Here is a 256,849-nt window from a genome sequence, read left to right as displayed (position 1 = left end):
TGATCCTGTCTATTGTAATGATTTTAAACTTTTTACTCCTTTTTTACTCTAACTGATATAACTGCTCATTGGTTACTCGATGACGGCACTTAGATCGTTTTAGCTATTCACTGGATTTTAGCCAATAGCAAGGCTTTTATTACCTATTGTAACTGTGCATTGTCTGTTTGCACACAGCACTTTGAATATTTGATCTTTTAATCGAAGTTTGCCACTTGCAATGGTTTTAAGTAACTAAACAATACATTTTTTGAACTGAACTGACTCCATCTCCATTGCAGGCATCCTGCCATGTGGTCGGAAAAGCGCTGCTCACAGAAACCACCTTGCTTTGATCCAAAGGTCCAGGTTGTCCACCATTCTCCAGCTAACCCAGTTACCTGCTCCCACATCTGGGAGCAGTAAATCCCTAGTGTCACCCGTAACACTATTGGCACACCTTGTACCCTTGTAGTGATCACTCACAGAGATCATGCAATCCACTCTGGCATATACATGATGATACTGAAGCCTCGTTATAGTAAAATGAATGATCCTGTGATCTGTAGGTAGGAAGAAGTCCACACTCACGTATGTAGGTATGAGAGATGAGTTTATTTCCTGGCTACAGACCCACGATGACGAGCTCCTGTTCAGTCCGCATCGGCAGTCAACTGACTGACCGAGAACACTTGAACTGAACAGAGACCCTCAGTCATGGAATCAAACAACATAGAACCCAAGGTTGTGGTTCAAAACAAAACTTAGCACAAGGTAAAAACGCACAAGCAAAGATGTATTACACAATAAGTTAAGCATACTTCATCACCACCCCCCTTTACCAAAAGAAACCTAGGAAAGAGCATAATCATGTAATCTTTGAGGCAACTTAATGGTGCGCTGACAGCGAGAGGACAAACCCTCTTTGCTGAACTCATTTCTCATAACAGGTGCATCACTACACTCGTTCAACTCTTGAGGAGCAACCACTTGACCCCCAACACTGCAGGAGTTCCATGGAATGGTCCCCCGCTCAGACACAGGTTCAAGATCATAGCCCAAAGAAGAGTCCACTACATTATTCCTTTTTGCATAAACACGCCTGAAAATATCAACCTGCTGTTTAGTTAGACAAATGACGTTATCCTTCTCCAACCATCCTCTCCCATCTAGTAGAATGGAAGGTTTGCTGACCCTTATGACCCGCACAGTAATTGAAAACTTGGACTCCCCTTTGCATGCTTTGTACGGTTTTCTAATGAGTATCCACTCATTGATGGCAAAATGAGTGTGTTTGACTTTGTGCTTACTAGTGTGCAACAACTTTTGTGCCAACTGTTTGGAAGCCACTCTGTTTCTCACCATTTGATCACTGCCTTCCACATTTCTGCTCTCAGCTAACCACTGAGCTGCTTAAGGAACCAATCAGGAACGAGCCTAGAATTGTCTTCCCTTCCCCTGAGAGCCCTGAAAGACATGACACCAGTGGTGGAGTGAGGGGAAGTAATGTAAGCCCAAACTTTCTCTTGCAGGAAATCTGTCACACAAATGTTGGCAGCTAGAGCAGTTTGGATGCCTTCTTTGAGAAATCGATTAGCTCTCCCAACAAGTCCATTGGAGATTGGACTATAGAGAGCAACTTGAAAATTTTGAGACAAAATGCAAGCCATTGTCTGTGACTATGGCACCCGGGGGACCCTCCACCTTAAAAATGCTTTCAAGAAAATCAAGCACAGAAGAAGAGTTTGCCACTTCAACAAAAGAGTAGTAAATCCACTTTGAGAAGTAGTCAATGGCCACCATCAAGTATCAGTTTAAACAAAAAGAGGAGTACCACCAAAAGAAAAACAGAAGGTTTCCTAGTGGGGTGTTTTGACTGACAAAAGGAAAGGATTCATCCTTTTGTAAAAAAACCCTCACTCACCAGCCTAGTGGTGACATGCTTCATCATCGAGGCCCACCCCAGTGGCATAGCGTCACCAAGGTGTGCTACAACACCTGAAGTACAGTGGAGCAGGTTGTGAATTTAAGTGCAAAAAAGGTGTTAAAAATTGTCCTGGTTTAACTTACAGAAAATATTAATTTTATTTTGAAGCAACTGGACAATGTTAAAAAAGGTGGTGAGATACTGTGAGGGTAGTTACAGCCAAAGTATCTCTATATGTGTATTGGTCTACATGTTTCTACCTTACGTGGGAAGTGCCCGGTATTCATCAGGACCATGAACAAGGAAGTGGACGGTATGTACCCCCTAAAAGGCACACCCAATCCTAGTTCCTCGTGTACCTATTAGCAAAAATCGCTAAAGGTGGGATGCTCAGTCAAAAGTGGTTGAGCATGTGTAGTAAAAAGCAAAAGACTCTTATTATAATGTCAAATGCTTCGGCGGGCAGGGGGTAGTCTCGTCACCCAGTGAAACATATTAGTTCTGTCGTGACGGACGAGGCCTTATACCTACATCTACCTTCCGCTGCTCTGCTGCCAGTGCCGGTCATTACTGTGCATAATGTTTAGAAGTACTGCCTCTAATTGTCATGCATATATTGATACTAAGCTGATAGATGATTGCTTGTATGCCGATGTTTGTTAATAAAAAGATTTATAAAAAGAAAAAAAGAATCCCCCTAGGATAAAGCCAACCCCATTACCTGATGTAAGAGAACGAAGGTCCCCATCTTGGCCTCGAGATGGACACCCCGCGAGGGATGTCAGACCACTGTGCGCTGGAGTGTCTGCGTGCAGGAACCTCAGCATCTCATGTCAGCCTGCCAGCATGGAAATCTTTCTCCTCTGTCTGGCCCGGGAAAGGCATAGCACTTATATACCCAATAGGTACACTCAGGGGTTCTATCTTGCTGTGCCTGCTTTCAAAATGGTGTTGATGTGCACGTGCACCTTGAAGCTGGGGAACTGGGGAACCGGGTCTCGACAACGAAGCTCAACATCCTGTGATTCTGGGCAAATCACTTACTCTCTCAGTGCCTAAAAAAAATTAATGCATCCATCTGTAATGAAACTGGTGCTCATGTAAAGCTCTTTGATACCCGATGTCTTGGGTCTAGTTCGTGCTATATAAAACTCTAAGACAAAAAAACTAGTCAGGACGTGGCAAAAGATCGAAAGACAAACCCCATCGCAGTTCTAAAACATGGGCCAGCTGTGATTGGGCTGTTGAATCGTGACAATCAAACGCATGAACAGATCCCCAATCTGGCAGAGAATCAAATCGATACAGGAGACTTTACAAGCACCATGAAGGTCGCAAACATAATTAACCACTTGAAAACTGATGGTGCCCCAGGACTGAATGGCTTACCAGCGAGCATATTCAAATGTGCCCATACCAGCTGGGCCACGCTGTTGACCCCAATTTTCAAATTTGCCTTTCAAACTGCTTCTATACCCGATGCCTGGAGAGGGTCCACCCTATGTCTGATATTTAAAAAGGTAAATTGGATTCTAATCTCAAATTATTGTTTGATAGCACTATTGGACATAGAAGCAAAAGTCCATGCTCGAGTCCTGTTGGGGCAGTTATAGGCATGGATAACATATGAGAATATCCTGCTGTTCTTTCAGTCAGTCTTCCGGGCTGAGGCCTCAACTGTAGATAACATTCTAGCATTATCTTTCCACAGACATCTAGCCCCTCCCAAGAATGGGTTACCTCGCTTCTGCTGCTTCATAGATCACAGTGCATTTGACATGGTGGACTGAGCAACTCTTTGGAGAAAGCTAGATATCCGGCGGCCCACCCCCAAAGCTCCTAAAAGCAATAATCTTCTTATGTATGGAGACATGGGTTCGGGTGAAAACCGTCCCCAACACGGTTACATGCAAAATTGACACCAATTGTGGACTAAAGCAGGGCTGTTTTTTGGCCCTTTGCTGTTCGGCCTCTACATGGACGATTTAAAGAAATCACTGCATTCCAGTTGCATGGTCCTTCCCAAGTTAGGAAACATACAATTGCAAATAATACAGTATGCAGATGATATTGTGGTCATGGACCACACAAAATCTGGAATATAACGGGCATTGGACACCCTGAACAGATTTGATGAGGCCAATCATCTACAAGTTACCCAGGACAAAACAAAAGTCCTGATCTCTGGAAAATACTGGAGCAAGAAGATGGCAACATTGCACTTGGCCAGCAAGATAATTAGTTACTCGAGGAACTACCATTGCCTGGGTGTGTGGTTTAGCGGAAATGGGGCAGCAACGACACAAGAGAACTCAAAAAGAAAGCTGTTGTCATTATATATGGTGTTGGCCAATTAAAACGATTACTAAGCAGGGCTTCAGTGGCCCCTATTTTAAGAGTATGGAAGGCAACTCTACTGTCAGCATTACAGTATGGTCATCACACATACCCAGGAGCACTGGAATTAACCTTGGAGCAAATTCACTGTAGAGCATACCAAAAAAGTTTCAACAACCAAGATATGCATGTAGCTCAAGACTAAGGCTAGAATTGGGAGCTAGTAAATCAATCACTAGATTGTAAAGATTCCTTGTTGAAATTTTACATTAGGACCAGGATGGCCCTATTGAATTATTTAAAAATAATCGCCGGTCCAACCAACTAAGAGCTGTGATCTTGACCCTATGGACTGAAGAAGCGGCCCTTCATTTTGGAGTCAGTTCATATCCATTTTGGAATATGGCAATCAATAAGATATTGAAAATGATCTCCTGGGAACAACAGGTAACAACAGCAGATAATTTGGTGTTGTTTCAGCCTCTGAATGACACTTATCTCATTGGAAAACCACAACATTATTTTACGTAAGCTATAAACGCAGAACCACAAAGACAGATCCTTTATACGCGACTACTAGTGCTCTCAATAAAATAAATTCATCCTGCCTGAGCAGGACAAAGGGTTAATAGAGATTGCAGGCTATGCAATTATAAACATGAATCATGGTTACACTTGTTATGCACTTGTCCTGCCCTAGACTATGAAAGGAGACTCCTGCGTAAACTGGTCTATCTGGCCACTGGGGTGCGTACATGTCAGGATGCATCTTCTATCTGCTTCAAGACCATGGCTCCCTTGGTGTTGGTAAGATGCGCCAAATTTGTCAAAACACTCGGACATCATCTTTCCTAATCAGTGGCAGCAGCACTCAGTTGCAATCAAGGCCAGAACCAAATAACAAAATATTCCATCCAAGCGTGGATGGCCACGAAGTAGCCAGTGTCTTCGTTGGGGGCAACCAATAAATGTAAAGTACTGCCATACAACCCGGTGATTGCTATGCCAAGTTGAGCCTAGCAGAGCAAAAACAGCCATCGTATTTGCACTCTGGTCACTTGTAAAGCACCTCAGTACGAATGGGAGATTGCCACGCCAAGCTTAGCTTAGATCTGTAATGACTGCCTCTACAATAGCATTGTGAGCAAATTAGTTGTTTTATTTATCTGAGCCTGTCTATTGTAATGGTTTTAAACTTTTTACACCTTTTTTACTCTAACTGATATAACTGCTCATTGGTTACTCGATGACGGCACTTAGATCATTTTAGCTATTCACTGGATTTTAGCCAATAGCAAGGCTTTTATTACCTATTGTAACTGTGCATTGTCTGTTTGCACACAGCACTTTGAATATTTGATCTTTTAATCGAAGTTTGCCACTTGCAATGGTTTTAAGTAACTAAACAATACATTTTTTGAACTGAACTGACTCCATCTCCATTGCAGGCATCCTGCCATGTGGTCGGAAAAGCGCTGCTCACAGAAACCACCTTGCTTTGATCCAAAGGTCCAGGTTGTCCACCATTCTTCAGGTAACCCAGTTACCTGCTCCCACATCTGGGAGCAGTAAATCCCTAGTGTCACCCGTAACACTATTGGCACACCTTGTACCCTTGTTGTGATCACTCACAGAGATCATGCAATCCACTCTGGCATATACATGATGATACTGAAGCCTCGTTATAGTAAAATGAATGATCCTGTGATCTGTAGGTAGGAAGAAGTCCACACTCACGTATGTAGGTATGAGAGATGAGTTTATTTCCTGGCTACAGACCCACGACGACGAGCTCCTGTTCAGTCCGCATCGGCAGTCAACTGACTGACCGAGAACACTTGAACTGAACAGAGACCCTCAGTCATGGAATCAAACAACATAGAACCCAAGGTTGTGGTTCAAAACAAAACTTAGCACAAGGTAAAAACGCACGAGCAAAGATGTATTACACAATAAGTTAAGCATACTTCATCACCACCCCCCTTTACCAAAAGAAACCTAGGAAAGAGCATAATCATGTAATCTTTGAGGCAACTTAATGGTGCGCTGACAGCGAGAGGACAAACCCTCTTTGCTGAACTCATTTCTCATAACAGGTGCATCACTACACTCGTTCAACTCTTGAGGAGCAACCACTTGACCCCCAACACTGCAGGAGTTCCATGGAATGGTCCCCCGCTCAGACACAGGTTCAAGATCATAGCCCAAAGAAGAGTCCACTACATTATTCCTTTTTGCATAAACACGCCTAAAAATATCAACCTGCTGTTTAGTTAGACAAATGACGTTATCCTTCTCCAACCATCCTCTCCCATCTAGTAGAACGGAAGGTTTGCTGACCCTTATGACCCGCACAGTAATTGAAAACTTGGACTCCCCTTTGCATGCTTTGTACGGTTTTCTAATGAGTATCCACTCATTGATGGCAAAATGAGTGTGTTTGACTTTGTGCTTACTAGTGTGCAACAACTTTTGTGCCAACTGTTTGGAAGCCACTCTGTTTCTCACCATTTGATCACTGCCTTCCACATTTCTGCTCTCAGCTAACCACTGAGCTGCTTAAGGAACCAATCAGGAACGAGCCTAGAATTGTCTTCCCTTCCCCTGAGAGCCCTGAAAGACATGACACCAGTGGTGGAGTGAGGGGAAGTAATGTAAGCCCAAACTTTCTCTTGCAGGAAATCTGTCACACAAATGTTGGCAGCTAGAGCAGTTTGGATGCCTTCTTTGAGAAATCGATTAGCTCTCCCAACAAGTCCATTGGAGATTGGACTATAGAGAGCAACTTGAAAATTTTGAGACAAAATGCAAGCCATTGTCTGTGACTATGGCACCCGGGGGACCCTCCACCTTAAAAATGCTTTCAAGAAAATCAAGCACAGAAGAAGAGTTTGCCACTTCAACAAAAGAGTAGTAAATCCACTTTGAGAAGTAGTCAATGGCCACCATCAAGTATCAGTTTAAACAAAAAGAGGAGTACCACCAAAAGAAAAACAGAAGGTTTCCTAGTGGGGTGTTTTGACTTACAAAAGGAAAGGATTCATCCTTTTGTAAAAAAACCCTCACTCACCAGCCTAGTGGTGACATGCTTCATCATCGAGGCCCACCCCGGTGGCATAGCGTCACCAAGGTGTGCTACAACACCTGAAGTACAGTGGAGCAGGTTGTGAATTTAAGTGCAAAAAAGGTGTTAAAAATTGTCCTGGTTTAACTTACAGAAAATATTAATTTTATTTTGAAGCAACTGGACAATGTTAAAAAAGGTGGTGAGATACTGTGAGGGTAGTTACAGCCAAAGTATCTCTATATGTGTATTGGTCTACATGTTTCTACCTTACGTGGGAAGTGCCAGGTATTCATCAGGACCATGAACAAGGAAGTGGACGGTATGTACCCCCTAAAAGGCACACCCAATCCTAGTTCCTCGTGTACCTATTAGCAAAAATCGCTAATGGTGGGATGCTCGGTCAAAAGTGGTTGAGCATGTGTAGTAAAAAGCAAAAGACTCTTATTATAATGTCAAATGCTTCGGCGGGCAGGGGGTAGTCTCGTCACCCAGTGAAACATATTAGTTCTGTCGTGACGGACGAGGCCTTATACCTACATCTACCTTCCGCTGCTCTGCTGCCAGTGCCGGTCATTACTGTGCATAATGTTTAGAAGTACTGCCTCTAATTGTCATGCATATATTGATACTAAGCTGATAGATGATTGCTTGTATGCCGATGTTTGTTAATAAAAAGATTTATAAAAAGAAAAAAAGAATCCCCCTAGGATAAAGCCAACCCCATTACCTGATGTAAGAGAACGAAGGTCCCCATCTTGGCCTCGAGATGGACACCCCGCGAGGGATGTCAGACCACTGTGCGCTGGAGTGTCTGCGTGCAGGAACCTCAGCATCTCATGTCAGCCTGCCAGCATGGAAATCTTTCTCCTCTGTCTGGCCCGGGAAAGGCATAGCACTTATATACCCAATAGGTACACTCAGGGGTTCTATCTTGCTGTGCCTGCTTTCAAAATGGTGTTGATGTGCACGTGCACCTTGAAGCTGGGGAACTGGGGAACCGGGTCTCGACAACGAAGCTCAACATCCTGTGATTCTGGGCAAATCACTTACTCTCTCAGTGCCTAAAAAAAATTAATGCATCCATCTGTAATGAAACTGGTGCTCATGTAAAGCTCTTTGATACCCGATGTCTTGGGTCTAGTTCGTGCTATATAAAACTCTAAGACAAAAAAACTAGTCAGGACGTGGCAAAAGATCGAAAGACAAACCCCATCGCAGTTCTAAAACATGGGCCAGCTGTGATTGGGCTGTTGAATCGTGACAATCAAACGCATGAACAGATCCCCAATCTGGCAGAGAATCAAATCGATACAGGAGACTTTACAAGCACCATGAAGGTCGCAAACATAATTAACCACTTGAAAACTGATGGTGCCCCAGGACTGAATGGCTTACCAGCGAGCATATTCAAATGTGCCCATACCAGCTGGGCCACGCTGTTGACCCCAATTTTCAAATTTGCCTTTCAAACTGCTTCTATACCCGATGCCTGGAGAGGGTCCACCCTATGTCTGATATTTAAAAAGGTAAATTGGATTCTAATCTCAAATTATTGTCTGATAGCACTATTGGACATAGAAGCAAAAGTCCATGCTCGAGTCCTGTTGGGGCAGTTATAGGCATGGATAACATATGAGAATATCCTGCTGTTCTTTCAGTCAGTCTTCCGGGCTGAGGCCTCAACTGTAGATAACATTCTAGCATTATCTTTCCACAGACATCTAGCCCCTCCCAAGAATGGGTTACCTCGCTTCTGCTGCTTCATAGATCACAGTGCATTTGACATGGTGGACTGAGCAACTCTTTGGAGAAAGCTAGATATCCGGCGGCCTACCCCCAAAGCTCCTAAAAGCAATAATCTTCTTATGTATGGAGACATGGGTTCGGGTGAAAACCGTCCCCAACACGGTTACATGCAAAATTGACACCAATTGTGGACTAAAGCAGGGCTGTTTTTTGGCCCTTTGCTGTTCGGCCTCTACATGGACGATTTAAAGAAATCACTGCATTCCAGTTGCATGGTCCTTCCCAAGTTAGGAAACATACAATTGCAAATAATACAGTATGCAGATGATATTGTGGTCATGGACCACACAAAATCTGGAATATAACGGGCATTGGACACCCTGAACAGATTTGATGAGGCCAATCATCTACAAGTTACCCAGGACAAAACAAAAGTCCTGATCTCTGGAAAATACTGGAGCAAGAAGATGGCAACATTGCACTTGGCCAGCAAGATAATTAGTTACTCGAGGAACTACCATTGCCTGGGTGTGTGGTTTAGCGGAAATGGGGCAGCAACGACACAAGAGAACTCAAAAAGAAAGCTGTTGCCATTATATATGGTGTTGGCCAATTAAAACGATTACTAAGCAGGGCTTCAGTGGCCCCTATTTTAAGAGTATGGAAGGCAACTCTACTGTCAGCATTACAGTATGGTCATCACACATACCCAGGAGCACTGGAATTAACCTTGGAGCAAATTCACTGTAGAGCATACCAAAAAAGTTTCAACAACCAAGATATGCATGTAGCTCAAGACTAAGGCTAGAATTGGGAGCTAGTAAATCAATCACTAGATTGTAAAGATTCCTTGTTGAAATTTTACATTAGGACCAGGATGGCCCTATTGAATTATTTAAAAATAATCGCCGGTCCAACCAACTAAGAGCTGTGATCTTGACCCTATGGACTGAAGAAGCGGCCCTTCATTTTGGAGTCAGTTCATATCCATTTTGGAATATGGCAATCAATAAGCAATTGAAAATGATCTCCTGGGAACAACAGGTAACAACAGCAGATAATTTGGTGTTGTTTCAACCTCTGAATGACACTTATCTCATTGGAAAACCACAACATTATTTTACGTAAGCTATAAACGCAGAACCACAAAGACAGATCCTTTATACGCGACTACTAGTGCTCTCAATAAAATAAATTCATCCTGCCTGAGCAGGACAAAGGGTTAATAGAGATTGCAGGCTATGCAATTATAAACATGAATCATGGTTACACTTGTTATGCACTTGTCCTGCCCTAGACTATGAAAGGAGACTCCTGCGTAAACTGGTCTATCTGGCCACTGGGGTGCGTACATGTCAGGATGCATCTTCTATCTGCTTCAAGACCATGGCTCCCTTGGTGTTGGTAAGATGCGCCAAATTTGTCAAAACACTCGGACATCATCTTTCCTAATCAGTGGCAGCAGCACTCAGTTGCAATCAAGGCCAGAACCAAATAACAAAATATTCCATCCAAGCGTGGATGGCCACGAGGTAGCCAGTGTCTTCGTTGGGGGCAACCAATAAATGTAAAGTACTGCCATACAACCCGGTGATTGCTATGCCAAGTTGAGCCTAGCAGAGCAAAAACAGCCATCGTATTTGCACTCTGGTCACTTGTAAAGCACCTCAGTACGAATGGGAGATTGACACGCCAAGCTTAGCTTAGATCTGTAATGACTGCCTCTACAATAGCATTGTGAGCAAATTAGTTGTTTTATTTATCTGATCCTGTCTATTGTAATGATTTTAAACTTTTTACTCCTTTTTTACTCTAACTGATATAACTGCTCATTGGTTACTCGATGACGGCACTTAGATCGTTTTAGCTATTCACTGGATTTTAGCCAATAGCAAGGCTTTTATTACCTATTGTAAATGTGCATTGTCTGTTTGCACACAGCACTTTGAATATTTGATCTTTTAATCGAAGTTTGCCACTTGCAATGGTTTTAAGTAACTAAACAATACATTTTTTGAACTGAACTGACTCCATCTCCATTGCAGGCATCCTGCCATGTGGTCGGAAAAGCGCTGCTCACAGAAACCACCTTGCTTTGATCCAAAGGTCCAGGTTGTCCACCATTCTCCAGCTAACCCAGTTACCTGCTCCCACATCTGGGAGCAGTAAATCCCTAGTGTCACCCGTAACACTATTGGCACACCTTGTACCCTTGTAGTGATCACTCACAGAGATCATGCAATCCACTCTGGCATATACATGATGATACTGAAGCCTCGTTATAGTAAAATGAATGATCCTGTGATCTGTAGGTAGGAAGAAGTCCACACTCACGTATGTAGGTATGAGAGATGAGTTTATTTCCTGGCTACAGACCCACGACGACGAGCTCCTGTTCAGTCCGCATCGGCAGTCAACTGACTGACCGAGAACACTTGAACTGAACAGAGACCCTCAGTCATGGAATCAAACAACATAGAACCCAAGGTTGTGGTTCAAAACAAAACTTAGCACAAGGTAAAAACGCACAAGCAAAGATGTATTACACAATAAGTTAAGCATACTTCATCACCACCCCCCTTTACCAAAAGAAACCTAGGAAAGAGCATAATCATGTAATCTTTGAGGCAACTTAATGGTGCGCTGACAGCGAGAGGACAAACCCTCTTTGCTGAACTCATTTCTCATAACAGGTGCATCACTACACTCGTTCAACTCTTGAGGAGCAACCACTTGACCCCCAACACTGCAGGAGTTCCATGGAATGGTCCCCCGCTCAGACACAGGTTCAAGATCATAGCCCAAAGAAGAGTCCACTACATTATTCCTTTTTGCATAAACACGCCTGAAAATATCAACCTGCTGTTTAGTTAGACAAATGACGTTATCCTTCTCCAACCATCCTCTCCCATCTAGTAGAATGGAAGGTTTGCTGACCCTTATGACCCGCACAGTAATTGAAAACTTGGACTCCCCTTTGCATGCTTTGTACGGTTTTCTAATGAGTATCCACTCATTGATGGCAAAATGAGTGTGTTTGACTTTGTGCTTACTAGTGTGCAACAACTTTTGTGCCAACTGTTTGGAAGCCACTCTGTTTCTCACCATTTGATCACTGCCTTCCACATTTCTGCTCTCAGCTAACCACTGAGCTGCTTAAGGAACCAATCAGGAACGAGCCTAGAATTGTCTTCCCTTCCCCTGAGAGCCCTGAAAGACATGACACCAGTGGTGGAGTGAGGGGAAGTAATGTAAGCCCAAACTTTCTCTTGCAGGAAATCTGTCACACAAATGTTGGCAGCTAGAGCAGTTTGGATGCCTTCTTTGAGAAATCGATTAGCTCTCCCAACAAGTCCATTGGAGATTGGACTATAGAGAGCAACTTGAAAATTTTGAGACAAAATGCAAGCCATTGTCTGTGACTATGGCACCCGGGGGACCCTCCACCTTAAAAATGCTTTCAAGAAAATCAAGCACAGAAGAAGAGTTTGCCACTTCAACAAAAGAGTAGTAAATCCACTTTGAGAAGTAGTCAATGGCCACCATCAAGTATCAGTTTAAACAAAAAGAGGAGTACCACCAAAAGAAAAACAGAAGGTTTCCTAGTGGGGTGTTTTGACTTACAAAAGGAAAGGATTCATCCTTTTGTAAAAAAACCCTCACTCACCAGCCTAGTGGTGACATGCTTCATCATCGAGGCCCACCCCGGTGGCATAGCGTCACCAAGGTGTGCTACAACACCTGAAGTACAGTGGAGCAGGTTGTGAATTTAAGTGCAAAAAAGGTGTTAAAAATTGTCCTGGTTTAACTTACAGAAAATATTAATTTTATTTTGAAGCAACTGGACAATGTTAAAAAAGGTGGTGAGATACTGTGAGGGTAGTTACAGCCAAAGTATCTCTATATGTGTATTGGTCTACATGTTTCTACCTTACGTGGGAAGTGCCAGGTATTCATCAGGACCATGAACAAGGAAGTGGACGGTATGTACCCCCTAAAAGGCACACCCAATCCTAGTTCCTCGTGTACCTATTAGCAAAAATCGCTAATGGTGGGATGCTCGGTCAAAAGTGGTTGAGCATGTGTAGTAAAAAGCAAAAGACTCTTATTATAATGTCAAATGCTTCGGCGGGCAGGGGGTAGTCTCGTCACCCAGTGAAACATATTAGTTCTGTCGTGACGGACGAGGCCTTATACCTACATCTACCTTCCGCTGCTCTGCTGCCAGTGCCGGTCATTACTGTGCATAATGTTTAGAAGTACTGCCTCTAATTGTCATGCATATATTGATACTAAGCTGATAGATGATTGCTTGTATGCCGATGTTTGTTAATAAAAAGATTTATAAAAAGAAAAAAAGAATCCCCCTAGGATAAAGCCAACCCCATTACCTGATGTAAGAGAACGAAGGTCCCCATCTTGGCCTCGAGATGGACACCCCGCGAGGGATGTCAGACCACTGTGCGCTGGAGTGTCTGCGTGCAGGAACCTCAGCATCTCATGTCAGCCTGCCAGCATGGAAATCTTTCTCCTCTGTCTGGCCCGGGAAAGGCATAGCACTTATATACCCAATAGGTACACTCAGGGGTTCTATCTTGCTGTGCCTGCTTTCAAAATGGTGTTGATGTGCACGTGCACCTTGAAGCTGGGGAACTGGGGAACCGGGTCTCGACAACGAAGATCAACATCCTGTGATTCTGGGCAAATCACTTACTCTCTCAGTGCCTAAAAAAAATTAATGCATCCATCTGTAATGAAACTGGTGCTCATGTAAAGCTCTTTGATACCCGATGTCTTGGGTCTAGTTCGTGCTATATAAAACTCTAAGACAAAAAAACTAGTCAGGACGTGGCAAAAGATCGAAAGACAAACCCCATCGCAGTTCTAAAACATGGGCCAGCTGTGATTGGGCTGTTGAATCGTGACAATCAAACGCATGAACAGATCCCCAATCTGGCAGAGAATCAAATCGATACAGGAGACTTTACAAGCACCATGAAGGTCGCAAACATAATTAACCACTTGAAAACTGATGGTGCCCCAGGACTGAATGGCTTACCAGCGAGCATATTCAAATGTGCCCATACCAGCTGGGCCACGCTGTTGACCCCAATTTTCAAATTTGCCTTTCAAACTGCTTCTATACCCGATGCCTGGAGAGGGTCCACCCTATGTCTGATATTTAAAAAGGTAAATTGGATTCTAATCTCAAATTATTGTCTGATAGCACTATTGGACATAGAAGCAAAAGTCCATGCTCGAGTCCTGTTGGGGCAGTTATAGGCATGGATAACATATGAGAATATCCTGCTGTTCTTTCAGTCAGTCTTCCGGGCTGAGGCCTCAACTGTAGATAACATTCTAGCATTATCTTTCCACAGACATCTAGCCCCTCCCAAGAATGGGTTACCTCGCTTCTGCTGCTTCATAGATCACAGTGCATTTGACATGGTGGACTGAGCAACTCTTTGGAGAAAGCTAGATATCCGGCGGCCTACCCCCAAAGCTCCTAAAAGCAATAATCTTCTTATGTATGGAGACATGGGTTCGGGTGAAAACCGTCCCCAACACGGTTACATGCAAAATTGACACCAATTGTGGACTAAAGCAGGGCTGTTTTTTGGCCCTTTGCTGTTCGGCCTCTACATGGACGATTTAAAGAAATCACTGCATTCCAGTTGCATGGTCCTTCCCAAGTTAGGAAACATACAATTGCAAATAATACAGTATGCAGATGATATTGTGGTCATGGACCACACAAAATCTGGAATATAACGGGCATTGGACACCCTGAACAGATTTGATGAGGCCAATCATCTACAAGTTACCCAGGACAAAACAAAAGTCCTGATCTCTGGAAAATACTGGAGCAAGAAGATGGCAACATTGCACTTGGCCAGCAAGATAATTAGTTACTCGAGGAACTACCATTGCCTGGGTGTGTGGTTTAGCGGAAATGGGGCAGCAACGACACAAGAGAACTCAAAAAGAAAGCTGTTGTCATTATATATGGTGTTGGCCAATTAAAACGATTACTAAGCAGGGCTTCAGTGGCCCCTATTTTAAGAGTATGGAAGGCAACTCTACTGTCAGCATTACAGTATGGTCATCACACATACCCAGGAGCACTGGAATTAACCTTGGAGCAAATTCACTGTAGAGCATACCAAAAAAGTTTCAACAACCAAGATATGCATGTAGCTCAAGACTAAGGCTAGAATTGGGAGCTAGTAAATCAATCACTAGATTGTAAAGATTCCTTGTTGAAATTTTACATTAGGACCAGGATGGCCCTATTGAATTATTTAAAAATAATCGCCGGTCCAACCAACTAAGAGCTGTGATCTTGACCCTATGGACTGAAGAAGCGGCCCTTCATTTTGGAGTCAGTTCATATCCATTTTGGAATATGGCAATCAATAAGCAATTGAAAATGATCTCCTGGGAACAACAGGTAACAACAGCAGATAATTTGGTGTTGTTTCAGCCTCTGAATGACACTTATCTCATTGGAAAACCACAACATTATTTTACGTAAGCTATAAACGCAGAACCACAAAGACAGATCCTTTATACGCGACTACTAGTGCTCTCAATAAAATAAATTCATCCTGCCTGAGCAGGACAAAGGGTTAATAGAGATTGCAGGCTATGCAATTATAAACATGAATCATGGTTACACTTGTTATGCACTTGTCCTGCCCTAGACTATGAAAGGAGACTCCTGCGTAAACTGGTCTATCTGGCCACTGGGGTGCGTACATGTCAGGATGCATCTTCTATCTGCTTCAAGACCATGGCTCCCTTGGTGTTGGTAAGATGCGCCAAATTTGTCAAAACACTCGGACATCATCTTTCCTAATCAGTGGCAGCAGCACTCAGTTGCAATCAAGGCCAGAACCAAATAACAAAATATTCCATCCAAGCGTGGATGGCCACGAAGTAGCCAGTGTCTTCGTTGGGGGCAACCAATAAATGTAAAGTACTGCCATACAACCCGGTGATTGCTATGCCAAGTTGAGCCTAGCAGAGCAAAAACAGCCATCGTATTTGCACTCTGGTCACTTGTAAAGCACCTCAGTACGAATGGGAGATTGCCACGCCAAGCTTAGCTTAGATCTGTAATGACTGCCTCTACAATAGCATTGTGAGCAAATTAGTTGTTTTATTTATCTGAGCCTGTCTATTGTAATGGTTTTAAACTTTTTACACCTTTTTTACTCTAACTGATATAACTGCTCATTGGTTACTCGATGACGGCACTTAGATCATTTTAGCTATTCACTGGATTTTAGCCAATAGCAAGGCTTTTATTACCTATTGTAACTGTGCATTGTCTGTTTGCACACAGCACTTTGAATATTTGATCTTTTAATCGAAGTTTGCCACTTGCAATGGTTTTAAGTAACTAAACAATACATTTTTTGAACTGAACTGACTCCATCTCCATTGCAGGCATCCTGCCATGTGGTCGGAAAAGCGCTGCTCACAGAAACCACCTTGCTTTGATCCAAAGGTCCAGGTTGTCCACCATTCTTCAGGTAACCCAGTTACCTGCTCCCACATCTGGGAGCAGTAAATCCCTAGTGTCACCCGTAACACTATTGGCACACCTTGTACCCTTGTTGTGATCACTCACAGAGATCATGCAATCCACTCTGGCATATACATGATGATACTGAAGCCTCGTTATAGTAAAATGAATGATCCTGTGATCTGTAGGTAGGAAGAAGTCCACAATCACGTATGTAGGTATGAGAGATGAGTTTATTTCCTGGCTACAGACCCACGACGACAAGCTCCTGTTCAGTCCGCATCGGCAGTCAACTGACTGACCGAGAACACTTGAACTGAACAGAGACCCTCAGTCATGGAATCAAACAACATAGAACCCAAGGTTGTGGTTCAAAACAAAACTTAGCACAAGGTAAAAACGCACGAGCAAAGATGTATTACACAATAAGTTAAGCATACTTCATCACCACCCCCCTTTACCAAAAGAAACCTAGGAAAGAGCATAATCATGTAATCTTTGAGGCAACTTAATGGTGCGCTGACAGCGAGAGGACAAACCCTCTTTGCTGAACTCATTTCTCATAACAGGTGCATCACTACACTCGTTCAACTCTTGAGGAGCAACCACTTGACCCCCAACACTGCAGGAGTTCCATGGAATGGTCCCCCGCTCAGACACAGGTTCAAGATCATAGCCCAAAGAAGAGTCCACTACATTATTCCTTTTTGCATAAACACACCTGAAAATATCAACCTGCTGTTTAGTTAGACAAATGACGTTATCCTTGTCCAACCATCCTCTCCCATCTAGTAGAACGGAAGGTTTGCTGACCCTTATGACCCGCACAGTAATTGAAAACTTGGACTCCCCTTTGCATGCTTTGTACGGTTTTCGAATGAGTATCCACTCATTGATGGCAAAATGAGTGTGTTTGACTTTGTGCTTACTAGTGTGCAACAACTTTTGTGCCAACTGTTTGGAAGCCACTCTGTTTCTCACCATTTGATCACTGCCTTCCGCATTTCTGCTCTCAGCTAACCACTGAGCTGCTTAAGGAACCAATCAGGAACGAGCCTAGAATTGTCTTCCCTTCCCCTGAGAGCCCTGAAAGACATGACACCAGTGGTGGAGTGAGGGGAAGTAATGTAAGCCCAAACTTTCTCTTGCAGGAAATCTGTCACACAAATGTTGGCAGCTAGAGCAGTTTGGATGCCTTCTTTGAGAAATCGATTAGCTCTCCCAACAAGTCCATTGGAGATTGGACTATAGAGAGCAACTTGAAAATTTTGAGACAAAATGCAAGCCATTGTCTGTGACTATGGCACCCGGGGGACCCTCCACCTTAAAAATGCTTTCAAGAAAATCAAGCACAGAAGAAGAGTTTGCCACTTCAACAAAAAAGTAGTAAATCCACTTTGAGAAGTAGTCAATGGCCACCATCAAGTATCAGTTTAAACAAAAAGAGGAGTACCACCAAAAGAAAAACAGAAGGTTTCCTAGTGGGGTGTTTTGACTGACAAAAGGAAAGGATTCATCCTTTTGTAAAAAACCCTCACTCACCAGCCTAGTGGTGACATGCTTCATCATCGAGGCCCACCCCGGTGGCATAGCGTCACCAAGGTGTGCTACAACACCTGAAGTACAGTGGAGCAGGTTGTGAATTTAAGTGCAAAAAAGGTGTTAAAAATTGTCCTGGTTTAACTTACAGAAAATATTAATTTTATTTTGAAGCAACTGGACAATGTTAAAAAAGGTGGTGAGATACTGTGAGGGTAGTTACAGCCAAAGTATCTCTATATGTGTATTGGTCTACATGTTTCTACCTTACGTGGGAAGTGCCAGGTATTCATCAGGACCATGAACAAGGAAGTGGACGGTATGTACCCCCTAAAAGGCACACCCAATCCTAGTTCCTCGTGTACCTATTAGCAAAAATCGCTAATGGTGGGATGCTCAGTCAAAAGTGGTTGAGCATGTGTAGTAAAAAGCAAAAGACTCCTATTATAATGTCAAATGCTTCGGCGGGCAGGGGGTAGTCTCGTCACCCAGTGAAACATATTAGTTCTGTCGTGACGGACGAGGCCTTATACCTACATCTACCTTCCGCTGCTCTGCTGCCAGTGCCGGTAAGCCTGGGATGATTAAAGTAAGGCTGCCGGCTTCCGGGTAGGGCGCGGTTGGTGTCACGTGGGGCTGTTGTCCTGGAAACCTGAATGCTATCGAGGGCCCCCAGCTTTCGATAGCATTCAGGTTTCCAGGACAACGGCCCCACGTGACACCAACCGCGCCCTACCCGGAAGCCGGCAGCCTTACTTCAATCATCCCAGGCTTACCGGCACTGGCAGCAGAGCAGCGGAAGGTAGATGTAGGTATAAGGCCTCGTCCGTCACGACAGAACTAATACGTTTCACTGGGTGATGAGACTACCCCCTGCCCATCGAAGCATTTGACATTATAATAAGAGTCTTTTGCTTTTTACTACACATGCTCAACCACTTTTGACTGAGCATCCCACCATTAGCAATTTTTGCTAATAGGTACACGAGGAACTAGGATTGGGTGTGCCTTTTAGGGTGTACATACCGTCCACTTCCTTGTTCATGGTCCTGATGAATACCTGGCACTTCCCACGTAAGGTAGAAACATGTAGACCAATACACATATAGAGATACTTTGGCCGTAACTACCCTCACAGTATCTCACCACCTTTTTTAACATTGTCCAGTTGCTTCAAAATAAAATTCATATTTTCTGTAAGTTAAACCAGGACAATTTTTAACACCTTTTGTGCACTTACATTCACAACCTGCTCCACTGTACTTCAGGTGTTGTAGCACACCCTGGTGACGCTAGGCCACCGGGGTGGGCCCCGATGATGAAGCATGTCACCACTAGGCTGGTGAGTGAGGGTTTTTTTACAAAAGGATGAATCCTTTCCTTTTGTCAGTCAAAACACCCCACTAGGAAACCTTCTGTTTTTCTTTTGGTGGTACTCCTCTTTTTGTTTAAACTAGTCCTTGATCAGGGGAACAGATGTACTCTCTGTTCACCTGGAGTGAACATGATCCCTTGCTCTCCCGTTTGTTTTTCCATACACCATCAAGTATCTTCTGTCTGCAGGCAATAAGGAAAAGGGCCCTGAAAAATCGAACGTGATTTTCTCCCAAGGTCTATCGGGAAAATTAACAGGATGCAATGGGTTTTTACACATCCTCCAATGCTTATCAGAGACCACACATTGAGGACAAGACTCAACCACATTGGCAACTTGTCCATCCATACCCGGCCACCAGTAAACTTGTCTCAATTTCTTGGTGGTGGAGGAAATCCCCAAATGTCCCTTGTGAGCTATATTGATGATCTTGGGTGTAAGTTTAGTGGGACGGACAAAAAGACCCTTCCTAGTACTGATCCTTTGCTCAAAAGAGAGTTCTTCAGAAACTTGAATGAAACATCTGAACTCTGTGGAAAGAGTTTTTTCAGAATGCCACTTGTTATTGGAATAGCTCTCAACTTTCTTCAAGTCCATGTCACCCCTCATGGCTTTATCCCACTCCTTTTGAGAGATGGAACCACAGCAAGCAAACACGGCATCAGCGAGGCCCACCACACACTCTTTGTCAGAACTGTCAATAGAATCAGTAATGGAAGCCAGCGGAAGGCGGAACACTCAGTCCACCTGAACATTTTTACCCCCTTGGACATATTTAAAAATCAAATCATACTCTTGAAGTTTGGACAACAAGCTGACCCAACGTGCAGATGCCATTCCCAAACCATTTACTGCCAAGAGGAATACCAAAGGTTTATGGTCGGTAAAGATTTCACATGAAATCCCCCAAATGTGGGTCTTGAACTTTTTCACTGCCCACACTATTGCTAATGCCTCTCTCTCTATGGTGCTGTAATTTGTCTCTGCATTGGACAATGCCCTAGAGGCAAAAGCAATAGTGTTTTCAGTTCCATCCACCCATTGACCCAAAACAGCTCCTAGTCCTTGAGACTAGTATCAACAGTGATGAAGGACTTTGCTGAAGAAACAAAAGGATGTAAAGCAAGAACATTACCCACCAGCAGCTTGAGTTCCTTGAAGACAGCATTGACAGACTCTGTCCACAAAAATGTTGCCCCTTTTTAGATAGGGACCTCAATGGCTGAACAGTGAGAGCATACCCAGGCTAAACCTAGCGTAATATTTGCAAAGTCTTAAAAAAACTGCAACTCATCCTTATCAGCAGGGGCTGGTGCTTTCTGAATGGGCTTGATGCTCCAAAATGTAGGCTTAATACCTTTGTTTGTCAGAAATGAGGTGTCCTAAGTACTCAACTTCTTGTACGAAGACTTTGCACCTACTGGGCTTGACAGTCATCCCTCTATCTTGAAGAATGCCCAACACCTTGTGCAAAGTTAAAAACATGCTCTTCCTCTGTGTCAGTGTAGATGAGGATATCATCTTGGAATGCTTGCACATTCGGCACATCACCAAATAAACCATCCATTAACTTCTGAAATATGATTTCCGCCAATGCAAGCCCGAATGGTAACCTCAGAAATTTGAATGCACCAAACGGTGTCACAAAGACGGTGAGACTCTGAGATTCCTCAATGAGTTGTATTTGGTGATATGCTGAATGCAAGTCAATGATGGGAATGAACTTAGATTAGCCAATATTAGCTAACATTTCCTGGATGTGTGGTAAGGGATGACAATCAACTACTATATGCTGGTCCAAGGACCTCTAGTCCTCACTTAGCCTGAGATCCCATGTCCTTTTCTTTGTCAAAACAATGGGAGAAACCCATTCAGAGGCATTTATAGGTGCAATGATTCTCTCCTGTCTGAGTTTGGCCAACATTTTTTTAGATCGTCCCTTATGCTCAATGGCATAGGACTGACCATGTGAATTACAGATAGGGCACCCTCCTTAAGCTTAATGCTGTGCTCCAACCCTGAGACAGTACCCACAACATCCTTGAACACTTTGGGATAAGCTTCAAACATTTTAGCTGCAAAAATCGAGTTGACACCCATGCATAATAAGTCTAGAGGTGGTTCCCCCAAAACAATGGGAGGGTCCTGATCAGGACGTAAGTTTGGCAAGATCCATCCAATCTACAATATCTCTACCCTTTACTGCCATGTAAACCTTTGTGGTGATGGATATACCCAGACAAACTACAGGGTGCCAAAGAAAACCCAAAAGATCAATATCCTGCTCTCCAAAAGCTTTGGGGTTCATGTAAGGGGAAGCAACGCTGTTTCATGGGGCCACAATTCAAAGAAAGTATGATCAGCCAGAATAGTAACTGGCGCACCCGAATCAGCCATCACATGCACCTGCTTGCTATCAATGAATGCATCCACAGTGGGTCCTTTGATAACCCTTCCAGGGTCAACAGATGCAATGTTGCCCTCGTCAGCAATAGACTGGACTACGGCAACGCACTCTACTCAGGAGCCCCGGCCAAACTCCTGAAACGGCTCCAATGCATCTAGAACACCTTCGCACGCCTGATCCTCGACATCCCTCACCGCAGCCACATCACACCCCACCTGAGAGACCTGCACTGGCTCCCCATCAACAAGAGGATAACCTTCAAGCTCCTCACCTACGTACACAAGGCACTCCACGACACCGGACCAGCGTACCTCAAAAGCTGACTCAGCTTCTACACCCCCACCCACCAGCTCCACTCCGCCGACCACACCCTCGCCACCGTCCCCCGCAGCCATAGAGAGACCGCCGGCGGCAGATCATTCTTCAACCTCGCCACCAAGACACAGAACACCCTCCCCATCCACCTGCGGCAGACCGAAGGCCTCCTAACCGTCAGGAAACGCCTCAAGACCTGGCTCCTCGAACAGTAGCAGCGCCCCCCACCCCAGCGCCTAGAGACCCTCACGGGTATGTAGTGCACTCTATAAATACAATGACTGATTGATTGATTGATTGAATGCTGGGCAAATCCACCGCCAATTGAACATTAGAGAACATGGCTGAAAATCCAACAAGACTCACACTGTTTACCTTAACTCTATTGTTGAAATTACCCCCAACCACAGTTCCTCTACAAACCCCTTGAAAATGACCCATTTTCCTGCACTTGGTACACCTCTTGCCAATGGCATGACAGGATGGATGGTTACCAATGTGGTTACTGGAACTACATCTATAACACATTTTCTGCCCATGAATTGCCTGACTTCTTTGAAGCCTCTTGTCAGCAGCAGTTCTATCCGCAACAGCACACACAATTTCCTCACTCACAACTGAACTAACAGATGGTTGCGATGGAACAGCATGGTTAGACAGTACTTTTGAAGTCACTATAGACCTCTCAATTCCCTTGGCCACATCCAATGTCTCTGCCAAGTTGGGATTTCGACAGTTGAGTAAACACTCTTGGATTTTCTCGGAGAAACAATAGAACACAAACTGGTCCCGTATGTGAGTATCGACGTTGGGTCCAAACTCACACTTTGCTGCAAGAACCCTGAGAGTGATGACATACTCCTCAACAGTCTCTTCACTTGCCTGCTTGCACATGGCAAAGTTAAACCTTTCAATTTAAACACTCGACTCCTCAGAAACTGCTTCCTCATCCTCTCTTTGCCTTGAAGATAAGGGTTCCAGGGAACACCCTCAGCACCAGGTGCAGGTGGAAGGTTATCAAAGACCCTCTGTGCAGCTAATCCTAGGTGATTAATCAACAGAGCCATTTTCCTAGGAGGGGCATACTTATCGGCCTCTATGGCGGTCATGCAATTCTCAAAATTCCTGACACATTCCTCCCATTTGATATCTGGCTTGCCAGCTTTAGAAAGTAAAGGTGGAGGCTGAATAACTCCCTGTGCAGAAGCCAAAGTCAGAGAGATAACTAACGAGCTACCTAAGAGATGAAAACAAAGTGCCCCTAAATACAGGAGAAGTTCAAGTCAAAGTAAATTTCCCCAATCAGAACAGCAGCAGCCGGTAAGTTTCACGTATGCATAAACAAATGAAGAAAATAAATGAAAACTTGCCGCAATAGTAGTAGCCGAGATGCTAGGGAGAACCAAAGGACCTCCTGAGTGTGAGCAAAATCCGGTACCTTTTTGTTTTTAAACGAGATTCCCAGCTTGAAATGGACAGTGCGGGTGAAATCCTTTGGAGGACCACAACAAAGATGGCCGCATGCCGACATGACGCGATGATGTCAGATCATGTCAGCATTTCGAAGCAAGAGTTAAGATCCAAGGGCCCACGTCACAGGACGACGTACCACCGTGTTGCTGAAACAAGGCAAGCGGTGGCTGCGCTGCGAGGATATGAAGTCTTCGCGCGTCACGGTGAGGGCTCTCGAGGGAGAGGCCCCCGAAAGGCTCCCAGTGAAATGAAGGAACTCACCCCAAAATCCTGCAAGTGGCAAGCTGCAAATGAAGACCAACGGCTCGGTGGAAAGCGGATGCAGCCTACCCAGCATTCTCCAGTGGATAGAAACACCCAGAAAGGGTGGGAGTCGTGCGACAGTCGGTGGGTCTGCAAATTTTCTTTTTTTCACCCCACTCCTGGTACCAAAATGTGATATGGCGGTAGGAAGTAGTCCAGGATCATGTATGTAGGTTTGAGAGAAGAGTTTATTTCCTGGCTACAGACCCACAATGGTGAGCTCCTGTTCAATCCGCATTGGCAGTCAACTGACTGACTGAGAAAACTCGAACTGAACAGAGACCCACAGTCATGGAAACAAACAACTTAGAACCCAAGGTTGTGGTTCAAAACAAAACTTAGCACAAGATAAAAACGCATGAGCAAAGATGCATTACACAATAAGTTAAGAATACTACAGCTCCCTTATTTAAAAGGACCCGCAACCGCATTAACCACCAATCAGACCAAGAACAGCAGGCAACTGACCAAAAGTCTCATGTTCTAGTACCAATCCAGCACTTGATGCCATTATAGTTCCACAGAGGAATGCACATGACATAGCATGACAATGTAGTTAACAATAAATAACAAAGAACAATGAAGGTGAATAATACATAATAAATGCTACACACTACATCCCTTTTGTCTGCTCCGGGTCCAAGAACTGCAAAGTAAAGGCCTGGGCATCCTGTCTGTTCAACCTAATGCCTGCTGCACCCCACATTCAAAAACCACATGCTCCCCCAATCCTCAGTGGTGCGCTTTGTCTTCAAGACCAATAGCACCCCCTAGTTGACAGCAATTCGAGAAGGCAGTGGAGCACTTGCTCAGAACTCAACACCTCCTTTTTCACCCGCCCCTTCTGGCAATCCTATGCCAGCTTCCAACTCTGCACATGCCAACCAGCAACCCTTAGCATCGTCCTCTTAACCCAATGAACAATTCCTCAAAATTCACCCCTGTGCCATGCCTGTCTTACCCATTTTGGCCCCTCACTCCAACGCAACAGCCATTGAAATGATCTCTTTGCTTGTCAAATCACCTCAATCTATTCTACACCTACTCCCTATCAGGCATAGGAGTTACAAATCAGTCATATCTCTCCTACTACCTTAAACCAAGCAAGCCAGGAAAAGGCAGCACATGTGCCAAACCGGCAATCCTTCCCTCCAGCCCACCAGCCACATGTCCCCTACACACCAGGCTTACAGCTCCACACACACATTCAAACGGATCACTGACATAATATCGTCGAGCACAATATCGAGTTGCAAAAATATCGGCGACATAATATCGACTACCATTATATCGACATCCAATACTTATTTAAGAACCTACAAAAATATCGACTACTAATTATCGAATATAATAATTATCGACATCACTAATATCAAAAGACAAAATATAGAATAAACAAATATCGTGTATTAAAAAATTAAACAGTACACAACAAAAATATCGAAACAAAATATATAGATGACACTAATATCGGAAATAGTGGAATATCGACTCAATAAAAAATACCTAAAACGTTTTAAATACAATACAACTATATATTTTAAATATATAATACACTCCACAATAGATATAATACAAAGAATAAAAAAATTTTAAAACACATACAATAAAATAAAACTTTTTAACATATATCATCCAAACATTGCAGTGAATGTATAAATAAATAGGATACTTTTAACATATATGTGCAAAATATTATTACATACATTTTAAATAGAAGAAAAACAAACCTGGTTTACTGCAAAAGTATTAATTAAATAGCATTTCCACAACACCAAACATAGCAATTAAATTTAAAAAAATTCAAACCAACCAATGAAAAGCTCCCATTCTTAAATCATCCAATCAAATGAAGTAACTAATCAAATACACACTATAAAAGGATTATTTTGCTACTGCTATTTCCTGCTTCTAACTCTAAAGAAAGAAGAAGGTGACACTCTGACCAACTGTTTCCTGAGAAAACTACTTTTCCAGACAAGACTCCTACAGAAATAATTAAAGTAAGTTAAACTAATTTTTAAATAAAACAAAAGTAGTAGGCTAAAAGTGTAAATATTTCTCTAAACAGTTTAAATAACATTTATTTTTTACCTTTTACATTTCTTCTACAGACATCTCCAAAACACAGCAATAAAAGTTGAACTGATTATTTACTACAAAATCCTTATTGTAAGTATTTTAAAATGTTCTCTAACACACCAACTGCATTTATTGATCCCAAATTTCTAATACACATTTTATCTTTATTCTACCTTCTCAACAGAAATGTTGAAGACATCCAAAAAATTACTCCATTAAAGCTAAAGACTACACAAATTAAAAATGTAAGTATATTTGGTGAATTATTTAAAAACCCTAAAATGCAAACTACAAGACAGCTTCCCCCTAGAAACCGCTCAAAATGTAATGAAAGAATAGATTATCAAATTATTTTCATTTTCTACCAACAGAAATATAACAAGGAAATACAAGAAAAAGCTTGAAAACACCTTCTCAACATTTCGAATTACAACAAAGAACAAATGTAAGTATAATCATAGAAATATGAATGCATTAAAAACATGTATAGCAGTATTTAAACTTAAAATGTATTTCCTTCTAACCTTTCCTAGCACTACAAATAGAAACATGACTGAAGGTGCAGAGTTTGTTATGTCGCAGAAAAACAAGCTTTTACTATGTTATATGGGGTATGTTTATACCCAAGAAAAACATTCAGGACGCAAAGTATTTTGGAAATGTAGTAAATACTACTCTAATAAATGTTATGGTAGGGCTACAACAGAAGAAGCTAATGTACTATCTACCAAGGAACACAATCACCCCCTAATATAACTGATATTGAGGTCAGGGATGCACTTGAAAGCATAAAAGAAGCAAGTACAGGGACTGACAAACCAACTACCCAAATATTAAAAGAGGAACTCTTAAAAGTTCCTCAACATGCTTCTGGCCAACTCCCCTCAATTGACTCCCTAAAACGCACAATTGCAAGACAAAAAAGAGTCACAACAACTACTCAACCTAACCCTAAAAATTTAGAAGAAGTTGTTATTCCCCCTGAACTGAGTATAACACATTGGGGTGGATTCCGATTCGGGAAAAATCGCTACGAATAGCGGTTCGGAGCGTTTTTCCCCGTACGAGTCATACCCGTAGGCGTCCCCATACGAATCAGCAAGTACGATCACAATCTAAAGCGTCACTCCGTACGGCTCGTAAAAAACGCCGTACGAATCGAAAGTCCATACGAATTGCAGTCGGATGACGCTTGACGCAACGTCCGACCGTAAAAAGAGCGCGTCTACCGAACCAGGAAGTACGATCCGTGTAGAACACACTCCGTACGGCTCTTTGTCTACGAGAGCTCTAAACTACCGTAAAACCACACTCCGGCACGAACCGCACCCCGGTACGCGACAAACAGGACATGAACGCCATCGTCCGTCTCATCCCTATCATGTACGGCCACCACCTCGTACTTAGAAACCGACGACGGCGCAGAAGGTGAGTACAACGAAATCCAACATACCTGTACGTGTTGCCACACGCGCACATCTCCATTGCACGACTGTCATCTCTGGGTACGTTGGTCCACACACTCCCGCACTTCACCAGTGTAATACGTGCTGCATGTACGCCATCCAGCTGGGGTACGGTACGTCAACGACCTCGGGGTACGGTACGTCACCTCACAACACCAGTGCAATACGGAGGCGTGCCGCACCTACGTCATCGAAGTACGTCACCGCACTTCACCAGTGTAATACGTGCAGCATGTATGCCATCCAGCTGGGGCACGGTACGTCAACGACCTCGGGGTACGGTACGTCACCGCACAACACCAGTGCAATACGGAGGCGTGCCGCACCTACGTCATCGAAGTACGTCACCGCACTTCACCAGTGTAATACGTGCAGCATGTACGCCATCCAGCTGGGGTACGGTACGTCAACGACCTCGGGGTACGGTACGTCACCGCACAACACCAGTGCAATACGGAGGCGTGCCGCACCTACGTCATCGAAGTACGTCACCGCACTTCACCAGTGTAATACGTGCAGCATGTACGCCATCCAGCTGGGGTACGGTACGTCAACGACCTCGGGGTACGGTACGGCACCGCACAACACCAGTGCAATACGGAGGTGTGCCGCACCTACACCATCGAAGTACGTCACTGCACTTCACCAGTGTAATACGTGCAGCATGTACGCCATCCAGCTGGGGTACGGTACGTCAACGACCTCGGGGTACGGTACGTCACCGCACAACACCAGTGCAATACGGAGGCGTGCCGCACCTACGTCATCGAAGTACGTCACCGCACTTCACCAGTGTAATACGTACAGCATGTACGCCATCCAGCTGGGGTACGGTACGTCAACGACCTCGGGGTACGGTACGGCACCGCACAACACCAGTGCCCAGCATCAGAGTGTGTGTGTGGCTAAGACCCCCACCAGTGCCCACCAGTGCCCAGCATCAGAGTGTGTGTGTGGCTAAGACCCCCACCAGTGCCCAGCATCAGAGTGTGTGTGTGGCTGAGACCCCCACCAGTGCCCACCAGTGCCCAGCATCAGAGTGTGTGTGTGGCTAAGACTCCCACCAGTGCCCAGCATCAGAGTGTGTGTGTGGCTGAGACCCCCACAGATGCCCACCAGTGCCCAGCATCAGAGTGTGTGTGTGGCTGAGACCCCCACCAGTGCCCAGCATCAGAGTGTGTGTGTGGCTGAGACCCCCACCAGTGCCCAGCATCAGAGTGTGTGTGTGGCTAAGACTCCCACCAGTGCCCACCAGTGCCCCGCATCAGAGTGTGTGTGTGGCTAAGACCCCCACCAGTGCCCAGCATCAGAGTGTGTGTGTGGCTAAGACCCCCACCAGTGCCCACCAGTGCCCAGCATCAGAGTGTGTGTGTGGCTAAGACCCCCACCAGTGCCCACCAGTGCCCAGCATCAGAGTGTGTGTGTGGCTGAGACCCCCACCAGTGCCCACCAGTGCCCAGCATCAGAGTGTGTGTGTGGCTGAGACCCCCACCAGTGCCCAGCATCAGAGTGTGTGTGTGGCTGAGACCCCCACCAGTGCCCAGCATCAGAGTGTGTGTGTGGCTAAGACACCAGCCCACCAGTGCCCAGCATCAGAGTGTGTGTGTGGTTAAGACCCCCACCAGTGCCCAGCATCAGAGTGTGTGTGTGGCTAAGACCCCCACCAGTGCTCACCAGTGCCCAGCATCAGAGTGTGTGTGTGGCGAAGACCCCCCACCAGTGCCCACCAGTGCCCAGCATCAGAGTGTGTGTGTGGCTGAGACCCCCACCAGTGCCCACCAGTGCCCAGCATCAGAGTGTGTGTGTGGCTAAGACCCCCACCAGTGCCCACCAGTGCCCAGCATCAGAGTGTGTGTGTGGCTGAGACCCCCACCAGTGCCCACCAGTGCCCAGCATCAGAGTGTGTGTGTGGCTGAGACCCCCACCAGTGCCCAGCATCAGAGTGTGTGTGTGGCTGAGACCCCCACCAGTGCCCAGCATCAGAGTGTGTGTGTGGCTAAGACACCCACCAGTGCCCACCAGTGCCCAGCATCAGAGTGTGTGTGTGGCTAAGACCCCCGCCAGTGCCCAGCATCAGAGTGTGTGTGTGGCTAAGACCCCCACCAGTGCCCACCAGTGCCCAGCATCAGAGTGTGTGTGTGGCTAAGACCCCCACCAGTGCCCACCAGTGCCCAGCATCAGAGTGTGTGTGTGGCTAAGACCCCCACCAGTGCACACCAGTGCCCAGCATCAGTGTGTGTGTGTGGCTGAGACCCCCACCAGTGCCCACCAGTGCCCAGCATCAGTGTGTGTGTGTGGCTAAGACCCCCACCAGTGCCCACCAGTGCCCACCAGTGCCCAGCATCAGAGTGTGTATGTGGCTGAGACCCCCACCAGTGCCCACCAGTGCCCAGCATCAGAGTGTGTGTGTGGCTAAGACCCCCACCAGTGCCCAGCATCAGAGTGTGTGTGTGGCTAAGACCCCCACCAGTGCCCACCAGTGCCCAGCATCAGAGTGTGTGTGTGGCTAAGACCCCCACCAGTGCCCAGCATCAGAGTGTGTGTGTGGCTAAGACCCCCACCAGTGCCCACCAGTGCCCAGCATCAGAGTGTGTGTGTGGCTAAGACCCCCACCAGTGCCCACCAGTGCCCAGCATCAGAGTGTGTGTGTGGCTAAGACCCCCACCAGTGCCCACCAGTGGCCAGCATCAGAGTGTGTGTGTGGCTAAGACGCCCACCACTGCCCACCAGTGCCCACCAGTGCCCAGCATCAGAGTGTGTGTGTATAACACCCCCCCCCCCACTGCCCAACAGTGGCCAGCCATTACAACAAAAACCTACCATTCTTAACCACATTACCACCAGGAGATTGACACATGTCAACATACCTATATTTTAACATCACACCACCTTCCAGGCACACAGCAGTCACAGACATTTTCACACAAACTAAAGTTCAGAAAAGGAAAATAATAGCTTTATTCAGCTGGTTCCAAATATAAAAGCAAATAAGAGTCCTCGCTCATTAAAGGCCAATGGCCAGTCCAAAGATGTCTCTGCAACAGTCTGTGCCTCCATGGGTGTGCACACACCCAAACTTGCCTGCACATGGCGTTTAATCCGCTGTGGGAACTATGGGGGCACCATCTGTGGAGTCCTCCGGCACCGCATGGACAGGAGAGGGAAGGACAGGTGGAGTGGGTGCAGATGTAGTGGATTCATCCACACTGGTTGGGGCATCGCCAAAAGTAGATTAAAAAACCTGGCTGCACACCGCAGCCAGTGCAGAAAAACTACCACCTGAACCCGGGGACACATTGGGGGTGGAGGTACAGGGCTGTGAGTCAGTTCTACTGGGTGTGTGGATGCGTGTGTGAGGTGTCTCCCCTCTCCCTGGGTGTGTGCCTACTTCCCCTTGAGAATGGGTGCGTGGAGCTTTGAGCTTTTTATGCTGTGTGTGTGAGCTGGGTGTGTCTGACCTGTGGCGTGTGCGAGTATGCTGTGTAGGTATGTGAGAGGCAGAGGTGGATGGGTCTGAAGGATGGGGGGGGGGGCAGATGCTGCTGGGTGTACAGAGCTGCCGTCAGTGTTGACTCCATGGCAGCCACACTCCGATGTAGATCAAACATGGTCGATGACATGCCCTCCATGAACGACACCACCTGTGTAAGCAGTTGTGTATGTCCATGGAGGACAGTCAGCATGGATGTCTGACCTACTGCAATCTGCCGGAGTAGGGCCACAGTCTCAGCACTGAGGGCAGCAGGGGACACAGGGGCAGGGGCTGCAGTGCCGGGAACAAAGGAGACACAAGGTCTAGCACGGACCCTAGGGACACTAACGACTGGGAGGGTGGAGATGGTACTGGAGGAGGGGAGGGCAGCCAAAGAAGAAGATGTGACCATTGCTGCATATTCCCCCTCCTCCTGAGAGTCTGACTCGGAGTTGTCGGCATGGTAAGATGTGTCAGTCACATGTCGTCCGGCCTGCAGACTCTCCTCACCCTCCGGGTTCAATCTCTGTTCGCCTAGCCTTGCCTTGCTTGAGCCACGCCACGCCACGCCCACGCCAGACTGAGCGCGAAGTTCGAGAAGAGCAATTAGGAAGCAGCAGCCGTGCCGAGCTGTGCTGAGCTGCGGAGCGGAGAGCCACGGAGAGAGGGCCGCGGCAAAGACATAAACCAGGGCAGGATAATCGCCGGAGGACTGGAGGACTGCGGTACCTATCTGCGGTAAGCGGTAACGGGAAACAAGGAAAGGCAAAGAAGCGGACTGCCGACTGCGGACTGCCGCAAACCCCGTCGCCCACCCCCCCCCCCCCCGCCCCCCCGCCCCCCCGCCCCGCCCGGGATTACAGCGGGGCCCGCAGGGGAGGAGGAGGCACAGCCGGAGAGCCGCCAAGAGTCACGAAAGGCTCACATGAAAGGGGCACCTGAGTAAAAGCGGCAGCGGAGGTCAACGGCCGCGAGCCCCACCCCTTCTGCAAACATTCGAACATTCGAACATTCGAAGTCCCAATTAACCCCAAGACAGACTTGGTCATATAGTCGGAATAGTGACCAGCAGAGTCTGCAGGGGAAATAGGGAAATAGTTGCCCCCATTTGGTATGAGAGGCACTTAAAGGCGCCAAGGAAGGGCTTAGTAAAATAAAACACAACCCCAAAGGAGGCTAGGATTTACGGGGATCTACTGTGAATCTACTGTGAAGCAGGCGACCCACCTAAAACACGGTCGAAAGGGCAATTGTGGCATTTAAAACGGAAGGAAAGCAGGCGGAAGGCATTAAGGCTTCAAGGCAGAACAGAGGTAAGTGCTTATATGTAATTGTAATTGTATTAAGTAAAACATTGCTGTTACACCTATATTAGGACAACAGCGCTTGCACCCTGAAATGGCTCCCAAGAAAGGGACAAATCTACATACAGGGGACGTTCAAGGGAGGAGTAAATTAATGGAGGGCTCAAAATCGCCGGAAGAGAGCCAAGAAAGTCATGTGTCATCCTTGGATAATAGTAAGAGTAAAAGAAAGAAAAGGAAAGTTAAAAAAGCAGCGAAGAATGTACAGAAGGCAAAAAGAGGGGGCAATCAAACGACTAGTAAACAGAAAGAGAACATGGGAGCTATAAAGTCCATAAAGGAGTTTGTGGGCAAACACTATAAATCATTGAATCCAGCGATAACATCGGAAATAGATGAAGAAATAGTGGAAATCGGCGAAGAAATGGATGAAAACCCAGAAAAGGCGGACAAAAGTCTGAGTCGGTTAGAAAAGGGAGGAATCCATGAAGAAGTCAGCCCGGGCAGCAAAGAGGAGGGAGAGAACCGTAATACGATAAATCTGACTCTCCAAAGCCAAAACCACCAAATCTCGGCGCCTAGATTATCATCATCTCCCAAACTGTTCTCACAGCTGTCCCCTGGAAACGATGATCAAAGGGGAAATGAAGATCGGAACCAAAGCGTTATCTGGGGAGGAGCACCAGATCAATTCCAGCAGCTTTATCAATTGCAAAAAATACCAATGCATCAAGAGAGCATAAGGTCTAGCAACCCAGTAAATCCGGTCAGAAATACAATTCAGGATTCGGTGATCTCGGAAACGCCAACATCATCGCTAATAGAGATAATCATGTTACTCCAGAAGGCTCTACAAGGGATCCTGGAAGTGAGCCTCTCAAATAATGGGTTGATGAAAGCTCAGAAACAACATCTAAAGAGAATAGAAGAAGAACTAGGAGAAATAAAGAGCAAAATGCCAAACAAGGCAACGACAATAGTCCCAACCCCGTCAAAGGAGAAAAGTGACATGGTAACACTAGAAGAAGAAAGTAGTGTATCTTTGGAAAGTGAACACGAACCAGTAAAACAATCAGCAAAGAAGGCAGAAGAGCCTGCAGACAATGTCTATATATCAAGAAGACCAATGCTGATAAAGAGGCGCGGGGGGTATGTCACACGAGGAGCCACGTCCAGGATTGGAAAAAACATGCATCCAAAACAAGAAGTGAAGAGTAAAGGGAAGGAAACAGAGACGGGAGTGATACAGTCAATCTTGAACGCATCAGCTGCGACCTTCAAAACAAGTAGACCCGTGTATGTAGAGGTAAAAGACCAAAAGACCCGAAGGACCCCGACAGTATTAAGAAAAAAGCAGAGAGGCAAGGAGGTAATCGAGAACCCACCTCCAATTAGTAGGACCAAACAGAAAGTAGGGCAAAAGGACGATCGAGGTACGGAACAAAGGACTGCAATATCCCAGATTTATGAAGACCCCAATATGAGAAAGAACGGGCGGCAAACAGTGAGAGCAATCACTTACCACCAGGCGTTGCTAACAAACATGAACCCGTCTGAGAGAGACAAGAACAGTTGGTTATTTCTAGATCTAGTACCAGCCGGGAGGAAAGTGAAGCCGACAGGAAATCCAAGACCCCTCAATAGGGCACTGATTCTAAACGCGTTTGAAAAATGCGGCAGCCTGATAGGGATTGGTACTAAAGACCTACAGCAAGTTGGATTTGTAGAAAATAGGTATGGAAAGGAGGTAACAAAAGTTACCCTTCACTCAGATCTGGTGAAAAGGGCAATCCTGAAAGCATCAACTGAGATAACTAAACAGGGAATAAGGATTGTCCCAGAGAGTGAAATAAAATCATTCACGGATAAGAAGTTTCTAAATCACCATGCCGGCCTTCAGAAGAGACAAGTGATACTCTGTAGAGAAACGGAAAAGGATTTAAGCCACCTGAACATCATAATAGACAACACAAGGAATGATTCCTCATGGGGTAACTGGTCGTTACATAATAATACAGTGGGAGAAGATATCTTAAGTAACTCATTGGAGATGGAGGAAGTAGGGGGTCTGAGTGACGTTGAATAGGGTGGAGGGGGGTCGCAAGACATAGGTCTCTTAACTTGGAATATTAACGGATTAGGCAATGGGCAAAAATGTGAGTATATAAAAGAAACTATAAATAAAGTGGACATTGCCTGCCTGCAAGAGACCTGGTCATGCGACAACACCCCTACATTTGATGGATACGCTCAGATACAGCAGCCAGCCATAAAGGAAAAGTATGGACGGCCCTCGGGGGGGCTACTGACTCTGATATCAACAAAAGTCATGAGAGATCTTGAAAGGTTGAATACAAAATGCAAATGGGTACAAGCATGTAGAATTGATTTCACGAAGGTGGAACAGAAACATAAAACGTTGATTTTAATGAATGTATATATGCAGTGGGATAATAGGGAGGAGTATGAAAGGGAAATGAAGTATTTTAAGGAGGATGTAGATAGTATTCTAGAAAAATTCCCCCTAGAGACAATATTAATAATGGGTGATTTTAACCACAAATTGAACCCAAAGAAAGTTGACTTATGGAACAGGGAACAGTTAGAGGTGTATGGGATAAATCCGGCCAAGTTCCCAAGTGGGGAAACCTCGAAACAAGATCTTGGCTTAGCACATACCTTAGGAGGTAGGGGTTTTCACTGCGTAAATGGGAGAGTAGAGACAGACTGCCCAGCAGGAAAGACATTTATTCAAGGGCAACAGAATTGTCCAATCGATTATATATTCCTGCAGGCTTGGAGCTTCGGTCTGATCAGGGACTTTAAGTTGGTTCAAAAAGAAGTGAGTGATCACAAACTCCTGTATATAACTATAGTAGGGGGAAAAGATCAACTGAGAGAAAGGGTGATCACACAGGAGGTCGAGTATCCCAAACGGGTGACGACACGCCTCACCGAGGAATACATGGAAAAATTGAAGTCTATGCAATTAAAAATAGCACCGGAAAACTGTGAGAATAAAAAATTGGAATGGTTTATAGGGAAATTAGAAGAGGTGGTTCAATGTTTAAAGATAAAATTAAAAGGGAATCATCCTACAATGGCTAAACCTACAATTAGATGTAAAGGGTTCTCTGTGGTGTGCCAAAATAAGAAAAAGGAGATACGTGCAATACAAAGGAAACAAAAAAAGAATTTTATTTTAGAGAGACAGGACATGTTAGTCAAGCTGAACAAAGAATTTAAGAAAATGGTAACCAATGCAAAAAGGGAATATAAAGAAAAATGTTGGTCAGAATTATTAGAGGCCATAGAGAATAAAAACCTAAGGCAATTCTGGAGACTAGTAAAGTCTGTAGCAGGTGCGTCAGATGGAGATATGAACTGTGTGGTGAGCGAGGCTGCATGGGAAGGGTATATAAGGGAGTTATACGGGGTAAGAACCCCTAGAAAGGAAGTGGAGCCTAATCTATGGCAAGAAATCTCGGATGTCCTACTTCACCAATTCAAGGAGGATAATGTTGAGCTCACAATAAGAGAACTCAACCTAACTCGGGCAGCAGGGCCAGATAATCTCCCTGCGATAATATTGAAATCTGATGTTAAATGGTGGGCAAGATTTCTAGCCAAGATGTTCCAGATAGTCCTAAAAGAAGGGGTAATGCCACCAACTTGGAAGGGGGCCGTAATTAGACCAATACACAAGAAAGGGAGCAAAGAGGAGCCACAAAATTATCGGCTAATCAACTTACTAGATATAGGCGAGAAGGTGTTCTCTAAAATAGTGCTGAAACAGCTGAATGCATGGGTAGACGAGTTTCAAATAATTCCCACAGAACAGGGTGGTTTTAGAGCAGGCCACTCTACAATAGACCACGGATTTGCTCTATGGGCGATGGCGATGAAGTCGACGGAACAGAACGGCAAGTTATGCTGCTGCTTCGTCGACTTCAGAGCAGCCTTTGATTCGGTGGATAGGGCATGTTTATGGGAAATACTAGAGAGACTGAAGATCCCTAAGGATCTACTCACTATAATAAAAGAACTCCACAGGGAAAATTGGGGCCAAGTAATCAAGGATAAGGTGGGTTCTCTAACTTTAAAAATACCCATAGCAAATGGTCTAAGACAAGGCTGCGTGCTGGCCCCACAACTCTTTTCGATCTTCCTGTCTGACCTTCCGGCACAGCTTGAGGTGGAGGGCAGTGCCAGTCCTAAAATGGATGGCAATAAAATACCCTGCCTGTTGTACGCAGACGACCTGGTGATAATAGACCAGACTGAGAGGGGCCTACAAAGGAAGCTTAACGCTTTCCATACATATTGTACCAGTAAATTATTAACAATTAATTTAGATAAAACCAAAACCCTATGCTTCGGGAAAAAGATAAGCAAATTTACATGGTATATAGGTGATCTCAAACTGGAAAATGTAAATGAATATCGATATCTGGGGTTGTGGTTCGATAGAGTTTTAAATTGGAATTCCCACCTGGATACCCAAAAAGCTAAGGCACTCTCTTCCATATGTGGCTTAAAAAGATTTAATGGGGTATATGGAGAGATGTCACACCGACCTATGCTGAGAGCTTTTGAAGCAATGATACCTTCGCAAATGTTATACGGTGCTGAGATCCTTTATTTGAGCGGTAAGGGATCCTGGGACGTGTTAGAGGGGAACTGCTTAAAAAGACTCTTATCCCTTCCTAAATCCTCAATGTTACAAGCCATCAGGTTAGAAATAGCAACAAAATCCTGGAAAATTCAAACCCAGATGGCTGTGATTAGATTTTGGAAGAGACTGGAAGACCCTGAAAACCAAAAAGTAGCATGTTGGTGTCGCAATGAAATATTGAGAAGCGAGCTAAAATGGGCAAAAGGTTGTAGGGACAAACTGAAAGGAATTTGCAAAGCTTCGGAGATCGATTGGGACCAAGAATCGCTTCGGATCCTTGGTACCAAAGGGGAGCTGAAGCAAAGGGGGAAGGAAGTCTCTAAAGCAACTGATATAGGCTATTTAACTAATAAAAAATCAGTGACGCACATGTTGAAAGCCTGGACCAATGAAAACTGGTTCCCCTATCTTGATAGACTCCCTAACCGAGGGTTCAGGCAAGAGATCCTGAGGTGTCGAACTGGGATTAACCCGTGGATATTAAATAAAGCACTTAAAGCCAAAATGCTAGATCATGAAGGCTCCTGTAAGTGTATGTTGAGAACCAAGGTAGATTGGCCGCATATTCTATTGGACTGCCAGTTCCTCTTGGAGCAGAGGAGACTATGGCTGCGCCCGGTCTTCTTAAAATATGAAATAAAAACGAGGAGGCAGGCAGCCATCCTCCTAACAGAAATACCCTTCATTGATATTGTGATTGCCCTAGGGAAATTCTTAAAGGTAGCCCAGAGTGCATGGTGGCCCAAGGAAACATGTAGTACTGTATGAATTTCTTCTTTTTTCTTTTTTGTATTTTATTTAAAACTTGCACAACGTTATGAACTTGAATAGGTTTTAAACTTTTTATAACATGTTTTTAGGTATTGAACCTTTTAACCGGCGCTTAGTGTTTTATAAGTGGAATTGGACTTGAAAATGAATTATAGAACTGTTTTTTAGAGAATAATATTTTAAAAATAAGTATAGGTATTTATTGTATACACCCCTTATTGCGTAATGTTCACTGCTTTGTTTAAAGACTACGGTCATAATAGACATACATTTTGACTTGACTTGACTTGACAGGGCTGTGAGTCAGTTCTACTGGGTGTGTGGATGCGTGTGTGAGGTGTCTCCCCTCTCCCTGGGTGTGTGCCTACTTCCCCTTGAGAATGGGTGCGTGGAGCTTTGAGCTTTTTATGCTGTGTGTGTGAGCTGGGTGTGTCTGACCTGTGGCGTGTGCGAGTATGCTGTGTAGGTATGTGAGAGGCAGAGGTGGATGGGTCTGAAGGATGGGGGGGGGGGGCAGATGCTGCTGGGTGTACAGAGCTGCCGTCAGTGTTGACTCCATGGCAGCCACACTCCGATGTAGATCAAACATGGTCGATGACATGCCCTCCATGAACGACACCACCTGTGTAAGCAGTTGTGTATGTCCATGGAGGACAGTCAGCATGGATGTCTGACCTACTGCAATCTGCCGGAGTAGGGCCACAGTCTCAGCACTGAGGGCAGCAGGGGACACAGGGGCAGGGGCTGCAGTGCCGGGAACAAAGGAGACACAAGGTCTAGCACGGACCCTAGGGACACTAACGACTGGGAGGGTGGAGATGGTACTGGAGGAGGGGAGGGCAGCCAAAGAAGAAGATGTGACCATTGCTGCATATTCCCCCTCCTCCTGAGAGTCTGACTCGGAGTTGTCGGCATGGTAAGATGTGTCAGTCACATGTCGTCCGGCCTGCAGACTCTCCTCACCCTCCGTGCCACTGCCTCCCTCTGACTCCTCATAGCATGTGGCACTGTCGCTGGGTCCCTCTGCCTGGTCCGCGCCTGTGTCTCCTTCAGATTCAGATGCTGCTGCTGTGGGCAAGGAGAACAACAAAAACATATCAGTCCCCTGTACACATCAGACATATAAGCTACAATACATTTTGCCTCATTTCTAAACATGGCATGCATTATGAGTCACATGACACAGAACTCTGCACAATGCAAAGTCTAGTTGTGGCCAATTGTGAGAGACACAATGCTCAATGTATAGTAGGATAAAAGCAACAGGCAAGGAAAACACTAGTATGAGAGACACAATGATGATCCACTGCCTGACAACAGGATAGCTGATTATGCATCCCAGCTCATTTTCCCACCCTGCCACCCAAACCCAGACCTGGACATGTTTGAATTGCTTACACCTTGTGCCACATGGGAAAAGTCCTGCCTGAACTGAAATCTGATGCCATCCTGGGACATGAATCAAGTGTAACATCACCTCACACTGGCATCACAGCTGTTGACACCCAAAGCCACATTGTGTGGCTGACCATCATTATTAGTTAGAAACAACAATCTAAGTATTTGGCGAATATGCACACACGCACTGCCCAGTGTGACTATGCATGAGCCCAAAATATTGCACATGTACATTGTGCACCTGTATCCAACACATGACAAATCGAAAGAGTACCATGGACAAAGGCCACTGAGGCTGACTCGTGCAGAAAACACATGTTGACACTCAGGATCCGTGCCAAAGTATTAAGAATGGCAGACACAGTGCACATGTGGTGCTACATGTAATGTACCAACAGGTGTCACAGACCCACCTCCAACATGATGATGTGCAAAGGAAGATGCATACTGAGACATTGCACCATAGGAGTACATGTGAAAAACAAACCTCAGCCAAAGTGCAGGGCAAATGTGGAGTACGGCTAAAAGTTTAAATAAGCAGCTGCAGAAACTGGGACATTCTAATGCCAATGCATGGAGTGCCTGTCTGACCACACCACTCAAACTATGGGAGTGTTACCATGCCTTGGAGCACTGCAGGGAGCATGTGACACACATGACAACAAACAGACATGTACCTATGCCCTACTTGCTGCTGTCCCTCCTGCAACTGCCTATGGAGGTCTGGGAACACCACTTCCAGGACCCGGAGCATGTGGGGGGTGAGGTGGCGGGTGCCGCCATGCCGGCGTGGAGCTTCCAGATGCAGCTGGACTCTGGCGATGCGGCGGGTCCAGCACCGGATGTCCTGCCACCTCTTCTTGATGTTTCTGAGCCTCCTGCGAGGCCCCCCCCTCACTCCTGACAGCCCTGGCGATGTCCAGCCAGATTTCACCCTTCTCATAGGCAGATACCTGTCACAAATGTAAAGTAAAAGAGCATCAGTACACCTGGTCCATGTCCAAAAGACACACATATGTGCACAAAATACTTGATGACAACAGGGCATCGTAGCCTCCACACATTTGCATCATTGTCCAGGAGTATGTGGCCTGTGAGCAAACACTGCTGCAGTACATGCCATTGAAAGGCTACAGATGATATGACGTGGGCTAAACACTCTTAGAGCATGGCACTCACAGAGCAATGTATGCTACATCTGGATGCACTGCAGCCCGTGACACGCTGTCACACACCCCACTACAAGAAATAACCATCTTGACACAACACTGTACACCCTGGCATTCACTCCCAACAACATTGCATCTAAACACCATACATACACAGTGGCCATTATGTCACACACACAACAGGTGCACACTCCAAGGTATTGCACACATCACTTACCTGATCCCCTGGTCTCCCATACAGCTTGCTGTAGTTTGGCAGGGGGGCATCCAGCAGGGCCTTGTTCTCAGCATCAGTGAATTTAAGTGCCCTCTCCATGCTCAGCAAATCAGGGTCCAGAGGATTCAGAGACAGCAGCTGTGGTTACCACACCAATGTTGTGCAGGCAAGTGCCCTCCCACAGCCACATGCTGCCTTATACAGACCCCCCAGGATATAGCGGCATGGATTGGCAAATTTAGCGGCACAAAAATGAAAATTTAGCGGCACAAAAATGGAAATTTAGCGGCATTTTATTTTGGGGTTTTTGCAACACCAAACACAGATATCTTACTGTTTGACCTTGCCCACGTAACGCTTGTTCCTGTGCCTGAGTGTCTAGCACTTATTGCAGTACTATACCTCAAATTATACTCTGTTTTCTCTTATAACTGCACACTTGTCACTTTCATCTCCTCTTGTGCACTTTTGACTACCTCATGCATTTTTGGTTGCTCACAATTTTTACTCAAGTATTTTGTTTGCTCACGATTGTCACTATTACCTTTACTACCTCATGTATTTTTGGTTGCTCACAATTTTTACTCAAGTATTTTGTTTGCTCACAATTGTCACTATTACCTTTACTACCTCATGTATTTTTGGTTGCTCACAATTTTTACTCAAGTATTTTGTTTGCTCACGATTGTCACTATTACCTTTACTACCTCATGTATTTTTGGTTGCTCACAGTGTTTACTACCTCATGTATTTTGTTTGCTCACAAATGTCACTAGTACCTTATGTAAGTAACGTATGTTTTTGCAATCTGTTCTTTTGTAATGTTTCTCATTATGTTTCATCTCTGTTCCTAATGTGAAGCGCTCTGACGCCTTCAGGTAAAGTCCGCGCTATATAAAAATGCATAAATAAATAAATAATAAAAACTTTACCCAAGGCCGGGCGAGGCCTGCAATAAAAGCTTTTCCCTCTCTCCTCTTCCACATCTCCACTGCCCCCCTCCCACCCGGGCAGCGCTTCTTAACGAAGCTGGTTTTAAACTTGCCTACCTAGCCTCGCTATGTCTGCGGCGGGCCCCCACCAGCGTGAAGGACGGACGGTACCTGTCAGTGTTCTGTTCGCCGCCGGCCGGCTTTCCTCCTGCTCCGAGTCTCAGAGGAAGAGTCTTCGTTTGTGTCGCTGCCGCTTCGTGCTCTCTCCCCCTCTTGCTGGTGTGGTGCTGGTCTTCTCCCTCTCTCGGCCGCCGTGGTCTTCTCCCTCTCTCGGCCGCCGTGGTCTTCTCCCTCGCGCGTCCTCGACCCCCTGGCTCTTTCTCTTCTCGCCGCAAGCCGCAAATCAAAAGGAAAATGGGTGCGGAAACGGGAAACGGCAAATTTCGCGGGCTTTATGCCAAATATCGCGGCATTTGCAGAGATCGCGCGATTTCGCGATTTTTTTGCAAATCGCGAAATCGCGATAAGCTGGAGGGTCTGCTTATATCTGTGCTGCAGAGGGTCTGTGAGTCCAAGGAGTAGTGTGTGATAGGCCACCATAGTTAGCAGCCTATGTTCCATCCAATCACATCACACATAAGGCCATGACACACATATGCATGGTTTGAAAACTGAGCCTGAGCTGAACAACAACATTTGCAACATTGTATACTTTTACCCAACTGAATTTCCTACAACACCTGTAGGAGGCTCAAAAAACTCTGTATCCATGACAACCTGTTTGCATTTTGATCAGTACACTGTTCCCCTAGATGTTGGCTATGTATTTATTCAAATTCCCACACAAGTACGGTGACATTGCCGTTGCGTATGCAACCCATCCAATGGTGTTACGAGGCGTACACACGCACCTACCATTGGGGTACGCTTGGCTCGCGTATGGCTGAAATGCAATAGGGTAACGAGGCGTACACACGCACGTACCATTGGGGTACGCTTGGCTCGCGTATGGCTGAAATGCAATAGGGAAACGAGGCGTACACACGCACGTACCATTGGGGTACGCTTGGCTCGCGTATGGCTGAAATGCAATAGGGTAACGAGGCGTACACACGCACGTACCATTGGGGTACGCTTGGCTCGCGTATGGCTGAAATGCAATAGGGAAACGAGGCGTGCACACGCACGTACCATTGGGGTACGCTTGGCTCGCGTATGGCTAAAATGCAGTAGGGTAACGAGGCCTACACACGCACGTACCATTGGGGTACGCTTGGCTCGCGTATGGCTGAAATGCAATAGGGAAACGAGGCGTACACACGCACGTACCATTGGGGTACGCTTGGCTCGCGTATGGCTGAAATGCAATAGGGAAACGAGGCGTACACACGCACGTACCATTGGGGTACGCTTGGCTCGCGTATGGCTGAAATGCAATAGGGTAACGAGGCGTACACACGCACCATTGGGGTACACTTGGCTCGCGTATGGCTGAAATGCAATAGGGAAATGAGGCGTACACACGCACGTACCATTGGGGTACGCTTGGCTCGCGTATGGCTGAAATGCAATAGGGAAACGAGACGTACACACGCACGTACCATTGGGGTACGCTTGGCTCGCGTATGGCTGAAATGCAATAGGGAAACGAGGCGTACACACGCACGTACCATTGGGGTACGCTTGGCGCGCGTATGGCGGAAATGCAGTAGGGTAACGAGGCCTACATACGCACGTACCATTGGGATACAGTGCGTCAGACATGCTCAAGTGTACGATTGTGTAGGCTGCGTCCCTGTCCTACCCCATGTCACCATTGGGAGAGTGAGTCCAGGAAATCACATAGCAGGGATGTAGTCTACACTCATGTCTAGGATGTGGATACATACATCAGCATGGCATCCATACATCAGCATGCCCAAGGTATGGCAGACATAGAAGAAGCACAGGGACTGTGACTTTGTGACTCAGTTGATGTGTGAAGAGCTGGCGAGACATGTCATCAACCATAATTCACATGTGCATCACATGCATTCAACACTTCACACCGGAGTAAAGTCTGCAACATATTGTGATGCACATCAACACTGGAATGCCACACCATTCAGTACATGGAACTGGCACAGATGACAGCAACATGCCCACTGTCACAGAGGTCTAATAGCCGCTCAGCATGACCCTGTGTGACCATGTCATGTGTGTGCCATGTGCGACATTGTGCATGATGTTAGCATATGACATTTACTGGTCAGTATGATATTACTCACCTTTGAATATCCCCAAGAGTCATCCTGGATATGGCAATTACCGCTCAGCACTACACTTGTGTGTCGGTAGGCATGGCCTGCGGCTCAGCATGTGTTGTTGGCGTTGTGTGTGCCATGATGACGTTGTCTGAGTACTCAGACGTCACCTCTGCGTGCACACGTCAGGAACTTTATTTCACAACACAAGCGCTGGTCCTGCATGAGTGTAAGCTTAGTCATTTCTCAAGCAAAATCATAGTACGTTCACTTCAGACCATTTCACTTGGATTGTCTGACTCAGGACGGTGCCAGTATGGATGTCCGTTTCTAAGCCTGTTAGGAATGCCAACGACTCAAGTTGGTGACTGACCCTCACCGCTGGTGTCTCCACTGTTTTCACGTCAAGCACAACAACAAGAGCTGCTCCAACTGCTGGGAACACACCTATGAATCCAGGTGTGATTGGACCCACAAGCCGCTCAGACTCCAGCAGTTGGCCCTGCACCACTATAGCTCATGGTCTGGACGTAGGACGAGTGCCTGGGCGTGGGTGTTGAGACATCAGAGCCCCTGAATTACACATCAGTCCTCCAGGGCTGAGTCGTCACGTATCCCAAATGAGTCAAAGATATGTCATCGCACTTCCAAATCCCCACAATGCACGTGCAATGCTGCATGTGATCCGGGTGACACCGGCCATGCGGCTATGTCAGATTAGCTGCCGTCGTAGCCTGCACCACGACCTCCGGGCCCTGCCCTGCATGTGAAGCAGGAGGAGTCAGTGCACTTCCTCATGTCCATGATGTCCCTCAACCCAACAACGGCCTCCGCGTCGGCTCCTGGCCCAGCGGACCCATCTGGGGGCACGAGCGCGTCTGGTGAATTGCCCCTGACGCCATCACTCGCTTTGTCCCTGACGCAGGCGGCGCATACGTCCCGGAACCGCTGGGACAGACAGGATGTGAATGGTCACCCTGGTCCTCGCTGGTTCACCTCACAACCTCACTGGCAACAGTCCCTCAGGTGTCAGCCTTGGTGCCGTTCTTGGGTGGTGCTGTCCCCAATACCACACACTGTACGGCTCCAGCGTGGAGACTGTGCGGCTGAACACCGCTATTAATGCTGCATGGGGAGTAAAACTTCAATGAGCCTGCCACAGCTCATTACAATGGGTGTTAATGGGTATTTGTAGGGTCATGAAGACCCAGTGGCACGTGAGTGTCAGTCCCAAGACGACAGGACAGGTGGACTGTGGGATGCGAGTGGTCTGGACACCTAGCCTGACACTGGTGATGTCTCTACTCCAAACGTGTTTCTGGATGAGCGGGCAACGTACAGTGTAGTGTTTACGTGGGTGGCCGGAGCCTTGCCCCTTCATCTCCCCGTTGCCGCCGTGAGGACCAACCTCCTCACTTAGGTCCTTCAACTCCACTCACGCTCCGCTGTGCCTCTGCAGGCCTATCTTCAGGAATGTACTGTATCTATATTGGCCAGCATGTACAGGCACGCTGCATGTTTGGCTGTAGATAGGCATGTTGTCAGACGCCCACTCCCCTCACCGGACTGACCATGTTCCCTGTCCTCCCACCCCACCCCAGAGAGCATGGGCATGGGCATCCAGGCCCCCAAATCACAGACCACATTCCCGTTAGCTCCGCTGTAGAGGGCATCCAAGAGGTATGAGCACTACGGAAACATGTCTTCATCCTCCCTGAGTCTGGGAGTGGGCTCTTCCTACATCACATGCCTCTTTGTCTGGTACCCACACACTCTGTGGGACATGGTTGTGTAACTGCTGGCAGAGTGTGCGTTGTAGGTACGGGCAATACTTGGCCACGCCCTTGTAGGATGCCAATCAGGATTACGGCTGGACGCTGTTTTGGTCTCATTAAATCACTGAAAAAATTCTTTGATTTCCTCCCCATTGCAGCTAGAAAATCAGTCGCGGTAGCCTTAATACTCTCCCGACTTGATTACTGCAATGGATTAATGGCTGGTGTGAAAAAGTCCACCCTTAAGAAGCTGCAGAGTATACAACATGCAGCGGCGAGACTGGTCCTACAACTTCCCAGAAGGTCATCAGCTTCAGCAGCATTAAGAGCTCTGCATTGGCTCCCATTGCACAAAAGAATTCTTTTTAAATTGCTTCTTACCGTTTTTAAATCTATGCAAAACACAGGTCCCCGCTACTTTACACATCGTTTTGTGCGTTATAATCCTCCGCGATGTCTGAGATCATCTGGGACAAACCTCATCCTGATTCCCAGATTTAAATATCAAACCAAGGGTGGGAAAACTTTCACTGTCTTGGCAGCCAAGGCATGGAATAACCTACCAGTTAGCCTCAGACTGACTGAAAAGGAGGGTCTTTTCAGAAAACTCCTCAAGACATGGGTGTACAAACAATCAGATACCTCCGTACTGGCAGCCATTTAGTCTCATCCTTTCACCTGCTTCATTTTTCATCAACCTACTGTTCGCAAGCTTAGCGCCAAGATGCTCCCCTGGGAGCGAATGTTCGCGCTTTATAAAAACACATAAATATCAAAATATCAAATATCAAATCACCCACACTGTTTTTTTTCCGATGTGGCCTGGATAGCTCCGACTCACTGGGCAGATTGATGGCATCCAGGGAGGCATATTTGTCAAAAGCTTGTCATGTATTCAAAGTCGGGATTATGCGAATAACTACTGTTCCTTACTGATATCTTGTTACAAAACGTAAGTAACTCGTCCATACAGTTCAGTACATGTGCTGTAGGAGCATCTATGTTGTGTCCTTGGCGTGATGTACACACACCATGCCCCGTGTGTTAATTACCCACTCATATGTGTGATGGCAGCACATACCATTTGTCACAAATCTAAGATTTATGATATATGATGATGGTCATGTAATAGTTAGGTAATGTAAACACCGCAACATTACGAAGTCAGAACTGTGCAAATGATGGCACATGTGGTGTGTGTGTATTGCTGTCAGCTGTCTGGATGTGCAGACAAGCTGCTACTCACATTCACTGACATGATACATTGTCATGCCCACTAAGACCTTTCCATCAGATCATTTGTATGCATGTCATGTCCATTCCACACACCACAGGTCTTTTACTTTTCACGGAGGAGTGGCTGGGAGCTGGCACATGTTACATTAGTGTGTATCCCACGCCACACTCCAAATTGTCTAGATGATTTGAAGCAGTGTTGCTCGTGCCATGTACATTGTTATTGTCTTAGTCAGACCGTTGAAGACATTTTCTATAAATTGTGTATTGCAGGGCACCCCCTCTGGAAAGGTCGTTGCCTGACTTGGAAGCCATGAGGAAGCGCAATTGCATCCGTCGTTATCGATTCAACCGACAGATGATCAAGGACCTGACGGACAGGCTGGAGGCTCACCTACAACCACGCCACAGGTATCCAACTGCGCTGACACCCAAGGTAAAGGTGATGGCAGCCCTCCATTTCTTTGCCACAGGTACGTTCCAATTCACCATAGCTGATGTGGGAGGGATGTCTCAGACTATGTTTAGCCGGGTATTGGGTGATGTATTGGCAGCTATGTTGCTGCACCTTGATGAATTCATTACATTCCCTACTCCAGAAGAGTTGACAGATGTCAAGGGGGAATTCTATGCCCTGGGCCGCATGCCACATGTAATTGGTGCAATTGATGGTACACATGTTACTCTAGTGCCACCACAGGCTCAGGAGCAAGCGTATCGCAACAGGAAACACTACCACTCGATAAATGCCCTGGTGGGGTGTCTTGCCAACATGATTATCTCACATGTTTGTGCACGTTTTCCAGGATCGTGCCACGATGCTTTCATCATGAGGCGTAGCAGGGTACCACAGATGATGCTGCAGCTGCACAACCACCGGGCATGTCTTGTTGGTGAGTATACCCTGTCAGCTATGTATGTCAGTATGTCACAACTTCATGATCTGCATCATATTACACACTCATTTCCATGATGTCAATTTGCAGGAGACGCTGGATATCCAAACATGCCGTGGTTAATGACTCCACTACGCAACCCCAGGACAGCTGCAGACCAGCGGTACAACAATGCTCATGGGAAGACCAGGCGGGTGATCGAGCGAACTTTTGGACTCCCGAAGAGCCGGTTCAGGTGCCTGGACAAGACAGGCGGAGCCCTCCAATACAGCCCACGCAAGGTGTGTGACATCTTCACCGTGTGCTGCATGCTACACAACATGGCAGTGGAGAAGGCCGTGCCACTCTACCTTGATCCTGATGAGCTGGAACATCCGCCCGTTGAGGATGAAGGCATTGCCCAGGATTCCAGCGACGAGGAGGGTGAAGATGATATCCGGAGTCACCTCATCCGCAACTTCTTTTCATGATGGTGAGTCATAGCAGCTGTAATCTGAAACATCTACAATAGAGTTGCATGGGTAGCATGCTGTGTATGCAACAGACTGTATGCAAGCTCACTTGGATGTTTGTTGTGCAGTGTCACACAGGTGCAGATGTAATACAACACACATACGTGCTATGTGTGCATTTTGAATGTGCAGGTGTACTACAACATCTGGATAATAAACAGGACATTGTCAAAATGACATGAAACAGAACTTGACCCCTTGTGTGCCACTCTCACCCACAGCTCGCCCTGCCTGTTGTCCGTTGGGGTCATCGTGGTCATCCTGCTATTACTCATCATGATGGCAACGTCTGCCAAATCAACGGAGCATGTATGGACATGTGGAGAAGTCAATTTGGGTAAGGACTCATATGAGGCTGTTTAACGTTGGTATGTTTTGAAACGTGTGGTACATGTTCATGTGCATGTAGTGAGACCATGGATACATGCAACTACAAAATGTTACTTATTACATGTATGCCCACTCCCATGACAGGATAGTCACCCCATCTGACTGTCATCTGTTGTAGTTAGAGACTCTGGTGAAATCATCTATGTGTGTAGACATTGACACTGCTACATTGCATATACCATGGCTTTACATTGTGTCAGAGGTCACAACCACGGACTCTGTGGGGGATTGCAGCCTCACTGTGTGCATTAGAATGTGACTGGATCCTCTCCTCCAGCTTGTGGGCCAGTTCCGTTTGATTACCATCAAACCATGTGGTGTAGGTGTGGCACAGTCTATGTTCCACATGTTCAGATAACTGTTCTGTCATTCTGTTTACATAGATGCATTGCCACTTGTTGCAGTATATCATGTCACTGTCATGTCGTTACCGCAGTGCAGCTCGAAAATACAGCTACACCACTCTTCACAGTGAGTAGCAGTTCTGTTTTGATTCACATGATGCCATTAATGTTTAGCATGGGAAATGACAATGTTTGCGTGATGCATATGTGATTTATTGTGTAGCACCAGTGGAGTGCGGTCATTCCCATGAATCTCTAGTCCCGTGCAGCATTACTGGGCAATGCTAGGGTCTCATTATGTGGCTTGGATCAACATCACTTGCACTTTAAATCTTTTAAACCTGCATATCATGTTTAGCATACTAATGCACACTTGACAGATCAAAAGACTGGCTACTGAGTGCCTTCATTGCATGTAGATCATTAGCTTCGTCATCATATGTGATACTTACAGCTGTTGTGGGTCAAGTCAAGTTGGGGTACATGGCCCTTATGGGTACCCATAATCACATGCAGACATTACAGTTAGCGTAAGTAGCATTGCCATATGTTTCCATGAGTTTGTACGGTCAACCTCATCTGAGCCAGTGAATGATTTGTAACAACATAGATCTCATTGCATGGTAGCTCACTTGAGAGCGTAACACATGACTCGAATGGATGACAGTCCTAGGTTTTATGTGTCTGTGTCATAGCATCGGATCTCATGTGATACCATGATTACTCATCTAAAATTGTCTACAGTCAGTAAACTTCACAGGTGTGACTGGTACAGTGTAGCTAATGATGTTTTTGTAGTGTCAGTGACATGAGAATGTACTCCTAATGGTTATTTACCTCTGTTTCAAGTCTCCCTCCCAGCAGTTCCCATCCTCTCCTTCCCTCGCCTGATCCCCCTTTTGTGTCTGTCATTTGTACTCAGACCAAGAGGCTATTTGGAGGTGGAACCCTTTGAGCATCACACCACTCTGATGAAGTAAGGTACGGCCAGTCCTTGACAGGCTTGTAGCCAATAGTACTGCTGCATTACAGGTGACATCATTAATAGTGTTATTTGGAGTTCTTGCCAATGCTCATGTATGTTTGATAATGCTCTATGGGCTCACAATGTAAATAATCATGTTGGTCATGACATCTGACTTCTACAGATAAATGTGCCGCCTTGATGTCAACGCACATGTCCTTCTAATGTGCATGTATACTATTTAGCATGAAGTTAGCTTATGCTTGTTATGTGTTTACCTGTAAAGTGACCACACGCATGGTGTGGGGGAGGCTAGAATACTATGTTGTGTGTGAGGTAGATGGCTTTGTAGTTGCTGTTTGGCTTTGAACACACTAGCTGTAGTGTACACCTGCTGACGCTGTGTGTCTTGTGCCCCACTTGTCCGTAAGGGCCCTGATCCAGTGGCTGTGATCTTTGGTGATTACTGTGCCATTTTATTTGCTGTGACCCTGAGTGAGGCTGACACTCCTGCCTTCACATACACATGTCACTTTGTGGCTTGCAAATGCCCTTGTGGTATGTTCTTGTTTTGCAAGTTGTCACACCCCTCCTGCCAGCATGTCTTCACTCATTGCTGCTGCTGCATATACAGCCACCATGCCGCGCACATTATCCAGGGACACAGAGACCTACAGGATGACCCTCCTTTCATCCATTTATAGAGCATGCTCCTGCCACCCTACACACAGACTACCCCAGACATTCACCCTCCTGCTATCACAATGCTTCTAACTCAGCCATTGCAGCTGCTATGCCTGTGTGTGCAACACATACTGGCACGACTATGGAAGATTCACATTACATTGGGTCTATGTACCACCAGGTCATGTGCCGTGTACAGCACACACACACCTTCCATAGGCACAATATTGTACAGTGTTACCTTGTCAACGCCACAGCAGCAAAAACATAGCTGTCACTGTCAGTCAAGTAGTCACACGGGAGACAAACCATGTCCACGTCTCTTGGGTGTGGTGTGATTTCCCCATTCTGGTGTAGGTATTTGTCAGATGTGGGTAGTTGTTCTGTATGCGGTGCTACCATTACAGTAGTATAGTACTTGTAGCTACATAGGGGTAGGTCACCTATTCAGGTGTGCTTGTGTAGAGTGCTACAGCCCATTGCCCACAGTCTGTCCTGCCAACCTTGTCCTGTGCGCCATTCATCACATCCACAGTACTGAATCATGCAGACGATAGTTCACATACCTGAGGACACAGTTGTAGGTACTCCCTACGTGGGCAACTACTTTTGTCACACTGATCTGTATACCTCAAAGTGACTCTCCTGGGCCTGCCTGTGATAGCAGTTTTGGGCTCCAAACCCCCCACCAGCATTTACTATCCCACACAGGTGTGTCTTTCCATCCATGTATCTAGTTGTTAGGATTTTCCCCCCAATGTGTGTCCACACTCAGATTCTGATCCAAGTGTGTGGTTGGCGGCTGTTTGTCGGATACCCTTGCATTTCATACATTTGCACACACATATCAATTTATGCTGTGGTTCAAAGATAACTCACCACATGCGTTTGAGGATTAATATATTTATTGGGAGATCTTGTGCAGGAAACGTGAATAAGTGCTGTACAGAAAGGGGTGGAATCCAAAGTTCACTGCCGGAGATGAGATGCCTTACAGTTTCAGTCAACAGAGTCCAGGCCACAGTGCTTGGCATCATTGGGCAGACTGTGACTAGCATGTCCATGTGGGAGAGTCTCATAGGGGATGTTGTTGCACCCAGGGGCAATATGCCAGGTCCAGTGTCCTGGGAGATGTGCATGGCCCACTGCCCCTCAACGTCTTAGCCGTGGACGACCCACCTTCCTTGGGGGACCCTCAGGTGCAGGCCTGGACGATGCATGGGATGCTACGTCAGAGAGTACCTCCTCCTCCTCCTCTTTCCTCCCTGCGGCTGGTATCACACTTTGCCGTGATGTTACTGGCCTTGTGACACAGGGAGGGTGCTGCATGTTGGCAGCTATCTGACGTAGCGATTGGCTCATTTCCCGATGCACCGTCAAGAGCTGAGCCAGACTTGCCTCCACCCGTCCATAATGTAGTTCTTGCCTGGCTATTTGCTCTGCCTGCTGTTCTTTCACCTGGTTGAGGGCCTCCGCAAGCTGGCCTATCTCCCTGGTGTCCCGCCGGTATGCCTCCAGGATGTTAGCGAGTTCAGGCATACCGGGTGCTGCAGCTGACTGACCAGAATCTCGCCTCCGCCTTCCGCCACTCCCACCACCCTGACCCACACGAACACGGCCTGGGCTTGTGGGCACATCCAATCGACGGGCCCCTCGAGTGCTGCCAGGGTGGAGGTCGTCTGCAACCTCAGGGGCGCCCGACAAAGGGTGTCCCTCATTTTCAGACTGGCTCTCTTGTGGATCATGGGCAGGGCTGTGACCTGTCTGCTGGGATGTGGTGGGAATGGGTCCGGTGGTTGGCTGAGATGTAGCTGGTACAGTTGCTGCAGGCGTTTGGGATCCAGAGGAGCCAGGTTGGTTGGGGTCATCCACAGTGCGTTGAGTGGCGTCGCTGTCGGTGGGGTCTGGGTTCTGCTGAGCCTGGGACTGGGATCCTTCTCCCCCCTGGTTGGGGGGGGGGGGCACACGTTCCCCTGTGTGTGGGAGAGACAGACACTGTTAAGGCACTATCAAGTGACATCTTGTTTAGTTATCCATTATGAGCATCACAGTTCCACAAGCTTTACATTGTTGACATAGTTCTGTTGTGTATGTAGTGGTAGTAATTTGACATGCACTCTGGGGTATTTTCATTATTCCATTCTCTTGACAATGACTGACACAGCCATTGCTGTGTCTTGTATTGGCGGCACAACACATGTAAGGCATTGGTCATGTTCAGGCAACATCCAGGATACGGTGTAAATCCTTATGTCTGCGTCAAGCATGCACAGAGTTTAGATACAGCATGTTGATGTAAGAGACAGAGCATCATTAATTTGCATGACATCTACTACTTTGGATGTCTTTTGCTGTACCGTGATGGCCAAACAATGCCAACACCCCCGGACCTGTACACACACTTATAGATCATGGATTTTGAACTTGGCACTTCTGTAAGACGCATTACCTTGTCAATACCCATGTCCATGTTGGTACTTCAGTGCATCCACAACATTAATGAGATGGGGCACGTGCATTGTTTGAGCGGCACAATGGACTTGAGCATCTGAAATGTGCATGTATGAGTAGTATGAGTTATCATATGAGTGAGTGTTTTGTTATGGTACATGACAATTGGGACAGTGTTGCACTCCAAAGCCTGTCCCCAGGGGATGAGTTTCTGTAAGGCGGGTGTAGGATAGGCCATGGTAGTAGTTTGTGTGTGATTTGCAAGCGTCCATCGTTCATGATTTGGCTGCCCCCTGATGTTGCATGCTAGCATATTAGTGGTTTTGTCTTCATGCACAGGGTGCGTGACCTTGTCCTGGTGTTTGTGTTTGCTGTGATCACAGGAGGCACTTGTGCTGCCAACACCTGTGGCCATTGTGTAATACAGAGGTTTCCGATATGTGTGTCCTGACACAGTACAGTGTTGGCTGGAAATGGTGTGTGTGTTGCAGGCACTTAGTGGATGACTGCTGGTAATTAGGAGACATCCCTACACATTCTGCTCTATGGTGTTTGTAAGGCCTGTGCAGTGCTTGGGTGCAACTGTGTGTGTGCCCAGGGAGATGCGGTGAGGTGACAGTGGGAGGGAGGGCGACAGAGGGAGAGGGCGACAGAGGGAGAGGGCGACAGTGGGAGAGGGCGACAGAGGGAGAGGGCGACTGTGGGAGAGGGCGACAGAGGGAGAGGGCAACAGTGGGAGAGGGCGACAGAGGGAGAGGGAAACAGTGGGGGAGTGTGACAGTGGGAGGGAGGGCGACAGTGGGAGAGTGTGACAGTGGGAGGGAGGGCGACAGTGGGAGAGTGTGACAGTGGGAGGGAGGGCGACAGTGGGAGAATGTGACAGTGGGAGGGAGTGCGACAGAGGGAGAGGGGGACAGAGGGAGAGGGCGACAGTGGGAGAGGGCGACAGAGGGAGAGGGCGACAGTGGGAGGGAGGGCGACAGAGGGAGAGTGTGACAGTGGGAGGGAGGGCGACAGTGGGAGAGTGTGACAGTGGGAGGGAGGGCGACAGTGGGAGAGTGTGACAGTGGGAGGGAGGGCGACAGTGGGAGAGTGTGACAGTGGGAGGGAGGGCGACAGTGGGAGAGTGTAACAGAGGGAGAGGGCGACAGAGGGAGAGGGTGACAGAGGGAGGGAGGGTGACAGTGGGAGAGTGTGGCAGTGGGAGAGAGGGCGACAGAGGGAGAGGGCGACAGAGGGAGAGGGCGACAGTGGGAGAGTGTGACCGTGGGAGGGATGGCGACAGAGGGAGAGGGTGACAGTGGGAGGGTGTCACAGTGGGAGGGAGGGCGACAGAGGGAGAGGGTGACAGAGGGAGAGGGCGACAGTGGGAGAGTGTGACAGTGGGAGGGAGGGCGACAGAGGGAGAGGGCGACAGTGGGAGAGGGCGACAGAGGGAGAGGGCGACAGTGGGAGAGTGTGACAGTGGGAGGGAGGGCGACAGAGGGAGAGGCCGACAGAGGGAGAGGGCGACAGTGGGAGAGTGTGACAGTGGGAGGGAGGGCGACAGAGGGAGAGGGCGACAGAGGGAGAGGGCAACAGTGGGAGAGGGCGACAGAGGGAGAGGGCAACAGTGGGAGAGGGTGACAGTGGGAGAGGGCGACAGAGGGAGAGGGCGACAGTGGGAGGGAGGGCGACAGAGGGAGAGTGTGACAGTGGGAGGGAGGGCGACAGTGGGAGAGTGTGACAGTGGGAGGGAGGGCGACAGTGGGAGAGTGTGACAGTGGGAGGGAGGGCGACAGTGGGAGAGTGTGACAGTGGGAGGGAGGGCGACAGTGGGAGAGTGTGACAGTGGGAGGGAGGGCGACAGTGGGAGAGTGTGACAGTGGGAGGGAGGGCGACAGTAGGAGAGTGTAACAGAGGGAGAGGGCGACAGAGGGAGAGGGCGACAGAGGGAGAGGGCGACAGTGGGAGAGTGTGACAGCGGGAGGGAGGGCGACAGTGGGAGAGTGTGACAGTGGGAGGGAGGGCGACAGTGGGAGAGTGTGATAGTGGGAGGGATGGCGACAGAGGGAGAGGGCGACAGTGGGAGAGTGTGACAGTGGGAGGGAGGGCGACAGAGGGAGAGGGCGACAAAGGGAGAGGGCGACAGTGGGAGAGTGTGACAGTGGGAGGGAGGGCGACAGAGGGAGAGGGCGACAGTGGGAGAGGGCGACAGAGGGAGAGGGCAACAGTGGGAGAGTGTGACAGTGGGAGGGAGGGCGACAGAGGGAGAGGCCGACAGAGGGAGAGGGCGACAGTGGGAGAGTGTGACAGTGGGTGGGAGGGCGACAGAGGGAGAGGGCGACAGAGGGAGAGGGCGACAGTGGGAGAGGGCGACAGAGGGAGAGGGCAACAGTGGGAGAGTGTGACAGTGGGAGGGAGGGCAACAGTAGGAGAGTGTGACAGTGGGAGGGAGGGCGACAGTGGGAGAGTGTGACAGTGGGAGGGAGGGCGACAGTGGGAGAGTGTGACAGTGGGAGGGAGGGCGACAGAGGGAGAGGGTGACAGAGAGAGAGGGCGACAGTGGGAGAGTGTGACAGTGGGAGGGAGTGCGACAGAGGGAGAGGGCGACAGAGGGAGAGGGCGACAGTAGGAGAGGGCGACAGAGGGAGAGGGCGACAGTGGGAGGGAGGGCGACAGAGGGAGAGGGCGACAGAGGGAGAGGGCGACAGTGGGAGAGTGTGACAGTGGGAGGGAGGGCGACAGAGGGAGAGGGCGACAGTGGGAGAGGGCGACAGAGGGAGAGGGCAACAGAGGGAGAGGGTGACAGAGGGAGAGGGCGACAGAGGGAGAGGGCGACAGTGGGAGGGGGAGACAGCGTTGGAGGCAGGTTGTTTGTGCTTGTTCACTTGCTACACTGCCTTACTGTGTCACAAAATATTGTATCTCTGGAAGGTGTGTCCACAACATGATATTGTTTACGAGCTGTGGTCTACTTTCTTGTGTGATATTTCCCTATCCCTGTACATTGGGCATGGTGCCTGGGTGAGGCCCTGGGGCATATGGGATGAGAGCAGCCTCCTACCCTCCACCTTCTACCCTTTGTGGGTCCCACTTGCAACAAACCACTTTTAGTTGTGTCCTGCTAGGACTCATGGCCACCCACCCCATGCTGCTGGGCACTGTACTCCCACCGGTGGCAGCAGGGCCATGACTTTCTCCTCCCAGGGCTGGTATACAGGAGGTCTGCGGGGACCACCACCTCCAGTGTAGTGTGCATTGGCGTAGTCCTGGTCCATTTTCTTCTTGACCATCCTCCGCAGATCATACCACCTGGCCTGGCATTCCCCCTTGGTGCGCCGGATGGGTGCAACAGCATTGACCCGGTCTACGATCCTCTCCCACAGGCGTGTTTTTTCTGCCATACTGGTCTGTCTGACCAATGCGCCAAACAGCTGTGGCTCGACTCTGATGACTTAATCTGTAAGTATCTCCATCTCCGGGTTAGTGAACTTTGGATTCTTGGGTGTGGTCATGGTGTGGGGTGCATGTGATTGAGGGGGTGATGGTGTGTATGGATGAGGGTGTGTGGTTGTGATTGTGAAGGGGGTGGTGTGGGTGTAGATGTGATAGGGTGTATGTGTGGAGGTATGTGGCAGCAATAGTTGGTGTGCTCTCTGTTTCTTTGCAAGAATGTGTATGTTGCAAAGAATGATGGGTTGTATGTGTGGAGCCTTTTATTGGTCAAATAGTGGGTGTGGCTTAATTTGAATTGGTTGTGTGTGTGTTATATGGGGTGGGTGTTAGTGTTGACCTCTGTTTGGCTGTGACCAGCACATTGATTCTCTATGGTCTGTACACAGGAGACATGTTCAGTGTAGTTGTGCCACTTGTTTGCAAAGTCCTTGTGCTGATTTGGGTGTTGGCGTTATGTATGCGTGTCGTACTTGGGCGTGCGATTGACTGGTACGGGCCGTTGGCGGGTGGGGGTGTTCGCGTAGGCTTGTTTGGGGGGTGTGCGTGTTGTACTTGTACGTGCGATTGACTGGTACGAGCCGTTGGCGGGTGGGGGTGTTCGCGTAGGCTTGTTGCGGGGTGTGCGTGTTGTACTTGTGCGTGCGATTGACTGGTACGAGCCGTTGGCGCATGGGGGTGTTCGCGTAGGCTTGTTGGGGGGGTGTGCGTGTCGTACTTGTGCATGCGAGTGACTGGTACGGGCCGTTGCGGGTGGGGGTGTTCGCGTGGGGGGGTGTGCGTGTCGTACTTGTGCATGCGATTGACTGGTACGGGCCGTTGGCGGGTGGGGTTGTTCGCGTAGGCTTGTTGGGGGGGTGTGCGTGTCGTACTTGTGCGTGCGATTGACTGGTACGAGCCGTTGGCGGGTGGGGGTGTTCGCGTAGGCTTGTTGGGGGGGTGTGCGTGTCGTACTTGTGCGTGCGAGTGACTGGTACGGGCCGTTGGCGGGTGGGGGTGTTCGCGTGGGGGGGTGTGCGTGTCGTACTTGTGTGTGCGATTGACTGGTACGGGCCGTTGGCGGGTGGGGGTGTAGGCGTAGGCTTGTTGGGGGGGTGTGCGTGTCGTACTTGTGCGTGCGAGTGACTGGTACGGGCCGTTGGCGGGTGGGGGTGTTCGCGTAGGGGGGTGTGCGTGTCGTACTTGTGCATGCGAGTGACTGGTACGGGGCGTTGGTGGGTGGGGGTGTTCGCATAGGGGGGTGTGCGTGTCGTACTTGTGCGTGCGAGTGACTGGTACGGGCCGTTGGCGGGTGGGGGTGTTCGCGTAGGGGGGTGTGCGTGTCGTACTTGTGCGTGCGAGTGACTGGTACGGGCCGTTGGCGGGTGGGGGTGTTTGCGTGGGGGGTGTGCGTGTCGTACTTGTGTGTGCGATTGACTGGTACGGGCCGTTGGCGGGTGGGGGTGTAGGCGTAGGCTTGTTGGGGGGGTGTGCGTGTCGTACTTGTGCGTGCGAGTGACTGGTACGGGCCGTTGGCGGGTGGGGGTGTTCACGTAGGGGGGTGTGCGTGTCGTACTTGTGCGTGCGAGTGACTGGTACGGGCCGTTGGTGGGTGGGGGTGTTCGCATAGGGGGGTGTGCGTGTCGTACTTGTGCGTGCGAGTGACTGGTACGGGCCGTTGGCGGGTGGGGGTGTTCGTGTAGGGGGGTGTGCGTGTCGTACTTGTGCGTGCGAGTGACTGGTACGGGCCGTTGGCGGGTGGGGGTGTTCGCGTAGGGGGGTGTGCGTGTCATACTTGTGCGTGCGAGTGACTGGTACGGGCCGTTGGCGGGTGGGGGTGTTCGCGTAGGGGGTTGTGCGTGTCGTACTTGTGCGTGCGAGTGACTGGTACGGGCCGTTGGCGGGTGGGGGTGTTCGCGTAGGCTTGTTGGGGGGGTGTGCGTGTTGTACTTGTGCGTGCGATTGACTGGTATGGGCCGTTGGCGGGTGGGGGTGTTCGCGTAGGCTTGTTGGGGGGGTGTGCGTGTCGTACTTGTGCGTGAGCGAGGGGTACGCGTGTGGTATGTGTTGACGCTGCTAAATGTGAGCCGCATATAGCCGTACGAATCATTATTCAAGTGCGATAACTTTGTTCCGTACGATTCGCTGTCAGGCTTCTCGTACAGGATCGTACTTGTGTGTTTGTACGGGCTGGTTACGAATCGTACGGTAGGATTCCCGATGCATGTTCGTACGGATCATCGACTGTGATTCGGACGGTTCGGTGATAATCGTACAGAAATAGACGGGAACGGATCGGAATTCGCAGGTCGGACGTAAAGTTCCCATTCGTACGGATTCGGATACGGATGCGAGTCGTACGGCAGAATATTTTACCGGATCGGAATCGAGGCCATAATAAGGAACCATTCTTACTATTTGACAACAAATGCCCTACCAAACGAATTATAATGTTTGGTACTGCTAACAATCTAAGAAAATTACAGGATTGCCAACATTGGATGATGGATGGGACTTTTAAAACATGTCCTAAACCATTTTACCAACTCTACAGCATACATGGATTGTACCATCATTCTAACATCCTATTTATTTACTGCTTGTTGCCCAACAAGCAACAAAATACTTACACAGAAGTCCTAAACACAATAAAACAGGAAACAAATAATTATTTTCCACAGAAAATAATTATTGATTTTGAACTAGCTATGATCAATAGTATATTAAAAACTTTTCCTCACACAGCAATACAAGGTTGCTATTATCATTTTAATCAAAGCATTTGGAGACATCTCCAAAAATCTACATTAAGCATACAATATGCTACAGACAGCACCTTTGCATACCAAATCAAAAAATTAATTGCCCTATCATATGTCCTTGTTACAGACGTAGCAGAACATTATAACATCCTAATCGATAGCCCATATTACAAAAAATATGAGGAAAAACTAGCACCACTCCAAGACTACTTCGAGGATACATGGGTGGGAAGGCTACATAGATCGGGACACAGAAGCCAACCTAAATTTCACATAGCTTGGTGGAATGTATATTTAAGTACACTGAATCAAGAAGCTAAAACTAACAACAGTGTAGAAGGATGGCACAATGCATTTCAAGCTACCACTAGCAGAGGAAAACCCACTGTCCAAAAAGTAATAGAAGCTTTACAAAAAGAAGAGAGCTACCAAGAGCTACGCATACAACAATCAGTAACCCAAATAGGACCAAAAATAACTAAACAAACAAAACAAATGTTTAGACTACTCCAAAGCCAAGTCACCCTATATCCTTCTACAAGAGGCCTAGACTATCTATCCTTAATAGCCAAAAGCCTACTGTGAATTATCTCCACACAAATAACAATACTCTCATTTATTTAATAAAATTGTGATAAGTAGCAAAAAAATTATATCATAATAAATATTCCATAATTGTCAAACATATTTATGTTCCAAAAAAAGAATTGTAGACAATTAAGCAATATTTGATATGATATAAAATATAACAATAATAATAACAATCACATTTCCCACCCAAATAACATAAAATTAAGAAACTTACAATTCATGTTGCAGAAGAATACGTAATCCAACCACTTGTAATCCGTGTACTCCACTGGTAATCCATTACAAATCCAATTTGTGAAACCCTCAAAAACCCGAAAACAAGTAAAAATAGAAAAAACGCTCCAGGAAATCCTGATAAAAGAAAGTATTGTATCTTTATTAATTAAAGTGACATACACACACGTTTAGTAAAAATAAAACGCATGATCTTCTCCAAATCCAAATCGATATAATCCAGAAAAATCGCTCCAGTAAACCCCGACAAAACAAAGTGTGGTAAGTTTATTCATAAAAGTTACATACACACACTTTTCTTTTAAAAAAAAACGCATGGTCTTCTCCCAATCCAAATCGATACCCTTAAAAACCCGCAAAATAGACAAAAAGAGTAAAAATCGATCCATGAAACCACCTGAAAAGGAGAGAGAGTATAAAAACAATATTTTAATAAAGTAATACAATCTCTTCTCCAAAAAAAAACACATCCTTCTCCGGAACGAAAGGGCGAAATCCCGGAACCTGTAAAAAATATCGAAAACAAAACCACCCACACAAAGCCCCCAAACATTTCCAAATATACCTAAACATTAGTATAAAACATTAAAATACACATATTTTAACATCAAACTCAGAAAATACACTAGGCCTCAAACACTCAGGACACCTCCGTAAAAGCCAAGTAACACCTAAAACATACCAAAGCCACAACTAAACACACACAGTAACACTACACACCTCCAAAATACACTCAAACAGTACTACTCTATAACATATAATAGTTAAAACTCACCTTACCTTTCGCAACGCGACGCAGCATCCAACCGCGAGCTTCTCCAGTCCTGAATGAAGCAAAATAACCTTACGCGGTTAAAAAAGTAGTCCCATTTAAACAATAATAGAAACTTAAACATATTAAATACAATGTTCTAAGTAAAAATAAAATATACTACTAGACTTAAAATGTTATACATTTATTTCTAACACTTATAAAAATAATCTTAGATTAAATCTCCTTAGCAAATTAATAATAAATAATAATAATGTATTATTAATTATTATTAATACTTAATTTAATATATTAACATTGTAATAAATACATATAACAATCAAAACTTGAGTTTATATATTATTTATATTTATGTTTTATTTTTAAAGTTACTATACAAATATGTAACATTTGTAAATTAATAATAATAATAAATAATACATATTATTTATTCTTATTATTAATCATATTTATGTACATATATTGTATATAAATTGTTGACAAAGTTTATAAAAATTCAGAAACAACACTGTATATATTTTTGGAAAAATACTGTTAAAAAGAATTTTTGGGGAAATGTAAAACATTTATGAATATAAATAAATGTAATTTAATACATTCAATTTACCTGTTTATAAAAAAGCTTACATAATTTGTATACTGTACTGTACATATTATAAATACAATTTGTCAATAAAAAATTTCACAAACTGCATGTCTACTTATTTTACAAATAAGAATAAAATTTTATTTTTAAATTGTGATTATTATTATAATATTTATATATTTACATCTACCTATTTCCATTACAAATATTTATTCTACAATTATAATACTACCTCATATGTTATTTACATTACTTTTGAGATAAATGTTTAAAACATATATAACTTACTATTCCCACTACATTCAAATAACAGTTAAGTAAGGTGCTGTACACTGACCCAATATAATTTACTATTCCAACTCCAGTAAGGTGAAAAACAGGGAAGGTGGTGGACACTGACCATATACAATTTACTATTCCAACTCCAGTCAGGTGAAACTCAGGAAAGGTGCTGGACAGTGACCCAATATAATTTACTATTCCAACTCCAGTTTGGTGAAAAACAGGGAAGGTGCTGGACACTGACCATATATAATTTACTATTTCAACTCCAGTCAGGTGAAAATCAGGGAAGGTGCTGGACACTGACCATATACAATTTACTATTCCAACTCCAGTTAGGTGAAAAACAGAGAAGGTGCTGGACACTAACCATATACAATTTACTATTCCAACTCCAGTCAGGTGAAAAACAGGGAAGGTGCTGGACACTGACCATATACAATTTACTATTCCAACTCCCGTCAGGTGAAACTCAGGGAAGGTGCTGGACAGTGACCCAATATAATTTACTATTCCAACTCCAGTCTGGTGAAAATCAGGGAAGGTGCTGGACACTGACCATATACAATTTACTATTCCAACTGCAGTCAGATGAAAAAACAGGGAAGGTGGTGGACACTGACCATATACAATTTACTATTCCAACTCCAGTCAGGTGAAACTCAGAGAAGGTGCTGGACAGTGATCCAATATAATGTACTATTCCAACTCCAGTCAGGTGAAAAACAGGGAAGGTGCTGGACACTAACCATATACAATTTACTATTCCAACTCCAGTCAGGTGAAAAACAGGGACGGTGCTGGACACTGACCATATAAAATTTGCTGTTCCAAATCCAGTCAGATGAAAAACAGGGAAGGTGGTGGACACTGACCATATATAATTTACTATTCCAACTCCAGTCAGGTGAAAAACAGGGAAGGTGCTGGACACTGACCATATACAATTTACTATTCCAACTCCAGTCAGATGAAAAACAGGGAAGGTGGTGGACACTGACCATATACAATTTACTATTCCAACTCCAGTCAGGTTAAAAACAGGGAAGGTGCTGGACACTGACCTTATATAATTCACTATTCCAACTCCAGTCAGGTGAAAAACAGGGAAGGTGCTGGACACTGACCATATACAATTTACTATTCCTACTCCAGTCAGATGAAAAACAGGGAAGGTGGTGGACACTGACCATATACAATTTACTATTCCAACTCCAGTCAGGTGAAACTCAGGGAAGGTGTTGGACAGTGACCCAATATAATTTAATATTCCAAATCCAGTCTGGTGAAAATCAGGGAAGGTGGTGGACACGGACCAAATACAATTTACTATTCCAACTCCAGTCAGGTGAAAGTCTGCGAAGGTGCTGGACAGTAACCCAACATAAGTTACTATTCAAACTCCAATGAAGTGAAAGTCAGGGAAGATGCTGGAGACTAATCCAATTTCATTTACTATTCAAACTCCTGTCAGATGAAAAACAGGAAAGATGCTGGACACTGACCCAACTTAATTTACTATTCAAACTCCAGTCAGATAAATGTCAGGGAAGGTGCTGTACACTAACCCTATTTAATGTAATATTCACACTCCAATAATGTAAAATTCAAGTAATGTGCTGAACACAGACCCATTATAAATTACTATTCCCACTCCAGTCAGATCAAATTCTGAGAAGGTGCAGGATAATAATCATATCAACTTTACTAATCCTAATACCATAAATTTACATTTAAAATCATTTTTTACATCTCACTCTATATCTCATAACCCATATTAAACAAACCTCACATTGATATATTGTATAATTTTATTCAAAAATTGTATTTAATTTTTTACATTCCTAATTATTTTTCTATATTATTATAACATTTTAAATTTATTTTGCTTTTTGAATTAAATAATTAAAAAGTATTAAATATTTTTCAAAAATGCTAAAAGAAATCACATTTTTTTTGTCATAATTTTTTTTACATTTTATTTTGTTTTAAAATAATTTAGCACAATTTTGAAAAATGTAAAAAAAAATTAAATTTGGTAAATTATCTAAAAAATTTTTGGGAATTTACTACAAAAAAATATTGTAAAGGTCAATAATCACCATTAAACACAATTAACTCCATATATATATATATATATATATATATATTTTTCTAAATGTAAATTTCAAATTTAAATTTTGCATATAATTAAAATAATTTTATTTTTACATAATATTGAAAAAAAATTATACACAGTTTTAAATAATCCCCACCCTTATCCCCTATTAAACCAACATCTTACTCCTAAAATAACAGACATTTTTTTTAAATTCTATTTTTTTTAAACACTTTTTTTAAAACACTCCCCACCCTTATCCCCTAATAACCCAACATCCCGCTCCTAAAATTTAAAATACTTTTAATACATTTTTGTTTTAAATTAAAATTAAATTCTTTAATTTAAAAAAAATGGTATTTAATAATTATTATTTTAAAACACTCCCCACCCTTATCCCCTATTAACCCAACATCCCGTCCCTAAAAATAAACATAAAATACACAACAAAAATAATTATTACATTTAAAATATTTGAGAAAATGTACACATTCTACAATATTAAAAAAAATATATATTTATATTATTAACATTATATACAATTTTCGATATTTTTTACTATCTATATATTTTTTTCGATATTATTTACATTCTATATATATTTTTTCGATATTTTAAACTACACCAACAAATCGATATTAACACTACACGATATTTTTGATTCGGTATTTTTTACTTAGATATTTAGTTAGTGAAAACTATAACGATATTTTTTACATCGATATAATTTCTTTCGTATTTCTCTACAATCGATATTTTTGACTCAATATTTAGTCCATTCGATATTTTGAAGTCGATATTATGCCCAGTTACCATTCAAACATTGTCAGTCTACTGCCTTCTTCACAGCCGCTTTAAGGCATCCAAGAGACATTGTAAAATCCTGCTCTATGCCCCTATCCCTGTTGCTTTCTTGTGTCTCTGCGGCTGCCCGCGGCCCCCGCAGTGGGGCACCCTAAAAGGGCGGCCCCTTTAGTGCCATTTGGGCACTTCCTCACCCCCCTTTCTATGCCGGGACTCAGGGTGGAGTCCCCCTACAGAGGCGCTTTGGGCGCGTCACTTCCGCCATGCTGTGGAGGTGGGGAGGGTATTTAGGCCTCCTCCCTACATCTTGGGTCCTCTTTTGCGCCGTCTGTATTAATTTTATTCTTTTTGCACCAGACACGCCGTCGTTGGGTCATGTGCCGCTTAGACTCGTGCCGAGATCGCCAGGAGTTGTGTGTGCAGCGGGTGAACGCCCCTCCCCAGCTCCACTAGTGGGGCAGTCCCCCAGGCTGGGTTGCCTAGCCCGGCCATCGCCGGGGCTTCTGTCTGCCTGAGGGCAAGGGGGGTTGGGGCTGCTCCCGGCAAGCCCAGGCCAGCATCTTTGGCCGAGGCCACTCAGATGGGTCATGCAGCCCTGGACAGGAACCGACCTTCTGCCGGCACGGGATACACAAGGGCAAAAGGATGCCATGATTCTGGTCAGGCTCCCGCTTCACCGGGGGCTTGAGAGCGGCGAAGGAGGCAAGAACGATTGCCATGGAGGGGGGGTTGGAGCGCGATGGGCGCCGTGTACCCCCACCCCTCTGTCCGGTAGCTAAGTGAGCGAGTTTTGCTTCCTGCCTCCACGGGGCCCCGGACCACGAGTCAAGAGCATTGCGTACGCTCCTTATGGGCAGATCAGCTGCACCATTAGGGCCATCAGCCCCGTTGCAGGATGCCTAATAATGGCAGACTGAGGGGGCCACGGCACCGTGCAGGCATGCGGCCTGCAGGCTGAGCACGGCTGGGGTTCCCAGGCAGGGCCTCAGCCCCTAATTGCGCACTGTGTGGGCTGCAATTGTGCAAGCAGCAACGCATGCAGCAGAGCCAAGTGGCCCACCGGTGTTTCAAATCACCATGCCCTCCTCCCCCCCGTGCGCAGGACGATAGGTGGCAAGCCTGACACTGTACCAAAGGTGGCGTGCGTCCTGGTGGGCAGGCAACACCAAGGGGCGCTGTCGAGGCGTATGCGGGGAGCCAGTTAGGGCAGGCAACAAAAGGGCAGACAGGAAAGTTTGTCAGTCTTTCCTGGCGTCAAGTTGCAATGCAGGACGCCAGCTTCCTTCGGCTCTAGGCGCGGCGATAAGGGGCAAGTTCAGGCGTCAGGCACGGCCAAAGGGGGGTTGAACCCTCACGCTCAGCTATGCGTCAGGGAGTGGGCTCAGTCCCCGCTATTGCTTGCCTAGAGTTAAGGGGCCATAATTTGTGCAAGGTCCGGCGATAAATCCTGGTGCCCCATTGTAATTTCTATCAACAAAGGAATGGTCTAACTTGATCGAGGGTGTGATCAAGGAGCTATGTGTAATGTAACGCGGGTGCCCCGGGCGCCGCCAGTTCACATAGGCCAAGGACTCAGACCCTGCCTATGCTTCCAAAGGATCGCATGGTGGAAATGTTAGGTGGGTTTTAAGTGACTCTGGTGACCATGACGTGGTCAATGCCTAACATTTATATGCTTTCTATGCCACCCCCAGAGAGTTTCGCCAGGTGCGGTCGCTTGGAGGCTCAGAAGCAGGCTCGAAGCCAACGGCAAGGCAGAAAGTACGACAGTTCAGCATACGCTGAGAGATATTTGGGGGTGACAAACAAAGCGGGGGTGCCCTGGGGGGGGCTAACATGGGTTGGCTGGAGGTGCAGAGTATCCTGCAGGTGTGTGCCAAGAGGGCAGGCGCCTTAGAGGCGATGCCTTGAGGGAACATAACCGCTGTCAATTTTTATCACCGAGGTTCTAAGGATTAATCGCCCACACCCCGGTCAGAAGGACGGATGAAGGCCACCGGGCCTCACAAGCATTGGGAGTGAGTTGTTTTGGCTGGGCCCAGCTGAGGCTGGTGTTTTGTGTGGTACCAAGCCATGATGGAATGTCCGTGCTAACCGTTGTTCTTTCCAGGAAAGTGGAACAGATGCTAGTTAGACGGTAGCTTCAGGCAGGAGCAAGTCACGGCGGATTTGGATAAGGTAAACAAGACCACGTCACCCCCCCTCCACCCCGAGATCACCACGCCCCTCCCCAGTCCCGGTACCTCAGGTTAGGACCTCGCAAGGGCAGCAAAGTGCTTAACCCTCGTTTTTATTTACAGCGAATAGTGGACCCCTTGCCGGAATGCACGGACACCCATCCCCACAAGGTCAACAACTAACAAGGAGACGTTGGGTAAGCAAGGCTGCGGGTAAAGAAGAGTGGGCCTGTTCGAGGAACAGTGGCCCATCTCGTACTGTTCATTTGACATGGCAGTGGATATGGTCAGGAGAGCAGGGAAAGGGGCCTGGCTGGTCACGGCGGACATCAAGTCTGCCTTCTGCCTGCTGCCAGTCCACCCAGATAGTCACCACCTGCTACGCTTCAAGTGGTAGAACACATTTTTTTACGACAAATGCATGCAGATGGGTTGCGCTGTGTCCTGCGCTTACTTTGATGCATTCAGTAGCTTTTTACAGTGGGCACTCACCTGGTCATTCAACACAGGGGGAGTAACGCATTACTTGGACGATTTCCTCTTCAATGGGGAAGCGGGGACACAGGAATGTAGCAAATCACAGCATCACTTCCAGGAACTCACAGGGCTCTTGGGGGTTCCTTTGGCGCCTAGGAAAACCGAGGGTCCGGCGCAGGTTCTCACTTTTCTGGGCATTGAGATAGATATTGTCAAGGGCGTGTCCAGGCTCCCTGCCGAGAAGGTGCAGGCATTGCATCTGGATATCCAGGCTATACTGGGCAAGGACAAGGCCCCCCCTGGGTGTCATTCAGAGCCTCTTGGGGAAGCTGAACTTCGCCGCCAGGGTGATTCCAGCGGGCAGAGTCTTCGCAAGGAGACTAGCAAGGGCCACATTCAATGTGCACAAAAAGTATCACATGGTCAGAATAGGGACTGGTTTGAAGGAGGACCTGCTGATGAGGCATGAGAATCTGCTGAGTTTTAATGGAACTGTCATTTGGAGATCCCCCTGGGCTGGTAGCCCAGAACTCTGTCTCTTCACAGATGCGTCAGGCAGGAGGGATTTGGCGCTATAATGGACTGCGAATGGTGTGCTCAAAAGTGGCCGATTGCTTGGCGTTAAAAGAACATAACAGCTAAAATAACTGTACTAGAGCTGATCCCCATAGTGGTTGCCCTACATTTGTGGCCTGATGCGCTGTCAGCCAGAAGGGTGATATTCTGGTCCGACTATATGGCGGTGGTGCAAGCCATCAACGGGCAGACAGCCAAATGCCCCCTGGTACTGTGCCTTTTGAGGGAGCTAATCAGGGCGCACTTGCGCTGTAATGTGGAGATTAGGGTGAGACACATTGAGGGGGTCAAGAATGTAGCGGCTGACGCTCTCTCTTGATTTCATCTATTGCGACTTCTGCAATGGAACAACTGAGAGCGATGGGAGAACGTTCTCCGGCACCGGGGGCCAGGAAACGATACAAAACTCAGCTCAATACCTTCTATGACATTTCAAGGGCACTGGGCCAAGCATCACATCCCTTAGAGCAGAGGGTGCAAGGCATTGTACTGTGGGCAAAAGGGCAGGACAAGAGTCATTCCTGGATTTGTGGTCATTTGGCGGCAGTGAGCCATGAAGCTAAGCTAAGAGGAGAGCAAGATCCTACCAAGGCTTTCTTGATCAGGCGGCTCTAAAAGGGTAGGCCAGGGAGGAAGTCAGAGTTCCAGATAAGAGGGCGCCCATTGACTTCCACACACTCCAGGGCATACTAGAAGTGGTAGCCCAGGTCACCCATTCACATTTTGAGGCCCGACTCTTTGTGGCTGCATTCTGCCTTGCATTTTTTGGGGCACTCCAAATTAGCGAACTGGTGGCTAGGGCCAAAACCGACCAGTCACAAGATGCATTATGCAGCCAAGATGTAAGAGTGACGGATAGGTTGGTGATCCATATCAGTAGGTCCAGAATGGACCAAGCAGGGCGGGGTGCTGACATAGTACTGATGCCGCTGGGGGATCAGAGGTACTGCCCAGTTTCTCGAGTCAAGGATTACTTGGTGGTGCGCACCAATGTCCCGGGTTACTTTCTGATACACGCAGACCAGGTGCCCCTTATAAAATTCCAAATAGAAAGGGTCATGTGTGCTTGCCTTGAGCAGGCTGCCCTTGCCCGTCCTGACAGGAAGTACTCCAGTCACTCTTTTCGGATCGGGCAGCCACAGCGGCGTTTAAGGCAGGCATGGGGCAGGACAGCATAAAGAAGGAGGAATGCTGGGAGTCCCAGTGCTTTGAACGCTACAATCGCCCTTGAGTAGGGCAACATGTAAACTGAACCTACATCCCCATGTTAAGTGACAAGGTGGCAATTGTATATTATGTGTGCAGTGAATTTCAGTAGTATCACATGTAGTGCATTGTTTGAACACCAAGAATATTAAAATAAGTGTGGGAAAATGGCATCCGTTTATTTTGCCAGGATTTCAAGTGTGAGTGATCGCCCACTCGTTCGTCGCCAGACTGGCTCAGTGGGAAGTGGATGCAGGAGTTTTCACAGACTAAGTTGTCTGGTGGGGTTTCCCCGGCATGAAATGGAGCAGCCTCCTGAACAGATTGAAGCAAGGACTGGCTGGGCGGGAGATTTCCCCAGCATCTTGATAATCCATTTAGGAGGCAACGACCTCACTGCCATGGGCAGGGGTGCACTCCTACAGGCAATGAAGACTGACTTGGGTGAGATCAGCAATTACGTGAGGCAATGTGAGCTTTTTTGAACTGAAATAGTGCTGCGCATGGTTTGGCATGGGCCAAGTCAAGTGAGGCGGTGGAACATTCACGCAAAAGGGTGAATACTGCGATGCGCAAGTTCACAGACCAAAGGGGCTTTGGGTTTATCAGACATGAGCTGATCCAAATGAAACTGAAGGGCTATTTTGACACGGATGGGGTTCACTTGTCACAGGTGAGAATGGATCTGTTCCTCTTGGACATGCAGGAGGCCCTGGAAATAGCAGGTTGCAAGTGAGAAAGTAGCTGTTTTGGTGGGGGGGCTCTTTAGGCGATGGGGGCCGCCTCCAGAGCTTTGGCGGAGTTACAGGGCGATCTGGAAGCAAATGGGTACAGAAGGGTACCTCTGTGTGAGCCCAATAGGGGTGCCAGAGCCAAATCCCAGGGTCCTGGAACAATTACGTTGGTGCCCCGTTAGTCCTTCGGGCAGTTGTGGGCCTGAACAACCTGGGGGCTTGTCTTGCTAAGCTCCGCCCTGAAAGGGGCCTGAGTAACAATGAAACAATGTGTCACGTGATCCAGTAAGGGGATCACCCCCATAAGGGTAGCGCTGATTGGGTTATCCACAGTGCTTGGCTCATCAGGCGGGCAGGGCAGCATAGGTTGGTTACAGCTGCCCGCCCTTGGATCGCCCGTAAGATAACCCACCATATTTGCATACTTTTGTATGGAATAAACCTGAAGCAATAATTTTCCCAAACAAAAGGTGTGTTGTGTATTTATTTATGCATGCTCTGTTGTGGGGGGTGGGGTTGACAGTGGCCAGGTAGAAAAGGTCAACCCCTCACCATGATTATCACCACTTGTGGCCTTTGTAGGCATCACCCAACCTTTAAGGTTTCGAAGTGTCCGGCATTCACCTGTCTCAAGACTCTGACCTACTTCAGCAGAATCCATCTCCCAACCTACCACCACTATCCCCCTGACATTGTACGACCTTCACCGAACTACATCGCACTGTCATACCTTTCTTTAAGTCACCCTGCCACTACAGTCACACCGTTGTCTAATTACTAACCTTGCCCAGCACTGTATGCTGCATGGCCAGGCCTTTTCCCCACTGCCTTCATCCCCTCCTCATCCCCTCCTCATCAACGGGTCTTCCTATGTTATAATTCAAGCTACTTTCTCCACCACTGCCCCATAGCCTTTCCTTTCTGCACCCTACAAATATCCCTCCTTGGTTCTCACCTGGCCCCTTCCAGTTCTCACTGGCACCCCTTGCACCCACGTATGTTGCAAATCCTCTTTGTTCCCTGCATGTCGTAGCCCATGTCCCCACAATCTCCACTCCCTGGAACCGTTCATCAGTCAAGCAGCTCTTTTCCCCCATCATGACCCCCTTCGCCATGCAGCCATCTTTGATGCCCCTCTGTTATTAGATGTCTTTTCCACGTTCACCAGCCTCGCTCCCTGCTGTGCCTCTGCCATGGACACTGCCACTCATTAATCCCCTTAGCTGCCCAAACATGCAGCTTACAATTGACACTGATATGAACTGAAATTCACAGTTTTGTCTTTCAAGAATAAATTGTTGATAAAACAATGGACAAAGATGAGTGTCGGTGGATTTATGGTATTCTGTGACTGCAGCATTTACAACATAATTAAGGATTTACGATATTCCCAGCCAGGCTTTGCGCCCAAGCCATGTATATAAAGTACTGCCTTGCCAGTTAGGAAAACGTGTTTATATTGTAAAATCTCAAGGCAGTTGTGGAAACAATGAGTGCTCTGGAAGTAAAACATACTCAATTGTGATTGAATTGAACCTCTTCAGAGAAGACACTGCCGGTTCTCAGAAAGAGCTATTCACAATTGGTTTTCCAGCGTGGTTGCCCTTCAGGGCCTGGGCCCACTTTTTGCAGTGGGAGCGGGCCCTATGCATGCTCCTAGTTTACACCGCTAAGACCCATGATGATCAGACGTTTAAATTACTGAGACAGTCACTTTGACATTGATAATGATTTTTCCTGACTTTAAGCTACGTGTGCTATGCTGGTGAGCATCCTACACAAGGGTAAAACGAAAACCAAGAGAACTTGGACTGAAAAATGCTCTTTTATTCTTGTCTAAAATGAAGATAATAACCAACCAATGCACCTTCTTAAACATGGAGCTGAAGGAGGCATGGGACTTGGCCACACAACTAAAGGCTGCAAGCAGTAAAAACATTCAGCAGCATCAGCCGCCTCAAAAACAACAATGTAGATGGAGAGTATGCCCTCAAGAGAAAACCACCACTTCGCAAGGTCAGGAGGACAAGCATGCGGCTCTGGGGCCGGCTGCACCTTGTGCAATCAAGAAAGTCCAGTGACTACAGAGGACACCGTGACAACTCACTTAAATGAAGTAGCGCCCACACCTATTCAGAAATGTTCACTGGCTTCCAGGAGTAACCGCTCAAACAGCAGAGAAACGATATTAAAACAGTATGATTTGCTACTATCTGCAATGATGTTATGTTTCCCCCTTCCTTCCTCTCCTCATACAGGATTCCATTTAACTACATTGTCAGACCTACAGGTAACTGTACATCTCACTGTAAGGGACACAACTTAGTATCTAGCTCTGAGCTCCCTTCTACCATTATTTGCACTCTCTTTTCCACAGGAAAAGTGATACCCCCACACTCCTACGAGGCATATACCATGGTTTTAAGGAGCACAATATTTTTCGTTTCATTTCAGCTTTCAAAGGCTGATTATTTGCTACCTGTCCAGAGAAAGAGAGTTGGCTGTTAGTTTTACCCAAGTGGGAGAGCTAGCTGGAACATGTAAAAGATGCACCTGTGCCAGGAACAGCAATTCCCTACACTTGACCACTAGGTTACAACACCAAATAAATTAGCCCAGCATTGCGCATATCTTAAAGGATTGCCACAGAGCCATATAGTCAGCACAACAGGTGCGGCTCCTCCGCTATGGCCTAGTAGTGTCGCCCCACTGCTTTCTCGTAGTGCGAGAAGCAGAAACATAAAATGGTAATAACTATTAGTTATCACCATTTTGTGTTAGCATTGCGGGCGGGCAGGGCAGCTCTGCTCTCCACTCCTGAGTGCGCAAAGACTGTTTGGTCGGCCCTCTTGGGCCGCCCAAACCAGTCATGTGCACTTGGCCCTTCTACATGCAGTCTGCATTGTAGCCTGTATGGAGAACATGCCCACCCCACAAGCCCTTGGCTGGGTGCCTTCCCGACCAATCACAATGCTGCTTGCAGCATTGTGATTGGCTTAGGGGGGGAGCCTGGCTGCTTGCTTCCTGTTCCTGTCGGAGGCAAGAGAGCAAGAAAGCAGGAACCCAGAAGACACGGGACCCAGCCATAAAGTAAGTTTTAATTATTATATATATTTTTTTTAAATAAACCCCCCTCGTGCGACCTCCCGCTTGACCCTCCAGCGAGCCATGCCAGCCGCGACTGCAGCACAACTCGCCAAGTGGTTCCGCTTACCATGAAATTCAGGGGGGATTTAACTGCACCTTGGACTAGAATTTAGATCTGTCACTCTGCCCCTTTCCAGGGGCTATTGATGGAGCAGATTTCATCTGCAGTCATGCATTGTTTTATTTTTTGTGCTTCAGACAGGCTGCATTTAAATTGCCACGCACATTTTGGTGCAGGTTAAAAACATGGCACATGAAAAACATGAAAAGTGAGGCCTATTCACTTCAGACTGAAAATGCTTTTGCTGAATTAAATTAACATGTGTTTTTTTGCAATGTAGAGAAAAAGTGGCCTTTTTACCTTTGAAGATTTTTAATAGAATGTGTTTCTCTCTTCCCAGCACATCCATGTAAACTAAATGTATTATTCCTGTCTTAATAGACTTTGACTTGTTGCATATTTTGATAAACATTTTCAGTTAATAACACCTCTTTTTATAATGTGTGTGAATTAATAATGCACTTGGGACACATAATGGACTGATTTACATGAAATTAATATTATCTTTGTGTTTGTTTTATTTTTGGGGCCTACACAAAACATGGCTGCCTGTGAATCCATCAAGGCTTTGACTTTCAATTTAATGAGAAGGGAGCATGCGCAGACTGTGGCAGCTTTCCTCATGACAAGAACAGCGTGAACTGCACATTCTTGTCATTCTGCCAATGTACCAGTTAGTTAAAAGTATCCATCTACTGCGCTGAGAAGGAAGAAGGATGAATTAGATTGAAACATTTTTCCTAGTAAATGTTGCAAATGTTTATAAATGTATTTATTCATGTATGCTTCTTTTGTTAGGACTAGTGAAGTCAGGTTTTTAGAATGAGTCAGGGAAGTGTGACCTCATGCCTTTATGACTGACCAATCACGTAAGGTTCTCCTGAAAAATGTTACATCTTTGTGTACTCTGCCAATAATTATGGTATAAATACTGTCCTCTCTGGATGGGAGCCACCACTTCTTTTTTTTTCTCAGCTCAGCTGGCTTCTATGGGTTAGGTACGAGAAACGTCTCGGGAGATTGCTGAAGGGCAGGTTTGCGTCCGAGGAGATTCAGGGGGAGGTTTCTTGCTTCCACGTCATATCTTGGCCCTTCATGCCGCATTCCTTTGAGGTCTGGTGAAGGAGGGGCTGCTTTCCTCTTTAGACACAGACAGACAGAGAGTGCAGTGGATCAGGATAGATGCTAAACTTTAAGTTCATGTTTTGAGTAATTAATTAGGTCTAAAGATCTATTTGTCTTATGCATTTATTTCTCTTAATGGGAGATTTTTTGCCAACTATTTAATTATTGATTAGCTTTGCAAGACTATTTTTCTTAGAAACTCTTTAAGAATTGTGACTGAAATTTTGCGCCACATTTTCATAACTACATGTAATGCTTATATGCAGACTGTAATGTGTTCTGTATTATTGATATTTTTCCTGTTTTCCAAAATTCTGTAACCTAATTGATATTTTACTAATGAATAAAGGGTCAGAGAAAAATTAACTTTTTGACTAGAAAATAAAACCCTTTAAAATAATCAACAACTCTCTTTATTGGCTTACAATAATAATTGCATTTTGACTGTTCATCTTTATTTAAATTTCTCCTGATGGTAATACATGGTGTGAAGGGCCCAACACCTTTTGAGCGGTAAAATAGAGGTAGCATGAGGGTTTTGCATTGAGAAACTACCAGAAGAAATTACCGCTCTCCATCAGTTTTTGGTAAGCAGAGGATGGTCATTATTGATTAGTTTGGTGATTAGTAATTATTGATTTCACCATCAACTACTCAACTAATGGATCATTGACCTTAAGAGGGAAATAAAATAATTGCCCAAGTTAGATAAATGTCCAAGTCCTGATTCCTGACTCCAATGCTCAGAACCTGAAGACTGGCAAAGCAGTACTGGCAGGTGATGCAAGAAGTGGTGTGAGTATCAATAGGGTTGTGAAATGGTGTTAATATGCTAGCATGTATTTTTGAAGTGTTGAAAATAGTAAGGATTTTTTACTGTTGGTGATATTTTGCTCATTTTGAATTGATGGGGTTATTGATTATATTGGTAATTTCATAGGACATACTTTTTTGGTTATTGATTACATGTTTTAACTCTTCATGTTAAGTTAGTGTCTTGTTCTATGTTGTCTGGAACACGCAGGTATGCACACCTGTGGAATCCCGGGAAGGAATAGCGGGTGGTAAATGGAAGCCACACTGCACTGAGGTTACTCGTCTGTTGGAATAACACTGAGAAGCTAGGTAGGGCTGGCAGTGTTAAATTAGGGACTATTTTCTGTGTGAGTGATTGATAGCAAAGAGTTCGCTGGTGAAACTTTGGTCTGATATCACCTAGAAAGGGTCACACTAAAGGAGTAGCAGGTTCTTCTGAGCTTGATTGATAGCAAAAGGGTTCGCTGGTGAAACTTTGGACTAAGATATATCCTGAAGGATAAGTCCAAAGGAGTAGCAGGTTCTTCTGAGCTTGATTGACAGCAAAAGGGTTCGCTGGTGAAACTTTGGACTAAGATATATCCTGAAGGATAAGTCCAAAGGAGTAGCAGGTTCTTCTGAGCTTGATTGAAAGGTAAGCGGAAGGGATTTACCTGTAGTGTTTGAAGAGTAAACGGAAGGTCTTACTTTGTGAAGGGTAAGCGGAATGTGTTACTCGCAGTGAATATAAATCTATCCTTTATTTAGCACAACAGACAGAGTAGCGAATGTATTTATGTTGTTACTAACAGAGTAATTGATTAAGAAAATATTGCATTAAGATTTTGTGGAGGGTCAGTGGTAGGAGTAAAACTGACTGAAATTTAGATTGACAGCTTTGGAGAAAAGAAATTGCATTGAACTATTGCAAAAATGAAACTGTTTGAAGGTTTAAAGAAGCTGTTAGGAGGTAAAGTGAAAAAATCGTTTTTTATTGGTGATGCTCCTGAAGGAACACCTGTGCATTTTATGTCTACCAGTTTGGGACAAAACACATGTATGTGGGTTCAACAATGGTGCAAGATTACTGAAAAAGAGGGTGCTTTGAGGTTTCCAAAAGATGGTACTTTTGAATTGCAAATTATTGACAAATTAAGGGAAGTGTTATGTGAAATAAAGACACCATCTAAAGCTGCACAATTTGAGGCCTTAAGCCTGTGGGAAAAAGCAGCAAGAGAGAAAGCAAGTGAGGATGAAAAGGTAAAGCACCATATACAGGAGAAGGGAATTAATGCTGAAAAAGAGCTTCAAATAAATAATAATTCAGGGGATGAAATAATGGATGCATTGTTAACTGAGTGTCCACCACTTTATGTGGTTCCCATGAAAAATACTGAAAATAGTGCACCAGTAAATACTACAGGGGCTACTGCTTCTGTTGAACAGAGAGAAATACAGACTGAGAGAACTGTGCAGACATTTTATATTGAACCATTACCTGTTGATTCAGTACTGACAGTGATACCTCCAGGTGTTACTGCTTTAAATGTGCCTGATTTAGTCCAAGAATTGCAAACTGCAGATGCACAGATAATGCCTAGAAAAATTATGACTGTCCCAATTAATATGGTCCCTACTGAAAAGGTTCAAAGAGCTGCAGAATCAGTGATTTTGCCAGGGTTTATTTCAGAAACTAAGAACACACAGATTATTGAACAGAAAGTACACCAAGCACTGAAAGGTGAGAGAAAAATGGTATTTACAACATCTGCAGCCCAGGATAAAATAAATATATTTGAAAATGGGATTTTTCAAACCTGCTCTGAGGAAGCAGCAGTAATTAAAAAGATAGAGAACATGGGAGAACATATTGACACAGGCCCTGAAAAAGAGAGACAGCTTAGTGTTTTAAATGGAGCATTTGAACATGAAGAAATTAACTGTCCCTGCTGTTTAAATAATGAAAATGTGACCCAGTGTCAAGAAAAAGAATTAATTTCCCTGAGTAAGGAAACAGCTACATGTTCATTAATTACACATAATGGACTGACAGATTTGGCTCAAAAATATGAAACTGATGTTTCAGGAAGTTTTCCATTTCAGAAAAGTTTCAGGGTACACATGGATGATGAAGCAAATGAGAAAATGTATTCTTCAGAAATGCAATTGCACCTTGCAGAAATAAAATATATTTTCAAATGCAATGGGTTTGAGAAATTAGGAGACAAATGGGCACGAAAACATGAGAAGAAAAAGAAACGACCAGACCTAGCAAGGAAACTGGATAAGGAAAAGAAGCCACCAGATTTAGTTGAGAAAAATAATAAACAGAATGAGGGAGAGGCTTTTGCTTACTCATTGAGAGAAAAGGTGGGAGAAATGTATGTGCATATGCCACAGAATAAAAGTGAACTTGCAGCATTTCTGAACACAATCCCACAATTGAGAGACAAATTTATGCTGTGGTACCCACAAGTTGATGGATTTGATGAATTTTTAAAAGAGTTGTGCATTCATTTGGAAATGTTCTTTTACATTGCCATGCAAACGGAATTGTGGTTTGAATCTAAAGTTGTGGAAAGGCCAAGTGAAGAGACAATGAAAAGGGTTTGCATGAATGCACCATCATTTTCTGTTGTTATGGAGAAAAACATAGCAGTGATTATTTTCCTGAAGGGCCAAGTGCCAGCAAAGGATGTTGATTGGGTACAGATTAAAAGAACACAGGATGGAAGTAAAGGTGTTTTGGTTTGTGCAAATTCAGGTATGGATGTTGTACTGCTGGAAAATGTGTCCTTTTGCCATCTTTATAACAGATTTGAGCATTGGAAGAAGAAAACTAAATTTAAACATGATGCACAAAAACATGGAGAAATGCAGGTGCAAAATATGCCAGTTAAGCAAACGCAAATGTCAGTTCAGAAACAGGTACCAATGGCAGAAATATTTCAAGCACAGATGGTCCCACAAAATATGGAAAATGCTAAAATTAATTTAAATGAGTTGCCCAGAGTAAATGTGAATTGTTTCCAGAGACAAAAACAGAACCCAGTCCAACAGGTTGCTCTTTTTGCAAATGAGAGTTTTAACACTCACAATTCTGAATTTACCAATTCCATTGTGAGGGCAGTGGAAAGTCCAGATTTAGTTGCAGGAGTTTTAAAGAAAGAAATTACAACCCAAGTATTAGAAAATTGTGCACCAAAATTAGGCCCATTTGAGGAAGATTGCAAAACTGTTGTCTGTGACTCAGGCCTAGCAGGAAAACAATTATTTTGCAAATTAAGCAGCACAGATTACTGTACACCAGATAATGCTATTTTTCAGATTCCTGATGAGGATGTACATTTTAAAATGGCCCATCAGGAGACAGTTGTAGCATTGTTTTCAGAAAAGACAGTTGAAAAATTACCTTCTGCTTTGGAAAAAATATTAAACACAGAAATAAGAGAGTTCACAGAGAAGGATGCCAGGCTAATAAAATGTGCTGAACATGTCTTATTAAAATTTGAACCAGATGACATGTATTCAGGAACACAATCAGTTGCAGGAATTTTACCAATAAAAGGATTTTTGATGGAACTGATTGGAAGTTTGTGTAACTTTCTGATCATAGGTTCACAGAAAATAAATGAAAAGAACAGAATAGTGCAGGAGATTAAAAGCATATTTTTTCCATGTTGTCCTGTGGTACCGAATCCAGCCAATATATTTTTTCACATTCCATGTGGTGAAGAATGGCTTATTTTTATTGATTTTTGCCAAGCTCATGTCACAGTGCCATTGCATGAGAATAGTCAGGAGTACTGTCAAAAAGAAGATGAATGTCTGGGACACAAAATTGGAAAGGGAGGTAGAAAGGTGTCACCAGAGAGGGTGGAAATAATTTCCAAGATGAATTCACCTCAAATTCAGAAAGAAGTCAGGACATTTTTGGGAATGGTTAGCTGCTGTAGAGAGTGGTTACTAAACATTTCCCTAGTGGCTAAGCCTTTACTGAGGCTGACACACTCAGGTGTGTCTGATCCGCTTCCATTGGACAACAACTGCACAAAAGCATTCCTAGAGTTGAAAGAGAAAAAATGGCGCGCCCCAGCACTAGGAATGAAAGTTTATTTGAAAGAAAATACACTAATTTGCAGTGAGAGGGAGGGCTGCGCTCTCTCATTGCTTATTCAAAAAGATGAATGTTTTCAAAGGTCTGTGATGTATTGCCCAATGACCTTTGACCCTAACTTCACAGAAATGTCAGCAAATGAATTGGATTATGATGAAAATGAATATGAGTGTCTAAATATCATGAAAATATGCATAAAGCCAAATTCAGACTTGAAGGATGAACATCTGAGTCAGCCCAACAATGTCCATTTTGTAGATGGCCCATGTTTGAAAGGTGACACATTAAAAGCAGCACATGCTGTGCTCCTTATACATGATGTTGTCAAAGCTTCATGGCTTTTAGTAATTACCCCAGCCCAAAATTCGAAATTGATTGCCCTTACCATAACATGCAGTATATCTGCTCAATTGGGAGTCACTGTTGTCATGGGAGAGAGAAATGCTAATTCAGTTGCACAAAATTGTGTTCTGTTAGCATATACATTCTATGGAATCTTCACAGTTAAGTTTAAAGAGGCTCAAGAAAATGTTTTTGAAGCAGCACAACAGGGTTGTATCAGAACTGTTTTTGAGAAAAATGACAACTGCAAAGTGACAAATGTGTTATTGCAAAGACTGATGCCCAGGTATAAATTGCCAGTTTCTCTGAAATCAGATCATAATGTGGTCTCAAAGATAATGAGTGCAGAACAACAGATTGGACAAGAAATGGATTGTAGCTATCTGCCTGAAGTGTCACGCATAATAAAGCAACACAATGGCAGCACAGAGTTACCTTTTGCAAAAGACTGTGTTTCAGCAACACTAAAGTGGCTTGAAAATGCATATGCAAATGCACTTGTGGAAAACACTGATGAGAACACTAGCCATGGCTGTGTAGGTCTGGTTGATGTACAGTGTGCAGTTTCTCACCAGATTGCAGCTGCTACACAAGATCTGCATAATGGATGGTGCAACGGTTTTGATCTGAGAGATGTTGTGGTGAAACATCTGAATCTGATCAAAGTGAAAATAAGAGTGAAAGGCCTTGGTTGAAAAAGTGCAAAGGATTGATGGTGCTCTGTCAGAGTTTCTCAGCACCTAAGTAGTCCAATTTGCATGGAAAGTATGAGCCATACTGATGACAAGCTGATGACAATGAGTAAAGAAATGCTGAAACTGTCCTGTTGAATTCCTTTTTTATTATTTTAGTTACTTATTTTAAAGAAGACTAACTGTTCCAAGAAGCTACTTACAGATCTCTGCACTAAAACATTTGAGCTTGGCTATATATGATCTGATTACAGACCAAACTTATGTTTTGCCTTAGAAATAGAAGTAACATTCTTTATGCTCAGCTTTGCAATTAAAAAAAAAAAAATATATATATATATATATACTGTCACTTGTGAAATGAAATATGTGTGATTAATTATAAATCATTTTATTATGATTTGAATTATCAAGAGGGTGGATTGATGGAGCAGATTTCATCTGCAGTCATGCATTGTTTTATTTTTTGTGCTTCAGACAGGCTGCATTTAAATTGCCACGCACATTTTGGTGCAGGTTAAAAACATGGCACATGAAAAACATGAAAAGTGAGGCCTATTCACTTCAGACTGAAAATGCTTTTGCTGAATTAAATTAACATGTGTTTTTTTGCAATGTAGAGAAAAAGTGGCCTTTTTACCTTTGAAGATTTTTAATAGAATGTGTTTCTCTCTTCCCAGCACATCCATGTAAACTAAATGTATTATTCCTGTCTTAATAGACTTTGACTTGTTGCATATTTTGATAAACATTTTCAGTTAATAACACCTCTTTTTATAATGTGTGTGAATTAATAATGCACTTGGGACACATAATGGACTGATTTACATGAAATTAATATTATCTTTGTGTTTGTTTTATTTTTGGGGCCTACACAAAACATGGCTGCCTGTGAATCCATCAAGGCTTTGACTTTCAATTTAATGAGAAGGGAGCATGCGCAGACTGTGGCAGCTTTCCTCATGACAAGAACAGCGTGAACTGCACATTCTTGTCATTCTGCCAATGTACCAGTTAGTTAAAAGTATCCATCTACTGCGCTGAGAAGGAAGAAGGATGAATTAGATTGAAACATTTTTCCTAGTAAATGTTGCAAATGTTTATAAATGTATTTATTCATGTATGCTTCTTTTGTTAGGACTAGTGAAGTCAGGTTTTTAGAATGAGTCAGGGAAGTGTGACCTCATGCCTTTATGACTGACCAATCACGTAAGGTTCTCCTGAAAAATGTTACATCTTTGTGTACTCTGCCAATAATTATGGTATAAATACTGTCCTCTCTGGATGGGAGCCACCACTTCTTTTTTTTTCTCAGCTCAGCTGGCTTCTATGGGTTAGGTACGAGAAACGTCTCGGGAGATTGCTGAAGGGCAGGTTTGCGTCCGAGGAGATTCAGGGGGAGGTTTCTTGCTTCCACGTCATATCTTGGCCCTTCATGCCGCATTCCTTTGAGGTCTGGTGAAGGAGGGGCTGCTTTCCTCTTTAGACACAGACAGACAGAGAGTGCAGTGTATCAGGATAGATGCTAAACTTTAAGTTCATGTTTTGAGTAATTAATTAGGTCTAAAGATTTATTTGTCTTATGCATTTATTTCTCTTAATGGGAGATTTTTTGCCAACTATTTAATTATTGATTAGCTTTGCAAGACTATTTTTCTTAGAAACTCTTTAAGAATTGTGACTGAAATTTTGCGCCACATTTTCATAACTACATGTAATGCTTATATGCAGACTGTAATGTGTTCTGTATTATTGATATTTTTCCTGTTTTCCAAAATTCTGTAACCTAATTGATATTTTACTAATGAATAAAGGGTCAGAGAAAAATTAACTTTTTGACTAGAAAATAAAACCCTTTAAAATAATCAACAACTCTCTTTATTGGCTTACAATAATAATTGCATTTTGACTGTTCATCTTTATTTAAATTTCTCCTGATGGTAATACATGGTGTGAAGGGCCCAACACCTTTTGAGCGGTAAAATAGAGGTAGCATGAGGGTTTTGCATTGAGAAACTACCAGAAGAAATTACCGCTCTCCATCACTATGACATTGCACAATGGAAAAGCCCTAAAGAGATGGTTGATGCATTGGTTGTTAACTGATGCTTGGAGCACCAGAAATATGGGGATGAAGGAATACTCCTTCTATTACCCTGTGCAGTACCTCCACGCGCAATTAGACTGGTTTCTGTATTAAGCCTCTCTACAGCCTCAAGCGATTCACACTAAATATAGTGGCAAAACTGTTTCTGATCACAATCCATTGATTATTGGGATAGCATGCGACAGGGTTTGTGCTCCCATACCAACTATGTGCTTTCAAAGCACCGTTCTAGAAGATGCTTCATTACAGCGCATGATCAGTTAGGCAATAGAACAATATTTTAACAGGAACACTGCTACTGCTTCTTCCCCTTTAATTGAATGCGAGGCCATCAAATTGTGATCAGAGGTCTGCACAAACAGACAACTATAGCAACAGGGCAAATGTTAAAACAGGAAATGTTGAGTGTTGAAAATTTACTGATAGACATAGAGAAAGAATGATCAAAATACCCAACAAGAGGACCAGTCCTTAGAGACACAAGTCACATTAAGGAAAATAGATTATCGCTCATATCGCTTCTAGCTGTGCAATTTTTCACCCTCCTGAGGCGGAAGCCGGGAGGTTCTTTCCCTACAAACTTTACTCGAGCATTTTTAATGTAAAAACTGTATTTTGCTTGATTTAATAAGCGTTTGTATTTTACTTCGTGTTTGGCAATACAGCTTGTTTTTCGAAGCGTTTTACCCGCCAGACATCCCTCCTCCCTCTTCCAGCACTCGGGTCACTCTCAGCCGAGTATAGATGCTGAGAGATCGGTCCCGAGGAGACGTAGTTTCCACAGCGGCCATATTGGGGGTGTTAAGCGCTCGGACGCGCTCTAGTTGAGTATAAAAGGGGTTTCCCTGTCCCCTGCGCCTGATCTAGCTGTGCAATTTTTCACCCTCCTGAGGCGGAAGCCGGGAGGTTCTTTCCCTAAAACTTTATTCGAGCATTTTTAATGTAACAACTGTATTTTGCTTGATTTAATAAGCGTTTGTATTTTACTTCGTGTTTGGCAATACAGCTTGATTTTCGAAGCGTTTTACCCGCCAGACATCCCTCCTCCCTCTTCCACCACTCGGGCCACTCTCAGCCGAGTATAGACGCTGAGAGATCGGTCCCGAGGAGACGTAGTTTCCACAGCGGCCATATTGAGGGTGTTAAGCGCTCGGACGCACTGTAGTTGAGTATAAAAGGGGTTTCCCTGTCCCCTGCGCCTGATCTAGCTGTGCAATTTTTCACCCTCCTGAGGCGGAAGCTGGGAGGTTCTTTCCCTACAAACTTTACTCGAGCATTTTTAATGTAAAAACTGTATTTTGCTTGATTTAATAAGCTTTTGTATTTTACTTCGTGTTTGGCAATACAGCTTGATTTTCGAAGCGTTTTACCCGCCAGACATCCCTCCTCCCTCTTCCACCACTCGGGCCACTCTCAGCCGAGTATAGACGCTGAGAGATCGGTCCCGAGGAGACGTAGTTTCCACAGCGGCCATATTGGGGGTGTTAAACGCTCGGACGCGCTCTAGTTGAGTATAAAAGGGGACAACCTCTTTCCGCGTAGCGGACGCGTTTTACGGACACGCAGGACCCGCGCCGGAGTCATGCCAGAGTCCTGCCCATCTGCGCCCGTCAGCGCTAAGGAGGCGCCAGGGGCCAAGGACTCTGTATCTTTTACGCCTGTCGGTGGTCTGTACGACTCATCCTGGACATCCCTCGTCACAGCCACATCATCGGACACCTGAGAGACCTGCACTGGCTCCCCGTCAACAAGAGAATCACGTTCAGACTCCTAACCCACGCACACAAGGCTCTCCACGACCTGGGCCCCAAGTACCTCAACGACCGCATGACCTTCTACACGCCCACCCGCCAGCTACGATCGACCAGCCACGCACTCGCCACCGTACCACGCATCCGCAGAGCCACCGCCGGAGGAAGATCCTTCTCCTACCTGGCAGCCAAGACCTGGAACTCCCTCCCCACCCACCTTCGGCGAACCCAAGACCATCTCTCCTTCAGGAAGCAGCTCAAGACCTGGCTGTTCGAGCAGTAACATACCCCTCTCCCCCAGCGCCTTGAGACCCTCCCGGGTGAGTAGCGCGCTTTACAAATGCCGTGATTGATTGATTGATTGATTGATTGATACGCAAGGGAAGAGCTACTCAGTATCCGGCAGTTGTCCTCGCATTGTGAGCATTCCCCTCTTGACCCGCTTTGAGGCCCCTTTCAGTGTTCTTGTGGTAACTTCGTGCTTGCATCCTCCACTCCTATTAGTGCTCTTACGGAGCCTCCTCATATAGCACCTGTGCCCCCCAAGCATTAGGCTCACCGAGACTTAAAAATCTGGCATCTTAGCGTTAGGTCATTGGTCAAACATCATGCCGAAATCCATGACCTTGTTCTAGAGGAGGCCCCTGATGTCTTCTTCATGACCGAAACTTGGCTGCCTCCAGACTATACGCTCTGGGTATAGGATCGTGCACCGCATAGCGGAAGCGGGCACGAGGGGACGAGGGGAGATCGACCCAGGCATTCAGCAATCAATAAAGTTATATTGTAGGCAAAAAAGCCGTGGAGGCAATATCAGTGCGCACGCGCGAACCCCCCAGTAAGATTACCGGAAGAGAAGAGAAACAGCGGGTCGGGCCGCAGAACAGGGCACCATAGATGCTAAGGTGAGCAACGGAGACTGTAGCCAACAGACAGAAAGCGCGTAAGAACTTCCTAAAAGTAGAAGCCCACACTACGTGGAGCCTTGTAATAAGAAACAAACTAACAATCCAGCGCGTGCAGCGAGGTTGAACTGCCAGTATAGCGGCTACAGCTAGCGAACAACCGCCATAGCCATTCTTAGAAACATCCCAGCATAGGAAACGCCCTGAGATAGTTAGTGAATGTTACCGGTAGAATCTTGAACGGTAACATAGATTTGGATAATAGAGACACACGAACTCGCAAAGTGCACGGCACCAATTTAGCATTGTATAAACAAACTAACAGAAACGAGTAAAGTCGTTGTATAAACAGCATATGTATTGAACTTTATGAAATCACTGATGTTGATTATTATTCTTTGATTTTTGTAGAAATTTATTTCCCTGACGAAGGCAGTAATATCTGCCGAAATGCATTGGAAAACAAGAGAAATAAATGAAATTATGGAATAACGAATCATTGTGAAGAAGCATTATGTTTTAGTCATCGGCACTTGAAGTTTGAATTAATAATCAAGAGCAGGACACTCAGCACGAATCTGTGCCCAGGGGGACAGGAATACCCAATTAGGTATCACTGCTACTAGTGCCTCCAGACTATTCCATTTACACCCATAATCGCAATTCCAGGGGTGGGGGTATTGCAGCGATAGTTAAATCTTGCTACCATTGTGTCTGGAAGAAATTAGCCATAGCTGGTTGTGAGAGCGCACAGTTCGCCATCACAATCAACAATCATTTCACTTTCTCAGGTCTTCTGATCTATAGACCCCCTGGCAGTGATGTCACTTTCAGAAAGGCTTTTCCAGAAATAGTAAGCTCTCTGGCTGTTGGGTCTGCCAACTTCAGTGTCTTTGGCGAACTCAATCTCCATTTCAAACTTTGCCACTCTCCTGCTATTGGTAGCACACTCGCAGACCTAGAGGTATTGCAGCTAAGACAGGTGGTTACTCACCCCACGCATGAGGGTGGACATACTCTGGACCCTATATTTACTAATCTGTCCGGGGTTACGACCTTGCCGCCAACCCCGATGGCATGGTGCGACCATTACCTAGTGGAATTTCATCTTGCTATTAGTGCCCTCCCTTTCAAAGCCATAGACAGGGTCATTCTCAAACGCCCATGGAAGAAGCTAAAACTTGAGGATTTCCATCGGCTGCTCGGCGAACATCCGCCTGGCCCTTTCAATGACGTTGAATCTGGCTATGATATTTTTTGTGACTGGGTCTCCTGGGCTCTCGACCTTTTGGTCCCTGCAACATGGAGTAAATGTTGCTTACTCGAACCAAGCCCCTGGTTTGATAGCGCCTTACCGCTCTTAAAAAAATCATGTAAACAAGCAGAAAGAGCTTGGCGTAAAACCTACAAGACTGGAAAAAAAACTCTATACCTAGCCAAAGTTAAAACGTACCATAGAGCCATCTGCAGGGCTCGTGCGGCCTATTACGCCCAAGAGTTCAAACGTAGCTCCAATCCCACCAAGCTGATCTTTAAAGTCCTTAAAGATCTGACTGCCAAAAGAGCCCCAGCAGCTGAGATCTGTTCTGAGTCTCACTGTGAAGAACGTGCTACCTTTTTCCAGGAAAAGATGCAGACTATCTATCGCTCCTCCCTAGCGTCGTCCTCCAGAGTGAGGACCAGAGGCCCAGCTCTACCACTAACGTGGTTCTATCGGTACTTCCTGGCATTTCTGAGGTGGAGTTGGACAGGCTGGCGGCGAAAGTTAAATCTGGGTCTCCGGCAGATCCGCTTAGACCTGTGCAGCTGAGAGAGTCGGCTGCTGTGTGCCTTCCCCCTGTCCGCGACCTTATCAATCTTTCGTTCTCTTCTGGCATAGTACCCATCAAATGAAAACAGGCCTATGTCACGCCTATCTTGAAGAAACCTGCGCTGGACCTGCTTAAATTGGAGAATTATCGCCCAATTTCTCTTCTCCCATGGGCCGCTAAGGTCGCTGAGGCTCATGTGAATGAGATCCTGTCTAAACACCTCCAAATCGCCAATATCCTTGACTCTTGTCAGAATGGGTTTCGGGCAGGTCATAGCACCGAGACAGCTCTCCTTGCTATGACGGAACATCTGCGTTACGTGTTGGATTCTGGTCAGACTGCGGCACTGGTGTTACTTGACCTCAGTGCCGCGTTTGACACGGTTTCACACGTGATACTGCTGCGTCGTCTGGGAGAAGCAGGTGTCTCTGGGAGGGCACTGGATTGGTTTCGGTCATTTCTAGCAGATCGCACATTCCGGGTCGCTATACCCCCATTTGAGTCCAGGCCCTATTCCATTGAGCAGGGAGTACCTCAGGGGTCGACACTTAGCCCCACGTTATTCAATCTGTATGTGCAGCCGCTGGCTGCAGTCGCCAAGCAGTGGGGCCTGAATATGGTATCCTATGCTGACGACACGCAGCTGGCGGTAGCCCTTAGTGGGGATGCCGTCTCCGGGGCCTCTAGGTTCAGGGATGGCCTGACAGGAGTGGCTGGCTGGATGACGGCGAACTGCTTGCAGCTTAATGCAAAGAAAACAGAGGTTCTAATCGTGGGGAAACACAGCAACCTCTGGGGCGATCAGTGGTGGCCCTCAGAGCTAGGTCCAACTCCCATCCCGGTGTCTGAGGTGAAAAATGTGGGTGTCTGGTTAGATCCCGCCCTTAGCTTTTGCGGACACACCAAAAAAGTAGCTGCTACCTGTTTCGGTATATTGCGTGAGCTTAGGCCAGTCCTGAAATTTTTTGATGCCCCGACCAGACAGTTGATAATCCAGGCCACTATACTCTCGCGATTAGATTATGGGAGTTCACTCTTGTTGGGGGCCAATCAGGCGGAAGTCATCCGGATGCAACGTGTTCAGAATGCTGCGGCCAGAGCCCTTGTGGGTTTACCTAGGTTCTGCTCGGCGAAAGCAACCATTCATAAGCTCCATTGGCTCCCTATGGCTCAAAGGATCGAGTTTAAGACTCTTTGTCTTTCTTTTAAAATTCTCAAGCTGTCTTCCCCCCAGATTTTGGCGCACCTTCTCACCACATATGTTGCCTCCCGCTCCTTGAGGTCATTGGGTCAAAATCTGGCCACAGTTCCACGGTTCAAACGTTCTCGGGCCAGAGGTCGGTCTTTCCGTTACCTCGCGGCCAAGCTCTGGAACTTACTTCCAGCTCATATCCGTGCCCTAGAGGACTTGTCTGCTTTCAGGAGGGCCATCAAAACATTCCTCTTCCCTCCTGGCCCATAAGAGCACCCTTGGGCTATTCCTTTTTGCTTTCTGTTCAGTTATGTATTGGTATTTTCGTTCTGCCAGTTAAAAGCGCCGGGACGCCCCTTTGCTGGGGCAGCTGTGCGCTATAAAAATCACAATAACATAACATAACATAACATAGACAGCCAAGAATCACACCGAGGGTGATAAGGCATGTTGACTGCAAGCATGGCTAGTAAACAATGTATCAGGTGTTTCCTCTATTGCAATACATGCAATCCCAGGCAACACTATTTACACTCAGAATGGTGAGGTACAATCAGGCCTTTTAACACCTTAACAGCTTCGTAAATAAACCTCCCCAGTGCTGCGCTGTCCATTATCCAGTGCTGAACTGGACGTCCAGCGGTCGCACGCAGCACTGGGGAGGTAGTGCCCGTGACGACCGTTGGCCGACGGCAGCACTTAAAGGGTTAAGAGTACTATTCAATGCTATAAGGGGTGATAAAGAACTGCCACAAGTACCAACAGAAATGAAAGAACACAATGGAGACACCCATCTCAGTTGCAGGGATTAAGAAAGAGCTTTGTGTAATTCTGAAAGGAAAAGCACCTGGTCCAGATGGGTACATTAATTGAGCAGCTAACCTGTTGGTGAACAACACTGCTTTCCATTGCATTGAAGCTGGAAAGTGTTCCCCCCAAAAAGGCAAGGATTTTCACAGTTATTTCTTGTTTTCAGTTCAAATCAATTATAACTGAAAAATCACTATTGAAGGAAAAATTTGCCTTTTCAGTAGAAACCACAAAGCAGTTGCTTATGCTACACTTTTACCGAAGGGAGTTTTGCCTTTTTAGTAGAAACTGGAAACACTGGATTTTGCTGCACTTTTACTGTTTTGGTGCCCTTTGGAGTCAAAGCAATACAAGTATACCAACTAACTCTAAACACTTTTGTTTGATGGATGCTCCCGCTATGACCTCCTATGGGCATGGTAATGTGACTAAACTGCATATGTTGTGAAGTGCAGTGTTATTTTTAGCCATGGATGTATATAAGAAATATTATTGAAAAATATGTTGAAACTGACAACCATGATTGTAATCTCAGACAACATTGACTGCCATGAATTCGTTGTGGCTTCCCCGGACATTTTGCCAATGACAAAAAACGCCTTGCCCGCAATCGTGTGACTCCAATCTTACAGAGATTACAACAGTAATGAAGTAATACTCTCAAATATGTGCCACATTGTGCTGCATAATTTGCCTTTTCTTCACACAGAATTTAGTCAACCCTGCAGCATAATTTGGTATGTTTTTCTCTGAATCTTGTAGGCATTTTTGTTTATTTCACTGTTTTATCTTTCTTTCCTATTTTGCCTTCCTCAATCCACCTCACTGCATTTCTTTTCTTTTTCATCTAATGCTTACTTTTCTTTATTTGTCTGATTTCTCTGCTTGCTTCCCAGCATTAACACGCAGAGACATTTTAAGGCATGGGCAAAGTTGGCTCTGGCCCAGGGCTCCAGCTATTCAGGGGGGGGGGGGGGGCTCTTAGAGGAAGCTCTTTTCTGCAGAGTCTAGCCCTGATGACCTTGAATAATTCTTAAATACTTATTTTTAGTGTGGGTGATGTGTGAAAGTTTACAGACATTTTTGCAGAGAAATGTTGTGTATACGTTTCATGCAACATCAATAAAATAATTTTTGGAGATCGAAAAAGGACCTCACAATATTGAAAACACACCTCACTATCCCTGAATATTAGATTTCAAAACATTTAGGGGCAGATTTACAATAACTGGCACATCCCTGCTTATCAGCAGGCATGCGCCAGTTATTGTGCGCCACGGCTCCGCCACCATGGATGCGCCGCATTTACAATGCAGCGCACCATGGGGCAAAAACGGCACAGATGCGTGACGCATCTGTGCTGTAAGGGCAGCGCATTGCTGGAGTTACGTCGCAAGCGCGACGCAGCTCCAGCAATGCTCTGGGGGCCCTATCTTTACAATGCTGCGTCAATCCTTACGCCTGCTTCAAGCAGGGGCGGGGTTTTGACGCAGCATGGGCTCAAAAGTGTCTGAGTGAAATCTTGTAGATTTCACTCAGCCACTTTTGGAAGGCGTTCCTGCGCCGGAACGCCCCCACACCCCCCTGCGCAGAAGCGCCTACTTCAGGCGCAGGGCTTTACAATGTGACGCATCTCCCAGATGCGTCACGTTGTAAATACCCTGCAGCATGGCGCATATTTTGCACTGCCGCTGCATCACAAAAGTGGCACAACGGCGGCGTAAAAGAGGCGCAAGGGGCTTGTAGAATCTGGAGGACTGTGTCTGTGCACTGTCTGTGACCTGGCCAAAGAGGGTATGAAAGAGGTGACATTGGATCATAAATTATAAAATGTTCTGAGCAGGAGCCACCAAAATATGTTTGGCCCCAAATCTTTAAAATGCACCAGCATAAAAAAAACACGGAAGGCTGGTTATCACTAATACTTAATATATATATAAGCCTGTCGCTGCTGAATGCCGTACGAACGGGCAGCTGAGAAATACAGGTGTAACATTTTAGATTGCATGAGCATCTTAAATAAATAGATACGGGGAGCTTCTACGGACGTAGAGTGTCCAGCGTGAACTCCTTCCAGCAGTAGTTGTGCGGACTGACGGGCCCCGTAAACTGAACTATGAACTGGGATTGGTCGCGGAAACGTTTGTCGGCTGTTCATTGGTTGCAAGAGTTCACGTGCTCATGTCGTATTGTCTAGCTGCTGCACAGGTCCATCTTAAACCAGTGGGCGGGTTTTATCGACGCTCATCGCAGATCCTGGCTTTTTTCTACGGGACTCTGCTTTGAACGAGCTTGCATGCTGCGCAGGGCCAGGTAAAACTATCTACGGCGTCGGAGTCCAGGCCAGAGGTCAGCAGTGGACCCAGCTACATTTTTCCAATGGGACCTGTGCCGGTGAGTTGGTTAATGAGGGCTTTGGTTTTTACTCCGACGCGCCGCAGGGTTTGTAGCGCCACCCGGGATGTACGTTCGTCACTTGCACGTCATATGCGCGCCGCCTCCCATCAGTTGGTCAGTCAAGCGTAACTAACTGACCGGCCCCTTTGGTCCCTCCCTGCCTGAATGTGATGGGTTGTGAACTATGTGGTTGGGTTGTACATTTGGCGTCTGGAGATACTTGTTCTTTAAGGATGATGCCTACAAAGACCGAGCCACGCAAATTGTTGGCATGTCGGCAGGCAGTAAAAAAAAGCATGTGAAACAAGCATTGGAAATACATCGCTTTCGCCTATGTGATGAATACAAAGCTGTTTTTATCAATCATCGCATGGGACAATGAAAGAACTCCCTGACAAGTAACTCGGGAGTGGAGCGGATGTGGTGTAGGGGCCAGGAGTCTCTGTGGACTAACCTCCTGTGATTCTTGGCAAATCATTTAATCTTTCTGGTGATAAGTTGTTATATAAATATGTTACAAGATAAAAAAGCAAAAAGGTTCAATCATTATTAAAAATAGTTCCACCAAAGGGGACCATAACAGTTTTCCGGCAACGGGAAACTGTTAAGAGAGGCAGATGAGGAACAAGCATTGGTAAATGCAGGCATAAAGGAATGAAAAGCTAGGAAAGAGAGGAGGCGGGATGTAGGCTCCCTTTAAGTTTATATTAAAGACAATAGATTTCACGAGTACAGCGCAAGCGATGTGCATGCAAAACCCCCCAAAAAATAAGATGCTGGCTGTGTCATAGCACTGTTTAAAAAAAAAAAAAAATCTTTCAGTAACACTAGTGTGCAACAAAGCTAAAAACTTTGAAAAAGGCAATGGATCGTGTAGGTGAGACCTATTGGCTATGGCTATGTTTTTGTTTTTTTATGATGGTGTTCTTATTCAGTGTTGAGAAAGCTTGGGGCCTTGAGTACCTACCTATTGGAGAGAAGTGGCCCAGTGCAGCCGGTGTGTACTTTGTAAGAGTTCTACTTTGGATCAAGTGAAGACGGAATGAGTTCTCAGCAGAGTGCAACAATGGCTCTCTTACAGTACTCTGCCACAATTGATGTTGGGTATCTTCAAAATGGTCTTCCTCCGGATATATGTCGATACGACGGAAACCAATACTTTGTATGCTTTTACAACTAAGATTTTATTACGCAAATACCATTACAACGCATTTTTATAGTTTGCATACTGTTATGCGCTGTAAAGGTATTTGCGTACTAGAAGCATGCGTTGTAAAAGCTTGCGTAGAAATAACACCAGCAAAGTAAAAGATGTGTGGTAAAGGTAATGCGTAGTATTGGACACGTACTAATGGTAGTTTACCTCTTACTCCTCCTTGTAATAACAGATGATTTTTTTTTTTACCAGTGCACACTGTCAACAAAAACTTGTAAGACAGGATTTTTTTCACCCTCTTGGAATAACTACTTAAAACTCTTCTGGTCTGCTCTTATGTCAATGCCCTTACCCAGTCCATTAATGCAGGCTGTTAATAGTATCTAAGCAAAAGTATCACTTCGGTGATTGCTTGCATATTGCTATTCACAGGGCGAAAGCGCCCAGTCAACTTTTCAATATCAAACGCAACGTTGTATTCAGTGTGCAGTGATTTAACATGTTGCTCCATTGTAGAAATATAGCTATTTTTGCGAGAAAATCTGCTCATTAGGAATCATACGGTGTATTATAGGGCAAATGCACAGTCATACTTAGGTGGTAACTGTTGTTATTTCCATTTCCCGGGTATAAGTGAACCTGCTTCCGGGCAGAGCTTTTTGGAATGCTATACTTCTGTAGTTCCTTTGGCTCTGAGAAAAAGTCTCCAAGAGTTAACACTCAAACATGAGTTGCATTTTATATATAAAAGGATCAGTACTCTGAAGCAGACCATGGGAGGGCATGTTCAAGCATCCGTGTAAACTCTGACTTATAATGACCTCATTCGACTTCATTGCTTCCATTACAGTGTTTATAAGCACAGCACGCAGGTGGGCATTGAGGCCCTCCAAAAGCAAGATGAAGTATTGTAAGGAGTGACAGATGCTGGGAGGGAAACGCAATCTTGCGTTAATGTACATGGTGTTTTGACAGTTATGTTTTATATCTAGAGAGTTTTATTTTAGGGGGTGGGGGAGGTTTGTATTTTTACTAAAAGTGAACAAGTCTATGGACGGCAAGAATGAGGTGAATTTTAACTGCAATATAAAGTTCAAATGTGCCAAAATTAGGAGCGGTTTGTAAAGAGGCTAACCAGCTGGTCAAAATCAGGGAATGATAGTTAAAACCAGAAAACGACTTCTGCTATTTAATTAGTGTTATTAGTTTGTAATCTTAAATGAGAGAACATAGTAAATATACAGAATATCCAATGCGTTGGTAAGTGCCAGTGACGCTGCCTGGTGCTCGATACTGCCAAAAAAGTCCTCCTCCCAGTCCACATCCTTTGACCCCACTGTTGGACTTTTCCACCATGGGGCTCAGCCACCAGGGTCCGGGGAATTCCGTTTGTACAGTACTACTGGGGACTAGCAATGCAAAACGTGTTGGGTTTAAAGGCTCTTGGTGAGGGGATAGACGGGAAGAAATGTAGTCTGAAAAGGTGGCCGCTTGGGGGGTTGTGGGTCGAAAACCAACATGGGGTGGAGACTGCTCTCCGCACAAATACGGCATCCTTGACTTGACAAGGCACTAGGATCGCACTGTACCTGACACAACTGCTAAAGGTCAACTACCACAAGTCGAATATTAAGGATATCCATTTACATGACAATGCGACCACCCCAAAGGCACAACATATGGACGCCTTCCATATTTTCCTAAGATCACAGCACAAATTCATCTGGAGCTGGGATTCCAGTTCATGAGGACCAAGTTTGAGGTTATAAATCAAATACGCTGTAGTCGCTCCCGCGACCTGTAAAAAATGTGGATGTTTGTGTGATCGCTTGAGGGACCGCAAAGTTATCATCATCATAGGTGCCGTACACCAAGACGTGCCGCCAGCCATAGTGCATGTTCCTTGGTTTGTAGTGGGATGCACCCTTGGAGTGCTACAAAACCGGAGCAGGAGCGCTATGCTGGCATGAAACAACCAGTATTTTCAGGCAAAGACAGTTTAAAAAAACGGAAAGGTAGCCAAAATCTGTGCTTTTGAACGATTAAATGTCAATTTGAAACCTAAAATTAAAAGCCAAAAGTACACTAAATGTATTTTACAGTTCTCTTAATGATTCCTAAATTATGTTAAAGCAAGCACTGTAGTGACCTCACAGGTCATCCCCTGGCCTTTCCTGGACACTCATAGTACGTACAAATAAATAACTGTTATTTTTATGTGAGAAAGGTGACAACACTACCCAGGAGTGGCTACTGGGTCCCCGGCCCCGCATCGGCGACTTATCTCGCATCAGGTATGAGAGCATGCTCTGTGGTTTGCAAACGTGTGAAATGAAAATATGGTTATGTGACAATCATCAAATGTTTGCTTTTGCACAAAACAGGCTGTTTAGCAAATGCTGCATTTTTTACTACCATATGCTTGACTCAAAGGACCAGATTTGATGTCGCGGCATAGGGTGTCCATGGGGACACTATACTTGCCCGACGAACTAGGAGGACTGGCGGTGCCTAACTTCGAGCATTATTATCTAGCCTCCCAGCTGCAATGGGTTGCTCGTGGCTTTCATCCTTATATTTAGGGGACACTTCATTACAACCCCCAATAGCGTTCCTAAACTTGCTACATGTTTTCCATCCATGCACAAAACCCAAACCCCCAGACACACTTCTACTCACCCTAGCCTATAATTGCTTTCGTAGGAGTCTCTTCCTTACCAGAGCCACAATCCCATATACACCCACTATCCAACTGCTAGGGACTCCGCAAGGGGACACTCCTACCACCGCTGCCGATCTATAGCACTGGGCCTCAGAGGGTATTCAAGACTTGGGAGATCTTTTTTAGGACAGACCACTCATCCCATATCAGGAACTCCTAGCGAAAGGGAATTTGCACAGGGAAAGTTTTTATTTGCTTCAAACACTTTTAGCCTCATTGTCATCTAAGTGGGGTACAGGAATCGTCCACACACCACACATTGCAATACCTCCATGTGATGGGGACCAGGAGGCACTTCACATGTTGGGCGTCCTCCATTTGTCAACATACGGAGGCCGATCACACCCACCTGAGACATCATTGGGAGGGGTCCTTGGGGAGGTCATCCACAGATAGAGTGGACTACAGTTCGACGTACATTCCATGTAACCAGCAGTTTAAGCAAATCCAATTATTTGTGTTACACAGGGCTTATCTCACCCCAGCTCAAATGAATAGATACTGCCTCTGTGCCAATGCTGCCTGTCCTAGTTGCCAGCAATTAGATGCCGACATACTCCATATGTTGTGGCATTGTCCAGTCCTGGTTGAATACTGGAGCAGTGTGACAAGCACACTAGCCGCCTGCACACATCGCGTTGTCCCACCTCGATGGAAGGTACACATATTACACCTATTTAGCAGGAATAACAAACACAGGGCTACCACCCGTTTCCTAGATCTGGGTCTAATAACAGCAAAACGCTTGATAACCAAGCAATGGAAATCCCCTCTTTCACCTCACACATTAGCCTGGCGCAGATCTTTACTTAACTGGGCTAGGGCGGAGGGAGTAGTGCTGCGCAGGGAAGATCTGCTCGGTCTCCGAAAGTTCTCCCTGGCGTCTCAATGGGACACCATGGTGTCGAAATTTCAGGAAATGGTCACTAACACTGGGGAACCCGGGGATGATATTCAGGACTGACACACACATCTCATTCCCCCCCTTGGTAGAGGTGGTGTGTAGCCCTGACCTCCAGAGCTATATTGCCCCCTTTTTCAGAATCCTGTTGTCATTGGGCCCTGATAGAGCTGGCTTCCCTGGTTATACTAGGCACAGCAGCAGGTCTCTTGCGACTCCCTCCCCCCTCCTTGTTTAAGTTGTACTCCTTTTTGTTGTACCCTAATACCACAATTTTGCCTACGATGCACCGCGTCCGAAATGTCCGCAAGCCGTCCAGAGGTAAAATGCTTAGGCGCTGCTTCGCCTTTTGTGCAGGCGCAGTCAGGAGACTACTTTTAACCTCTGTCACACAACCTATCTGTCCCCCCTTCTTTACGGATGGGTACTCGTATAATGTAACACTTGCAAATAACTACCCACGGTGTATAGGCATTGTTATGGTTGTATGCTTAAAATGTGCTAAATGTTAAAAAATAGATTTCAACAAAAATGGGGCAAGATAACCTTTCAATAGTAAACAAGCATTTGCAATGCAATTACTCTCGAATTTACGCTAGTTTGAGTTATTGACATTGTAAATAACAATGACTTTTATTTATGTTTTGGTTTTTAAAACTTAAATAAAACGCATTGTCATTTACAATGCCAATAGCTTAAACTCGCGACCTATTGCATTGCAAATGCTTGTTTTGCATTTGTCACCCCGAGTGGGACGTGTATGCCCAGACGTGGGTCCCATGCTCTCCATGCCACTGGAGTCAAGCTAGCCTGGCTGATGAAGGTTGATTTTTTTTTTTTTGGGGGGGAAATATTTTTTTATTAACGTTTTTGCAGAAACAAGCACGTTACATGGTAATATGCACTATTTACAGCAACCGTGATGTTATTCCGTCAAAGAGTGTTCATCGTGTGTGCACCGAAAACGCTTGTAGATGCAGTTCACTTGTTCTCTCTGTAACGTGCTGCCAGTAAGAACCAGGGATAATTAACTGGGGGGGTGTGGAGGGGGGCGGGGGGAGTCAGGGCGTAGACATCATGTAGAGCGTCTGGGGCAAGTCAGATACAGGCCGTTGGCATGACCTATCCCTGTTGGAGGGCTGTCTGCTGGACAGTGTCGCTAGGTGTATTATACAGTGGAGCGTGAAGCAGGGAGGCGTTTACTTCTTGTGGCGGTCGGGGTAGGGGGGCAGTGGCGCGTATGCTTCGCTGTGAGGGACGCGCCACCGGGCTTGTGGGACCGTCCTGAGAGGCATTGGGGTCAGTGCGCATGCGTAATTGCTCAAACTGGTGGGATAGTAGGGCCCATTCCAACAATATGGGTGTTTACGTAGACCCTTCGCTTCCTTCTCCCTCAGTGTCTCCTCCTCTGCTTTCTCCCACTTCTGTACCGCACCCACCCATGCCTCTATCGGGGGGCCTGCTGTAGTTCGCCAGGTCATGGCTATATTTCGTTTGGCCAGGAGCGTAGTTAAGGATGCAAAGCGAGCCTGAACCTTATGAGTTTTTGGTTTTCGGAATATTCTTAGCGCTACTGTTTCCCACGTGTGGAGACCCGTGAGTTCCGTGAGCGTGTCCAGCACTATAGACCAATATGGGCGAAGAGAGAGGCAGCTCCAAAACACGGAAATGCGCGTCTGGTGCGTGACATCTGGGGTAGAGAAAGGGGGTATCTGGGAAAAACGCTGCAGATGCGCCGTTGTTTGATATGCTCTGTATAGGATGTAAAACTGAATATTTTTTAAACGTGCATTTCTGGACACTTTCTTGGGGAATTCCAGCGCACGTCCCCACTCCCCGTCATGCAATTGTCTCCCAGTTTCATCTTCCCAGATGGCTCGAAGGGCATGCAGTGGTCTATTAACCAGTTCCCTGATGGCCCTATATAGCCAAGTAACCAAGTGTCGGCCTATACCCATGTATAGTATGTTGTGGATGACCGGGTGTGTCGCCGGTTCGCCCGCAGAAAGGTCCGAGTGTGGCCAAAAACTCTCTATAAACTGTCGGTGAGTTAAAAACTGCCCCAGTGGGAGATGGTTTTCTTCCATGAGCCGCTCATAGGGACAGAGTTGCCCATCTGTGAATAGCTCCTCCGCTTGAGTGAGCTCGCGTTCCGTCCATACCCGGAGCATGGTGGACGTGAAGTATGCCTCACGTTTGGGCCAGCCGACCAGAGGCAGTTGAGGGGAGTAGTGCGGGGTCTCTGCCGACATGCGGTGAATTCATTGCATACATTGACGGGCCACTGACACTTGCAGCGGATACGTTCGTCGTGGTTTGGTGCCCGGAAGCAGTAGACGACAGAGCTCCGGGGTAGGGACTGGGCCCTGTACTGTATGCGTTACTTCAGTATGCCTACCCGCCGTCCAGTACGATAGCCATTGTAGTTGCGCCGCCAGGAAGTATGATTCGAAGGCAGGGGCGCCGAGGCCTCCTTGTGTAGTCGGCAGCTGCAGTTTAGTGAGAGCTAATCGATGTCTGCTGGCTCCCCAGATAAGTGAGCGGAGAAGCGAATCCAGGTCCCGAAAAAAGGATTTGGGAGGCATGACTGGCAAATTCGTGAAGCAGTACAATAGCCGGGGAACAATGATCATCTTGGCTATGGCTGCATGGCCTATCGGGGCTAACGGGAGGCACTTCCAGAAACCCACCGACGATCTGATGCTGGCTAACACTGTGCGATAGTTGCCCTCATAAACATCGCCGGGGGAGTGGTACAAGTGGACACCGAGATATCGGGGGGGGGGGGGGCTCAAACTCCAGGAGAGATGTTGTGTCCCTATCCTCACCTCCCGCGGTTCGAGAGTCGGGCGTAACAGATAGACTGTGGATTTGTCCCAGTTTACTCTGAGCCTGGACTCCTCCGCAAACTTCGTCAGAGTTGTCCAAATGGGTGTAAGGTCCGCGGTGATATCTCAGACATATAGAAGGAGGTCGTCTGCGTAGAGGGACACGCACGTATCCCCTATGGGGATGCCCCATGTGGTCCCCTCCCAACGGAGTCGTATAGCCAGCGGTTCTACTGCCAGGGCGAAGATCAGGGGCGCTAGTGGGCAGCCCTGTCTCGTACCTCTCTCTCCACCTTAAAAGGGGGGAAATGTATCTGTCTATTCTAACCCGCGATGTGAGTTTGGTGTATAGAAGCTGTGTGTATTTTAGGAGAGTTGGACCGATTTCCGCCCGTCGTAGGACAGCGAAAAGGTAATGCCATGTAAGAGTATCAAAGGCCTTCTCCAAGTCCAGAATCGGGGAAGCCGCATGAGGGTGCATGATCCTGAACATGGAACAGACGCTGTATGTTTTGGGATGTATTCCTACCGGGAACAAACCCACATTGGTCCGGATAATATAGGGATCGTAAAATTTTTTCATATCTGTCTGCCAGGATTTTCCCCAGTATTTAGCAATCTGCAGCTAGAAGTGTGATGGGGCGGTAGGAGGATAATTGCAATGAATCCTGGTGCAGCTTGAGGAACGTTACTATGACCGACTCGCGAAGTGAGGTCGGCAACTCCCTTTTTTCAAGTGCCGTCGCTAGCATTTCTGCAAGACGTGGGACCAGTATTGTGGAAACAGTGCTGTAGTATTCCACAGGCAACCCATCTAGTCCCGGCGCCTTGTTCCTTGCCAGTGCCCGAATCGCATGTGTGACATCCGTCGACGTCATTTTGGCATCTAGTGTAGTCTTCTCTGTGTTCGAGATGTGCGGGATCGGTAGTGGATCTAAAAAGCGGTTGATCGCCTCTTGTCCAAGATATCTTGGGGCTCGGTAAACCGCGGTATAATGTAACTGGAAGGCTTTTAAAATATTCATTTGGGAGCGTGCTAAGTTACCCGAGGGATCTATTGTTAGGGGGTGATGGGCTCTCCACGCATCAGCTAAGGCCCAATGGTTAACCCAGTGATGAAACCGCTCCGTCTGCTTAGGGCGGGAGAGTGTGGTGGCGGTGGGTGAAATCTGTCTAGTGCGATATTGAGCGCACAGTTATAGTCTCCCCCAAGGATCCATGGAAGAGATGTGAATTGGGCCAAAGTCCCTGTGAGTGACTCCCAGAACTTGTCCTGGTCAATATTCGGGGCATATATGCTACCCAAGAGAACTGACTGCCCATCTAACAGCCCCTCCAGTAGTACATATCTGCCATCTTTATCCACCACCGTACGGTGCTCTTGAAAAGGGGTACCCGGGCGGACCCATATCAGCACGCCTCACGCGTACGAAGAGTAGGACATGGCACATATAGTTCCACGCCATCTGGCCCGCAGCTTGCTGACTTCTAACGCTGTGAGGTGTGTCTCCTGTAGAAACGCTATGTGTGAACGCTGGCGCTTAATGTATGTATACGTGGTGTATCGCTTGCCTGGCGTGTGAAGACCCCGTACAATTAAGGTTAGGAAGCTAACGTCCGTATCCTGCATTTGGGTGACTGGTGATCGTCGCCTCTGCCTAGCTGAGTGACGGAGGAGGGGCTGCGGGGCCATGGAGTTTAACGGTGTCCAGATCGTGTGGTTGTCATACGTGGAGGATTGTGTTCCCTGCCCAGGTGTGCTGTATGCCCTGGTGCATGTGCTCCCTACGTGGTGAAGGGTTCAATCAATCATATCATTTGTAAAGCGTACTACTCACCCGTGAGTGTCTCACGGCGCTGGGGTGGGGAATGCTGCTACTGCTCGAAAAGCCAGGTCTTAAGGAGTTTTCTGAAGGTCAACAGGTCTTGGGTCTGCCGTAGGTGGATGGGGAGGGTGTTCCAGATCTTGGCGGCAAGGGGGGAGAACAATCTGCCGCCTGAGGTCGCTCTTCAGAAGCGGGGGACTGTAGCGAGGGTGAGGTCGGCGGAGCTGGCGGGTGGGGGTGTAGAAGCTGAGTCGTCTGTTGAGGTACTTTGGTCCGGTGTTGTGGAGTGCCTTGTGTGCGTGGGTGAGGAGCTTGAAGGTTATCCTCTTGTTGACCGGGAGCTAGTGCAGGTCTCTCAGGTGAGGTGTGATGTGGCTGCGGCGAGGGATGTTGAGGATCAGGCGTGCAGAGGCGTTCTGGATGCGTTGGAGCCGTCTCAAGAGTTTGGCCGAGGCTCCTGCGTAGAGGGTGTTTCCATAGTCCAACCTGCTGCTGACAAGGGCTTGGGTGACTTCTTCTTGTTTCAGTGGGGATCCACTTGTAGATCCTACGAAGCATGTGAAGGGTGTTAAAGCAGGAGGAGGAGACGGCATTGACCTGTTTAGTCATGGAGAGGGTGGAGTCAAGGATGACCCCTAGGTTGCGTGCGTGGTCGGTGGGTGTTGGAGCGGTTCCCAGTGCGGTCGGCCACCAGGAGTCGTCCCAGGCCGAAGGGTTGGATCCGAGGATGAGGACCTCCGTCTTGTCCGAGTTCAGCTTCAGTCGGCTGTTGCTCATCCATTCAGCAACGGCCTTCATTCCTTCGTGAAGGTTGATTTTGGCGGTTTGGGGGTCCTTGGTGAGGGAGAGTATCAGCTGGGTGTCATCGGCATAGGAGAGGACGTTGAGGTCGTGCCGACAGGCGACGAGGGCGAGCGGTGCCATGTAGATGTTAAACAGGGTTGGGATGAGGGGTGAGCCCGGGGGTACGCCGCAGATGATCTCAGTGGCTTCGGAGCGGAAGGGGGGAAGGCGGACGCTCTGTGTTCTGCCGGAGAGGAAGGAGGTGGTCCAGTCCAGGGCCTTCTCTTGGATCCCAGCGCTGTGGAGGCGTGTTCGTAGTGTGTGGTGACAGACCGTGTCGAAGGCGGCTGACAGGTCCAGGAGGATGAGGGCCGCAGTTTCTCCGTTGTCCAGCAGGGAATTGATGTCATCGGCGGCGGCGATGAGGGCAGTCTCGGTGCTGTGGTTCCTGCGTAACCCGGACTGGGAAGGGTCCAGGATGTTGTTCTCCTCGAGGTAGCGGCTCAGTTGTTTGTTGACGGTCTTCTCCATGACCTTTGCTGGGAATGGGAGCAGGGAGATGGGCCGGTCCTTGGGGTCCACCTTGGCTTTCTTGAGTAAGGTGTTGATCTTGGCGTGCTTCCAGCTCTCCGGGAAGGTTGCTATCTCGAAGGAGGTGTTGATGGTGGTGTTCATGATCTTGATGGTGTCATCGTCGTTGATGTTGGTCCAGTAGAGCAGGCGGTTGGTGCGGATGGTGGTCATGGGGGCGGAGGTCTCAGTAGTAGTCGGGGCGGTCGTGGCGTTGAAACTGTCATGGATGTCTGTGATCTTGCGGTGGAAGAAGGTGGCCAGCGAGTCGCACAGGTCTTGCGAGGGTGGGATGTCGTTGGTGTTGGAGCTGGGGTTGGAGAGTTCCTTCATGATGTTGAAGAGCTCTTTGCTGTTGTTCGCGTTGTTGTCTAGGCGGTCTTTGAAGGAGACCCTTTTAGCGGATCTGATGTGGTGATGGTGTCTGCGGGTGGCATTCTTGTGGGCGGCGTGGCTGTCCGGTGTTCGTTCGTGGAGGGTTAGAGTAAATCGGGTCAGAAAAACAAAGAACCAGGAGGGGAAACAGTCCCAATACCATGGACCTATCGGCGGTGCGATACGTCCGAACCAACTCTCATGGAACTAGAGAATAATGAAATAGTACATGGGGGTGGCTGCTCATGCTCGTGCGGCGGGGCTCCGTCAGGGCATTTGACGGATCAATGTTCGTCGTCTGGATCGTGGTTCAGCATGTAAGGCATGGTGCATGCTGGGGGTGTGTTCCAATCGAGCATGGAAGCTCATGTCCGCCGGGTTACATCAGATCTGTCGGATTGTCCTCCTGTGCTATCATTAATGCAGGGTATCGGCAGTTTGCGGGGTAACCTGGGGTATTGTGACAGAGTCAGTCATGGACTGAGTCTCATTACTATCTTCTTCTCCTTCCAATGTGAAAAGGTGAGGGGCCCCTTCGAGGTCCTCCTTGGTCAGGGCGGTTCCTAGCTCCGTCACGGCCTGCAGGGCTCTGCGCCGTTCCTGCATAATTTGCTCCAGGTCTGATGATTCAGCAGTGTGGAGCTCCGTGCACTCTTTCCATCCCTGCCGCATCTGCGCTTGTGTTAGCTGTGAGTTGCGTCGCCTGTTGCGTGGTGCTCGTTGTGTTTTCTCCCGCGGAGCCTCTGGCGCGGGGTTCAGTGTGCAGTGATGGTCCACCCAATCACAAGCATCTGCAGCACTTGAAAAGAAGTGGGTAGTGCCGGCGTGGATAGTCTTCAGTCGGCCTGGGAACAGCAATGAATACTGGATGTTGTTCGCCCGAAGACGGCGTTTCACCTCCAAAAAGGATGATCTTTGCTTTTGCACCGCCCGTGCATAGTCAGGAAATATTATGACGTTCTTGTTTTCGACCTGTAGAGGGCCGGTGCGTCTGGCGGCCCGTAGTACTGCATCGCGGTCTTGAAAGTGAAAAAACTTTGCGAGCATCGGCCGGGGTGGGGTTCCGGGTGGCGGTTTGGTGGCTGGGACCCGATGTGCTCGCTCGATTGAGAAGAAGGCAGTTCGGTCCGCAGTTGGGGTGAACGATTTGGCCCAGGCTTCCATGTACTCGACTGGGTGCGACCCCTCGACTCCCTCCGGAAGGCCCAAAACGCGGATGTTACAGCGTCTCGAGCGGCCTTCTAAATCGTCCATGCGTTCCTCCACTGTGGTGAGGCGGCCCATGACGGTGCGGAGCGTTTTTTGCTGTGCAGTCACGGTGGGTTGTAGGTCGGCAAGGGACTTTCCCCCATCCTCCACCTTCTCGGGAGCTTCCTGTGGTCATCTCGGAGGATATTCATATCCGTGGCAAGAGTACCGAGCCGTTCCTCCATAGAGACTTTGGAGAGTTCTATATCCGCTAACACCTTGTCTAGTTTGTCCAATATGGACGGCTCCGAGTGGGTCTTGGGTGGCCTGGTCAGTGTAGCAGTGTGTGGTTGGTTTTCTGGCGCCGTTTCTGGGACCATAGTCTGTTGTGAGGTCCTGGATTTCCCCATTGTATCACTTTGGGTGAAGTCCGACGCTGCCGGTGAAGGGGGTGCGGGCAGTCCAGTGGCCTCCCGTGGTCTGGTCTCCCCTATTGTGGATCGCTTGATACATGGGGCGTAATGTGCCCGTAGGTCGCTCTCGCCCCGCGGGGCTTACTACGTAGCGTCGCCAGTCGCTTTCGTTGTAGGTACCCATTGCCGCACCTCTCTGGGGTTAGCCGCAGTAGCCAAGGACGTCCTGGGGGTCCCCGACTTCCCGGGGGGGTGGGGGAGGGGGGGCAGCGGCGCCGGTGGTTGGTGGGTACACCCCTCCCCGGCTGCGCAGTGGCGACTCCTGCCCTCTAGGGTGGTTGGTGGCGATCCGCAATGATGGTGGGTACAGCAGTGATGTGGTGGAGGCCTTTCTGCTGTATTTAATCCTCCTTGACGGCCGCCATTTTAAGGTCCGGCATTGGTGATCGAGTCTTTGCAGCGGGTACAGGCGACTGCAGGTTCAGGGGGGGGCCGCGTTGGAAGAGACAAGTTCAGGCTCCTCACCTTCTGTGGCAGTGTCGGCGGGAGTTCTGCCAGGCGCTGGTGTGTCAGGTCCTGGGCGCCATGTTACAGCCAGGCAAATTTCGGCGTGAAGACGGCCCTAAGGATCGGGCCGAGGAGGATGCCGCGCTGCTCCCACCGGCAGGGTCTGCGCGCTGCAGCTCTCAATGTCAGGCCCCCAGTGCTCGCTCACGGCCGCCGCTCCCAGACGTTGAGGCAGTCGGAGCGAGGGCGCCTTCTGTGTCCGTTGGCTGCTCCTGTGCTCCCCCACGATCGAGCGCATCCGCGCCGGGCTGCTGACGGCAAACGCGGGGGCGGGGGGGGAGTCTCCCGCCCGATCCTCCGCGCGATCGGGACACTCGCCCAGGAATCCTGCAATTGAAGCGCGCGTGTCTCTGGGTCTCCGCCGCCTCTAGGTCACGGCTGGATAAGGGGGGGTGCCATCTTATGATCAGACCCCACGGTGAGACTTTTACGGCGTTCTCCGCCGTCTGTAAAGATGCTGCTTTAATCTGGACCCCTCCACGTGCGGACTTGGTTCCGACAGCAATTGGGTTACTTCCCGACCCAAAGCGACGAGGTGGTACCGTCCTCTGGTCTGCCCGGTTGCGGAGCCTCAGCTGAGCGCGTCCGCCATCGTAGCCTGCTTGGCCATGCTGATGAAGGTTGATACCCCGAAATCGGTCCTAGGATGCTTGTTTCCAGTCCAGGGAGGACCTGGCCTGTCAGTTCGGGCTGGACTGTTCCCATGGCGAACAGGGTCAAGTCTGATTTACATATGGCTTGATCTAAACTGGAATGGCATGGGGAGCAAAAAACGATTTAGGCCCAGATCTCTGTACTGGGGATTTTTCAGCAGTCCGTCCATCATTTGTTTGCGTAGCACTTTTCGCCAGAAGTGGGATGGGTATGCCCTGACGTGGGTCCCTTGCTCACTGTGCCACTGGATTCAAGTTATCCTGGCTGTTGAGGGGGTAATACCCCAAAACCAGTCCCAGGATGCTTGTTTCTGGTCCAAGGAGGACCCAGCTTGGCACTTTGCGCTGGAATGTTCACATGAGGCACTGGGCCAAGACTTATTTGCATATGGGTGGGTCTAAACTAGGGTGGAATGGTGAGCAAAAGAACAATGGATTTAACCCAGATCTCTTGTCTGGGGGTGAATGCATGATTTTTCAGCATTCCGCCCATCATTTGTTTGAGATAACACACTGGCACAGGGACATAATAGAGTGGTCACTAGCAGAAGAAATTCATGTGAAGTTGCCCAGATGTGGTGATTAATTATCAGAGGGTCTAACAGATTGGAGAGAACTATGAAACGCCCTCCTGCATCCGGCATCGGGTGAGTCCTCCTCTGGAAGGGAAGAGGCTGATGATAGTGGGAAGGAACGTTGCGAGGGTCTGCGTTGGGAGGAGCTAAAGGGGAGAGGGTGTTCAAGTCATGTCGGGTGGAGCGAATGACCGAAATTTGACACCGAAAGCTGGCTATGTGAAAAGCCCCGAGCTGCCCAAAATGGCGGCACCCTGCAGTGTCTGAACATCGGACCGAGCGCGGTGCAGAAATTACGAGAGCGGCATATACAAGTAAGGTGACGCTGCGCCTGATATGCTAACCACTTGGATGCTAAGGCACCTGCAGATTTTTACTGTCATTTCCATTTAAATGAATGGGCACTCCATGACGAGTTACCCTTGTCATTAGCATCCAAGTGGTTTTAAGGGATTACAGAACTAACAGATTATGGCGTAAAAGCACAATCACTATTGCAGAGAGACAATGGGCTACGGCGCTGTTGTTCACCGGATCTCAGCGCAAAATGGCGGACGGCTCCGGAATGATCGGCCGTTGGCACAAGATGCAGATACAGCGAGGCTTGACAAAGCATGATCCCATGATGCGACACAGTGCCTCAAAAGTCTATAGACGTGGTGAGCTGCGGATATACGTGACTCAAGAGAGCGGCGGGGACCGCGAGCTCCCTGTGCAGAACGGAGGGGGCAGCGGCTGCGGGCCCCCCGAGGGCAGGGACTAGCCCTCGCCACAGCAGCTCATCTACAAGTCCGGCGGCCACAAGGACAAGTAGCAGCAGCAGGTCAGGAGCTGGGAGAAGCTGCGGCTGGAGGAGAAGGAGGCCGAGAAGGGGGCCAAGAAAGTCAGCAAGAACATCGACCGGGTGCTGAAGGAGCAGAAGCGCGAGTACAAGCAGACGCACCGGCTCCTGCTGCTCGGTAGATACCCAGACCCGCCGAGGCCTGTCATCTGTGTGCAGCCTGGACTGACTGCGTCTGGACTGGTCAAGCAGAAACTTCAAATTAACTGAACTAGTTTCGGAGAATCCGGGCTTGTTTTACAAATTGTTCATTACTTCCCGAGGGGCATCATGGTATCCAGAGGCTTCATGGCTGATATTACAAAGTGCTTAACGTAATGCAAATTAATGAGCCGTGCCGGCTCTGCCCTGCTCGAAGATGAAGCCGGCTTTATGGGTGTTACACGTATCTGATTTGTGGCTGCCACATGAGCCGAGTCTGTCATTGGGACTCTTTTTGGGCTGAAGTGTGCATTTGCGAGCTCCCATTTTGTATGTTTATGGCCTTTTGCTATAATTAGACTGCCATGTCGTCCTCTTACCTCTGATCCCGAAGATGGCGCCCCCTTCCCTGATCTGGAGGATCTGCTGAGCATGGAAATAAAAATGGGCCTGCTCCCATCCCAAACTATGGTGGCCATCTTGGAGGGGTCATTCAATTTACCTATACTCACACTCCTGGTCCCTGCCTTGCTTGCCCAATATCTCCTATTAGGTGGTGTCGCCTATCTTCCAAATGGCATCGGTCAGGCGTTTTCAGGTCTACGCCCTGTGTGGTCCCCAAAGGTGAGCAGTGGGGCCATCTGGACATCAGACATTGTTTTCTTCCTCATCGCCCTCTTATGTTCCCTTCCCTCCCTCCATCAATATTCTTTTTCTTCAAAAGCAAAGGATCCAACTGTAATGTAACTCTAATTAATGTAACGCTGTAACATGTCTTAATTCTCATGTAAAGCACTCTGATACCTCCAGGTCTAGCCTGATCTTCCTCGTCGCCTTGCTGTGTCTCCTACCCCCTCCCCCACCTCTTCCCTCCTTCATTCTTTGCCTGCCTCCCCCTATTTCATTCCTCTCTCCCTTGTATCACTTTCCCCCTGTAACTTTTACCGAACTACCTTCCCCCTACCCCCCCGATCTACTCCTCTCCACTTTCCTGATACTGACCTCTGCCTTTTACCTATCCTGGCACTAGTCCCTACCCTGTCTACCTGTGAATTCTCCCTCGTCATTTGAGATCTAGCTATTTTGTCTGATGCCCGATGGAGCTACCTGGTTTAGCTATAGGGGAGACAGGTCGGGGATTCCCTCCTTGGACGTCACCTACCCAGTCGGTCTTTAGCCAGACTTCCTTTCGTCTCTCCTGTCGTCTCTTCCTGCATCCTCCCTCCATTTATGTCTCTCCTTCTCTCCTCTCTGAATGTTTTGAGACTGAACTATTTTGTCTGATGCCTGATGGAGCTACCTGGTTTAGCTATAGGGGAGATGGGCCGTGGACTCCCTCCTTGGTCGTCACCTACCCAGTCGGCCTTTAGACAGACTTAATTTCGGCTCTCCTTGTTGTCTCTTCCCCTATCCTCTCTTTCTCACCTTCCCTGTCCCCTCTACGCTCCATTTTTGCCCTCCATGTTCTCTAAATGTTTCCCATTGAGACCTAGCTATTTGGCCAAAGCCCGATGGAGCTCCTTGATAGCTATAGAGGAGATGGGTTTTGGGTCTTCCCCTTCGACCGTCACCTACCCAGCCGGAGTTTGGGTAGACTTCCTTTCGTCTCTCCTGTCGTCTCTTCCTGCATCCTCCCTCTATTTGTGTCTCTCCTTCTCTCCTCTCTGAATGTATTGAGACTGAACTATTTTGTCTGATGCCCGATGGAGCTACCTGGTTTAGCTATAGGGGAGATGGGCCGTGGACTCCCTCCTTGGTCATCACCCACCCAGTCGGCCTTTAGACAGACTTAATTTCGTCTCTCCTTGTTGTCTCTTCCCCTATCCTCTCTTTCTCACCTTCCCTGTCCCCTCCCCTCTACGCTCCATTTTTGCCCTCCATGTTCTCTAAATGTTTCCCATTGAGACCTAGCTATTTGGCCAATAGCCCAATGGAGCTACCTGTTAGCTATAGAGGAGATGGGTTTTGGGTCTTCCCCTTCGACCGTCCCCTACCCAGCCGGACTTTGGGCAGACTCTCCTTAGTCTTTCTGCTGTATCTCCCTCCCACCCCTTTACCCTGACCCCCTTCCCCTCTACTCTTCCCTTATCTCTTTTTCTATGTTCTTGTAATTGTTTGTCTAGAAACTTATGTAAATTGGAACTGATGTAATCGTGTAATTTTGTGGAACCTCATGTAAAGCGCTCTGATACCTCCGGGTCTAGCCAGCGCTATATAAAACTCTTAAAATAAAAATAAATAAAATAAAATAAATAAAATGTAGAGGAACCTTCTGTGTCTGGTGCTAATACAAAGTTATATGTAAAACAATACATGCTTTCTATGTGTATCTCACCCACTATCTCTACCACTACTTGCTGCCGGGTTCTTTGTACTGTGTTATAAAATAGAAAAAAATAAATGGTTTTTAAAAACAAAACAAAAACAGGCTGCATTTAAAATAAATACTTTATTGAAAAGCAATCGCAGAAATTTTGGTCAGCCGAGCAATATTCCATCGCTCTGATGATCTCCAATCGGAGTGAGTCACATTTTGCTACATATCTCATGAATATTAGTGAGGTAGTGACCCGGTCATACAGAGTTTTCCAAACCTACCTATTTGCTTAGAATAATTATTGATCTAAAAGATGCTGGTTGCAAAGTAAGGCCAATATTTTGTAATCAGTAAATAGTACATCTTCCCCTAAGAGTCAAGGTTCCTTCTATAATCTGTGTGTGGCCTAGGCTGTTATAGATGGAGTTATGTTATGTTATGCTTTATTTGTAGAGCATACATACACCAGGTTGGTTTCTTGACGCCGCTCTGAAGGTGTTAGACTAAGGTGTTACTAGTATGCCTGTTTAAATAGCCATGTTTTCAGGAGTTTGCGGAAGCTCATTAGGTCTGTGCAGGATCTGATCTCCAAAGGCAGGGAATTCCAGTATTTGCGGCCTAGGGTGGCGAACCTTGTTCACCCAGCGCGTTTTAGCCTGAAAGGAGGTATGTTCAGGAGATGCATATGGGCAGATCGCAGGTTGCGGGTGGGGGTGTACCTATTGATTAAGCTATTGATGAATTTTGGGGTTATGTTATTCAGGGATTTGAAGATGGTGCATTCCTCCTTTAAGGCGCATCTCTGGGTTATTGGGAGCCAGTGTAACTTCTTCAGCAGAGGGGTAATACTTTGGCGCCTGTTTTCTTGAAGGATCAACCTGGCCGCCTGGATTTTGAACCATTTGAAGGCTGTGGATGAGGTGGCCGGAATGCCAAAGTAAAGGGAGTTGGCATAGTTGATGTGGGATATTACCATAGCGAGAACTGCCTGTATTTTTGCTTCTTGATTAAGGAACCTGCTGATTTTCCTTATTTTTCTTAGCTGGAAACAGCATGTTGAGACCACAGATCCAATTTGATTTTTCATGGTCAGGTCATTGTTGATTATGACTCCCAAGGTTTTTGCATATGTAAAGGGGACGGGGGGGTTGTCCCAGTTCTTTAGGCAAGAAGTGGGAGCTCCAGGGGTTCAATGGGCCTCCCGTGAGGATTACTTCAGTTTTTTCCGGATTTAATTTGAGGTGGTTGCTGTTCATCCAGTCACGGATGAACAGCATTATCGCCTGGAATTCGTGGAAAGTGGTAGGGGAGTTATTGATCGGAAATATTAGTTGAAAATCATCTGCGTAGTTGAAGGTTTGGACTTTCCTTTCTTTTAATGCATGGATCAGTGGGAGAAGGTATGAATTGAATAAGTGAGGGGAGAGTGAGGAGCCCTGGGGAACACCGCAAGTGTTTTCAATCGTGGGGGTTGTGAAGTTTCCCAGGCGGACCGCTTGGTAACGGTTCTTAAGAAGGAGCTTATCCATTCGAGGGCCGGTCCGTGGATTCTTGCATCCAGGACGCGGTCAACCAGGGTGTTGTGGTCGACCGTGTCAAAAGCGGCAGAGAGATCCAGTAGCACTAGTGCTTGGGGGGGATCCTCCGTCTGCTTTCTCTCGCAGGGAATCCAGGACTGACAGCATCACTGATTCTGTGGAGTGAGCTGGACGGAACCCTGCTTGATGAGGGTTCAGGTAGTCTGAGTGCTCCAGAAAGGCAGATAAGCTTTTGGCTACGTGGGCTTCGAGTAGTTTGGCCAGATAAGGAAGCAGTCAGATGGGTTGGTAATTGGTGAGACAGGATCAGCTCCTGTTTTTTTCAAGAGTGGGATGACAGACGCCTCTTTGAAGGTCCTTAGCCCTGGGATAGTGATTTGTTTAAGAGGGCCATGGCTGGGTCTGGGCAGGCCGTGAAGGCTTTCTTTAGGATCCAAGGGGGGGCAACAGTCTCTAGGAGAGCCAGATTTTACTTTGGTCATTAGGTCTGTGAAAACTTCTTGGCTTATCATTGGGAACTGTTCTAGCCTTTGTGTGTTTTTAGGTTTCATTTGGGAAGTGGGCTTTGTGCATATAGGGATGCTTGCTTTGATCATTTTAATTTTGTCAATGAAGAAGTTATTCAGGGAGTTGCATAGGGATTGCGAATGTGTGGTTTTTAAAGCCTCTCTGTCAGGGTTTGATAGATCATTGATTATTGAGAAGATGTCCTTTGAATGGTTTTTGGAGGTGAGGATTTTAAGTGAGAAGTATTTGGCCTTCGTGGTCAGAATCGTTTTTTTGTAAATTCTAAGGGCTGTTAAATAGCTGTTTGTCAGGTGAGTATTTGCTTCTCCATTTGCTTTCTGCTTGGTGCAGATTAAGTTTTAATTCTTTTAAGTCAGTGGAAAACCATTTCTGGGCTTCGTGGCGACGAGCTCGTTGTATTTTCCTAAGCGGGGCATGTTTATTGCTGGCTGTCAAGAGCCAGTCCGACAAGTTTTTCTCATTCTCATCTATAGAGGATTGGGTGATGCGGATTGTATTGGCCAGGGTTTCGAGAAATTGACATTTGTCGATGGTGTTCCAGCTCCTAAAGTAACCAGGGTCAGGTTGGGGAGTTTTAATTTTGGCAAGGTTATTTATGGAGAATTTAATAAGATGGTGATCAGACCAGATACAAGGAGTTACACCAAAATTTGCCATAGTCAGGCTTGTGGACTATACCTGGTCTAATATATGCCCTTTAATGTGTGTAGTGGAGGTGATGTGCTGGCTGAGGTTTAGCCCCATAAGTAGGTCAGTTAATTCAGGTTGAGTGAGGTCCACCTGCTGGGTCGGTAGCCCAGTAGTTGAGATCACCAATGAGTAGTATTTTCGCATGATTTGTTATGAGATGTCATCTGTTCGCTCAGGGACTGTGGGAACTGTGGCATGCTCTGTGGTGGTCTATAGAGTATGACACAGACTAGAGGGGCAGAATCTGACTCTAGTTTAATCACTAGGTTCTCTACTTGTGGTAGGTCAAGGAGGGTAAGTACTGAGAATTTTAAGTCTTGGTGTATTATAGCTGCTACCCCCCCTCCTGTTTTTCCCTGGTGGCAGTTAGCTTGGAGGATGTAATAATTGCTAGGTAGTGCTGCTAGGCATTTGTATCCCGTGGCAGCACTAGCCCCTCCCCCCTCTTCTCTGATTGGCGCTGACTGGCCACCAGGAAGAGAGTCGAGCTGGTGTGGCGGCGGGTTTTGGCGCGGTGAGTTAGGTTTTTAAAATAAGCAGTGCGCCAACCCGTGTGGTTGTAGGCCCATCCTTGTAACCTTTGATTGCTCAATAAAAGTTTTTACCCAAAAAAAAAAAAAATCATAATAAAAAATAAGCAGTGCATCAAATATATTTGTTACTTCAAATTCAAAGCAAGTACAATTTTTAAAAACAAAGAGGTAGTAGCGCTTTACGCAGGCAGGGGCACCTTTAGCAACATTCTAGTCTGTTAAATCAAACTAGCTTTTTGTACAGACTGCATCCTGAACTAACGTATTTGAAGGAACTTCCACATATGTCAATGAAGATCAAGAACCATTGGCGGTATGTAATATTTACATATGCTCACGAAATTTGTTCAAGCATTGAAGCTGGGATTAAACTCAGATTTTTGGTTTTACCAAATTGTGCATTTCAGCCACTTGATGGATATTTCTTGCTCTTCTTTTTCACATCAAAGGTTTAAATGTTGTTCGCACATGAGGCAGAAGCCACATAAAATCTGGGCTTGTTTTGGTCCAAGGGTTCAAAACGACCGCAAGCTGTCATCTTATTGAGCCAGGGTCAACATTTCACTAGCTCACACAATGCTACTAAGAACAATGACTGCGGCACAAGGTTGAGGCTTCCCATTGTTGTTTTTTGGATGTAAAACCCTGTAGTGCTCACACAGTATAGTTTTAGATTTATTTTACTAATGTGGCTTTATATACTGTGGAGCTTACCCAAAAGTGATAGAGCACTTTAAAAGAGAAATCAACATTACATAATACATGTAATTTTCATACATAAAGGAGTTAAACCGGTATACAATTGAAATAAGGCATTGTATAAGACCGGGGTCTTCAACTCCAATTTTACATGTACTAAGAGCTACTTATGATCAATGAAAATCGCCCCAAGCTACTATTATTAGTGTTCTACTACTGGCCACATCAGACAAGATTACATTTGTGGCCATCACATGCAAAATTGCTAGTAGTGATCACCTCAGCGCATCAAGCGGGGTTGCCAGCAATAATATAAAAAAACGTTGTCAATGTGGAATGTCTCTGGATAGGTAATACATAACATGAATGTAATGCCCCTGGCACCAAGGTAATACCATAGTAATGTCTCCCTAACACCACATGATTCATCCCTCAAATACCACCTTTAAATATATTTTAGAAATTAAACTATTTTTTCCAAACATCAGATTATAAGTTTAAAAAAATACAGTTTCATCTTGAACACACACTTTATATTTATATATATATATATATATATATATATATATATATATATATATAATATATTTTTCCATTCCACCATGCAGCAACTCTACAATGCGCACACTTCTTCCACAATGAAAAAGACTCAACCCATTTCGTGCTTGAAGAATTTTATTCCATTAAGGTTCCCTGCCGAAAACCCAACGCGTTTCGGCGTAATCCGCCTTCATCACCCACAAGTCACCCACTGTAGTGATACCTATCATATTCCATTTGTCGAAGCCAGGGCATTTGCTAAGTGAAAGCCATTCTTGGAGTAACAAATACATCATAAATGGCGAGAAAAAATCTTCAGAGCTAGTTTCTTCATGTAAGAGTTTTGTTAGATTCACATTGAATCTCCCCAGAAACCCCTCTGGTATTCCCTCCGTTAACAAGAGTTGCACACTGTGCTAGTTACTTGAGTAGCAGGTCAGTGGGTTCATAAATGCAGAGCATCTCTGTGATTCATAGATTCCTACATTCTGTGCAGTAAAATACATTCTCCATATCTCCGCAGGACATTTGTTATTGTTTCAGCTATCTTTGGCCCACATCATCTACATACTGGGGACCTGGATACAGAACAACATGGCTTACCCATTTACTGCAAGCTGCTGGAAATGCAGGGCCGACCTCCATAATGGGAGACATGGGAAGATATATTTTGGAAAAGGACTAAGAGATGGCACAGTGGCATCACAAACAGGTGTCCCATAATGCTAGACCCTGTGTTTATACACTTTTATTATCTACTCCGCACTCAACTTACCCCAGCTTGGCTCCTGAAGATTTCTATCACACAGGTGAGCAGATGAGTATGATTGCTTCAAGCCAACTTTATAGTTTGGCTGTGCTATTGCTTTCAACCATTCGGGGAGCAGGTTACCAACATGCTCTCCATAGTAATAGGGAGGGCGAAGCTAGAAAAGGTGTGGACCTGCTTGCCTGATTTTGTCTTCAGAGAAAAGGTGAGAAACAATATGTAGAGTAAATATCTGAAATTTGAATGAGGGCCCTCCATTTAAGAGATGGGTCTCATGTTTATATATGTTAGAGCCACAACATAAAAGTATATACATAGTGCTTATTCCAATCTCCTACAGGTGGTGGCAACAATTTGGACTATATATTGACTGAGGCTCTCCATTGATAAGCCACCATGATTGTCGGGGCACTGACATTTAATTATATAAAGAGATAAGGATTATTTAATAAGCTTGATGGCCTGTATTGTTAAACTGCGTTGCTTTAAAAGATGTGGGAATGATGCTACCCCAACTACGTTGGTTGCTGAGTAGTTCAAGAGCCATTTATCATAAGCCAGCCTAGTACAGATTATACATAACAAAGCAGTAGCAAATATCACAATTATAAAGACAGTAGCAAAAATGAAGTGCACAAAATGAAGAATGCTAACATGTGTAGGATGGTGCGTTTTTCCCTGGAAAGCCGTTGCACTAATCTGCGTTAATTACAAAAATGTGCTGTTGCGGGAGGTGGAGTTCAGAAGCAGCATATGTAATGCCCTGGGCACAAAACCCCAGGCTGCCACAACCTTGTTGTAGGCTGTATTTTGTTTCATGTAATTTGATTTGATTTGGACCTCTGCTGAGGTCAACAAATAGTTTCAAATACAAGTTGTTGAAAACAGTTATATCTACTTAAAAAAAATTCTAAGAAACTTTTTAAAATATGTAGACAAGTTATGACAGACGTATTCATCAGGTGGCGATTTACAGAGCATTATAAGCGCCTGTACTGTGGTTATATTAATTCTAAAACAGATGGGGATTAAATACCAACGTCTGGCCTCTACCAGGGTAGACTTTGAGCATTGAAACAATACATGTATTAAATCTTGCACTCCTCCGTCACACAAATCACAAATACCTGTAGTATTATCACAGTTATTCCAATTTAGATGTAAAAACTTCTAACAGTAAAATCCCTAGCCGCAATAAGATAATACAACATCGAACCCTGTGGACTAAACTGTAAATATCCTTTCTGGGATTTGCATTCTACAGTTTCTACGTATTGTGCATAATGATTTAATTGGGAACAGTGTTTAACATTGAGATCGTAGCTTATTCTTGCTGTCAGATTTTTTAAGAATAGCCTCCAGTGTGCATGAGTCCACGATTTTAAAAGTGCTATTGTGCAGCGCAAAAGATTCAGTGCTAAACTAAGGTTTTTATTAAATATAAATTGTAACAACTTATTCTTAAAGATTTCCATTTTTAGAATGCTCCTTAAAAATCCTGGATCGGTGTGTAAGAGATTATAAGCCCATTTTTATTTTGTTTAAGGTTGCTCTAGCATAAGAGCTGACTAAAGATAGCTTAAGATGTAATACTTGGAATGGGACTGATTAGTTGACTTTTACCAATTTACGTAGCAAGTCCCCTTCTCTTATTTTGGCTGCTTGCCAGTTATTCATTGGAATATATTCTAGAGCATAAGATAAAATAGGAGGTATTTTTATACGGTAAACCTCTAATAAAGAATAAAAATATCTATTCTCAGAGGAAGAATATAACCGCTGCAGTGTACATAGGTGTCTGCTTTAAGGCCTAAATGCCGGAAAAGGGAAGAATTTTGTCAAGTTTGCGAAAAAATTCACCCCAAATAGGTATATATTTTTTCCACCTCTATAAGTTTACCCCCACCTGTTCCATTAAATTGATGAATTTATGAAACAATTTGGTGCCTAGGGATTTAGTTGTTTCTGGTCTTCTTGACTGTTGAATTGTATTTGATGATAATCCTTTTTAGCTTGCGAGACTATTGCGGCTTAACCACTCTTTAACTACCAAGCAAGGAATCGTGGCGATTCCTTGCAGTGCCCGTGACTTTTAAGCTCAATGCGCATGTGCATTGAGCTTAAAAGCGCGTTCACATCAGTTCCCTCAGCCGCAATCGCCGTCTGTTCCCTCAGCCGCATTCCTCCGACACCTTTTGAAGTGAAGCTTAGCTTCACTTCAAAGGCCCCGGCTTCTTCACACCCACATGCCGCTCTCCCCGCTCCGCCCCCTCCCCTGCCCGCCGTGTGCATTTCTCCTCCACCCCCTCCCCACAGCAATGCCCTCCGTCTTGTTTTTTTTTTTGTTGCATTACCAGCTTTTCAGTCTTTTTCCTTTGGGGGGCCTGCAGTGTTGTGTTTAAAGGCCTAGTCTTCAGTCTGTATGACAGGGCACCCCCTCCCTCCCTTACGTTTGTAGTAATAGACAGCATGTGGTGAAGGTCACACGGAGGTCAGCTAATGGGACGCCTGCCCACTTCTTGCTCTGTGCATGCTCCGGGTGTGTGATAGTAAGCTCGACTCCCCCACCCCTCCCGGCCCCGTGGTTCTCTCTGAATACAGTGGGTGGGATTCTGAAACTGTTTACGGGGTTCCCCACTTACCATAACACACCTCTAACCACAGTCTCTCCTAATGTCAGTTTTCCATGACTGTCTTCTGCCCCTAAAAAAATCACTTTCTTTTCGTTAATCAGTACGGCTTTTAAATCAATTACAGCTTAATCTCTGCGCCACCAAACCACATGTAAGTCATCACAGTAGAATTGAAGCAGTCATTTTCGGTGCTTTGGAGGTGTTGAAGCTGCGCAGCCGCAGTGCAACCTCTGCCAGCAGGGCCCGCGCCTTCCAGGTCTCTCGGCACCATTATATTGCATTAAACGGAGAGTGTCTGTCGGATTGTTGGGACCTGGAGTTCGAGGTCGCCTTTTTCTTTCCGCCCCCCCTCCCCCACTACAACTTCGCAATTTAAGAATGCAAACGGTATTTCCTGCCTTTCGGAAGCCCGGCGAGGACCCACAGGCGGCCGTTGTACATTTGTACCCTAAAAACCATCGTGTGAGGGGCAGGGATCCACTTGTGTTTGCACTTCGGTTGCCTTTGAAAAGAAACGCTGTCACCCTCACTCACCCTCAACACCTCACCCTCACTCACCCTCAACCCCTCACCCTCACTCACCCTCACCCACCCTCACCCACCCTCACCCACCCTCACCCACCCTCACCCACCCTCACCCTCACTCACCCTCAACCCCTCACCCTCACCCACCCCCACCCACCCTCACCCTCACTCACCCTCAACCCCTCACCCTCACCCTCACCCCCACCCACCCTCACCCTCACTCACCCTCAACCCCTCAACCCCTCACCCTCACTCACCCTCAACCCCTCACCCTCACCCACCCTCAACCCTTCACCCTCAACCCCTCACTCACCCTCACTCTCACTCACCCTCACTCACCCTCAACCCCTCAGCCTCACCCTCACCCTCACTCACCCTCAACCCCTCACCCTCACTCACCCTCACCCTCACTCATCCTCAACCCCTCACACTCACTCACCCTCACCCTCACTCACCCTCAACCCCTCACCCTCACTCACCCTCAACCCCTCACCCTCACTCACCCTCACTCACCCTCAACCCCTCACCCTCACTCACCCTCACTCACCCTCACCCACACTCACCCTCACCCTCACTCACCCTCAACGCCTCACCCTCACTCACCCTCAACCCCTCAACCCCTCACCCTCACTCACCCTCAACCCCTCACCCTCACCCACCCTCAACCCTTCACCCTCAACCCCTCACTCACCCTCACTCTCACTCACCCTCACTCACCCTCAACCCCTCAGCCTCACCCTCACCCTCACTCACCCTCAACCCCTCACCCTCACTCACCCTCACCCTCACTCATCCTCAACCCCTCACACTCACTCACCCTCACCCTCACTCACCCTCAACCCCTCACCCTCACTCACCCTCAACCCCTCACCCTCACTCACCCTCACTCACCCTCAACCCCTCACTCACCCTCACTCACCCTCACTCACCCTCACTCACCCTCACTCACCCTCACCCACACTCACCCTCACTCACCCTCACCCTCACTCACCCTCAACGACTCACCCTCACTCCCCCTCAACCCCTCAACCCCTCACCCTCACTCACCCTCAACCCCTCACCCTCACCCACCCTCAACCCTTCACCCTCAACCCCTCACTCACCCTCACTCTCACTCACCCTCACTCACCCTCAACCCCTCAGCCTAACCCTCACCCTCACCCACCCTCAACCCCTCACCCTCACTCACCCTCACCCTCACCCACCCTCAACCCTTCACCCTCAACCCCTCACTCACCCTCACTCACCCTCACTCACCCTCAACCCCTCAGCCTAACCCTCACCCACCCTCAACCCCTCACCCTCACTCACCCTCACTCACCCTCACCCTCACTCACCCTCACTCACCCTCACCCACACTCACCCTCAACCCCTCACCCTCACTCACCCTCACTCACCCTCACTCACCTTCACTCACCCTCACTCACCCTCACTCACCCTCACTCACCCACACTCACCCACACTCACACTCACCCACACTCACCCACACTCACCCTCAACCCCTCACCCTCACCCTCAACACCTCACCCTCACCCACACTCACCCCCTCACCCTCACTCACCCTCAACCCCTCACCCTCACTCACCCTCACTCACCCACCCTCACCCACACTCACCCTCACCCTCACTCACCCTCAACCCCTCACCCTCACTCACCCTCAACACCTCACCCTCACTCACCCTCACCCACACTCACCCTCAACCCCTCACCCTCACTCACCCTCAACCCCTCACCCTCACCCACCCTCAACCCTTCACCCTCAACCCCTCACTCACCCTCAACCCTTCACCCTCAACCCCTCACTCACCCTCACTCTCACTCACCCTCACTCACCCTCAACCCCTCAGCCTCACCCTCACTCACCCTCAACCCCTCACCCTCACTCACCCTCAACCCCTCACCCTCACTCACCCTCAACCCCTCACCCTCACTCACCCTCACTCACCCTCACTCACTCACCCTCACTCACCCTCACTCACCCTCACTCACCCTCACTCACCCACACTCACCCTCACCCTCACTCACCCTCAACGCCTCACCCTCACTCACCCTCAACCCCTCACCCTCAACCCCTCAACCCCTCACCCTCACTCACCCTCAACCCCTCACCCTCACCCACCCTCAACCCTTCACCCTCAACCCCTCACCCTCACTCACCCTCAACCCCTCACCCTCACTCACCCTCAACCCCTCACCCTCACTCACCCTCAACCCCTCACCCTCAACCCCTCACTCACCCTCAACCCTTCACCCTCAACCCCTCACCCTCACTCACCCTCACTCTCACTCACCCTCACTCACCCTCAACCCCTCAGCCTCACCCTCACTCACCCTCAACCCCTCACCCTCACCCTCACTCACCCTCAACCCCTCACCCTCACTCACCCTCAACCCCTCACCCTCACTCACCCTCACTCACCCTCAACCCCTCACCCTCACTCACCCTCACTCACCCTCACTCACCCTCACTCACCCTCACTCACCCTCACCCACACTCACCCTCACCCTCACTCACCCTCAACGCCTCACCCTCACTCACCCTCAAACCCTCACTCACCCTCAACCCCTCAACCCCTCACCCTCACTCACCCTCAACCCCTCACCCTCACCCACCCTCAACCCTTCACCCTCAACCCCTCACTCACCCTCACTCTCACTCACCCTCACTCACCCTCAACCCCTCACCCTCACTCACCCTCACTCACCCTCACTCACCCTCAACCCCTCACCCTCACTCACCCTCAACACCTCACCCTCACCCACACTCACCCTCAACCCCTCACCCTCACTCACCCTCAACCCCTCACCCTCACCCACCCTCAACCCTTCACCCTCAACCCCTCACTCACCCTCACTCTCACTCACCCTCACTCACCCTCAACCCCTCAGCCTCACCCTCACTCACCCTCACTCATCCTCACCCTCACTCACCCTCAACCCCTCACACTCACTCACCCTCACTCACCCTCAACCCCTCACCCTCACTCACCCTCAACCCCTCACCCTCACTCACCCTCAACCCCTCACCCTCACTCACCCTCAACCCCTCACCCTCACTCACCCTCAACACCTCACCCTCAACCCCTCACCCTCACTCACCCTCACCCTCACTCACCCTCAACCCCTCACCCCCTCACCCTCACTCACCCTCACAACACATATTGTGTTACAATAGGTGTCACATTTGCGAAAGATAAAACTATCTAGAGATGTAGCATAACGACCAGAGCTGCCATATAAGTCACGTAAATACAAAACATGTTGCATTCCAAATGCTATAGATGTCACTCATCCATTTGCAAAACGAAAAATGTCAAACTCTTCTATTGCGAGACCTATTGCATTTTCAATGCTTGTTTTGTTTAGACTCTGGAGGCATACAATTTTGAATATAACCAGAGGGGGGAGAGAGAGAGAGTAAGTGGATTCAGTCTCCCTTGGCAATATGATTAAACAAAGTAGAATCCACTCAGAAGGTGGCAGTGGTCCCTAAAGTGATGGGGAACACACAGTGTTGTTTAAATGCCCCTCACACACCAACAGGCCCCTTGGTGTCATGCTTCATCATCGGGGCCTTCGCATCCCTCTACGGGATGCGGCGTGCTACGACTAACGGCTACGTAGGAGCACTTAGTAGTGAACTATGTGTCACTGTAGTGACCTGGCAAAATATAAAAGTCAGGCCAAGGATCTCTGCACCAAACTGAGACAAAGAAAATACCCCAACCCTGTGATCCGGAAGGCTATGAAGAGAGCCAGGAACAACAATCGTGACGCTCTCTTGGAAGACAAACCCAAGAAAGATGACCAAATGAGTAGAACAGTATGTGTCACCACGTATAGCCCAGTAACCAACCAAGTGGCGAAACTGGTCAATAGACATTGGCGCATACTCACAAGTGGCACACTGTCCCTTGAGAAACCACTGTTTGCTCACAGACGTGGTAGGAATCTAAAAGACATGCTCGTCCATACAAGACCTCCTCCACACAGAGTGGAACAAACGAGACTACAAGGGATAAAGGGCCACCACCCGTGTGGCAATTGTAACAGCTGTCACCTTACCAGGAAGAGCCAGACCCTTACCTTTACTAATGGTACTAGTTGGGAACAACGTACATTTACCAACTGTAACAGCAAAAATGTAGTGTACTTGATCACATGTCCCTGCAAAAAGGAGTATGTGGGAATGACAACGAGACAAGTTAAGATAAGGATTAACGAGCACAAAAGCAACATTAGATGTAAGAAGTCAACAACAAAAATGTCAGCCCACTTCCTGGAACATCAACATTGTGTCAATGAGTTACAGTGGACAGTGATCGAGCAGCTACCCTCAGAGACAGGGCTGTTGGAAAAAGAGCAACGGTGGGTGTTTCGCCTTGGGACCGACACCTCAGGGCTCAATGACTCAATTCCGTGGAGCCAACTACGCTGATCGCCTAAATACCACCCTATAATCTGTATACAGGGTATGATGAATGACCATGGTACACCCAATGAAACTTGGCGTAACCTTACTGTTTACATATCTCCCTAAGAAATTACTGAAATCCTGTTTCTGTTAACCAGAATACCCCAGTATGTTTAGAGCCAACTATGCTGTACATTTGAATGCCATCTGATGATCGGTGTATATGGTGTGGTTTATATACTGAACACACAAAATAAGTTTTGGCATAACCTTTTTATTGTTTACCTCTCCCTTCAACATTTATGGGTCCTTTCTTGTTAGCCATTATACACTTAACGCAGTATTTATCCTCTCCTTCACACTCGCATGTAACTAGGGCTCGTTTTTTAATTGTTATATGTATTTATATATTTTTTGGAACCCGAGTCGGTAAATGCTTCACCTTTCAGCACTGCCCATGCGCGCCATCCTAGTATCAAACTCAAACGCATGCGCGTGTTGGTTTAAGTTGACGCATGCGCAGCTCTACCTACGCTACTTCCTCACGCAGGCGCAGAAGCTTACAGCACCGTCCCCCGCCGATCGCGTAACACCGGATCCGGTGGGGTAACTATTGCCGTATTTGGGCATACTTCCGAGAATCATTAACCAATCTGCCTCTACTAATTACCGAGCCAAGAGTATAAATAGTAAATCGCTAATCCAACCGCTCACTTCACCGGAGCAGCGTTGAGGGGAAGGCAGGCGAATGAACCATGCAGTAACCGTGAGTGGGGTCACACGAACTAGGATGCGCTCTGTGCATCTGTCACCTTATACTTTCTGCTCTCCTATTAACAACCTAAAACCTACCCATTAATATCTTTTAGGTTGCTTTACTGGGCAGCGAGGGAGGATACCCCCAATACCACGCATAGGCTCATGAGGTTATCAGACTTTGAAAAATAAGTAAGCCTTCATTTTTAATCACTCTCTCTCTCTCCCTTTATCCATACCAGGGAGACTACAATTAAGATGTATGTCTGTGTTTTTTGTCTGTATGTTCCTTTTTAATGTCTTTTTTACAGGGTTCCAGAACCCCAGTTTTGGTTCTGTCACTTACCCTCATTGACTAGGAAAGTAATTTCTTCCCTAAGTTCCTGGACATCCGACTAGTATGTTTATTATGTCTTTTTCCCACAGGTTCTTTACAACGCCAATTGGGCGCAACTGAACTTACCTATATATAAACACTGTTAGGTACATTACACATTTATTTTTGTATATAACACTTTTACATTTCATGTGAGTAAGGTGAGGATAACGTGCATATCCTCGTCCTGAAGAAGGAGTCCCTGCGCTCCGAAACAAGTTGACACTTTGAGATGGTTGATATACCCTAGTATGTATATTATCAACCTCACTCTGCACCTTTTTAATAATACCAGCCGAGGACATAATAAATAATTGTTTTCCTACGTGCCAGGTATTTTTTAACTCACTTTTTTCACCTCACTCACATTCTTTCCCTAAAAAAACACACACCCTCACATAGTTCACTACTAAGTGCTCCTACGTAGCCGTTAGTCGTAGCACGCCGCATCCCGTAGAGGGATGCGAAGGCCCCGATGATGAAGCATGACACCAAGGGGCCTGTTGGTGTGTGAGGGGCATTTAAACAACACTGTGTGTTCCCCATCACTTTAGGGACCACTGCGGCATACAATTTTGTACATTTGTTAAGGCTTTCCGTCCGGAAGACCGAGACAGCATACATTTTTAATTCTGTGCCATTTGTTTCAGGAATCTTTGTTTGACTCTGCTCATTACTATTCCCCTTAGTGTTTTTATTTCTATTTTTCTTTCTCTTTGGCGTAGACCCTAACCTCATTGTAGCTGAAGTTCCCATTGTTGTCGTTTCTTCTTTATTTATTAGTTGGATTGGTGACCTTTGGGATCTTCTCTGATTGAAGATTGGGAACAATGAGATGACATTGTGGATGTTATTTTCACCTATGGGGTCTTTAATAATTTACAGAGGGAGTAAATATTATCTTCCTTAGTCTTCTAACTTTTTCCTTTTTTTTGGGGTGGATCTACCCATTTGGGTTGCTTTTTGTATCTTGGCTGGTGAGTGATCTTCAGATGATGATGATACTTTGTGGCCTTGCTCTTTTCATCCCTCGGTTTTCTTTTTCTTCCTCGATTTTATCTTTTTCTTATTGGAATTCGAGAATTTTGCTTAAGTTGTTTATACTCTTCTGGTCCACTAAGTATTGAAGTATTCTCCGTTTCTGTTTCCAGGATCTGGTCAGAATTTTCCATAACATTTTCTAAAACAGCCAGTATTGATTCCAGAATCCTCTGTATTGTATATAGAGTACTGGAAACGGGATCTTGCATGTTGGGAGATTGCAAAGTGTTGAACTGTGGGAATCCTGGAGACCGCAAGCGATTTTTCTAGCATATCAGAGATTCTGCGTGGAGTACTATTAAATAATTGAATTGCCTCCTTTGTTGTTTTTGATTCCTCGAGTGGTGGACCAGGATTATAGTTTATATCTGGTAAAGAACAATTTGTGTCAAGTATTGGAAATGATATGTCTTCTGTTGTTTGAAGTGATCATTCCTGGTGCTCTAAGTGCTCACCTGCTTTTATATACTCAACTGCCTGTTTCTTTCATATCCTTTAGTGGATTGTATGAAATTATTGTCCTTAGATTTCTCAGGTTCTGCTTCTGCATCATTGTATCGTTCCTGAAATTTTTCCTGTTCAACTATTGTAGTGTGTTTATCTAGGTACCTGAATCGATATTCCTATTCTTTGCCCTTGTCCGGTTATAAATCAATAATATCCCTACAACGGCATAGAAACCCTTTTGATAATTCAGTCAAAGCGCATGTTGTCACATTAAGCAAGCCTACTCCTCCAGCCCCCTAGAAGGCACACCGAGTTCTTAAACAAATCCAAGCCTCCAGCAACCTGGGAAATCCCCGCTGCTTTGTTTTGATTTAGTCTGAGAACTCCTGTAAAGCACTGTAAGAACGACCAGTTCTTAGTGACATCTTTATTGACGTCTTATGTCCAGCCTTACGTCAAACCCGGCACCTTTCAGGTATAAATATACCAACGTTGCCTTAAGCAAACACACGGTGGTGATGAATCTGGAGCAGCTACTACTTGCCCGAGAGCCCAGCTGATGCGAGAGCCCACGGACGCTGCCCCTCCCTTTAGACGCGCTGAGAAAGACGCTGTCTTTTCTCTTGCCGAGAAATCCAGCCTCCGGCGTTTCCAGCTTACCCTTGCGGGTGACTGGGATACCGAGTCCTGAGAGAGAGATACCAGACCTCCTGCCTTCTAATACCCAGGTACTGAACTGACTAAACCCTTACAGAGAATTCTTGAGTCAGATTCTTGGCAAAACAAACTTAACTTAAAACTGCTACTTATTTACTCCTTCCCACGTATTAGGCTTAGGTCAGGTACACCGGGGTAGGCGTAGTTAGAAGCACCAGTTGAGTACGATTAGTCAATGTATATATGTATGTATCTATTTTATCCATTTTAAAGTATCATATGGCTAAGAAACCATATCAATGCTTTTACAGTATTATTTCATAATCCTGCTTTTACTGTAGGAGAGGTGTGGCGCCGCGGCCAGGGCGACTGACGCTGGAATCTGGGAATCACGGTTCGATCCCCGGCTCCGGCGGCAGATTAGCCCAGCACCATGTGACTCTGGGCAATAGCTCGCTTAATCTTCCCGACGGCCCCCAGCGCCTAGAGACCCTTACGGGTGATTGTGCGCTTTACAAATGTGGACTTTACTTACTAAACTATAAGTATTGCAATTGTAGCAATTCATTTCTCTTGTATGAGGAAAGAGACTGCTCAAAAAATAACACCTTTTATTGAAAACGCCCGTCTCTCTTTTTCTCTGCAATCTGGTGAAACTAAGTACGCACCTTTGACTGAGTGAAATAGCTGTCTTTTGTTTTCACACGACTCTAGAGATATACTCTTAATCAGGGAGAGCAAAGTTGTCATGTTTTATGGTTGTCAGAAACTAAATCCCTTCTTGTCTATCCAGGGAGATTAAAACTCCTCCTCGCCTATTCGAGAAAGTTTCTAGTGAACTCTGAGCTAGCTGGCAAAAAACTTAAGTCTAATATAGTCAGTAGAGACCTAGTTGTAAATGTAAATGAGCTTATATAGCGCACAGCTACCCGCAGTGGGTTTCCCGACGCTTGCTTAGGGAACCCTTCCTGGTATTCCCCTGTGAGATAGCAGGGTATCCACAAGGTGAAAGTCAGGCATCCCGCCGCGAGGGGCCGTTGTGGAGATTAAGCAAGCTATTGCCCAGAGTCGCAGAGTGTGAACCCGTGAGTCGAGGAGGCACCGGGGCGAGAATTATCGAGTCCGTGGAATTTTTAGCCCAAGACCCCGCCGAGGCGGGGAATTGAACCCTGGTCAAGGACCGATCTCAGCTTCCGGGTCTGCTGCCTCTAACCCCTGAGCCACACTTCTCCACAAGTTAACCTCAGTCTTACGTCTACACTACTGAAGATATTATTCCAATGCTCAGAGCCTATTGGGACTATAGGAACTACACTAGACTATCTTGTTTGTATGGCTCATATTTGAAATGTTAGGGGGGAAAAATGTTATTTCTGTGTTTCTGGACAGTACTCCAATATGGGCTGCTTTGCGCATGCTCCTTCTTGTCAATTGTTCCGTGCTCAATATTTTCATGTGAATTGTTGAGTTCTTAATTTCTTGTTGGCCATGATGTACAGGGAGAAGGAGCTGGGATTCACCAGGTTTAACTGCAGATCACTAAGACATATATTTGCCCCCCCCCCAATCTCCCGCCAATTCTTTAGAGTAGTTTACTGCTTCAAATCCAAGGGAGCTACTGGAGAATAACTCTGTTCTTCTGCCGGTTAATCTCAGTCCTACAATGAGTAACGTAAAACTATTTACCCTGCAGACCAACAGCATTTCCTTGTACATTATAGTTGGTTGACACAATTAATGGGGCTGGCTTGCCCTATTCTACTGCTAGGGCTGCTATTGATGGCCTGCCCCTCAATGCCTGCCAGGTGAGTGCAGTGGGAGGTGAGAAGAATAAAGCAACACTCCTGGGATACAATTCCTCCCCCAGCCCTGAATATCGAAGTTACGGCCGCCTCCGGGAACCACCTGGGGCTCTCACTCCGCTGCCGCTGGCTGCGGCGACCGGACTCGCACCTCACAGTACTCTCCCCACTCTTACTGGAACGCCTTGGCTGGCTGGGCTGGCTAGGGTGAAGAAAAGGGCCAGCCTGTCATCCTTCTGTGTTCCTTCAGGAGCTTTAGAAGAACTGCATAAATCTGGTCAGGTCGAGGGGTTTCGACTGGTCAGACACATTAGAGGGGGTATGGCAGATGCTGGTAAAGAGGAGCAAAACGGGAGAGAACGGTAGTAGCTCTCACTGGCTTGCAAGCTGCACTGACCTAGTGCTGGCCGCCTCCGCACTGCCGGGAGATGCAGATGTCTAACCTCACCCATCTGATCCCTCCGTTCTCTGCTTACTCACAAGCGTGAGATATGGGGCGTAGGAGGCTTCCAACCTCTGCTGTAGTCCTTCAGCCTTCCGTTGACACAGCTTTCTCCTGGCTAGACCTGCAAACCTCGCAACACCCGGTATCCGGCTCGGTAGCCGCTCGCTCGCTAAACCGCTTGCTCGTCTCATCATGTCACGTCACTTCCTGTAGGCTGTACGTATTAGATGTTCCTGGAGAGATACTTCTCTGTGGAGAAAATTGATCCTTTCTGCATGAGCATTATATTGTATAATTCGCCTTTTTGCAGGAGGAGCATAAGAAGGTGTCCTTGTGATACTGACGTGTCCTGAGAACAATACGTATGAAAAACACAAGCTAACGCAGGATTTATGACCTCTTCTATGCATTACACACTCTAAAAGTGGAAATGGCACAATCATTAGCAAACAATACAATATGCTTGTGTTGAACATACTTAAAAGGAAATCACACATCTTAAAAACGTGTTCTAAGCCTAACATGTATGTATGTATGTATGTATGTGTGTATGCATGTGATATTTGTGTAGCACAGACCTTGCTGAAATGAGGCGAAGTGCTGTAGAGTGTCAAAGGGAAAGCTGCAGTCAGCGTGTGATTAGAGAGGAAGCTGGTTTGTAAGAGTTCGAGTGGACTGTAACTTATCGTGATGTGGTGTTCTCTAAAGAAGTGTGTTTTCAGCGCTTTCCTAAATTAAAGAAGAGTTTGTGTAGTCGATATAGGGATAACGTTCCAGGTCCGGGGTGCAAAGATGAAAAAGCCCTTTTGCCTTGTTATTTAGGTTGAGGCTACCACACAGCACAGCCGTCTGGGTGCGAAAGGCATTTTGTCGACTTACCAAGAATATAAAGGGGCTTGAAACCAGCCCATTGGTTGACTTTTACTGTTCTTCTTATTTGCCTGCTTCTTGTTCCCTGGCTTGCCTTGTCAATATTATGTCTAACTCTCCCTTAAAAAGTACCCAATTTGGGGGGCGCAACAGGGCGCGACGCAAAATGGCTGCACCTTAGTGCTGCTCTGCTCGGCCGAGCCATCATTCGACCAATATCTGCCTGAAATCGCTCCATCTCAGCCCCTGACAGGACTAGGCAGTGTTGGGGTGCCTGCCTGTTGGCGCTGGGATTAAAAAATCGCACTTCTGTTCATCGCAGCGCTTTGCATTTGCCCCGCCGGCCCACTCAACCTGCACTCCCAAAATGGCGGCTCCCTGGCGCTTTTGAAGTTCCAGCTTTGGTTTCGCCGCTGTGCTCTAGCTGTTGGGGCCATTTCCCGGGCAGCATTCCGGGCCTGTGCAGGCGGAAGGTGTGCATGCACCGGGCTGATTGGCACAGGCTAAGTGAGGAGTGGCGAACTGTGAAGAGAGGCTGCCTACCTACGTTCCCTCGAGTCCGTAGCTGCGGAGGCGGGTGGAGGCCCTGGGCGGGTGCAGTACTTTGCTGTGGCTGGGACTGGTGGGAGCTCGCTACTGGCGAGGCAGCGGCTCTGTGAGGAGCGAGGGCCTGGTTTGCAGTGCTGTTTGATACTACGGATCCTCGTTCACTTCGCTGGGCCAGTGTCCCCGCTGGGCCCTCCCCTGGACTTGCTGCCCTGCCGCCGGCCCCCTCACTGTCTATGCGGCTGGCGGCTGGCGGCTGTCATCACTGGGTGTGCTTGCCTCGATTTGATAGCAGGTGAGGGGTTTGTATCGCTGCACTGCTCGAGTGCCCTGCCACAAAATTGAGATTTGCCCCAAGACATCAACACTGCTTTGACCGAGCAGCAAGCCTATTGAGTACGCTTCGCAGTACTCAGTTTGCCTGGGTGTGATGTGCATCTCCTGTGGGTCTTCTGGTCTGGGAGCAACTACTGGCGCCTTTGGCCTGTGCTGGGCCTCCACTATCTGAGTCTTGCTTGGTAGATTCTCCTTGGCTCTGGGAGGCATGGACGATTATCCTTAAGGATCCCTGCTATGCTAGCCCCTGCTCTACCGTTGGCCTGGTTGACGTACGTCTTATCGTGTCTGGGCTGTATCTTGCTGCCTTGGGGGGCAAATTCTGCTTGGCCTACCATGGGGAGAACTGACAAATCGCAGCCTAGTCTCACTTTTGAGGCTCGCAAGCCTGCTAAATCCTCACAAAGGGCGGCCTAGGATTCGGAGGCAGACGCCCATTGTGACATCCCTCCCACGCTAGAAACCACCCTTCTGGTGATGCAATGTAGCCTTCAATCTATTGGGGCCACTATGGACGCAGTGAATCACCGCCTAGACCACCTATCGTTGCAGTTGGAGAAACAAAATGCCTGCATCGGTGAAGTCGAACAATGTGTATCGGCAACCGAGGATGGTCTGAGTGAGGTTGCTGGCAAGGCGCTCAATATGGAGAAGGTGCTGTCCCTCATCCTGGCCAAGAATGAGGATTTGGAGGGGGCGTGGCCAGCAACATGGCCGAGTGAGACGTGTCTCGGCTCTGCTCCGGCAGGCTGAAGTTATCCAACGTACATACTGGCGGCATACGGTCCCTAAAACCGACGCAAATGCACCCTTGGGGTCCTACCTCCACTCCGACGGCACCAGGTGGAGAGGGAAGGGCACATATCGCCGACAGTCCGCTGCAGTAGAGGCTGGTGCGTGGTCCCCGGAGCGGCCTTCAAGATGGCAGAGACATATACTGGTAACGAGCAGTAGGGCGGCGGTGAGGCGGCCGGAGATCAAAGAGGAGATCGGCATTCCTGCGTGCCTGGCGCCGCATTCCCGCACCAACAGAGGGACCACAGAAGAATGCGGAGGGCTTGGGGAGCTCTGGCGCTGCTCCAGACATCTGGCCCGACACCGATGGAGGTGTGACTGCCGGCCGGGCTGCGGGCGCCGGGACAGGCGCCGGAGTCCGGCAAGGACGGACAAAGCGCCTGACATAAGCAGCAGGATGGCACTTCACTGAGGAGCGCCACGGAGCGACAGCCGCGATCCGTGCCCCACACCTAAAAGAAGAGGCTGCCTGCAGTGACCGGAGCCCTGCTGCGACCCTACCCCGAGGCTGCAGCAGGTAAGTCCTCGCTCAAGAGGCCCTGACACCGCCTTAGGCGGCCGGCCTGGAGGCACAGTGAGAGGCGGCTGGTGAGGGCAGAGGCCCAGCGGCAGTGATTGGCAGGGAGAGCGGCACTCAGGGGGCCAAGCAGGGGGGCACCGGGAATACAAAGAGGAGCTTACTGCGGACCATGGCACCCCTAGATGAAGGGGGACAGTGGCGAGCCACGTGGCGGACGGAGGTAGGAGTACACCCTGGGGCCTGGGTGGAGCGCAGGAGTGTCTGGCCTGCGGAGGCCCCCCAGCATCAAACAATGGTCCCCAACACTGCCAACTGGCGAGCCACACAGAGTGACGTGCAGGCCTGATCTCGGCTGTGAGTGACCTGCTTGGGTGAGGCTGGACTGCCCTGGTGGTGCGGGCTCAGGATCCCCTTTGGATTCAGACTCGACCAATTGAGGCTGCGGAGATACCTGTGTGCCCCCAGCTTGGCTGCCCCCTTTTCTCCCCTTCTTCCCCCGTCGCCCCCGCCTCTCTCACTCAGGGCGATTGTGCGTTGTCGGTCCGAACAAGCACATAGGAAGATCTTCAAACCGAGGGGCCCGGACGACACTGTACTACAGAGGTACTTGGGGGTGCGTGCAGCACGGCAAGGCAACATGGGCAAGCCAAGGGATAAAGACCCCAAACCTCCCAAGCAGGGGACATTAGACCTCTATACTAAGACGGGCCCCCCACAGGAGGAAGACTCTACGACCACCCGCTCGGACACGGCCCTGCTGATGAATGCAATACAGGCCTCCCGCGAAACCCTAGAAAACAAAATTGGTGCGGTGGGGTCAGAAGTAACTCTGCTAAGACAGGATCTCCGAAACCTGGTGGCAAGAGTGACCGAATCGGAAACGAGACTAGGTGATGCGGAGGACACAATACACGACTTGAGAAAAGGGATGACGGCGCTCCGATCATCCCATAAGCAACTACCGTGGAAGGAGGACGATGCCGAAAACAGGGCAAGACGCAACAACCTCCATTTTGTGGGATTTAGAGAAAGAATCGAGGGAGCCAACAGGGCAGAATTCCTGCACTCATGGCTGCTGCGCACCTTCCCCAAGGAGAAATTCTCGACTTGTTTCATCATTTAAAGGGCTAACCGCACGCTATTGGGTAAACCGCCAGTGGGAGCGAGACCCAGGCCGGTCATTGTCCGTTTCCTAAATTTTATGGACAGAGACATGATACTACGGGAAGCGAGAAAACTTGGGGAAATCCGTCTCAACAATGCCCACATAATGATTTTCCCGTACTATAGCCAGGAAGTGCAGAGGCAGAGACGCTCCTATGACTCGGTAAAATCCAAACTAAGACACTTCCAAATCCAATACATGCTACTGTTTCCAGCAAAACTAAAGGTGATCTATAAGGGCAAGTCGCTATTCTTTCAAACTCCAGAGGAAGCGTGGCAGTGGCTGGAGGAGCGCCCAACGCTGACGCGGAGGGAGTCTGGGGCTTCAACGGCCTATACGACGGAAGGGCCCGCGGGGGGCCCTGGAGGGATGCCGAAGCCACACAGCTCCCGACTGGGACGGGGAGCCCATTCATTGGCTGCAACTCCGTATCACACGGCTGGACATACAAGAAGAAGACATCGAAGCGCGGCCTCCCTGGACTCCAGCGACCCTCGGGATCTCGCTTCCAGTGTCTGACGGGGAAAACACGCACCGCGGGGGAAGAAGATTCGCAGGGTACCTCTTCGGAAGGGGAGGAAGCGGACGAACATTCTCTGCACTCTTTGGCGCTGGAAATAAATGAACTGGAGAAAGGACAAATGCCAGCTGTTGTGGCCTCCCAGGGGGACCCCCAGGACTCTAATTCATGAAGCTAGGATCGGTTTGCCTGACCAAGAGACGTTGGAACATGCCTGGAGCACGCAAGTTGGACACCCCCCCTCCCCCCATTGCTTGTCTGTTCTGTTTCTCAATTTTTACTTGTGTGTTTGCCTTGATCCTTCCTTTCTAGTTTTTTATTATTTCTTCGGGGCTTCAACCTGATGGTTCAGAGGTACCCACTGGAGCGGCAACCTGTGGGCTAAATTTGCTGAGGGAGGGCGACAGACCTCCACCTGCCCTAGATTCTACCTCCATGTCATCTTGCCAGGAGGGGGTCAACGGGGAGGAGGGGGTGGGGTGGGGTGGGTTGGGAGAGGGAGGGAGTTACTAGAGGTTTTGGGTTATGAGAAAGTTGTTCTGTTTTCAGTTGGATTGGCATATGGCATATAGCTCCACGCTACCCCGCACACACGCCGTCACACCCGCCCATGACATACACATACCTGCTATTACGATATGACTGCTGCAGATACCCACGGTGCCCCTGGGGGTAGAGGGGGGATTGGACCCTATCGGCTACTCACCTGGAACGTCAACGGTCTGGGGGACAAGATAAAACGAGGGTTGGTGACGGCACATATTAAACGGTTGCACCCAGACATAGTCTGCCTCCAGGAGACTCACCTTAAGGGCACAAAATGTGGATTCCTAGCAGGGGAGCCTATAAAGTCTTAGCACATGCGGGATACACATCGGGGTCATGGGGTGGCTATTTTGATTAAAAGGTTCCCATTTTTACTGTGACTCGAATCTGGATAGATCCACAGGGGACCTATGTAGGGGTGACAGGAACATGGATGAGACAGCGGATCACTCTAGTCTCGGTCTATGCTCCCCGAAACTACAGGCCAGGACACTGACCGGGGTGGCAGAAATAGTGCTAGACACGCCAGATACACTGCATATCATAGCCGGTGACTTTAATGACGTCATGTCCTCCCCCCTAGACCGGTCTGGGACGCGACTTGACGGCTCCCACGCTACGCCTCTAGCCAGAACCATAGGAACGTTGGGATTGACAGATGTTAGGAGATTCATCCCGACACGAAAAGTTATTCCTACTACTCGGGGGCGCACAACGTATATTCCCGACTAGACTATGTCTTCCTTCCCCGACGCACCCTAGGGATTGACGACGAAGCTGAATATTTGGCACGAAGAATCTCGGACCACTCGACGCTGTTGGTACGACTGGGAGGAAGGCCGCGATCGCGGAGGGAGAACTGGAGACTGACACCATGGGACCTACAAAATCACACTATACTTCATGGCCTCCGGGCTGATACCAAGGTTTACTTTGCCGAAAATATAGGCTCCGTGCAGTCAGGGGTCATCTTATGGGAAACCTACAATACGGTGCTCCGGGATAGGGCGCAGAGTAGGATATCATGGGAGAAACGGAAAGCTCAGAAGGAGCTGTGCACAATGGAAACCAAAATTTCAGGCCTGGAACGACAGCACTTAATAGATAGAGATCCACTGGTGCTTCGGCACCTGCTTGACGCCCAGCAACAATACAGGGACCTGGCCACTAACGAAGCAAAGGCACAGGCACTTGCAACTCTGCACAGACTGTACGATGTGGGGGACAAATCTGGGAAGCTCCTGGCTTGGCAGAGTCGCAGGGAGAGAGACGCATGGTGGATAGAGGGTGTGACTGATAGGCAGGGACAATTGCATAGGGGTGACACCCAGATAGCCCAGGTCTTTGCCTCCTACTTTCGGGATTTCTATGCGGCTCGGGAACTGGGAGACACGGACGACATAGCGGGCCTATCTGGCCGAGATCCACACCCCAGTCTTAACTGAGGACGACAATGACACCCGTGAAGCCGATATCACGGCTATGGAAACAAGGGAGGCGATAACTAGGCTTCGACCGGGGAAGGCCCCAGGCCCAAATGGGCTTCCAGCGGAATTCTTTAAGAAGGAAGCAGACCTTTTAATATCACACCTTCTGGCACTATATGGAGACGCAACCAAGGCGGTGAGCTCCCGCCGGACCTAAGAATGGCCACGATTGTGCCGATATATAAACAGGGCAGGCCACCAGACGCCTGCGAGTCGTATAGACTGATCTCTCTCCTCAATGTGGAGGCCAAGCTATTGGCTACGGTTCTGGCCCTCCAGGTGATTTCCGGATTGATGCACCAGGACCAGACGGGATTCTTACCGGATAGGGCGACAAGGCAGAACCTCCGACGGACCCATAACTGGCTCAAGGAGGTGAAGCAGAGGGAGGACCCACATATGTTCCTTTCATTAGATGCCGAGAAGGCGTTTGATGCGGTCCATTTGCCCTTTCTGGAGGCGACACTGATCAAGCTTGGGGTCGGCCCCAACTTTCGAAGATGGGTGGGCCTACTATATACGGATCCCAGGGCCCGGGTACAAATAAATGGTGAATTGTCGGAGGATTTCCCTGTTCGGAGGGGGACCCGCCAGGGATGCCCCATGTCCCCTCTACTGTTCGCCCTCACGGTCGAAATAGTGGCATGTAATATTCGTCAAGCGAAGGGGGTACACGGCTTCTGCATTACACAGGAGGACCTACAGGAGGAGAAGATTTTGTTATATGCGTACGATATCCTTCTATACGTGACGCAGCTGACGATTACGATTCCGGCGTTGTTTGAACTTTTAGATAGGTAAGGCTCCTTCTCAGGCTACTAAATAAACTAGCACAAATCGATTTTATATAGCCCACGCCCGGAAGAAGATTGGCCCCCACTTCCGGAAGCCTTACAGATTACCCAGTCTGGATTTAAATATCTGGGGATTTACCTGACAACTGACCAACAAGTTTCCTATCAAAAACATATATTTAGGGTACTTAAGAACTTTGCAGAAGACGCCCTCCGATAGAAGTCCCTGCCTTTGACGATCCTAGGCCGAGCGGCAATGTTCAAAATGATCACATTGCCACGATTTCTTTATGCCCTACAGAACGAATATTTTCCCCTACCCCGACAGATGTTCCAGATAATTAATGCCGAATTGGGCGCCCTTCTCTGGCTAGGGAAACAACATAGAATAGCCCTAGCTACACTCCAACGAAATCAATATAACGGGGGGATCTCTCAGCCGGATGTGGAGGCCTATTATTGGGCTGAGCATCTCGCACCAATAAGTGAATGGCTGCATGCACCGGCGGACCACCCGACCTATAGGCTAGAGAGGGCCACCATGACGCACCGCACTAGTCTGCACTATTTGTACGGAGGAACTGGGAGGCGACGGCTACTGCTGGCCACACAGCTTACCATAGATGTATGGGACAGGGCGACGAAGATGATGGGGTGGACACACAAACTGACTAAGCAGACAGCGATTTGGACTTGTACGTGGCTGAAAGAACGGCACAAGCTTGCCGGCTTTGGTGGGTGGGACGCCATAGGGATTTCAACGCTTGGAGACCTAGTGGCAGGAGGAGAGCTTAGGACGTATGAGTCACTGAAGGCGGAATATGAGCTAACCCCAGCGCAGTTCTTCAAATATGCGTGACTGCGTCATGCCTGGAAGGCTGAGGCGGCACTAGCATCACAGCTACCGTAGTATGCCCCCCTGGAGGGTCGACTGTTACAAGAACAGGTTCCCAATAAACTGGTATCCTTGACATATAAAACGTTGAATAACAATGCACCGGACGGGTTAGGGAAATTGAGGACGACCTCGGAGCAGGACGTGGGCAATATGGACACCATAGACTGGGAGACGGCCCTGATGCATCACAGGGAGGTTGCGATCAAGACCCGACTACGTCTCATCCAATATAAAATACTGCACAGGGTCTATTACGACAGGGTTAGAATGCACCGCATGGGAAGGGCTAGTGATCCTTGCTGCTTGAGATGCGGATGCCCACAGGGAACATTTTTCCACACCTTGTGGGACTCCCCCGCCATAAATACTTATTGGACACACATCCTGGGTGAGCTAAGAAAAATCCTGGAGGTGACTTTACCAGTGGACCCTAAGTTTGTGTTGCTGGGAATCACTACGGAAATAGATCTGACTCGCCCGCACCAGATCTTTCCCCTGCTAGCCCTAGTCGTGGCAAAGAGATTTGGCACGTGAATGGGGAGCACCATTACCTCCAAAGTTGGGAGATTGGTGGAGAGGAATGGACATGTGTATGGCTGCAGAGAGAGTGACATATAAAGCCAGGAGCTGCCCCCGAAAGTTTCACAAGGTCTGGAGAAGTGGAGGAAGTACCATGGATTTGATGCGGGGCTGGGGACTGTCTGAGAAGCTCCTGGAAACATTGGCCAGGACATTGCCCTTGGTCCACGGCCTGTTGTTCAAGAAACTGGGCTTACAGATGCCCCCTTTGAAAGAGGACATAGGTTGGTTGAGGCAAGATGGCTGCCGTGGCGTGGGCTGTGTGAGCAGCTCGCTCCCTGCTCTGAGCTCCCAGGAGGGAAGAACGCTCTGCAATCAGCCGGCCTACCTTGGTTTTTCTGAAAATATCTGCAGCTTCAGCTTCAACTTCGCTCGTGTGGTGTCTGAATTTAGCTGCAAGCAAGTAGCGAGCAATGGTGTGTAAGTGACACATAGCGTTTCATCCGACCCAGCTGGAGATTCACGTACCTGTTCCCGCGGTCTGTGGATGTTAGTTGGTTTGCTCTTCTCTCGGCGGTGCGCCCCGCTTTGGCGTCTCCCCGTGCTGGCACCCGGTTTCCGAAGCTTCATGGTCCGCGGTCGTGGAGGGACACGCAAAAAGAAAATGCCACCTAAGGAGCCCAGGAGCAGAACAAAACTGTGACATGGAGCACTACATCAAAAGCTGCCGTCGGAGCCGTAGGAAACAGTACAGATACGGCGCTGACAGGCGGATAGAAAATGCCGGCAAGCACCAGTGCTGATACGGACGTATCCGACTCAGCGAAAGGGAGGGCTCTAACTGTATGCGAAGGAGGCACTACAGGTCCAGAGCAGGCTCAACCCAGAAGTACTGGTCAAGCCTTTGCCACCTCCCAACCTTGAGGTCAGACTGAGCAAAAACTTGCGTGGTCTTGAGAAGGGAATCCCCCTCTCACACATAGATACACTTTAGGGCGTGTAGACACATAGTCTCCCCTACACCCCCACTAGGTAATTTGCACTCACTTATTTTAGGTCCTGAAGAAAGCCAGTCTAGTCATAAGGCACTGGCTGAAACATGTTGACCCATTGGATGTGAGAGGTCGTAACTCGCCCCTTACATCCCCTTGCCTTATTTTTAACCGCTGACGGAGGCCCAGGTATTAAAGTCTAATTTCACCTTCGGGTACTGGGACCACCGTCCAGCCGTTTTAACATCACTTCCTTAACTATCTTCACCGCACACTCAGTAATATACCAGCTCCGCTGTAGTCAGGCGTTGAAGCACACCCGGGGCACGCTAGGTGCCACTGGGTGGGCCCGATGATGAAGCATGCCACCAACTAGGTTGGTGGGTGAGGGCTTTTTGAACACACCTGCTGGGTGTTCACACTCCGTGACAAAACATACCAGAGTCTTCCCCCTCCCCTAAAGTAACTTGAGCTAGTCTCTTTTTGATTTAATCATATCAGGGCTCTAACTGTACCAGTGTTGTTCGAGCAACAGACTGCCAGAAACCGTTAGGTGAGCGCGATGTGCGATATTGATAAAACAGGCAGAACGGGAGAGAAATCAGACGAGGTGGCACAGACTTTAAGCGACAATGCCATAAATGGTGGGTTAAGACAGCTAGGAATAAGGGACCCGACTACAGAAGACAGCTGGATTCTGGGGGATGGAGTCCCTATCGAACAGTGTGGTGTAACGTCAGATTCTAGCGCTGGCGCGATGCTGGAAAACCTAAGAGCGTCTGACCGAGCTGATGCAGTATTAACACCAACGGCATTAGAGGTCCTTGTATCACAAGTAGCTATAGAGAATTTTTATTCTTTGTCTGACCCCTCGTCAGATGAGACTATAAACCATAGTAAAGACTGGGCAGAGTACAGTGAAGAAAGTAGTTCTGTCGAAGTAGAATCTGAGGGGTCAAGGTTTAATGTAACATCACCACATTTGAATGTTTCTACTGTTAGAAGGCGAAGATAAAGGGAGTCGCAACATACGACCGGCAGGGTCAGTGAAGATTGCGCTGAAACATGTCAAGGACCTGAAGTAACGACTCTTGTATCATTGGAGTCAGCGGAACAAGTAGGATTAAAGATCGGAGAAGATTTTGGAAAGGAGACTACTCCAGTGAATACTAAAGAGATAACCCTAACCACCATCTACCAAACCATGATGAGTCATCGCGCTGAGAGTAAATCAGAAAATCAGCGTACACAGGCAACCTGTTCTAAAGTTAAAAACGCTGTGCGACGAGCTATTAAACTTTGTACTGAAACGGCCAGCAGAGTATCAGAGGCTGAGGCAAGAATTTCGGCACTTGAGGAAGAGACTCAGGCACAAAAGCCTGAACTAGAAAGTGTTAAAGCGCACAAAGAGGATATTTCCTATAAACTGTCTGGGCTGGAAAACCAGGCGCGTAGGAACAATTTGCGCTTTCTCGGAATACCAGAGAAAAAGGAAGGGATGGATGCAAAACAATTTATTATCGAACTATTGACCGAAGCATTTCCTGATCTTACATCCTGGGACTGGTCAAAAGAAGTGCAAAGAGCATATAGATTTCCGTTTAATGTAAGAAAGCCTAGGCAGGGCGAGGAAGAATACCCTAGGGCTATATTAGTCTGCTTTAACAATTTTCTCGCCAGGGAAGCAATTTATAGTCTAGCTCGTCCTGATAAAAAAGCTGAGGCCAAGAATTGCACTTTTTTCGTACGACCTGATTTTTGCCAGGCCACCGTTTCTCAGCGTTGGCATTTAAGGCAATTAATACCCGATTTTCAAAAGAAGGGGGCTCTGTATTTTTGCAGAACCCAGCTAAATTAAAAATAGCAATCAAAGGGCAGATTACATTTTTTTATTCCGAAATTAAAGCAAAGGAATATTTAGATTCTCTTTGAGGATCAGAAAAATAAGGGCTGGATCAACCAATGAAGAAGCTCAGTTAGAAGCTTAGCTATTAAAATCTAATTCTATTATTGTTTTGATTTAGTTACGTTAATATTGGTTGAGCTGATTTATGCTATGCTGATCTATGCTATGTGTATTCATAAGGTATTTATTATGCTGCTCTTTGATTGCAATAGGGTTTATCTTTTTTCCTTTTGTCGTTCTCTTCTTCCTGGGGTGCTATTGGGTGGGGGGGGGGGTACGGCATCCATACCTAACAGGAACTGACTGTTCCTGAGCCTCATATGTTGGGGAGGAGGGAGGGGGGTTGGTTGCGGGGTGGGGGTGTAGAGGGCACGGGGGGTGGTAAGGGTGTAAGGCAGTGGTAGTTGTTAAAGAAGCTAAGAAAATTGATATCATTGTTACAAATTCTTGTAGAGGAAGACCAATGATGTTAAGTTTAATAATAATTTTGTTTCATAATGGATAAAAAGATTAAAATTTGCACGTTAAATATAAATGGCCTTAATGACCCTAAAAAGATAGTGATCCTGTCTAAATTAATTCAGTTGTCACAAATTGATATCCTGTGTTTACAGGAGACGCACATCTCCTGGGACAAAAGAAACATATTGAATAGGCTGGGTCTTGACCTCTGAGTTTGTTCTAAACAGACTGGTATCAAAAGAGGGGTCGCGATCTTCATGAGAAAAGGGGTTGGGAAATGTATCAGAACATTAGCCGATAAATGGGGGAGATGGGGGCTCCTGGAAATGATTGTAGAAGGCAATAAATCTACAATGTGTTGTCTATATGGTCCGAACTTGGACGATAGCGAGGTATTTGATACTATTAACTTAGAACTTGCAACTTGGAATCAACCGCTAATTCTTTGTGGTGATTTGAATATAAATATTGAGTCCTGTTGTAATATCCGTACCCAAGGGAGGTATACTGGCCGGAAGATCAGGACTTCTAGAGCCCTAAGAGCCTTAGTGGTAGGTAATGGGCTATTTGATGTATGGAATAAACTTTTCCCTATTGACCCTGGATACACTTTTTTTCATCACCACATCGAAAATTTGTTCGGTTAGACTATTTTTTTATCTCTCCCTTTTTCTTAGAAAGGGCTAACATTGATATTATGCCTCAATCAGTTTCGGATCATAATCCTCTTATACTTGAACTAGCAGCCCTCCCGACGTTGTCCAGGAGCAACAGGCTTCCCCGACCCCCGCCCGCCCAGACATTGTCCAACAGCCTGGCCCCCTCCCGGCCCGTCCCCCGTCTGCCCCAACCCCCGCCTGCCCCGACATGGGTCCCCTTACCTCATCCGCCACTCCTCCCGCCTGTCCGCTGCTGATATACTGCTTTAAATATGTCTATTCTTCTTTGCAGAGGTGTACAGCTGACCAATCCGTTGTACATTGGCTGGGAAAGCTTACATCATAACTAATCTTTTTGGCCTAGAGGTGTGTTAATGATTGCTGTTTCACCATAAAAACACGGGATCATTCTCTTTTCTCCTGCAGCCCGGGCCCCCGCCCAGCCCGTCCCCCGCCGGTCCCCTTACCTCAGCCACCACTCCTCCCGCCTGTCCGCTGCTCACACCGCCGCTGGCCTGTCCGCTGCTCCTCACGTCAGCGCTCCTCTCCCGCGCCATGTCCGTCGCTCCTCGTCGCGCTCCTGGACGCCGCTCTTCCCCGCGCTCCTGACGTGAGCGCGCACGTCGCGGCCGGCGCTACTTCGGAGGGACTGCTTTTTTTTACTGTAAATTTTTTAAATAACATTTTTTTTTACATTTATATAGCCTATAACCATCTACACACCCTGAAGATTCCAACGGTGTATCGGGTGTGTGGATTGGCGCTGTGGTTCCCGAGTTTACCCGCCTCAAAGGCTGAAAGTTCTTCCTTTATAATAGTAGTATAGATTACTCTTACCCTCCCAGAGTTTCAACCCAAACCGCCAATGGTCGTTCCAAAGGAGCCTCCTTTTAAATGACCAATATTTATCACATATGGCTAAAATTATCCAGGATTTCTTTTTATGTAGTAGTGGGACGGCCTCAACCCAGATTGTATGGGATACATTTAAGTCGGTTGTCAGAGGGGAAACTATCAATTTTTCGAATTTTTTTCGGAGAAAAATGCATGAAGAATTTAAGAACAAATCCGATCAAGTTAGGGGGGCAGAGCTGAAATTAGCCACTTCTATTAGTAGGGGTCATGGAGTGGAGGAAGCACAGCGCCTCTTAACCATCGAACGGGCTGCTCTATATGTTTATCTAGCAGACCAGGTTGCCATCAGGTACAAACAACATAAAGCTGAATGCTATGAATTAAATGATCAGACAGGCAAAATTTTAGCCCAAAGGTTAAGACACAAAGTAGTCATGAATGACATAATAAAAATTGTTGCTTTAGCTGGTGTAACCCAAGAAAATCAAACAGGGATATTGAAGGCTTTCAGTGACTTTTATAAATCATTATATAATAAAATGGCTGAAGGTGATATCCAAGATAGGGCTCCACTGGATTACCTGAGGAATATTGATAATCTTCCTATTACTGAGGCTGATATAATATCTTTAAGCACTCCTATATCCTGGGACGAAATCGAAAATGCTATCCTGGGCTTAGCTCCTGGCAAAGCAATGGGGCCAGACATGATTCCTCTAGAATTTTACCAGGTTTTTCGAAACATGCTCAAACCCCAATTACTTGAGGTTTTTCATCAAGCCTTTCAAGGACATCCACCTATTTCCTGGTCATTGGCTACTATAGTGATATTAAAAAAAAAAAAAGGGGAAGGATAGCAAGGAAATGGGATCCTATAGACCGATCTCTTTAATCACATCAGATAGTAAAATCTTCTCTAAAATACTAGCAAATAGACTGAACGATATAATGCCAACGATAGTATCCAAGATCCAGCATGGTTTTATAAAAAAGAGGGATACTACTCACCATGTCAGACGTATTATCACCTTATTGGATTGGGCTCAGGCCACAGGATCCCCAGTCGGCGTTGTATTACTACTTTTGACAGGGTCGACTGGGGATTCTTGTGGTCCGTTTTAGTATGGAAAGGGTTTCCTAAAGAGTATATTCAAGTAGTTCAGGCGTTATATAACAATCCAAAAGCTGTAATACGCATCGCCACTCATAGAACTTGCCCAAGAATATGGGGAATTTCCTGGATACAAATTAAATATTACGAAGACCCAGTTTATACATTTGGCTGCAGGCAGGCCGGATGATATAGTATTTGCCTCCACAGCTACATATCTTGGTGTGACAATTTCAGCTAAAGTCGAAGACATTGTCGGACTACACACAGATCCTCTACTATCTTCTGTTAATAGGACTCTTGAGAGGCTAAATAATTTGCATTTATCACTATATGGCCGCACAAACGCACTAAAAATGATTATATTCCCCAAATTCTTGTATCTGTTTCGCACTATACCACTTTTGTTTTCCTGTGCCTTTTTTAATAAATTAGATAGAACTACTTCTAGGTTCATATAGGGCTATCGGAGAGTTAGATGATCTCTGAAATGGTGCACTTTGCCTAAATTAAGAGGAGGATTGGGGGTCCCGAACTTCCGATTATATTACTGGGCAATCTTTCTAAAAGCTATGGGTATTATGATTTTTCCAGATTTCTATCAGGATGAAGCATTGGCGCCCTCTATTTACGAAATGTTGTTAGGAGCAGAAGCCCGACAGTGTTTACTTGGGTTGATAGAACCCAGTTATTATAAAAAGGCAAAGTTTAAGGTTTTAATTTCAGCATTTCAAATTTGGAAACAATTTAATAAAAGGTTTTGCTTTAACATTAAGCTGAATTACTATACACCATTTCTGAAAAATCTTTTGCTTCCTGACATTTTTAGGGATTCCGTGATGCAGAGGTGGAACGATCTTAAGATTAGCTCCCTTGGAGATTTGTTTCAGAATGGGCAAATGGTATCACACTCGTACTTACAGGGCAAATATAGTCTAACAAGGAGAGATTTTTTTAAATATCTCCAAATTCGAAGCTTTATAGAGTCTAAAAATGTATTAAATACCGGTTCAATTAATAAAATAGATGGGCTGGAAAGTTGTATTAGGAAAAATAGAATCGGCACGATATACCAGTTGATGCTAAATGGAATAAAAGACGACCTTGAGACATTTACTGATAAATGGCAAAAGAACTTTGGAATAGAAAAGGTCGATATATCTAGATCCTTAGAAATGGCCAGTACGGTGTTACTCAACGGGTCTTTTAAAAGCCAGCACTTCATGGCCGTTTTTGATTTATACTATACACTGTCGAAATTAGCGCTATGGAAAGCTAAGGGGGTACTAATTGTAGCCGCTGTGGGTACGCAGCTGCCGACTCAATTCTCATGTTTGCTCAATGCCCAAAACTGAACCAATTTATACTAGAAGTTCAAGGTTTCTTAGATAGCATCTTAGAATTATCACCTGTACTATCACCAGAATTAGTGATATTGCGAATTCAGGCAGACAAATTGGTATCAAAACGATCGAAGAGGAAAGTTTCCTATTTATAGCGATGGCAGTTTACAGATATTGTATTACCTCCCGCTGGATCGATGTGGATCCCCCGGCCTTTCATCTTTGGCAGTCAAAGCTAATAAATCTCTATCGGCTTGAAAATGCGGTATATAAACTGAAGGGCCGGCGTAAGAGGATTTATGGTCAAAAACTATGGTCACCTATCTGTAATTTGATCTGATTGATTTTACTCTGATTTTAAAAACCAAATGAACTTGTTTTTCTCTTTCCCTTGCTGTATGAAGCTTCGTTGTGTTCAATGCAATGTTTTGTAATGCTTTTTTCTTTTTTTGTAATGGTGTTCTATTCTATTATGAAATATCTGTATATGTGTACTCTACAACTTTCCACTGCCAAATTAAATCAATAAAAAATGTTAAAAAAAAAAATGAAAGAGGACATATGTGGGGGACTTGGTGCTCGACGGGCCAGAAATGGACAATGTTGAATTGATGCATGCAATTCTAGTGAAATAGATGAGCGGCGGGGGGACGGGGGGATGCTTGATGAGCTGGGAAATTAACTGTGATGTGCCAATTATTTGTAACTTGATTCAATATGCCAAAAAAAACAGTTAAAAAAAATGAGGATTTGGAGGCGCGATCCCGGCGGAATAACATTAGACTCACATTTCTGCCGGACTCTACAAACGTAGGAAAAAAGAGCTCTTTCTGGAGAATTGATTAGGGAGCTGCTTGGAACTGAACACCTCTCCTTATGTTTGTTATCGAGCGGGCCCACCGCTCCCCGGCCGCAAGACCTGTGCCTGGCGCCCTTCCTTGTCCCATTATAGCTAGACTATTAAACTACAGAGACTGGGACACTATTCTATGTTTGGCTCGGGATAAAGGGACTATTGAACACAAGGGCAACACTTTGGCTTTTTTTCCCAATTTCACTGTGGCTCTGCAGTCTGCTAGACGAGAATTTAACGCAGTAAAAAAATTATTGCAATCTGAGGGGGTCCCCTAGGCAATGCTGTATTCTGCACGATTGCGCATAGGCCCAGAGGGGGACTCCAACATTTTCTCCAACCCTAAAGTAGCCCTTGAACATGCGAAGCAGCTTAAACATAGGCAGTGCAGATCTGGCACGCCACAAGAAGAGGAAGATTAAATGCTAAATATGTTTCTGTGTTAACATTACACAGACCCTCCAGGATTTCGCGGTTTGCCGCGAAATCGGCACTTTTGCAAAAATGCCGCGATTTTAGCAAAAATGCCCGCGAAATCGGCACTCTTGCAAAAATGCCCGCAAAATCGGCACAATAGGATGAAGGTTAATTCCACTTGTATGCGACCCCCCCCTCTACTACTAACATTCATGTTATTGTTAGTATCGTATGTTAAGCAGGCACATTTCCAAAGAACTCGTTTTCCTCATGCCACTGACACAGTTGTAATCCGGACTCCTAGGTTCATAAGGAACTCGTTATTAAGTAAAACCGCGCTGAATATTTTACCGAAGGAAAAGACCATAGCATTGTTTTCAGATTTCACTGTGACTTCACCGAGCTCCATCTGCCAGCTTTAGAAATACCAAGCGCCCCTCGGCGCCATCAGTGGCGCCTCACTCGATGACTACCAGTAAATGCAGGGGCGAGGGGAAGCCTTGTAATCATCAAAACATTTCATAAACTTAAAACGTGATTAGGAGTTTTTCATCAGCACACACAGTGCACTGGAAGTGTGAGAGTTACGAGCCACCCCACAAAATAATTTATAGAAACATTAGAACAGAATTACTTGGAAACAAACAAAGGCTGCAAAGTCAGAAAAATGTTTTTATGATTTTTAAAGTCTGTGAAGTACTTGAAAACATATCTGTTTTACATTTTTCCTGAGCCCCTGGGCAACACCATAGACGTTTTAAATTATACATTTAATTCCACTTCTCCCCTTCAACTCCTGTCGACTCTGCATAGAAATTATAAAAAAGACACATTGACCCGTATTATACACTTTATTATAAATTATAGCAAATTAGAAGGACCTTTTGTTAGAAGGAAACAGAGATCACCCAAATAGGTCCGCAGACAATGCATCCGCAAATGCAAACAAACAAACCAAATTGTAACTATATTGCCTATTAAACGTCCCCGCCCTTCTGGGGGCTTCCTTCACTCTCCTGGCTCCCGGATGGGCCCTTGTCTGCAGACATGCACTGCCCGGGGCCCCGAGGGGCCCTAGGAGGGCTCAGTGTCCACAGACAGCAGCAGCTTCAGAGAGTTCAAGGGCATCAGTGACCCGGCAGCACAGGCGTCAGACGCACTACAGACCAACACACACAGGCATCAAACACACAGACCACAAACACACCCAGACCACAAACACACCAGGGACCAACACACACAGACCACAAACACACACAGACCACAAACACACCAGGGACCAACAAACACAGACCACAAACACACAAAGACCACAAACACACCAGGGACCAACACACACAGACCACAAACACACACAGAACACAAACACACCAGGAACCAACACATGCAGACCACAAACACACCAGGAACCAACACACACAGACCACAAACACAAAAAACTAAGATATCTGTGTTTGTTGTAGGAAAAAACGCCAAATAAAATGCCGCTAAATTGCCGCTAAATTCCCATATTTGTGCCGCTAAATTTTCGTTTTTGTGCCGCTAAATTTGCTAATCCATGCCGCTATATCCTGGGGGGTCTGATTACACACCTAGTTACCTCACTCTTAAAGTCAGGATTGTACTCTGACCATGATGCTATATGCCTCATAAGTGTTTGAGCTCCAACTGGGTGCCTGCGCATCGCGTGAGACGACATACTTTATTATGCTGTAAGCTGTGTTAACTGAACTTTGATTGTTTGGCAAATTTGTAGATCTGCTTGGCCACCTCCTACTGTTTGGGAGGCTAGTAGCACTCTGCGCCCCCTACCTGGGTATACCCCAAATGCACATTACACTTGTTTGGTTTTGTTGGGGGGTGTGGGGGCAGGGAAGGTGTATTTGAGCTGGGATGACTTTGGCGGGTTTGGGACGCTGAAGTAGGTGGGAGGTGGGGTTTTCTTCTCTGGGAAAGGCAGACTGGCATTGCAAGTATGTTATGAACTTCATGTAAAGAAACATTATGATCCCTTAGACATGCATGGTGAGCTCTATAGTGCAGGTGTCCCCTCAACAAAGACTCTACGGTATGAGTGGTAAGGTTAATTTCCTCACCTGGAATGTGCGTGGTCTCAATACCCCCAAAAAGATCGGTTCTGGTGTATCTGGATAGGATGGAGGTACAAAGCCTTCTTGCAAGAGACCCACCTCACTAAGAAATCAGGAGAGAGTGGGTGCACGCAGGGCGAGTGCAAGGCTTGCATCCGCCTATTCTACATATTCCAGGGGTGTGCTGACTCTCGTTAAAAAAAGTGTCCCCTTTACTGTGGTTCAGACTGACACAAATGAGCATGGACAAGTAGCAATAGTAGATTGGCAACTGGGTGGCATGAGTGCGTGGTTGGTTAATGTCTATGGACCAAACACAGATGAACTGTCCTTTTTTTCAGATGTTTGGTGCAGGATTTCTGAGTTTCCTCCAGCTGCAGTGATTTGGAGAGGCGATTTCAATGTCTGTCTTGATGTTACCTTGGACAGAGTTGGTAGTCGAATAGCGAAGTCTAAACAAGCAGTGGAAGTGCTATTAGGGTTACTAGATGCTGGCCACTTACACGATGTTTGGCGTCTTCAGCATCCTGCTGGTCGGGAGGGCACGTTTGTATCATGTGTACATGGGACATGGTCCTGCATAGATGTCTGGCTTGTCTCGGAGCTTGTTTGCACTTGGGCTGTGAAAGTTGGGCATATGGCTCGCATGCTATCTGATCATTCCCCTTTAGTCCTTGAGTTGCAGATACCCACATGTGAACCGGCGCCTTTTACGTGGAGATTACAGCCAACTGAATTAAGTGACCCGGTTTTTAGGCATACGATAGGAGAAGCCATCCATAATATTTTTCAAGAAAATGAGGGGTCTGTTGGTGGTGCTGGAGTGCGGTGGGAAGCGTTCAAAGTGACTATCCGAGGTGCTTGCATGGGAGTACAATCTGCAGTGCTGCGGGATCTCCGCCGTAGAATTCATAAATTGGCGTCTGACATCTCAACACTTGAGCGTGAATACGAGATCAATCCCTTCCCTGATAAATTGGCTGCAATAAGAGATCTAATCAGGAGCTATTGCACTGTTCTCGCCGCCGCTTCACTCGCTATTATGGGGAGGGGGACCATCCAAGCCGCTCCTTAGCGCAGAAGTTGGCAGCACCTCGTAGCCAGGAGTATATTAAGGAACTATTAGATGGGGATGGGGTTGCACATTATTCGACTCCCGAACTGTATAGTTTTACAATTTTATACCAAATTTATGCCACTAGGGACTCTCCGCCACCTGGCGAGATAAATTCATGTCTGGAAGATGTTGAGTTGGCTCTCTAATTCACATCGGGAATGTCTTATGCAGCCATTTGATGCCGAGGATGTTAAACTTGCCATAATGTCATTGCCTACTTGTAAGGCCGCTGGGATGGACGGGCTTCCCAGCGAGTTCTATAAGGCCTATGTGTCTGATCTTGCCCCCAGGCTTCTTGACGTCTACGCGGCAGCCTATGAGAAAAGACGGCTTCCACCTACTCTTAAAGATGCTTTGCTCGTGACTTTGTTGAAACCGGATAAGTCCCCCAACATGTGTGAGTCCTACAGGCCTATCTTGATCATTAATATAGATGCAAAGATCTTGGCAAAAATGATTGCCACCCGGCTCCAGCCACTGGTCCCTCTCCTGGTCTTACCTGACCAGTCAGGATTTCTGTCTGCGCGCTCTACGACCCATAATTTGCGCACTGTCTTCTCCACCTTACACTACTTTGATTTGGATTTCCAAGTAGTCGCGGTGCTGCTTGACGCAGCAAAAGCTTTTGACTCCCTTCAATGGAACTATATGTTCACGGTTTTAACTAGAATGGGCCTTCCTCCGTTTCTTATGAAATGGATTAGAGTGTTTTATGAGGAACCGGTTGCCCGTGTGCGAGTTAACAGATGGGTGTCTTCGGTGTTTCCTATAGAAAGAGGTACTCGGCAGGGCTGCCCCCTGTCGCCGATGCTCTTTTCGCTCGAATTGGAGCCATTAGCCTGCAAGCTCTGTCAGAAGCATGCAGCAGCTGCATTACGTTTCCGGCAGAGACCACTTTCGGTCTCACTGTATGCAGACGATATGTTACTTTATCTACGCGATCCCGCCATGTATCTGCCTGAATTGCACCCGGAATATGTCAAATTTGAGCAGTATTCAGGCCTTGGGATCAATTGGGCGAATCAGTGGTGTTCCCGCTGACGGCCGGCACGAGGGAGGTGGACCTGGATTCCCCACTAACCTGGACGTCCGATCCGGTGAAATATTTGGGGGTATGGTTGCACAGAGATCCAGAGAACTATGGACGTGCCGTTACGCGCATCATTGAACTGGCTGAGCGATGGGCGTGCCTGCCCCTCTCCCTTACAGATAGATTGGCAGTTCTAAAAATGGCCTTTCTCCCAAAATTGCTTTATTTTATTGTCAATATACCAATTAAGTTGAATGTGGTCATGTTTGCAACGCTCCAATCGGCATTGCTTACATTTGTATAGAGCGGAAAGAAGCCTAGATGCAGCTGGGATATTCTGGTTCAGCCCTTTAACCGGGGCGGGTTTGAGGCTCCTGACTTTAGGCTATACTATCTATGCGCACAGGCGCAATTGGAGCACTACTGGCATTTCCCGCAACTGCTTCAACCTCACACAACTACTGAAGCAGATGCTGTTCTTTCGATGCCATTACAGGCAGCAACTCTCTCTGGTGGCTTGGGTGGTCCTCGGACTGAAATAAATCTGGTGCAATGTATAGAGGTCCCCCATCCGGAACGTCGGTTTAAGACATTGCAAGCTGTACAAGGGGGTGCTGATCGTGGATTCATGTTGGGATTTACCTATGTCCGAGTTCAGCAAGCTATCAGGACTATCTACCCAAATTACCCGAAGGAGCCCACGGCTCTGCGGGCATTGCAGGCGATGCCGGCCGGAGAGGAGCGTAAGGGCTTAATTACCAAACTTTATAACGCCTCCTTGCGAGAACGAGACCTTGATGATCCTACCTCTTATCTCCAATGGCGGGCGGCGCTGGGGCCCACCCTTACACCAGACCTTAGGAAGGTGTGCTGCGAACTTATTAGTCGCCTCACTGCGAATTGTAACCTACAAATAATTAATTTTAAATATTTACAGAAATTATATTGTACCCCTCTGCAACTCTGTAGATATGGCCTGCGCAAGTCTGCAAGCTGTGTGGGCAAGCGGATACTGATTTCCTGCATGTGGCATGGATGTGTGCAGGTGTATTCGCCTTCTGGTCCAAGGTGATAAAGGTGCTCACAGATATTGTACTGGAACCAGTGAATTACACTCCCGAGATTTGCCTCCTTGGGTATGTGAAACGTCTGAAGCCTTGCAATAGACGCATAGTCGCCTCTTACTCTGAATGTAACTGCTGATATATTACAAGAACTCCACCATTGACCTCGGTTTTTTTTGCTGCCATGTACGTGTCTGTACAATGTACAGGATTTCTCAAACTGTACAATACCTTGTAATTTGCTTTGCCTGGGGATGGGGAGGGGTGGGGGCATGTTCTGGGAGGGGGTGGGCGGAGTTTAGATTCCTGTGGGTTTGCTCTTTGCTGACTTTTTCTTTTTATGATGTAAAATAATGCTTACATTGCTGTTCGCTTTAATGATATTGAATGACCCACCATCTGGAACTATGTGTATCCTTGTAAGCAGCTCAATAAAAAGATTTTTTTTAAAACGAAATAACCAATTTACTTGTGTCCTTCCACTTATCACGTTTAGGGTTAGGGAACTATTTGTTTTGTTTGTCATAAGCACTTCACAAGAGTGCATGTGTTTCTAGCCGCCTCTACTGGGTTTCTCTTACCCCCTCCTTCGATGCTCACCCATGTTCTTCTCCCCTCCTCCATACATGGTGCCCTCAGTGTTGCTTCTGCCCTCCCATCCCCTTGTGTTGCCTCCGCACCACTGTGGCGCAAGCATGCATGCACATTCATCATTCTAAAATGGACCAACAGAATGGCGTGACTGCCAGCAGTCGCATCATTGTGCCTACGGTCTCAGTGGCGAGACTTATTGGCTTTGCTATGATTGTCTATTTTTGCACTGCTTTGTCTCCAGTCTGAAGGTGTCCTGATTGCAGGAGTACTCAGAGCCACCAGAGATAGTGAGGTTGTAATCCAGATAGGCTGGGATAAAACAGAGTATGCAATATTAAAGACTAAGATGATATATACATCAGCGTTCAGTGGTTACAAGTCAGAAGTTATACATCGGGTCTACTTGAAACTGAGACAAAACAAACTTGAGGAAACTAGTTCTCACGACCCATAATTTGTCTCATGGTTTCCACAAATATTTCACTTTTAGTGGCATTCACCAGGTTGACGTAACCAAACTAGTGAATGTCTTGCTTTGTGAAAGTTAAAAAAAACTACGATGTTTTACCTCCGTTTCCCTTCTTTTTTTAATTCAAATAGTCTTTTTTTGTTTGTTCTGGTTGTTAAAATCAATAAAATGATATATTACAAATCTACCACTCGGCAATCCTCTGGTATTGCATACCAGCATCCCATCTACACATATGATCCACAATGCAAGATATGACATCCACCGAGACTCCCACAACCTGCATCTTTCAACAGCGTCTGCTGGCGAATGCTTTAAACACAACACACACATGGACTCCTAACCAGCGTAACCAACCTGGTTAACGTCACCAGCTACATAACCTCTACCATTTTCAGAGAAGTGACTGATGCTCAGAAATGACAAGCGTACTTCTTGTAATCAATCATCGGGAAAAAAAGGCAAGGAAAGGTGCACACGGAGTCGGTAAAAGAGAGGAGCTCAATAGCCACATATTGAAGTTATTTAAATAACGTTATACTTTTTTCACGGGCCCCTTCTAGTAACTAACTGCTATTCGAAGAACTGTCTCTTCCAGGAATTCAAGATGTCCGCTTCTGCAAGCAATCCTCTATGTATTATGTCTGTTTTTACAAGGACACACAGCCTGTTCCCTGCTGTCAGGCTTGTCAAGCTCTCTAAACTAGATTACCCTGTTGCGAGGGTATTGCTTACTTTATCCGGGGAGGTATTCCGTTGTGGTTCACATTTAAGAAATGTCTTTTTCAGTTTAAATACGACTTGGAACAAGCATTGGCAAAGCCAGTAGGTCTCGCCTACAAGAGATCTATTGGTCTTGTCAGTGTTTTGTTTTTTGGTTACATTCCACAACAGCGCGACTGCTGTGCAGCATGACTTAAAGTAAGGGGAAAAAATGTTTTGACCATGCTATACAACATGACTGAGAAACATTGACAAAGCAGCAGCTTTTTCATACGCGAGACCTATTCGCTTTGCTTGCTATTAAGGCATAACACCAGGGAAGGACTCGAGGGTCCTTTATGTAACGCATGTAATCCTAAGTCCTTATGTTCTCAACTGGTTCTTATGTAAAGCGCTCTGACACCTTCGGGTAAAGTTCGCGCTATATAAAATCGCATAAATAAATAAAGGGTCTCCCAATCTTTCACTAAGCAGGTCAGCAGTAGACCATTCTACCTAGTCCTAAACTTGTCATTGTTTTAATTCCATTTAATATTATCTGTATGTGTTTTTAATAGGTTGCACAGTCAGGAGAAAACATTTCTACAAAAGTGTATTCTGTTTGAAATTGAAGGTTTTGTGTATGATGGTTGCAAAAGGTTCATATCACTGCCGTTCGACTAGAATGCTACTGACATCCATATTGTTTGTTTGCATGAATACAGCAGTGTTTTAACATTTTTTAAATTGTAACTTGTTTATATTTTAGACCTTTGGAGAGCATTAGACTGATATACCTTTATTATTTCTAGGGAGTAACCATTGTGAAGCCTATAGTTTATGGAAATGTTGCCCGATATTTTGGAAAGAAAAGGGAAGAAGATGGTCACACTCATCAGTGGACAGTGTACGTTAAACCCTATAGGAATGAGGTGAGATTTGTTTAGGTGGTAATATTTTTTATTTGCATTTAGTTTATCACACTTGAAATGTATGGTTTTTCTTTGTCACAGAAATTTGTTGATTTCATAAATTCACATTAATTTACTTAATTTATTGAAGTAGAGGTGTGGGCAGCACTTAACAAGGACACTGAAAAACCGTACATCCTCTCTGACTACTCACAAAAACATGCAATGTCTTGAAAGTTCCTTGATAATCAAAATGCCTCTTCTCGAGCCCTTCGCTCCTAAGCCTCTAAAGCAGTTCTATTTAACCTTTTGACATCTGTGGACTCCCACTGAATCTTTACTGAAATCTGGGAGGCCCACTGAGTTACTAATAGAAGCCGCGGACTCCCGGCCGAAGCAATTTCTATGATTTGAACCTCAAAACAATACACACAAAATATTGAAACCGGTATAGACCAAATGCTAAAATATTGAATTATTTTGTTTAATTCACAATCAAATATAGAAATGCATTTCAAGTTCTCAATGTTGCTTCTTTTATTTGTATATTCTTTATGCATTGTAATGTATTCATTTTAATATTTAATTTTATGAAACCGTTGCAGACCCCTACCTGAGTAGGCCTCGCAAGCCCCCAAGAGTCCTGGCTTAAAGTCCGTCTGGAAGTAGAAGAGCTCTAGCTGACCATATAAACATCTAGATGTGCGCGAATCGTGCAATATGTAACAGGATCATGTAGCTCCTGCAGTGTCCATTCAAGCACATTTGCAGGATGACCGGTTTACTCTAGACCATTTGTAGTCATGAAGTCTTAGTGTGTGCGTGTAACTCCATTCGTCCAGCCCCCAGATGTAACATTGTCTGTCCTCAAGGCTTGCATGTGTAATGTCTGTATTCAGACGATAAAACATTCTTAAATGTGCTGCCCTTATGCAAAGTTCAATTTTTATATGTCCACGTTGAATGAAAGTAGTTCTATGTTAAATTACAATATCACTAATAGTAATTAGTTGCGATGCATTTAAGGTAGCTGACATTGGAAAAATAAGCATGTTCTGTTCACAGAACTCTTGGTAGGTACACGCTTGGTTGGACAGCACGATTACTCTGATGTGGCATCGTTGTCCTGGCATGCCTTCTCCTTCCTGCTCTCTCATGGCTCTTGAATGTCCGCTATCAAGGAATGCTATAATCCCAACCAGTACACTGAGCTGCTGTGTGTTTGGCAGTGCTACTATTCCTCCAGTGTGTGTTGCATTGGCGCCCAAGGATTCTATATGTTTTCACATAGTCTGCTTCGTATTCAAGAAGGGGCACTGTAGAAAGCTTAGCTGTGAATGAGGGCCTCCGGCCCAAGAGTTTGATGAGGAAGATGGAGAAGTATCAAGGACAGTGTGGTCTTATGGAGGATCTCCTGCATACTTCCTTTATATGGGGCAAACATGGTCAGCAAGATCTTGCACAAAAAAAGTTGACCAGGCTAAGGAGCAGTTAGAATAGCTTCAATCTAAACTACTGTGTGGTTCCTGTAGCTTTCATCCGTCGGCGAGATGATGGATCACCTTTGTAAATGTCAGTGGAAGATACATTAGGTGAAAACAAACCCTCAAATCTATACATAGCAGCTGATAGACTATACTCCGTGTTCTAGCAGAACCATTCATAACTAAGTTTTCTGTTTTTACTGATTTTTACAGATAAATACAGTCTGAAATGAATGTGTTTCCTGTCTGTGTTTATTTTTAAAAGCGGAAAAAGGCAGAAAATTATGCTTTTTGTGGTGGACTCTCCATGCTGTCTTTCGTGCTTTCCAGGACAAAAGCTGAGCAGATAGACAGCATGGGGAGTTAAAAAACAGCTTCAGGTTTCCCTAAATACAGGGATATGTTAGCTTATATGTGTATTATAATCCTGATGGTTACCTGTGGGTGTAATGTTGCACTATTTTTGGCTGCCTAATTTGCTAAAACGTGACAGGCAGCAAAGTTTGAGTCTGTGTTTATGAATTAAATAAATGTTGAGGTATACCATTTTACGACTGTATTTTTCCCTAAAACACAAAATAAATATAAATAAATACCAATAAGATGGCCTAAAAATAAATATGGATAGATACTGACGGAAATGTTAAACGAATTAATGCTATTAAGTGGGAGCCCTATTTATAACGTTTTCTTAACTTTGTCTGCTGATCGATAGAGGGTTCAGTGGGTATCTGTGGGTGAGCCATAACACTGTTGCTTAATGCTACTTCATCCAGAGACAGTTTATTCCTATACATATCACAAAAGAGCATAGGTACGCACTTCTAATAGTCAACACCAAACTATCTACTGAATTATTGAGGTGTGAAGATACGAACCTAGTGGAATATTTTATAGACATTACGTTGCATCAAGAAACCCTTTTGTTGGGAGGGGGTGCGTGGCCAACCAAGCAGCAAGATTGCCATTTAACTCCAAAGTTGCAGCTCATCTGGTGATCCCTGTGAATGAGGGAGCCCTATTGACGCCTGGCTCCTCCCCCTCCTATAACATCAGGGTCCTCTGAAGGGAAATAGAACTGGGCAATGAGGCCCTGGGTAATGCTCTATAAAGGGATCAGGTCAAAGAGGCACTACACTGGGTGAGGTGTCCTTGGTGTCCCACCTGGCGATCAAGTTCTTGGGGTACCCTGTGATCTGTGCAGGAGAGCAACTGCCTTCCAAGGCTGCTGTGGAACTGGTTCCCTTGCATCACCAGATGAGACGACATGCCCTTAAGAGGGACACATTCGGGATCCTTGCCATCTTGTAACTGGAGGTGACCCCAACTTCTGGGGCCTGACTGCTGCAGTTTCTTGGTAATACTGGAATTCTGCTGCTGCATTATTGATCATGGATGCATGAATGCTTTCTGCTCCCTTCCCTGGAAGACCTCTTCATTGTTTAAAGCGGACTCTTGGATGCAAACTGACTGCTGCCATCATGGATGTGGAAAGGAGAGCAAGGCAGTGTCAGCCAGGCAGCCTGGACCAAGTATACTTTTTCGAAGTCCTAACAAAGTGGGACCAAAGATGACTCTAAATAGGATCAGACCAGCAAAGCAAACCTCACTGACCCACCAAGTGTCCCTCTGAGAAGTACTTATGCTCCAGGGCAGTTCGAATTCCATTTCTTGCTATAAAATTGCCCCCATGAATATTAATCTTCACCTCCTGCACACTGACTACAATCTCCAACAGGATTGGAATAACTTGAGAAGAGACTGGCTGAGGTAAAACACTTTAGGATAAAAAACCCTCTTGTGAACCCATCACTACCTCTTCAAAGGGACAAGAGTAGAGGAACAAATCGAATATGCAGCAACTACTTTTGTTTGTGGGTATGTCGGAGCCTGCTGAGGACCCCGGCTTAGGGTTGTTCCTTGAAAACTGATTCCGAACTATCCTCAAATAAAGTGGACTGTCAGTTTACTTCTCTGAGTAAAATCTAAATTAGGGAACTTAGGGAACCAGGATGCTCCCTTACAAGCAGCCCAAAAGAAGGGTCGACTCCCCTTACGAAAATGCCTCTGTACCTCTTTTCCTTTAATTTCATGCAAGAGATCTAAGAACAATGCAGAAGTTTTGATGCACTCAAAAAGAAACCAAGGTAGCTTTGACTGAACTAAAGAGGCTTTTTCTTGCAAAGCTCCGATTCTCCGTGCAGAAGAGAGGTCTTTCTAATAGCCGTTTCTGCAAGGAGTTGGTCTGTTTAATATGTTTTGTGCTGATTTTAGTTTTACACCTGGTAAATCTTCTTTTTTTGCATAGAAAAAATGCACCTTCCAGCTTTCTTCTTGTTGACTCATAAAAGGTATTTAAAATTTCACACGCTGCCCTGCAGAAGGATAATCAGTTTCTGCAGTATGTGTGTTATACTATATGGAAAAGAAGCAACGTTTTAAACCGTCAAATGATATTTCATTAAACTTGTAAAGCAAATTGGTAAAGTGTGCAAAACAAATATTTATTTTGAAATGCAAACTTAATAAAACAGCACTTGCGCTTAACTATGAAAAGACATTTATTTAACAGAAAAGAATTAAGCCAAACCTTAATAGACTAATATATGGTTTCTCTAGATGCAACCCAAATCAGATGAATAAATATTCACGTAGAAAATTACTTAACACATGATCATTAGCTACACAATTTCGGCAATTTATAAAATTTAAATAAAGTTCAATCATGCACATTTTACACAAAGGATGTCATGTTACCAGATGATCACGGGCAACTTAAACTAGAAGAAAATATTCCTGAATCCGCGTTTAATGGCTAGTCTTTATTATCCATCCATAAAAGGGCAGGTGTGGATAGTGGTTCCAGTTGCACTTTGCATTTGAGTAACAAACTACATTGATATGCCTAGAGCCAAATGTGTATTATTAATAAACCTGCCTTCGAGACATGCTGCATCTGTAAAGTGTTTTTTTTTATTCATTGCTACTACTGCAGCAGTTTAGGAATCTTGCATAATACTGTTATAGAATGTATGCATAGTTCTAAGTGTATTTTACTTTGTGATCTATACACAAAAGAAGAAAGGAATCGATTGTTCAGTAGTAGGCACAAACCTAGTGTGTGCCATCCTTCCGATGAGCTAAGGAAATTAAAATTATCTACATTAGATACCTTGTAGTTCATGTAATTTTGTGATGTTATTCTTGTGTTGAAATTTTTTATTAATAACATTTTGATAAAGCGTAAATATAGATACATATGCAGAGGAAAAAATGAGACACAGCATAAATGAGGGAATGATTCATAAAATATAACAAAGGAGGCATAAAACAACAAATCCTCGAATTCATAGGGTAAAACTAAGGATAAAAGGAAAGAAAAAAGAGAGGAGAAAAGAAAGAAAGAGGGGAAAAGAAAAAGAAAGGGAAAAGAAAAAAGAGAAAAGGAGCCCCAGAGTAATAAAACTAACTGTGAAATGAAATGGAAGCAAGAAGAGTGAGAAGAAGCGTAGGAGAGAAAAATAAAAGGGAATGAACATGGTGCGAAAAAGGTGGAATTAAGAAGGAAGAGCAGCCGTAGAAGAAGAAGGAGTAGAAACAGAGTCATTACCCACTGTGGTTTCCAGGAATGGGGACCAAACTTGAAGAAAAATGGAAGCTTGATCCTGCAAATTATAAATTATACGTTTGTAAGAAGCTGTTTGTACCATTGCCACCAGCCATTCCTCCTGAGAAGGAGGTAATGAAGACTTCCAATGACGCAATATACAAATTTTTGCCGTGGCTAGGGCAGTATGGAGGAGACGAGTCTGTGGTTTAGTAAACTTTGGAAGGCCACGAAAGTCATGTAAAATTATATTTGCAGAGGTAAAGGGCAAAGGCAATGACGTAGAGTAAGCCAAAGTCTTTCGCACAAAAAGCCAAAATGATCTAGTACGAGGGCATTCACAGATAATGTGCGTTATATCACAACTGGTAGCAGGACATCTCCAGCACAAAGAGTGGGAAAGTAACTTAGCACAATGTAATTTGACCGGGGACCAGTGCCATTCATGGAGAATTTTAAAAATACAGAATTTAAGGCGAGCTTCTCAAACACCCTTATGTAATCCTTCTAAAATAAGATCCCACTGGGCATTTGAGTATGTCACAGAAAGGCGTGATTGCCATTTCAATTGAAGAGCTTTTGAAAGGTGTTGCGAAAATAGAGGATGCAAGAAAGTCTTATAAAGGCCAGAAGTGACACCCTTAAAAGTTCCCCATAAATTCAAATAAGATAAAATAGGAGAAGTGGACAGCAGCTCAGGTGGGGTACCCAGACGTTTTGTGAGAGCTTGTTGAAGATGGGAATATTTACAGGATTGTGAGGGCGGGAGATGGAATTCCTCACTGAGTTGGAGAAAGGATTTAAAATTGTCACCATGAAACAGTTGTTCCAGGGAATGAATACCAGCCTCCTGCCACAAAGGCCAGGACACAGTGCGACCACGCACTCGAATAGCCGAGTTAGACCATATAGGAGCATTAAAGTGAAGCCGCGAGTTAGATTTAAAGATACGATGACTTCTTTGCCAAGACTTATACATAGCGGATAATATAGGATTTTTGGGGTCAAGAGAACTGGAACCCTTGCCATATAAAAGGGATAAACCAGGGCCAGAGCTAATAAGTGACGTTCAAGTGGAACCCATTGGGGGATGTCTTTAGACTTCGGTAAAAAGGAAGAAAGATGGGAAAGATGGAGGGCAAAGGAGTAATGCTCGATAGAGGGAAGACCCAAACCTCCTTGCAATTGGTGGGACTTTAATTTGGCTAGGGTGAGACGCGGTTTAGCTGTACCCCATATAAAAAGTTTAATTTTCGAATCAATGGACCGAAGAGTAGCCAAAGGAATGGTCAATGGGAGCATACCCAGAACATAGAGAAAACGTGGTAGGGTGACCATCTTGATCGCCTGAACCCGCCCCCAAAGGGATGAACCTAGGGCCTTCCATTTATCGAAGTCTCTTTGCATTTGCGCAATTAAAGGAGTTAAATTGTCCGTGACAACGTTATCCAATCCCATATTGAGGAGTATACCTAAGTATTTAAGCCGAGAGGGTTGCCAAGGAAATGGAAAACCAGAGATGGCGTCCTTCGTAGTTCCAATGGACATAGGTAATGCTTCGCTCTTATCCCAGTTTATCTTATATCCAGAGAAAGAAGAAAAATCATCAATGAAACGGAGAAGAGCAGGGAGAGAGTGGGGAAGATCAGTATGTGTAAGAAAAATGTCATCCGCATATAAATACATTTTGGAGTGACCAATTGCAAGAGGAATGCCCACCACAGCAGCCGATTGGCGAATTGCGTTGTGTTGTAGAAACACAGGTTAACCCAATAAGTCGCTGGGACCTGGGTGAATTAATGATGCAACCAAAGTGGTCCCAGATACTAAAGCAAATAAACTACAGTAAAATAATATCTCAACTGGATTCAAAGGGAGTATCACAACATTGTTTTTAATCACAACGTGTACAGAATATTCAATAAAACACCGTTCATAAAATACATCAATAATCAGTCTAAAATAGTGCCCCTAAACAGAAGGGAAAAGGGGGGGTAGTGATGTGGAAGGTTTGGGAACTCTACAAGTGCCAAAGCGGTGGTCAGTTTGACCTCACTAGAAAATTACTAATAATTGATTTAACAAAGGCTAATAATCACAGTTCATAAATTAATGTAACAAATTCATGCCTAACAAAACAGATCCACAAATGATAAATGGGGAAAAAGGCTGAGGGTGGAGAGAAGTGTCGACGTTTCGACCCAGATTATTGCAGGCATCGGATAGGACCTTGCTAGAGGGTCTTCATCAGGACCGGGATACAGGAGGGGCAATATATATCGATGAGTGTAGTATAAGGCAGTAATCTCGAAGGATAAGGGAATGGATGGGTCATAAAAAGTTCACCGTTCAGTGTATCTCAATGAAGGAGCGTGGTTATAGGGTAGATAAGGAATCCGCCGCGTGGGTCAGGGTCCTGGAGTGGGTAGCTGTACCACTGGCCCTGGGGGTTATGAAGTCAATATCTGTATTTACACAGCGGACGCATAGAATCCTTCAATTCAGTTTCTGAACAAAGGGAGTTCCGGGACTCTCGCGGGAATATGAAGAATATGAAAAATGGAGTGAGGGGAACACAAAAGAGGATGTACAAGGAGGAACCAAACCAACAATATCACATAAAAGGAAGTAGAGAGATAGTAGGTAGAGGAAGAGGAGGAAAAACCCAGAAAGTTATACAATAGAAGAGAAACCAAGACGAAAGACACTCTAAGCAAGGGGAGCAATAAGACACATAGACATCATACAAAAGCGGGACAGGTAATAAATATGGGAGAGATAAGAACCGTACAGTACATAAGAAGCAAAACTTGAAAGTGATTAAATAACTGCAAATCTGAAAATCCCATGCTAGTAGCGAGTAAAGGGTAGAAATAGAACATGAAGCGACATATAAGAACAACAACAAACACTGCTATATGCCTTCAATCAGCATCAAAAAATTATACCATGCAGTAAAATCTCTTATTGTCTGCTGCCACTGTCTGACTGCCTCATCCTTTTGTCCGTAATCGCCCACATGGCCCTGGCTGTCTGCCAACGGCTGTGGCAGCTTAATGTCCGTCGTCATCACTTTCCTGCTGCCACTGCTTCTGTTCCTTTTCGCCGTTACTCCCCAGAGCAAGGTGAGTCTTTTAATTAAAAAATTGGTCAAAAGACCGGGGGATCTCTGAAAGCTGCCTACAACATAGCACTGCAGTAGTCTAACCTTAAAATAAACGTGCACAACTGAATTCCATGTAGTGAATTTATGTATCTGTATCTCAATGAGTGTAGCAAGTTCTCAGTGCTAAGCCTTTCAGCTGTGAATGTCATTATTTTTAGCTTCCTGTAATTTTGCCATTTAATATGAGGTTACAGGAGGGAGCACTAGGGTTAGCACCCTTCAATTTCTGGTGCTCTGCAGCAGTTTCAAGAACTTCTTGGAGTTTCTTGTTGCTCAAATGGCTGTAATTTCTGATATTTTGAAGTTTCCCTGGTATTCAGTGCATGATTTTTGCTCGCGAGAAAGTGTCACTCATAGTCGCTGAAATGTCACTCATAATTTCGCTGAAATTATGAAAATGTCCCACATGGGAATCTGAAACCTTGGCAGCTATGCTTGTGATTACACATCATAAACTAAAGCAGAGTAGAAGAACAAACAATTCGATTAAGTACACGTAAGAAAATCCACCATTTTGACCACTCAGCAGCAACTAGCAGTAAACTGAATTTGCACTGGTTCAAACGGTTTATTTTATAAAGGGGTCATGTGCAAGAAACGAACAAATGGAAGAGTTGCATCCTTGTAATACATGGAAAACCTATTTGTTTGAATAATGTTTGAAAATATATTGAGAGTTTTAAATTAAATATCTGACTATTCGCTCCACAAATTGACGTGAGGTACTTGTATTGCTTTTCAGGATATGTCCGCATATGTGAAGAAAATCCAATTTAAGTTGCATGAAAGTTACGGAAATCCTTTAAGGGGTAAGTGCTACAACTCTACTGTTTCTAGTACTACTAAAATCCGTGGAATATTGTAGAGTAATTAATTTTCTTTTCTTTTTTTAATACAGTTGTGACTAAACCGCCATATGAAATTACTGAAACAGGCTGGGGTGAATTTGAAATAATTGTCAAAATATTTTTTATTGATCCTAATGAACGACCTGTAAGTATACATGTACAGATTTATCTGCAAACATGCATGCAATGCCGACTTTTTTAAATTTGTAAACATTCATTCTGTATGATTGTGTTGTTGTTTTGTTCGCTTTTGAAACATCACCATGCTTTACTGTTTGTAATGTATGCCTATAGCCAACGTGCTTTCACTCTGAGATCAAGATCAATTGTTTGCGAAAGACAAATAATCAATTTAGCGATACTTTTCACAAACCAGCGACCAGTTATACAGTAGGTAAATAAAAAGCCATCTAGGAATATGGCCGCTATAAATGTAACTTTTCAAACAAGGGGGGAGATGATGGCTCACTGCTGAGCAGCTCATTACCGCTCCTCCCACCTCAGCAACGATACCACCAGTCATTACAGTAGTATTTAGAAAACTGTGCCACTCTATTTCCACCAGATAGCAGTCCTCCCCAAACCCCTCCCCCCACCCTGTCAAGTGATTTACACGCTGCTTACCTTTTCCAGACTTGGCCATGTTCGGGACTCTCTTATTTGCAGGCTCCATGGCATCAGGGTGGGTACACTTCGCAAGTCGGACCTCAAATGCTTATTTCTAGGCTAGGGCTGCATTGCAGCTGTCAGGCAAACAAAACCATTCACTCAGTGGTTTCTGGGAGCTCTCCGTGGAAGATGGTTAAAGGATCCGCTGTGGGCATATCACTAACTGGCCAGCTGCGCGGACATGGCAAGCTGTGGGATGTCTACCGGGCTTCACCACGAAGAGGTCTAGGCCAGTGACCAGGTCATGGATTGATGCAGGGGTGATTTGGGGCACCTCTTTTTCTGAGGGAGTGGGCTCCCGGGTCTCTCCTCTGTCAGGACTGTCAGGAGGGGTGTCACTTGCTGCTGATCCATCCTGTTCTTGTGAGACTGAGGCTGGCCTTGGAGAAGAAGGCAGATCCAGTACAAGCCAACCAATCTAGCCAGAATCCAAGGAGTCTTCTGGCTGTGTGATATCACTGACGACACTCCCGGGCACATCAATGGAAACCCTGATGGCCATCCTTGTGAGCAGAGGCGCAGAGGCTGGGAGAGCAGGCGGCTGACTCTTATGTAAGTACATATTTGGACAGTTTAATGCCTGCACCAATCCCCGAATCTGTAGCTTCTGTCTCTGTGCCCACTTGTCTAACCTGTGGTCATGGAAGGAAAGAGGTATTTTGAAGCAGGCTCCTTAGATGGCTCAAGCAGGGGGTGGGGGCTCACTCGAGGACCAGAGAGTATATAAGATTAATCAGGACTATTTTACAGAATATGGATGCATGTTTACTCTGCATGGGGGGTGCCCTGGAGGATTTTAGACTATTATATTTGATAGCCAAGTAGAAAGCATTTTCCGCAAATCACCTCCATTTGCATAATGGATCATTCAAGTATGAATCCCAGAGTCATTTTGCTGAGATCTAAAATTGCAGAGCTAAGATGCAGTTGTCTGTCAATCAAATATGTGATATTAGTCAAATTGCTGATTGAATCAATAAGTTGGAGCTCTGCCGAAAATGAGGTTTCAGTTAGTGGGTAGAGTTGGTGTTCATGCTGTGGAGTTGTGAACTGCCTGTGAACAAGTTGAGGACCACGTAAATAGACCCCACAATTGTTTGCGGGTCCTGGGCAATTTGGAAGGCAGTGACCCAAGGAGATTCGTGGTGGAGCACTTTCAGAAAGCTTTCCCAGAATTTTCAGATTGGGATTCCTAGATTCAGCGGCACATCGTCTGCATAACCTTACACACCAAGCTGCAAAGTATCCTCGCCTGATCTTGATTTTATATGGGGGAATTTTACACTCTGGCAAGAGGTATATTCTAGAACTACGCCCTCCACCTTGGTCACTGTTGACTCTGTTCAGTTCTTTGTGCGCTCCGACATTTGACCCACTACTGCTCAATACTGATGAAAACTTGTTAATTACGCATGCTGAGAGAGTTGGGGGCTCAGGTGTTCCTCATTGATCAGGCTCACCTTAAGGTGGTCCAATATGGCAAGACTATGTGTGTCATGAGGTGGGGGAGGGTGCAGAACTTGTATCTCGATGGTCAAGGAAATCTAAGCTGGAGGAAGCTCCTTGCCATTTCTCCGGGCAAGGGCCACACACGGCTGGGTTAATGATGTATACAGCCGGACCTGCAGATAATTCAGGACCTACTGTTGCGAACCATAAGCGTAGTGGGTGGCGTAGGCCTTATGGAAGGCATTGATATTAACCAGATAGCTGATCTAGCCCTATAAACAGCAGGATGTGTTTTGTATCCTACAGCTGCTTGTGCATTATCAAGACTTACTATTGGTGTTTTTCCTAGTCTTTGTCCTTTTTCTATCTTTTAGATCAGGGGGACGGGTAGGGGTGTTGGTGGACTTAGGAGCTGGTGGGGCTTACCGTTGCAGGGTGTATATTGTATTTGCTTATCTTAGCTGTTTCTTCCTATATTTTTGGGTGGATGCACATTTTCCTATCCTACTTGCTTTCCCTTTTCTTTTGGGCCTCTGGGTTTACCCCAAGTTAACTGTGTGCTATTTGGCGGAGTGTCCTTTCATAGGTTTATGTCATGGTTTCTTTTTTGTTTTTTCTTCATTTCCTTCTTTTTCGTTCCTGGTGATTGTCCTTTCTGTTTGTGAATGCACAAATCAGGTACGCGTGTCTGTTAATGAGAGACCGCAATCACACACCGTCATGGAGGTATATTTATTTAAGCTTAAGCCTGAGAGATACAAAGCATTTCAGCTTCCAAGTATAGTTTGCCAGATGCAGCTGGTTCAATCTACTTCTACCATTTGAGCATCTTTGACATATATTGAAATAGCGGAGTCAGACATGCATGCACATAATAAATTGTGCCAGTTACGCTGAAGTAAATATATTGACAATAATCGTATCAAAACATTAATACATACTCACAATGGTGAGGACAGGTGCAGTTTCAACATCTGCTGTTTGTCGTCCTTTCTTATCTGCCAATTATTTACCTAATCCTCCTGTTCTTGAAAGCGAGGGAAAGCTAATACGAATAAACAGTTCATGGACTTTTACCCTTTTTGGCCTAACTGCAAGAGCCAGGGATTGCACAGCTATAGGGTTCATGAAATCACGATGAAGACAATAACATGAAGGACAGTTATTCAATATCTCATTTATGCTCCCACAAACCACCCTTTGAACAACTGTTCAACATGTAATATTTTTGCCATTCAATATGTATTTGCATTAGTACAGTCACTTCTTCTTCCTGCTTTATCATGATGCTCGAAAAATGAACATTCCTCGATGAAGGAATGCACCATTGATGGTGGAATGCACATGCTTAACAGGAAGGATATTTACACATAAACAGCTAGTATTTCAATAACTAATATTGCCTGTAATATAGTCAAACCAAAAGCTCCAAGTAATGAAGAAATATCCCATAATGTTTGTTCAGCTAAATTATGCACTTGTATCCCTATGTCATGAAAATTATCTATGACCTTCTAAACCTTTGCGGCATTATCGGGGATAAATGTACAACATTCAGTATGTATCCTTTTACAAACACTCCTTTTCTCAGTGAGGAGCATATTGAGTACCATGCAGTTTTGGAGATTTACCTCTCTCATGGCTACCATTTCTACTGTAATATTATCTAGGGTGCCTGTTGTTTCATTTATTGTTGCTTCTGACAAACAGGCTAGTAGTTTTATTCTTCTAGAACTCAGTGCTTCCCCTAGCATAGGTAGAAACCCTCACGCCAAATCACCAAACTCCTTTGCAGAGGTATCCTGATCTATTTCTCTTCTCACTCTAGCTTCATTGTTTGTTAGCAGATATTTGCTGGCATGTTCCTTAGAGTGGTGTGTAATACAGAGAAGCACTAAGCCCATATAATAATACCATCCCCAACCCTTGAGGAGACAAGGGTATGCTTTTTGTCCACAGATGAAATAAATGCTCTCTCCCGCTGTTACTGAAAAGGAAGGCCAAGAGGCATTGGCCAGACTGAATACAAGGGTGCAGTTACTCCATCCCATCTCTCACGATCCATTTGATGTGAGACTTAACTGCTCCTGTCCTTTTGTTTCCCATAAAGCCGGAGGATTGTTAAATAAGGGGGAGGTGTTGGAAATTGATTTACTCATCTCTAAGATTAATTGTTTATATCTTTTACTCATAAACTTATCATTGAAGGCGTCCCTTCAGGGTAAACCTTTGCCTCTGACGGAACAACCCAATGGGATCACTATTTCATCTCTGTATTGCATCTGACGTCCGAAACGGTCAGGCCAGAAAACCAGGTGATCACTGCTTTAAATGGAATATAACAAGAATCCTTAAGCGCCAAACTCTAAGGCAACAGAGGCATTACGTTTTTGTGTTACAAAAGGAAGTTTTAGACAAATCCAACAATCTGAGACATTTAATACCTTGTGGGCGTTTGTCATTTGTATGGCAGCGTTTTCATGATTCTCTTTAGAATGGTGGTCATGCAGATCTTCTGTAAGCATGTTATTTGAACCCAGTCATTTTGGGAAGTATAGATCTTACTAGTAGATTACAACGGCTGTTTAGGGTAATCATGATGATCAGGGAAAATGTTATGCACAATTTCTTTTTCAGCATGTTTCCTGTCCATCCTGGTTGTTCCCCCTGACCAGTTGGGCCCATTTGTTCCTTATTCTTCACCATCACTAGCCTGTGAGAGATTATCAGTACTTTGTGGCTCTATTCCCAATAGTTATACTTTCGTTGGTTGTGTTAAGAAGATGGACTTGTTGCAGGTGCTGGTTGTATCGAGGGCGAGCGTCCTTGATGGGGTGAGTGGCATAGTCAGGCAGTCATGTGTGCTGCAGCAAGTGGCGAGGTCTAAGGCAAGGAGGCTCTTTTCACATTGGGGACATGAATACAATTCTTATATCCTGCACACTTTATGCCTGTTTGTGTTGCCAACAGAACATCCCTAGATAGAACTATAACCAACGCCCTGGACAAAATTGCTCCTCTTACCAGAGTTACTCCTAAAGCACGAGCCGCTCCCTGGTTCACTGACCAATTAAAGTTAGAGAAGCTCTCTTGTAGGACCGCAGAGCGGAAATGGAGGAAAACCAAAGATCCTACTGATTGTGTATTATACAAAGGCGTCCACCATAAGTACATGGAAAACAAAAGGCAAACATGGACATTTTTTCTCCCTAATCTTATTGAGAAGGCAGCAAACTCAAATAAGGAGCTCTATCAAATCCTAAAAGAATTCTCTACTCAGCCTGTTCAGTCTCAACTGTCTATTTCCCAGGACTAGATAGATTCTCTTTCAAAATTGTTTGAGGATAATATTATGGCTATCCATACCTCCTTTCCTGTGCATGATAATTGTAACGACATGGGGAATTCTTCGTCAACACCCTCTGATCCCCCTTATATTTTGGATGAATTTACCCAGTGTAGCTCTTCAGAGGTGACTGAAGCCCTTATTAAAGTAAAAACTGGTTCACCTACAGATCCTTTGTCCCCCAAAAATGTTCCCACTGTTGCCCCTGCGCTCTTAGACTGCCTCACTGATTTATTTAACAAATCACTGTCCGAATCCGAATTTCCTACATTATGGAAAACTGCCATGGTTAGGCCTATATTAAAAAAATCTACTGCAGACCCAAAACTCCTTCCTAATTATCGTCCTATATCGCTGCTCCCGCATTTCGGTAAAGTGCTTGAGTTCTTGGTCAATAAACAGCTTGTTGTCCATCTTGAGAGCCATGAACTGCTTGACCCTTCTCAATCTGGCTTTAGGGCAGCCCATAGTACCGAAATAGCTCTGCTAGAGGTAACTGATAATATCAGGTGGGCATTAGACGGGGGAAGTGATCTATCCTCGTCCTGCTTGATTTATCCGCAGCATTCGACACCATCTCCCATAGCATTCTTGAACGCCCGCTTTGGGAGATTGGTGGCAGGGGAAAGGCTTTTCAGCGGCTCAAGAACTACCAAAATGATCGTACTATGATAGTACAGGTGGGAAGTACAAAGTCCTGTAGTAGATCAGTCAAGCTGGGAGTACCACAGGGTTCCATCTTGGGTCCGACACTTTTTAACCTTTATGTGACCCCTCTGGCCAAAGTGATTAGATCCTTTGGTTTTGAGGTTGTGTCTTATGCCGACGACACTCAGATCTTAGTCATTCTCAGTCGAGACCCATTAGAAACTAATGTGTTACAAAGAAGTACTGGGCTGTTCCAAAAGGTAATGAGTGTACGGGTCACATCAGTGTTTGGATGTGGTAGGGTCTCGATGGAGTCCTACAGTTGGGCATCCATTTTGTTGGATGTAATGTCCTCACACACCCTTTCAGGTGTCATGCTTCATCATTGGTAATGCTCCTCGTTGGGTCGGCGGTGCAATACCCAACGGGCAGCACCTCAAAGAGGGGCTCTTTGGCGGAGATCTTCTATCCAACAGCCGTTTGAGTGAAGTGCGGGTGTGGGGCCAGGTTGGTGTAGACGTAATGGTGAGTTTAAAATGAGGCTAGAAGTACCAGGATCAAGTTTATTCTGGGGGTCCCCTGCTTCAATTAAAAGAAAAGACTACCCTGTACTCTATTGATTGCTATGTTTCCTTCTTCGAGATTCGACTAGTATGTGCAGAAATTGGTCGACATGTTTCTCGCAGGTGTGCAATGACTAGCGATTCATCAGGACCTAAGTAAGAAGTTAATCTGTCTACATTAAATTATCTACCTAAGTATCAAATATTCATTTCAGACTGTAAAGTGATCAAAAATGGTGTACCTGTGTTGCGCTGTATCTGCCTGAATTGTGAGACAAAGGGAGCAAATCACAACAGGTATAGAAAACACAAACAGTCGTGGGTGACCTTGTACACACAGTGTTCCATGCTAGTGAAAGTGCCGCTAGCATGTGGGTTAAAAACAATAATGAGTATATTCCTCAGTTAGCACAGTGGTGAGCATGCCCCTGTGGAAAATACAGTTAAAATACAGTATCAGCAGCATTCTTGTAGGTGTCGGGGCACACCTTACTCACCTATTGGTCAAGTGTGTGTGCAACAACAGTACCCGGCGGGTAGTACATTGGGTAAACGACCTCTGTAGTTAGGCTAGGTGTGACAAGAAAGTAACAGTAGACATAATGGAACATACGCCTACTCATCCACCTTATGAACAAAGAAATACAGCAAAAAGTTGGGCTGGGAAAGATTAGTGAAGTATAGGCCATCATCACGTAATCGACGAGTTGACACATACAAGGAGGACTAGTGGGGTACTGGAAGGTTTGGTATAGTACTTGTGGAACATGCCCCGTGTTCTGAGCCTCTCGTGTGTTGGTCTAAATGAAACCCCCGCTATGTGGCAGGTAAACCGTAAAACACCTATGGACTGTGTGGCTGAAGCTTTGTCCCTGTAGTGTGGTCCCCTCAAATGTTCATGCCCGGTCACAAACTCATATGCAAAGACTAGCGTGTGTCTGATGAGGAGGTTCATACCCCCAGTCGGTAGGGCCCGAAGTGCTGGTAATACCCTCTAACCCAAATGTGTGGGTAGGTCTGTCCCCGGCGTGGCGCTTGCTTTCAAACAAAACATTTGTTAAGCAGTCTTGCATCAAATCACACCTAGGGATTGTGTGGCTGAAGCTGGGACCTTGTAGTGTGGCCCTCTAAAATGTTCATGCCCGGTAACAGACTCCTATGCAAAGACTAGCGTGTGCCTGTTAAGGAGGTTCATACCTCCCGTCCACACCGCCCGGAGTGCTGGTCATACCCTCTGACCCAAATGGGTGGACAGGTCTGCCCCCGATGTGACGCTTGCTTTCTAATGAAGCATTTGTTGGGCTGTCTTGAATCAAATCGCGCCGCGCGGAGTGCGGAATCTGCCCTGTGACCCTGATAAGCGTGTCGGTAGTTGAAAAAGTGCATGCGATTTAGCGTGTGAAGTCTCATCCGTTAGAAACTAAGTCTTGTTTCAAAGACTGTATGTCTCAAATCGAGAAGTGGATGTGCACAAACCACCTGCAGTTGAATGGAGGAAAAACTGAGATAATGCTCTATGGCAAGGCTGATGAGTATTGGACACCTGATTGGTGGCCCTCTAGCCTTGGCCCCTGTCCTACCCCAACTCAGTCAGTGCGAAACCTGGGCTTCCAAATGGACAATAAACTGTCAATGAAAGACCATGTCAATAAGACCATCTGCTACTGTTTTGGAGTTATGCGTAGCCTGAGTAAAGTTCTTAAGTGGATTCCTCTGGAGGCAAGAAAACCCCTAGTCCAGGGGCTAATTATCAGCCGTATGGACTATGGGAACGCCCTACTGGCTTCCACCAATGAAAACCTCTTATCAAGGATGCAGGTTCTGCAGAATTCTGCAGCAATGCTGGTACTTGATCTTCCACCTAGATCTCCATCGGCTCCCAGTTTGAAACTTTTGCACTGGCTGCCTGTACGAAAACGTATACGCTTTAAGATTCTCTGCCTGACGCACAAGAACATGTACGTAAAAGGCCCAGCTTTTTGGACCAAAAAATTAACCTGGTATCAACCGGGCAGAACTTTGAGATCTAGCAATCAAGCACTTCTTGTATCTCCCAGAATCCGCACCACAACATGTGGAGGGAGATCTTTCTCCTCCCTTGCTCCGTCTTTCTGGAATAAACTACCCCAAAACCTACGCACTATAAGTGATCACAATTGTTTTTGTAGGAATTTAAAGACATGGTTGTTAGACATCTAACTGCATTAAAGTCTTAACCTCTCAGAGACATCCACCAGCGCCATGAGACTCTCGAGTGATATGCCCGCTCAATAAATGTTTAAAAAATAAAATAAAATTTAAAAAAAAGAGCTCCACAAACTCAAACTGTATACCTTGAGGAGATTCTGAGAGGCCCCAGCTGCAGCTATGTCTAGTGTGTTTTATGTCCAATGATTTATTAAGATACCTCTGAGGTAGGTATGTAGTAATTTTTCGGCAGCAGAAGTTGTTCCCTTAAACAGGAATACTATACACAGCATGGGCTGTATCACAAATACAGCGCATTTTCCTTGTTTGTGCCACAAACAAGGAAAATGCTCTGTATTAGGTAGGATGAGTGTGCCGCCTAGGAAGCAAAGTTGTCTGTAATATAAAGCCCCTTTAATCTTTATTTATTACTGCAATGTATAAAAGTCCTTAATTTACAGCTACACTGACTGATAGTACAATTTCACACATTTTTTGTGTCTACTTGGGAGTTAAAACTTTTTTCATGAAAAATAATGAATCCGTTAGAATCGCCTCTTTTTTCCCCAAAGGTCAGTTCATTTTTTTAGTGATATGTGTTGTGATAGCTCTTCCATATGATAGGATTCATTATGTTTTCAGGAAACTGCAAGGCAATGGTTATCAGTTATGCAATTCCTGTTTGTCTCCTGCCCTTACTTTACAATGTTCCCTTCTCTTTGTGTATACAGTTGTGAAACTGAACTGAAACCACGTTTCTAAAGCCTCTTGGTCCATTTCTAACTTCATCTTCTGTACATTTCTTCTGGTCATGTTTAAGGTCTTGTCCTTAGCGCACATATGTTTGTTCTGGTTGCAACAAAAGGTAAGTGCCAAAAAGATAAACATCCCCGGACTAAACTTTTGGGCCTGAACTGAAAATGCTTTTTGATCAAATTTATCTTTGGACTGTGTAGGTTATTTGAAAGCATGTCCTTCTCTGTTGTATAAGTTTGTTTTTCCTTTTATCTTTAATGCAGGTTACTCTGTATCACCTACTGAAACTGTTCCAGTCTGATACCAACGTCATGCTAGGAAAGAAAACGGTGGTTTCTGAATTTTATGACGAGATGGTAAGAAACATGGAGTGATGTTTAAATATAGAACATAAAATTAGATAAATATTAGGAGACCCCAGGAACACTTTATTTTCTAGTGGATACAACCAGATTTCAAAGAGTGTAGATTGGCCAATGCCCATTGTATTATGTAGTTCTAGAATATTTGTTAGTTTAAAAGTTCCCATGTTGTGAAGTTAGTGCGAGAGGCCAAGAGCATCTTGGCTGGCTAGAAGAAAGCCTTCGCACAAGCCGAGATGCAGGAGTCGGGCCTCTCTTCGTGCTTGACTCATTGTGAATCCACCCCCTTGGAACACAAGGCATTAAAATAAGCAGAAGCTCCATGCCCAGCTTCGGTAGCCCCTCTTCACACTTCCACGCTCCCATCCTATTTGGAGGGCGTGTTTCACCTAGCAATATGGGCTATAGCAAACTTGCCTCGGGGCTAGCAGGGGCTACTGGACCGTAGCTGTGGGGAATGGGGTCATTTGCCTCTATGTTCGGGGTCTGTCCTACTATGGCTTTGCAAACTGGGCCAAATAAAATGCTTTCAGCACTTGACTCACAGTGGCAGTGATGGTGCATAGTCACAGGTTTCTCCGGGAGATTAGTTTGGGGTACAACATGCTCAGCACTAAGTCACCCAACAGCATAATAACATAAATGTCCAGGAAAATGGCTCTCTTTTATAAAAGAAAAGTACTTTATTAAACTTCAAATCTAGGAACCACACAAAAAGGATAAAATGGCCAGAGTATAGGTACAAGACTAGTACTTCCATTTAAGAGTGTGCCCCCTCCAAATTCTGTCCCTATCAACCCCCTTTCCTACTTTAGGGCACACTGGTGTAGATAGTAGTCCAGGTGCAGAGCTTTGCCCCTTGCTATAAGTCTTTAGGCAGTAATAGCACTCAGTTGTTTACCCTTGTTCTGGAGCCTCTATAACCTTTGCATCGGACTCATGAGCTTCAATCTGTGACCCTCCCTCGCTAGGAAAGAGGTTTTCCTGACATGGTGTAACCAAGCAGCTGCTCTGTTTCAGTTATACAAGTGTGGCCATACTGCAATGTCCTGGAGGCAGCAGGCAGCCATCTTCAGACAGCCGCTCTCTTCTGGGATGAAGCAGTCAGCAGTAGGTGGGCTCCTCTGTCGAACATGTTCTCTGGACAGTTCTTGGGTCAGTAGCTTGAGCATTCCTGGTATGAATCTATGCAATCCTCTTACAGGCACTTCAGTGACCTACTGTGAGTCTGTAGCGCACCAGTTGCGCTTTTAATGAGTGTATGGTGGACAGACTCATCACCAGGGTCAGCTGCTCGTGTCCACACCAGGAGTCTGCTCCTCCTGCAGAGCTGGCTTACTCCTTCCCCCTTCTTCAAGGCAGGACTCCCCAGGCAGTTCAGTAAACCGTACGTCCTCATTCAGTAAACTGTCCCCTCTCCTGTGAGAAGCTGTTTGCCAGGCAGTCACCATTTCTGGTTGCGCAGGGTTGTCTCGATACTCTGTGGAACACCCCCTCCTTAGCCGGAGAGAACTTGGAACTGGAATAGCAAGTGGGTCAACAGCTCCTACCTTTATGCAGGGTTGGCTGATAGAGGATGTGTATTTTCTCATTTTCTCTCTACCTTACAGAACCAGTATGGGTCAGTTCTCCTTTCATGTGTCCTTCTTGGCTGTCTTCCAAGCTCGGCATTTGGACAGTGATGCTCCTCCCAACAGGGTCATGTCCAGGCTGGAGCACCCACAATATAGGCTCAACGAGAAGTGCACAGTTTGCGAGTGATAGCCACACCTGACCATGATCAGGAAGAATGACAAAACTTTTGACCCATTTCTAAAGGACCAATCATACTTTGACAACAGGAACTGCACGCCAACTTTTCATCCTTACCATCTACCAAAAGGCAGTTTCAGGAAGACTAATCAGTAACTCTCTCCATCAAACAGACCTAATCAAACTTCTAAGGGACCACCTGTCTCCTCTTTCCCCACTTCAGTATCTAGGTTTCCTCTCATCATTGTCAGGAATGTCAGCAATGTTCTTCCACTGCCTGGAAAAGTAACCTCACCTCCATCTTGTGCATATGAACTGGCTTGGGTATCAAAAATGGAACCTGCAGACCTGTGCCACCCTAGTGTACTCAGGCAATCATTTGGTGTGTAACAGTTATCACAAGCAACATTCATCCCACTGATGTACTCAGGCTCTCAGTACTACAATCCAGGTTATATTACAATAATGTATATTGTCCATGGCTCATCCTTGAAAGGATATTCGGTTGCTCGGAGTGTCCAAGGTGTCGGATGCCTGTTCTGCCTAGGCTGAGGGCAGTACAAGGGGAATTTTAAAAGAGGCAGGTTTTTGTATCAGTTTCCTGAAAGATGCCTGATTCAAGGTGGTACAGATATACAGAGGAATAGAGTTTGTTCAAATGCAGGGCAGTAGAAAAGCTTTTCTGGTGCTGTGAATCGCAGGGTGCATACTAAGGCCTGGGATGAGGAGATTAAGACTCTTGATGGGTTATAGGGAGGGATTTTCTTTTGGAGGCATTGGGGTGAAGGGGGGGGGGGTGTCCGTAGCATAAAAGGCTCTGTGGAAGTGGCACACTAGTTTGAAAATGGCTCTTTTGTGCACTGGGAGCCAATGGAAGGTTTTGAGTGGGGAAGACTGGGGTGAGCTGGAAGGTTTTGACATGAGGGAGGTAGCTGTGTTCTAAATGGTTTGGAGTCTTTTCAAACAGTAGTCAACAGTACCAACATATGAGGCATTATCTGTTGTTTTATTATAATTCAGTAGAATGCGTGTAAAAATGAATCTGCAGTTGCTGAACTTTACACAAGTGGGCCAGGATTCCTCCAATCTTGTGACAAAGATAAAGAGATCTATGATGTCTAAAAACAACGTATGCTGCCACCATTTCGCTGCCTGCATGAACCCATTACAGGGACCTTAGTCCTTAGCCACTATGGGGGTGTGCCCTTCCACAACTAGGCCTGGTCCAGGACCGGAGTTTTGTCCAATGGCAGGCCTAGGTCTTCATGTACAAGTTATATTACCTTGAGGCTGGGGTTGAAATCCAAAAACTGGGATACCAGAGGCTCGCTGTTGATATTGCTTAGCAGGAAGAAGACCATAATCCATGGAGGTGACATTCTCATCCCAGCAGGCCTCACCTCTTTATCTCTCGGTCCATTTCATGGAAGAGCAAAAGTTGGCACCAGGTTCCCTGGCTCATCCGTAGGTTCCTCTCCTTAGAACTCGTTCCAAGGATACTCTTCTCTTTTTTCCCGCCCCCTCAGATAAAATTCACCCATTGCTTCTGACCAGGCGTACCTGTGTACTTAAGTCATCCTAGCTGTGACCAGATCTGACAGCTGGTGTTATTTCAATGCTGTCCTTGATACTCCGTTCATTCTCCTGCCTAGTTGCTCTGAGCTGGACACTTAGGCTGGGGGACTGTCTTTTTAGCCTTAAGTGCCTTTGCAAGGCCCCAACTTCTTAAACGCTGCTCTTGCAATCATTGAGCAGCTCTTTGGACCAGGAGATAAAGCCAAGATAGTAACTCATATGCACACCCACGTTCTGCACCCTCATTCCAGGAAATGAGCTCTTAATTAGTTGGGCCTCTAATTATGTTAAATCGTTACATATTTTCCTTGTAGATCTACAGAACATAGTCTTTATGTTTCTGATTGGTGAAGGTATTCTGGGCTTTACCCAATTAGGCTTTATGCATAGTGTGTAAGTGTAAATGTAACCCTATGTTCTGCCCGTAAGCAGAGTAATAATTTAACTGTTTGCTTAGTGCCTAGTCCTGCATGTCCTTTCATTTTTTGGTTTTGAAACACACTTATTTTACTTACTACAAACGAAGAAAACTGTCCAATTCAAAAGATGCAAATTAATTCTAAATCTGTTAAATAATATTAAGAAAATTACTTGTTATTTTTTTGTAAGCAAATTGTTTTAAGTTTGGCAGCACAATTCAAATTTTAAACATTGCTGTCGCTTGGTGAAAGATCGAAAGGTATCGCAATACAGAACATCAGCGGCAGGCATCCATTCCACCCTCCCAACATGTATAAAAACTATAATCCTCCCCGCTCCCCCGCCATAAGCTGCAACTGCAAATGTGTCAGGGGATATGGGAATGCCTCTTGTTCAGGTTCCCTAATTAGGTGTGTAATCGCAGGGATATGTATTTGGTCCCTCCCTGTTGCAGAGTTTGTAGTGCATGAGACCTTATCTGGGTAGTCAATATAGTTACTACAACTGCTGGGGACTGGCCAGAGCAGGTGAACCCCCATTTGACTGTTCTGAAGGATCAGTCTCCGGGCCCTTCAGGCACTCCACCAAGGCTTCCCATGCCTGGGCCACATCTATCCTACCTATCCCTCTCCTCTCATTATTACCCCTCCCTCGTACTCTGCCTATCTCTCAGGTTCCTTCCTCCAGGCGGTCACTCTGGGCCCTCCTGGGGCCTTACAATTTCGTTTGAGTCCCCGTTTTACCAAAGGAAAAGCTAAGTCTTGAAACTTGCTGGGAACCTTGGTTTTGGAGGTATGGGGGAACAAGCCTAGCAAACAATGGCGAGGGGAGCAGGGAATTGCTTTTCTCGTGAATTCAGTCAGTACTCTTGACTTCAGTCAGTACTCTTAACAATCTCTTCCCAGTAACTGGTCAATCAGGGGCAAGTTCAGAACATATGTAGAACTTCAGCTCCCACCTCCCCGCACTGCAGATAAGCTACATCGGTCGTGTGTAAATATTAATGCATCTAGGAGTGAGGTAACCCTCGTGTAATCAATATAAATTAATTAATTTAAATCGGTCAATGCGGGATACCCGGGGATCCTGTCTAGTATAGTAGTCACCCAATCTCTTTCTGTAATCGCGACTCCCAGATCCGTTTCCCAGTGCGCCAGCAATGTTTCCAGAGGCGGCAGTGTGTCCTTTGACATTGTCCTGCATAGGCATGTAATCAGTTTTTAGAGTGCCCGTGGATAGGATAATATGCTGGCATGTTCTATGGGTTCATGGCTCCGACAAACCTGTCTTCCAGTGACTACAAAATGCCACTGTAACTGCTCCATAGAGCAAGAAGTGAACCTGCTTAAGATCAAAGTCGAAACGGAAATCCTCAAAGGGGAAGAGCTCTCCCTCACTGAAAAAATCTTCTATTTTTGTCTCCTCTGCAGCTATCCAGTCCACCATCCGTCCCCAGTGACAACCATGGGGTAAGACCTTCAGCATATAGTCCTAGGCAGCTCGGGTGCATATGGGATATGGCTGCTTGTCTTATGTAGACATCTGCGCCAGCAGCACTACATGACTCTGAATTACCTAGAGTTCTCTGCTGTAGGAAGTCCCATTTTTAGTACTACCCTGATCATCTCCGCAAGATCTGAGATGTAAGGTCCCTCGGCATGGCCCTGATTCTGTCTTTCCGCAAGCCATTTCGTGAACCTTTGGAATTGCCCTGCTAAATAAATTGTCTCAAAGTCGGGAACTGCCAGACCACCCTCCGCTGTTGGGCAATTCAGTGTGGAAAGTGCTACTCCCTTCCCACCCGAACCCCAGATAAAAGCAATGAGCAGGGAATCCAACTCGGCAAAGCAAGCCCTAGAGATCCAAACTGGCAGTGTCAAAAAAATACAGCAGTCTAGGGAGTGCCACCATTTTCAGCAGTGCCACTTTGCCCGCCACCAATAAGGGCAGCCCCTTCCAAAAATCTGTATTCGACCGTAGGGACCTAATGGCCAGCCCCACATTCCCCACGGGTGTATTTGCTGGATAATGAAAAATCTTGACTCCCAGATAAGCCAAACATCTGGGTTACCACTGCAGGGCCATCAGGAACAGTCTGGTCTTCTGACAATTGACGTTTAGGCCCAAAGGAGCACCAAACTCCCTAAACATTCCCTTGAGACCCAACAGATCACCCACTGTGACTCGGAGGAAGATCAGTGGAGCACCTGCTTACAGTGCTATATGATGGTGACACTCTCTGCTTATCCCCCGATAAGGACTCCCAGTTCTGGCCAGTGGTTCCATAGCCAATGCGAAAAGTAAGGGAAACAGAGGGCACCCATGTCTAGTGCCCTGCTCCACACAGTAGTGCTCTGAAATGTCCTCCCAGTGCGGTCCCTAGCCAGGGGGTCTGCATAAAGCAATTAGACCCAAGCCAGAAACCCTTTCCCCAGGTGCATTTCCCCATATATAAATTCCATTCCAGACGGTCAAAAGCTTTTTCCATGTTGACTCCGAATGCAGTTTCGAGAGCAATGAGAGTCACAGAATATTGAGTGCAGTGTTGTGACCCAGGATAAATCCAGCTTGGTCGGGATGTATCAATTTAGTCCTAACCGATGTGGAGCCTAGAAGCCAAAACTTTACTCAATATCTAGAACTCCAGATTTAGCATCAGCAATGGTCGATTGCTGGTTTTCCTGGTTTTAGGACTGGCCCCACCAGGGCCTTTCGCGTTGAGCCAGGAAGGAGCCCGTAGTTATGGCTGCGGCGTATAGCTCCACTAGCTTTGAGGCTAATTCAACTATGTAGAAGGCATAGAACTTCAGCGGAAGCCCATCCGTACCCAGAGTCTTACCCATCGCCAGGCCCTTAATAGCTGCTCTAACTTCCCGTATATTGATTTCCTCACCCAGGGTCTCGGTTTTGTCGATTGTGAGGGTCTGTAGAGGCAATTGCGCCAGGTAGTCCCAGATGAAACCTTCATCTTGCCCTGCAGTACTCTTACAGAGGGTGGTATAATAACCCAGGAAATGGCGGTTGATGTCCTCCTGTCTATACATCTGAAGCCCATCCTCTTCTTCAATCTCTACTATGAGAGAGCCTCTCTTCATGGGGTTAGCCTACCAAGCCAACAAGGAGCCTGTGCAGTCCCTTTCAGCATAGGCGCGTTCCATTTAACGGTGATAAGCAAAGCACTGCAGTCTTTCTACTTGAGTTTCCACTTTCTCCTTTGAGCTCGTCAGGGTCTGCTGTAAGTCTGGCTTCCCTGGTCTTTGTTGCTTTACCTCCTGCAGTTTCCTTTCTGCCGTTTCCCCTTCTGTCAGCAGAATTTTCCTGGCACCCATCAAAGCCGCTATACATTCACCCCATAGAATCGATTTGAATGTCTCCGATTCTAGTTGAGGGGAGCTAGCCATCATTATCTGCAAAGTACTGCACAATTCTCTCTCTAATTTCTTCTAGGTACACTTGGTCCTGCAGGGACTCTGGTTTGAGTCGCCAAGTAGTAAACGAGTGACAAGACAGCTCCCATCTAAGCTGTAAGAGAGTCAGCTTGTAGCCTGAAAGCGTACTGGTCAAGTATTTAACGTTGGACACTTAGCTGTGGATATCAGGGTTACACAGGAATATGTCCAATCTTATATGAAATTTGTGAAGTCGGGAGAAGAATGAAAATTCTCAGGTCTGGGGGTGCGTTTGTTTCCATATGTCTGTTTACCCCCACTTGGCTTGCCATCTACAAATGTACAAGGTGTCCAGTAGTCTGGTGAGTCCCGCAGCGGGGGGTGTGAGCATTCTACCTGAGGACCTGCTACACATTTGAAGTCTCACCCTAGGATCGTGGAGTGAATCGGGTATGGGGCTAAAGGTCCTGAGAGGCCTGTTAGGAAAGCCCCCTGCTCTACATTGGGACCATATATATTAATTATTGCCACGTTGCAGCTGTCTAGTTGTCACCACATACATGCCCTCTGAATCTATTCGATGGCCCATTGTGCTGAAAAGGGGACTCCCGCTGCGATCCAAATGAAGGCACCCATGGCATATGCAGAATAGGTCCTATAGAAAGCCTGGCATCTCCACCTGCATTGCAGTGCTGCCCCCTCCTTAGCTAACAGTTGTGTCTCTTGCAAGAAAACTATGTGGATCCCTCTCATATTCAGATAAAAGAAGACTTTATAGCGTATAGACATGGTATGCATTCCTCTGATATTCCAGGAGCGGACTTTATAAGTCACCTGAGCAGCCATTTATCTAACCCCTGAATGATCGCAGGGTTGCCACGATCCATGTTAGCCCACTTTGAGTGTGAAAGTGCTTCTTTAGAGGTCCCAACCCTCTCTGTCCCTAAGTTGTGTCTCATGACACCCCATTTAACAAATAAACAACTACTACCCCAACACCCCTACCCCAGACAAGCAGTTAAGTCCGTGTTGCAGTGGTCTGGTTTCAGCAGTGTGAGGGGTAGGTCCTCCGCCAATGCACGGAGAAGATACGGCACTAAATCCTACAGTGTCAACACCTGCTGGAATACGTAGATGAGAAATTGTTACCCCAATGGAGTTATTCTTCTAAAGTGACAGGTACTACTCTTCAGGGTACTGGTGTGGTCTCGCACTTATACATTTGACCTCTACTGTTAGTGTAGAATAAACTGATACTGGTCCTGAAGAATTTCCGTTCAATAGACAATTAGGCAAAAAACATGTTGACTTTCGAACGCGGTACCCTGTAACATTATTCCAGAGGCTCCCCACACTTGTTTTTAGTTAGGAGAGGAGCCACACTCATTAACATTATTCTGATTGGACCCCTTCCTCCTATTTTAACCTCACTTTTTGTACATCTACACTCACTGGGCCCCTTACACACATTGCACCTTACGGCAAGGAATAAAAGATCTTCGCTAAAGAGCCCCATCATGGATACCCGTCGGGTATTGCAGCACCGACCCAACGAGGAGCGGACCCCGGGCCGAAGACGGCTGTAATGCCAGAAACCGGTCCCCGGAAGCTTGTTTCCTTTCCAGTGAAGAATTGGCTTGGTAGTTTGGTCTGCCCTGTTCCCATGATGCACTGGGCCAGGGACAGACTAATTTGCATATAGCCAGGTTCTGAACTGGGATGGTGCAGTGAGCTAAAAAACGGTGATGGATCAAGCCCTGATCTGTTGACTGGGTAGGAGTGTTCTGATTAACTCAGATACTCTGTCCATCACCACCCCCTTTTGAAATATTTTTGGCCACCATGAGTGTGGAAGGGTATGCTCAGACATGAGTCCCTTGCTCACTGCACCATCAGGATTCAAGCAAGCCGGGCCGAAGACGGCTGTAATGCCAGAAACCGGTCCCCGGAAGCTTGTTTCCTTTCCAGTGAAGAATTGGCTTGGTAGTTTGGTCTGCCCTGTTCCCATGATGCACTGGGCCAGGGACAGACTAATTTGCATATAGCCAGGTTCTGAACTGGGATGGTGCAGTGAGCTAAAAAACGGTGATGGATCAAGCCCTGATCTGTTGACTGGGTAGGAGTGTTCTGATTAACTCAGATACTCTGTCCATCACCACCCCCTTTTGAAATATTGCAGACCCAGTGATGAAGCATAACACCTAGCAGGCTGGGTGTGTGAGGGTCCTAATTCCGATTAGAGGAATTCCCTCCTCTTTCCAGATATCACTTTCTTTCACAACCTGTTCCCCTTGTCAGGAACTGCATACTCTTTTTGTGTTTATACAAGTAGGTAGGTCCCCCCATCCAAGCCTGTAGTAAACTTACAACTGTTCGCGGGAGCACCAAGGGCTACTCTGAGGTGGAGGTAAAAGTGAGTGCCGGCCCCTCTGGTGGTTCCACACATCCAAGGAGTATGATGTAGCCTTGCGCCTAGAATGGTCGATCTCGAAGCTGGTGAACGGGGTTTGAGTCGCTGCACCGACGCTCAACATCTTGTGATTCTGGGCAAATCATTCATCTCCCCGTGCCTACCAAAAATGAAGGTGACCATCTGTAACAAAACTGGTGCTCATATAACGTGCTTGATACCCGATGTCTCAGGCCTAGTTCCCGCTATATAAAACTCTAAAAACAACAACAACAAAAAAACAACAACAACAAAAAACCCGGAGATTGTCTTAGACTCGGGGAAAATGAGTGTGCCCCAATCCAGTGAGCAGAACATGTGGGACCAGAGGTCTGTAACACCTGGGCTACCTTACACCATTCCCATTAAATGATCTCATCTGTTGTTCCAGGAGGTACGTGTTAGAGGGCATGGCTCGAACTTTTCGAAGCGCTGGAGCTGCGATTGAAGTCAGTCTTAGGCTTCCGCTTCATTTGGCTGGGACGCCATTCCTGGTCCACTGCCACTTAGTGAAGCAACTGCCGTATCTGGATCTGGTTCTGCAATTGCACTGACTTTGCAGTTCCTGACTGGTGTATCATTTCATTATTGTTATATTTATGTAAAAATCTGAACTGCTGAATAACAACAAAAAAAATGACTACATAATAAAATCTTTTTTGATGTTAAACATCTAATGTTGTGAGTCTTGGTCACATGTCCTTGCATGGGTTGTTAGTTGACTCTTAATCAGTGACTTGTACTATTTGATCTGTTCAGGTAGAGAGTCTGTTCTTTGAATATATTGCTTATTTCCCCTGTTCTCTCTACCTTATTTCCTATCTGGGGTCTCCTTTTTTTGAGTGGATGGTTCCAGGCTAGGGTCATGAGTTCAATCAGTTCCACAACTCCTGGGGATTACTAAAGAATCGGGCACCATCCAGAGTTACTACTCTTAATCTTACAAGAAACATCATGGCGTAAGGGATCTCAAGTTGACTGAGCTTCTTCTTATCCTCTAAGTAGGTGTAGCGCTGGAGTTGGACCTCCCTAGAAAAGTCCAGAAAGATTCGGACACAACCAGGTGTGGCGGTGCTCCTGTGAGCGGAAGCCTTGCGGGCACTCTATGTGCTTGTTCAAAAGCGTAAAATGAAGAGAGACCCTCCACCGCCACCTCTTCTCAAATCCATCTCTCCAGGTAATCCATCATATTATTGCCTTCGTTCCCCCTCCCCCCATCGCCCCGGTAATCCCACAACACAAATATTATTTTGTCAAAACCTATTTTCGGTATCTTCTGCTTGAATCTCAAGCAGGCCAACCTTCACTTCCAGGGAGGTAAACCTTTTAGTCACTGATGCTAGACGTTGGAGTACCTCAGCCAGGTCCCTTTCTGTCACTGTGACGCGTTCTGCCAGGCATTTTGTGATCATCGCGGAGGAGCCCCAAGTCTGCACCCAGGTTGTCTATTTTAGTTTCCAAGGCTTCCTGGGATGTCGTGATTGCTTTTCAAAATGTCCTGGAGGATAGGACTGCTGGCTGCCTCAGCCTGTGAGGTGTGGGCTCCTCCAGCCTGCATGTTGCGCATACTGTTTCAAGGAGAGGAACTCCCATATCTAGGTCATTTTTGTGCGTTGTTTTCACCATGGTGATTCTGGGGTAGGAAAACAGAAGGTTGTGGATACACATGTCCCCCAGGCTGGTCCTCGTAGGGTAGGTGTATGAGGTGCCTCAGTGTGAAGGGGAGCTCCAAAGTCCAGGCATTCAGCGTGACCCCTGTGCTCCCCACCTGTGCACCTACTGATTGTCACAGTACGCCAGAGGAAAGTGGGGGTAGATCCCTCTATAAGGGTAAGTCCAGTCTCTGCAATGTGACCTTCTGGTCTTCAAAGCTAATATGCAGGGCAGCAGAGCATACCACACAATCCGGCCGAGCCTGTGCTCAGTATGAATAAGGTCCAGTGCTGTGTGTGCAGATCCGAGATGCTGCAAAGCTGGGGCAATGGGGCCCCTCAAGTCATAGTTTGTGTCCTATTGCCGGTCGCTGCCCGGGACACACTTTTCACTGTCACCATGCAAGGGCCAAGCATGCTGTCATATCTCTTAGTCGAGGTGCTCTCGTGCCACTCCTGTCTGCTTCACATGGGGTCCCCACTAGTTTCAGGCCCCACAGGATCCACCCGCTCACGGCATGGCCCCCTCTGGTAATCCGTGTTTCTGGCCACAGCAACTAGCGGTCCGTCTCCGTATTCAGGGGTGCCCTGAGGCAGGCGACACCACCAGGCAAAGCAGGGGCCCCACCCACAATGCCTCAGGCATTTACAGCGTTCTCCCTGCAGCCTCTGTGTGGTGGCAGGGAGCTTTGCAGCACTCCAATTACATGCCGCCACACCCACTCCGCGTGCAGGTAACTCCACTCGACTCCCGCAGCCAGTCCAGGCTACGCAGCCCTCCGCAAGACACTCCGCGGCCTACGCCACAAGCTGAGCACCAGGGGCTGCAATCGACACAGGGTAGCACACTCCTCTTCGGCGTGCTCCTCAGGCAAGAGCCGAGGTAAAGGCAGGATGGGGGGAAGCTAGTTTAATGTGCCCTATAGCCGATTGTTATCTGGGGTTGTTCGCTCCTCCGTTTCACTTCCAGAGTGGATCGCGGGGCATGGCACCTGGAGCGGCCATCATGCGCGTGCACCATCTGGAGCCCTAGCACACCAACCAGTCCTGGAGAGCAGGCCATACCTGTTCATGCAGCCACTGCCAGTTCTCTCACTGCTGATTGTCCACACCTTTTCTCGCCTGTCAAGCCACACCCCCCAAGAAAATTACTTGTTAAAGAAGTATTAACAATATAAGCAGATCCAGGTGCTTTTTGAACATAGCTATGAAAGATGATGATCGATCACGTAAGGGTGATTGTTCTGGAACCTTTGTGTCAATAGTGAGAAAGGGAAACACGCATTGGAAATGCAATAGGTCTCGCAATAGAAAAGTTTGAGCTTTTGATGTGGAAAATGTTTTTTTTTTTTTGCCAAATATAAAAGTATTAATTACGTTTTTACAAATGGCAATAGTTATAAAATTATCACATGTTACATGTATAGCATTAGTAAAGGTACAATTTATAGTTTTCCCCTGTTTTACATGTATTGACCTGACAAATAAAAATGTTTTAACATGAACAGAAGTGATAACCTTTAACATATTGTTCTGACATTTGTAATAAAGTTTGAAACATTGCTAGAAAATAATTGAACCAGTTGTTGTTGAATGAATTGTTGCACAGATTGATGGTGTTGTGGCGCTGAGTGATGTTGTTTTGGCTACAAGTGATGCTGTGGCGTTTAGTGATGCTGCTGTTGCACATAGTGATGTGTGGTGCCCCTCAGTGACGCAGTGGTGGTGCTGAGTGATGCTATGTTGATGCAATATATAGAGTGAGTGCGATAGATAGATAGAGAGAGGCTGTTAGATAGAGGGAGGGCGATAGAGGGTGGACGGTAGAGGGAGAGCGATAGAGGGAGGGCGATAGAGGGAGGGAGGGTGATAGAGTGATGTAGGGCGTTAGAGTGATGTTGGGCGATAGTGTTTGAGGGTGAAAGAGTGAGGGAGAGCGATAGAGTGAGGGAGGGTGTTAGAGTGATGGAAGGGCAATAGAGTGAGTGAGGATGGTAGAGTGATGGAGGGTGGCAGAGAGTGCACAAGAGGCGGGGGTGGAGGTTAAAGTAGACGGCTGGGGAGGGGGAGATATGGGGAGGTCTGGGTTGGTGCAAAAGGAGGGATCCGGGAAAATGCTACTGAAGAAAACCAGTGGACGATGTAAATGGAAAAGGAGCGGCTAGTGAGGGAGAGCAGTGGGAGGAAAGAGTACAACATGGGAGAGGATGGTGAGAAAGGGGGGGTTGCATAGAAGGAGGCTAGCGAGGAGGGGGTGAGTGCTGGGGAAAGGAGGAGGCTGGTAGAGAGGACACTGGGGGGGCAGAGGCTCGTGACAGAACATGGGGAAGGAGAGGAGGCATTTCAAGCAGCTTGAGTGAGAGGGCGAGGGTAGCGGGCACAGAGGAGGCAGGTGAGGGAGAGCTCATGAGGGCAGAGGCGACTCACGCAGAGGCTGGCGAGAGAAGAAAGGGGCACACAAGGAGGCTCTGGGGATCAGCGCATAAGAGGGGGCTGGCGAGGGGGGGCACGTGAGTGGGTGGTGTGGAAGAGCAACGTGGGAGGGTGCAAACAAGGTGGCACTGAGGGACAGCAAGACGCTTAAGGTACAGGAGTGAGCTTGCGAGGGCAGAGAGGAGAGCACGTGAGGTGGCTGATGTGAAAGAGAAGCAGGGAGGAGGTGGAGAGGAGGCTCTGAGGCAGAGCTGGCAACTAAAGCTACAGAAGGAGTGAGGTAGTGAGGGACTGCCACAGCGTGAGAGTGCAGAAGAGGAGCCGCGAGGGGCTTGTGTGGAAGAGCAGCAGTAGAGGGGGTGGAGAGCAGGCACCGAGGGCGAGCAGGAAACCAAAGCTAAAGGAGTGAGCTAGTGAGGGACTGCCACAGCGCGAGAGTGCAGAAGAGGAGCAGCGGGGTGCTGGTGTGGAAGAGCAGCAGTGGAGGGGGTGGAGAGCAGGCACTGAGGGTGAGCAGGAAACCAGAGCTAAAGGAGTGAGCTAGTGAGGGACTACCACAGTGCGAGAGTGCAGAAGAGGAGCCGCGAGGGCCTAGTATGGAAGAGGAGCAGGGGAGGGGGTGGAGAGCAGGCACTGAGGGTGAGCAGGAAACCAAAGCTACAGGAGGAGTGAGGTGGTGAGGGACTGCCACAGTGCGAGAGTGCAGAAGAGGAGCCGCGAGGGGCTAGTGTGGAAGAGCAGCAGTGGAGGGGGTGGAGAGGAGGCTCTGAGGGAGAGCAGGAAACCAATGAACACCTGGAATACAGTGAAGGGGTGAAGGTGAGGGCGTGTTTAGGTGGGCGGGGTTAGCGAATAGATGGTTCTACCACGAGGAACGTGACGGAAGCAAAAGGGGGGGAGGGGCAAATGAGACAGCAGGTGGAGGGCAGGAGGTCCTAAAGAAGTTTGTGAGGGAGAGCGGTTTGAGGCGAGAGATAAAGAGGAGTAGTGACATGGTCTGGGCAGGGGGGCTGCTGGGGGGAGCCACAAAGGAGAGAGTGCACAAAAGGCGGGGGTGGAGGTTAAAGTAGACGGCTGGAGAGGGGGAGAAACGGGGAGGTCTTGGTTGGTGCAAAAGGAGGGATCCGGGAAAATGCTACTGAAGAAAACCAGTGGACGAGGTAAATGGAAAAAGAGCGGCTAGTGAGGGAGAGCAGTGGGAGGAAAGAGTACAACATGGGAGAGGATGGTGAGAAAGGGGGGGTTGCATAGAAGGAGGCTAGCGAGGAGGGGGGTGAGTGCTGGGGAAAGGAGGAGGCTGATAGAGAGGACACTGGGGGGGCAGAGGCTCGTGACAGAGCATGGGGAAGGAGAGGAGGCATTTCAAGCAGCTCGAATGAAAGGGCGGGGGTAGCATTATTAAAGACAAGCCCGGAGTTGTGTTTAAAGTAAAAAAAAAAACGAGACACGGCCTACCGGCCGTGAAAGTGAAAGTACGGCCGGCCGGCGGTGAATAATTAGGGCAGGAGAAATCCTTTGAAGAGCTGCTGGCGGCACCAAGCTGGGGAACAGATGGCTGGCGATTTGATGCTGTGCACGTGCATTTTAACTCATTGCGCTTGCGCATTGACCTATAAGCGCACGTGCACCGCATCAAATCGCCACTTTGGTTAAACTCTGGATAAGCCCCTATAACTCTCGCCAGCTCGAATGCGCAAGCGCATCGGCAGGCGAGACCTAAAAAAGTCTTTGGAGTGGCATTGCGCATAGGGGGGGCGGGGGAGAGCATTCCTTTGTAGTGTGAAGTTCTCGGCAGATGAAGCGTCGCGCTTCAAGAGCCTGGTGGGGGGGTGGGATGCGAGCGAGTGGGAGGGAACGGGGAGCAGGCATAAGGGGTGGGAGGGAGGCTGATGGCTTTGATGTGGACGCGCGGAGATGGCTTTGATGTGAAGCGGTGATGTGGAGTTGAGCGGTGGTGGGGAGTTGAGCGGTGATGGGGAGTTGAGCGGTGATGGGGAGTTGAGCGGTGGTGGGGAGTTGAGCGGTGGTGGGGAGTTGAGCGGTGAACAGAGACTGAGGAGAAAGCAAAGAGTAAACAAGGGAAAGCTATACAGAGAGCAACAGGGAGTGCAGGGTTCGGGAGAGAAACACACGAGAGAGAGAGAAAAAGAAAGAGGGAAGAGGAAGGAGGGAAGAGGAAGGAGGAAGGGGGTGAGGAGGGGAGGGGAGGCCGAAAACTAGAGAATTGGCATTGCTGTGGGGAGGGGGGAGCAGAAATGTGACATGGCCTGGGGAAATTAAAGCCTTTGATGCAGCAGGGGGCGGAGCGGATCCCAAGTGAAGCTGCTGGCGGCAGATGGCTGGCTTTCATGTGCACGCACAAAAAAATGCTCCTGTAGTTTAACCAAACGGAAAGGGTGGCAGAAAAGATATTAGAAAATGTGTTGCCATGTAAAATGCAGATTGTAAAAAAACAGGTACCAGGATGCTGTTTTCCAAATCTTTGTACAATATACATACAGTTTTAAGATTATATGCTTATGCACCGGTAATCGGTGAGGAGAGGTCAGGTGCTCAGAGATGTGTTTGTTCAATGTGAGGCAACAAAGAAGCAGGCGGGCTGCCTTATTCCTAATCTAGTGCATGAGGTTTCTTCGTTACATTTTGTACATAGTGCAAACATGGCCCAAGAGCATTAAAGAGCTTTATATAAGCACTAGATTACATGACAAAAAGGGAGAAAAAAAATAAGGCACAGAAAGATTAATTCATCACAGGATGTTGAGCTAATGCCGGGATCTAAACCTGCTTCCCCAGTTCCTAAATTGGCAGCTCTGGTCGTTAGGCCACATCTCTAGAGAGATGTACGAAGTACTGAGGCAGACAAGATAAACTGCACTTCAATAATGATGTTGAAATTAAGTTAGTACCTCTTTGATCGTTTTACTGCAAAATTGTGAAAATTATGAGACTCTAGTTCAGAACAGTTCGAATTTAGCTGTAGGACAAGGCAACCCAAGAAGTGCCAGTGCAAAGTGTTGGAAGTAACTGTGGCCAAGCATCTACTGTAAACAGAGGCCACGTTGTCAGTAAACTTGGAAAAATATGTAGCCTGGCCCAACCTTAAAAGTGTTGCAGTCACTGTGGGTGTCCCACTTGTGGGACACCCCCGCGCCGCACGGCCACCAGCTGCTGCGTGTGCCCCTTGCCCTGCCACCTCTGCCTCGCTGCCGCTGACCACGCCCCCCTCCGGCGTGCTCCGCGATCGCCTGCCGGCTCTCCTGTTACTGCTGCTAGGTGTTGTCTTTTGCCTTGTTTTTGCCGCCATTTGTGCCTGTTTTTAGTGATTTTGTTGTGCCTGTGTCTACGTTTTCCTTCCTGGTTGTCCGCCTACCTCGCCGCCCTCCGCTCTCCCTTCCCGCCACCACCGCTTTCCCACGCCCCTTTTCTCTTCTGTACCCTCCCCGCTCCCGCCTCCCAGCTGCTCCGCCCACCCGCGCACTTGGCCTTAAATGGCGACCGTGCGACGCAGGTGAGTGTGACCCACTTGTGGGACACCCCCGCGCCGCACGGCCACCAGCTGCTGCGTGTGCCCCTTGCCCTGCCACCTCTGCCTCGCTGCCGCTGACCACGCCCCCTCCGGCGTGCTCCGCGATCGCCTGCCGGCTCTCCTGTTACTGCTGCTAGGTGTTGTCTTTTGCCTTGTTTTTGCCGCCATTTGTGCCTGTTTTTAGTGATTTTGTTGTGCCTGTGTCTACGTTTTCCTTCCTGGTTGTCCGCCTACCTCGCCGCCCTCCGCTCTCCCTTCCCGCCACCACCGCTTTCCCACGCCCCTTTTCTCTTCTGTACCCTCCCCGCTCCCGCCTCCCAGCTGCTCCGCCCACCCGCACACTTGGCCTTAAATGGCGACCGTGCGACGCAGGTGAGTGTGACCCACTTGTGGGACACCCCCGCGCCGCACGGCCACCAGCTGCTGCGTGTGCCCCTTGCCCTGCCACCTCTGCCTCGCTGCCGCTGACCACGCCCCCTCCGGCGTGCTCCGCGATCGCCTGCCGGCTCTCCTGTTACTGCTGCTAGGTGTTGTCTTTTGCCTTGTTTTTGCCGCCATTTGTGCCTGTTTTTAGTGATTTTGTTGTGCCTGTGTCTACGTTTTCCTTCCTGGTTGTCCGCCTACCTCGCCGCCCTCCGCTCTCCCTTCCCGCCACCACCGCTTTCCCACGCCCCTTTTCTCTTCTGTACCCTCCCCGCTCCCGCCTCCCAGCTGCTCCGCCCACCCGCGCACTTCGCCTTAAATGGCGACCGTGCGAACGCGCAGCGGTCACGCGCAGCGGGCGCGCCGATTGTGCGCCGAAGGCGCGCCAAAGGTAAGCCCGTCTGCGCCCGTTCGCGACCAGCGCCAGGACCCCTGGCCCCCACCGACGGAAGCCGACCCGACGAACCTACACCGCCGCCGATCTCACCGCACTCAACACCGGCCGCATCCCAGGATGTCATCGAGCCGCCCCGAAGCACACCCACGGACCCTTCAGCTGCCACGCCTGCAAGTTCACCTGCATCCGGACTCACCCTGCACGAGCACTCGCCAAGCCGAACACCAGCAGCAACCACCTCAAGTGCATCCTGCTCAACACCCGCTCCGTCCACAGACACGCCGTAGAACTCTGGAACCTCCTCGACACCACCGCCCCTGACGTGGCCTTCCTCACCGAGACCTGGATGAACGCCTCCTCAGCCCCAGACATCGCCATCGCCATCCCGGAGGGCTACAAGATCATCCGGAGGGACCGCACCGCCAACCAGACGGGAGGAGGCATCGCCATCATCCACAGAGACACCATCCGCATCACGACCAACACCGACGACACCCTAACCACCGCTGAACACCTGCACTTCCAGATCCACACCAACCCGAAGACCACCCTCAGAGGCACCCTGATCTACCGACCCCCGGGTCCACGCACACGATTCAGCGAGGACATCGCCGACTTCGCCAGCCCGCATGCCCTCCCCTCCGCCGACTACATCCTCCTGGGGGACCTCAACTTCCACCTGGAGAACAACAGCGACCGCAACACCATCAGCCTGCTCGACAACCTCGCCAACCTCGGACTCAAGCAACTGGTGACCACCCCCACCCACCTCGCCGGACACACACTCGACGCCGTCTTCTCATCCAGCAAAGACGTCACCTTCAGCCACACAACAGGACTCCACTGGACGGACCACAGCTGCGTCCACTTCAGCTTCAAAAGAACGACGATCCACCAACACCAGCAACAGGTTGCCCGAAGAAGCTGGAACAAGATCACAGCCGACCAGCTCACCGCTTCCTTGAGCCAGCACCCCCCCCCCCGCCAGCTCAGCGAACCCCAGCCAGGCCGCCGACAACCTCACGAAGTGGATCAACAACAGCGCGGACGAACTCGCCCCTCTGAGAACCCCGCCCAGCAGACCCTGCAGCAGAAAAACACCATGGTTCACCGACGAACTCAAGAGCTCCAAGAAGAACTGTCGAGCCCTCGAGAAAGTCTGGAGAAGGGAACCAACGACGGACAACATGACCACCCTCAAGCTCGCCACCCGGAAACACCACCAACTGATCCGCGCCACCAAGAAAAATACATACAAGGACCGGCTGGACAACAACGCACACGACAGCAAGGAACTCTTCAACATCGTGAAAGAGCTCTCCAACCCCAACGCCGGAAACAATGACATCACCCCGTCGCAGGACCTCTGCAACTCCCTCGCATCCTACTTCCACAACAAGATCACGGACATACACAACAGCTTCAGCAACCAACCAACGCAAGCCACAACCGCAACAACGCCACCCACCACCACCCTCCGCACCTGGACGCCGATCAGCACCGAAGACACCATCCGCACAATGAACTCCATCCATTCCGGATCTCCGACTGACCCCTGCCCTCACCACGTCTTCAACAAGGCCGACGCTGTCATCGCACCCCACCTGCGGGACATCATCAACACCTCCTTCGACACCGCCACCTTCCCTGAGAGCTGGAAGCACGCCGAACTCAGCGCTCTTCTCAAGAAACCCACAGCAGACCCCACCGACCTCAAGAACTACCGTCCCATCTCGCTCCTCCCGTTCCCGGCCAAAGTCATCGAGAAGACCGTCAACAAACAGCTGGCCGCCTTCCTCGAGACGAACGGATCCCTCGACCCCTCACAGTCTGGCTTCCGAGCAAACCACAGCACCGAGACCGCCCTCATCGCGGCCACCGATGACATACGAACTCTGATGGACGACGGAGAGACAGCGGCCCTCATCCTCCTGGACCTCTCCGCGGCTTTCGACACTGTCTGCCACCCCACTCTAATACAGCGCCTCGGCAACATCGGAATCCAGGACAAGGCACTGGAATGGATCGTCTCCTTTCTCGCCGGAAGAACACAAAGAGTCCGCCTACCACCGTACAAGTCAGAGGCCACCAAAGTCATCTGCGGTGTCCCTCAAGGATCCTCACTGAGCCCCACCCTCTTCAACGTCTACATGAGCCCCCTCGCGGCCATCGCACGCCAACACAACCTCAACATAATCTCCTACGCCGACGACACCCAGCTGATCCTCTCCCTGACCAACGACCCCGCCACCGCCAGAGCCAACCTGCACAAAGGGATGAGAGAGGTAGCCGAATGGATGACGACCAGCCGCCTGAAACTGAACTCGGACAAGACGGAGGTCCTCATCCTGGGCTCCGCGCCCTCCGCCTGGGACGACTCCTGGTGGCCCCCCGCCCTGGGCACCGCACCCAAACCGACGGACCACGCACGCAACCTGGGCTTCATCCTGGACTCCTCCCTCTCCATAACCAGACAAGTAAACGCCGTCTCCTCGTCTTGCTTCTACATCCTGCGCATGCTACGCAAGATCTTCCGGTGGATCCCCACCGAGACAAGGAAGACGGTCACCCAGGCCCTCGTCACCAGCCGACTGGACTACGGCAACGCCCTCTACGCCGGAACCACCGCCAAGCTCCAGAAGAGACTCCAGCGGATCCAGAACGCCTCGGCCAGACTCATCCTCGACATCCCCCGACGCAGCCACATCTCCGGACACCTGAGAGATCTGCATTGGCTCCCGGTCAACAAGAGAATCACCTTCCGTCTCCTCACCCACGCACACAAAGCCCTACACAACCAAGGCCCGAGCTACCTCAACAACCGGATCAACTTCTACACCCCCAAGCGCCTCCTCAGATCTACCAGCCACGCCCTCGCCGCCGTCCCCCGCATCCGAAGAGCGACAACAGGAGGAAGGTCCTTCTCCTACCTGGCCGCCAAGACCTGGAACTCACTCCCAACCGACCTGCGCCTGACCCAAGACCACCTCTCCTTCAGGAAGAAGCTCAAGACCTGGCTGTTCGAGCAGTAACAGCACCCCCCCCCATACCAGCGCCTTGAGACCCTACAGGTGAGTAGTGCGCTATATAAATGACCTGATTGATTGATTGATATGTGGCCGACTTGATTATGCTTTTAATACAATAATTGGATTCTCAAAAGTTATACGTGGTGCAAGAGACCCAAAAGAAGTGTGGAAATACATTTATGGTTATACATACTGATTTAAATAATTATTATGGCGCTGGCTCAGCGAAATATCCAAGGACAAGGAAGAGGGAAAGAAAGGATGGAGGCTGACGGGCCAAAAGAAGGAAAGGAAAGAACGAAGGAAGAAAGGGTGCAGGGTGAACAACAGAAGGAAGGAAATTGAGGAGAAACGTAGCCGCAGATTCTTTGGACATTAGGAAACCAACCATTCATGTGGTAATACGATCCCACTGCCACAAAGGAACACTGCAATCAAGGGCTTCCGGTTTACCTTTGAGAAACCCGACCCGCGGGGAGAGGGTTAAGATGTCCCAAGGATACATAAGAAGGGGAAGGAAATTATACTATGGGATCTCAGGAACTCAATCAAAACATATCACTTCACCACATACATTAGGCGACAATCGAATGCAAAACGAATGCGAAACGAGACAAATGAATAACAACAAGTTAAAAAAAATAAAAGTACACTGGGAGGGAGGAGGAGAAACGCGAGAGACAGCCTGGCAGCCGTCAAAGTGAAAGTACGGCCGGTCGTGGGCAGTGAATAAATTAGGGAGGAGAAATGCCTGAGAGTGCGAAATGATCCCTTTCAAGTGAAGCTGCTGGTGGCAGATGGCTGGCTTTCATGTGCACGCGCTTTTTAGGTCAATGCGCTTGCGCATTGAGCTTGCTTTTCACAGGCACAGCATGAAATCGCCCTTTGGTTAAATTCTCGTTAAGCCCCTATATTCTCGCAACAGGCGAGACCTAAAACTTAGTGAGGTTCACAAAGTGGGTTAGTAAACTGAGTGATGCAGAGGTAGGTAGGTTTATAAATTGAAAAGTGTGATTAATAAATCTATCAGTAAATACATTTAATGGCAAAATGCACAGAGTGAAACTGAAAATTGGCAGCTAAATCAATTGAACGATCTGGTGATGATGGATGGCAAATAACTAGCATTAATTTTGAATGCTTTATAAAGGAACACTAATTATTTACTGAGACTGACCAAACTAGAGAAACAGAAATTAAGATGACGTAGATTGTAGTTTTAAAGAAAGTGTGTTGGAGAAGAGGAAAATATTCATGTTTGAAAATATTTAATATTTCATAGCAGAAGTCCATTATAACTGCAGTAATTTCCTCTATAAACGTTAATAAAGAATTGGAGATAAAGCTTGTGTTACCATTGAAGTAGAAGAAGAAAAGAGGACTGGAATAGGTGATTGTGCAGTAGTTGGTAAGCTGGAAGGATTTAATCTGTATCGTAAATAGCAGTTTGAATGTAAGAAATAATTTCCCATCCAGGCAGTTGCTAGAGGGACACAGGTATTGAGAGAAACTGAGAAAGAAACTGTGGAAAAACGTCCATCTCAGTTGATCAATTAACAGGAAAGAGGTGTAGTATAAAGAGAAAACCGAGGGGCTCAATAGTTTGCCATATAAAAAGAGGAACTCCTTAGGAAGGGGGTCCCTTCTAGGAAAGTAAAAGTATAAACAGAAAGAGGTTATTGAAGCCATTTCAACTGGCTACTAGATACCCAAGAAAGAAAGACTTGGAGTGGAAGAAAGGTTGTCAAGCTTGTTTTGTATAAAGATAATATTGTTTATAGTTAAAGTAAGTTTGAAACTAGTAAGGGGCTTTTCTCAATTTTTCTGGTGGTGATTTGAGACCATGTTTTGCCCTTTTCTTTAGACTGGATAAATAAAATTGCCCAGATAACATAAAGCAGATACAGTGCATTCAATTATTTGTGGAAATTCTATACAGTTTTTCCAGTAATTTGCATCAGTCAATTTCCAGAATAATATTATGTTATGTAATAATTCTAGATCTAAATATATTCTAGAGCCAAACAGTAAGTTGTGCTTAACTACAAAGTGATTTTCATTCCATAGATTTTTCAGAACCCCACAGCCATGATGCAACAGCTATTGACAACATCTCGCCAGTTAACACTCGGAGCATACAAGCATGAAACTGAATGTAAGTGTTGGTAAAATGCATACTGTTACAGGAATCTTTGTTTTGTTGAATTGTGTTGTCTTATTTCAAATAGATTTCAAGGAAAGCTTACATCTTACCTTTAGGAAACTGGTGTTTTGTTGCAGCCCCCCCTACCCACCACACACACTTTTGCCTGGTACCTGGTGCAACTTTGACTGAAAATGTGCAGGGTTCCTGCTAACCAGGTCCCCAACAAGTGTTTTTCCCTAAACTGTACAGTTGTTCCACAATTGGCAACTCCTTTAGGATCCATTAGAAGTCCCTAGTAAGTGGTACCCCTGGTACCTGGGACCTTGGAACTAAAGAAGATCCCGAAGGGCTGCAGGATGACTTGTGCCAGCCTAAGGGACCGCTCACCAAGCTCCTGCAAACTACCATTGCAGCCTGCGTGTCTTGCTGCAAAGAAAACCGAAGAGTCAACAAGGCACACATCTCCGTGTGCCATGCCAGCAAAACACTGCATGTGGTATAGGTAAGTCACCCCTATGGCAGGCCTTACAGCACTAAGACAGGGTGCACTATACTGTTGTGAGGTCATATCTGTAAGAGTGGATATGTCCTGGTGATATCTAAGGTCACCCTTAGATATTACAAGTGCACAAGGAAGCCATGTACATGGGCTGGACACTCAAAATTACAAGTTCCCCAGCTACAAGGCACATAATGCACACAGAGGGCACCTTGAAGGTGCCTCCAGAAAACCTACCACTACTAGTGGGTTGACTGACTGGTCTCGGCCAGCCAGCCCCCCTACGGTTTCTGACACCGTGAGGTGAGAGCCTTCGCTCTCGGAGATCAGGAACAAAGCCTGCTCTCAGCAGAGGTGTTCATCCCTCTTCCAAGCAGGATGGGCATTCCAGAGCAGGAAGCTTCAAAGGTTCTGCCGCCTTTGAAATGTGACCTAGGTCTCTCCAGTTAGTGGACGATGGCCGCCCCCCGTCCTGACCCCATTTTTGGCAGCAAGACAGGCGGTAAAATTAGATTAGGAAGTGTGCCCACCCTAATCCAGCACCACCTCTAGATCGAGCCAGCTGATGTAGCCAGAATTCTTCGTCTTGTGTCAGAGGAAATTATCCTATTAGGGTCAGGGTTATGGCCACTTGCCGCAGGAAGTGGTCATGTAGAGGGTGTACTCACCCTACAGGTAGGCAGCCCATTGGCTACCTGGTACTCCCCTTAACTACCATAAATTGAGTATTTAGGCGACACCCCTTGCCCCAGAATTTCAGTTTGATGGACCTAAATTTGAAGAGTATAAAGAAGAGCTGCTGAACCCAAGACCTGAGTGCCTGCTGCAGAGTTTGGGCACGAAACCCTGCCGGCAGCTTCAAGACTTGACAATTGAGGTGAACTGTCTCATCCTGCTGATGTGTGGCCTCTGAGGACTAGCAGCCTTGCCAAACCGCCCAAGAACTCCTTCGGAGCAGAGGAGCTACTCCCCTGCAGACTGCAGACACCGAAACCGCAGAGTCCAGTCCACCGGCTTGCTGCTCCCCTGCCCGACTGACGCAGCACCTGACCAGGAAGAGGTACTCGTGCTCTAGAAGATCAGATCTGTCGTCCCCACTTCCACTTCCACCTCCACCCTCCAGGTGTGGAGGCACCAAGACCAACCCGAGCCATGCAGTACCAGTCCCCAGGGTACTGGACGACCCGCAAACAACACCAACATTGAAGAGTCCAGTCAGGACTCCAACTATACCAGAGCCCAGCACCCGCTGAGGGACATACAGACCCCTAAGACCCACTTTGAGAGTAGCCCAGCAGTCCAGAAATTGGTGCTGCGAGTTGTTGGCCCTTGACCGCAAGGAGCACCTTCACGCACCGGCCCGGCCAACTAACCTACTCTGCACTCAGCCCTCCCAGATGGGGTAATGATGAACTGGTTGTGCTCCTTGTCCCTGAGGCCCTTGCGGCCCGAGCCTACATTTGGGAGCTCTCAGACTTGCTTCTAAGTCCCCTTGTACGGCCTCTCTTTAGAGAGCCCACAGCGCACCAGCTACCAACTCCCAGCTACTGGCGGAATATGAGACGCATCAGATGAACTGTTGGCAGAACATTGGACCTTGGCTTCCTGCTACACCAAACCCAGAAGGTGACCCCTACAACTGGCTGTGCTGTCTGCTTTTTCCTCCCATTGGACTACATGGTGCGTAATTGTGCACATCTTTGAACTATTTGCGTATTTTTGAAAATTCATAAGAAATACAGTATTCATCTTCGAACTTAGTTCTTCGTTAGAAAATGTATATAAAAATAATTATTTTTCTAAATTGTTCTCGGATTTATTCTTTGTATGTGTTCATTTATTGTGAACACACAGTTTATCTCTGAGTACAACAAAGCTGAGCACTACCCTCTGATTAGCCTAACTGCTGGCCCTCACTACCACAAATAGAGCATTAGTATCTTCTACTTTTGCCTCTGTCAACTAATTGTGGACTCACTGCACTCTTTGCTCAGTGTACTTCTTTTAGTTCTCTTAATAGAGAGCCAGCTTCCAACATTACCTAAGGATTATAACTCCCAAAGTTATATCCACATCCCTCGTTCCATGCATGTCACTATATACGAATCTGCTAAGACTGGAAGTGTCCTTTCCAATTTCTTATAACCAATGGAAGTCCTAAACTGCTATCTCCATGTTGCAGTTCCTCTTTTAGTGGAGCCTGTTGCTGTCAACTCTTGTTTCCTGTTGGTGAATGATGGCTCCCTGTTTTTTCTTGAAAATCTTCTTTTTTTATTATTCCTGCCTACCTCTTCCACTTGCAGGTCATATACACCGCATCTGTGGCCTCAAGCAAGGCATCATTTGCAAAAGACAATTTTCCACAGCTGCTCCATAAATAGTATGTCACTTGCTAAAGAACCTTCGGTCCATGTTATTACTGTCATTGTTGTCTTTTTTCCGTTGCAGTAGCCTAGGTACTCGTTTCTAGTCCATTTAAATCAGAACAATGTTTCATGATATGGACCCCTATATTTGGAAACCATGAGGCACTTCTAGTTGGCTCGGAGTCACTACTACTTTTGTCACCACTGAAAACTTTCTGACATCTGAGACCATCTTAACTGGTCACCCTCTTGACTGCGTCCTTCCAGACCCTGAACGCTGATGTTAGTGTTAGGGCCTGTTTTGGGTTGGGTGGTGGGAATTTGGACTAAGGAACCTTTGGGGTTTTTTTTGCTGGAAATTCGACTTCACAGCCTCATCCCATTTAGATGTCTGTCCTTGCACAGATTCTGAGCATGTAGACAAATTGTGTTCAATTGTATACTTTATATCTGTCTGGCACTTTTCACCATTGACTAAGATGTGTTTAGACACTGCAGCAAGCGCCAGAAGTTGTTGCCCTAAATAGTAAAATTAGCCATTGGGCTCAATGCTCTTTGAAGTTCTAGAAAGTAAACATGATGAATAAATTTGGACTGGTATCTTTCCCCGAAGTTGTCGCTCTAATATCGGGAGGAAGAGAATTCCAGAATTTTGGGGCCAGGACTGCGAATCTTAGACCCCCCAGTTTCTTATGTTTGAAAGAAGGAGTAACTAAAAGGTTGAGGTGGGAAGACCTAAGATTCCAGATAGGGGAGTAGCTCTGTACCCGAGAAGAAACAAACACTGGACATTTGCCATGGAGCACTTTAAATATAATGCATCCCAACTTGAATGCACTACGTTCAGCAACCAATAACCAGTGTAAATTTTTCATGATATGGGTGACATGGTGCCATCTGGGCTGGTGATATCTAGTGGCCTGATTTTGCACCTGTTGCAGTCTTTTGGATTGGTATGCTGGTATACCAAGGTAAAGAGAGTTGGCTTAGTCAGTGTGAGAGATGACTGAGGCCAGAACTACTTGGGTCAGGGCATCAGTGGTAAGAAATCTGCTGATTTTCCTGATCCTCCGGAGCTGGAAGAAGCAGGTAGAAACCACTGTTCCAATTTGAGATTTCATCGACAGGTCACTGTCAATAGTGATGCCGAGGCGTTTGATAGATCTGGATGGAAGGGGGGGATTTCCCAACTATAGTGGTCAGAAGTTGGAGTTCCAGGGTTTGAGGGCCCTCCGATTAGGATCAATTCAGTTTTATCTGGTGTTCATCCAGCCTTACAAGGTAGTGTTTCCTTTGTTTTTTGTTTTTTAATTGTGTGTTATCAAATTAAATACTTAATAAAGGCCTTTCCTTCCTGTAAGGTATTTTACCAACTGAAAGTTGTTGGTAGTTTTCTTTGGCACGCTGTATCTAATTTTTTAACACCCCGCCCCCCCCTCCCCTTCCCACGTCCACTTTATAAAGTAAGCCTTAACTAGTCGACTTGGTTACCTCTGGAGATTCACTAGCCCAAAGAGTGTAACTTGGTGGTCAGATAAAAATGGTATAAGATTGGTGGTTCTGGGACATCAGTGGCAAATAGCACTACCTACTTAGGAAATTGTACATTTACCACTGGCTGAAGATGGAAATCTCTGATTTGATTTATAATTTTATAAAGTGCTCGATTGCCAATGGGCGTCTTGGCGCTGACATAATACTACAACCTACATCCAGCCTGATCTATAATACTGAAATAGTGATAACTATAGAGATGCAGAAAACAGCCAAGTTTTTAACTGTTTGCAAAAGCAAAGAAAGTTAACCTGACTTTTAAGAGGAAAGGGCAGACCATTCCAAAGGTTCAAGTGCAATTAACTAAACTACGACCGCCTCAAGCAACTTTCTTAAGTCAAATCAAATCAAATATAACTTTATTCGATTGTTTAAAAGCAATCATAAAAGTGTACATAAAAACATTTCATTAAAATTCATTAAGATTCGTTTTACAAATTCTCAATGGCCACAGGAAAATTCATCAATAGCAAGGGATTCAAAATTCATAGTATCATATATCTTAAAGTGCATTTATGTGATCATACTTTTTCTACTACACATCACATTTTTCAAGTATAGAATAGTTGTTGCAACACATAGGTGATTATCTAAACATTGAATGCTTATCATAGCCACACGGCATTGCCGGTGGCCCATCTCTCTCAGCAATGGTAATAAAACGTTATGTCTGACCACGTCATAAAATTTACAAAAGAGAAGAACATGAATAGTACTCTGGGGTGAAACATCATCACAGGGACAGGGAGGTAATTCATGCATCCAATTGTTTACTGTAGGGAAACTGACCAATCTATGGAAAATTCCAAGTCTAAAACGAGATAATAGGAATCTTTCATAATTACCTGGCACATAGATTAAGTAGGGCTGAATATTAAAAGTTGTTAATATCATTTGATGTTGCAGAACAGTGGGTTTTAAAACCTCAGATGTGATTCTTAGAGAATCCAAGAAAGCTAAACCCTCCTTCTTCAGGTCTTTACGTGAAATGGCTGAGAAAGTAGGAGGATTTAAGAAATAATCTAACTTTCCGATATCTGTTAGAAATTTACATACGTAGCTCAGCCACGGTATTCTTATGGCTCCCTCTAATTTTAGGATATCTGTCAGAATATCTCTATTAAGCTTTGTTGCTTCTTCTGCCCACAGCCTGTGCCATAATAGCACAGGCTCCAGCTTAATTAAATCGGATATAAAAGCAAGACCCAATTCTGCATGACAGTTGTAATTAGGAGTGCTCTTGGGACCTGCAAGGATAAACTTTAAGAAGGAGTTTTCCACCACCTGGATGGGCGTAGAGTCAGCATAGCCCCATACCCCACTGCCATAAGTAGCACCAGACACACATTTGGCTTTATAGATCTTAATGCCCCTCACGGAGTACCACAGGGCTCTATTCTGAGCCCTCTATTCTTTAATTTATACCTCAGACCCCTGGCCGACCTAGCTGACAAATTAGGGCTAACTCTGATGACTTACGCCGATGATTCTCAAATCATCTTCTCCTTATCAGAGTCAAGCCCACTGGCCCCATCTTGTCTCAAACAAGGTCTTCAAAATATCTTCAGCTGGATGTCAGCAAACCAGCTGAAGCTAAATGGAGACAAGACTGAGGTCCTTCTTCTGGGGAAAAATAAAGACCTGTGGAATCCCTCACACTGGCCTTCTGAACTCGGCTCCATTCCCACTCCGGCCACTCACGTGAGAAATCTTGGTGTTATCATTGATAACACCCTCTCAATGAAACAACAAGCAAACAAAGTGGTCGGCCTCTGTTTCACTATCATGAAATGGCTGAGAAAGATCCTATGGATGCTGCCCCCTGCCACCCAGAAGACCGTAGTCAATGCACTGATAACATCCCGGCTTGACTACGGCAACATCCTCTACCTGGGCTCCAACCAAGCCGTCACCAAACGACTGCAACTTGCCCAAAATGCGGCCGCAAGACTGCTTTGCAACATCCCTAAAAGATCTAGTGTGTCGAAACACCTAATCGATCTGCATTGGCTCAGGGTGGAAAACCGCATTAGGTTCAAAGCCCTGAGCTACATGTTCAAGATTAAATCTGGCACCGCACCAAAGTACCTTCTATCCCTTGCAACCCCCTACCTTCCAGCTAGAGAACTGCGCTCCCAGACCTCGGCACTTTTTGCAACCCCGAGATTCAGACTAGCGAGAATGGGAGGGAGATCTTTCTCGGTACTCGGGCCCACGCTCTGGAACAAGCTCCCGCCTCACATCCGCAAGGAAGATAACTATGCCAGATTTAGAAAGAACCTAAAGACCTGGCTCTTCCACAAATAAAAATCCTTTCATTCATCAATTTTCTCATGCTTTGTCTGATCTGTCATCGGCGCCGGGAAACCCTTTCTGGGTAGCTGTGCGCCTTACAAATGGAAAAAATAAATAAATAAATAAATAATTAACTCTACAGGGGGTCTGGTACCTAATTTCTTTGAGAAAGTCTTGAGGGCAGCCATCGAATGAACCATCGCAATTTTTTTTGCTGACACAGCCTGCGTCCAAGACTCGCTTTGAATAAACAGTATACCCAGGTAGGAAAATTGCTTGGTGGATTGAAGCATCTGTCCTGCTAATAATATGGCCCTCTTAGGTTTGTTATACCTGCCGCAATGCATGGTAAAGGTTTTGGTTGTATTAACTTTTAAACCCAGCTCATTCATGAAGAGGGAAAAACTATCTACCACACGCTGTAATCCCACTTGAGTACGTGACATAAGAACAGCGTCGTCAGCGTACAAAAGCGCCGAGATTGGACAGCCGGCTACATATGGGCGATCTAAACTGTTATTGCACAAGACTTTTTCCAATCCATTTATATGCAAATTAAAAAGGAAGGGGGCCAGGACACAGCCCTGTCTGACCCCAATCCTAATTGGAATTTTTATCGGTGCGTTCCCCCTTTAGGCCAAAGCGAACGCGGGCTGATGCGTTGCTATAAATGCGTTTAAGATAATAAATAATATTTTCTTCAACCCCGAGTTGTCCCAATAAAATCCACAGTTTGGAATGAATCACACAGTCAAATGCGGCCGAGAGGTCGACAAAGGCCAGGAACAAGTTCCCTTTCTTGGCCCTTGTGTACTTCCCGACCAGCATTAGTAGATTTAAACCCTGTTCCACTGTGCCCAAACCTGAGCGGAAGCCATACTGTAGATCAGATAAAATAGAATTTTCTCTGGCCCAGACCAAGAGCCGATCCAAAACTATCCGACCCACTATTTTTGTAAAAGAATCTAGGAGGGAAATGGGCCTATAGCAACCCGGGTCTTGTCTATCCCCCTTTTTATAGATGGACACTATTACAGACTCCCCCATGTAGGCAAGAAATCTGAAACACAGCTGGCGTTAAGCACCTGGACCAGGAGGGGGCCCCACAGAGAGGGGGTAGCCTTAAAAATATCTATGGGGACACCATCCGGGCCAGGGGCCTTTCCACCCTGGCTTACACATAGAGCTTTTTTCAACTTCTTCCAAGGTGAAAAACAAATTTCTTGAGGTGGGGTATTCAGGGGGGGAGTCTGAGGGCTCATCCGTCCCTCACCCTCATACACTCTAGAGAAATGCCTAATCCAATCAGATTCAGGAATTGCCATTTCCAGCCTCTTCCCTATGAAAGGGTGTTCTGATGAGCTTCCAGAAGCCTACTAGAAGCTAGATGCAAGGCTTCCCAGGCTTCTACTCTCAACATATTCTTTCTATCTTTTATAGCTATTTTATACTCTTTCCTGAGTCTGCCAACTTCCTCAGCACACCTAGGTTTCTTATGCAGTTCCTTCTTTAGAAGGGCATAAGCCCTAGTACATTTAGAGTCAAACCAACCTCCCTTCTGTTTACTGTTTTTGAATTGCCTCATAAGGGAGGTCCTAATTTCATTCGAAATGGTCAGGAAGGAAGCGAGGAGCATTCCAGGAGTAGAGTCTTCCCTTAAACAAATCATTATCTCAGATAAGCATTTACCAGCCAATATTTTAAGTATTTCCGGCTGGTCCACCATAGCCCATTTTAACGCGTATCCATGTATGGTACCAATAGCTAGATTTTCATCCACGCTATCCCTTTCTTTATTATTTTTTAGAGTGGACATTTTTTGGGAGCAGAATGGCCACGCAGAGCGGGAAGTGGTCACTTAGAGCAATATCAGAGACTTTAAGAATAAATTCTACCACCATACTTATTATAAACAATTGCATAATCGATAGTAGAAGCACAGCCCCTTCCAGTAATGTTGAAGATAGGGAAAATGGTAAAGTACAAACTTCATTTGCAAATCCCAAGTCAAATTTGGCAAGTAAGCTGTTAAATTGTTCCCCTTGAAAGGAGTGATTAAAGTGTAAATGGCCCAAGCCATCTTCCTGTGTCATTCCGCACCTATTGTCCTTCATTATGCTACACAAAGTGCAATTAAAATCCCCAAACAGGAGTATCATCAGTTCATGTCTATATATTTTCTCCTGTATAAAGAAAGCTTTATCCAATTTGCTTAAAACAGTAGGTACATCACCAGGGGGAATATTATTATATAGATTGAGGAGAGCAATCGGAGTATCAGAAGCCAAGACAAGTATTAGAAGTTGGAAATAAATGTCTGTAACAGGCTCTATTACTCTTATAAAATTCAATTTGTTTGACAAGTAGATGCTCAATCCACCCTAAGCTCTTCCATGTAGGACGTCAACAGCTGGAGTATGAAAGGTCCTAAAACCGTTTAGATGGACCGGATCAAGACTCCCAAGTTTCTTGAAGGCAGAGCATATCTTGTGTCTGAATAAAATCCCACCAGATTGAGTTAGCAATTTTAGATCTAATACCAGCAATATTCCACAAGGAAATTTTGCATAGCGATGGGGCCAACGAGGAGGTAACTGGGACAGCAAAAACAGAGCCAGCTAATAAAGAGGAGGTCCTATGGTCACTACCTACCTCTAGTCCTTCATCTAGGGCCTCTGAACTCCCTATGTAACCCACAATCCCTAGCGTATTGGGGACTATATTAGAAACTTTACCCCCATCTGCCTTTATGGTTTCCCCATTACTAACAGAGGGGATGGGGTCAGTTTTTACACCTAAAAGATTTTGTATGGTAATATCTACCTGCAGTCAGTCATTATTATCTAAGCCACTAAGAGTGTCAAAAGGATTATATGTTGGACACCATATCTTCTGCCCAACAGTCCATCTTGGTTTAATGGTGGACAAGGGGGAGCTAGACACCTAATTGGTCGAGGTTGACAATAAAAGAAACCGATGGGGAGAATGTTAACAAAATCTGGGTCAATTGTCCCAATACAACCCCTCTCGATTAATGTACGTACTAAGTGTGGTGACCGGAATGTTAAGATTACACAGTCCCCACTCAGTGATTTACCAAATGTGCCCAACCATCTCACTCTTCTAGCCATCTTGAATTCCGAAACCAAATGATTTTTAAGCCCGAACTTGGTAGATAAGAAGTGGAGGGATTTGTTCCTTAAAGTCGACCAATGTTCAAAAACATTACGGGGTAATGGAGGAACATTGGCTAACACCACTGTATACGGCGTCGCTTCTGGGGGCAAGTTTAAAATAGGAAAACTTGAGGTTACATTTGCCTCAATTATATCCTCAGCTCTTCTAGTTTGATTTGGTGTTACGTTGGTAACTACTTGAGTTGAAGCAGACAACCCGAGTGTAATAATTCCAGTATACCCCCTTGGTTTTTTGAGCTCCAAGCGCCCGTTAACCTTGGAGTTTTTAGATTGAATTTGGGTTGCTGGGACCTGTAAAGTATTATTGGGATTTCCATGTGAACCAGTAGGAATAGGTTGGGGTAGTATGGAAATTTATTTATCCTGGATAGGCTGCTGGTTCATATCAAGCTTTCCCTCTATATTAGTCATCCTTGTTTCAATATTCCTAACCTTTAGGCAAATCGGTTCTAAGAGCGTTGTTAAGAGGGTCTCCATTCTTTCCCAGAAAGACTCCTCAACTACTGGGACTCGTGCACTAGTTGATGGAAATACAATTTCTGGCTGATTATTCGCCTTATTTCCTTTTTTCCCAATAGACTTTTCAGCAACCTTTCTTTGCTTATTGCTAGTGTTCCCTTTAATATTTTTTACAGTTTGACCTTCCTCAGTAATATTGTAGGAGAGTAGGGTCTGCAATCCTATGATCACCCAGATTTTTGCTTTTTGCTGCACTGGTTTACGACTTTCCCTGGCTGTGGGCCTGCTAATCAGACCCACAGCCTAGCTGTTCTCTCTATCCAAATTGTACTCAGGTACTGAATTGGCACTGGGCCCTCTCCAAGTCCCTGTACCCAGGGCTGAGGTGCACCCAGAAGTCTCCCAGGGGCTGAAGCATGTATTATGCCACCCCAGGGCTGACTAACTAAACTGACACAACTGGCTGCACGACAGCTGGGGCAAGGTGGTGTACTCACCCTTTGCTTTAGATATAGTATACCTATATCTAACCCTAAAATGGACACACAGATCTCCTATCAGTCACTCCTATGGCAGGCCTTAACAATCCTGAAGGCAGAGTGCTTGGAATCGTGTGAGATGGTGCTCTGGCATGAGCTGAGCCTGTCTGCGGCTTTCGGGATCTATCCCTTAGCCGTTTCCATGATATCGCATACCATATACTCTTAAGTGCATTATAATCCTCGCGGTTATATGCCAACTCTGGTATCGCTTTATCAAAACATGTCGAGTAAGGTGTCATAAGAATTGGAATACTAACCCCTCGCCAATTCTGGCGACGGGGTTAGCATTCCACCCTTCTAGAGGGACACGACATGTATGTAACCAGTAACCCCGGTTAAAGTCAGACAGAGCCTTAGCATCCACAAAATGGATGCTGCCACCGAGACACAAGTCTGCCCTCCTGCTGCTGGGAGTCCTCCCAGAGCAGGAGGCAAGGACAAAGGGTTTCCTGCCAGGGGCGGTGCCAGCACCGTCCCAGACAGGGTTTTGTGTATTCCAGGTAGGCAGGGCTACAGAGGAAGGTGACTGCAAGTGGGACCCCGGTGCTCACTGTGCATAGGCCGGCTGAAACCAGTTCCAGGGGCACTCCAGCCCCTGGCCTGGGGAAAGCCCGCCAAAGGAGAGGGGTGTAACCACCCCCCTCCTGGTCCCACCCATAGGGCAGGACTTAGTCGCGTGCCAGCCCCCTTTTCCCAGATAAAGGTAGGAGCAGGCCCCCTTCCACATTAGATCATCTTTGGAATCAAGACACGACTTTCTGCGAAAGGACTTCAAGATTTCTTCTTCAAGATTCTCCCTTGTGACTAAGGAGTAGTCACCCTGCATCCGCAGGCACCATCCTAAGAACACTGCGGTCTGCTGTAAGTCCTTCCTCCGGAATCCGACTGCCCAGCTCGACAAGACCCGGCTTCCCTGGCACCTCCGACCTCTACTCACCTCTACAGCCAAGCTGAGAACCGTGAGTGCGACGAGACCTCAAGGGACCGACTATTGCCAAGACTGCACGACTTCTTCACAGCAAGCCCGCCGAGTAATCTCCTGGCGAGTGCTTTGGGGTCCGAGAAGCCCCAACCCTGAGCAGCTCCAGCACCGAAGAGCAGCCCCCCAGCATCTCCACGATCGGCGTGGGGCCCTTCTGCTTTTTGCTGCTCACCGCGTTGTTTGGCTACTAGCCCGCTGGCTTGTGGCCTTCTGAACGACGCCCGACGACATCACTGCTGCTGGTCTGGTTGCTCCAGACTGGCTCTTGCTCCCTCCCAGAAGAGGAGCACCCCGGACCCTCCTGGTCCACTCAAGACGCCATTTTGAGTCCACCGCGTGGGCTTGAATTAGCCACGGCTTTGTTGCCCAATCCTGGGTTCTTCGACGCCGACAGCTTCATCCATCGTGGGACAGCTCGCCCCTCCATCCTGGTCGCCGACAACGCCTCCTGGTCCGTGAGATCTGCAGAGCACAGCGTCGCCCACTCACCTAGCCGAGGTGACTACCATCCGGTGCCCTCCTGGTGCCACCTGACTACTGGCTAGTAGTCACGAACTTGGTCCCCTCTGCTTTCAGGTATCATCCATCTTCAAGATCCAGGCTTGGATCACTTCGAACTCTCTTCACTGGTCGCCTGCCAGCATCTTTCTTCCAGGCTCCTGGTTCGTCTACGAGGATTCCCGACGTCTTTTGAGACATATGCAGCTGCAGCCCCTGGGCTAGGTAACTTCGGCATTTCGGTGCCCCAGCATAGCCTCACTATCCAAGGGTCAGGATCCACTGTCGTTTTCTCCCTACCAGGTCGGGTTCGCCCGTGAACACTAACTTTACCTTTACTAGCTATCATAGACTTTGTCCCACATCCCGCGTGAGAGGGCACACTCTGCACCCGAGTCCCCTGGGCCTCCTAGAAGTAATCTAACGATTCCATAGTCAAGTCCTAGCGATTCCAAAGCCTATTAGTACTGTACTTACCTGCTAGTAATTTCGAATTCCACTTTTAGAGTATATGGTTTTTCGTGCCCCTCGGGCATTTGTGTATACTGTGCTAACTTAAGTATTTTTATAAGAGTTTTGTTGTGTGCTTAGCTCCCTGTCTCATAAAGAGCCAGGGTAGTCTTGTTATAAATAAATACACTGTTTATTTTCATAACAACTTGTGTGGTGTCCTTTCACTGGGTGTTCAAGGGGTAATGTGATGGTAAAACAGCTGGCTTAACACGCCCTCTAGAGTCTTAGCCTTAGACTGCTCGTATCCATGCTACTAGGATAGCTGGTCTATAAGGTTGACTTACAACCAATCATCAATAAGGGTTGTTTGGACTGATATATAGTGATCACTAGAACAGTGAGCACTGCACATCAGGCCAACTTCTCACATTGGTGGCAGCGGTGGGATTTGAGCTTGCTGTTGTTTTACCACACATATCCTAAGAATATCTTGTGAAAGATCACATAAGTACTAAAGGTACATATAACTTAGCTTAGAATATTCTGAGTTCTACTGAACCAGCTGTTGTAGCTCCTAGGGCCTAGCACACCCTAAACTACAACTCTAGCAAGGGATCAGTAGGCAAACATATAGTGTAGGTAAGTGCACCACTTACACCTCACTAGAAAAAAAGCATGTCTACCCAAGGAGAATCTACTGAGACTCCCCTTGTGGATGTTGACCCTCCACAGGTCAAATCAAGATATGCAGCTCTCAGTTTTCAGGAGATGAGACAAGTGTGTACCTCCAGGAAACTGAAACAGGGGTCTAACCCCACCATTCCCGTTTTAATAGGTCTCTTAGAGACTTATGATGCGAGAAAGCTTTCTCAGCTAGATGGGAATATGCAAGCCTTAGAGGGTACCTCTGGGGATCCAGACCTCCCCAACATTGCCAATGCAGTTGAGGAGGAGGATCAAGAGGAACTCTCTGGGGACGAGGTAGACAAAGGTCTTGAGGTAGTCAGAAGGCTAACTAGGGCCAACTTAGACTTGCTTGGGCTAGGATCTGGGGGACCCCCAGTACTGACCCTAAGTAGGCCTAACCTTGGAGTTAGGAGAGATAGATCTCTTTCTAGGGACTCCAATAGATCTCTGCACTCTAATGCCTCTTCTCAGAGGAGAAGGAACTCTCCCCAGAGGAGATTGACTCCCCCTCAGAGAATGGAGCATGAAGCTAGGATGAGACAGGCTACTCTGAGGATTGAAAGGGAAGAAATTGCCCTGGCCAAAGAGAAGCTTGCCTTGGCTAGAGAGCAGCAGATGAGTGGGTTAGCTCCCACTGGTGGCAGCAATCTCCCAAGAGATAGAGAGAAGGGTTTAGATACCAAACACCTGACTAAGATAGTGCCCCCCTTTAAGCAAGGGGATGACATCCAGAAATGGATGGCTGCTCTGGAGAGGGCCTGCACTGTGCAGTGCATTCCCCGGAGTCAGTGGGCAGCTATACTGTGGCTCTCCTTTGATGGTAAAGGTAGAGATAAGCTCCTCACTACAAGAGTGGAGGATGCTAATGATTACCAGGTCCTGAAAAATGCACTGATTGATGGGTTTGGTTTAACCACTGAGCAGTACAGGTTGCTGTTCAGAGACACCCAGAAAACTCAGTCTCAGGACTGGTCTGACTTTGTGGATTGTGCCACTAAGGCTTTGGAGGGCTGGTTGCTGGGTAGCAAGGTTACTGATTACACAGGGTTGTACAATCTCATGATGAGAGAACAACTTTTAAATAATTGTCAGAACCAGTTGTTGCACCAGCACCTTGTTGATTCAGATCTGACCTCTCCCCAAGAATTGGGAAAGAAGGCAGACAAATGGGTCAGAACAAGGATCAAGCAGAACCAGAACCAGAACCAGGGTGGTCAGAAGAAAGCAGACCAGAAGGGTAATGCTAAGAGTGAACAAAATGACCAGAAGTCTTCACCAGGTCCCCAACAAACCAAAGAGGGTGGGGGTCAGGCTTCCCAGAAGAAGAAGACTCAAGAAGGCCAGTCAAAGAGGTGGTGCCAGTACTGCAAAAGTAAGTCTCACTGGTTTAGTGAGTGCACCAAAAGAGGAGGACAAACTCCTGCCACTACAGCCCCTAAGGCAACTGCACCCCCTAGTACAGTCAGTAGTGGTAGTGTACCTCCCAAGGCATTAGTTGGGTTAACCTTGGGAACTGAGGGGTCTGACAACTTAGTTGGCACACTCACTCAGGCTGTCCTTGTCTGTACAGGGGATATGGATATATCCCCTGATATAAGTCCCAATACTTTGGGCAAATACAGGCAGACACCTTTGATTAATGGCAAGATGGCTCAGGCCTATAGGGACACTTGTGCCAGTGTCACCATGGTGACACCTAACTTTGTGGACCCTGGACAGATCATGCCAGGTACAGATTTCCTGGTGACCAATGCCAGCAACGTCACTACCAGTCATAGTATGGCGATTGTGGCTTTCTCCTGGGGTGGAGTGAAGGGTCAAAAGAAAGTTGTAGTCAGTTCAGACCTCCCAGTTGATTGTTTGTTGGGCAATGATTTGGAGTCATCACTATGGTCAGAAGTGGAGCAGAGGACTCACATGGAGATGTTAGGCTTGCCAGCACATGTGCTTGCTGTGACTAGGTCACAGGCCAGAAGATGCCCCACTGAACAGGTGCTGGATCCTGAAAGAATGGACCAGACACCTTCCAAGAAGAAGAGCAGTAAGGGTAAGGCTTTGCCTTCCCCCTTGCCCCAGGTTGAGGATCAAGTCTCTGAGGAGGCTGATCTGAGAGAGCTGAGGGAAACGGAGCCTAAAGAGCTTGAACTTGATCAAGTTGAGTTTCTGGGCTCAGGGGGACCCTCCAGAGCAGACCTGGGGAAGGCACAGTTAGACTGCCCTTCCCTTGAACCCCTCAGACAGCAGGCTGCTGCTGAGGCTGCAGGGAATGCCACAGGTGCCCACAGGGTATACTGGGAAGATGGACTCCTGTACTCTGAGTCAAGAGACCCCAAGCCTGGTGCAACCAGGAGGCTGGTCATCCCCTTGTCTCTGAGAGGTTTCCTTCTCACCTTGGCCCATGAGATTCCCCTTGCAGGTCATTTAGGTCAGACAAAGACGTGGGACAGGCTTGTCTCACACTTTCACTTGCCCCACATGAATGAGAATACCAAGGAGTTTTGTCGCTCCTGTGTCACTTGCCAAGCCAGTGGTAAGTCAGGTGGCACAACAAAGGCCCCCCTCATACCACTACCTGTGGTGGGGGTTCCCTTTGAAAGAGTGGGGATTGACATTGTTGGTCCAATGGAACCCCAGACAGCATCAGGGCACAAGTTTATACTGGTGGTGGTGGATCATGCCACCAGGTATCCTGAAGCTATTCCACTTAGGACCACTACAGCACCTGTAGTGGCAAGGGCCCTAGTTGGAGTGTTCTCCAGAGTGGGCTTCCCTAAGGAGGTTGTTTCTGACAGAGGTACAAACTTCATGTCAGGATATCTGACTGCAATGTGGAAGGAGTGTGGTGTGAACTACAAGTTCACCACACCCTACCACCCATAGTGCAATGGGCTTGTTGAGAGATTCAACAGGACCCTCAAAGGGATGATTCATGGGCTACCTGAACCTCTTAGGAGAAGATGGGATGTCCTGATCCCCTGCCTCTTGTTTGCTTACAGAGAGGTCCCACAGAAGGGGGTTGGCTACAGCCCCTTTGAGCTTCTGTATGGGCATCCTGTAAGAGGACCCCTGTGTTTGGTGAAGGAAGGATGGGAGAGACCTCTCAAAAAGCCTGCAACCAACATAGTGGACTATGTACTTGGTCTCCGCTCCAGGATGGCTGAGTATATGGAAAAGGCATCTAAAAACCTTGAGGCCAGCCAAGAACTCCAAAAAGCTTGGCATGACCAAAAGGCTGTTCTGACTGTGTACCAGCCAGGACAGAAGGTGTGGGTGCTGGAGCCAGTGGCCCCAGCAGCTCTGAAAGACAAATGGTCTGGGCCCCACACCATCATTGAGCAAAAGGGAGAGGTTACCTACTTGGTAGACCTTGGAACTCACAGGAGCCCTCTCAGAGTGCTCCATGTAAACAGGCTCAAGGCATATGTTGACAGGAAGGACATGAGCTTGCTCATGGCCACAGATGAGGGACAGGAGGAAGAGAGTGACCCTCTCCCAGACCTGCTCACTCAGAATCCTGATGATGGGTCAGTAGATGGTGTTGTCTTTTGTGGCAGCCTCACTGAGCATCAGCAACAGGATTGCAGGCAAGTTCTGCAATCCTTCAGACATATGTTCTCTCTAACACCCAGCCAAACTGATTGGTGTACCCATGATGTTGACACTGGGGACAGTCTGCCTGTCAAGAGTAAAATCTACAGACAGCCTGATCATGTTAGGGACTGCATCAAAACAGAAGTGCAGAAAATGTTGGAGCTGGGAGTCATTGAGCCCTCAGATAGCCCTTGGGCTAGCCCAGTAGTTCTAGTGCCAAAGCCTCACACCCAGGGTGGTAAGAAAGAGATGAGGTTTTGCGTAGACTACAGAGGCCTCAATGCAGTCACTAAGACTGATGCCCACCCAATACCAAGAGCAGATGAACTTATAGATAAATTGGCTTCTGCCAAGTTCTTAAGTACATTTGATTTGACAGCTGGGTATTGGCAAATCAGGTTAGCTGAGGAGGCCAAACCCAAGACAGCATTTTCTACCCCTGGTGGGCATTATCAATTTGTGGTAATGCCCTTTGGTTTGAAAAATGCACCTGCCACCTTCCAAAGGTTGGTGAATCAAGTCCTCACTGGGCTGGATGACTTCTGTGCAGCATATCTTGACGATATTGCTGTCTTTAGCTCCACCTGGGAGGATCACCTGGTCCACCTGAGGAAAGTGTTAGAGGCCCTGCAAAAGGCAGGCCTCACTATCAAGGCCACTAAGTGCCAGATAGGGCAGACACAGGTTGTATACCTGGGCCACCTTGTAGGTGGAGGCCAGGTTCAGCCATTGGAGAGTAAAATACAGGCCATCCAGGACTGGGCTCCTCCAATCACCCAGACTCAGGTTCGAGCTTTCTTGGGCCTGACTGGTTACTATAGGAAGTTTGTCAGAAATTATGGGTCCATAGTGACCCCTCTTAATGACCTGACAAGCAAAAAGATGCCAAAGAAAGTTCAGTGGACAGCAAGCTGTCAGAAAGCATTCAATGACCTAAAGCAGGCCATGTGCACAGCACCTATCCTTAAGAGTCCAGATTACTCCAAGCCATTCATTGTCCAAACAGATGCTTCTGAGTTGGGTGTGGGAGCTGTTCTGTCTCAACTGAATTTTGATGGTAATGATCAGCCTATTGCTTTCATTAGTAGGAGGCTGACCCCCAGAGAGAAAAATTGGTCAGCTATTGAGAGGGAGGCCTTTGCTGTGGTTTGGGCCCTGAAGAAGCTGAGGGCCTACTTGTTTGGCACTCACTTCACCATTCAGACCGACCATAAGCCCCTCTTGTGGCTAAATCAGATGAAGGGTGAAAACCCCAAACTGCTTAGGTGGTCCATTTCCCTACAGGGGATGGATTTTACAGTGGAGCATAGACCTGGTACTGATCACAGCAATGCTGATGGGCTCTCCAGGTATTTCCACTTAGAGCAAGAAGACTCACCTGGTCAAGGTTAGTTTATTGTCCCAAAGTTTGGGGGGGGGGGGTCATGTAGGAGAGTAGGGTCTGCAATCCTATGATCACCCAGATTTTTGCTTTTTGCTGCACTGGTTTACGACTTTCCCTGGCTGTGGGCCTGCTAATCAGACCCACAGCCTAGCTGTTCTCTCTATCCAAATTGTACTCAGGTACTGAATTGGCACTGGGCCCTCTCCAAGTCCCTGTACCCAGGGCTGAGGTGCACCCAGAAGTCTCCCAGGGGCTGAAGCATGTATTATGCCACCCCTGGGCTGACTAACTAAACTGACACAACTGGCTGCACGACAGCTGGGGCAAGGTGGTGTACTCACCCTTTGCTTTAGATATAGTATACCTATATCTAACCCTAAAATGGACACACAGATCTCCTATCAGTCACTCCTATGGCAGGCCTTAACAATCCTGAAGGCAGAGTGCTTGGAATCGTGTGAGATGGTGCTCTGGCATGAGCTGAGCCTGTCTGCGGCTTTCGGGATCTATCCCTTAGCCGTTTCCATGATATCGCATACCATATACTCTTAAGTGCATTATAATCCTCGCGGTCATATGCCAACTCTGGTATCGCTTTATCAAAACATGTCGAGTAAGGTGTCATACGAATTGGAATACTAACCCCTCGCCAATTCTGGCGACGGGGTTAGCATTCCGCCCTTCTAGAGGGACACGACATGTATGTAACCAGTAACCCCGGTTAAAGTCAGACAGAGCCTTAGCATCCACAAAATGGATGCTGCCACCGAGACACAAGTCTGCCCTCCTGCTGCTGGGAGTCCTCCCAGAGCAGGAGGCAAGGACAAAGGGTTTCCTGCCAGGGGCGGTGCCAGCACCGTCCCAGACAGGGTTTTGTGTATTCCAGGTAGGCAGGGCTACAGAGGAAGGTGACTGCAAGTGGCACCCCGGTGCTCACTGTGCATAGGCCGGCTGAAACCAGTTCCAGGGGCACTCCAGCCCCTGGCCTGGGGAAAGCCCGCCAAAGGAGAGGGGTGTAACCACCCCCCTCCTGGTCCCACCCATAGGGCAGGACTTAGTCGCGTGCCAGCCCCCTTTTCCCAGATAAAGGTAGGAGCAGGCCCCCTTCCACATTAGATCATCTTTGGAATCAAGACACGACTTTCTGCGAAAGGACTTCAAGATTTCTTCTTCAAGATTCTCCCTTGTGACTAAGGAGTAGTCACCCTGCATCCGCAGGCACCATCCTAAGAACACTGCGGTCTGCTGTAAGTCCTTCCTCCGGAATCCGACTGCCCAGCTCGACAAGACCCGGCTTCCCTGGCACCTCCGACCTCTACTCACCTCTACAGCCAAGCTGAGAACCGTGAGTGCGACGAGACCTCAAGGGACCGACTATTGCCAAGACTGCACGACTTCTTCACAGCAAGCCCGCCGAGTAATCTCCTGGCGAGTGCTTTGGGGTCCGAGAAGCCCCAACCCTGAGCAGCTCCAGCACCGAAGAGCAGCCCCCCAGCATCTCCACGATCGGCGTGGGGCCCTTCTGCTTTTTGCTGCTCACCGCGTTGTTTGGCTACTAGCCCGCTGGCTTGTGGCCTTCTGAACGACGCCCGACGACATCACTGCTGCTGGTCTGGTTGCTCCAGACTGGCTCTTGCTCCCTCCCAGAAGAGGAGCACCCCGGACCCTCCTGGTCCACTCAAGACGCCATTTTGAGTCCACCGCGTGGGCTTGAATTAGCCAAGGCTTTGTTGCCCAATCCTGGGTTCTTCGACGCCGACAGCTTCATCCATCGTGGGACAGCTCGCCCCTCCATCCTGGTCGCCGACAACGCCTCCTGGTCCGTGAGATCTGCAGAGCACAGCGTCGCCCACTCACCTAGCCGAGGTGACTACCATCCGGTGCCCTCCTGGTGCCACCTGACTACTGGCTAGTAGTCACGAACTTGGTCCCCTCTGCTTTCAGGTATCATCCATCTTCAAGATCCAGGCTTGGATCACTTCGAACTCTCTTCACTGGTCGCCTGCCAGCATCTTTCTTCCAGGCTCCTGGTTCGTCTACGAGGATTCCCGACGTCTTTTGAGACATATGCAGCTGCAGCCCCTGGGCTAGGTAACTTCGGCATTTCGGTGCCCCAGCATAGCCTCACTATCCAAGGGTCAGGATCCACTGTCGTTTTCTCCCTACCAGGTCGGGTTCGCCCGTGAACACTAACTTTACCTTTACTAGCTATCATAGACTTTGTCCCGCATCCCGCGTGAGAGGGCACACTCTGCACCCGAGTCCCCTGGGCCTCCTAGAAGTAATCTAACGATTCCATAGTCAAGTCCTAGCGATTCCAAAGCCTATTAGTACTGTACTTACCTGCTAGTAATTTCGCATTCCACTTTTAGAGTATATGGTTTTTCGTGCCCCTCGGGCATTTGTGTATACTGTGCTAACTTAAGTATTTTTATAAGAGTTTTGTTGTGTGCTTAGCTCCCTATCTCATAAAGAGCCAGGGTAGTCTTGTTATAAATAAATACACTGTTTATTTTCATAACAACTTGTGTGGTGTCCTTTCACTGGGTGTTCAAGGGGTAATGTGATGGTAAAACAGCTGGCTTAACACGCCCTCTAGAGTCTTAGCCTTAGACTGCTCGTATCCATGCTACTAGGATAGCTGGTCTATAAGGTTGACTTACAACCAATCATCAATAAGGGTTGTTTGGACTGATATATAGTGATCACTAGAACAGTGAGCACTGCACATCAGGCCAACTTCTCACAAATATGTTTTGATTTACGTCTTGCCTTCTGCCCTCTAGTCCTGACACACGGACTGTCGCTATTAACGCTTAACATTGAGGTAGAGACGGAGATTGGGCTTAGAGGTGTATCACACCCCACCTTTTCTGGAGGATCCTCAATCAAAAGTGGAGGGTCAGGAATTACGTCACTTGAAAATATTGTGGGTGTCAAAGATAACCTTGTTAGAGAGGGCAAGGGTTCAGAAGATACATGGTGGTACAACAGGGGGTGGTGATGGACGGAGCATCTGACCAATCAAACACTCACACCCAGTCAAAAGATCTGGGTTTGATCCATCACCGTTCTTTAGCCCACTCTGCCACCCCAGTTCAGACATGGCTATATGCAAATCAGTCTGACCCTGTGCCTCATGGGAACAGTCCAGCCCGAACTGCCAAGCCATGCCTTCCCTGGACCGGAAACAAGCTTCCGAGGACCGGTTTCTGGCATTCCAGCCGTCTTCAGCCCGGCTTGCTTGAATCCAGTGGCAAAGTGAGCAAGGGACTCACGTCTGAGCATACACTGCCACACTTATGGCGGCCAAAGCGGTACAAAAGGGGGTGGTGATGGACGGAGCATCTGAACCAATCAAACACTCACACCCAGTCAAAAGATCTGGGTTTGATCCATCACCGTTCTTTAGCCCACTCTGCCACCCCAGTTCAGACATGGCTATATGCAAATCAGTCTGACCCTGTGCCTCATGGGAACAGTCCAGCCTGAACTGCCAAGCCATGCCTTCCCTGGACCGCAAACAAGCTTCCGAGGACCGGTTTCTGGCATTCCAGCTGTCTTCAGCCCGGCTTGCTTGAATCTAGTGGCAAAGTGAGCAAGGGACTCACGTCTGAGCATACCCTGCCACACAGAAGATACATGGGCCATCCTAGGAGCAGTCTCATTAGTTGGTGAGGTAGGATGTACCCCTGGTAATGCAGCAAAATATGGGACTAACATCGAGTCCTGAGAGTTAATTGTGAACATCGAAATATTTGTAACAGGTAAAGGGGGAAGAGTACCAGCAGGAAGTGAGAGACGCCTTTCTGTGCTTTCGATAGCCGAGGCGACCGCCCCAATAGTTTTCTGAAGCATTCGATCAATTGCTGTCAAACTAGGAAGAGGAAGATTACAAAGTACCCTTTGTTTTGTTACAGGAGCAGATTGAACAGGAATATTCTCCCCATTGTTTAGCACTAAAATATACAAAAGATTATGATTTAATATCCGAGAAACAATATAATGATATCACCATACTCCAGGGAGATTAGCACATTAAATACAGGAAAATAAAAAGAGCTCCTATGAAAGAAACTCTTAAGACACAAATTAAACCCTTAATGCAGTGATTGCTTATAAGTCTAAAAGCACAAGTAACTATTTAGTACCATAGGAACATTAAACACATTATAAACCTGAATCCAATGTCCAAGAGGGGTGGCCCAGCCCGGCCTCTCCGGCCCCTAACGGCCACAAACGGTCCCACCCTTGTCCCGGGCTTCTCGGGAGTGCTCAGGTGTTCTTAAGCACCTCCCGTGGCAGGCAATGACGCGGTAAGCCCGCGCCTGTTGTCGCTGGGAGTTGTAGTCCCAAAGATGCAGGGACTAGCGTTGCAGCCCCCTGGACTGTTAGTCAGGTGTCCAGCAGCAGGTTTGTCACGCAGAGGGGGTGAAAGGCACAGGTTCAGCACCCAGAAGGGAGTGGAAGCAGCAGGGCAAGTGGCAGCGGTAAGAAGCCACTCTCGGCTCGTTTCGCCCCCCTTTCTTAAGTCTAGGAGTGATATCTGATCTTGAAGTGGCTGATCATACTGATTTTTTGGAGAGCACCATATAAATTTGCTTTTAATATATTATGGTCCGGGTCCATGCAATGCTTGATGTGCCTAGCATGATGCCTTGAAGTCGATCCTTTTCCTGTCAGGAAGCCAATAAAGCTCCACCAGTGCAGCCGTTAAAGATTTAAATGTAGAAATTTTCTTAAGCAGGCGACAGGCTGTGTTCTGCAGCATTTGGACCTTGTTTAGTGGTCTCTATTTAAAGTCCAAATAAGGGGCATTATATTAATCGAGCATAGATATGACTAGAGAGAGCACCACGGACTTTTTCAGGTCGGATGGGATAACACCTTCCTAAACATTCTTATCTGAAAGAGACACGTTAGTGATAGATTCCTTACCTTAGAATATCCCAAGGCGTCAGACTGGATCCGGAATTTTTTTGCGTAGCAGTACCCTTGCGCGTCGGTAGGCGTCGTCTGCGGCTCCGCATCCGTCGTCGGCGTCGTGGGCGCCGTGATGACGTCGTCTGAGTACTTAGACGCAGCCTCCGCGTGCTGCCGTCAGTTCTTCTTTTTTCCGCGCCAGCAGCGCAGATCCGGAAAAAGTGGTACCTTAGTCACTTTTTGACTAACCTTTTTTGATCCTTTGATCTTCCTTTTTCGAGTCTTCGACTCCGAACGGTGCCGGTAGGGATGCCAGGTTTCAAGCCCTGTGAGGATTGCGACCGACTGATGTCGGTCACCGACCCTCACCGTCGGTGTCTCCACTGCCTCGGCGTCGATCACGACGACAAGACCTGCTCCGACTGTCGGGCCCTGACTTCAAAAGCTAGGCGGGAGCGGTCCCGTAAGCGTCTCGAACTCCGGCAGTCGGCCCCACGCCAAGAATGGTCCCGGTCCGGACGAAGGTCGAGGGACCGGTCGTGGGAGGGGTGCCATCGGTGCTCCGGGAGTCGACATCACTCCTCCGGGTCGAAGTTCTCAGGTAAGCACAAGAAGTCGAAGAGACGTCATCGCTCTTCCGACTCCCCCGACGCTCGCACGACGCGGCCAGGGGTTCTGGTGACACCGCCCACGCGGCTCCGTCGGAGTCGCAGGCGCTGCGTCCGGCCTCTCCCGGCCCCTAACGGCCACAAACGGTCCCGCCCTTGTCCCGGGCTTATCGGGAGGGCTAAGGTGTTCTTAAGCACCTCCCGTGGCAGGCAGTGACGCGGTAAGCCCGCGCCTGTTGTCGCTGGGAGTTGTAGTCCCAAAGATGCAGGCACTAGCGTTGCAGCCCCCTGGACTGTTAGTCAGGTGTCCAGCAGCAGGTTCGTCACGCAGAGGGGGTGAAAGGCACAGGTTCAGCACCCAGAAGGGAGTGGAAGCAGCAGGGCAAGTAGCAGCGGTAAGAAGCCATTCTCGGCTCGTTTCGCCCCCCTTTCTTAAGTCTAGGAGTGATATCTGATCTTGAAGTGGCTGATCATACTGATTTTTTGGAGAGCACTTTATAAATTTGCTTTTAATATATTATGGTCCGGGTCCATGCAATGCTTGATGTGCCTAGCATGATGCCTTGAAGTCGGTCCTTTTCCTGTCAGGAAGCCAATAAAGCTCCACCAGTGCAGCCGTTTTTAAATGTAGAAATTTTCTTAAGCAGGCGACAGGCTGTGTTCTGCAGCATTTGGACCTTGTTTAGTGGTCTCTATTTAATGTCCAAATAAGGGGCATTATATTAATCAAGCATAGATATGACTAGAGAGAGGACCACTGACTTTTTCAGGTCGGATGGGATAACACTTCCTTAACATTCTTATCTGAAAGAGACACGTTAGTGATAGATTCCTTACCTTAGAATATCCCCCGGCGTCAGACTGGATCCGGAATTTTTTTGCGTAGCAGTACCCTTGCGCGTCGGTAGGGGTCGTCTGCGGCTCCGCGTCCGTCGGCGGCGTCGTGGGCGCCCTGATGACGTCGTCGGAGTACTTAGGCGCCGCCTCCGCGTGCTGACGTCAGTTCTTCTTTTTTCCACGCCAGCAGCGCTGATCCGGAAAAAGTGGTACCTTAGTCACTTTTTGACTAACCTTTTTTGATCCTTTGATCTTCCTTTTTCGAGTCTTCGATTCCGAACGGTGCCGGTAGGGATGCCAGGTTTCAAGCCCTGTGAGGATTGCGACCGACTGATGTCGGTCACCGACCCTCACCGTCGGTGTCTCCACTGCCTCGGCGTCGATCACGACGACAAGACTTGCTCCGACTGTCGGGCCCTGACTTCGAAAGCAAAGTGGTACCTTAGTCACTTTTTGACTAACCTTTTTTGATCCTTTGATCATCCTTTTTCGAGTCTAAGATTCCGAACGGTGCCGGTAGGGATGCCAGGTTTCAAGCCCTGTGAGGATTGCGACCGACTGATGTCGGTCACCGACCCTCACCGTCGGTGTCTCCACTGCCTCGGCGTCGATCACGACGACAAGACCTGCTCCGACTGTCGGGCCCTGACTTCGAAAGCTAGGCGGGAGCGGTCCCGTAAGCGGCTCGAACTCCGGCAGTCGTCCCCGCGCCAAGAATGGTCCCGGTCCGGACGAAGGTCGAGGGACCGGTCACGGGAGAGGAGCCATCGGAGCTCCGGGAGTCGACATCACTCCTCCGGGTCGAAGTTCTCAGGTAAGCACAAGAAGTCAAAGAGACGTCATCGCTCTTCCGACTCCCCCCGACACTCGCACGACGCGGCCAGGGGTTCTGGTGACACCGCCCACGCGGCTCCGTCGGAGTCGCAGGCGCCGCGTCCGGCCTCATACCCTCCAGTCCCTGGGCCTAACGCGACGCCGGAGGAGATCAAGCGGTTCCTCATGGCCATGAGGTCCCTCTCTCCTCCGACTGGCTCCGCAGCGCCTCCGGGCCCAGCGGACCCGTCTGGGGGGCCTAGCGGGTCGGGGGCTTCGGTCCCGACGCCGTTGGGTGCTTCGGCTCCGCCGCCGCCGGCGCCTTCGGGCCCGGCGCCGCAGGGTCCCACTGGATCCGGATCCGGTTCCGGGTCGCCGCCGGTGGACTTGACGACCTCCCCGGCGCCAACCCCCCAGGTGTCACCCCCGGCACCGCCCTCGGGCAGCGCCGTCCCCGATGCCTCCCTCGACCCGGTTCCGGCGCCAAACGCTTCAGACGCCGGTCGGAGAGTTTACTTTCCATGAACCGGCCGCATCATTTTCTAACCCTGAGTATCAGGAGATGGGTGATGAGGAGTATTGGGAGGGGTCTGAGGACCCTCTGACACGTGAATGTCAGTCCCAGGAGGACTGGACAGGTGAACTTGGGGATGCCAGTGGTCTGGACACTTCGCCCGACACTGGCTTTGTCTCACTTCCTACCGTGGCTACGGAGGAGGGGGCAACCTATAGTGTGGTGTTGATGAGGGCAGCCAAGGCCTTGGGCCTTGAGCTCCCCGTCGCAGCCATGAGGACTAACCTCCTCACTGAGGTCCTTAAGCCGCAGTCATGCTCAGCTGAGCCTCTGCTGCCGTTTAACGAGGCCTTGACCGACGTTCTTTTGGGCACTTGGTCCAAGCCCGCTACAGGTTCGCCTGTAGATAGGAGAGTGGCCAGACGCCACCGCCCGGCTCCGGGTGACCTATGTTTCCTGTCCACCTGTCCACCCACCCCACCCCGAGAGCCTGGTCATCCAGGCCTTCAATTCCCAGAACGCATTCCCGTCGGCTCCGCCGGACAGGGAATCCAAGAGGTATGAGCAGTACGGCAAAAAGAGCTTCTCCTCCCTTAGTCTGGGACTGCGGTCTTCCAACACCGCATGCCTCTTGGGCCGTTACACCCACTCTTTGTGGGATACGGTTGCGGAAGTGCTGCCAAAGTGTCCGTTGGAGGTACGGGCCAAACTCGGCCAAGCCCTTGTTGAGGGCCGGGATGCAGCCATATATTCTATCCGGTGTGGGCTGGATACCACCGACTCACTAGGTAGAGCGATGGCAACGACAGTGGCAGTCAGACGTCACGCCTGGTTGAGGTCCGCCAACTTTTCGGGCGATGTCCAAAACACACTGATGGGCATGCCGTTTGATGGCCGTCGCCTTTTTGGCGACAAGGCAGACCATGCGCTTGAGCGCTTTAAGGACTCCAGGGCTACGGCCAAGTCCTTGGGCCTCTCGGCCCCGTGCCAGCAATCGGCTGCCTTTCACTCCGTTCGTGGCCACGGAAGGGGTGTACCCACACGTGCTGCCAGCCACGCTCCGCAGGGTAATACCCAACGCGGTGGCGGCCGTGGAAACCGCCGTGGAGGCGGTCGGGGACAACGGCGAGGTCAGTCCAAACCTTCCCCCTCAGCCTCCGCCTCGAAACCCTCCTAGTCCGTGCTTTCAGGCCCATGTGACGCCAGTGGGGGGCAGGGTTCGCCATCACCTCCTCCACTGGCGCACTGTCACGTCGGACAGGCGGGTGCTGCAAATCGTCCGAAGGGGCTACTCCCTCCCCTTCGCGGCGACCCCTCCAGCCATGCCACCGCAGTACCACCGAGTATCGGGGGATCATTTGCGGCTTCTGCAGGAGGAAGTTAGGGCCCTCTTGGCCAAGGGGGCCACCGAGCGCGTTCCTGGGCCAGAAGTAGGGTGTGGTTGTTACTTCCACTACTTTCTGGTACCCAAGAAGGGCAAAGGGGGCCTACGCCCTATCTTGGACCTACGGAACGTCAACGGCTTCCTCCGGAAGGAGAAGTTCAAAATGCTGACACTGGCTCCAGCTGCCCTGGACCCAGTCTTAGCTGCCCTGGACCCAGGAGACTGGATGGTAGCGTTGGACTTGCAGGATGCTTATTTCCACATCCCCGTCCTGCCGGCTCACCGGCGCTACCTGCGGTTCACGGTTGGCCACGAGCACTTTCAATATACCGTGCTCCCCTTCGGCCTTACCAGCGCCCCACGGGTGTTCACAAAGGTGATGACAGTGGTCACAGCTCCTCTGCGCAGGTTAGGGGTTTCAGTCTTCCCCTACCTCGACGACTGGTTGTTGAAGGCGGGCTCGCCCCTAACAGTCGTCAGCCACCTCCAGACAACGGCAGACCTCCTGCACAAGCTGGGTTTCTTCCTCAATGTGCCGAAGTCACACCTGTACCCCTCTCAGAACCTCCTCTTCATCGGAGCGGTTCTGGACTCAGTTTCGGGTTTATCCTCCCGAACAGCGGGTCCGGGATATTCAGGCTCTGATTCCACTATTTCAGCCTTTATCCCGGGTCTCGGTCAGGTTGACTCTGGGGCTGATGGCCTCCTGCATCCTACTGGTGCATCCCGCCAGGTGGCGGATGTGGGCTCTGCAGTGGGACCTGAAGTTTCAGTGGGCCCAGCATCAGGGCAACCTGTCCGACCACGTCCTGATCTCGGAAGGCACTGCGAGACAGCTGCAGTGGTGGCTCACGGACCGCGATTGGGTCAGCGGCAGATCCCTCTCCCTTCCCCAACCGGAGCACGTAGTTGTGACGGATGCGTCCCTCCAAGGCTGGGGAGGCCACATGGGAGAGGCGGAGATCAGAGGCATCTGGTCTCCGGCGGAGGCCCGGCTCCACATCAACCTTTTGGAGTTGCGGGCGATTCGTCTAGCACTAAAAGCATTCCTCCCCTCTGTCCGGGGGAGTGTAGTGCAGGTGTTCACGGACAACACCACCGCCATGTGGTACTGCAACAAACAGGGAGGGGTGGGGTCGTGGACCCTTTGCCAGGAGGCTCTGCGCCTCTGGCAGTGGCTGGAACGCCAGGGCGTGACCCTGGTGGCTCAACACCTGGCAGGTTCTCTGAACGCCAGGGCGGACGAGCTCAGCTGTCGGTGCATGATGGATCACGAATGGCGTCTGAACTCTGACGTGGCGCAAGGCCTCTTTCAGCGATGGGGAGAGCCTTGGTTAGATCTATTCGCCACCGAAGAGAACGCGCAATGTCATCAATTCTGCGCGTTGGCATTTCCAAGGTGGCACTCGCTCGGAGACGCTTTTCGTCGCGAGTGGAGTTGCGGTGTATTGTACGCCTTTCCGCCTATACCACTTCTGCCCAGAGTGCTGAAGAAGATCAAGCACGACCGGGCCCAAGTCATCCTTGTGGCTCCGGACTGGGCACGGAGGTACTGGTATCCAGATCTACTCAGTATGTCAGTCGATCCCCCGGTTCGTCTGCCTCTTCAGGAGGACCTTCTGTCGCAGCAGCAGGGGACGGTCCTCCACCTGAACCTGTCCAGTCTCCAACTCCATGCTTGGAGATTGAGCGGCGACAGTTGAGGCCATTTGACTTGCCTCCTGAAGTCTGTAACGTCATTCTGGCAGCCAGGCGTCCCTCCACAAAGTCGGTATACGCCTTTAGGTGGAACAGATTTGTGGCATGGTGCACAGCAAAGGCTGTGGATCCTCTTACTTCCCCTCTCTCTGAGGTTCTTCTCTTCCTTCTTTCTCTTGCCCAGCAGAGCTCTGCTCTGGGCACTATCAAGGGCTACCTTTCTGCCCTTTCAGCCTTTCTGAGGCTGCCTGATCAACCTTCTTTGTTCAAGTCCCCTATTGTAAACAGATTTCTAAAGGGCATCACACACACGTTCCCTCCTGTTCCGTTTGTGATGCCTCAGTGGGACTTGAACCTTGTTCTTACATTTCTGATGTGCGCTCCCTTTGAGCCACTGCACAACTGTCCTCTCCGCCTTCTTACTTTGAAGACTGCTTTCCTGGTTGCCATCACCTCTGCCAGGAGAGTGAGTGAGCTCCAGGCCCTTTCTTGTACTCCTCCTTTCCTTTCTGTCCATCCGGACAAGGTTGTGTTGCCATCTTTCCTGCCCAAGGTTGTCACAGCCTTCCACATCGGGCAGTCTATCACCTTGCCAACCTTCTTTCCGCCACCGCATCCCTCTAAAGAGGAAGAGCGGCTCCACCGTCTGGACCCAAAACGTGCGCTCTCATTCTATTTGGATCGCACACGCCAGTTCCGGGTGGATGACCAACTCTTTGTTGGTTACGTGGGCGCTAAGAAGAGGAAAGCGGTGCACAAGAGGACCATCTCCCGGTGGATCATCTTGTGTATCCAGGCATGTTACTCCTTGGTTAAAAAGGAGCCCCCTGTTGGATTACGGGCTCATTCCACCCGAGCCACGGCGACTACAACTGCCCTGGGCCGGGGAGTGCCCTTACAAGACATCTGTCAGGCAGCTACGTGGGCCTCGCTGCACACGTTTGCAAGACACTACTGCCTCGACAGCCAAGTCCGGAGGGATGGCTTCTTTGGCCGTTCTGTCCTCCAGGACTTTCTGGTGTGATTATTGGTTCGCAGACCCACCACCGGGGTTGGTATTGCTGGGGTATCTATTCTAAGGTAAGGAATCTATCACTAACGTGTCTCTTTCAGATGCACAAGTTACTACTTGTGTAACTATATATCTGTAAGAGACATTAGTTAGTGATAGATTCCTTACCGACCCATCCATCCTCCCCGTTCTGCGAACCGATACCTAGGGTTAGGGTTATCCCCTTTCAGGGCCCTAGTTTCAATGGCACCAGTGTTGGTTTTTAACATGGCTCAGCGCTTCTGGCACGGAAAAGCTGTGTCTAAGAACTGACGTCAGCACGCGGACGCGGCGTCTAAGTACTCCGACGACGTCATCACGGCGCCCACGACGCCGACGACGGACGCGGAGCCGCAGACGACGCCTACCGACGCGCAAGGGTACTGCTACGCAAAAAATTTCCGGATCCAGTCTGACACCTGTGGATATTATTAGGTAAGGAATCTATCACTAACTAATGTCTCTTGTAGTAGTAACTTGTGCATAAAGAAAAAACACGATGATGCCAATTTGTTAATCTGTTCCACAAATGACAACCCTCATCGAATACAAGCCCTAGGTTTTTAACTTTCGAAAATGGCAGGAGGTATGGACCAAAAGATGGAGGCACTTCCTGTACCCCCTATATGTTCTCACTCCAGCACCAAGGTGCCCATTGGCTCCATTGTTCATGTGAGCATCACAGTTTACTTCAGAGCAAAGTGATCTGTCATCACAGAGCAAAAAACATTCACAAAGGGCACCGTTACAGCCCAGGAATTGTGCGTAGCCTGTACCCTATGGAGATAGTCAGGAGCCATTAATGATGAGAGGTATTACAAGGAAGTGTCACCTACTCGCAATCCAGGATGTAAAGGTAACTCGCAGGACTTTGACAGTGCACATCAGAGTGTCCCCTTCCAGATGATCAGTTATACTTTGCTGACCTCCTAAACATGGCATGCAAACTCTGCATCATAATGGAACATTCTAGGCCTCAAGTATTTGTTTATGATATATTAGAGACTCTACGACCCCAAAAGGTTGCATCTTCATGGTCCAAGGGCTTGCTCTTGCACCAGAAAAGTTTGCATTTTTGTATTCTAGCTGATATCAAAGCAGTTTTCACTAATTTGGACCAAAAGAGCATGTCTTGTGAACAGACCCTTTTTACCTTCGCCGCATTCTACCAGTTGATTCCATTCTGGTTTCCGTAATATTAAAGAGATTTTCGACAAATTTGAGCATACTAACATCTCCCCAATAAGGAAAAACTATGCACTGTGATGTAATAAGGAGAAGTGAATGCACTTGTCTGGGTGTTTCCTTCTTTGTGTCAGTTGTCACCGCATTCTAAATAAATTAGATAGATGCAGCTGGGGCAATAATGGAGGATTTTCTCTGGCTCTTTCCTGAGGATGAACCTGGAGGTTGAAGTCTTGCTGATAAAGGGGCAAGTGATTTCCAACAAGCTCATACGTTTGGTAGTGTATGTAAGTGATCTGTCAACTAGGTAGGTTACAACCTGCAGAGTTTTTTTCAGGAGGTGGTTATGGCTGACTAGTCTCTGGCCAGAGGCACATAGAAAGTTTACCAACCTCCCTTTTTCCAGTACTAGTCTAGTTGGTCCTCACAGCAAGAGATAAAATTGAGATTGTCACATTGCAAACAATTAACCCTTTACTCAGTCACAGAGACTTCTCGATTACAATACAGTTCTGCAATTTACATTTCTGCTGTCTGATCAATATAACTCTCAGAAGGCATCTCTGTTTTTAGGTGTAGGTTGCTTACTTTCTCCCCTTAGCTTCAAATCTACGCTGGGGTTGGTTAAGAAGTGCCTTGCATTAGTGGTGTATATAAAAAGTGATTAATGGAATGCTTGAATTAATCTCAGCCACTAGTAATTATTCGACCCGCATCCCAATCCATGGTTATTTTGAAAACCATGTCAGCTCAATTTGGACCCAGCTGTAAGCAAATGAGTCTTGACCCTGCTCCAGTCGGGACAGTCCAGCCCGAACTGCCAAGCCAGTCCTCCATGAACCCGAAACAAGTAACCCTGGACTACTTTACCCAAATTATGGGCACAAGAGGCATGTACAGCTTTGTTTCCGTGGCACAGTGTGCACAGGACCCACGTGTGGGGATACCCATCCCACTCACTAATGTATACAAAAAAGGGATGGATTGAATGCTTGAATTAATCTCCGCCACTGGTAATTACTTGGGGCTGAATCCTAGTCCATCGGTATTTTGCACACCATTTCACCTCCGTTTGGACCCAGAGCCATCAGAGTATGAAGATACTTAATCTCGGACAACCCACCACAGCTCTATTGCACTCTGTGACGTTATCTATCAGTTGGCAGAAGTCCGCACTCAAATATTTAATTACTTGGAATTCTGTTGCTTATCAACATGATTATTTTCTTAATTTGTTATGCAATGCAGATTTGTTGAGTGCACTATCACCCAGGAGGGTATCCTGGCACTGAGCATGTGTTAGTCTAGTTAAACCTCAAAAGTTGAGAGGGAGGCTCTTATGTGTGTGGCAGATCGTTCTGCACTTTTGAAGCGATGTAGGAGATGGTTTGACTGCTGTTTGACTGCTGTATCTGGTTTTCCATATGCGTAGGATGTGTGCAAGTAGACTCTGGACGAGTGAAGTTGTCTGGAAGGTTTGTTAAAGAAGATGCAATTGTTGAGGTAAGCTTGGCCAGTGTTGTGTAGTGCCTTGAAAGTGTGAGTGAGGAGTTTAAGTTGTGCTTGTTTGTGCATGAAGAGCCAGCGAAGCTCCTTCACGTGTGATGACATGCGAGTGTTGCATGGGAGGTTGAGAGTTTTTCTGATTGACGAGTTCTGATTGGTCTGCAGCCTTCTGGTGAGTTTTTTTTTATTATTGATCCTGGCATTTCTGGTTCTTTCAACCCTAGACTTCCAGGCCAGCAAAGCCCCGCTTTCTCTCCATACTTAAATTCCTTCACATTTGTAGCTTGCCACCTTGCCTTACACTTTATCTCCAGCCTGATCTTATACTTTAGTTGGACCTCTTCTAACCTCCTTACCATCCTCTCCATTTCGTCTCCTGCACTTATAGAATGTAAAGCTTCCTCGAGATTTCCCACTTCCCTTCAATATTTATTAATTCTGCCCTTTCTTCTGTGCTTTTTGCACAGGCAAAGTTTTTTTTTTTAAACCTGTATATATGCCTTAAAGGCATCCCATACTATTCCAGGGGAGGCAGTGTCTTTGTTATTAATGAAGTATTCTGATGCAGCCTTTTTCAAATCTGATCGTCACCCCCTCGTCTAAGAGAAGGGCGCGCTTTATTGTCCATCTCTTATCAGGCTGTGGTCCTGGAGCCTGTAAAGTCATAATGACTACTGAATGGTCTGAGATGTGGGCTGGAAGATGCTCAATCCTTTTTATTTATTTATTTATTTATTTATTTATTTAAACCTTTATTGTGCATAAAAATAACAAATACGGGCCCACAACCGTCAGGCCGGCCACGATACTTTTAGCACAAGAGCGAACAATACAGTTCCCAGCGGCACCAGAAATAGCAACAATCACGGAGTAACTCTGCAAACGATTACGCGCCACCAGGAAAACAGGAGCAGTAAAGGTTAATTTAAAAAAAAATTCAAGTGTAAAACATAAACAGTGAAGAATAGAGATCAAGGAGTACTGAGTCCGTATCATTACGTCACATCATGAGCAGGCAACCGCATAGTATGGAATCAACCGTATAAGCTGGCATCTAAGACAACATGGCGGATCAAGGCAGAACAATAAGAGCGTAAACTGGCAAGTACACGCCACGCACAGCGCCACCCACTCCCACTAACCCGCCCCTCGGACCCAGGACAGAAATAGGTAAAGAAAAGCGCAGAAAACAGAAAAGGCCCATAGAAATGAACTGTATGAAATTAAACCCCCCCCCCCCCCCTACATCAATGCGGAGGCTACGGCCTACCCCCCCCCCCGGCAGTGTGTCTGTCGCCCACTAAAGAACCCGAAATATAGAGAAAAGAAAGGGAGAAAAAGAAAAAGAATCCCCTAATACTGGAGGAGGGCCAAATTCTAAATCACCCGAACTCCCCGGCCATTAAATCTCTCCCCTACCCACAACAACAAAATCAGAGCGTCCAAACATAAAGAAAGCAGGGAGAGACATCAGAAATCGCTTCAGCACGCGTCGAGGAGGCGTCCCGTCCCGGGCCCCCACCCGCCCCTCAAGCACAGTTAACACGAAGAAGATCACTCCTAACCCTGGCCAGATTTCAAGCGTCCACCCAAACATGATCCCGGATAGCACACCGCCCCAGATAGAACAAAGGGGTAAGATGGCCGCCCTCTACAAGGAGAAGGTCCCCCTGCACAAATTGTACACACCCAGTCACCAACCATGGCAATGATCCAGAATAGCGCGGCACCCAAGTCCACCCAATGCAGCATAAAACAGCGACTTAAACCCACAGCATCTCCAGTCTGAGCAGCGTAGAAACATAGTTGCATCCCCAGCGGAGCCACAAACGAGGATAGGGGTTCAGTGGCCGACAGTGAGCGCTGAGGCAGGACAGGAAACAGTGTAGCGTCCACGACATGGGCTGGCGGCAGTCCTGCAGAGAATACAGTCTCAGAATGTTGCTCCAGCTGATAGTTACCCGGCAACAATGTCCCCATTTCGATTTCAGGAGAGACTCGGTCGATACCACAAGGGGGGCCAGCTGGCGAGGCACTCTCCGACCCTAGAGCGGCTGCTTCCAACTTCGCGCCGAGCGCACAGTAGCGATCATGCCAGTCTGCCCTTAAATCGGCTAGCGCTGCGAGGATGGAGGCATGGGTGATGTTAGGCGGCCGATCTAGTGAACCGGCAGTGCGGAGTTCAGCAAAGTATTCCGACCGCCGCTTGAGGCCATGGAGGGCGACACTTTCAGGGGCAGAGACGGAGCCCATTCGTGCTGCAGAGGAGACGACCGCCATATTGTGCACCAACAAAGGGGTATCCGCTCGTATGGGTGGGTCCCACGATAGGCAGCTGGGGTGCGATCTCATACAAAATCCTGAGCTCCCCTTATTAGCGTGCAATGAATCATGTAGGTCCCGTCATGGAAACCCGTCCCGGCGTGGAGCAATGGCTAGTCGCAGCGGCCATTTCCGCCTCGTCAAGTACAAAACAGCGCGGCTCACCTCAACACCGCTCTGAGGGGAAAAAGCGATGAAAACCCACTGCCGGTCGAGTAACACTTCCTCCGAAGGGATCGGTGCGGGCACCTGACAGGCGATGAATCGTAGCGGGGGACGCAGGCACACCACCCATCGGTGGGATCCAAGGAGCTCCGGCCGTCTCCAGCTGGGCACATCGACCCGGGGCACTGGTCCAGGGCTCGGCACCGGTCGTCGAGAAAATCCGCCGTTACAACCAGTAATCGGGCAGGTAAGAGCACCGGAGAAACGCCACCAGCAACAGCGCGCCTCCCTCGTCCTTTCGCGGCTACTTTGCCACAGGATAGTGGTCAGGATAGATTATTAGCGGAACAGGCTCGGGGAGCCGGGCGATTACACGTCCGTCTCCGCCGCCATCTTGGCTCCTCCCCCGCTCAATCCTTTTTAAATTGGTTGCAAGCCTCTATCGGACGAAAAAGTAATCTAATCTTTAAAAGTGATGGTATTTTGTACTATGGTAAGTATACCCTCTCACCTTCCCTCTCAAATGCCTCCAAACATCTACTAAGCTTGGATCCTGTATTACATTTTTTAGCGTATTCCTCATTCTGGGTACAGGGGCACTATCCCTTCGTGTAGAACGATCCATTATAGAACCCAACAGTACACTAAAATCCCCACCAACAATCGCAGGAGCTGAAATATCCACCAATCTCTTTTCCAATTCTACAATGTGCTGTGGATCATCCTCAATGTCTTTGTCATTATATGGAAGGGTAAACTTAATTAAAATGGTGCTACTTCCCGAGATGACATTTCTCTTTAATTGTATCCCCCTTACTTTCCCCAAAGTCATGATCGATAAAATACAGGGGAAATTGGGCAGTTTCGTCTGGACAGCCAGGGGAGTAAGGCTGTTTGGAAACAATTGAGGCGTGAATTGGGAGAAGGTAGGTTGGCACTTCCGGATTTAAGACTATACTGCTTGGCCTTTCAGTTCAAAAATTTTAGAATTCTCTTAGGCACACCAGGGCCCTTGGAGTGGGGTGGGCTATTGGAGGAAATGGTTATGGAGTGGGGATCAAAAGGGTTTCTTTATAAATTTGGGGCAAGGGATTTTTTTTTTTAAGTCCAACTGAAGACGCTTAAGGCAGCGCTTACCCAATGGTTAGGGATAAGGAATATACTTGGAATGCGGTACTTTTCGGATGGTGCACCAATATGGGATTCACCAGGTACACCAGAGTGCCTGCAAGATCAGTTAAGTATCCCATTAAGGAGGGTGGGAAGTAAACTATGGGGCGATCTCCTGGTGATGAAGGAGGGGGTGCGAGATCGGCGGAGTCTGGGAGTTCGAAAAGAAATTACAGAATGAGACCCCGAGAAGGAAGGCAGTCACCGACTGGCACTGGACTCTGGGGCTCTCGGAAGACAAAAAGTTAAAAGCACCATATGAGATCTGGGATTGTGCTATTTTGATGACGGAGCCTCAGAGAATGTGGCAACTCTCTTTCAAACTACTCTATAAGGTGGTCCAACCAGCAAATTTGAAGAACAACCATTTTGTTACAGTCAATAGGCTCTATTGGACACCCCAGAAATTATCGAAATTTGTAACGGGTACAGCGCCAAGATGCCATAGATGTGGTATGTTAGGTGCGAATGATCAACACATGTTTTTCGAATGCCCCCTGTTACAGGAGTATTGGCTTTCGGTTGAGAAAGTAATCAATGAAATTCTGCGTACCAATATTAAAATGTGCTTAAAGTTGAACCTGATAGGGCTGGAGGATCAGCCGACATTGCGCCTATCGGCGAATAGGCGGGCCACACTATTCTATTTGATCCTCCTCGCTAGGAGAGAGATCTGCAAAAAAATGGATAGACTCTGCACCACCCGAAGGTTCTGATTGTTTTCAGGCGGTTGAAACTATTGGCAAAATGGACATAGGAATCGAGGGTGGCCCACGAACTAAGATCTGGGATGATGTTTTGAATTGGAACTGAATATAAGAACTTAATCCATTGCGTCCTATGATTACACCTGTGTACCGGGGTGGCTGGCCCTGAAGAGACTGAGTCAGAGACTTTCAATAACGATCTTAAAGAGGGCTTTATTTTTATATATGATCTTCTCTTCCTGCTGGTTATCCGCTCACGAGCAAATGCTGCCGGGTCTGTTAGGGGCTTCCTTAATGGCTCCAGGATTTCGTCGGTCGGGTGGACACTCTCCCTCCAGGCACCGCAACCGGAAAGGAAGCAGAGAATAGGATCGGATTAGGGACTGGTTTCACAGGTACAAGTACAGGGCCGGGAGTGAGGAGAAAGAAAACCACGTGTATAAGTGCCAGTCACCCTCAATCGTAGTGCGTAATCAGTGCTCGTGAGGAGGGAGGGGTATCAGGGATCTATATACACGGCTCTTTACACTATATACAGGTTTACTCAACAGGTCGGGCACGCCGTCCCACCCAGCCCTCTACTTTGCCCCGTACCTGTTGAAGCCGCGCCCCTTCCGTGGGAGCGTGGCAGGGCGGATCGTGAAGTCGGTGGCCTCCTGGCTTCTCCGGTGCTTCCTCGTCGGTTTCTGCTGCCTCCGGTTTCTCCGCGTCTTCGCTCGTCCTCCTCGTTCCGGTCTCACACCTCTCTCGCTCCTCCTCGGAAACGCCGTTCGTCGCTTCCTGGGTTCCTCCTCTCCTTGATGGGGGTCGGGACGTCACGTGGGTTTGGGGCTCCTCCCCCTTAAAGGGATACTGTTCGTGTACCTCGGTGTCCCACCGGTGTCTCACCGGTGTCTGTCTTCTTCTTCGGGCCAGTCGGGCTGCTGCAGAGAAGGGACAGAAGTGGGTAACAGGGGGGCATGTGTCCACCAGTTTGTGTTCTCTGATTGTCCCGGGGGCGTTTTACCTGCCCTGTCACACACCATCCCCCCTGGATTCTCCAGTTCAGGGAGAGGGAAGACTCTGGACAAACAGTCTGCATTCCTGTTCTCTGACCCCTTTTTGTGAGTCTCTGTGAAGGAGTAGGGCTGAAGGGACAGGAACCACCGGAGTACCCTGGGGTTGTGGGCTCGGTTTCGGCTCATCCATTGTAACGGGGAGTGGTCTGTATGTAGGATGAACGGTCGGCCCTCCAAGTAGTACTGTAGCTTGTCTATCGCCCATTTCACCGCTAGACATTCCCGCTCAATGGTGGAATACCTGCTCTCACGGGGATATAGTTTCCGACTTACATACAAGACCGGATGTTCCAACCCATCTACCCCTACTTGGGAGAGCACCGCCCCTATTCCCACGTTGGAAGCATCTGTGGCTAATATAAAGGGTTTATTGAAGTCCGGCGAGACTAGGACAGGGGCCGTAGTCATAGCTCGCTTCAGGTGTCCAAACGCCTGTGTGGCTTCCTGCGAGGGGAGTGACAGTTCCCTAGGCTTTCGGTCTTTTTGTAGGAGGTCTGTCAGGGGAGCGGCTACCTCAGCAAATCTGGGTATGAAACGCCGATAGTAGCCGATCAATCCTAAGAAAGCTCGCAGGTCTCTTTTATTAGGGGGAGACGGGATCCTCTCAATGGCTTTTATCTTCTCACTTTGAGGGGCTATGATACCCTCTCCCAGGACGTATCCTAAGTAGTTGACACTGGTAAATGCCGCGTGTGATTTTTTTGAATTGATATGCAGTCCGGCCCGTTGTAGAGCTGTGAGGATGATCTGTATGTGGCCCAGATGTTCATTCCATGTGCGACTGTAGATTACAATGTCGTCCAAGTAGGCCGAACTAAATGAAGGGAATGGCTGTAGGACGGTGTTCATAAGGCGCTGGAACGTGGCCGGGGCCCCGTGGAGTCCGAAGGGCAACACAGTAAACTCATAAGGTCCTTCATCTGTCACAAAGGCTGTTTTCTTCCTGTCTCCCTCACGGAGGGGTACCTGCCAAAACCCCTTCGTGAGGTCCAGGATCGTTATGTATACTGCATCTCCTATCTTCTCTATCAGCTCATCGACTCTGGGAATCGGATAAGCGTCGAATGTGGAGATAGCGTTTAGTGCCCGGAAGTCCATGCAAAAACGTTTTAACCCGTCCGGTTTTGGAATCATCACGATCGGAGAGGACCACTCGCTCTTCGAGGGCCTGGTCACTCCTAGGGATAACATATCCCTGACTTCTTTCCTCACTGCTTCCCGTCTGGCGGCGGGAATTCTATAAGGCCTTTGCTTTATGATTTTTCCCAGGGGTGTTTCAATATGATGTTCCACTAGGTCAGTCTTCCCTGGTAGGTCCGAGAAGATATCCGAAAAGGGTTGGAGTATTGTCCGTAGTTCGGTTTCTTTCGTGTTTGACAAGTCCCTGTTCACCACGAGGTGTTCCAAGGTAGAGTTGTGAGGGGACACGGTAGGAATGGCCAGATGGTTTCCTCTGGGTGCTGGTCCCAGCCACTCCTTCAGTAGGTTTATGTGATAACACTGAGTCTTGGCTGGGGAGAGCTGCAGTAGGTGGTGCTTCCTATAGATTTGATTACCCGATAGGGTCCTTGCCATTCGGTTTTGTTTTTGCTGGCGATGGACGGTAATAGGACCAATGCCCAGTTCCCCACATGAAGGCGTCTCAACTTCTTTCCTTTGTCATAATTCCTTTTCTGCTGGATTTGTTTGTGTTCCAGGTTAGTATAAGCGAGGTTTCTGAGTTTGCTGAGTTTGGACTTCAGTTTTAGCGTATACTCCAGCAGGGATCTCTGCTCCTGTTCCTCCTCGGCCTCCCACGTGTCCTTTGTTATTTCCAACAAGGAGCGGGGAAGGCAATCGTACAACAGTTCAAAAGCTGAGCATCCGAGGCAGCTCTGTTTTTGCGCTCTGAGCACATATAGTGCCAACGGCAGCAACCGGTCCCAGTCTGGTCCTTCGGACGTCAACATTTTCTTCAGCGTGGTCTTGAGTGTCTGGTTGTAACGTTCAACCAGACCGTCCGTCTGGGGATGGTAAACCGACGTTTTTAGGTGGCGTATATCCAACGTCTTGCACAGCTCTCGCATCAACCTGGATGTAAACGTTGTGCCTTGGTCGGTTAACACCTCTTTGGGGAACCCTACTCGCACAAACAGCTCCACAAACTTCTCTGCGATGTTGGAAGTATTGGGGGTCCTTAGCGGGAAAGCCTCAATAAATCGAGTGGCATAGTCCACTAAAACTAGAGCGTAGAGGTGTCCTTTGGTTGTTCGCGGCAGCGGTCCGATTAGGTCCATGCCGACCCTTTCAAACGGTACCCCAATGATAGGCAGGGGATGTAGAGGGGCTGCTGGAGGGCGGTGGGTATTCCTTCTCTGACATATTTCACATTTGGCACAATAGTTCTGGACATCTTTATATATGCCGGGCCAAAAGAAATGTCGTAGTATGCTTTCCGTAGTCTTTTCTTTCCCTGCATGGCCTGCAGTGAGATGTGCGTGAGCAAAGAACAACACTTGTTCACGAAAAGACAAGGGCACTAGCAACTGTGGTTCGCTCCCCTCCTCGGATATGCGATACAGTAGGTCCTTTTTGATGATGAACCTGGGGATTACGGGTTGTGCTGTTCCCTGAGAGGAATGAGCGCTTTCCCAGGCATTATACAAGGTTCTGTCCTCCCCCTGGGCAAACTTAAAGCTGCGGTCAAGGACCCATGGTTCTGGGGTTATGAGCGCGGGGAACGGACAACCCCCTTTTTGTGCGGACTGGTTCAGGGTCTTCCGAAAGAGAGAGAGGAACTCTGGGTTGTCCACCCCTAGTATCATGTCTTCTGGGAGGGAATCCACTACTCGAAGTCTAACGCTACAGAAGCCCTTATCTCTATGGGTCAAGGTAATCAAGGCTACGGGATAGGGTTTCACGTCCCCATGGACACAGCGGATGTAAACAATGGTGTCCTGGAGATACTGACCGGGCCGCACAAACCTTTCTTGCACCACAGACTGTCTAGACCCTGAGTCTAGGAGGGCTCTCACTGTTTGTCCATTCATCCTCATACTCACGTAAAATGAGGTCCCCAATTCGGCGGTATACAACACAGTCCTAGGAAGGTAGCCCACTTCCATCGGCTCTTCAGGGGGTCGTCTTCGGGGGCACATTCTGGCAATGTGGCGCCACAGTCGAAGCATTGTGGACCTCTTGAGAGGGGGGATACCAATCCCGCGGGGTTAGGTCTCTTCGGTTCCAGAACGAACTTGGGTTTCTTGTCCGTTTTTGGGGCCAGCACGTGTTTGGTAGGTTTGTCCGGTTCCCAACCTGTGGACTTGGGTTGGGCCCGAGCATAGTGAGCGGCCATTTCAATGGCCTGTTCAATATCAAGTCCAGCATGTTGTCGAAGCCATCTCTGAGAGGCATATGGGAGGGCTTACATAAATTGTTCCAAATAGACTTTATTGAGTATTTCCTCCTTTGTACATGTTTCAGGTCTCAGCCACTTATCGGCAGCTGTCTTTAAGCGGAAAAAGAGGGTTTTAGGGTTTTCTCCTGGGGTCCCCCTTTCCTTCCTGAAACGGACTCGGTATGCTTCTTGGTCCAGTCCCAGGTGATCCAGTATGACCTCTTTTATCACTGTATAGGGGGTGTTCCCCAAGGGGTTCGCCGCTTGGTAGGCCGATTGGGCCTCTCCTGTTAGGAGGGGTGCTAGAAAGAAGGGCCACTTCTGTTCCGGCCACCCCAGAGCCCTGGCAGCCCTTTCGAAGTTTAGCATAAAAGCGTCAGGATCCTCGCCGGTTATATACTTTTGGAGCGCTATCCCCGTGGGTTGGGGAGTATGGCTCCTACCGTCTATTTGAGTCACTACAGTGGGAGGCGGCACATTCTTCATGCTTTCGAGATGAGCAGTGAAAGTATTCTTAAACAGGTCCCGGTCAGCCTGGGCTGAGGATAGTTGGCGTTCTACTGCCCATTCTAGTTTTTCCTGTCCTTTGATCATGTGCTGTATGAGGGCGTCCATCTCACTCTCACAGATGGGCTGAGGTGGTATGGATCCCACTTCTGACACCACTTGTACCGGGGTGGCTGGCGCTGAAGAGACCGAGTCAGAGACTTTCAATAACGATCTTAAAGAGGGCTTTATTTTTATATATGATCTTCTCTTCCTGCTGGTTATCCGCTCACGAGCAAACGCTGCCGGGTCTGTTAGGGGCTTCCTTAATGGCTCCAGGATTTCGTCGGTCGGTGGACACTCTCCCTCCAGGCACCGCAACCGTAAAGGAAGCAGAGAATAGGATCGGATTAGGGACTGGTTTCACAGAGACAAGTACAGGGCCGGGAGTGAGGAGAAAGAAAACCACGTGTATAAGTGCCAGTCACCCTCAATCGTAGTGCGTAATCAGTGCTCGTGAGGAGGGAGGGGTATCAAGGATCTATATACATGGCTCTTTACACTATATACAGGTTTACTCAACAGGTCGGGCACGCCGTCCCACCCAGCCCGCTACTTTGCCCCGTACCTGTTGGAGCCACGCCCCTCCCGTGGGAGCGTGGCAGGGCGGATCGTGAAGTCGGTGGCCTCCTGGCTTCTCCGGTACTTCCTCGTCGGTTTCTGCTGCCTCAGGTTTCTCCGCGTCTTCGCTCGTCCTCCTCGTTCCGGTCTCACGCCTCTCTCACTCCTCCTCGGAAACGCCGTTTGTCGCTTCCTGAGTTCCTCCTCTCCTTGACGGGGGGTCGGGACGTCACGTGGGTTTGGGGCTCCTCCCTCTTAAAGGGATACTGTTCGTGTTCCTCGGTGTCCCACCGGTGTCTGTCTTCTTCTTCGGGCCAGTCGGGCTGCTGCAGAGAAGGGACAGAAGTGGGAAACAGGGGGCATGTGTCCACCAGTTCGTGTTCTCTGATTGTCCCGGGGCGTTTTACCTGCCCCGTCACAACCTGCGTGGAACTAGCAACCAGGAAACTGGATGGGCTGAAGCGCATGGCTATATGTTTAATTGCAAATAGCCTGGGGAGGTACAGGTCAGATGTCAGGCTTGACTTTGCAAACACTGGTGGTATAAGGACAATAAAAAAAGTTAAAAAATGATTGATCCTGGCATAGAGCGTGTCTTAGTAGTGCAGCTTTCTTGTGACCAGGTCCTGCGTGACAGTATTCCGAGTGATGATGGCAGCCATTTTAAAATCTTCCTTAAAATCTTTAGGATATGGAAGCATGAGGCGGTGATAGCGTTGCAGTCATGTCTTTCAGTAGGCAAGTGCCACCTGCTTCTTGGGAAGATAATGGGGTTGACTATCTATTGGGTGGGGAGGTTGCTTTTCTGCTAGTCCTCTTTCATCTGCCTCATCCCAAAATACTTGTTCGCTACAAAAGCCCACCCAGATATTAGGGACATGCAATCCAATGCCCTGAACAGTGAATAGGTCTCAAGTAATTAATGGAGGCAAAATTATCACTTGAACGTGAAGAGGTTTTGGAATCAATGCAACACCAGCACCCCAAGTGATGTACAGTTCTTTGATGCGTATATTGAAGCTTACCTGTGGCATTGCTCAGTACAGGGTTGTTGTCCCTTTGGGGAACCTATGCAACATAAGCAGCTTGGGGCTTAGTTTCATCAGGCTGCTTCTTCAAGCGTCCTTCTGAAGAATCAAAAGGTTTAGAGGTTTACATTGGTGGAGTTTGACAACACTACAAGTATGTTTTTATGTGTGAGTTCAGAACTTACCGGTAGTGTGTAGCAAGCAGGTAGATGCTTTAAGCAGGTTCCTCTCAGGTCTACATAATTTAGTTTTACATGTAGCTGATTCATCTAGTGTGTTTGGAAAAGGCATCTGTAGACTGGTGCGGAACTTCATTTGACACCTTTGTACTGGTCCCATTGATTTGAACTACAATAGGGAAAGTTCAGTGCATCATGGCCCACAATGTTTGCCATTGCACCCAGCTTTAAAGATTTAGATGATGGGCCTTGACCTTCTACAGTATGCTGCACAATCTCCCATCAGGGTATCCTACACACATAATTAGTTGTCAGGGTGCAATGAGAACATTTTTCCACCCGAGCTTGACTTTTCACTTAACAGGTTGCGTTAATACTGCAGTATTGCAACATTCTCCCAAGAGTTCCCTTAACAAAATTAATTACTGCGTATAATTACTATGGTAATTCTCGTTTTTTTAATGATTTTGTCACCTGTAGATTTGAGTGGATATATTAGGAGTGCAGAATTCCTGCATCTTGTGTAATTCCTGATTTGGCTGAGATAAAGGAATGCCACTACCACATATTTTGCTACTGCCATTGATTTGACATCATCGTGAAAATCCCCCGAACAAATAGCTGTCACTAATCAAAGCTAAAAAATCGGTGTTTGCATTGTATTTTCAGTAGATAAGAACTATAAAGAGGAACATCAACTAAGTGATAAGGCTCATAGTTTTCAGTGATTTGCTTCATTATTCCTACTTTTGCTCTTCCACCTACGCAGTCCTAAACACCCACCCTCCCAGTAGTTACTGTACACTACACTGTGTTTCTGCTGTAGGAGTATTTGACTTCTGCCCTATTTGACTTCTGCCCTCAGCGTAGAGGAGCCAAGAACATAAAACCAAGTTGAACGGTTTTGACATTCAAATTTCATTATAGCAGGCTATTAATTATGTACCTGTCTACAGGGTAGGGACTCTGAAGATGAGGTATGTGGCATAGAAGAGTAGGGTTCAATCTAATGAAGAATATGATGGAAAAAGTGGACTTTGTAAAACACTAGAACATTGTGGTGGTGTATGCAGGAAGGAGATGTACATCAGTGAACTTTATCTATTTTACTTTTGGTATTTGTTTTTTAGATCCCCATTTGATATTTTTGGAAACCGTGTGTGATAGACCATGTTATAGGAATTTTGCCTATTTCATAGGGAAAAGAAACATTTTCATTCACTTTATGAAGTAAAAGGAGCTAGAAAACCGACAGAGGGATTCATTGGGCTAGAAGTATATAACAATAATGAAAAAGTAGGCGTATGTTTTCTTATTTAACTCTTTTGAAAGGCTTCCATAGAAATTTTGTGTTTGAGGCATATGAGCTGCAGATTGTACACTTAGCAATAGATCGCCACCTGGTGTTGGGCTCGGATGATTGCAGGTTGTTGTCTTCTTGGAAGAAGTCTTTGTAGTCACGAGATAGGTGATTCCTCCCTTGGACAATACTGCGCATGGTCATCGACTCCATCCTCAGATTGTTTTTTTCCGCCACTGGGTTCGGATGAAAGTTTTCCGCTCCGGCTAGAAAACACTTTTTCTGCATTTTCGAAGCGTGAAACTTTAGATAAACTTTTTCGACATCGAATAGACTTTTCGACATCACCAGCTACATCCCGGTGCGTCGACGTGGGCCGTTGGGCCTATCGGCGCCGTACGGCCTACGCCTCCTGGACAGAGCTCCATTCAAAAGATGCCCGGTATGTCGAGCAAAATTCCCTCATAGCGACCATCACGAGGTTTGCAACCTCTGTCGCTCGCCAGAACACGACGAGTCGACCTGCACAGCCTGTGCCTCCTTCCGATCGAAGAAGACCATTCGGGATCGGAGGGCTCGTCGACACGAGATGAGGAAATCAGCGCCACACCGGAGGCCATCTTTGAGGAGGAGATCGCCGAAGAAGACGTCTCCGAGGACGAGAACCCACTCGAAGATATCTCCGAGGACGAGGCTCCACTCGTTGCGGAGGAAGACTCACCTGATCATCATATCGGGAGCAGAGGACTCGGACGATTCGATTCCATCTCGACAACCCGTGAGTACCTCTGCCTCGGCACAACAGACAATACCCAAACAAAAGGCAACGGTCAGCACTCCTCCCATGGGGCCCAGTCCAGACCGAAATTTACCCTCCGACGCCCCGCCTTTGGGCTCGGCTCCGAGGAAAAAGACTACGCCTTCCGGTGCCTCGGCGCCGAAAAAACCACATGTGTCATTTCCACCTCCTCCATTGGCACCGAAACATCCTTCGACACCGAAGGACTCTTCGACACCGAAGGCAAAACGCCCTTCAGTGCCCAAACACCCTTCAGTGCCCAAACACCCTTCGGCACCCGAACCAAAAGACACATCGGTGCCGAAGCCAGGAACCGTACCGGACCTGAAAGCTTCGACTCCGAAACCCTCCGGTTCCAAAAATAAGGAAGGGAAGCTAGATTCCGGCGCTGGAGGCCCAACAAAACCTGTCTCCACGCCAAAATCTTCAATATCGGTACCAAAGACTCCAGACAAGCCTAAACCACCTTCGGCACCGAAAAAATTGCCACAGGACTCAATAACTCCTCCTAAGGCAAAGAACAATAAGCAACCCCTATCGGCACCGAAAAAATCGACGCCGAAGAAAATTATAGAAGAGGAAGATCTGTTTAGACCAGATCCTAGACATAAAGTCCATATTAATCCAAAAACTGGACATGTGGAAGCAATTCCTTATAAAAAAAAAAGACCAGCAGACACACCACTTCCACCTGTGGTTCCTGCCAAAAAGGATTGTGCAACTTCTCCAATGCACCCTTCCTCTCCTTCACCTTCTTCCTCTCCTATTACTCCATATATTGAACCTATAACTTCTCCTGCTCAATCTCCTGCATCATCACACCACACTGACGAGGCGTATGATTAAGGATGCGGGGATGACGTACCAGAGCCACATACATACCCTTTAGATGAGGATGTCAATCCAGAATATCCAAAAGATGACGATGCATATCATTTTCCACCAAACAATGCACCAGACATCCCTGATCCTCAGTACTACCCAACAAAACCTTCTCCTCCAGAGGATAGTATTGGGTTTAATCATCTATTAAACAGAGCTGCCCTTTACCATGGAGTTTCAATGCACTCTGATGCCATTGAGGAGGATTTCTTATTGGACACTTTTGAGCAGTCACAAAGGTCTACTCAAATATTACCCATGATCAAAGGAGTCATTAAACATGCTCCAGACATTTTTAAAAATCCAGTACGGTGTAGGGTGCTAAATCCCAGAATAGAGAAAAAGTATAGACCAACACCAGCTGATCCAGTCTACATTAAGGGACATCTGCCACTAGACTCTTTGGTAGTGTCAAATGGACGTAAAAGAGCCAATTCCCAAACTTCTGGTGACACACCCCCGCCTGACAAAGAATCTAAAATTATTGATGCGTCACGGAAACGGATTGCTGCGCAAGCAACAAACATATGGTGCATAGCAAACACACAAGCCTTACTCTCACGCTACAACAGGGCTCACTACGACCAACTAGAAAAATTAATGGAGCACCTACCAGATCAATACAAAGATCAGGCAGCAGAGCTCTTACAAGAAGGCAAATTAATATCTAATGCCTCAATTAAATGCGCACTAGATGTAGCTGACACAGCATCCAGAGCAGTTAATACTAGTGTTATTCTCAGACGTCATGCATGGTTACGCATTTCAGGTTTCAAACCAGAAGTACAAACTACCATCCTGAACCAGCCCTTTAATCAGAACCAGTTGTTCGGGCCGGAAGTAGATAACACACTAGAAAAGATGAAGAAAGACACGGACACTGCTAAGTCTAAGAACTTCTAGTCTGGGTGCATTACAATCCACCCAGACTAGAAGTTCTTTTCGCCGCTCCTCTTATAGAGGAGGCTCCAAGCAGACCGGCACAGATACCAAATCATCTTTTAAGACACACACACAAACCTCCTCTAATAAAGGCTACTTTAGAGGAGGATACAGAGGCAACAACAATAAGGGAAGAGGTAGAGGTAATAACAACAACCGCTCCTCTTCCACTTTCAAACAGTGACTTCCTTCTGCCTCCCCTACAGCATTCCACTCCTGTGGGGGGCCGACTATCACAGTTCCTACCTGTTTGGAATTCCATCACAACAGACAAGTGGGTAAGACAGATTATCCAACATGGCTACTGCCTAGAACTCACAGCAACCCCCCCCAAACATACCACCCAGGCAGTGTCCAATGTCCGCAGAACACATACCTCTGCTTCAACAGGAAGTTCTAGCACTTCTAGAAAAAGATGCTATTCAAGTGGTCCCTTTACAGGAACAAGGAACAGGAGTCTACTCCCTGTACTTCCTAATACCCAAGAAGGACGGGTCATTGAGACCAATTCTCAACCTCAGGCCCCTCAACCACTACATACAATCAGATCATTTTCACATGATCACTTTACAACAAGTACTCCCATTACTAGAACAGGGAGACTTTCTTACAACACTAGACCTAAAGGACGCATATTTTCATGTTCCTATACATCCTGCGCACAGGAAGTATCTAAGGTTTGTCATACAAGGACAACACTATCAGTTCAAAGTCCTTCCATTCGGGGTCACAACAGCACCACAAGTGTTTACAAAGTGCTTAGCAGTAGTAGCAGCACATCTCAGAAGACAACAGATACATGTCTTCCCTTACCTCGACGACTGGCTCATAAAAGGAAGATCGTTCAACCAGTGTGTACAGCACACAAAACAAACGATTCAAACATTACATGACTTAGGGTTTACAATAAACTACACCAAGTCGCACCTAGAGCCTTCGCACGTCCATCAATATCTAGGAGCTTCCATAGACACATCGGCAGCTCTAGCGTATCCCAGTCAAGCCAGGATTCAAAGCATTCAGAACTTAGTCTCCCTTTTTCAATGCCAACACTCTCTTCAAGCCAGAGTGTTCATGAAATTAATAGGCATGATGGCGTCTTGCATCTTCATAGTTCCTCACGCAAGACTGCAAATGCGCCCACTACAAGAATGTCTAGCACAACAGTGGAATCAGGCTCAAGGTCAGCTCACAGACCTGGTGTTGGTGGACAGCCGTACATATCGCTCTCTGCAATGGTGGAACACCAAAAACTTGACAAAGGGACGGCCGTTCCTAGACCCTGTTCCACAAATAGTGCTCACGACAGCTGCATCCCTCGCAGGATGGGGAGCCCACCTCTTGCATTATACCACACAAGGCCAGTGGAACAACCAACAGAAACGGTTCCACATCAACCATTTAGAGTTGCTAGCAATTTTCCTAGCACTCAAAACTTTTCAAGTACAAGTACAAAACAAAGCTGTTCTAATCCGGACGGACAATATGACCGCCATGTATTATGTACAAAAACAGGGGGGGGGACACTCTCTGCAACTGTCCCAGCTTGCACAGAACATTCGGAGATGGGCCATCCCTCAAAACATACACCTGACAGAGGAACACCGTCCAGGAATTCGCAATCATATAGCAGATCTGTTGAGTCGTCAATCACAACAGATTCACGAACGGGAGCTGCACCCACAAGTTCTCCAACCATTCTTCCAAAGGTGGGGGCATCCACAGATAGATCTGTTTGCCACCCACGAAAATGCAAAATGCCCAACCTTCGCCGCCAGGTTTCCACACCCACGATCGGACACCAATGCGATATGGATGAACTGGTCAGGCAGATTTGCGTACGCTTTTCCGCCTCTCCCACTCATTCCACTAGTAGTACGCAAGCTCAGACAACAGTCTCTCAAACTAATACTAGTGGCCCCCACATGGGCACGTCAGCCGTGGTTCACCACACTACTAGATCTCTCACTGGTTCCACATCAGAAATTACGGCTCACGCCATCTCTGTTAACACCGAACCATGGAGAAATAAGGCACCCAGAACCAAACCAACTGAATTTGGCGATCTGGCTCCTGAGGTCTTAGACTTTGGCTACTTAAACTTACCACCAGACTGTATGAACATAATTAAAGAAGCTAGAAGACCCACTACAGAGCATGTTATGCTGCTAAGTGGAAAAGATATACAAAATAGACAGCATCTATCTCTCTTTAGAGTACCTGCAATAAAAGCATTTATGGAAGGATTAAAACGAATAATCCCACCTAGGTTACCACCTGCACCAGTATGGAACCTAAACGTGGTCCTTACAAGACTTATGGGTCCCCCTTTTGAGCCTTTACCCAAGTGTGAACTGTAATTCCTAACATGGAAAACTGCCTTCCTTGTTGCCATCACCTCTCTCAGAAGAGTAAGTAAAATACAAGCATTCACAATAGAAGAACCATTTTTTCAAATACACCCTAACAAAGTGGTTCGTAGAACCAATCCAAAATTCCTGCCAAAAGTTATTACTCCTTTTCACCTTAACCAATCAGTAGTTACCAGTGTTTTTTCAAAAACCGGACTCTGTTGCAGAAAGGGCTTTACGCACCTTAGATGTTAGAAGAGCTCTACTATACTACGCAGACAGTACTAAATCCTTCAGAAAGACGAAACAACTATTTGTATCTTTCTCTCCCCCACACAAAGGCAATCCCATCTCTAAAGGAGGAATTGCCAGATGGATTGTAAAGTGTATCCAAATATGCTATCAAAAAGCTAAACGTACACTAACGGTTCCTCCTAGAGCGCACTCCACTCGCAAACTAGGAGCCTCTATGGCTTTCTTAGGAAACATACCATTAGAGGACATATGCAAGGCAGCAACATGGTCTACAATACACACCTTCACTAAACACTATTGTGTTGATGTGCAAGCCAAGCATCAAGCTGTAGTAAGCCAAGCTGTCCTTAAAACACTATTTCAGTATACTGCAACGGACACAAGCAACCACCGCTAGGGGCGACACTGCTGCACAATCGTTGCTAAGGGTAAAATCTGCAGCTCATATGCTTGAATGGAATATGCTACTTACCAGTATGCATCTGTTCTTGGCATGTAGAGCTGCAGAGTTGTACACGCCCTCCTGCCTCCCCGGGACGTGTATCCGTTCCAGTACTCCTCTTACTTAGATGCACACGCATGGACATCCTTTTCTCTTTACTTCTACTAACTCCATTATTTCCCATCATGGCGAAAAACAGTCTGAGGATGGAGTCGATGACCATGCGCAGTATTGTCCAAGGGAGGAGTCACCTATCTTGTGACTACAAAGACTTCTTCCAAGAAGACAACAACCTGCAATCATCCGAGCCCAACACCAGGTGGCGATCTATTGCTAAGTGTACAACTCTGCAGCTCTACATGCCAAGAACAGATGCATACTGGTAAGTAGCATATTCCTTTTACCTCCTGTCACACACTTCACTCTTTCATCCATTCATGTGCTTGAACTTAATAAACAGAGATGAATGAGCAAATGATAGAAGCTGCACTCTTTAAAGGGTCGAGGTCCGTTTCCATATTGTGCCCTCCTCATAACCTACATTTATAATGGCTCACTAAAGATATCATATGCCAATTCATCCACTAAGTTTATTCATGAAGAAACCAATATTGGGTGTTTCAATAAGTTGAAATTTTGGTCTGAATAATAACTGATTGCCGGCACACATAAACAAAAACAATAAATTGCCTTTTTCAATTAAAAATTGAGAAGGTAGCACTTACTACAATTTGCAAAGTAAGAAAAGAAGAAAGTTCAATAAAGAATGGTAAAACCCTCCCTGTGGTTCAGTTTGTTGCAGTATGCTTCAGGGAATAGGGTCTAAATAAGGCCTGGGTGGTAAACTCCGCTCTGTTTGTGGAGTTTTCTGCACTCTGCGTAGCATGTGGAGTTCCGAGATGTAAAGCAGAGTTTTTTTCTCTCTTGTGCTAGCCAACGTTAAGTTGGCATGTCGGGAAAATCCAAGACTAGACCAACTTACAGCAAGATTTCTCAACGTGGGTGTGTAGGAAAGTGTCCCTTTTTGCATGATTGCCCCTCAGTTTTTGCCCGATGCTCTTTGACTAAGTGTGCCCTGGGTTTCTGCCAACCAGGTACCCAGGGCCTATGTTCTTTCCCTAAAACTGTACTGTTGCATACCCAATTGGCAACTCTCTGGCCACATACAAGTCCCTTCTAAAAGGTACCATGGATACCAAGGGCACTGTGACCACGGAAGGCCTCTAAGGACTGCAGCACATATTGTGCCACCCTTAGAGGCCCAGTATCTTAACTTACACACACACTGCCATTAAAGGCTGCGTGTTTTGGTGCAAAGAAAAAAGAAGAGTCAACATGGCACACATCCCTATGTGAAATGCCACCCCTCTAGCTGGGTGCACTATGCCACTGGTGAGGGTACACGCGCATGAACCCTGTACCCCTACAGTATCGAAGTCCATTCTTAGACATGGTAAGTACAGTATAGCCATAAAGAGTATATGGTCAGGGAGTTTGTCAATATGAACTCCAGAGCACCATAATGGCTTTACTGAAATCTAAGACGTTTGGTAACAAACTTCTCAGCACATTGAACCCATACTGATGCCAGTGTGTGATTTAATCCCAAATGCACTCAGAGGGCATCAAAGAAATGCCCCCTGAATAACGACATAACTCTAGTCTCCTGGCTGACTGGCGTCTTGCCAGTTGCCACCCCCAGACATGTTTCTGGACCCCTGGATCGAGAGTCTCCCGCAGTTGAGGTCCTGAAACAAAGCACATTCTGGGTAGAGGTGAAAGTGGCGACTTAACTATACAGACCTTGACCAAGACATGTATAAAATCGCCCGTCGCCAATATCACGGTCTGATTAAAACAGCCAAAAGGGAATACTATACGGAAGCCATTAATAAAAGCAATAACAAACAAAAAGAAATCTTCAACACTGTAAACACATTTACTAACCCTAAAACCATGCAGAAAGACATCCCCCCCTCACAGACCCTGTGCAACACCATTACAGACTTCTTTGAGGGTAAAATCTTAACGCTGACCAAAGACTTCCCGCAACCTCATAACCATGAGGAGAGCAAGGCAATCAATTCCAGCTTAAAAACTCATACCCTGACCTCTTTTCAACCTGTAAGCCAAGAAGAATCTCAGATAGAAATCCTCAAAATTAAATCAGGATCCCCCTTCGACCCCTGCCCCCCGTTGGTGCTCCATTCACTAATAGAGATTGCCAACCCACTCATTAATAGCATCATAAATTCCTCACTCAACCACGGTCTGGTCCCCGAAGAATGGAAACTCGCAGCAGTCAAACCCTTGCAAAAAAAAAACACTACCGGACCCTACTACCCTCACAAACCTTCGTCCCATTTCCCTACTTCCAGCGTTCTGCAAACTTACTGAGAAAGCTGTCAATAAACAATTCACTGCTTTCTTGGAAGCCAACAACATCTGGCATCCCAACCAAGCAGGTTTCAGATCCCAACATTCAACAGAATCAGCCCTAATCTTCTCCTCTGAAACCCTCCGTGCAGCACTAGATCAGGGAAAGAAAGCAGTCCTGGTTCTGTTAGACCTGTCTGCGGTGTTTGACACGGTGTCCCATACCATTCTGTTGGACCGTCTAGCCGCGGCAGGAATTGTCGGAACTGCACTGAGCTGGATAAAAAGCTTCCTTGCAAATAGGAGACAAGTGGTGGTCTTAGGACAGTACAGGTCAGAAGAAAAGTTAGTAGGCTCTGGAGTCCCCCAAGGCACTTGCCTGAGCCCCACACTTTTCAATATATATATCGCCCCACTTATCACCCTCATCTCATCTTTTGGTATAGATATCATTGCATACACAGACGACACACAGCTCATTCTGGTGTTGGAGAATGACACCTGTGAAGCCGAAACAAAGCTCCAAAACTGCCTTACCGCCACGTTCAAATGGATGAACCTAAATCATCTCAAGTGCAATACTGGGAAAACTGAAATTCTACCTTTCGGCAAAGGAAATACCTTCAACCCCACTTCGTGGTGGCCTGAGGACGCCATTGCCCCCCCCCCAAGTACTGCCTCCTCAGTCCGTAACCTAGGGATCAAATTTGACCCCTCCCTGAGCTTCAAACAGCAAGCCATAGCCGTAGCAGGGACCTGCTTCGGAATTATTAAAGGGCTCAGGAAATTTTACAACCTAATTTCCATCTCTGCAAGGAAAACGGTCGCAGTATCCCTCATCACCTCCCGCATCGACTATTGTAATACTATATGCAGGGACCAACAGAGAAGTATGCCACAAATTACAAATGGTACAGCATGCTGCAGCCAGACTAGTGTTAGGATGGAAGAAGAGAACCTCTGGCACAGCAGCAATGAACATCCTACACTGGCTGCCCATCTACAAAAGGGTGCTCTTTAAAATTCTACTGATCACTTTCAGGGCTTTCAATGGAAAGGGACCCAACTACATACTAAAAATGTTCAAGCACTACAGCCCCACGCGATGCCTCAGGTCTCAAGGGGCCAATCTTCTCACCATTCCCAAATTCAGACTCAAGACTAAAGGAGGAAAATCCCTGGCGGTACTAGGCTCCAAGGCCTGGAACCTTCTCCCCCCTCATCTCCGTCAAATCCCCTCAGAAGCAATTATCAGAAAGGCCCTCAAAACTTGGATCTTCACTCTCTCCGAACAGCAATGTAAAAACCTAGTCTAGATACAGCCCCCCTTCCCCTCCATATCTACTAGGGTTATTAAATCTCTTCTACAGCGCAAAGATGCTCCTTGGAGTGCAACCTGGGCTTTATAAAAACCCCATCACATCACATCACATCACATCACATCACAGGTGCCAAGACCCCCAGGATGGGCATGGTCCATGAAGGGGAACCTTCAAAGGCTTGCCGCCTTTATGAGCTGACCCAGCCATTTACTGCTTCCAGCAACTGCCCCCACTGGTTCTAAACCACACTTTGGGAGGGAGAATTTGCTGGAAAACCAAGATAGGAGGAGAGGTGAGGCAATGCACCACTCTCAGTCCCTGTGCCCCCTCCCACTGGAGGGTGGCCTAATGGGGGGTGTACCTGAAATGCCCCTAAATTTAGTATTTAGGGCCAACCCCATGCCTTGCCTTCTCAGACAAGCAAGAAGAAGATGGACCAAAGCACAGTTCTGAAGGAAGAAGAGGAGGACACCAACTGCCTTAGCCCCAGCCCTCCCGGCCTGTCCTGACCTCTACCTGCTCCAGCGGAATCCCGGCATGTCCTGCAGCTAGCAGGCCTACAAAACACGGAGGACCTGCCCTGCCTTACCTACAAAGACTTTGTCTCCCGTGAGCACCAGACTTGCTCAAGAACCAGACTCTGGCTCTGGCCGAATCCATGAGTCTGCACTACTCGGCACCCGATGCCCACCGCCCGAGTTCGAGTGGCCCTACACCTCAAGGAGGTCTCCTCGGCGACCCTGACCTGGGATTTGGTGATCCCAGACCTACCTCAAGCCTCCCGATGATGCCTGCAGCCTCGAGGATCCCTTCCCGACCGTGACCGGAGCTGGTAAGAAAAAAACAACGCCTCAAGACACCCCTGCACCAGATGCTCCACGGCCTTGGGTGGCCCAATCTACTTTGTCCAGGCAATCCCCAACTTACCTCTCCAACCTATGGTCACCTCCAAAAAGTCTTCATGCCCAAACCTGCAGTGTTTATTCCGACCAGAGCTTCCCCATTGAAACCAATAGGGCACCCGATGTTGGTCCAGCACCCTGCACCCAGTCCCCGTGGAGCTGTGGGTGCACCTTGTGTGCTAACTTGGATCCCCCTTTCCCCTGAGCTTAACCCTAGGAGCATTGCTCCCTCAACCTTGTGGCCTGCTTGTGAGCTGCCACCAACCAACGGCCCTCTAGTCCCATAGGCTAACATAGGCCCTCAGCACTCAGCACCCGACTGCCCTAGTGCTGCTGAGAGTGCTTTTTGAGTGTATCCTGGACCCTGGGGAGACCCTTGTTCTAACCCCAGAAACTCAACCCTCACAACCCTGTACTTCCCTACAAACCAATAACCTCATTTTTCCCATTAGGATTGCATGTACTGTTTTCCTTTGAAAAGCCTCTAAGTGTTATGGGTGTTTTGATAAAAACTGTTTTACGTGCCTTTTATCTAGACACATCACACTGATTAGAAAAAGTAATCTAAAAGTATTGTAATTTACTTTTGCTACTGGTTTGTGCAAAGATTCATTCTCATACAGCTTGCTTGTTGATCAGTCTGTCTGGAAAAGTACAATTCTATTTACCTGTACCAAGTCCTACTTGGTGCTAATAAATACAATACAACAAAGAAACATTTTTGATACAAACAGTTGGTCTGAGTTCAGTCTTTGAGTGTGTGATATCATTTCTTGCCTGAGTGTGTACAATAAATGCTTAACATTACCCTCTGATAAAGCCTTACAGGTCGCCCACACTACCAGAAATAGAGAGTAAGCTATTATCTGCTTTTAACTCTGTAAGCCTTTGGGGATCTGCCTGGACTCTGTGCACACTATATCTTACTGTGGTATAGTATATGCAGAGCCAGCTTCATACAGGGTGTTCGTGGATGGTTGCGATCACTCACGTTGAGTAAGCTGCAGCTCGAGTAGACCATCTATTCGAGCGGCAGAAAGAAGCAGCACCCTATTGCTCGGCGCATGGTGCCATTCACGCTGATTTTCCAGTGCGAGACCAATACCATGTACAAAAAATCAGTGTGAATGACGCCACCTAATGGACTCCGCCTCTTGCGGAAGAACTCCGTGTAGCGTGGCGGGGATTTTTGATCACTCCGCGAACTCCTCCCAGGCCTAGTCTAAATAATATCCTTGCATTGTTGGTTGTGGTCTTTTTTTAATTGGAAGGTTTCTAAATTTATGATTTAAATGTCTCACTTCAATAAATGCTTGCTATGATTCTTTTACAATTACAAATGCTCTTCTTTCTTTTGTACTATAGTTATGCAGTTGAATTTTGATATTTGAGATGGTGTTTGAGGCCCATTGCTCAATCAGTAACTCTCTTTAAGCATAAATGTGGATTTATCTTTCCATTCTCCCACCATTCTATATTGGAAATAATAAAAATAAGGCATGAGTACATGATATTTTAATCCCCACAGCATGCCCGCTATACTTTTAAAACATTTTTTAATCTAGAAGTTAATTAAACTTGTTTATTGTTAGATTCGCAGGCTTAAGAATTTTGTTTAAAATGGAATAGGTTTAAAAATCATAAAAGAACTTCCAAAAATTTTAAAAACCATTACACTTTCATAATTCTATAATTCCCAATTGTGTTTTGGGTTTGCATAACCTGTGAGCGTGTAGCTTTGCAAAGTTTGTCATTATCCATTCCTTCAATAAAGAGGTCTTCCAGGGTCTCCTATTGATAAACCCTCTGAACCAATGCAATATGACAAATTATTTATTAGATTTTGTGGCACAGTCCTCACTCTGAGATTGCTAGTGCTTTTTAGGGGTTGGGGAAGGGTGGAGTTCCGTGATTGTGTTATTCTTAGCATGAAATGAGTCCAAGTATATACATTTGTAATTGACTTGCTGCCGTGGGGCTGTTTTTGAACCAGTTTGGTTTCATCTTTCTTTTATATCCAGTCATATAGTCTTACAAAAACAAAAGGACAGAAGGTAAAGCAGCACAAAGGTTTTAAAATAGCCCTTCTTTAGTCATGATAGCTGTCATATGCCAATGTGTTTTCATGGAACTTTCCAAAATTTGATATGCAGTCTGATTAAAATGAGTAATGTTCTTTTTTTTCTAGTTAGCGAATTGGAAACCAAAACTAAGGAGAAGATGGACGCTGCTAGAAAGAAAATCAATTTTGAAATCTCTGACCTCAAAGAAAGGTTGAAAGCTAGTCGTGAAACTATTAACAGTTTGAAAAATGAAATTAAGAAACTTGAAGAAGATGATCTCTCTAAAGACATTTAGAATAACAGTAACAGACTGGTCCAAATGGAAAATGTGCTGCAAGGTGGCACACTCATGTAAATGTTGATGCCTTCAAGCAGATTGTGAGAACTGCAATCTTTATATGTGAATGATTTTACAAGTGCTAACTGGACATTGTTACGCGACTCAGCCGGCTCAAAGCCATTGGTAAAGTTTACTAATATAAACATATTGGACAATGTCTTGCCAAATGCCCTTTTTTTTAATGGAGAGGAGACTGACATGTTCCTGTTTATTGTTTGCACTGTAACCTAACATTGTGTTGGTTTTAACCTTTATGTTTGGCATTTAGCTCTGTTGACCTTTTCACTGCACAAATGGTCCAATAGATAAAACATTATTGTAGTCCAGTGTTGCAGATGCTAAAAACTACATAAATTGTATGTGCTATTATGCTTAATCGATGGGCATGTTTGTATTTCTTCACGTGTTACTGCAACCTATGTTATTGTTTCTTCTGCATGTCCTCTTTTTCTTGGTGTTATCAGATCCTGCAATACTAAGCTAGTGAAAGCTGAAATTTCAATTATTTTAACAGGCAGGCTAAACATTCATATCCCCTCCCTAAAAATCAAATGTTTCAGAAGTAAAGTAATTGGTTACTTGAGAATTGGCTAACTTGATAAGTTTCAACACGGTAGTTTTTTTTGCTTACAACTTTATTTTATGTATTTCATTGTTCTGTCACCAGAAACATGCCGCGTTGTTAACATCAGATCATGAATCAAGCCTTGAAAGGCAGACATTGTCATTAATGATTGCACATGGGTCTCCTATTGGTATATTAATTCATAGTTGATGCTTTGATGTGGCTGTTTTCCTTTAGCTGCCCTAGGGTGAACCAACTGCTCCATACCCAGTTTTGTAAAGTTTTTGGGGACCCATGTGGATGAATACCATCCTCATCTAAGACGGTGAACTGGTCTATGAAGACAGTTGTGAATTGCTTACATTTCTGCAAGAGGAACCAACCAGATGTCATTTTTCATGATTCTCTGCCTCATGATATCTGAAAATTCCACACCATGATAGAAAACTGCTCAAAGATTCAATATCCCAGTATGAACTGAGGTTAAAACAAGCATCCTTTTTAATTTCATGGGCAAGGCTAGAAGATCAATTAGATCAAGCCAATACTGGGCTTATTTGGGGAAAGAGGCTTCTCTTGTATGAATCCAATCAACTACCGTTTCCGTGGCTCGATAAGATAGGAACTATAACATTCCAGATAACCCTTTCATCTTTTTCTTGAATCAAAATAAAAGCAATTGTCATTTCAGCAACAGCAGGTCGTTCAGAAAACCGTGCAGTTTCATGCACAGCTCCACCTGACAGGGAAGGACTTAGATTAGACACCGTTGGCAAGCAACCAAGAGTATTTGCCACAACATTGGCAAATATTGCTACGGCTTCAGCCATTCTGTCATACTATAGTAGACCATTATGGCATGATGCCTCTTTACATGGGCAACTTACCAGATAATTGCCAGACCCAGGCAAATGCAATTTTAATAGCAGAGTTCCTATCTTCTGCCCCAGACACCTCGTTAGACACTTCTAACAGTGCTTTTCACCAGTTGTCAACAGGAACAGTTCTACGATGATATGATTGACTTCACAGCACTTCATTTAGACTTGCAGTGCTATCTGAGGTCTTATATATGCCGTCTGATGGCAAACAACTATTTTATTTGGTAAACATGTAGATGCAGCCTTAGTGTCCATAATCGCTCACAGTGACACAGCCTGTTCTTTTAGCATTTTGCAGAAAATACAAGAACTACCAGTGGAGGAGATACTAAGACCATGGATATGGTTTCCTACAGTCTCATTTTCGTAAATTTCAAACAAGGTTACTGAAGCCAGCAAGGGTATACTTACTCCAACTCTGGAAAGCACAGTCAGTCCTCCAGTATCTCGCTGGACATGATTCTTCAGCTCCTCAATCCCCCTTTGCAGCTAAGGCAAGATTTAAGCGTTTCTTCCAACCTGGCACAACATCACCTCAGCCCGCTGAGGTATGGACATAATCAGGCTTGGACATTCAGTATACTTTGCTACAAAAACACCTTCCCGACATCGAGAGAAGAAAACACATCTTCATCTGGAAGCTTTGCAGGAAGAAATCTTAAAACTCCTCTTTAAAAACGCAAAAGTCATTGCACCAGGGGAACAACAAAACCAATGGTTTTATTTAGGATTCTTTCTTCTCAAGAAAAAAATTGGGTGATTGTACCCTTTTTCAGACCTGAGGGTTTATCAAGAAATAAAGCTTTAAGATTGTAACTGTTGTACTTTGATCTCCTTTTCTTGCTGCTCAGCCTGTATGAATGTGTACTGGAATGTTAGAATGTTGATGTCAGAGCAGAATGTTGGTGTGCCTGGTTGTGAGAGAAAAGACAGTTGGAGACTGAGGGCTGAGCAGCAAAGAACCTGCTCCTGGTGGGGCCTTGAATTAGACTTGAATATACCATCCTCCATGTCAGCTTGAATAAACCTCTACATGAAACTTACCTTATTGACTACATCTGGAGTTCCTACCATTCATCTTTGTAACATTGGCGACGATTTGGATAAAAAACCCTGTGTGTACTGGCATCTGAGGTAAAGATATTTGAATTCATAACAAAAATGTCGGTGGTTTCCTTCTGAAATGAACCTTTAATCACCTACTTCAACCTGCTTCTACAAGGACTTTGTCAAGAAATTGCAAGGTACCTATTTCTTCAATGACCTTTCTGCATCTGCAAGGTAACAAACTTTTACTTCTTTCATAAGCATACTGGCCAGCCCCACCAGTGACCAATCCACCTGTCGCCCTCTTATGTAACCTGCCAGTCCCTGCTGTAATTGTTACCTCAATTATTCCAGTCCTTGCTGCAATTTTCCTTCCTGTCTTTGTGAGGATTCTGCTTGTTTTGTCAGGTTGTGCAACTCTGTAATCTAAAACCTGATATTAATTTTCTAAACAAACAAGCAGTGTTTAAGATACTGTAATGACTTATTCTGACAATGTGAATAACCTCTCTGCCATAATAAACACCTGCTGCCTTCCTGCGGCCTTCGAGAATATTTTTTTCAAAGGCACAGTTTTTGAGTTTTCAACAGCGTTTATCTTCTCACTTTTCTTCTTCAACTGGCAGTGTTTAAAGTACTTTAAGGTTTTAGGCAGACAACGTGTAAAACTGCTACCGACCTGTTACTTTCGAAGTGTGTTACTCGAAAGCACAGTTTAAATCAGCAGCTTTCATTTTCCCATCTGTTTACTTCTGTGCCTGCTTCCATGTTATAATTTATGCCATATTAAAGGAAACATTCGTGCCTACTGACTATAATTTACTGCCTCTAGCGATGTGTTTTTAGGAGTTTATTTTGAATTCACTGGAAATAAGTCACTGTTCACACATTCAAGACTCTTTACAGTCATTTGCTATCGGTGAAAAAGCATTTTCCCATTATTAAAGGTTTTTTTTATGCCTCTATGCCTGGCAAATCTTCGTTATCTTTTTTGGCAGTTGAACCACCTCTGAACTTTCAATAAATGATGAGCGCGAGCATCGTTACCTTCTCCATGGCGTTCTCGTGCTGTTTAAACAGTGACAGCTTTCTTCACGTCATCGGAATCTTCTGCATTGACGTTCCTCCTTCGGCATCAATACAGCTGCTTCTTTTGGTGCAAGTGGTTGTCTTGAACCATCCGGCTGTTCATAAGCG

General features: G+C 47.0%; 1 protein-coding gene across 1 annotated transcript; it reads left to right on the top strand.

Moving 5' to 3' along the window:
* Positions 1–90,742: 90,742 nt before the first annotated feature.
* Positions 90,743–255,421, top strand: YEATS4 (YEATS domain containing 4). The gene is made up of 7 exons (XM_078678831.1): positions 90,743–90,945; positions 152,670–152,789; positions 161,768–161,834; positions 161,924–162,018; positions 171,755–171,847; positions 194,969–195,056; positions 252,945–255,421. Exons 1-7 carry the CDS (start codon positions 90,931–90,933, stop codon positions 253,112–253,114), a joined length of 648 nt encoding a protein of 215 aa, XP_078534957.1. The 5' UTR covers positions 90,743–90,930; the 3' UTR covers positions 253,115–255,421.
* The last annotated feature ends 1,428 nt before the right edge of the window (positions 255,422–256,849 follow it).

This window comes from Lissotriton helveticus, chromosome 1_1 (assembly GCF_964261635.1).
Source record: "Lissotriton helveticus chromosome 1_1, aLisHel1.1, whole genome shotgun sequence".
NCBI classification, from domain to species: Eukaryota; Metazoa; Chordata; class Amphibia; order Caudata; family Salamandridae; genus Lissotriton; species Lissotriton helveticus.
The sequence above is the reverse complement of the archived record's forward strand: the minus strand, read 5'-3'. Positions and strand labels throughout refer to the sequence as shown.

Bases quoted from the DNA above. Each gene is read 5' to 3' on its own strand.
- YEATS4 (XM_078678831.1), top strand. The intron at 152,790-161,767 runs GTGAGATTTGTT...ATTGCTTTTCAG, and splicing joins TTAAACCCTATAGGAATGAG to GATATGTCCGCATATGTGAA. The intron at 162,019-171,754 runs GTAAGTATACAT...TCTTTAATGCAG, and splicing joins TTGATCCTAATGAACGACCT to GTTACTCTGTATCACCTACT.